Source organism: Ctenopharyngodon idella, chromosome 1 (genome assembly GCF_019924925.1).
Source record: "Ctenopharyngodon idella isolate HZGC_01 chromosome 1, HZGC01, whole genome shotgun sequence".
Classification (NCBI taxonomy): domain Eukaryota; kingdom Metazoa; phylum Chordata; class Actinopteri; order Cypriniformes; family Xenocyprididae; genus Ctenopharyngodon; species Ctenopharyngodon idella.
Genome location: NC_067220.1, coordinates 38,960,752 through 39,230,316, shown reverse-complemented (window position 1 = coordinate 39,230,316; position 269,565 = coordinate 38,960,752). Strand labels below are relative to the sequence as shown.

Sequence of the window (269,565 nt, the reverse complement as noted above, 5' to 3'; positions counted from 1 at the left end):
CAGATTATATTAAAAGGGAAAACAATAAAAATGTCAAATCTTGAATTAATTATGCCTTGAATAATATATTTGTGACATATTAGTCTAAGTATAAACAAATGTGGCTGTTATTCATATGAGAACAAGTATTTTAATCTATATGTATATGCTCTAAAATTCTAATTTTTAAAGGTAACTTATATTTTAATAGACTATTTTATGTAAGTTAAATAATTTAAAGTCACCATGAAATCAGAACTGACGTTTTTTTTTTTTTTTTTTTTTTATGGAATATTGCAGTATTTATTATAAATGTTATATTTAATCTTGAATTTTATAATCTTTAATTTAATCTTTAATTTCCACATAATCTTTCATCAAAACAACTTCCCCTCCCTTTTGCAGCTCATCTCTCCTTCTCTCCTCTGATGATGTGTTTACTGGCGTGAGGGCGGGGCAACCTGTCACTCACATGAGATCCACCAATAGCAAACCACAACCATCCAATCAATTCCCAGTGGACAAAATCATGTCCCACCATACAATTTTTTCTTGTTCGAGAATCCATTTCTCTTAGATATACGTCATAATAGGGAAGGTACTATTGCAACTTCTGTTTCATGCTGACTTTAAATGTTAAATATAAAAATAATGCATATAAAAAATTTCCCACACATAACTTGCCATATATAAGACACTCAAATACCATAAAACCTTATAGTCCCCAGTGTAATTAACATTTTCATTCCTTGTGCTGTACTGTCTTGCAGATGCTGAACCCAATAAAGTGTTAAAAAGTAATTATTAGAGAATTGCATAGTCAGCACACAGCTGGTGTTGCCAGGGGAAAGGGCGTTCATTTGAGTGAGGGTGTAAAGTGGTTGTGGGTCAAGCCCTGTTTGAGGAGTGTGTGCGTGTGTGTCTCAGTAGGATCTCCCGAATACTGGCGCCAGCAGAGAATGCCTTTCATTACAGACACCCCCCCTCCCCCCCCCCCTCTCTCTTTCTCACTCACTCACTCACTGTATCTCTTAAACTCTCTCTCTCACACACACTTAGAGATTAAATGAAGTGTCAAAATACTCAACTCAGATTGACAGCCTACCCAGTGAACTGTCCAAACTAATTTTCTGCTGAATCCTCCACAAATACCTCACAATGAAAAATAAATTGCACTACCAGTAAAACATTTGGACAAACTTACTCATTCTTGTTATTTACATTTAATCATTTAGCAGATGTTTTTTATACAAATGAGGACAACAATAGCAATCAAACCAACAATAGGTCAACAATTTGTAAGTGCTGTGACTATTTTCTAGTTAGTCTAGCACATAAACGTAGCAAGTTTTTTTTTTGTTTGTTTGTTTTTTAGATATTTAGAATAGTAAGTGTTAGTATTAATGGGTCGAGTGTTGACGAAAAGATGTCTTCAGCTGTTTCTTGAAAATGGCTAAAGACTCAGCAGCTCAGGTTGAGTTAGGCAGGTCATTATCACTACTTTCTACTCATTCTTTAGCATCACTACTACAATAAAGTCATGAAAAATACACTGTAAACTTGAATAAGTTGGCAAAACTCAAAAAACAATTGAGGCAATCAGTTTAATTAAGAAATTCAAAGTTTAAGCAAGCAGAACTGGCAGATTTTTATTTTGTACTCATATTTTAATTGTTCTTAACTTGAAATTTTTGAGTACACTAATTCATACATTTTAACTTAAAATTTTCATGTAACCTCAATATAAACATTTTTATTAATGTAAATTAGCCAGCTGCAACAAGCTAATTCAGAAAATGCTAATTTGCTAACATGTTAACAATAGCATGGTATATCACTTGCTGAACGAGTATAGCAATATACCTAGCTATAACAAGCTAATTCAGAAAATGCTAAATTGTTAATTTGCTAACAATAACATATAACACTTGCTGAATAAGTACAGCAATATAAACAGTTTAACATACTTGCTCTCAAACCAAGCCGCACGCACCACTTGTCACCATGATGGTAACTCTTCAAAAACCCACATTAACTCTTCTAAATTACCTTAACAAAACATTAATCACAACTAAATCTCCCACTTGACATTAATCTTGTGCAAAAATTAAATAACATTTAATTTTAGCATTACTCTCCCTTTCGTGTGCCATGGGCAAAGCCATTTTCAGTTAAACTTAAATTTGTCTGAATTAAAAGAAATAAGTTCATAAAACTCAAAACAATGAAACAGTTCAGTTTACTTAAAATATATCAGTTCTGTGAACTTTAAAGAAAAAGAAAGTGTTAAATACTCATAAAAGTTAATTTGACTGAACTAATTTCTTTAAGTTTGTCCTACTCAATCCAGTTATTTATTTTGAGCGTTAGGGTTTACAACACAAAAGGAAATATGGTTTACACCTAAATTGTATTGCATTAAATTTGCATTGCATTATATGGTGGAGTTTACAGCTGGTTGCAACTGAAAAGAAAACATTCTTTTCCTATTTCTTTGTTGCATTGTGGACTAATTATACAGAACTATATTTCTTTGACTTAATGAAAAGAATGACTGCATTTTATTTGACTGCACCTATGTTACACAGATCTGAAAGATTCTCACTGTGAAAACTGCTGTCTTTCCTTTAAAAGAAAATATACAGTGCCACCTACAGGTCTTTTTTTTTTACAAAGGCCTTCAGTCACTTGATGTGGCCCTGTATTTGCAAACATGTTTGTTTTTTGTTTTATTTTGTTCTGTTTTGCTTTGCTTGTTTTGTTTTGTTTTGCTTTGCTTTGCTTTGCTTTGCTTTGCTTTGCTTGTTTTGTTTTGTTTTGTTTTGTTTTACTTTGCTTGTTTTGTTTTGCTTTGCTTTGCTTTGCTTGTTTTGTTTTTGTTTTGTTTTGACCATGACAGTTTCTTCAATTAAGTTGATTTTTCTTACCCCAATATTTTTTTTTTTTTTCTTGTTTGAAGAACAGTCTTCTTTTTAATTTGTTAGATTTATGTCTAAAACAATAAACTAATTGTGGATAGACTGCTAAAAATATACTTAATTCTAAATATTTTATCATCTTAAAGTCCCCATGGAATCAAAGTTGACAATTATTTTATTATGAAACAATAAAATTCTTATTTTTTATGGAAAATTGCTGTGTTTATTATAAATGATTTTTCTGTGCACATTATTATTATTTAATTCGTGTGCCCTCTAACAACGACATCTCTTCTCTGATGACTTGTTCTGGAAAAAAAGACAAAAAAAAACTGATTAAAAAAATAATTTACTGCACTGCACATAAACTGTTATTGTCCATTGATGTATTATAATCATATGGCTTTGGAAGAGTAATTCAAATTAACCAATTTCAATATAGTTTTAGTTCCTAAGTGTATAAATGTGCCCGTACTGTAGCATCTATGATATACTGAGGCCATAAAACTACCTAAAATTGAGAAGTGATGACAGCCTCTGGTTTTTTCGTTGACTTTCTGTTTCTATAAATGTTCAAACTGCGTAAAAAGTGTGTTCTTGTTTTAGCACTATGACAGGGAGTTTATTGCCGTAACACGAGAACCTCCTGACCCTTACAGGCAAAAAAACTCTTTCATACGTCATTCACAAACCGAGTCCTCTCTCGTTCTCTCCGTTTGATCATTTGCCCTTCAAGTAAAGGCCATATTGCAGTCATAAAGGGATCAATGAGAAATCAAGTGACTTACAACTGTCAAAGCATAATAACAGCTGGCAGGCCTGTCGTGACACTGGGCAACTGCCAGTGTACAGTGTGCGCTCTGTTTTTATTGAATGTAGGATCTGTTTTGAATGACTGTCTGAATGAATGTCTTTAAGCTGCTTGAGGGCAGCATTTAGTCCTTGATTTATTCGTTTAGGAACGGCTTGGCGTGGAATCATTTTCCAAACTCTGCAGTTTGCAGCAATTTATGCTTCAATGAGGGAGAAACCCGCAGAAACAAATATTTGAGTGTGCTCCATAATGAAATGGCTATATTTTTACAGATTAAATTGAGTCATAAGCCCGTTTAAACAAAGCCTGGCTACACAGGCAACCATTTAAGATCCTTATATTAAACAGCAGACTAGGACTATCCTAAGGCCATGAAGAGAAGTATGCAGTAATTGTGCCGGCCGTCTAACCTGCGTTCAATGATCTTTGTTTGATCTTTAGTTTGTGATGCTTATATTCAATATAATAAATTTGTGATGCCTATATATTTAGTATAAAAAGGTGGAGAGGCTTTGAGCATCTTTTTTGCTTGATTTATTATTTGTTTATTTTATCCCTGGTGACTTCTTTTGCAATATTTAATTGATTTAATTTAATTTTAATTCAGTTCCTAAACCAGTTAAAGGCAGAATTATAGTGTCGCCCAGAATCTCTGGAGCCATAACGTCATTTTCCTGTTAAAAAAATGCAGAATTCAATGGCAAAATTACAGGGTAAAAATGTTAATGACTTACAAATGGGTATGTATCAGGACTTCACATCCACTTACAACCTGTCCCCAATCTCTAATCCAAATTTATGGCAATTACACACGTGGAGCAAATTCTTAGACAAGTAAATTAGAGGCAGTCTGACGTCCGGGAATCGTGTGTAGTTACCGCATTCGCTCTTTTTACGTTGTGAGTAATAGATGCCAATTTACAGTCTCACAGACAGAGGAAGTTGTTGTTATTGTATCAAAGTCTTAATTGTATGAACATGAACCATGTGCCTCAGCATGGACAGAATAATTATTTGAACAAAACTGTGTATGACTCAGAAGACTTTTAAGCTACTTTTATGGTACCATTATGATCTTTTTCATCTCACATAACTGATGTTGCCTTTTATTAAAAAAACAAAGCCAGTCAGAGTGAAATTAGAAGACATTATAAAATGATGTTAACTTTGAGAAAGATATGGCATACTCAAGGTATTTGCTTGTAAATATAAGTGCTCAAACATAAAAGACACTGGGGCTAGTTGTCACACTTTCTCATCTCAGGGTGTTTTAGTAAATGTCTGCCTAAAAAAAAAAAGTCATTTTCAGTTTGTTTAACATTCATTACAGGTCAAAAAAAGTTGGAATAATTAATATTTTTTAATGCTTTTGAAAGAAGTCTCTTATGCTCACCAAGGCTACATTTATTTGATTAACAATACAGTAAAAAGAGCAATATTGTGAAATATTATTACAATTTAAAATAACTGTTTTCTATTTTAACACATTTTAAAATTTTATTTATTCCTGTGAATTTTCAGCATCATTACTCCAGTCTTCAGTGATCCTTCAGAAAGCATTTCTTATTGTTATCAATGCTAAAAACAGTGCTGCTTAATATTTTTGTGGAAACAAAAAAGAAAGAAAAGACATTACTATAATTCATCAAGGATGCATTAAATGAATCAAAAGTGACGGTAAAAAATTTTTTATAATGTTGCAAAAATTTCTACTTCAAATAAACCTCTTGTGACGACATGCCATTGTATTTCTTATTTAAGGCTTTTCATGTATATTTAAACATTTATGAAGCATAAAACAATTCATGAAACAGCAGAAATGCAAAACAGAAATTGTAATAATGAATAATGAAATTAAACATTTAAAGCACATGACCACCTGTCCCCATTTTTCAATGAAAAATGTCCAATACTCAGTTTTTATGACTCTTTCTTGTTGTCTGAGACATATTATTTTGTTTTTTGCTACAGGGATAGTTCACCCAAAAATGAAATTCTGTCATAATTTACTCACACTCAAGTTGTTCCAAACCTGTTTAAATTTCTTTGCTCTGCTGTACACAAAAACAGATATTTGGAAGAATGTTTGTAACCAAGCAGATCTCGCCCCCCAGTAGTGTATTTTAGCAATAGTATTTTAGTGATTTCAAAACACTGCTTCATGAAGCTTCGAAGCTTTACAAATCTTTTGTTTCAAATCAGTGGTTCAGAGCGTGTATCAAACTGCCAAAGTCACGTGAACCATTGAAATTTCGAAACGTTTCGAAACACTTATGACATAACGAAGCCTCGTTTACTGAAATCACGTGACTTTGGCAGTTTGATACACGCTCTAAACCACTGATTCAAAACAAAAGATTCGTAAAGCTTCAAAGCTTCATGAAGCAGTGTTTTGAAATCGCCCATCACTAGATATTGTTGAATAAAGTCGTTTTTTTTTTTTTTTGGTACACAAAAAGTATTGTCATCTCTTCATAACATTAAGGTTGAACCACTGTAGTCACATGAACTGTTTTAAATATGTCTTTAGTAGCTTTCTGGGCATTGAAAGTGTTAATTATCTTGCTGTCAATGAAGACCTCACAGAGATTTTATCAAAAATATCTTAATTTGTGTTCTGAAGATGAACGAAGGTCTTACGGGTGTGGAACGACATGAGGGTGAGTAATTAATGACAGAATTTTCATTTTTAGGTGAACTAACCCTTTAAGTAATCCAACTTTTACATTTTGTCCATTAGGTAGTTAATTTTTAACCTACAGTCTGCATGAAGACCTGTAATTTCATAACCAACCCAGAGATCAAGGTTACAAAGGTTACTCTCATGATACCTCTCTCAGCCTCCGTCATATCCATCACTTCCCAGACTCTCTCTCTGTCTTTCTCCTCATACACCCACTCACTCACACACACAGTTCTTCTCTCTCACTCTCTCTATTATGCAAGTGTCGCCGCAGTCATTGTGGAAGCTGAAGAAAGCTTGGTGAGTGTTTCTGACGTTGGCACCAGCTCTTGCCTACTCTGTGAGTTTGTGTGTATGTGTGATCTGCCTCTCCCGCTAAGAAATGCTGAGTACTCACTGACAGCTCTATCACTCGTCTTCAATGGGGTGTAATTTGTGAGAGCCTGGCTGTGCAGGGGATGATGGGTAATTAAGAAGGTGAGTCAGGCCACTGAGTCCGAGCGTTGACAGCATTTAGCCGACTGCTGTATAGTTCACTGTGTTCAGAGTGTCTCCAAGGGTCTGGCATACACAGATCACTCTAAGTGTCCCAAAACAAGATGTTTTAATGGACGCAAAAGAGCTCAGGAGGTCGGAAAAGAGTGACATAAATAATAATCTCGGCATTATTTGTGTTATTCTATAACTATATACGACTTTTCAGAAGTTGCAATGATGATAGGTTTGTATATACATACACCCATTGGCTACTTTATTAGGTACACCTGGCTAGTTTTGTCTTCAGAACTGCCTTAATTCTTTGTGGTACAGATTGAACAAGGTGCTGAAAACATTCCTCAGAGATTTTGCTCCATATTGGCATGAGAGCATCACACAGTTTGTCAGCTGCACATCCATGATGCAAAGTGTGTGTGTGTGTGTATGGCTGTTTTACACAGCTAATACTCATTTTGAATGGCTGGTGTCAATAGATAAAGATTTGGGTCCAGAGGTATGGTTACAATATACCAGCAAGAGATAATGAGGCATGTTAATCACTTGCATAAACCAGCTTAAAATAAGTACTATTTTCTACGAAGTTTTGCCATAATCAATAATAGGCATGAAAAATAAATTGTAAAGCCAATATTCAATATTTTGCTATGATTTTGCTATGACTTTCATTGACATTTCAAACTCAGAAAGTCTAATTTTAACGAAAACCTTAAGTTTCCCTACTGGTAATTATGATATTGGTTTCTCCCAAGGTTTTTTTCTCCATTTTAACACCAATTTGCCACTTGTCTGCCACCTGATGTCACCTGATGGAGTTTGGGTTCCTTGCCACTGTCGCCTCTGGCTTGCTTAGTTGGGGACACTTGACATTTGACTTGACATTTGATATTCAACAGTGCTTTGATCTGCCTGCATTGACACTATTCTTTAAGAGCTGCTGTGCAGCCAAATAATGTACCAGTTATCAATGTAAAGCTGCTTTGACACAATCTACATTGTAAAAAGCGCTATATAAATAAAGGTGACTTGACTTGACTTGATATTGTGATGGTGTTCAATTTAGCTTATCTCATGCTCATTCTGACTTCACTTAAGGCAGTGATGTCACGGAAAAAAGTCTTTTAACTTTCTCTTCAATGGGCTCACAGATTCATCTTTTGATTGTGACATCTGGTTGTCACTTTGAAAGGGTCAGATTTGTTTGTTAAACAAACCAGTGTCAAGTTATATTTTGAATTCTTGAGATGCCTTGTAAATTAAGTGCACAGGTGACCAATAAAATACAACTAATTTTCAACATTCATTTAAAAGCAACATTCATGTAACATCCTCTTGCCAACAGACATTAAATTGAGTCCATTTCTGCAAGGTTTACCAATAAAAGTTATCACTTTCTCATCTCAGAAATCAGATGCAAGAACATCTTACAAAACATCTGTTTTATATTCACTCATATTTACAAGACAATTTTGTCCATGAGCTTCAGAGTTCTCTGGTGATGCTTATGTACTATTTTGATTCAATCAGGGACATTCTGGTAGATTAAGAAATTTCTTGGATGTAAGCCTTTATTTCTTTCTTAGCTTGACCTCATGTTTTATCATAGTAGCCTACTGAAGCAATTGTCACTCTACCATCCGACCAAACTATAGCCAACTATATTGTGTGTAAGTAAAAAAAATCTGTCTTCATTTACTCACCCTCTTGTCTATGATTGTCAAATGCCATAACACTGAAAAGTTTTCTCATATTTGACGCTACATGAATCAAATCATGGCGCGAGTTAATCCATCAAATTTTAATGAACCAACAGCAACTTTTACAGCTTAGTAGAGACCGGAGCATTTGAGTTGCACGGCACGCACAGACCACACTGTAACCGATTTCTTTAATATGTACAGTAAGATACTGTAAAATGTGTATACAGTATGTTACTGTAAACAGCAAAGGATTATGGGAGGATTAAATTGAATTGGATCAACTCAATTTAATTAGCCCAAAACTCAATTTAATTGAGTTGTTCCAACTCAATTTAATTTGCCAAAAACTCATTTTAATTGATTTGTCCAACTGGACCAACTCAATTCAATTTGCCAAAAACGCAATTTAGTTGAGTTGGACCAACTCAATTTAATTTGCCAAAAACTCAATTAAATTGTGTTGGTCCAACTCAATTTAATTTGTCCAAAACTCATTTCAATTGAGTTGTCCAACTAAATTAAATTGAGTTGGACCAACTCAATTTAATTTTGCCAAAAAAACTCAATTTAATTGAGCTGGACCAACTCAATTTAATTTGCCAAAAACTCATTTTAATTGATTTGTCCAACTGGACCAACTCAATTCAATTAGCCAAAAACTCAATTAAATTGTGTTGGTCCAACTTAATTTAATTTGTCCAAAACTAAATTTAATTAAATTGGATCAACTCAATTTAATTTGCCCAAAACTCAATTTAATTGAGTTGTTCCAACTCAATTTAATTTGCCAAAAACTCATTTCAATTGAGTTGTCCAACTAAATTAAATTGAGTTGGACCAACTCAATTTAATTTGCCAAAAACTCAATTTAATTGAGCTGGACCAACTCAATTTAATTTGCCAAAAACTCAATTTAATTGAGCTGGACCAACTCAATTTAATTTGCCCAAAACTCAATTAAATTGTGTTGGTCCAACTTAATTAAATTGGCCTCAATTTAATTGTATGAATATTATAAGGACAAATGTTCATGAGTTATTGTGATTTTTTTTTTTTTTTAAATCAAGAAGAAAATAAACTCAACAGTACTAATGCTGTAAATGACAATACGTTAATAATACTGTACGTGCAAACAATGTGACAAACAACTTGCTCAGTACAGTCCCTTTCACATTGCAGAGTTTTGTCAAAAATGCGGATGTGAGTACGTTAGAATACAGTTTTCACTCTCATTTATAGGCTAACTGAACTGTGTGTGAACATAAGAACATGTTAATCCCCACAACAGGACCAACAACCTTATTCTGTTGCTGTGTGAACGTGGCTATATTTTGATTTTATTTATATAAAAATGACAAAAGTTTGTTCCTCACACAAAACTATTGTGTATGGCTTGACAGACGAGGTCACTATGAACTAATGTTGTTGTAAGGAAAAGAGCTGAATGAAATTTGTCTTTTTGAGTTCCACAGAAAAACAAAAAACAGAACAACTATGGGTTGGAATGTCATGAGAGTGAGTAAATAATGATAGAAATTTTATTTTTGGCTGAACCCTCCCTACATAAGATTTGTTGCATGTGCCATAGACATCTGTAGATTGAAAATCATCAGAAAAGAAAATACCAAAACGTTTATTTTCCATGGTGAACTAATTTATTTGCACTAAATCTGAAGCAGCGGTTCTCTTCCAATATGCCTTTCCTTCTCTCAGTTCATCTATCTGTGCCACGCTCATGGGCCGACAGCAAGAGAAAGAGAGAGAGATATGAATGTCTCTCTAATTGATAAAGCCATAATAGGAGCCATTTCTCCACCATCTGCTAATTAGAACCATGAAGGGGAAGAGATTGGATGTCTGGAGAAGGGGTCTGCCGTCTGAGGGGGTCTTTGATCTTCTGACTTGTCTGCCATGCTGTTTTCCTTCAAGCTTTCCTGCACGGCTTGAGTAGACCGCGGCCTCCACTCTTGGGGATAGGAGCACTAATGGATCGCTTGAAGAGACCTTTTGCTTTATGACTGGGGCTAAGCAGTATCAGCTGGTCTGAGGCCAGTGGCTGCACAGTTCATGAAGTGCTTTGTCAGATAACCCCAATGGGAATAACAGTTGGCCTTCTCCAGAACCAGGCATGCCAGGGTAAACGTCTGCAAAAAAAGAGACCATCAAGCCACTTTTGAGTGGTCTGAAATTCCAGAACACACCACGGAATTCCAGAAGTCAGGAAGAATGTATCCAAAAATCACAATTTTGAAGCAAATCAAATGACTGAAATGCTAGGAAATTGCTGTTACCGGGTCTCTTTGCATTACATTCTCATGATTAACTGTGATTGTTGATTACGTGTGACCGGCGCAGCGCTCCGTCGGATCATTTTGATGAGGATAATCAAAGAATAACAGCCCAGCTGTTTTTAATATAAAGCCTAATCCTCTCGTCCTCAACGATCTAATGCAATCATGTTGTGTCGAATGAGCCTAATAATAAAAATTGATTTGAATATTGTTTAGACACAAGGCATGTAAATTACGAAGCATTTACTTTATGTGTGACATTTCGAGAAGGAAATACAATGAGCCATTTGTCCTAAAAGAAGAAATAGTGGGGGTCATCATCAGCACACTCTTTTGACTGAGTTGTAAATATATCCAATAGCATGTGTTTCAAATTGCCCATTGGTTATGGATTGCTTTATGAGCTGCTTGTTAGTGGCCCAATGGCTTTAGCCTCTGTTGATTTACCCCCAGGGAACCAGGGGTCAATTAGTCGGACACACAGAGGATCCTGTTCTTCAGATGCCTGCTTTTCCACTCTGATCTGAGAGCAGTTTTGTAGGAGAACAGGAGGGTTTGTGCAGGAGACACTGGTTCCAGAGCAGCTCTTACAGTTGGTGTTGATTATAAGAGTCCATTAACTTTCTTGACTTCTGCTGCTGTTTTTAGTGAGAGTGAGTTTGTCATGACGTCCTTTAAGGAATTAAGAGTTGAATTTTCTGACCACATCGCTGAAACAATTCTACATTATAGAAGGAAGACTGGGAGTAGTTGTTTAAGGACTGTGTTATCAAATTTAATAATTGTAGTGTAAAAATCCAGTTAGTTCTAAGGAAAAATCTCACATGAGTAAATGATGACTGAATTTTTATTTTTGAGCAAACTATCCTTTCAGCTTGCTAGGGAAGCCTGTTTCTGCCTCTGTAGAAAAGTTGTGAGATAAAGTTAAAAATAAAGTCATTTTGTAATATATAAAATCACATTTATGAGAAACTTAGGGGCCGTTTACACGACACCATTTTCAGCTAAAAACGGAAAACTTTTTATGCGTTATGGCCATTCATTTACACAACAACATTTTGACGGCCTGAATATGCAACTTTTGAAAATGGGTTTCAAAGTGCAATTTTTTGAAAAAGATACCACTATAGAGTACCTCAGGGATGACGTGTTTTTGTAGGCAAAACCCGGAAGCGAGTTAGCATTTTAGGACTTCCGGTTCCATCGCCCTGAAGTCAATGGGTTTTTTGAATGGGTTTTTGCTAAATCACCTGAAATAAGGTCTGTGGTTAACAAAGCCTCTAAATATTTTCACGTTTTGATCTATGACATAAAACACACCAGTTATAACCCGCTTGTGATTTTTTAAACCTTTATTGTGTCTTAAAAACGGCGGTTGCTAACAAGTTGCTAAAGGGGACTACTTCCTTTGGCGGGGACTTTAGACATCACCATGACAAACAGGACATTTGGACAGCATTTCTCATGAAAAAGTGGATAAGTATTCATACACAGTGCAGATCATAATCAGCAAGCATGTTTTTAAATTAAGTTTGAGGAAGCTTGGTGGTGGTGACGTTGATCCGCGACCATGGTGTGCTGTAGTCCGTTTATAGCCTCCTGTTAGCTTTTTATATCTGACGACTTTATTTAGGCTTCAAAATGTATAAATGTTGTAAAGATTATCTTGATAGACAAAACGTGTAAGTGTCATAACCCTTTGTTAAACACAGAGCTTATTTTTTGCAATTTTCCAAAAGTCTATGGGAAAAATGCATAGGTTTTCGATCGAGGGAACCTGTGTGCCGCTAACTTCCGGGTTGGCCTACAAAAACACGTCATCCCTGAGGTAGTCTATTGTCTCAGTGTAAATTTGTAAAAACGGTGATGTCATGCGCATGCGTATTACGTGTTCAATCTATAGTCGCGTAGTGTTTCTTTACAAAGTGACATCGCAACTACTGGCTTGGCATAAATAATACAGCATTTTTAATCATTTTCATGGATCCGTGTGAATGGGGATCGTTTTGACAACGTTTTTGTCTGTATGCGAAAAACGCAAAAGAAAATTTTTTTCCATTGTCATGTAAATGTACCCTAAGTCACATTGTGAGATATAAAGTTTAAAGAGAATAAAACATAAGGTAATAGTTTAAAATAAGAACAGTCACGTAACATAAATTATATAAAGTCACAATTAAAATAGCTATAGTGCAATTATAAAGTCACAATTGTGATCTGGGACAGAAACAGCACCTATAACAAACTCTTTTAAAACATTTTGTAACTTTTTGTGTTCAAAAGTTCCTTCAAAGGCTGACTTTGTCTCAGCTCACCTCTGCAGGCCAAGCTAGAGCCTCAGATGGAAATCTTGCTTTGGATTAGCTCACAGAAAGTGTGTTTATCTGGTTTTTCATTGTGTTATTTATGCCTTTACAACCTCATCAGTACTCATTGCACTCACATCTGGCAGTTAATTTTACTTTTACACCTCTGTTTACACGTCATTACTGTCTATAACACAGCCATGGGGGACGTTAAAAACCTGTGATGGATGGAAAAGAACATTTAGCCCTACTGTCCAAGCTGCTTCTACTTCTCTGAATGTCAGGATATAACAGATATCAAGTATGGATTTCTGGTATAGGTTTATTTTAAAATGCTATTATTATTTTCTTCTCTGTTGTTATTGCATGCTCTGTCTACTGCATAGTTAAAAAAAAACTACCTTTAACCAGGAAATGAATGCTCTAATATGATTACATTAACTGTATTAAATTACTGTTGTACTAGCACATATAATCACATTAGAAACAACTCAAATTGTTTCTTTGTTGTTGCATCTATGTTTTATTTCCACGGCAATAAGTCAAGACATTGGTGGCCATAAAGAATTTTTGCAACAAATATACCATTGGCATAAATGATTGTTAAATTACTACGGCAATTTACAGAGAAAGTCCATAACAGCATGTTTTTACTGAAAATAATTGACGTTTTTCTGTTTGCCAACCACACTGAAAATGTAATTTCATATATTGATCAGGAATATCTGGCAGAAAATTAAAGATATGAATATTTATACATGCAATACAGTCATGCTATGAAGAATAATTGATATTTCAAAACAAACAAAAATAGCAGAACTGACTGCATATGCAGTATTATTGAACTATATTACCAAGCCATATCCCTGTGTCCGAGACACAGTTTGAGAGAATAAAAGTAGGATGAGCTCCGTATAACCTCAAACAACATGATTATGGGCCTGCAGAACCCACAGACAATAGAGCAGACCAAACATCCCAGCTCCTATTGTTCTGTGTGTTTATATTGTTTTCAGGCCCAAAAGAAGCAATTATTTCTACTAAAGAAAAACTGTGTTCTTTGGAGAAACAGGGAATGAGAGAAAGTATTTTAAAAGTCTCAGGAAATCCCCCACTGAGAGAATAAAATCTATTGCCAGAGAGAGAGAGAGAGAGATATTTGTCATATCATAATATCTCATTTTAAGTTATAGGATGTTTCAATTTGATGGTTTTACTGTGTGCCATTTTATTTTGTTAGGGATCTAGTTTGTTTATATTCCAAAAATGTAGCAATTATAGCAAATACTAGCAGGGTTTTTCAAGTAGTTTACATGAAGATGAATATTTTGTAATCTTTTACAGAAATATGATTTTCTTTCTTTAATGGAACAGGTCATGTTTAAACTTGGTGCATCATTATTATGATTTAAAATCTGAAATCTAAATAAGCACAAATTATATTTGTTATATTATTATATTGATTTTTTTTAAATCCCCTGATTACTGTATACTTAATTGTAAGGAAAAGCTTTGTGTAAATATTCAGCTCAACATCTTTTTTGTGTTCCAGGGGAAAAGAAAGATTTGGAACGACATGAGGATGAATACATGATGACAAATTTTAATTTTTAGGCGAACTATCCCTTTAAGACCTTTGATGTCATCTGACATCAAGAATTGAATTTACTTCCCTCCTTATTGCAAAGCTTTTTGGGTCTTATTTCAGTCATAAATCATTATCAGGCTTTCCCAAAAATCATCATGGCCCCTTCATTGTTCTTCTCCCAGGGATTCTTTCAGTTTTCTTCAGAATAAATCCTATGGACTTAAAAGCCTCTCCAGTGAATTACAAAGACATACCACCAAAAAAAAGTACTGACAGGGTCAAAGGAGGAGGCATGTTCCTGGATTTTGCCCTACTGTATCCAGGCTTTTGAGGGATGAGGACTGTTTGGTTAACTTAAGTCTAATACACACAGTCAGGAAAAAGAAGAAAGATTGGCTTCATAAACCCCATGAAAACAGAACCAGACAAGACTGTGAGTTTGTGTGTGCTGAAATGCTCCCTAGTTTCCTGTTGTACCATCATGTTATAGTTTGTTTGTCATCTGAGAAACGTCTTTAAGAAGAAACAGCATGATGAAGAAGAGCAATGGATGCACATCTAAATTACTTTTATTACAACATCCTGTAGTTCTTTGAGAACTCTGCTATAATCAAACTTAAAACATAGTTTGTTTACTATCGTACTTGTAGTATCTGTGAACTGAATGGCAGATCAATTGCATACAAACTAAATGAGTTTGTTGACATACACACACACACACACACACACACACACAAATTGCAGTCTTGATCTTGTGGTCTTAGGCTGTTCTGTGTTGAATAATGTTTTCAAGCTTCAAAAAGATACAAAAGGACTATGAAAGTATCATATTCCACATCTTCTGAACTAACCCGATCTCACGGCAATTCGTACGTATTTTACGAGGTGGCTAATTCATACGAATTCGTTCGACCTCACTCATACAAATTTGTATGATTTCTGCTAAATCATACGTATTTGACGAGTTGCCAAAATTGTATGAATTCATACAGTGACCTACCCCTAACCCCGTCCCTAAACCTACTCATCACTGGGGTTTAGACAAATCGTAAAAAATGAATCTGTAAAATAACGGAAAAAGTACTGGCGGCTCATTACCTGGACATTATCCTAGAATTTTACGGACATTTCCATAAAAATTTCAACTCAATGAAGTGCAAAATTCTAAATACAGGTAAAACACCTGTAAAAAAATAAATACGGAAAATTCCGTTAAATTAATACAGTACATTGTGCCTTATTTTTACAGATTTTTTTTAGAGTGTATACGAATTCGTATGAGTGAGGTCATTCGATTTTGTATGAATTAGCCACCTCAAAAAATATGTACAAATTGGTCGTGAGATAGCATTGTCTGAACTCACAATAGCTTTGTGTGAGAAACAGAAATTTTAATTTACATTTATTCATTGAGCAGATGCTTTTATCCAATTAAAGCAACTAACTTACAAATGAGTATTATCATATTGTAAGCATCTGTCATACAACGTATGCGATTATTCACTTTTGAATTTGCCCTCCAGTGAGCTGTTAACCACTGCAAATGAATCACTGGCTCAGTGAGTCATTTGTAAACCAGCACTGAATTAACTGATTCATTAAAAAGATCTGATTGAAAAGAATCAGTTTATGAGGTTTACAACATTTCTTTTGAGATGATCAATAATTAGGTTAACTATTTTATGGTGCATTTAAAATAAGTTAACAGGATACTCCATGGATTCACGGATCAATTTGGATCACTTTTTCTTGATTTCTGTGCTCTTGTACTGACAAGTCTCGGTCTGATGCGCATTTAAACACATTGCATGCACAAATTAGTCCTATCAAATGGCTTGTTTAGCAGCACACCTTACACATAAAAATAGTCCTTAGCACTGCAACAGTTTCATTAGGGTCGCTAGGTTCTTTAATTTACAATAATTGAGGCTCTGAGGATATTTTGAGTTTATATTTGTAGGGATAATAGCAACAAGTCAACTGCTCGAGGGGAGTCTGTGCTGTTTTATTGAACGAGGACTAGTTTTCAAATCCCAGTCCTAATCATCAAAAGTCAAACAGCAACAGTGGTGAGCTTTAAAGAGCAACTTCTTCAACAAGTTTATCCAGTTCGACTTAACTGTGCAATTACTTTTCAGTACAATCATTTGGCTCATATCAGGGGTATTTGTTTCCAAGTTCTGCGGTTGCTCTTGTTAATGTTTGCGACTAGGAGTCGAGCGGGAGAAGCCAGTTCCAAATCAGCGTGGAAGAGCAACTTCTCCTGGAGCTAATTACACAGGGGGAGGAGGCCGTTTTCTCATTTATTTGACCCAACATCATGATGCAATTTGGTTTTATCACCGACGGAATACTTATAGAGCGGCTGTGCGATTTCCTGTAACAAACACGTGTGTTGTGCCATTAGAGTGAGTGATTTCACACAGCAGGTTGCCAGTCGTGCACAAGTTCCCTCATCACTGGGGAAAAAACAACAACCGCTAATGGAAATGTTGAGCTAAAAATGCTCAGTCATTCAGCCTTGTTGTGGGTTTATTGCTTTTCCATCTTGTACTTAAGTTAGTAATAGGAAGGATGACACGTAACGCAGATAATTTGTAGAAAGTAAAAGAAAACTGTGTTTATATAACCCAGGCGTATGTACATGAAGCAGTCTGAAACGATGACTGATGATGGGCTGTTTGAGTGGATAGACATTCACATGGGCAGATCATGGTTCGCTCGAGTCAAAATGGAGTCATATCCAAAAGGAGCCAATTTGGCCATATACACTCTTAAAAATAAAGGTACTTTATTGGTATTTATGGTTCTATGAAGGGGTGTTTAACTAAAACTGAAAAAACATTTTTTTAAACTAAAAACTGAAAACTTTTTATACGTTTTGGCCATTCATTTACAAGACAAGTGCTTTTTGGGGGACTGAAAATGCTAATTTTTTAAAACATGTTTCAAGTGCGTTTTTGAAAATAAAATAAAACTGCCCAGCACAAGTTGGGTCAAACATTTAACCCTAACCGCTGAGTTAGAACAACCCAAATGCTGTGTTTGTCTATTTTTAACCCAGCTTTTTTTAAGAGTGTACCGGTATTATCTCCACGTAAACTACAAAAACGTGAATAATACAGTGTTTTTAATCATTGTCGTGGATCCGTGTGAACGGGGATCATTTTGATAGTGTTGCCGTTTGTACACAAAAAAAACACAAAGGAAAAATCTTTCCGTTTTTGTACATCGTTGTAGTGTAAACGTACCCTAAAGATTCTTTATTGACATTGATGGTTCCATGTAGAACCTATAACATCCATGGAACCTTCTCATTCCACAAAAAAAAGAAGAAAAATGGTTTTTGTAAGAATTGATCACTGAAAGGTTCTTTGATGTATCACTGTAAAACTGACTTTTGATTTTGATTGCACATAAAGATTGCACAGGTTCTTTATAGTGAAAAAAGCTTCATCATATTATTAAAATGTTTTTCACACTAAGAAAAAAAAATGGTTCTTTTAAGAACATTTCACTGAAATTTCTTTGGGGAACCAAAAATGGTTCTTCAATGGGCGGAGGCATCACTACAAAAACCCGCTTTTGGAACCTTTATTTTTAAGAGTGGAATCTTTCAATTGCACAAAAGGTTCTTTATAGTGGAATAAGGTTATTTAGATTATTCAAATGTTTTTCACTCTAAGAACACCATGGTTCTTTTAAGAAATGTTCAATGAGAGGTTCTTTGGGGAACCGAACATGTTTCTTTTATGGCATCACTGTGAAAACCCCCATTTGGAACCTTTATTTTTAAGAGTGTAGTTTATTATGAAACCCAGATTCACTCTTGTAACGTTCAAGTGAGTCCACCGAGTTCTTCGGGCTTCATTACTAAGCACGCAAGCATAGTAGTCTACCTCTGTGGAGAAGCATATTATTGTAAAATCCCAAGTGCCCAGGGACATCCATTAAGTAAATTCAAAGCTAACCCACCACGTCTCCAGCCAGCTTGACCCTCTTTGGATCCTCCGAGTTAAATAATACAAGCTATTTCAACACAGGAGATCAAGAAGATATGTGCCCAGCGAGAAGCCGAGTTTCACGTAAAGTACCCTGTGCTGGAGTGATATTAGATAAATGAGATCAAAATTACATTACTGAGCTCTTTATGGAGCTGTGAAAAAAACATCGCCCACAGGTATGTTGCTTGGCCTCGTAATTCACTCCAGAATCGTTACCATCTGGACCGACATTGGGGAATGCTTCTCTCTTAAAAACCTCAAAGCAAATGATACAAGGAAAATGCCATGTTCATAACCTGGTTTAGTGTTGCTGGACGCTTACGCACACACACAAGCGCTCGCAGGCTCCCAGGAATAGCAAGGCTGAGATAATGCCGCTTTCTGGCATCTGTGTCGGAGGGATCTTTGTGGAGCCAGGACTCTTTTCTGCATTAAAGCTGTACTCATAATTAGGTAAAAAAAAATAAGCAGAGGCTGCTCTACTGCTCATATCTGTATCTTGAATCGTCAAGATACCAACAGACCCAAAGTATGGCTAAAAAGTTCATAAAGGTTAATAATATAAAAAAGAGTTCATAAATGAATGAATCCTAAAATTCACCGATCAGCAAAACAGCTAAAAATGCAAAAATAAATTAAAAAAAATAATAATCTCCCATAATGCATTGCAACGAGCACCATCTAAAATGAAAAACTAAACTATAACTAAACTATAACTAAAATTATAGATAAAAAGCAATATGTATATATTTACGTAAATATTTTTATATATAAATATACAAATATATAATACTTTGTCTTAACTGATACCACCAAAAATGATGTTGTTTCAATTATTATTTGATTAATCTTTTCAGTTATACATTTGAAATACATACATTAACTGACGGACTAAACTTTTTATTAATTGTTATTTAATTAGCACTTTTTACAATACAAATTGTTCAATTTTTACAAAATTCTAAAAAATAAAAAACAACAAAGAAAAGAAATGAAAATAGTGCCTTATAACCAACTAGTGAAACATTTTCAAAATTTAGAATAAAAATTAACATTTATTATAATTTAAAAATAAATATATAACAATAAAAATAAATAATTTAATTGGCAAATAATATAAATATGTTAACTATTGTCAAATAGTTCTTGATAGCAGTTGTTGTTGTGGTCACATCTCAAAAATAACGGCTGAATTTCGCACATTCCTGAACACGGGGTTTTCGCTAAAGAGCATCGCTGACCTGTCAGCACACATGAGGAGCCATTGAGAGCACCTGAGGGTTCGCTAGAAGCCGCCCGCCGTCCCGTCACCCCCGCACCCCGCCACCGTACGAGAAAAAGCTGTTGTTAATAAAACTTTAAAAGAGGAGGATGAAAAGGAGAAGAAATTGAGCAGCCCGGGCTGTATTATTTCTTCTCTGTGAGGGAGCTGCCCTCTCGCTGGGCAGGCCGGCAGTGTCAACCCTTCGGGGAAGGAGGCGTGAGGACGGGACAGGGATGGGATGGGTATTTGACCATGGCCGCCCCCGGGGCAAAGCAAATCATTTGCTTCTCAGAGGCTTCAAAGAGAGGCAATTACACTTAAGTAACCGTATGAATAGACTGTCTTGCCGGGGAGCATTCTGGGAGGAAAAACAGAATTGCTTTGAGGGAGATATACCACACCTCATCCAAACATGTTCTACAAAACAAGCCCAGCAACTGTCTGTAATTTCCCAGCCAATGGAATAATGATCTATTAAGAGCAGCACTTGCATTCAGTATATGGATGTTGCATTTCTTGTATGAATATTCTATTCTTGAATGTTTTGCCTTTATTACACCAAGCACTTTTAACTACTGTATTAACTGTTGTACATTAAAAAAAAAAGGTTCACTGGGGTTCTGTATAGAGCTCTAGGGTTCTCTACTCAATTTTAAAGAATCTTTTATGACAAAAAAGGTTCTATATAAGGAGAAATGTCTTAAATGATTGGATAATGTTTTCATGTTTAACTGATTATTTCAATTTTTCTAGTGATAATTCATAAAATTATCTGCTTAATTCATAAAATTTAAAGTTGAAAATGAATTAAAACAAAATTATTAGTTAAAACAATATCCATAAAATGATCCTATGGGAACCCCAAAAAAGTTCTATGAAGCTCCTGACGGAACCCTTTAAGGAAACTTTTCTTCTAAATTAATTCTTCCTCAAATTTCTATGCAATGTTAAAAGTGGAACTTATGTCAGTGAATTTGTGTTGAAGATTGCACTGTGATGTACAAATGTTTGACTCTTAAGAGTGTAAAAAGCTTCATTTTTTCCAAACAGTAATTCAGTGACATTTCATAGTAAAAATCACATAGAAATTGCTTAGTATACAATTTTGATTTGTATTTATTTGGTATGGAGCCCCGCACATGACAAGCAGGAAAAAAAAGTAAATTGTGTGCATGATTTACTAATTTGTTCCCTCGTTTTACTAAATTATGAGCATGATTCACTAATTAGTTCCCTCGATTTACTAAATTGTGAGCGTGATTTACTATTTTGTTCCCTCAATTTGCTAAATCGCATGCACAATTTAATATTTTGTTTCCTCGATTTGCTAAATCGTGCACACAATTTACTAATTCATTTCCTCGATTTATAAATCGTGCATACAATTTACTATTTTGTTCCCTCGATTTGCTAAATCGTGCGCACGTTTTACTATTTTGTTCCCTCGATTTGCTAAATCGTGCGCACGTTTTACTATTTTGTTCCCTCGATTTGCTAAATCGTGGCACGTTTTACTATTTTGTTCCCTCGATTTGCTAAATCGTGCCCATGTTTCACTATTTTGTTCCCTCGATTTACTAAACCGTGGCCATGTTTCACTATTTTGTTCCCTCGATTTACTAAACCGTGCCCATGTTTCACTATTTTGTTCCCTCGATTTGCTAAATCGTGCGCACATTTTACTATTTTGTTCCCTCGATTTACTAAACCGTGGCCATGTTTCACTATTTTGTTCCCTCGATTTACTAAACCGTGGCCATGTTTCACTATTTTGTTCCCTCGATTTGCTAAATTGTGCGCACGTTTTACTATTTTGTTCCTTCGATTTACTAAATCTTGCGCACATTTTACTATTTTGTTCCCTCGATTTACTAAATCGAATTACTAATCCATAATTTGGATATTTGATTTAAAAAGATGCAAGTATGTCCAAATAGGTTAAGTGATAATTGTGCTTTAGTCGTGTAAAAAACACCTTTGATTAAAAGAACATTTTTAGTTTCAACTGACTGTAGAAATTTGATTTGTTCAAACTAAATTTTTTTCAAATGAGAAAAAGTAATCCGATTACTTGTAACAAGTAGAAGTAATTTTTTTACTTTGATCCAACAACACATTTTTTTTCAGTGTACACCCAGCTATTGAGAGAGGACGCTACTCACAAAGTCAGCAACCGTTGAGTTTGATAGAGAGAGAGATTATTAGAGAGTCCTTTGAGTCCTACCTCACCTGTGGAGAGAGGACTATAGAGCTCAGTGGGCAAATAGAGATCACAGCAGCTGCCAGAGCTGTTAGCCAAAGCGCCCTACGGAGAAGAAGAAAAGAGGATGCGAGGCCTTTCAGTTCACCGCCACTTAGTAACAGCAGCCTTGTGGAAAAGCTTGCGGAATGGGAAAGACAAATCCCTGAGCAACTAAATATTAGAGGTCTCTTTCTTACTGCGTTATATATGGGTCTAATAGCAAACGTCAAATGGGACAAAACAAGCACAGTGACTAAAATATAGCCATAGAGAGACATGCAGACGGACGTGTGGACAGACAAGACACAGAATTGAATGTCTCAGCAGGGTGAAATCTATTAGAATGCAGATATCAGCATAAAGGGTCATACATGGCAGATGCTGAGTGGAAAAACTTTAGAAACGCTTGCGGACAAAGGAAATTTGTAGTGTGAGAACAGTCTGACAAACCACTTCAGCATAATGAGCTAATTATGTTTGTTTGGAATCTGAAGGTGAATGTTCGGTTTGTTATGAATAATAATAACCTAATTAAATAGGAAATATTTTCATATAAACAAGTAAGAACATGACAGATCAAGTCATTGGCTCTGGTTCAAAACTTTGTTTTGAAAGGAAGAAATTAAAACTTGTTTTCAGCAAAGACACATTCAATTGATCAAAAGTGACAGTGAAGACATTTATAATGTTACAAAAGATTTTTGTTTCAAATAAATGCTGTTCTTTTGAACTTTCTATTCTTTAAAGAATCCAGAAAAAATACTGTTTTCAACACTGATAATAATCAGAAATGTTTCTTGAGCAGCAAAGTAGCATATTAGAATGATTTCCGAAGGATCATGTGACACTGAAGACTTTCACAATATTACTGTTTTCACAATATTACTGTTATTACTGTTTTTTGCTATACTTAAAATATAGCCAAAAATGTGCTTTCGTGTCATAAGTGTGCCTGTATGCCTCACAATGCTAACTATAGACAGCCCAGTATTGGAACACAACCTTTAACCTGTTAGTGAGCGCTCTTGTTTAATAAGAAAATATCATCCTGTTTTTGTTTTTAACACACACAGTAGCACAACTTCAGCCACTGACGCTTCATGCTGATGTGAAAGCAGTCATCAGCAGTCATAATCTCTTAATCAATTCCTCATAGCCACTGCTAATTACCCAACTCTTGATAACAGACCTCAGAAGAGCCTTTGAAATGCAACAAGTCAATTACCTGTAAGGTAGATTAATGTAAGCTTACTGGCCCTGTGATCTTCCTCTCGACCCTCCCCTCCCTCTCTGCCTCATTCTCCTCACACAGCAAGACTCACATCCCTTTAAGGCATTACCCACGCATCTCATTTACATCGCCCTGCAGACAATTATCACACTCAGAAAAGTGCAATTGTGTTTTCTACCTCATTAAGCAATAGAACAACAAAGACCTTAGTTCCCTCTTCCCTTCGCTCGGCCTTCCTACCCTCTTTTTCCCGCACACCTTCTGTCCAAGAGAGGTGCAATGAAAAAGAGAAACAGGGAAACTCTAAAGGTCTTTTTGAAAATAAGTGCATATATTTACACTAATGTTCAAAAGTTTGTGGTCAGCACGATTTTTTAATGTTTTTTTTATATATATATATTTTAATTATGTCTCTTTTTGCTTTTCTTTTTGAATTATGCTCACCAAGGCTGCATTTATTTGATATAAAATACAGTAAAAATTATAATATTGTGAAATATTATTACTATTTAAAATAACTGTTTTCTATTTCTGTATCTTTTAAACTGTAATTTATTCCTGTGATCAAAGCTGAATTTTCAGCATCATTATTCCAGTCTTCAGTGTCACATGATCCTTCAGAAATCATTCTAATATGCTGATTTGATGCTTAAGAAACATTTCTGATTATTATCAATAATGAAAACAGTTGTGCTGATTAATATTTTTGTGATAACCGTAATACATTTTTTCTCAAGATTCTTGGTGAATAGAAAGTTCAAAAGATAAAAAATATAGATAAATATAAATCTTTTGTAACATTATAAATGTCTTTCCTGTCACTTTTGATCAATTTAATGCATCCTTAATGAATAAAAGTATTAATTTCTTTCAAAAAAAAAAAAAAACCTTACTGACCCCAACCTTTTGAACGGTAGTGTATATGTTCAGCAAAGATATTTATTTGTTTGTTTGTTTGTTTATTCATTTGTGTGTTTGTTTGTTTATTCCCTCAGAGCTTGTTTTAATTATTAAATTAAAATAGATTAAATACTTTGATATATTCATGTATTTTATTTTGTATTTATTATTTGTTATTTATTTTTATTTATCTAAATTATAATTCACACATTTTTTAATTACTAAATTTAAATAAATTAAATGTAATACTTTATTTAAAATATACACATATTTTATTTATATTTTATTAATAATTATTTTTTTATTACTGATTTATCTCATTTTAAATTATTAAATTGAATAAAATTAATTACTTATATTATTATATTTACATTTAAAAAATATAAATATATTTAATTTAGTTTTTATGATTCAGTTTATTTATCCTTACAGACTTTATATATATTGTTTGTTTACCTGTAACTGAGAAAACCGAATAAATATAATGTTAATTAATTCTTTCCAAAAAACAAAAATCTTACTGACCCCAACCTTTTGAACAGTAGTGTATATGTTCAGCAGAAATATTTATTTATTTTTTCATTCACCCAGAGATTGTTTTAATTATTAAATTAAAATAAATATTTTAAGATATATTCATGTATTTTATTTTGTATGTATTTTTTATCATTTTATTTATCTAAATTATAAATCAGTTTTTTAATTACTAAATTCAAATAAATTAAATGTAATACTTTATTTAAAATATATAGGCTAAATATATTTTATTTCATTTTTATTGTTTGTATTATTTATTACTGATTTATCTCATTTTAAATTATTAAATTAAATAAAATGTATTACTTTATTTAAAATATATAAATATGTTTCATTTAGTTTTTATGTTTCTATTCATTTACCTTTACAGACTTTATTGTTTGTTCACCTGTAACTGAGAAAACCGAATAAATATAACGAGTTAAAAATGAGTGGACTGGATATAGATTCCTCGCTCAAGCTAAATCACAGAGAAACTTTGTCTTCTTTTGTCCGAATCCCAAGGAAAACTTTCCCCTTGGCCTTTGGTTTTAGTAACTAATGAAATAAGCTTGGCTCTGGGTGGAGGCTGATCTTTTATACTCCTCTAGAAGCAACTTCTGTCTCACCTGATTCAGAAATCGTCGACTGAAAAGGAACTGGTCTAGGATCAGCGTGGACACTGTGAAACAGACATCTGCCCAGAGACAGCGGCTCCGACCTCCTGCCTCGTGTCCTGTGAACATTGTTAAAAGCTCAGCGCTCCCTCTCTATTCTCATTGAGAGAGACCAAAGAGTGTTTATTCAAAGAGTCATTTCAACCCACCGGCCCCCTGGTGCCTGGCTTTTTCATGGTAAAACTTTCAAATTGTAATCTCAGGAGAACCAAGCACACATATTTGTTCATGCCTGATCTCCCACATAATCAAATGACACCAGATGGCAAGCCGAAGGAGATGCCAGTGGACCTATAAAAGAGGAAAATAAAATGCCATCATAAGAATACCCAAGAATATAAAAGTAATTTTATGAGCCTCTAAAAGTACTTAACCCTCAGAAGGTTGCAGATTTTCAGCCTCAAAACAATTCATCCAACCTCTACCGAAACTTTTAAATTAGTAACATCGAACAAAGCTTTTTTTACTTGTGTAAAACATTTAAAAACATAGCAAAGAGGTTATTCTCAAATCAGGCCCTGATTGCAAAAATCCTCCAATTGCCTTTTCTATTACACCAACAGATTCGCAAATACTCCCTTGTAACAACTTGAAATGAAACTGAATTCATATGCAAATCCCGTTATTTGACTGGAAAGACTCTCAAACAAAAAGTCAAACAGGAACGAACGAGCAGAACAAGCATGCAGATATATGTTTGTCAAGTTTTGCGGCCACATAACCATTAAGATTTAGATATTAGTGGCATATGAACTGTGAGCCGTATTAAGATGATTCAGGTCAATTTGTATACGTAACTGTGCCACAAATAAGCATGGTTTCATATTGCAATATCTTCCTCAAGTCCAGAGCCAAAGGAAAAATACCCACTCTAAGTCCTTCCAAGTGCTGGAATTCATACAATAGCTGGCGGTTGAGACGTGACCCCAGCAGTTAAAGCGTAATTTAGGCAGCTGTGGGAGTCTTCATGAGAAATAACAGTGCGTCTTTGGCCACTAACTACCTATGAAAGTGTGGAGACATTCCTGGTTAGTATGAGTGACCATGGAGTCGCCACAGTGGCGTGTGTGTAGGCGTACACACACACACGCAAACACACACAATTCCATTCATGATTGATTGGTGTAAATATAGAATGGCCATAGTATAGCACTGACTAACAGACACATATAGGCTCTGTTCCAAAACCCAATGAGCTGCTGCTGGCTACTGCCTACGTAGACAGCATCCTAACTGAAATAGAACCTCATAAGTGACTGATTTGGAATGCTCTACTTAGGCAATGTTATACAAAGTGGATGGAAGTCAGGACTGACAATACAATCTGAAATGTCGCTAAGCTGACACCACAGTACTCTTCATACACAAATATTGAGAATAGAGTAAATATATCATTTTTTTAAAAGTATTTGCTTTGTCTGCCATCTTCGATTTTCAGTGCATTCTGGGATTGCCTTTTGTATGAAGGAAATGTATTTTAATTATTAAAATATAAAAAAATATATATATAAAAAAAGACCTGTAGCATGCCTGTGATTACTTAAAATATTCCCTTTGTGTGCAGCTTAATATAAAATAAATTTTAATTAATAAAATTTAAGAATATTAAATAGTCTTAAGGAAAAAAAAAATTCTTAATATTTAAATTAATAAATTAATTTTTAATTAATTAAATTTAAGAATATAAAAATACCTGTAGCATGCCTTTGATTACTTAAAATATTCCCTCTATGTGCAGCTTATAAATTTTATTAAACTAAAATTATATTTATTAATTTTTTAAGTTATTACTTATTTGTATTAAATTAGTTATTATTACATGTATTTGTATTACATTTATTACATGTAAAATAAATTTTAATTAATAAAATTAAAGAATATTAAATAATCTTAAGGAAAAATACTTAATATTTAATATTTAAATTAATAAATTAATTTTTAATTAATTAAATTTAAGAATATAAAAATACCTGTAGCATGCCTGTGATGGCTTAAAAATTTATCTGATTTATCTGTAGACAGCTTGCAAAATGTATTAAAATTAAACTCAGATTCATTAGATTTAGTGAGTTATTATTACATTTATTTGTGTTAAATTTATTAAATACTAAATTAATTTGTAAATAATTAAATTTAAGTATATAAAAGAGACCTGTAGCATATGATGACTTAAAATACTCCTGCTGTAGGCTGCTTACAAAATTGGTTCAATTAAAATTATATTTATTAAATGCATTAAGTTGTTATTATTACAAACCCGATTCCAAAAAAGTTGGGACACTGTACAAATTGTGAATAAAAAAGGAATGCAATAATTTACAAATCTCATAAACTTATATTTTATTCACAATAGAATAGAGATAACATATCAAATGTTGAAAGTGAGACATTTTGAAATGTCATGCCAAATATTGGCTCATTTTGGATTTCATGAGAGCTACACATTCCAAAAAAGTTGGGACAGGTAGCAATAAGAGGCCGGAAAAGTTAAATGTACATATAAGGAACAGCTGGAGGACCAATTTGCAACTTATTAGGTCAACTGGCAACATGATTGGGTATAAAAAGAGCCTCTCAGAGTGGCAGTGTCTCTCAGAAGTCAAGATGGGCAGAGGATCACCAATTCCCCCAATGCTGCGGCGAAACATAGTGGAGCAATATCAGAAAGGAGTTTCTCAGAGAAAAATTGCAAAGAGTTTGAAGTTATCATCATCTACAGTGCATAATATCATCCAAAGATTCAGAGAATCTGGAACAATCTCTGTGCGTAAGGGTCAAGGCCAGAAAACCATACTGGATGCCCGTGATCTTCGGGCCCTTAGACGGCACTGCATCACATACAGGAATGCTACTGTAATGGAAATCACAACATGGGCTCAGGAATACTTCCAGAAAACATTGTCGGTGAACACAATCCACCGTGCCATTCACCATTGCCGGCTAAAACTCTATAGGTCAAAAAAGAAGCCATATCTTAACATGATCCAGAAGCGCATATTTTCTCTGGGCCAAGGCTCATTTAAAATGGACTGTGGCAAAGTGGAAAACTGTTCTGTGGTCAGACGAATCAAAATTTGAAGTTCTTTTTGGAAAACTGGGACGCCATGTCATCCGGACTAAAGAGGACAAGGACAACCCAAGTTGTTATCAGCGCTCAGTTCAGAAGCCTGCATCTCTCATGGTATGGGGTTGCATGAGTGCGTGTGGCATGGGCAGCTTACACATCTGGAAAGGCACCATCAATGCTGAAAGGTATATCCAAGTTCTAGAACAACATATGCTCTCATCCAGACGTCGTCTCTTTCAGGGAAGACCTTGCATTTTCCAACATGACAATGCCAGACCACATACTGCATCAATTACAGAATCATGGCTGCGTAGAAGAAGGATCCGGGTACTGAAATGGCCAGCCTGCAGTCCAGATCTTTCACCCATAGAAAACATTTGGTGCATCATAAAGAGGAAGATGCGACAAAGAAGACCTAAGACAGTTGAGCAACTAGAAGCCTGTATTAGACAAGAATGGGACAACATTCCTATTCCTAAACTTGAGCAACTTGTCTCCTCAGTCCCCAGACGTTTGCAGACTGTTATAAAAAGAAGAGGGGATGCCACACAGTGGTAAACATGGCCTTGTCCCAACTTTTTTGAGATGTGTTTATCCCATGAAATTTAAAATCAACTTATTTTTCCCTTAAAATGACACATTTTCTCAGTTTAAACATTTGATATGTCATCTATGTTGTATTCTGAATAAAATATTGAAATGTGAAACTTCCACATCATTGCATTCCTTTTTTATTCACAATTTGTACAGTGTCCCAACTTTTTTGGAATCGGGTTTGTACATTTATTTGTATTAAATTTATTAAATTAGGAATATTAAACAGCCTGAAGGAAGTCTAGTGTGCTATAGTTAAAACTGTCTGTATTTACACTAGGGCACTTCTATCACTCACTGCACACAATAAGTTTTGTTGCAAAAAATAATGGATCTGTCTATTAGCGGGTTTAAGTCTTTGTTGCTGAGACATTACTGTAATGAGAAGAATACGCCCAGTGTATTCAGCGCTGGACAAATATAAAACCCCCTCATCTGTCATCTCTTTCAGGACAGTGTCAGCTCTATTCCCCAGTGCTGAACTCTTTTCAAGCATTAGTCACTGTCTCTGTCTCAACCTGTAGTGTAGTAGCCGTATATCTCTGTGTCTGTGTGTGTTATTCATTCGCTAGATGACAATTAGTCACTTTGGTAAGAATGCGTCATTGAGGAACAAACGCAGGCATCAGTGGCACCAAGAGAATGAAGAGAAAATGAAAAAACATAGCTTTAGCTTTTAAAGATCAAACAAAAAGGGAAAAGACTGTCTAATTAGCTGAAATCTGGATGAGTAGACTGAGTGATTAGTCAAAACAGATGTATGCATGTACGCATGAATACTCAAATAGACAGAGAATCCCTGGAATGTCAAGCACACAATGACCAGCATTTGAAGTGTGTCGTGTGCTGCTCTGATGCTGCTAAATTTGACTTGGCCTCTGGTTTTATGAACTGACTGAGTGGTTTCAACCAAGCCTGAAAATGATTGGAAGTGACTCCATGTGAAAAGAGCTGTTATTGGCTATATAAATTATGCCGTCTGCAAAAGCCCAGCCTTGAGAGGCAAATCTGACAGAAAATCTATCTATCCATCTATCTATCTATCTATCTATCTATCTATCTATCTATCTATCTATCTATCTATCTATCTATCCAATCCATCCATCTATCTATCTATCTATCTATCTATCTATCTATCTATCTATCTATTATCCATCCATCCATCCATTCTATCTATCTATCTATCTATCTATCTATCTATCTATCTATCTATCTATCTATCTATCTATCTATCCTTCCAATCTATCTATCCATCCATCCATCTATCCATCTATCTATCTATCTATCTATCTATCTATCTATCATCCATCCATCCATCCATCCATCCATCCATCCATCATCCATCCATCCATCCATCCATCTATCTATCTATCTATCTATCATCCATTCTATCTATCTATCTATCATCCATCCATCCATTCTATCTATCTATCTATCTATCTATCTATCTATCTATCTATCTATCTATCCATTCTATCTATCTATCTATCTATCTATCTATCTATCTATCTATCTATCTATCTATCTATCTATCATCCATCCATTCTATCTATCTATCTATCTATCTATCTATCTATCTATCTATCTATCTATCTATCTATCTATCTATCTATCTATCCTTCCAATCTATCTTTCTATCCATCCATCCATCCATCCATCCATCCATTCTATCTATCTATCATCCATCCATCCATCCATCCATCTATCATCCATCTATCTATCTATCTATCTATCTATCTATCTATCTATCTATCTATCTATCTATCTATCCATCCATCCATTCTATCTATCTATCTATCTATCTATCTATCTATCTATCTATCTATCTATCTATCTATCTATCATCCATCCATCCATCCATTCTATCTATCTATCTATCTATCTATCTATCTATCTATCTATCTATCTATCTATCCATCCATCCATCCATCCATCCATCCATTCTATCTATCTATCTATCTATCTATCTATCTATCTATCTATCTATCTATCTATCTATCATCCATCCATCCATCCATCCATTCTATCTATCTATCTATCCATCCATCCATCCATCCATCCATTCTATCTATCTATCTATCTATCTATCTATCTATCTATCTATCTATCTATCATCCATCCATCCATCCATCCATTTATCTATCTATCTATCTATCTATCTATCTATCTATCTATCTATCTATCTATCTATCATCCATCCATCCATTTATTTTATCTATCTATCTATCTATCTATCCATATATATTCACATGCAGAAATATTTTAAGGGTGCGATATATTTCACATTTGGGATACATTTTATTTTGATGTTCCACTTTAGATATTCTACAAATTATAAGTACCTTTGCAACTACATGTCAACTAACTCTCAAAGTATTAGACTGGAGACTGTAGAGTTAGGGTTTGGGTTAGTAGAATAAGTTGACATGTACTTGGAAAGTTACTTACTGTATAGTCAGTATGTCTGTTGGGGAGCATCAAAATAAAGTGTCAGCAGCTACTAACAGTCTAATGACTGCTACTTGACATGTAGTTGCAAAGTTACTTATAGTTAGAAGAATGTCTAAAGTGGACCATCAAAATATGTTACCCAAATTTGTTTTAAACCTAAAAAATTGTGACCTGAATATGTGGAACAAAAAAACTAACAAATCAATTGTATACAATAGAATTAAAATTCACTGTTCATGTTTACAACTGCTGCATTTATCTATCTCTTTCCAGCATCTCTCCTGTAGCCTATCCAATTAGATTAAGTTAAGGCTTCAGTTTTGTCCAAATATCTCAGTTGTCCTCACCTGTTCGTTCCAAACGAGTTTTAAATTACAAAAGAGAGTCGACTCAATCAGGTTCACATAAACTATCGTCATTACAGTATTAAAATGTGCTAGTAATGGATCTCCCGTGATCCTTTAAATTATTTAGCGTTTAGATTGGTGGAGTTTAATGCAGGGGGACTTTCTAAGGGAGACCAGCGCGTTTGATTTGATACCCACCATGACAGATATGTCACTCGTAAGAGGAAGAACCTTTGGCTTTTAGAGAAAATTAGAGCATTTCTGAGATCGTCTGCCAAATCGGTGCAAGGTGCCGCCAAGAACACACAATAAAATAGCGAACTGAATTTACCTCCCGGGGATTATTACTCTATTACGCAATAATAATAATAATAACAATAATATTTTGTTATACTGGTAGGTTTACATATGGTGTCCGTGTTCTTATGTTGTGTTGGAAAGAGGAGTCTCTAACTTATTATGAACACTAAAGAGAGTTTGTTCACTCTGCCAATAGTTTTTTTTTTTGTCTCTCTCTCTCTCGGTTTGGGAAAGTACTGGTTCATTTTCTTGACGTCACCGTTTGGCCTTGCAGCTATGCTCAGGACTACATATTTTGAGGACAATTGGTTAAGTGGAGTTAAACTGTTGCCTTTTCCTCCTCGAGGTACCTTCTCTTTTGATCCCACCGTCTCTGGCGCCTTCCAAAACGCAGCTCGTCTGGCTCTCTAAATGAGAGAGAAGAAAACTCTGCTCGCTTCTCAGCTGAGCCTTTTGTAACCTTAAAAGCCCGTGACATGCCTTAAATTGCCTAAGTATTGTGTAACTTACAGCCCTTTCGAATCAATTTCTGCCTTGACAAAAGCTTTTCTCAATAAAGCAACCATGAAAAGTTTCCATATAGGCCTACTTTAGAAAAAGAATAAAACTTTTTATAAACAAGCTAGGATATTGCTTTTCTGATATTAGCCTATAGAAGCCATATACAGCCTAGTATACTTAGGTGTCTTTTTTAAAAGAAATAATATTAAAAGATTAGCCTGCCAAATGTGGTAATTGGTAAATGTTCCTTTTTCAGGAATGTTTGCCTTTTAATGAGTCGTAATTAAACTTTATAGTCGCTTTTGACTTTAGCCCGCCACAAAAAGTCTAAATGAAAACGTGTTCAAGTCGTTTTTGCTGTAGCCTATACCGTATGCTAGCTATACTAATAGGCTATCTATCATTTAGGCTAATTATTTAGCAATGTGTTAGTTTACCTGACAATACTCTATTAAAAACACAATTTAGGCTACTATATTTCCGAGTGACTTTGCATAGCCTACAAGACAGTCCGGTTTTCTTGTTTACCGTCCTTTTGACCAAAGTTTTGGTGTGGAGTAATTCCATTGTACCTTTTCAATGTCTTCTCAACAGTCGGATACAGATACTTTGAGAGCTTCCCCACTGTTTAATTGGGCTAAAATTGGTCTACTTTGTGCTCCAAAGAGTCAAGAGCCCCGAGGCCATCTATACATCATCTCAGCAAGACATCCGCGATTAAGTACTCATTTTTCTCAATATCCCCTTGATGTCTTGGTGTCAACTTGACCACATGACTTCTAAGGGTTTGGGTTCGATTGGTCCGAGCGTGCCCGAGGGGAACTTTCTGACCAATCAAATCGAGGCTTTTGTAAGTCAGCTGGTCGAGCGCACACGCTGATTGGTGGAGCGCAGTTTGCGAGCTATTATAAGTGTACTGAGGCAGCGCAAGTCAGCCTGTTGGAAGTTGTTGAGACGTGACAGTATATGAAACAACTCGCGGCGGATGGTTTACGATGAGTTCTCCTAAGGGACCCGTTGAAACGACAGCTCAAGAAAAATCGGACTCGGACAGCGAGGAAAGTCAAAAGCCGAAAGATATGACCACTGACACGGGACATAAAGTGAAGAAGACTTACCTCCCGTTCAGTGTTGAATCCCTGATGGCCAAATCGAGCTGCCAGGTCGCGTGTTCTCCGGCTCTCCAGCACCAGAGACTGGGATTGGGACAGGACTTAGTACGGACTTACTTTGTAGAGAAAACCAAAGTTTCTGTGGACACTTTGTCAAGCGTTTCGGACAGTCTAAACGATGACAGTGAAGATTTAAGCGATAAGGAACAGAGCACTTGGCCAAACTCCTCGTCTTTCACGTCTCCTCCTCGTAAGTATTTCAACCATTGCTGAGTTTGTTTGTTGTTTTTTTTTCTTTCAAAACATTGTAAATATAGAACCATTTTGATGCATATTTAGAATTTAATTAGATATTTAATTAATAGGCTAATAAATAAATAATAATTAAAATTTTATTTTTACCTTCACCTTTCTCATTATTGACAGCTATAACCTACATTTACATTTAATATAAATTATTTAGGCTATAATAATCGTTTAAAAATTAAACATTTTATTATAAATAGTCTAATAATTTATTTTATAGAAAATAATATTTTTAAATAGCCAATGTTACTGTTATAAACGTTTACCAAAATGACAAAACAAACAAAAAATTATTTTATAGTAAATATTACTTGTAAGGCAGCTAAAGAAGGATCAAGTTTGTTTGTAGAAATCTTCAGATGTTTTGTAGTTTTATGTTAAAGAAAGAAAGAAAGAAAGAAAGAAAGAAAGAAAAAGAACCCATATTTAGACATTTTAACCATCACATATTTCTAATTATGGGCCTACTAATACTAAAGGCCCTACATTGATGATGATGATAATAATAATAATAATAGCCTAACAACAACAATATTTATCTATTAAATATTAGACATTTATAATAATAGAATTATTTAGTAAAGTAAATCATTTAAAAATATATATATATTTATAATTGTTGTTGTGAAATGACAATTAAGAAATAATATTTACGTTCAGTACCATTGTTTGTCAGCAAAATAATAATGTTAAAGTGTTAAAAGAAAAAAACAGATTATTAGAAAAGTTGCAAACTCAAAAAGAAAGAGATTTCAGTGAATTTTGAAAGAAGAAGAAGAGGTAAAGTCAAAGTCAAAGATGCACGAGGAAAGAATTTGACCTTTTTCCTTACTTCCAAGAAAATAACAGTTTGTTCCCGGATTCGCCCAGGTCTCCCGAGCCCGACGCCGTGCACCTTGCGCAAGCATAAGACGAACAGGAAGCCGCGCACACCCTTCAGCACCTCCCAGCTGCTCTCCCTCGAGCGCAAGTTCAGACAGAAACAGTACCTCTCTATCGCCGAACGGGCCGAGTTCTCCAACTCCCTCAACCTCACCGAGACTCAGGTCAAGATCTGGTTCCAGAACAGGAGGGCGAAGGCCAAGAGACTTCAGGAGGCCGAGCTGGAAAAGTTCAAATGCGCCTCCAAACCGCTTCTGGCCCCGTTCGCGCTGCCGTTCCCTCTGGGATCTCCATCATCTCTGTATGGACCTCCAGCCTCATTCCCACGGCCCGTACCGATGCCAGGACTATTTAACGGACCCGTGTCCTATGGGATGTATTATTTGTCATAAAAAAAAAAACTTTTACCTGACGGCTTCTTCCACTCTGAAATGATTTGAGAGACTATCAAAGTTTACACATGAATCACAGGGAAAATTACTATAATAGCTTCGGTCACATTTACATGATTGTTCTTGTTAATTGCACAACTAAGTGCTGAATAATACTAAGGAACAACATGTAATTATTTCCCAGAGGAACCGCTTCTAATTGCTCACGGTTATAGTAGCTTAATTAATTATAGTATTGTCGGTAATGTCATATTTTTTAACCCGTTTCCCTAAAGCCACATGAAATGATGGAAGTAAGCTGCTGTATTGTATATTGTCGTGTTTTATTCTTTGTGTTGTATACTGACGTGCTCTTGTAGAGCAGGTAGATGTGTAACTCTTTTAAGATCATCTGACACGGATGTTATCCGGCAGAAGAAGTACTTATTGGCCTTATGTTGGAAGTGCCTTGAAAGACCAAATATTTATTAGTCTAAAATAAAAAAATATTCTTTCTTAAATATAAACTTTTCTCTTTTGTTTTAGCGTCTTATTTCTGAACATCTTTATCTATCTGACACTGATAACAATTTTTTTCTTATTTCTTATAATTTGATGACATTTATTTAGCCTACTTCCTTCGACTCCGTTAAAAAGGTTTATTTAAATTTCCGCATTTTAGCATAATAATCAAACTTTGATGGGGAATATTAAGGATAAAACAACTATCAACATGCTCCGCTTTATAAACCACCAAAACTTTTTCTTCTCATTTCTTGCACAATAATGATCTAAAATAGTCAGAGAACGGGATATGGCCCAAGATCAGCATAACTATATATATATATATATATAACTAATCACAAATTTTACACTGAAATACAAAAGAAAGACACAAATTATAGCCTGTCTGTCTATAAACATTCATTTTTAAACTTTTTTTTGTCTTCACAAACTTTGCTTTTAGTTAAAAAAAAAAAACTAAAAGCCCAAGTTTCCATTTCAATTCATCTTTAATCTTCCCTATCGTTTGCTACTTCAGTTCCAATTTAATTCAATTTCAGGAAATTCTCTACATCCATTCAGTCAGTCAATGTTTCATCAGGTGTTGATATCATATACCAAACCAGAGTTGATCCAATCAAGTTATCATTAACCTTAAATGTTTTAATTTAAATGTCATTTTGTTTTTTTATTAAAATTACGTGTCACGTTTAGCCTAATGTTCTTACCACATTTGATGAATAATAACCTACTAAAGAACTAACATGTACTTATGTGATTATTCTGTGGAAAGTTTGCAGAACCTTTAATCTTTTCGTTTATTTTATTTCATTTTGAGCATCAGCTGCGGAAAAGCTCCATTCCCAGACACGTGTCTATTGTCCAGAAGATGGCGCCATCGGAAACAGGCATTGCAATAGTTGAACAATAGCAGTAATCAGCATAAACTCCTGACTCAGTTGACACGTTTACTAGTCGCTAAGTTCTTAAGACAGAAAAGAAGTAGCTATTCCTTTCTTTTTATTGAGTAACAAAAACAGAAAAAGTAATCATTCTTACTAACCTAAAAAGATTTCTCTCTCAAGAGTCAGTGCATTTTCAGGGCAATATTTCTCAATCACAGTTGTGCGCATTAACAAACATTTGACTCCAGTTTGCCACAGTGACCCTGTTCAACATCTGCTGCGCTGTCACTGAGTCATTGAAAAGCATCTAAATGACAAGAAAGACTTGTGCACTTAGGCTGGATATTATCTGATCTCAATTTTCAATCCTTAGATGGCCCAGATTTTTCATTATGTGTAACTAACTTTATTCTAACTGATATCGTTCAATTATTTGTTCATTTTGTGTGACCTCTGTACAGATTGTACCTCATGGGAAGACATGTGACTGCTAGACTGCTTTTATTCTTGCTTGCAAAAAAGTTATTAATCATTGCTGTTTGTTATATATCTTTGTTGCAATTATTAACTATTTGTTACATTTTACTTTTAAGCCTTAGTAGTGTTTAGTACAATTTAATGCAATCACACCGCCAAAGTTACAGAAAGGCAGAATTCAAATGAATATGATTAGTTTTGTTTTTTTCGCCTCAGTTGCAGAGGTCGGTCTTGCAGCACTTAGCCGTCACAGTTTCAGCATTCATATAGTTCCAGCAGGTCGCCATGCTGATACAGGAACGGATATAAGCAGAACCTGTGGAAAGAACGCTGAATGTAACAAACTAAAAAAACTGATTTGCATCAGTTCTGTAGTATCTGTTTTTACGGGTTGTGATGATGACTGAACTCACCCAATAAAGTAGGCTTTAATTTGATGTATCCACAGTTCGTGATATGTGGAAGACATGTCTGCACTGATGGAGTGCAGGGATTCCCAAGCCCTTTGGAAACACAAAGGTTACACCGCAACGCCACTGCCCTGAAAGAAAAGTGAGCAAGGTCTGGGACAGAAAAAGAGAAAAATATTCATTAATTCCTGGCATTGCGAATATACTTTTTTTTTTTACATTGCATAGCCTATAAGACACTGAAATGCAGTGTTATTAATGCGCTGCAATATTGCATTACTCCCTAAAAAGTAACCAATTGCATTACTTAGTTACTCTTTATGGAAAGTAATGCGTTACATTACTTTTTAACAAGTAATTACATTACTTGTTACTTTTTTCTCACCTGGGTTGGGCTTGCTTGCTTGTTTGTTAATAATAATAATAATAATAATAATAAAACGTTTTAGTAAATGTAAAATTACTTTTTCAAGTAACTAAAGTAACGCATTACTTTTTCAATTTACAATAAAATATCTAAGTTACTTTTTCAAATAAGTAATGCAAGTTACTTTTTCACATTTATTGACTTACAGCTCTCCTGACCCCATGTTGAGAGAAATAAAGTGCAGAGGTGTTGTGTGCGCTGTGTGAACATGATGGTTATTGCAGTTCTAGACTAAATGTGAACATTCATTTAATCATATCACTTGCGCGAAAACATTCAGTATACCTCAAAATGAATAAAAACTGTGAAATGCAATCTCAGAATTTTACACAAACCTGTAATAATTAACTATATTAAATTACACAAATATATTTTATCTATTTAATCCCACTTTATTAACCAATGTCTTTGCTACTGACCTTCAATAATCTAATTCAACCATACTAATAAGTAAAAATTACTTTCGATTAGATTTAGAAATAAGAGTGTTGAACTTCTTTCTCCTGTATTCTTCTTTAATCCAGAATGGCAGCACAGCTGAAAGGTTTGTTTGAGCTGCGCCCTCTACTGTACAGGCGTAAATATGCATTTCCTTCAGCCTGAGGCTTATTCATTTCATTTTTGGTGTTAAAGGGCCTTAACATTTGCCAAGAATAGAACTTTTTTGTTGTTTAAAAAACAAACGAGCAAGCCCAGCCCAGGTGAGAAAAAGTAACGCAAAAGTAATTTAACGCATTACTTTTCATAAAAAGTAACTAAGTAACGGAATTAGTTACTTTTTTAGGGAGTAACGCAATATTGTAATGTATTACTTTTAAAAGTAACTTTCCCCAACACTGAAATGTATACATTTAGTCTAGAACTACAATAACCATCATGTTCACACAGCTCACACAACGCCTCGGCACTTACTCCCAATTTCTCTCAACATGGGGACAGGAGAGATGTCAGTCAATAAATGGGAAAACAAAGGAACTTGCATTACTTAACTGAAAAAGTAACTCAGATTTAACTCAGCATTACTTTACTCATTACTTTAAAAAAAAGTATTCTGATTATGTAACTTGTGTTACTTGTAATGTGTTACCCCAACACTGCTGATATGTGAACAACCTACATTGGGATAACAGTATTTTTATGCACCAAAATATGTGAAGGATATCAACAGTTAGACCAGATATAACAATTTGAAAATCAAACAGGCTTACCATGAGTAAGAATCATCAGGATGCAAACAACACAAAACTGCTTCATTTCTCACTGAAACCTGGATATTTGGCACTAAAATGTAACAGATAAATACAGAATAAATATGAAACTGGTTCAAATTTGACGACATATGAGGGAAAATAAGCTAATAAATGTCAGTCTTACCACCTAGATGACAGCTAAAGGATGTTTCTCACTCTGTAGATGGACGCAAGCAGACTGATACTCTTTTAAACAGTAAGTGGGAGGTTTTTCCCATCCTGAAGTGTGCGTCATTCTAATCTTTGCTACTGTAACCGTTAAATGGGCAAGTAATTGCTTTGTAAATTTCTATATACATATACACACCAGTGGTGTGCGGTGGTGTTTTAAAATGAGGAGGCAACGTCCTCATTTATGTCCTTGTTACACAATTTTCCTGGATAAGTTAGCATTACATAAAAAGAGAGACCAAATACAATTCTATTTTGTATTTTTACACTATGTAATGTTCTATTTAATAAAACCAAGTATAAATTTCATCAAGTTAGTGTTCTTACGCATTTTTAGCTACATTTACTCCAAAATAATAACTAAAGGCAGTAACAATTTAAACAATATATATTATTTATAAACTAATATTCAGCTTTTCTTTTTAATATTCAATTTTTTTTCAGCAGTCATCAAGCTTGTACACACCCTATGGTACACACTGGTCACTCACTCACAGACACAAACATGTACTACCTTTAATTTCACCACGCTGATTGCTCACTAAAACCCCCCGCAATCATCATGTTTTCAGGCCATTTCGAGTTTGATTTTGACATGACACAAAGCGGTAATATGTAAGTGACAATTGTTTACTTACTTTTAATTAGTCTTCCCATTAACGCCATCACTTCATTCAGACCGATTCGACGAGAACGCGCACGAAAACAAGAGGCGGGATTTATCGCACGAACCAATCATGTCCAATCATGACCGATCATATCCAATCATAGCGCGATGGAGGCACTGCCTCCTCTCACGTGACATTCCCCCATTCATTCTCAATTACCCCCCACTAAACCCACTGCACGCTTAGGGGGCTCTGCTTTGTTTCTATGAGCTGAAGAGAGGCACAGAGACGCGAACTCCCTGCTTTAACTTCACCTGCGGGTGTCGCTGTTTGACAGTGTTTCTTCAGAAAAACGAGTAACTTTTAGACTTTTTAATGTCAAATTTTGTAACATTTGCGTTGTTTTATTTTTGTAATATCGATTATTTTCTCATCCAGTTTTTTTGAGGATCGTTAACAATAGAAATATTTCTAATTCATGAATTAAATTATATTTTATTAAAACTAAATACATTAGTCCATGTTTTGTAGTAAAATATGTATTTTCTTTTTATTATATTAGCAAAATCAGCCATTTTAATTGCTTTATGCTGTGGCATGCATGATCTGAACACTGTGGAACAATGTTTTTTACATTGTTACATTTTGTTTTTTTTTGAATTACTAATGATTTGTTACATTTGTGTTGCAGTAGTGTGAGAGTTTTATTATTTGTGAAACATCACAAAGGCACCATTATTTGAAGGTACATGATGACCTAAAACTCTGTAATTCAGGCTTATCAGCATAATTAACACTGTCAAGGTCATACAGAGGCGGTCCAGCAACATTTGTACTATGGTCATTATTTGGTAAACATAACTGACAAGTTGTTATAAACTAACAAACAAAAGAATGAGCTGACAAATGAATACATTATGTTACTTTAACTGTTAAAGCTGGAGTTAGCTGCAGTGAAAATAAAATAACAATATATCAGATAGTTTCAGTGAAAAACTTACCATTGTTGTTTACCTGATGAAAACATGATTCAAAAATTAGTAATGAAATCACTTCATTTTAAAGGGATATAGTTCACCCAAAAGAAAAATTCTTTCATTATTTACTCACTCTCGTGTCATTCCAAATCTGAATGACCTTTTTGTCCATATACAGTGGAAGCCAATGGTCACCAAAATGGTTTGATTACCAACGTTCTTCAAAATATCTTCTTTTGAGTTCCGCAGAAGAAATGAAGTCATACAGGTTTGGAACAACATGAGGGTGAAAGCTTTCACTAATACTGAAATTGCTGTCGTTTGGTGTTTAGTAAAGAAAAATAAGATATTTAGCAATAAAGAGAGAAGAAGCAGTGTGATGGAGTGAAGGTAACCTACACTTTATTCAATGCAGTACAGTATCAGGTGACTTCTCTGAACCAGAACACACAAGGGACAGAACGCACATCAGTATGAACAAGAAGATGTTTAGCATACTGGGATGGGAGAAGAAAAAACAAAACCAAACAGAACCAAACAAAACCATAACAAAACAAAACCAAACAGAACAAAACAAAAACTTAAAACAAAAAAAAAGCTATGTTTCAGGTGTTTGGTGGCTGATGATTGACTATTATGGCTACTAACAGTTCACATTTGTTCACTTTTTCCCTTTTATCTCATTTTAGTCTCAAATATGAGTCGTTGAGAAAGGTAATGAGTGTTTCTTTACATGCTAAGGAAATCCTTGAAGCAACATGACTGTTAACAGCACTGGCTAATTATGCAAGGATGAAAAACATATTAGGCTTAAAAACATATTTGAATAAAGCTTATGAACATTTAAAAAGGTCTTAGTGCTACATGACATCAATCTCTTTAAGTGCTGCTGAAAGTATTTTACAAGAGCCCAAACACAAATCAAAAATATATTATTGCAAATAATGAGTTAATACTGTAGAATGATACACACTATATTCCCACATCATTCATAATCATAAAAAAGAAATCATTAAAAAAAAAACTGTAAATGTAAGATTTTCCATCACAATTAAAAATATATAAGAAATTCCTGCAACAAAAAGTCCTTCTGAAACTTTAAGTTAAAAGTATAAAAAAGAAAAGAAAATGAAAAACATCTATTTCCCTGCTGTGACAGTGAACAGACCTGAACAAGAGCTTAGCAGATGAAATTCAATTCAATTTCCCTTTGCCAAGCATACATTATTTAAACAAATGATTGTTTTAATACATAATTAGAGTGATGGAGCACCTTCATACTGTATAATATCATATTTTTTCTAATAGTTGGCAATTAAAAACCAGTTCAAACAAACAATAAAAGTTTACAGGATGTATTGATACAGTTAAAGGGACAGTTCACCCAAAAACTAAAATTATGTCATCATTACTCATCTTCATATTGTTCTAAACTTGTACTTTTTTGTTCATGGAACAAAATTATAATAATAATCTTTGTGAGATTCTGAATCGTGTCCATACAATGAAAGTGGATGGAGATAACGATCCATCCAAAGCTCCAAAAATGACAAAAAAAAACAAAAAAAAAACACATTTGAATATGTGCATATTCAGACTGAACACAATCCTTGAGATATATGGCAGAAAGGAATTATTAGTGGTTAACAACTTAAAAATGTCCTCACATAAAACAATTGTATGACTTCAGAAGACTTTGAATATTGCGCTCAAATCATATGGATTATTGATTTGATACATTTTTTGGCATTTTTGTAGCTTGATGGCCCTTGGTCACCATTCACTTTCACTGCATAGAAAAGATCAGTGTGAACATAGCATTTCCTTTTGGGGTGAAAGAATATAATTTGGGTTTGAAACAGCATGAAAGCATGGAAACCCATTTCCGCCATCTAAAAAAAAAACTTGTAAATCATATTTATGACATAAAAAGATAAAATTATTACATGCTAAGGCATATTTATAACATAAAGTTGAAACTGACATACCAAGTCGAAATTATGACTTAAAGTCATAATTTTAAGATTTAAAAAGTCAAAATTGACATATTATGTAAATTATGAGAGTCAAAATTGTGATAAAGTCGAAACTGACTTTCTATGTTATAATTATGACTTTTAATGTTGTGTCAATTTCGACTTTTCATTTCACAGTTTTGACATTTTGTGCCATAATTATTATTTACAAAAGCATTGTATTTTTCCTTATTTGGCGGAAATGTGCTTCCAAAAGAGTGAGTAAACAAAATCAACAAATGATTTTCATATTTGGGTGAACTGTCATTTTAAGCGGGTAACAGAACAGATCGATATTCTTTCAACAGCACTTTTGGGAGGTACATAAACAGCCTGAAGTGACACTTCTGTGCAGATTCACAACATATTCAGAGGAACTAAACACAACAGCCTCAGTGGTACACTTCCACTAACACTAGGGGACACTAAAGAGGACATAAGGAAGAAAAACAACAAGAAATGGAAGCAAAGGTACTGTAGAGATCTTATTTTTTTTCCGCCTCATCATTAGTGTTAGTTTCCTGATGGAGCAGTCCAGATGGTTAAAGGTTTCACACTGTTTTCAGCCACTTATTCCCGCTAAATTCTAACACAAATGACACAGAAGAGACTATTTCGAGCACCAAACCACGACATCTTTCTTTCGGCTGGGATTTGTGGTGCAGAAACCTGTTCACATGTTCAGTATTAAGGTCCTGATTATCAGATTCGTGCTTGTTTCTTTTAGCTCACTAACATTTCAAGAATCAGCATACAGTATTTATAGACGTAAGACGCACAACATGCACTCACACACACACACACTCTCACTCACAGAAAATGATCCGATATTATGTGTGTGTCAACATCTGTAGAGTTCTGTGAAGTACTATACAACAGGAAGGAGGAAGACGAGCAGGAAACAAATGGATAATGTCACTCCTTCAAAAGTGGTCAAAAAGAAAGAGGCACACAGCAGCGTACAGCTTAAGCATACAACATATCCGCCCAATACTGAGGGAAAAGGCAAAAGTCATTAGCATATATTTCACATAGTCTACAGAATGTACACAAGCCCTGGAAATCTGTCCATGGCTCTGAACCGGTTCGGTCATATTGGGCCAATCAGAAACCACCTGCAGCGTCTGTGTCAGACCATTTTCAAAGTCTTTGTCTCTGCCCATAGGTGACCAAGAAGGGGCCCGAGACGATTATAAAAGAAGCAGTGGCTACAGCATACAGATTTCCCTTTAAAAATGTCAAAGTAGACATGTGAAAACGCATTTGTAGTGTAATATATATTAGTGTGTGAATATATATATATATATAGAGAGAGAGAGAGAAAGAAATTTCAAACAGCACCGCAGACAGTCCTGAGGCGTGTTTTTGAGCCCTCGTTATGTCCTTTAGAGCAAATAAATTAAAACACTAACAATAAAAACCAAGACAATGGCTGGGGGAAGATTTGGTTGGCGCATCCATCATATCATGAGCTTTTCGTTTCGTTTTAGCCACGCCCATGATTCCCAGGATTGGGCGTGGCTAATAAGCAGCAGCGTTGGCCCATTGACAGGTGGATGGGGTTCAAGTTGAAGGATTAGGGGCGGCAGAGGCAGCGTTGGCGTTCGGACCACTGATGGCACCTGGAACAATTAGAGATGATTACAAAAGTGGTTGTGAGAACAGTCTTGGGGTTTATGAGAGGCTGAAAGTGAAAAACCTACCTGTTGCAGCCGAGGCAGACTGGGCGGAGTTTTCCACCTGGTTCTGAGCATGTGCAGGGATGAGTACAGAGGCCAGCGAGGGGTTACTGGACAACTCTGATCATTAAATGCAAAGGATATTAGTGTAACGCTTTACAATAAAGTTCCAGTTGTTAACATTAGTGAACTGCATTAGTTAACATGAACTAACAATGAAAACAATTCTAAAGCATTTACTAATACATTATTATTTATTTCAAATAAATGCTGTTCTTTTGAACTTTTTGTTCATCAAAGAGTCCTGAAAAAGTCTTGGTTAGCATAAGAGACTTCTTTCAAAAACATTAAAAAAATCTTCCCGGTCGTGTACTTATATGTGTGTGTTAGTGCGCTTATAACATCAGTTTTGGGTGAATTTGAGATGTATGTTAATACAGTGGTTCAAAAAGATTCAGGGTGTTTTCTAGGGGTGTAACGGTACATGTATTCAACCCAAACCGTCACGGTACGGATGTCACGGTTCGGTGCATACAGTCAGACGATGAATACAGTCAGTCACAGGCGATCCACACTACGATCCAGAAGGGGCGCGTGCGGTAATGCAATGCTGTTTGCTAACCACCAGGAAAAGGAGCAGAAGAAGAAGAGACGATCTATGCACGTGTGATTTTTTTTCTTCCCCAAACCAGTTCAGTGGAAATCCCTCCCTGGAGCCAATTCTAAACATTTAATTGGCCCTGTCAATCACAGTAACGATTGCCTACAACCAACCCTGATCCCTAAACCTACCTGTCACTGTAACCTCAGCCAATGAAATTGGTTGCAGGGCGGGGATTTCCGCTGAACCATTTGGGAGAAAAAAAATAAATAAAAAAAATCACGCTCTATGCACCAATCCAAAATAAGAGTTCAGGCGCGCAAGAGCTTGCTAGTAGCCTATACGCTGAGTTTCGATTAATTTTTGAGATGTGCTTCACAAACTTCACAGAAAGGAAACTGGGACAGCAGAAAGCGGAATCCTGTTTGTTTTCTTCATTTTACAAAAGCACAATGTTTTGTTTTTATTGTGAGTGTTCACAAATAAAAATAGACCCTTTACAGTTTTGAATGATGTCTTGCTCTTATCTATGATAAGACATTTAAGGTATGACCATAAATGACGGAGCTACAAAAGAAATATGACCCATACATGAGTGCATTCTGTTTACTGCTTAGTGCTTAATACACTAAGGAGGCTGTACTGTACCAACTACCTCAGGGGGATTAAGTGCTGCTAGGTGGAACAAACTGTAATTTGCACTACTGTCTGGTCAAAATAAATGAAAATAACCTAGTATCAAACCGTGACCCCAAAACTGAGGTATGTACTGAACTGTGACTTCTGTGTATCGTTACACCCCTTTTCAAAAAATGGCTCGTTTGGAACATTTGTTCCGGAACATGGCGCATTTTCTCCCTTAGTTCAGTTCATTTAGGCATATATGAACACGGCAATCACCATCAAATCCACACCAAAAAACGAACGCTTGAAATTAACTCTGGAGCGGTTCGCTTGTGGTGAGAAAGCAATTCGACCCAACGGACCAACAAACCAGACTGTATCACAATGTATGATGAGTAATTACAGCAGCAGTGTTTGTTTTCCTAATGCGTCTTAAAAACAAATTGTGGTTTAAAGGAATAGTTCAGCCAAAAATAAAAAATTCTGTCATCATTCACTCACCCTCAAGTTGTTTTAAACCTGTATGAGTCTTTCCTCTGTTGAACACAAAAGAAGATATTTTGAAGAATGCTGGTAACCAAACAGTTGCTGGTCCCCATTGACTTCCATAGTATGAAAAAAAAAAACTATAGAAAGTCAATGGGGACCAGAAACTCACTTGAGGGTGAGTAAATGATGACAGAATTTTCATTATTGGGTGAACTATCCCTTTAATTTAAGCAAAGACAACGTGAAATGCCTAACGGACTAACATATTTCAGAACAACTGTCCAAAACACATAAAATACAGAAGCTTACAAGCGTCTCAAAGAGATGGGCTTTAATCACTCCGAGGAAAGTGCCACGCAAAGACGGAGCTGTTGTCTATCCATCCTGAAGGATGACCGATATAAGCGAAATCCCGGAATGTAAACAGGTGCACTCTGACCAATAAGAGGACAGATTACTCGCTCATGACTTGAATTAACAAATTTTGGTCCATTTAGAAATGTTGCCTTGTGAAAGAGGACCGAACCAAGAAGAAATTGTAACAATTTTAATCCCTATTTCGGAACGAAGCAAATGATCAACAGGTCTGAAAACATGAAACTGCTGTGCATTTGTGTGCCACATACCTTGTGTAGTGAAATTAAACAGCACAGGCCGCTCTCTTCCATTCGGGAGCTTGAGGATGGGCTCACGGAGCTCGTCGAAGAAAGTGTGAGCGCAGGCCTCAAGAGGAGTGAGTCGGGCCGTAGGCGTGTACTCCAGCAATCGGGAACACAAGGCTATTGCCTCAGGAGGGGTCCGAGGCCGGAAAACCTATCATATGGACAACAACACAGGTTTTTTAGTGCTATATACAAACGTTTGCATAATAATATAAACTTCTGACTGTCAAAAATACTATTTTTGATATAAATCTAGGTTGAAAAAAAGTCACAAGAGAGCAATTAAATTTACCAATGAAATTGTGTTGCCAGTAGCAACTTTTGACTCAGGCTTCATCTGCATTTTAATTCTATTAGCCATTTCCTCTTAATTTGACACAATTTCTAACAGTATTCTCATTTCACAAATCTTTGCTCTTGGTATCTCTGGAACTGCTCTATCCTGGTTCACTTCCTACCTGCCTGACTGTCGGCATTACATCTCTATCCACCAGGATAGAGTCCACTACTGCCCCTGTCTCACACGGTGTTCCCCAGGGTTCTGTTCTTGGGCCTTTACTTTTCATCATCTACATGCTTCCATTAGGTAGCATTATCTGTCATCATGGCTTTAACTTCCATTGCTAAGCAGATGACACCCACCTTTACATCCATTCTCAATGCACTGCTCCTTTCCACACCAACACCATATCGGCTTCATATCTCATTCATATCTATGCCCCAGTTCGCACACTAAGATCCTCTGATACCGGTCTGTTGTTGGTCCCACGGCATAAACTAGCATCATTTGGTGGCAGGGCCTTTTGTATCTCTGCCCCCATACTGTGGAATACTATTTCCCAACACATCCGCAACCTTGTATCATTACATGATTTCAAAACCCACCTTAAAACATCTTTTCGCTTCTTGTTTCTCTGATCCCTAACTTCATGATCTATTTCATGTTATGTAATCTGTTATGTTATGTTATCTACACTCAGTGTATCTGTATTGTCTCTCTGTCTGCTGTCGTGTTTACTTGTTATAATATTGTAAAGCAACCTTGAGTTTGCAGAAAGGCACTAAATAAAAATAAATTTATTATTATTATTAACTTTATAAGGCATTATAAAATAAAATTTAAAATAAGAAGGGTGTAAAGACAGCAATATAGAAGATAGAATCAAAGCCTAGAATTAAAGTAAGGAGAAAAGAGAAAGATAAAAGTGTTTCCAAGCATGAAGCACATGGAAACACTCATGCTAACCTTAGTCCACGGGTGTGCCTTTATCTGTGGAAACTTGAATTCGGTGTAATTTGGGTTCATCTCTCGAATCTGCTCTCGTGTAGGAGTTCCCAGCACCTGGAGGAAACAAGTTTTCTTATTCTGTTGCAGTTGTAATATATAGCAGAGGCCAAATCAACATTGAACTGACCTCAGCTGAACAATGACACTGTTTTTTTAGAGAATTGAACTGTTTGCGTCATTGAATCATTATTATCCCTGTAAAGCTGGTTTGAAACAATCTGTACTGTATAAAGCACTATAGAAATAAAGGTGACTTTACTTCACACTTCAACAATAATAATACAAGATTCAGGGAAACGTTATCATTGGAATCACTTTCAGAGCAATTTATTTCCAGCTGATGGATCACAAAAACAATGACAGCCAATCAGAATCTTAGAATAAACAATAGAATGTTTTAGTATTAATAATGTACTATTGTACTAGTATCTATTTCTATTTAGAATTAGGCTTTATTTTTATATTTTCAGTTTTCATTTTAGTCAAAGTTTAAGCAATTTTGTTGTGTTTTGCATTTTTTAAAAATATATTTCTATTTCAGTTTTAGGTTTAATAATTTTAGTACTTTAACTATTTTTTTTTTTTTTTTAGCTAGATGCCAAGGAGGCAGTTCTAATTTTCATTAAATTTAGGTTTTTCATATGCTATGTATTTTTTATAGATTTATTTTTTAATAGATTTAAACTTAATTTTAAGATTATTTATGAAAACTACCATGCAACACACACACACTTCCACACCTTGATAATTTCAACGAGCTGATCGACGCCGCTGTCACCTGGAAAAATCGGCTGTCCAAGAAGCAGCTCAGCCAGTACGCAACCAGCCGACCAAATGTCTGTATAGAAAAATGAAGGTAAACACTGAATATTACAGCAAACACTCTTCATTTTCAAACAAATTTCATTAGCATGTCTCAGTGTTGTTTTTGAGTTCTCTAAGCATTACACAACAACTATGTTGAAGCATTAAGACAAGAAAAAATAAAAATTGATACAATATCACTTGTTGATGCATGTCATTTTAACCATGAAAATATGTAAATTAATGTCTTTTAAATCACACATTACTGAATATATCTGAAGAAATAAATGGTTACATTTTTGAAAGAAATTAACACTTTTATTTAGCAAAAGTGACAGTAAAGACATTTATTATGTAACAAACATTTCTATTTTAAATAAATGTGGTTCTTCTGAACTTTCTATTTCTTTTGAACTTTTCCTGAAAAAAAAAAAAGCTTCAAAGTTTCCACAAAAATATTAAGCAGCACAACTGTTTTCATTATTGATAATAATAATAAATGTTTCTTGAGCATCAAATCATCATTAGAATGATTTCTGAAGGATCATGTGACACTGAAGACTGGAGTAATGATGCTGAAAATTCAGCTTTGATCACAGGAATAAATTACATTTTAAAATTGAAATAGTAATAATAATATTTCACAATATTAGTTTTTACTGTATTTTTGATCAGATAAATGCAGCCTTGGTTTGCATAAGAGACTTCTTTTAAAAAAAATCCTAAATATAAATATTTTTGACATCACAAAGATACTATGATTTACTCAATGTAACACTCAAGCTAAATAAAATCTAAAAAGTCCTGTTTATATTATGACTGCTTTAATGTGATAAACTATAACGGTACATGGTTTTGTATGATACTGAATCTCTCTCTTTTTTAAAAAAAAAAGAGTTGCAGAGTATTAGCACACTGATGAAAGTTTTAAAGCACAAAGATCAGTAGAATACCTATGCTGGAAGTGTAGTCCGTGGCTCCGAAAATGAGCTCAGGGGCTCTGTAGTACCGCGAGCAGATGTAGGAAACATTAGGCTCACCACGCACCAGCTGCTTTGCACTGCAGGAGACAGAAAGAAACGGAACAAATGCGAGAGACAGACAGAGAGAATTAGACATACAGTAACCAGAAATTACACCAACAACAGTGAACATCAAAACAGCCATCATCATCATCATAAGAACAATAATCATAATCATTATCACCAGACACTAACTAGAGCCAAAAGTTTGCTAACTACAGAGGAACTTTAAAATCTTGAAATCTTGTTTATTTAAATAAAGTCAGACACAGATTTAGATCAGAATGCTCAAAGTTAAATGCGTCGAATGGATGGATTTGATCCGTGAAATAATCACTTTCACACATGAGACTTGTTAAATTGCCGTGAAATTACCAGATGAAGTTTTCCATTAATGGTATCACATCTGTTATTCACACAAGCAAAGTTCTTCTGTGTTTTATACTACTGCCGTTCACACGCTACCACCAAAATGCCCTCATTCCCTCAAACAACCTCATGAGTTGCATCCTGGGATGCTTTTTAAACAGTATAGGTGGAGCTGACATTGTGTATAAGATGGACAAATGCTGCATGCTTTTCCTTCACTGTCAATCTCTAAATAATCAATTTGCAAAGAAATACATTTGTACAGTAACAATTTTTTTTTTATGTTCTTGAAGAAGTCTCTTATGTTCACCAAGGCTGCATTTACTTGCTCAAAAAAACAGCAAAACAGTCATATTGTGAAATATTATTACTACTTGAAATATAAGTTTATAATATATTTTAAAATGTAATATATTCCTGTGATCAAAGCTGAATTTACTCCAGTCTTCAGTGTCACATGATCCTTCAGAAATCATTCTAATATGATTTGCTGCTCAAGAATCATTTATTATTATCAATGTTGAAAACAGCTGTGCTGCTTAATTTTTTTTTATTTTTTTGTTGAAACAGTGATTTTTTCATCATCAATCAAAGTTGAATAGTAATTTCAATCATCAAAAGGTTTCTATATCATGAGCATCAATACAAAAGAACTTCAGTCAATGTGTCAACTATCTTTTACTCAAGATCTCGGTATGAACAAGTGCCGTTAACTTTACAGCAGGTGCTTTAGGGGTGAAGGAACCCAATTTCCCCATCTCACCTTCCAAAGTCACAGAGTTTGAGTACAGCTGTCTCTGGGTCAAGCAGGAGGTTCTGCGGCTTGATGTCTCGATGGCAGATCCCATACGAGTGGATGTACGCCAAGCTGCGGAACAGCTGGTACATATATAGCTGAAAACAAACATAACAGTGACTTTAATACAGCAGAATTTGCAAGCTGAGACAAATCTATAAATGAATCCAATGAAAGCTCAGAAATGAACCAAGATATGGCACAGAACCCCATGGAAATAGGAAAATCCTGCTCTTAAAGGGATGGTTCAGCCAAAAATGAAAATGATAAATTATGATTTATTCTCCCTCAAGCCATCCTAGGTGTATTTGACTATCTTCTTTTAGACAAACACAACTGGAGATATATTTAAAAAATATCCTGGCTCTTCCAAGCTTTATAATGGTAGTGAATGGGGGGCGAGATTTTGAAGCCTCCCCAAAAAAATGCATCCATCCGTCATAAAAGTAATCCATATGGCTCCAGGGGGTTAATCTCTGAAGAGAAGCGATGGGTTTTTGTAAGAAAAATATCCATATTTAAAACTTTATAAACTAACATAACTAGCTTCCAGCAGACGACCATACGCATACTGCGCAGGTCGACTTGCGCCACAAGAGTAACTTCTGACGTGATGTATGACGCAGGATGTAGGAGTAGCGTAAGCTTAGACACCTCTCACGGTTCAAACAAATAGGGCTGGGCAACAAACTCAAGCTCCTCTTCTCTTATATCGAAATCCTCCGACATTTCTCTTTAAAAATTCTCGTTTTAGACTTCTAATTCAGGACTGGTGTTTTGCTTTGCTCTATCCTCTCTTCTTCCACGTTCGTCATTACGTCATGCGTCGGTTCAGAGGTCATTCTTTCGCCTCAAATCAATGCATACAGCCGCCTGCTGGAAGCTAGTTTTTATAGTTCATAAAGATTTAAATATGGATATTTTTCTTACAAAAACCCATTGCTTTATTTCAGAAGGCATTTATTAACCCCCTGGAGCTGTATAGAAAATATTTATGACAATATTTATGATGGATGGATGCATTTTGTTGTGCTTCAAAATCCCACCCCCCCACCCCCATTCACTACCATTAAAGCTTGGAACAGCTATTTTTAAATATATCTCCAATTGTGTTCGTCTGAAAGAAGATAGTTATATACATCTAGGATGCCTTGAGAGTGAGTAAATCATAGGATAATTTTCATTTTTGTGTGAACTAACCCTTTAAGACCTCTAAACCAGCAAGACCACCATGGTTGACCAAGCCACAGTACATCAGAAATCCCATAGTAGACTGGATTCGCTAACTACATTTTGCAGTTTTGGTCCATGGGCTAGACCAGCACCAAATCACACATCTTTAGAGTAGTGAATCATGTCAGACTCTATTAAGAGATGTTACCTTCACATAGACCATGGGCAGATTCTGCTTGGCTCTGCTGTACTGTCTGGCCACTCGGTACACATTTTCAGGCACGTAGTCCATCACCAAATTCAGATACACCTCATCCTTCTGTGGGCGTGAAGAAGAAGACGAGGGAGGGACAAAAGAGAGAGTGCTTTACATCTAGAAAACATCTTTAGGTTGTTTATGGGTTACAAGCAATGATCAAAATAGATGTGCAGTCTCAGGTGTGTGTTTACTGGCTATACATACAACAGCATCGAAAGTGGTACTCTAGATTATCCAAAAATAAGTAAGCATTACTATGTGTTTATGTAATAAATAAGACATTTTTGGTTGAATTTTAAATATAACATACCGTTCCATTGATACACACTACCATTCAAAAGTTTGGGATCAGAAAGATTATTTTTTTCTTTGAAAGAACATAATACTTTTATTCAGCAAAGATGAATGAAAATGATCAAAAGTGACATTAAAGTCAGAAAAGTCACAAAAGACTTCTATTTCTATTCATCAAAGAATCTTGAAAAAAAATATATCAAGGTTTTCACAAAAATTTTGCCAATATTATCAAGCCCAAAATTTAAATGGTAGTGTAATATTACTCAACTGATTCTGATCATATCACACACCCCTAAACCAGAGTTTTTATTCTATTCCCAAAATGTATATATTCTGCTTACATTTAGATAAACACAAATGTCTCAGTGGTGGACTTTATAGGGAGAAAAGGGACTCATCACACATGAGACACAATGACTATTTGAACAGTCATTATTTTTCTCTCTTTTCCCCCAGAGACAAGAACTCCTTAATGTAGCTGGAAAATGAACCTGTCAAAGGCACTGAGCCGATTCCTGCCTCGCAACAGTGAGATCAGCTCTGCAACTGTCCTGTGATTGACTGAGTGTTTTCTGAGATGTTCTGTGATTGGTTGTTCATGCACACATACAAATTCTTAGATAAAAGAGGCTGCTAAATGACAAAAATTGATATCAAGGCTCCATTCTGGTGCTTTCATACAGGTAATAACTAAAGATATGCGTTTTACACATTTTAATAATACAATGATAATTTTGGAGTTAATAAAAAGAGATTGATGCTATTGCTGCTGATTGGTCAATACAGCATTTCAATCAATGTTACAATACATGACATAGTAACATCTGCAAATAAAAAAAAAGTGCAGTATGTACTATGTGCGTACTATATTTTTAAAATGTTTGTGAAACTGCAAAATATGCAATGACAAACTTTTCAAATGGTATAGTATGCTACATTGTTGTCACAACTTCAAGATGTAGCATGTTTACACATATGGAAATATGTAGCTAAAATATGCATAAAGAAAATAATTATAGCATCATTAAAGGTGCAGTATGCGATTTCTCAAAATCGTTGCTGAACACTGTTGATATTTGAAATCAACCCAAACAAACACACCCCTCCCTTCATTGCTTCGCCCCCAAAATGCACAAACACGCAATGCAAGCGAAGCAAAATAATGCTTTGTGAAAAATAAAGTGAAGATCATGAACGTACGACAAGGAAGCACAAAAAAAAAATGAATATACAGTACACAAGAGCATATACAAGTAAGAGTTGGTTGTTAGTCGCCAGCAGCACAACAACTCCAGACAATCAATGACACTCAAAACCATGTTACTCACATATGGAGCAGAAGCAACGCAACCTCTGTGTCCATTTTCACGCCTTCCCGCTTCGATCACGCCAGCGCTGGAAAGCTTTTCTAATATTAACGCGGGTCCTAAAGCTCTTGCCTGATCATAGCCATTCTTTTTCCAGTGATAATCCTCTGACCTTTTCTCTTTTGTAATGTCTCTCAGCCATCTCTCTTTCTACAGTCTTTCTTCAAATCTCCCTCTTGCTCACTCTCTCTCCTCCTCCTCCATCATGAATGGACACGCCCCCTACTGCTGATTGGCTCACTCACTCTCCTCCCCCATCATGAGTGGACACACCCCCTACTTCTGATTAGCTACAAGTTAGAGGTCTGCATGGGCTTTAAACTGAGGCCCGAACCCGGCCCATACCCGAGATCCTTTGACCTAACCCGAACCTGAACAGTACTGTTATAGTTTAACCCGAACCCGACCCGAACCCGAAATCCGTCGCTATAGAGATGTACCATTCTTGCCACCATAAGCCAAGACAGCTTTGTAAGAGCGCGCAAGAGCGGGATCACATGCGCAAAACAGTTAATATATAAATGTGAAATATAAATGTGCTCCCACTCTTGCCCGCTCTTTTGAGTACAACACAGAAGATGGCACGCAAGACTTATATAACAGCCTATATAGTTTTTCTCAGTTACAGACCCGAAGCTATTCATGAAACCTTAACCCGAACCCGACCCGAAACCCGTGAGTTCTTCTGGGCCTGTCGGGCTCGGGTCGGGTTGCAGACCTCTACTACAAGTCTGTTGTGGTGCTCGGTCCGATCCATTTTCAACAGCGTTTTTCAAAAATTGCTTACTGCACCTTTAAGACTGATTGATTGATTATGTATTTATTTATTTATTGTGGCAATTTACACACTTACATGGACGTAATTCCCATAAAATAACAGAAAAAAAAAAAAATTAATATTTTCTCTTTCGAATTCTTTGAAATATGATTTTTTTTTCCCCTAAGATCTTTATTTGGATATTTTTTGCAGATATATATATATATATATATATATATTTTTTTTTTTTTAAATGTAGGATATCAGAAATAGATATGGCTATTTTTGACTTTAAATCATAGTTTGTGTAAAATTGTCTTTATTTACCAGTCCAATCTAGGGATGTGCCCAATACTATGTTCAGAAAGAAAAAGACACATTCTACGGAGCCACTAAAGGAACATGGTGATGGAAAAAAAATATGAGATGGAAGGAAAAACTATATTTCAATGCTTTTGTGTTCTCTCACAATTATATTTGGGTAATTATATTGTATATAATTTTCTGGTATCAGGGAGCCACTATCAATATGTGGTGTACTGAAATCACTTTTGAATTTGCACACACTTTTTACTTTCATTTTCCAATTTGCTATCGCCCGTACTCTGTGTATAGGGAGCAGCGGTACTGACTGCACATTTTACAAGATATTTTACAATGACGCTCAGGATCTTTTGGGCACCAAATCATGTGACATAGTCCTGTTAGTCATCTCGTCTTAGTATCTTCACATGATAAGTGAAATCTGATGTACTGTAATGTAACTGCAGCAACCCTAACTATGTCCCTGTAGGGGCTCCATAGAATGAATTATTCAATTTCCATGCCTTTCCGAATTCGGAATTAGGCTTTGGACACATCCCTAGTCCAATCAAATATTAAGTCAAGAAATGCAATACCCAGTGTAGTCAGCTTTGTTGAAGACTGCACATATTAGTTGCATACTGTACTGAGTCGTGATCTGTTGGCGTGATAGTCAGTGTCAATGAACTTTGATTGAACCGCACCATTGCCAAGAGAGTAAACTGGCATGTAAATGGGTAAGCGTTCTGTCTGGACAGGGTTACATAACTGAACTGATCCTGTTTCTGTGACACCAGGGGAGCCGTCAGGACAAAGTCGCAACAGTTAGACACTATGTCACCGTGCTGGAATGGAGGGTGAAACCGGTGAGGACAACCCTGCTCTCACTGTCTGTCAATGAGAAGGGCATAGATACCTGCTTCACAGGCCATAAACAAATGCAAATGCAGACACGAATGCTAAGTCAACACATTAATGTATGTGTTAACGTGGTGGTAACAAATCTCAGTACTCAAGGGGGCAGTATTTGCATAGAGTAGTGGTTCTTAACCAGTGAGACTAACCACAAAATTAACCATTTAATCGTGCAGATAGCGAAATAAACAAGCCTATCAACTTTTAAAAGGAAGGAGGAAAGAGTTGCATACAATACTGTTCAAAAGTTTGGGGTCGATGAGATTTTTAAATGTTTTTGAAAGACGTTTCTGATGCTCAACAAGGCTGTATTTATTTGATAAGAAAATACAGTTCAAACAGTAATACTGTGAAATATTATTACAATTTAAAATAACTTATCTATTTGAATATTTTTAAAATGTAATTTGTTCCTGTGATTTGTTTGAAATAGAGTGTTTTGTATCATTATAAATGTGTTCACTGTCACTTTTGATCAAGGTAATGCACCCTCGCCGGATACAATTATTAATTTCAGTGTATATTTTTGTTGAAATTAAAGACCATATGACCATGCAAACTGCATCTGTTACTAGCCAAGTTACGTGACAAGTCCACATATCCTCAAACCATAATCACATACCAGACTTGATTGGTTGAAGGCACTATTTTTGTCCTGAATGTGGTCTAAAATGTGTTTCAGGCCATAATGACACTTTAATCCATTAATCCAGCCATTCACTTAAAGCATCCTACTTTCTGTACCGTTCCTTTTCTTTTATGCCTCAAAGCAACCCTCACATATTATCTCTTTCTCAATGTCTTTCTTTCTGTCTTTGTTACAAAAAATAAGCCCTGCTGTTGTGTGTAAGAATAACTCAAGAGTAACTGAATAACCTGCAGCCTCTCGTATGTGCATCGGTGTGTATGTGCGTCTTCAAAGCTGCAGTCCGTAACTTTTTTTTGGTTAAAAATTATCCAAAATTAATTTCTGAGCAAGTACATAACCAGCCAGTGTTCAAAACTATATCCTTACCTTAGCACGATTCACAATGGTAAGCTTGTAATAATGTTTTCTAATTCGAGTGGTACTGGTAGGTTTCCGCGGGAAATTCGAGCATGCCGCCGTCTCGAGCATCTTTGCGTCATTACGTCACGTCTGTTTACATAATGAACGAGTCCCAGCTAGTAGGCTATATGGCATGTGAGGATGCTGCTTGCAGCGGATCATTTATAGCCTTTTATAGCCAAAAGCAAAAGACTGCAGAGTGGCTACTGAAATTGAAATCTACAGGTAACACTAATACACAGTAAATACATGTAATCACCCAATGCTGATGTTGTTAACATTAACAATTTGAGAACAAAGTATAACAATAATAATAATTTGCATGGTTTGATGTGATATGAGCTAAGCGATCCTTAGATTTAATCACCATTGGCAACATGATTTATTGTAGGCCTAAGGCTTTTTTCCTCAGTTGGTCAGAACAAAAGTGGCAGAAATGTTACTTGTTCAGATGACATTTTCCAGTGAAAATTCTTATTTTGGTCATACTTTCAAGACGTAGAATCTGTTTCCGAAGTACAGTATCCGCACCGATGTGGTGACTGACAGCAAACATTAGATTCATCCACGCTGAGGAGCCGTGCTGAAGCACAACCCACGTAAAGATGATAATTCCACAAATAACTGCAATTGCAGGTTTCAAACAGAGATGGCGACAAAGAGGCAAAACTTACGGACTGCAGTTTTAAGGTTAGGTGGCTGAAATTTTGTGAATTGAACGTGTTTACAGAGGGATAAACAAGGCTTTACAAGACTGGAGTAATGATGCTGACATTTCAGCTTTGCCTCACAGGAATAAATTACATTTTCAATTTGATTCAAATAGAAAAGAGTTATTTTAAATTGCAATAATATTTCACAATATTACTTTTTTTTTATCAAATAAATGAAGTCCTGGTGAGCATTAGAGAATTCATACACACAGCACCCCATATTGACAGAAAAACACAGAATTGTTGACATTTTTGCAGATTTATTAAAAAAGAAAAACTGAAATATCACATGGTCCTAAGTATTCAGACCCTTTGCTCAGTATTTAGTAGAAGCACCCTTTTGATCTAATACAGCCATGAGTCTTTTTGGGAAAGATGCAACAAGTTTTTCACACATGGATTTGGGGATCCTCTGCCATTCCTCCTTGCAGATCCTCTCCAGTTCTGTCAGGTTGGATGGTAAACGTTGGTGGACAGCCATTTTTAGGTCTCTCCAGAGATGCTCAATTGGGTTTAAGTCAGGGCTCTGGCTGGGCCATTCAAGAACAGTCACGGGGTTGTTGTGAAGCCACTCCTTCGTTATTTTAGCTGTGTGCTTAGGGTCATTGTCTTGTTGGAAGGTAAACCTTCAGCCCAGTCTGAGGTCCTGAGCACTCTGGAGAAGGTTTTCGTCCAGGATATCCCTGTACTTGGCCTCATTCATCTTTCCCTCGATTGCAACCAGTCGTCCTGTCCCTGCAGCTGAAAAACACCCCCACAGCATGATGCTGCCACCACCATGCTTCACTGTTGGGACTGTATTGGACAGGTGATGAGCAGTGCCTGGTTTTCTCCACACATACCGCTTAGAATTAAGGCCAAAAAGTTCTATCTTGGTCTCATCAGACCAGAGAATCTTATTTCTCACCATCTTGGAGTCCTTACATGCAGGCTTTCATGTGTCTTGCCCTGAGGAGAGGCTTCCGTCGGGCCACTCTGCCATAAAGCCCCGACTGGTGGAGGGCTGCAGTGATGGTTGACTTTCTACAACTTTCTCCCATCTCCCGACTGCATCTCTGGAGCTCAGCCACAGTGATCTTTGGGTTCTTCTTCACCTCTCTCACCAAGGCTCTTCTCCCCCGATAGCTCAGTTTGGCCGGACGGCCAGCTTTAGGAAGTGTTCTGGTCGTCCCAGACGTCTTCCATTTAAGGATTATGGAGGCCACTGTGCTCTTAGGAACCTTAAGTGCAGCAGAAATTTTTTGTAACCTCGGCCAGATCTGTGCCTTGCCACAATTCTGTCTCTGAGCTCTTCAGGCAGTTCCTTTGACCTCATGATTCTCATTTGCTCTGACATGCACTGTGAGCTGTAAGGTCTTATATAGACAGGTGTGTGGCTTTCCTAATCAAGTCCAAACAGTATAATCAAACACAGCTGGACTCAAATGAAGGTGTAGAACCATCTCAAGGATGATCAGAAGAAATGGACAGCACCTGAGTTAAATATATGAGTGTCACAGCAAAGGGTCTGAATACTTAGGACCATGTGATATTTCAGTTTTTCTTTTTTAATAAATCTGCAAAAATGTCAACAATTCTGTGTTTTTCTGTCAATATGGGGTGCTGTGTGTACATTAATGAGGAAAAAAAATGAACTTAAATGATTTTAGCAAATGGCTGCAATATAACAAAGAGTGAAAAATTTAAGGGGGTCTGAATACTTTCCGTACCCACTGTATTTTGGGTTCATTTTAAGCAAGCAATACAGTCATTTTTAAACAATAGTTGAGTTAAATAAAACTACCCAGCAGGTTGGGCAAACATTTAACCCAACCGCTGGGTTAAAACAACCCAATCGCTGGGTTTGTCCATTTTCAACCCAACTTGGGTTGTTTTTAACCCAGCATTTTTTAGAGTGTAGGTTGAGTAGAATTTGCAATCTCTGACCGAGTCGCTGGAAGCCGCAGTGTCGAAATACTATTGGGTAAACTGGCAGTGGGCGGAATCACACAGTCCAAAACAAAAACAGACATTCTGACACGGTAGAATAACTGACTATAGCACTGTTTTTCAGAAAAACAAGTATGTGAACTTAGCATGTTTTCTACATCTCTGCAAAAATATGATGGCATTTTTATGCTTTGGTACAGTCAAAAAAATTACACAGAGCACCTTTTAAAGAGCAAGTGAAAATCTAAACTTCTGGCAAAGGCCAGCAGAGAGAAAAAAACATATATACAGTTAAACACTGCTTTAGTCACGGAAAGGCCCTTGATTGCTTTTCGGACTGATGTGACACTTCAATTGAATTCACTCAATCTAAAACGTAAAGGGAAACAAAAGAGTATGCGGATGAAAAGGACAGTGTTTAATCAGAAAAATCCTCAAGTTTCAAAACCACAATCATTTCAAAAACCACAAGCAATGCATGAGGCTGCAATCTATATTTATATATGAATGTGGCCCTCCTGACTGAAGTGGACTACCTCTGACATAAACTATGCATATATGAACATGGTTAGGGTTAGGTTACACTTGATCTTCTTTCTCAAAAGAAAGAAGCAGTTGATTTTGGATGTCTGCAGCTTGTATAACTTTATTCTGTAAAAATGTACTCTCAGGTATGTAATACTCTTGTTATACGACCTTGACAAGACTCTGATCCTATTTGTGTGATCTGCGTATAGATTATACATTAAAAGGGAAGTCTGAACTCAGTGAACTCTCTTCTACACACACACACAGCGTTCCTTTGGTTGGCTGCACAGGAGCCAGAGCTTGTCATACAGTAAAAATAGGGCTGGTCTAACAGTTTATCTTCCCATCAATCAAAAGTTGTGACAGGTTTTGTCCCCAGGGCTATTGCAGGATTACTCAGAAATCCCATCCACAGGTCAACACTGGAGGGCCTGAGCATCAAGTGCTGTAAATCACAACAGAAATACCACCCTGTTGGGATAGCAAGTGTCTTCTGCTAAATATACTGTAAGACTGTGCACAGTATTTATAGCTTTATTCTTATAATGATTTGAAAAAGAAGACAATGTTTTGTGTATGTGTACTGCACCATGAGAGGGAGTTCCCTTCAGGGACATTTCATTCAATTTGTTCATAACATACTGGAGAATCTCATGAAAAAGTTGTATATATCCCATAACCCAGAGCATTTGCTGGGAAACTAGTGGGCAGCATGTTTCTGGACTATAGGGCACAAGATGCTGCTCAGAAAAATGGAGGGAAGAAAAGTGCCACTCACTTTGTCTCCGCTGGAATAGAAGAAGTACCGCAGACGTACAATGTTACAGTGATCCAACTTCCTCATGATCTGTAACTCACGATTCTGAAAAAAATAAAGTATATACAGAGAAAAAAGAAAAGAATCATGAGAACTGACATCAATATAAAGCTAAATGTTTAGCAAAGGTCAACCTTGTCACCTCAAGGCTAAACGTTAAACTTATTTTGGCCAAACATTTCTGACGCACTTGTGCTCATCAGCTTCTTTCTTAGAAAATCTGAGCTTATACATGTAAACACACAACCAACGATACACACATTCTTACCTTAAACCTTTTATCCTGCAGCACCTTCTTTATGGCCACCAGCTCACCGGTGTCGCAAAGCTTCGCTTGATATACGACCCCAAACGAGCCGTTCCCGATGACTTTTGTGTCCGTGTAGCTGACCTCCTGAGGTCGGTCGGGACCCTGACCGGGGGTCGCGGCCACCGTTGTAACTTTACTGCCATCTTTATCTCCTAAGGAGAGAGAGAAAGTACCATGAATATTCCTGGTCTGTTTTTCATGGTCACATGAGCTCTAGGTGTTACTATCCTCATCAATGTGTGATCCTGCGTGTATCAAAAATCACCTGAGCTCATTTTCGACTTAAACACATCCGCTTCACACCTCATTATGTTTTCACACCCATGAGTAAGTGCTTGAGAACATGAAAATGAGGAATATGAGCACAAAATGGGAATTGTCCTCAATTATACAGTAGGAAGATATTTTGAGTCACCACTCACTTTTTCTTTTTCTCTGTGAATTTCCATTTCTATTAAAAGAGTATTTTCCTCTGTATTAAATTAACTTGTTTAAATTACCCTCAAATGTAGCAAAGGTCTGGTTACTTGATGTAACCGGTTCTGTATAATCAGGTCTGCAGTCCAGTAATAGAAACTGACTAAATAAATAGTTTCATGAGTCTTAATTATGGATAATTACTTTGTATAGCTAGCAAATGGGATAATTAATCCGCACAATGAGAATTTTAATTGGAAACTAAAGCTAGATCATCATTTAGAAAGTGATTTAGTCCAGGCCAAAGCTGAGGACATGGAAACTAAATGTCCACTAGGAAATAACATCAGTGACCTTCTTTCACTTTTTATCACCATAAAGTTGAGATATTTCCATAAACCTTTTACATTCTCATTAGCTACACTAACATTGAAAAGTCTGGGGTTGTTATGATTTTTTAATGTTTTTGAAAGAAGTCTCTTATCCTCACCAAGGCTGCATTTATAGAGTAAAAATAGTGAAGTATTATTACAATTTAACGTTTACATTTTAATTTATTTCTGTGATCAAAGCTGAATTTTCTGCATCATTACTCTAGTCTTCAGTGTCACATGATCCTTCAGAAATCATTCTAATATGATTATTTGCTGCAAGAAAGTTTAAAAGAACAGCATTTATTTGAAATAGAAATATTTTGCAACATTATAAATGTGTTTACTGTAAGCGGTCTCTCTCTTGAATCCAACACAGAAGTGACTTAAACTGCAATTCATCGACTGACCGCTAGAGACAGGCTCCAAAAGGGAGTCAATCCCCATGTTAAAATGCCCAACTTTACAGCAGAAAAAAATACAGCCTGGTACAAAAAGTGTTTTTTGTCTATATAGCTAATTTTGCCCTTCATGACAACTGTGAGGGGGGTGAATTTTTTATGACTCATCTGTTTAAATAATATTAAGCCTTAAAGTTCTACATAATTTAGGGTGTGGCCACTTGAGTGACAGGTGGATTGCTGCTGCTGTCACTACTAGCTGTTTGTCTGCTGTCTGTTAGACACCTCAGCTCCACCCACGTCCCGCCTCTTTGCCCATTTTCGGTTATCCGAGAGTGACGCACGGTGATGCGCTGCCAAGATGGCGACGGACGGCTCCGCCCACTTTGGGCTTCAAAAATGCTCTTCAGAAACCTACAGGTGACGTCTCGGACACTACGTCCATTGTTTTATCCATGGTTTACTGTCAATTTTGATCCATTTAATGCATCCTTGATTTAAACAACAAAAAAACATATTTAACCCCAAACTTTTGAATGTTTGTGTACATTTACAAAGCAGCAGAATATGATTACATTCATAAGCAGTTTGATTATGCATGAGAATTTTTCATTTTATGATCATACAAACAACAGTTTTCCATCATTTGTTTGAGTTTAGTGCAGACTAATTTCTGGGAAAATTATGGTAAGGGAAGCAATTTTACATCTGTTCTTCAGTGTCTTATAAACACACAGAAGGAAAGTACAAGGAAGGAAATATCATGATTAACCATACAGATTTCAAAGCATAGACAGTATCATGATTCACTGCAGAGCTTGGGTCAGGAATGCATTGGTTTTACAAAAATAATCTTTCAAAATAAAAGGAATAATTAGCAGCTCGGCTTGTGTTTGCTTTCTAAATGTGCGATATAAGTTTCTCTGTCTTTTATGGTCAAGAGCCATGACTGAATAAAGTAAAGTGTGATGTGTAGCCATATATGGTGTCCCATACTCGGAATCTGTGCCTTGATTTCACCCATCCAAGTGCACACACACACTTTGCTGTGGCGATTAAGGGTTTGGTGCCTTGCTCAAGGGCATCTAAGTTGTGGGTAATGAGAGTGGAACAGAGCGCTACTCATTCATTCTCCCACCTACATTTCCTGCCGGTACTGAGACTCGAATCTGCAACATTCAGGTTACAAATCCAACTTTCTAACCATTAGGCCACAACTGCCCCCAATAGCAGTGTTAGTGGTAGCGCATTACAAGTAATGCAAGTTACGTAATCAGATTACTTTTTTTAAGTAACTAGTAAAGCATTACTTTTAAATTTACAACAAAACATTTGAGTTACTTTTTAAATAAGTAACACAAGTTACTTTGCTTTCCCATTAATTGGCTGACGGCTCTCCTGTTCACATGTTGAGAGAAATTGGGAATAAGTGCCAAGGTGTTGTGTGCGCTGTGTGAACTTGATGGTTATTGTAGTTCTAGATTGAATGTGAGGAGACATTTATCTCACTTGCACAAAAACAGATGCAGTCTTCCTTTAAATTAAAACAGTGAAATGCAAACTCATAATATTACGCAATCCTGCAGGCTGCAATAATTAAATATTTTAAATAATAAATATACTTTATGTATTTAATCTCACTTTATTAACCAATGTCTTTTCCACTGACCTTCAATGATTCAATTCAACCATACTAAGCAAAAATGACTTTAAACATCACATTTGTGTTTCATTTTTATGTTTATAATCCAGAAGAAGTAGCGTTAAACTTTCTTCTCCTCCGTCCCATTCTTCTGCAATCCAAAATGGAAGGACAACTGAAAGATTATTTTGAGCTGCGCCCTCTACTGTACAGATGTGAGTTTGCATTTCCTTCAGCCTGAGGCTTATTTCATTTCACTTTTTGGGCCCTATCATACACCTGGTGCAATGCGGCACCAGACGCGACGCAAGTGTTTTTTGCTAGTTTCAGCCCGACGCAGTTATTATTTTCACGTCCTGCGCCACGTTGTTTAAATAGCAAATGCATTTGCACCCTTCTGTGCGCCCATGGGCGTGCTGGTCTGAAAACGAGGTGTGTTCAGGTGCATTGTTGGCGCATTGCTATTTTGAGGCAACTGAACTAGACTGCGCCATTGACCAACTTTGACATGGTCTAAAGTCAATACAACAGTGTTTTTTTATTTTTTATTTAAAGGGCGAATTAGTAACATGCGCCTATAGGCGGGTGCACAACCCGCGTAGCCTACAGTCTGCTTATTACACACACAGGGACGCGCAGCAGCACACAAACATTTTTAAATATTAAAAATAAAAGGATTCCTCTTTGGTGAACCAGTCAGTCTTTCCGCTAAATAAATAGCGAATCCGCCATGGTGCGAGTGCAACTGGCTTTTAAAGAGAATGGGAGATGAGACTCTGATTGGTTTATTGCACGTTACGCCCAAAACACACCTATTACTCATTAAGAGAATAGGGACAACCCTTTTAGATTATGCACGCCGACCATTTTTCCCATTGTTAAACTAAAAAAAGTTGATTCGGACAATGTCCTAAATGCACTTGCACCGTGCGCTTTAGACCATGTGCTTAGATCATTAAAATAGGTCCCTTGGTGTTTAAGGGCCTTTAAATTTACCAAAAATATAACTTGTTATTAAAAAACAAACAAGCAAGCCCAGGTGAGAAAAAGTAACACAAAAGTAATGTAACACACTATTTTCATAAAAAGTAATGCAGCAAGTTACTTTTTCAGGGAGTAATGCAATATTGTTACACATTACATATAAAAGTAATTTTCCCCAACTCTGCTGAATAAAACAGAAAATGAACAAAACTTTCAGTTTTTTAAATGAATCAGGCCAGGAACTAGGTCAAAAAAAGAATGATTCGTTCATGAATTGGGCTTTGAGTTAACAGCTCACTCGGGTAATAATGACTCCAATTTCAGTCTGTTCCTCACGCAACACTAATGTACAGCTTCAGGACACTTAAAATGTAGTGCACTACTTTCATAGGCAACTTTTATGGTGCTTGGCAGATTTGCAGTGTGAGAAAATCTGCATTGTTGCAGCGAACAGTCAACAAATATGCTGCATGTTTTCAGGCAATCTGAACCAATTTAAGCGAAATACTATAATCATACGTGTGTGTGTGTGTGTGTGTGTGTGTGTGTGTGTTTGGCAGGTCAGGTAAACTGTGGAGTAAAGTGCAGACCGAGTGCACGATCAGCACGGGGAAATGTGATGAGTCAGAGGGCGTGAGCGTGAACACACACTCGCACGATGAGCTAATAAAGATCTCGGCTCCCAAACTTACGCAGCATGGAATTTTAATTGAGTCATGGCCCATTACATACCCAGATCATCTTCCCATCCTGCTCCTCTGACACCATCCAGCTCGGGAACTGACTAGTCATTTAGCAATTCAGATAAACTGAGGCATTTAATATAAGACACAGCTTAGCTTAATCCTCTCTCCTCTAAGAGACTTTTCATCATTACGGCCACAGCATTAATAACATTATCTCACATACAAAACGATTATCTCTCACCATCCGCAATGTTAAGAACAGATGAAAATGAATTAATCATGAATAAACAGGAACTGGTTATGAATATCTAATGACTAGCTCTGCAGAATTTAAACAATGAAGTTCTACACATCAACCCTTACTTTTTTTTTGTTTGTTTTTTATATTATAATGAACGTTAGTCAGGATGGACTTCATAATTAACTTGACACGAATGAAAACAGGCACAGTTGTTCAATGCATTCAATTAAGGATGTGCTAATATATTTAAAATCCTGGCTGATGCCGATAAGCTGATATTTATTTTCATGTTATGGCCAATTAATACTGATAAATGGCTAATATTAAAATTCTATAATTTTCATAATTAAATGAAAACTAAAACAATTCATTGCACAATTAATTAGCCAATAAATGCCCACTAACAATATGTCATTCTTTAGGGGTTTTTTTGTTTGAAAATACATATTTTAACGCTAACAATATATTAATGATTAACATCACTACAGTTGAACAGTTTTCCATCCCCCACAGGCTTGTTTTCATACACATTAAATAGACATCTATCATAATACGGTCTATAATAGCTCTAAATAGGTTTATAGCCCTAATTTGCTTTTAAAATGCTTTGACAGGTTGACAGTATTTTCTTTAATATGAGCTATGAAATGTAATCTCACAGCTATGGAAGGCCTGCTGCTGTTCTCTGACAAGCATGTCTAGACAGACTATTTGCCGCATGACGGTAATGTGCACGTCACATGCTCAGGTGTAGCCCCTCTTTAGGACACACCCTGTGGAGGAAGTCATGCTGCCTCAGGCCTGGGCGTTGCTATGGCAGCAGGATGAGTCAGCTGATGTGGGGACTCATTTGCTGTAAGCTGATTAAATCAACGCCAGCACCACCGGTACATACTCTCACATACATGCACAATTTTCACCAAAAAAAAAGACTTATTTCATAATATAGCTTTTTTATTATTTAAATTAATTTTTATTATTTAAATTTAAATAATTTACATAAATTATATTTAAAGGGTTAGTTCACCCCAAAATGAAATTTCTGTCATTAATTACTCACCCTCATGTCGTTCCACACCTGTAAGACCTTCGTTCATCTTCAGAACACAAATTAAGATATTTTTGATGAAATCCGATGGCTCAGTGCAGCTCAGGCCTGCATTGCCAGCAATGACATTTCCTCTCTCGAGATCCATAAATGGACTAAAAACATATTTGAATCAGTTCATGTGAGTACAGTGGTTCAATATTAATATTATAAAGCGACGAGAATATTTTTGGTGCGCCCAAAAAACAAAATAACGACTTATATAGCGATGGCCGATTTCAAAACACTGCTTCAGGAAGCTTCGGAGCGTTATGAATCAGCGTATCGAATCATGATTCGGATCGCGTGTCAAACCGCCAAACTGCTGAAATCACGTGGCTTTGGCGCTCCGAACCGCTGATTCGACACGCTGATTCATAACGCTCCGAAGCTTCCTGAAGCAGTGTTTTGAAATCAGCCATCATTATATAAGTCGTTATTTTGTTTTCTTTGGCGCACCAAAAATATTCTCGTCGCTTTATAGTATTAATATTGAACCACTGTACTCACATGAACTGATTTAAATATGTTTTTAGTACATTTATGGATCTTGAGAGAGGAAATGTCATTGCTGGCTATGCAGGCCTCACTGAGCCATCGGATTTCATCAAAAATATCTTAGTTTGTGTTAATTTTGATAAGGTCTTACGGGTGTGGAACGACGTGAGGGTGAGTAATAAATGACATTTAAGGACCATTAATACACTAGTTCAAATGTTTGTATTTAGTAATATTTTAATAAATGTAATATAAACAATAAATAAAATAATAAACAATAAAAAATTATGTGAAATATTATTACTATTTAAAATAGCTATTTTCTGTTTCAATATAGTATATAGGAAGTGAGACTGCAATTGCTGACGACTCATTTCAGCGGTTCAGAATCTATTATTTCTTTTAGGAAACAATTCTTTATTTGTCGTGGACTTTGATCTTTGAAACTTTGTAGACTTTTTACATTCACAAACAGCTATATTACACACATGAAAGGTAATATTTGAAAAAACTTAATAGGGGCACTTTAAAAATAGTTTTCGCAGTGATGCCATAGAACAACCGTTTTTGGTTCCTCGAAGAACCTGTAAAAAATAAAAGAACAATTTTTTTCTTGGTGCGAAGAACATTTGAACAAACTAATGAACTTTTTTCCACTATAAAGAATCTTTTGTGGAATGGAAAGATTCCATGGATGTTAAAGGTTCTTCGTGGATTCATTGATGCCAATAAAGAACCTTTATTTTTAAAAGTTTGCGTAGTGTGTTAAGAAAAATACAAGCTGCACTGAGTTTCCATTATGGCACAGCACCATTACACAGACAGGCATGTGTTAAGTGCTGGACAAAGTGTCAATCCACGTGTCCTCCCCTATTGTTAAGTTGACTGTGACACTATACTGTAGGTAGGCTGTAGATACATTTGGAAAGGGATAGAGTCAGAGGTGAGTCACACATCTCTCTGATCCTCCTGTCCTGAGGAGCATAGTGGTGAGATACACATCATTAGTGCAGGAAATGAGTGATCCAGCTGGGCTGAGGCTCAGGAGACAGCCCTGTCAGTCAAACCATGGGGCACAAGTTCAAAGAGCGGAAATGGACGTTTTTACAGCTCGTGCAGCTATGAAAACATCATCCAGCTAGAAAGTAAGTGAGATATCAAGCTATATAGCAGCAAGCTATGCCTCAAGACAGTCATGGGTTATAAATCAATACCTATTCAAGGATCTCAAGGCACTAAAACAAGCCTTGAGCTCATCAAGGAACATTTTGCTTGTTAAAACAATGAGGAAGAGGGTCTCAGATCAGCCCTCATATGACAGATCTATGTATTTACAGGAATATTCTGATTAATATAAGAATAGGGTCAAGTATGTGTCATGTAAATGTGCTAAATCTGGGGGGGGGGACAGTATAACAACAACTACAATGATCCAGAATCAGTTCAATGTGTTTACATGATGCTTATATGACAAAATTCTGCTTAATATCTATACATTATTGTGCATGTAAACAGTCATTGTCTATGCTGAAAAAAATCTGGGCACTGCAATCTCCCTGGTATAAAACTACTGAGCTGTGCAATGATGCCCAGGCAGGGTGCTTCCTTGGTGCACAATGCAGCAAATGTATTTCCATTGAGCAGATCTGATAATAAGAGACAGGACCTGACCCATCCCTTGAGATCCAGGCAGCATTGCATTAGGGGATAGATTACATGACAGATGCTCACAAACTGCATATCATACACATATCCATCCTAATAATAACCAATTGTGCAATTCTTGTTTTCCTAATGGTGTTTGGCTGAGAAAGATTATGATATGAGATATAGAGGAGATGGTCATACTTACTGCTGACTTTCATGTTGCCAAAGGCTGAAGGCTGCGGCACTGGCTTGCAGCTCTCCGCAAATGAGGTGGTCCTAGGCCGGCCGGACATCTCCAAGATCCCGCTGCTCTTTAACCACGATCCTTACAGGCTCCTTTAACACAACAGTAAATATCTGGGTCCCAAATAAGCTTCTGTTCACGAAAATGAAGGAAAACTCCAGTGTAGCTCTTCTAATGCAATGAATTCAGAGGTGGTCAGCTGATTGGAGATGAAGATATCCGTTCTTCAACCATTAAATATGTCGCTTAAAGCACTGTACAAAACAAATGTTACAAATTAGTCCCCGTCTTAGCGTTACCGATGATAAAGTCACAGGAAAATGTCTATGAAGAGCCGAAATCACATAATCTTGAAGACACATTCAGCCTGTCTCAGTTCATATCAGCATATCCAGAGCGCAGAACTGTTATCTCGCATGCGCATAGATGAAATCTACCGGGGTCAGATAAACTTACTCAATTATAATTTATCTTTCACTTTATATCCTTCAGATGTTGCTGGCGTGTATCGATAAAGCTGACACCGAGACTTGCCATGACCGCATCAGTCCTTGAATAACGATCTAGATCCGTTAAAACACAAATAATTCAGGCATCTTTCTTCCAAATGATCGGACGGTTGTTACTAGCTTTTTCTTAAGCCCTAGGAAAAAAAAATACATAAACACAGAATCCCTGATGAAGATGTTTCCTTTCGACTAACACAATCCCTCTGGATGCCTCCTGTCCTGCTAGCGATGTGAGGTTCGTGAACAAAATCATTCCTGTGAGTCGGATCTTTTGAACGACTCGTCCACGAATCGGAGTCGTTTTCGAGTCAACTGATAGTAGACGAAGATTTGACTAAACACTTAAGTCATTGTAAGTTACTTAAAAGTTACCGAATAGCAGAAATGTCGACAAATAAAACGTACTGGAAATGCGTTTATGGTGGTTGTTTCAGGTAAAATGTAAATAAATGTTCAGGAATATTAATGTAAAAGCAAATTATGTCTATTCTATTCACTGTTGCAAACTGACTGAACTGCGACAAATATCTAAAAAATAGTCTAATAAACAGCTGTGTATTTACATGTGGCTTTATTGTAATGTTATAAAACGTAATATGCCACGCCGGAATGTCAGGGACCACGTGGTGACGTGATTTCGTCATGATGTAAAAGAATCCCTGAATTCGTTCTTGGACATGAACTGTTCAAAAGAACCGATTCGCGGAAATGAGGAAATGAGGCTTAACTTCCCATCACTACCTCCTAGTGGAAAGTAAAGGATAGCGCAGTACTCCTCATCTGCTGCTACATTACTGCCCCTATCGTCGCTCTGGAAAATAGTACGTGTTTTACGTAAATACTCTATTTCAAACATAAAGCTCTCGGCTGAACGACGTAACTATACGCCAGCTTCGAGCGGCGCGCCAAGAATTGAAATGACATTAGAAAATGGGTGGAGAATCCGCAAAAAAAGAAAAAGAAAAAGATAATTCAGGACAAAAAAAAAATCATTTCAAAAATTTTGTGTATTCATCATTTACTATACACTGAATACAGTTGGTATTAAACTGAAAAATTCTTACTTAAACGCGTATTTCATGAGGTACCACCCATTTTTAAAACCAAATTTGTTTTGTTATGATACTTGTGCATTGTTTACAACTACTTTTGTATTTCATTCCAGCAAGAATTGTCAAAAGTATTTGACGTACAAAGTAAAAATACCTCAAACAGACAGTTCGGGCGGTCAAATATTGCCGCTTTATTAAAAAAGAAATTTTTTTATGTCTCACAGTGGTTCCTGATATTTATCAAATCATTTATAACAAATTCTGCTCCGCAAGACAACTTAACAAAACGCCATGCGCGTATGTCATGACGCTGTATGCGTCGTGACGTCATCGCATTCAGCGCCGGGGAAAATGGCGGCTGTGCAAGATGGACCGATGGATCTGGACGCAGAGAAAGAGACAAAGCCAGAAATACTTAGCGATGGGACGTCAAACCTCTCGGGGAACACTGGGAGCGGGGCGCTCTCCTCATCTCCCCTCACCGCTGCCCCCGCCGGCGGAGCCCCGAAGCTGGAGGACCAACAAACTTTGATCGCAGTGTTGCAGTTCCTAAAGCGGAATAAACTGTCAGAGTCGGTGGATATTCTGAGGCGGGAAGCCGGTCTTGCAGAAGACCTGGAGGACCCGCAGGCTGCTGATGGCAGCGGAGGGAAGGATGACGGAGATGGAGGGGATGCAACCTCTCTGCTCAGCCGGGTGTCTATCGCAGCAGCAGCCGCCCCCCAGAGCACGCTGACTCCTATGCCAGTAAAGAGTGAGTGGCACCTACAACTTCTCATTGATGATATTCACCATGCTCCTTTTGAATTATTAAAGCAACAGTACAAAATCAGCTTCATCTCTTGCATATTATCATGCATTGCTCGAGTTAGTCATCATCAGTTGCCTCAACAACACATTCTTCAGCCCTCCCTTTATAGTTTTGCTTATTTTTGACTTATTATGAGTACATTTACACTACATGTTTTGCTGGTGTTTTACCTGCACTTTGTGCATGAAGTTCATGCATAATAAGAGTAATGGTCACATTAAGATGCTAGGTTATTTTTTGACAAATGTTGACAAAAACATGAAAAAGCTAATTTAATTTAAGCTATTTTCAGCATTTGATTTTCATTTAGTTTAACTTGATGTACTAAAATAAACAAAACTAAAACTGAAATAACAAATTAATACAATTTATATATATATATATATATGTTTAAATTTAAATAGGCAAATACTTAAGATTCTATGACTGGCTCATTGTTGCTGTGATTATTTTGTTTCTAGCATGTTATATGTTTGGGAACAGTTCTTCTAACCCTAATTGATGGAGTGTGTAACTTTTCATTTCTTAAACAACCGTGTAGGAAGACACATCATGTCCATATTCCAGGATGACAATGTCAAGATTCATCAGGCTCTAACTGTGAAAAAATGGTTGTGAGGGAGCATGAAAAATCATTTTCACACATGAATTGGCACCTCTGAGTCCTTAAATTCATTGAAAGTCTTTGGGATGTGCTGGAGTAGACTTTACAGAGTGCTCACCTCTTGCATTGTCAATATAAGATCTTGACCAAAAATTGATGCACCTCTTGATGGAAATACCATCACATAAATTTTTGGTCGAAATCTTTGACCAATGCATATGTACAGACATTGATATGTATACATTGTTTTTTATGTTGCCTGCTGCAGGCGCAGAAGACCAGCCGGATGTTCGTGTGGTGCTGTCAGCATACAGCCAGCAGGGGGACCCCTCTCTATATCAGGTATATTACAGCGACCTGAAGAACTTCATAGAGTCAGTGCTGGACTGCCACCGAGCGGAGCTGTCCCAGCTCTTCTACCCTCTGTTCGTTCACATGTACCTGGAGCTGGTCTACAACAACCATGAGAACGAAGCCAAGGCTTTCTTTGAGAAGTAAGCATCAGATCTTGTTTACTGGTGAAATTAATCAGGGATGATATAAATATCATCATTGTGTAATTTGATAATAACTTTTATTCTGTATGTCTACACATTGTGGCTTATCCAGTTCACTTCCTTTTTGCTGATAGGTTCAGCGGTGATCAGGAGTGTTACTATCTGGATGACCTGCGTGTTCTCTGTGGCCTCACTAAGAAAGAGCACATGAAGGGGAACGAGGCCCTGCTGGATTTCCGCACCAGCCGTTTTGTGTTGCGCATCTCCAGAGACTCGTACCAGCTGTTGAAGAGACACTTGCAGGAGAGACATAATAACCAGATATGGAACATCATTCAAGAGCACTTGTACATCGACATCTTTGACGGCATGCCCCGCAGTAAGGGTCAGATCGACAGCATGTCCGGCAGTCTTGCGGGAGAGGCCAAACGAGAAGTCAATAAAGCCAAGGTTAGATAAGAAGAGCAAGTATTTCCATATAGGGTTGTCAAAAGTACCGCCTTCGGTACCAAGTTGGTACTGAAATTTTAAAAATGTGATGTTACCAGCATTTCCCCCTAGCATTTTGAGCGGATATTTAAATACCTCTGATTGGCCATTGTGTTCACGCACTCAACAGATATATCTGTGATTGGCTACAATGATCAATGCCTCAAAACATTGTAAATAGACATCTTTGACGCTCTTCACTGAACGCTTACCGATACACACAGAAGCGTTTAAAAGCAGGCGTCTATCAGTGAATATATTAGGGATCCATTGATAGACGCCTGCTTTCAAATGCTATTTACATGTTTTTGAAGCGTTGATCATTGTAGCCAATGACAGACATAACTGTTGAGCACATGAACACATTGGCCAATCAGAGGTGTTTAAGAATCTGCTCAACAGCGCTCAAAATGCTAGGGGGAAATGCTGGTATAGTCACATTTTTAAAATTTCAGTACCGAATTGGTACTGAAGTCGGTACTTTTGGCAACCCTATTTCCATATGGAAATGATACCAATCAAAAGGTTGAGGTCAGTGAGATTTTTGAAAGAATAAGAAAACAGTAATATTGTGAAATATTTTTACAATTTAAAACAACTGTTTTCTATTTATATTTTTAAATGTAATTTATTCCTGTGATGTTAAAGCTGAATTTTCAGTGTCACATGAGCCTTCACAAATCATGCTAATATGCTGATTTGTATTTATTATTATTATCAATGAATTGCTGCTTAACATTTTTTGTGATACATACAGATCTTTACTGTCTCTTTTGATCAATTTAATGCATCCTGGCTGAATAAAAGTATTAATTTAAAAAAAAAAATGAACGATGTGCTGTCTTGTTTCTAATGGCACCAGGTGTTCTACGGGCTGCTGAAGGAGCCAGAGATTGAAGTCCCACTAGATGATGAAGATGAAGAAGCAGAGAATGAGGAAGGAAAGCCCAAGAAGAAGAAAACTAAAAAGGACAGTATGGGCTCCAAGAGTAAGAAACAAGACCCTAATGCCCCTCAACAGAACAGGTATGACAGAAGCTCATCATTCAGCTGTTATGGAAAAACCAATGTCATACAGCTTGAAATTACTTGTACACTACTGTTCAAAAGTTTGGGGTGAGGTTTTTTTGTTTGTTTTTTTAAATAAGTTAGTACTTTTATTCAGCAAGGATGCATTAAATTGATCAAAAGTGACAGTAAAGATATTTATGTTACAAAGAAATGCTGTTCTTCTGAACTTTCTATTCATCAAAGAATCCTGAAAAAATATATCACGGTTTCCACTAACATATTAAGCAGCACAATAGTTTTCAGCATTGATAATATTAAGAAATCAGCATATTAGAAATGATTTCTGAAGGACCATGTGAAGGACCACACTTCTTTCAAAAACATTAAAACATCTTATCAAGCCCAAACTTTTGAATGGTAGTGTGTATTGGATTTTCTTTTCATGAGAACTTAAAGATGGTGCTTAAATTATTTGAAACTATGTATAGTTTCATAAACTGTTATTCTTATTCGGGCTGTTCTCTGACTGACAGGATCCCTCTGCCAGAGCTGAAGGACTCGGACAAACTGGATAAGATCATGTACATGAAGGAGAGCACCAAAAGAATCCGGCTGAGCCCGGAGAACCTGCCTTCTATTTGCTTCTATACGTTCCTCAATGCCTACCAGGTTGGCGGCGTTTTTGTTGATGATTGAGTTTGGTGTTGCTTAACTTTGCACGTGCTGATTGTATGCCGTCGCTCAGGGTTTGACGGCGGTAGACTTCACTGACGACTCCAGTCTGTTAGCGGGAGGATTTGCAGACTCCACGGTTCGCGTGTGGAGCGTCACACCCAAAAAATTACGCAAAGTCAAATCTGCAGCAGGTATGTACCTTCTTATTAGTTCCACAAAAATTTGAGTGAAAATTTTACTTTTGATATCTTAGTTTTAATAATCCTATAACTTTTATTCAAAGGTTTAAAGGGTTCACCCAAAACTGAAAATTCGGTCATTTTTTACTCAGTTTCATGTCGTTCTATGAAACACCTTGCAAACCCATAAGACTTTTATTTATCTTCGAAACACAAATAAATTTATTTTTAATGATATCTGAGAGATATGTCACTCCATTGAAAGTCTATTCACCCAAAATTCTGACAGTTCAAAAAGTAAAATAAATCCATAAGAATCGAGCGGTTTAATCCAAGTCTTCTGAAGAGACATGATCGCTTTATATGATGAACAGATTTAATTGAAGCTTTTATTCACATATAAACATTAATTAGCGAACATACATAGAGCAAATCAAATATGGTAAATGGAAGCTCAACCTTACTGGCTTGATGCACAAACAAACCTCTTGTGGTTCTTGTGGAAGCTTTGTTGGATGAACTTTCAATGCAGGGACAGAAATCTCTCAGATTTCATTAAAAATTTCTTCATTTGTGTTTCGAAGATGAATGAAAGTCTTATGGGTTTGGAACAACATGAGAGTAAATAATGACAGTATTTTCATTTTTGGGTAAACTATCCCTTTAAAGATTTTTTTATTTATAGACCCCAGTGTAAGCGGTGTATGATGCCTCGCACAATTTTAATAATGCTGTCCTTTTCTCTAGACCTGAATCTGATTGATAAAGAGTCTGATGACGTTCTGGAGAGGATTATGGATGAGAAGACAGCCAGTGAGTCTAAAATCCTACACGGTCACAGCGGGCCGGTGTATGGTGTCAGCTTCAGTCCAGACAGGTATCAAAAAGTAACTTGTATCACAACGAAATGCTCCTCTAAGTAATACAGGACAACGGGGGAGGTGTGTAAGATTAATAAAGCTAATCAAACAATTAGTTTGCTATCGACTAAACATTTTTGCATGATTTGTTATATTTCTGCAGTTTTGAAGCGTTCTGCAGCAGCTGAGCTGACAGTGTGTTTTAATATCTTCATCCGTCTCTTAGGAACTATCTGTTGTCTAGTTCTGAGGACGGCACAGTCAGACTGTGGAGCCTTCAGACGTTTACATGTCTTGTGGGGTATAAAGGACACAACTATCCAGTGTGGGACACTCAGTTCTCACCGTTCGGCTATTACTTTGTGTCTGGAGGTCACGACAGAGTGGCACGGTATGCTAGATTCTCCTTTCTGTAATGTTATTATTTAAATCAGCATATTCTAATACTGTAAGTATGATTATCATATGGCTTGTTTCATAATGCATTTATCAAGAGACTTGCCAATGAATAACAAGATATTGCAAATGTTTTCAAGACCTTAATCAAATATTCATGTTAAATCTTCATTTGTTTCCCAGGCTCTGGGCGACGGACCATTACCAGCCATTACGGATATTTGCTGGGCATCTGGCTGACGTCACATGCACGCGATTCCACCCCAACTCGAACTATGTGGCCACAGGCTCGACCGACCGCACTATACGCCTCTGGGATGTCCTGAATGGAAACTGTGTCCGCATTTTTACAGGTCACAAGGTACTGAAGGCTTCCAAAGGTGACTGAATGAATGATATCAGCACTGCACAGGAAATTCCATTAATCCCATTTGCTCAGTTTGCATTGCATCATCATCTCTGTGAAGTTATTTCATTATTCGTTTACTAACTCTTGAGTGTTTTTTAGTATTATTTTTTTAGGCCTACTATAAGAGTATTTAATAACATTTAGAAATAGCTTTTATATTTTTTTGTTTTCATTTTAATTTAAGTTTTCCATTTTATGTATGTCATTTTTATTAGTATTTTTTCTGTTTAGCTTTATTTTTATTTCAGTCTTAGTATTTTTAGTACTTTAGTTTTAAAATTAATTTCAGTTACTTGCCAAGGCAATTGTTCTAATTTTCTCATTAAGTTTAAATTTATCTAATATTTATATTTTGTTTTTCTGCTTTAATTCTATTAATGTTAACTTTAAAAAAATTTTTTTTATTTTTTTTCAATATAAACACTATTTCTCTTCATGTCATTTTAAACTCATCACTGTCAAACCTGCTCGACTCTTCTTTCTTATGTTCATTCTTTGTGGTTTATCACCCAATGATCCATTTATACCCCAATTTTTCCCATATACTGAGTCATATGAGTAATAATAAAAAGCGATCATGTTTGTTTTTCAGGGGCCCATCCATTGTCTTGCATTCTCACCTAATGGAAAGTTCCTGGCATCTGGATCCACAGACGGGAGAGTTTTACTATGGGATATTGGACATGGGCTGATGATCGGAGAACTGAAGGGCCACACAGACACAATTTATGCCCTCAAGTTCAGCAGAGACGGAGAAATCCTTGCATCAGGTCAGGACTGCTGCCTCTGTATCGCAAGACCGGCCGAACCCGGTGTTAGAGTGTGTTTTAGAAATCGGGAATGGTGAGAGAACATTGGCGTCGTCCACTTGCGATCCGATTGACCAAAACGCATCTTAATACCAGATGGAAACAAGGCCTAAGATGCATTTTGGTCGATCGGATCACAAGTGGACGACACTAAATACAGGTGTAAACGGGGTCTAAAATGTTTTAAGCTTGTCCACTTTCGACCACTTCCAGTGGTAGTCGAAAACGCATTCAATCCGGATTGTTTTCATAGTTCATGTGATCAAATGTGTTCGAACAGCTACTAAAGACCGCTTACTCTCCATCTACTGCGTAAACATTATGGGAAGCGCGCTAGCCAAATGGGATTTAAACTTTGCTGGCTGAAGGCCCAATTTGGTTTGAAGACAAAAAACGTACCAAGCACAATGTTCTCTCACCATTCCTGATTTCTAACACACACTCACTGCATCCAGTGTGGTCTTGTGGCTGTCAGAGCAGAAACAAAAGCTGCTGCTCTCTGTATGTTTTTATGTCGTCTCCGTGCGTGTTCATATGTAAATTACAAGATCTTATTTTGTCCATTAGATCAAAAGAAAAACCCATACATTTACACCCATAGACACTCCCCTCGAAGAAATCAGGACAGAAGTGGTTGAAAGTGGATGAGACAAATTAAAATGTGTCACCCTCATCTACTTGTGATCTGAACGACCATTAATAATGCTTATTAATACCAGGTGTAAACAGGGCCCAAGTTATTGAGAGATATGTAGTGACAACTTATATTTATATGCATTTTTATGTAAGTAGTCTGCCATAATGTTATAAAGATCTCATTAGTTTACATTGTAAGCTAACTTGTTTTCACCTTACTTTTTGGCCATATAAACATCAGCAACTTGGTGTTTTTATCGCCGAGTATGAGCTCCATATTCTCTTATATCATACTATATGAGCCATAAAAGCCTGATGTATCAAATATGATACTCAAAACACATGGGCAAATTTTAGCTTGAAGGTCCACTAAGCTGTTCCATTTCAAAGAATTATATTTTTCTGACTATTATTTAATTTCTCAGGATTTAATAGTAACAAAAGTAATTTATTCCAGGCTCTATGGATAACACAGTTCGGCTGTGGGACTCCATGAAGGCTTTCGATGAGGTGGAGACGGACGACTTCACGGCAGCAACGGGCCACATCCACCTGCCTGATAACTCTCAGGAGCTGCTGCTGGGGACGTACCATAGCAAATCCACACCCGTCACCCACCTGCACTTCACCAGACGCAACCTGCTACTGGCTGCAGGAGCCTACAACTCCCAATGAAGTGACCACATGTTTCGGAGGACAATGACTTTATGTAGCCGTGTGTTTTTCATGAATGGTGCATATTATTTAAAGATTACCGCTCACCCGAACATGTGAAATAGGTTCAAGCGAAGTGAAAGACCTTATCAAGCACTGAGCATACCTGGGAGCAGCGACCAATACCTCTTTCGTCATTCACATGCTGATCCTAGATCTTACACCCAATCCTGCTCCCGGAGGGCCACTGTCCTGCAGAGTTCAGCTCCAACCCCAATTAAACACACCTGAACCTAACTAGGTCTTACTAGGCATACTAGAAACTTCCAGGCAGATGTGTTGAGGCTAAACTCTGCAGGTCAGTGGCCCTTCAGGACCACGTTTGGACACCCCTGTCTTACACCTTATGCTCTTAAGCTTACTTTTTCTCTTCCATGCTTGTTTTCAAGGCCCTTATGCATCAAATGTTTCAAAATGACATGGCTGATCTCATTTAAACTTTTCCAATTCAGAAACTGCTCCTTGATCTTTGCAAAGTGCTGTATATGAGCTCTGCTCTCAATTTATGTACAAGCTTTTATACGAGTGCCTCATTGTAAATAAAACAAGTTTTCTACACAGTGTTTGTTGGGTATGTTTTTTTTTTTTTTTTTTTTTTAATTCTTTACATAGTTAAACTGAAGTTATGAGGTCAAAACAAGGACATCCAGCTTCCCCTCCATTTATTCTGCATACACAAAACATCCTGAAGAGAAAGAGGTAAAGAGTTGGAATGCAATTGCAACTTTTAGAAATGAAAATGCATATTCATTTAAGTTAATTTCAGGTGGCACTTACTATAAATTAACTTGATGTCACAGCCTTTTGCTTCTTGGGCTTCAATTTGAAGAAGAGGATAATGGCAGCGATGCTGGCGTATGTGGCCAACACACACTGGAGTCAAAGGAAAAAAAAAAAAAAAAAAAAAAAGTCTAGTTTACAAAAATTACTTTTAATTTAGTGGAAAACACAAAGGCAATGTATGGAAACTTTTTTCCACCACCTAGTGGGTTGCACCTTTTAAAACTCACAATTCTGACTTGATTTCTCACAATACCGAGTTCATTACTCACAATTCTTACCTTTTACCTCAGAATTGTGAGATGCAATTACATTGAACTGTATAATTTGCAATTTTGAGTTTATATCTTGCAATTCTTTTTCAGTTAAGGGAAAAAAAGCCAGAATTGTGAGACAAAAACTCACAATTAAAATTCAAACTGTATAACTCGCAATTGGAGGAAAAAGCCAGAATTGTGAGATAATAACTCGCAATTAAAATTTGAACTCTATCCCCCAGTTTCACAGACAAGGCTTAAGCCTAACCCCCGACTAAAATGTACATTTGAGCCATTTTAAATGAAAGCCACTTGCGCTGACATATCTTAAATTATATCAATGCCATTGTTTTGTCTCAAGATGCACACCAATGATGTTTTTTTTTTCTAATTTACGTTTATTAAAGCTGATTAAATGTCCTTGAACTAAGGCCTAATTCTGGCTTAATCTAAGCCCTGTTTGTGAAACCAGAAGGCCTATAGTTTGCAATTCTGAGGGGGGACAAATTCGCAATTATTTTTTTATTCCGTGTTGGAAACAATCTTCCACAGCCAAGCATATTTCATTTTAACTGCATATTAATTATTTAAAACCAATTCAACTTACATTCCTCCTGCCTGTGATTGTGTATGAATTGAAGTACTTGGCGATGCCAGTGAACTGGTGTTGAGTTCCAGCGTCGTGTCCACCCATGATTTCTGTGCGCAATCTGGTGATCAAGAATTCATAAAGGAGCATAAATACAAAGTTACGAATCGTTTTTCATTATTACGTAAGGTCACGCAAAATGCGTAAAGGACAACACTGCATATTAGAGTAATGGCAGGCTGTTTTTTGTGAAATATAGCTGTAGTTTCAACACGAGATTTTATAGCTAATATCTAATGTTTGATATTCATAAATGTTTAATAATTTATTTTTAAACCACTTCAGTCCGTTTGCTAACACGAACATCTTTATTGTAAATGCGACCTCTCTGTTTTACTAAGAAGAATATATTTGTTTTGCAAGCAACATAAAAGCCTCGCTTTCAAAAACATGCTAAAAGAAAGATATTTCTGTTAAAATTTAAGACATGATGACTTACCAAGCAAACTGGTGCCCTTCAATGGAGACGCCGGAAAGTGAATGATTTAAGGAAACCCCACCTTCGTGGTGATAGTTTGAATGAACTGTGCTCATTGGATGACACTCACGTCAATCGCTTCTTACACTAAAACGATAGGTTTACAGGACGCCAATCTAATAATCCCATCATCCTATTGGTTGATTCTTTCTCTTTTTGGTGCAATCGTAAGTTCCGCCTCTCAGTGTTTACGTCCGGGTCGTAATGATAGTACGCGTGTGAGAAACATGTGTGATTTACTTGCATGAAAGCGTTTTACATTGATTCACAAAGTTCTATAGCGTAAGTATAATCAGTTTGTTGTTACTGCTGGGGGGTTTAATGACCTATCTTTTGTATTTAAATGTAAGGAATATTTTGATTAAACGTTGTGTCATTAGTATAGGTATATATGTTGTGTTTCTCATGTGCAGACACGCAGGCATGTGTATGGTTAATTGTTCTTGGTTAGTTAAATGAATTGCCTTTAAGATGGTAATTATTTTCTAATAAGACTCGAAATATGTTTTATGGAACTCACTAGAGCCCTTCTGTTTAGGTAAAGGTACAGTATGGCATCTATGGAGGAAGATTTCCCCCGTGGCGGTGCAGAGAAGAAGACCACTGAGCCCAAACGTGTTAAAACACATGATGTGGACAATCTTTTTGAAGTAAGATTATGATTATGATTATGATGATGATGATGATGATGATGGTGGTGGTGACTACAGTGATTAAGATCAATGAGCATACAGTTGTTTGCACAGCTTGTCATGAGTGTAATGTACATGAATATTTTTCAGAACCGTGAAACAGCGGTTAAAAAGAAGAAGAAGAGGAACGTGGAACAGGATGAAGAGGAAAAAACTAAAAAACTGAAAGTGGATGTAGAGAATTTAAAACTTAATTCTGCCACTACTGTGGAAATTCTTCATCTTCGGGTAATTTTGTAGAGAAAAAATATATAAGACAAAATTAATTCATATTTATATCATTTTTTTTTTTTTTTCAAATTATACACTCACATAAATATACATATATAATATATATGTACACACACACACACATATATAATCTACCCAGCTCTGTATGTATATATATATATATATATATATATAGAACTGGGTAGATTACATATGAATTGTAATCAGTTACTGATTAAAAAATTACATGACAATTTATAATCAGTAATATAATCATTTTTGGTAATGTAATCTGACTACTACTGATTACATTTAGATTACTTTTGTGCTCACCCTTATTTGATGTCACATATATTGTAGGATAATCTTGTACTATTTTGAAAGATAAAAAGAAAAAATATATTCCAAAAAAATATATTCTATTCACCAACAAGAGCCTCAACAGATTCTTTTTAAAGTGCAATGTATGGACAGTTAATACTTGAAAATACTAACACTAATGTACCTGTTAGTGTTTGCTGATAGTAACACTGAATAAAACAAAATCGCATCTTATGATTTTAAAACATATTTACTTAAAATTAAGTACATTTAGAAAACAGCAACATTACAGAAACAAATATTGAAATTTACAGCAATATCACTGCTACATCAAATATTTCATCCATATTTCATATATTATTATTATATTATTTAATAAATATATTTCATCTTAATTTCATATATATTCAACTATATTTCATCTTTATTTCCCCCTCACCGCCAGAAAAACTCGAAGAATCACAAACGTATATAAGTGGCAGGTTTATTATGGGAAAAAAAATAAATGTTAAAAAAATGAAAAATTAGGAGAATCAATGAATTGTGAACAACTAACTGCCATTGTGTAAATAATATGTAATCATGTAATCCATAAAAAAGTAACTGTAGTCTGATTACGAGTTTTTTTTAAAGTATTTTACTCTAATTACAAGTACTTGATTTTTGGAGTCTGATTACATAATCCAGATTACATGTTATCCGTTACTACCCAGCTCTCTGTGTGTGTGTGTGTGTGTGTATATATATATATATATATATATATATGACAATATTTGTCCGAGATACAACTATTTGAAAATCTGGATTCTGAGGGTGCAAAAAAAAAATCAATATTGACAAATTGAAGTCCAAACGAAGTCATTAGCAATGCATATCCACTCACAAAAGTACATTTTTGATATATTTACGTTAGGAAATTTACAAAATATCTTTTGATATTAAGTCATGATCTTTACTTAATATCCTAATGATTTTTGGCATAAAAGAAAAATCAGTCATTTTGACCCATACATGTATATAAATAAATATGAATACACACACACAATTTTTTTTTTTTTTAATAATTACAAAAACAAGCAAACAAAGAAAAGAGTCATGCTATTGCACTTGTGTCTGATCATCCAGATCTCTTCCCCATTTTCTCTGTCTAGAATCTGAATATTGGCACTCTGATGCTGGGTTGCGTGAAGGAAGTGTCAGAGTTTGAGGTGGTAGTTGGTCTCCCAAGCGGTCTCGTTGGTTACCTGCCAATCTACAACATCTGTGACTCCTACACCAACATGCTTAATAACAGACTGGACTCTGAGGACAGTTTAGAGGTAACACAACTGCACAAGGAAAGAAACTGTAAAAATGTATGCAAACGTTGCTGTATATGTAACAGTATAATGCATTTTGTTTGTGTTTGTCTACTCTTCACAGGCAGTTGTCCCTCTCTCAGAACTACTTACTCCTGGAATGCTGGTCAGATGTGTTGTGTCATCTTTAGACTCCGCTAAGGAGGGTAATGTTAGTCTTAAAGTGTCAATCAACCCAAAAGAGGTTAACAAGGTGTTGAGTTCCGGCACTTTGAAACCTGGAATGGTGAGTTTTGCAATCTTTTATTGATAATATATGTAGGCCGATATAAAGCTGATATAATTTATATTTATTTGACTTAATATTTAATAAATTAGAAATAAATCATTTGGAAAAAAAGAAATAAAAAAATAAATCTGTAAAATAAACAGACTTATATATTTTAACTGGCAACTTCACAAATAAAGAAATTGTAAAAAAAAAAAAAAAAATGGGGAAAAAAAGGAATGCTGTAACTAACTGCATATTACTTGGGTCTCCAAAGTCACATGATCCTTCAGAAATCATTCTAATATGCTGATTTGATGCTCAAGAAACATTTCTTATCAATGTTGAAAACAGTTGTGCTGCTTCATATTTTTGTGGAAACTTTTTTTTTTGTACTTTTTTTTCTTAGATAAAAAAGGAAGTTCAAAAGAACAGCATTTATTTGAAATAGAACATTTTTGTAACGTTATAAATGTTGTTTTGATCCATTTAATGTGCCCTTGCTAAATAAGTTTTAATTCATTAAAAAAAAAAATGTTATTGACCCTAAACTTTTAAACAAATGGTAGTGTATATGACTCAGTTCTTGCTGAATCTTTTATGAGTAATTGTCACTGGTGAACTAAGATCAAACCCTCCTAATGTTTCAGACACTGAGTGGTTGTGTGGAGAGTGTGGAAGATCACGGCTACCTGGTTGACATTGGAATCAGTGGCACTAAAGCTTTCCTGCCCAAAAAGAGCACAGCTTCAAAACAAGGTAGAGAATCAGGTGCAAATACAGCAACATTACATCTGATTCATGTACATAAACTGTTTATTATAGTTCAATGGCAAGCTGAATCACCCACATCATAATGGTTTACCAGTAATTCACTTAAAAATTAAAACTGCCATAATTTACTCATCTTCATGTCATTCCAAACCTGTATGGCATCAACTAGTCCTAGAAAATTAAAAGTAAAATCAAAAATAAAATTTACAATTTTACCTTTAATGTTATGTCATGAGATGTATTGTTTTTTTTTTTTGTTTTTTTTAATATTATTTGTGGTTGTTCTTCTATTTGCCCCTGTGGTGTGTTGTCTTTTTTCTCTCTCTTATTTCTTTTGTAAATAATAAAGTTACACAAGTTTGGAATGACAACAGCAATTACAGAATTTCTCATTTTTGGGAGAACTGTCCCTGAGTCAGGATAAAAGCTGATAAAAGTTTCCTGTTTATCTCAGATCTGAATGTGGGTCAGTACATGTCGATCCTGATAGAGGAAGTCAAGAACGATGGACGTGTGGTCCGTCTGACCCAGAATCCCCAGGCTCTTGCAAAGGCCGTTGCAACGATTCAGCATGGATGGACTCTAGACGCAATCCTGCCCGGACTCCTGATCCGCGGACGCGTAAAGAGGGTAAGCAGGGACCCTGCAGGTCCTTAAAAATCCTTACAAAAAGTTAAATTCATTTTTATCAAATTTAAGGCTATAAAATTTTCATATCTTAAATAATATATATGCATATTTTGCAAAAACTTGAAATATATTGTTTTATATATATTTTTAAATTAGTAGTTTTATTTCTCTCCATTTTTAATTTGATTATGCTGTCTGCAATGCTTCATGGATTGTAGTTTTTCCCTCTCACTAAAGCTGTTAAGAACACAGTCTTTACTTTTGTGTTTTTGTCTGATTTTCAAATTTTTTGCTTCAAATCAGAGTTTGTAATATTATTCGCCTCATAGCTGATTGACTTGATTCATGACTTATAATGCTTTAACAAAGAGTTTTATTAAATCTTTATGGGAGAAATGAATTGAAAAAATACAAGGCTGTTGAAGACGTGGGTGGGCACTGTAGCAATTTATGGTCAATGCTAAAATGCTTCCTCCAGTTTAATGTACGACTGAAAGAAAGCTGTTAAATGTTAAATTCCCTTTTTTTTTTTTTTTTTTTTTTTTTTTTTTTAAACAAGTGTTTTAGGTCAGTGTCTTTACCTTTGAGACACTGATATAACTGTCCACCAATGTCTTGTCATTCCAGGTTACTCCTCACGGGCTTATTGTGACGTATCTTTCATCTTTCACCGGAGTGGTTAATTTTCTGCACCTTGATGACGACAAGGCATCTACCTACAGCCAAGGACAAGAGGTATAAGTCCAAAGACCATAGTAACAGTGCTTCAAAATTGTTGTAAAGTGTTTTTGATGGCTATGTGTTTTTTTTGTTCTCAGGGGGGTTATTTTTGTTAACTAAAACTATTAAATTGTTAATTAAAATAAAGGTAAAATTAAATATAAATATTGTATGAAAAACTTGCCAAGGTAAAATTTCTAATTTTCATTTAGTTTAAGTTAAGAACTAAATTTGAAACTAAATTTGCTAACTGGAAATAAAGTAAATAACAAAAAAAAAAAAAAAAAATCAAATCTAAATAGTAATATTTAAAGGGGTCTTGAATTCAGAAATCAAATTTTCCTTGATCTTTTGACATTGTACTAAAACTTCCTTGTTAGTCCAAAAACAGCTTTTATTCTGAATTAAATCAACGCCGCCTTCTACATCATTGCATCTTTGGCCCGCCCACTGGTGCATTAGTTAGATGAGAAGACCAGATACGTGAAAAAAAAAAAAAAAAGAAAGAAAGAAAAAAAAATACCTGACCTTCCAAAAGATCCTAACGCTAGGAAAGTGGTTATTTAAATTTTCCAAAAATCAAGATCTGTCAACGTCTACAATGCTTATCGCTGCAATCTTTCACGTGACAGTAGATCTAAATAATAATGCTATAATAATCAACACTTACTAAAATTACTAAAAATGTAACTAAAATTAAAATAAAAAAAAGCTAATTCAAAATATGAATAACTTTTAATAGTATATAAATAATACTAACTGTCAGTATTTAAGTTGTTTCTGCATCTTCCCACTCTTTTCAGGTCCTGGCACGGGTTCTGCATGTGGAGCCGTCCACGCGGCATGTGAGCCTGTCCCTGCGCAGCCATCTTCTGCCACCAGGGGGTGGTGTGCTGGATAAGTACTTCAGCGAGCGGCTGGGTGAGGTGGTGCAGGGCTGTAAGATGACAGATTTGCACTATCACTCAGGAGCCTTGATGAAGATGCCTGACGGTACCACAGCTTTTGTGCATGTGAGTATGAAGCAGATATTGTCAATAATGTACTACACACTAGTGATGGGAGAAACAAAGCTTTTTGAAACTCTGAATCAATTGAAATGATTCATTGTTTTTGAAGTGTTCGAAACCCTACAGGCTGTAAATGCAATGAAAAACTTGTGTATAGATGTAAACTACAATGTATAATGCAGTGTTATTTTGGAATTATTGAGAAGTTTTTATTAATATTTTGATTTTTATATTTTTTTAAATCAAATTTTTATATTTCAATTTTAAAGTTTTATTAATTTGTGTTTTTGACATTTTTATTTTATTTCAATATAGATTTTATTGTTTAGTTTTAGTTATTGCTCTCTTGTCAACTAGCTGAAATGAAATTGGTTGGTTTTATGACACCTTTTACAAGCCAGTTACTAATGTTTTCATGAAAGTATAGTCTATTAAATGTAATTTAAAAATAATTAAATACCATTAAATATGAAGGTTCTGTAATATGTGTGTTTTTATCCTTTTTATAGTGCTTGATTTGTGTGTTATTAGGCAGGGATTTGGCAGTGTACGTAAATTAGAAGCAAATATCGTTCTCATTTTTGTATTATACCCGCATAAGTAATAAAATTCATTAAAGTTGGACCTGCATTATAAAACCAACCCGAGACCATTTAGTTCACCCAAAAATGAAAATTATCCCTTGATTTACTCACCCTCAAGCCATCCTAGGTGTATATGATTTTCTTCTTTCTGATGAACACAATCAGAGTTATATTAAATAATATCCTGGCTCATCCCAGCTTTGTAATGGCATTGAATAGTGCCTGAGTTTTTGAAGCTCCAAAAAGCACATCCATCCATCATAAAAGTAATCCATATGACTCCAGTGGTTAATAAATGCCTTCTGAAGAGAAGCCATGGGTTTTTATAAGAGAAATATCCATATTTAAAACTGGAGCCAGTCTGTGAGTCTGAAGTTTTATTTGATTTTTGCATGTAGAAAAACCTCATGAAGGAGCCAAATGAAGAGTTCAACCCAAACCGGTTGCTGTCCCAGCCTGAACACACTCTGAGAATCATAGATTACAGTCCTGTGGAGCAAATTCACCTGGCCACACTGCGAAGGTTGGTTGATATGAAGTCACTATGTGGTTGCTAGGGTGTTCTGGGTGACTAGTTTGTTCTATGATTTGTTGTTTGTTTCTTTTGTTTTATAGGAGCACTATTGAAACGACCCTCTTCAGATATCAAGACGTCAAAGTGGGACAAATTGTTGAGGTGGGCAAGACAAAATAGAAATGGATCTGCAGCAAATGTCACATAAAACAATCAATGTAATGCTGGTCACATGCTGCTTCTGGTTTTCAGGGTAAAATTACGGGTTTGCAGCAACATGGCGTTAACGTGAGAATAACAGACCACATCAGAGGAATGATACCCAGAACTCACCTTGCCGATGTCGTCCTACATAACCCAGAGAAGAGGTTTTTTGAGGGTTTGAAAGTCAAGTGCAGGGTGAGGCTGTTGAACCAGAGATGATAAAGTCATAATAATTTTTTTCTTTTTTAATTATTATTATTATTATTATTATTATTATTATGTCATGCAGCATCTAAAATAGAAAGCTTTTGTAACATTATACACTACCGTTCAAAAGTTTGGGGTCAGTAAATTTTAAAGAAATGAATACTTTTATTCAACAAGGACACATTTAATGGATCAAGTGAAGACATTTATAATGTTACAAAAGCTTTCTATTTCAGATGAATGCTGTTCTTTTGAACTTTCTATTCATCAAACAATCATGAAAAAAGCACACAGCTGTTAAGAAATGTTTGTTAAGCATCAAATCAGCATATTAGACTGATTTCTGAAGGATCATGTGACACTGAAGACTGGAGTAATGATATGCACTACTGTGCAAAAGTCTTAGGCATGTTAGTATTTTCACACACACACAAAAAATGGTTTTAAGCCAGTTATTTACATCTTTTTCTGTAGTGTGTCAGATCAATCTTGGTTGTCTTTGTAGCCTTTCTTCTGATTATTTTAACGTCGATTCTTAATTCTAAATTTCTTTAAATCCTAATTTTTAGGTATTATCAGTGGATGCTCAGAACAAGAGGTTGATCCTGACCAAGAAAAAGGCCCTTGTTGAGTCCACACTCCCTCTCTTCCAGTCCTACTCTGATGCCAGGGTGGGCTGCATCTCTCACGGCTTCATCGTATGTGTGAAGAAGTTTGGCTGCATCGTTCGTTTCTACGAAGATGTGAAGGGTCTGGTTCCTGTAACGGAGCTGTCCACTGAGCTTGTGGATAATCCAGAAAGTCTCTTCTTCGTTGGCCAGGTCAGAGCAATATTTAAAAATGGTCAAGTGCATCTATTTAAAGTGTTTTTAAACTTTGGGATCAGTAAGTTACAGTAGTAATGATGCTGAAAATTCAGCTTTGGAATGTGACAGGAATACATTACATTTTAACTTTTAATATTTTTGATCAAATAAGTAAAGATTAAAAAGTCAAAGTTAAATGCTGTGTTTTGTCAAATTTATTCCAGTCACACAATTCTGTGTCTCTTGAAGTGTTTTCATCTTTAGTTCACACTAATTAACACTTGGGGGATTCTTTTAATTGCTTTCTACAGGTTGTCCAGGCCAAAGTCTTGAATTGTGACCCGGAAAATAAGAAGCTATGTTTATCCTTCAAGGCCGTTTCTGAGGGAGATATAAAGGAGGCGCAAACTGAGAAATTTGACTTTGTGTCTGGAAAGGTAATTTGACTGAAACAACTTTTTATAGTTATTATCTTTGCAAACCACAGAAAATGAATTCGTACATATTTCTCTTTATGTCATTTCCTATTTAGACAGTCAGTGCAAGAGTATGCCGCAAAGTAGTGGATGGTCTGGAGGTCTCCATTGTTCCCGAGGAGGTGCCAGCTTTCATACCCACAATGCATCTCTCTGACCATGTGAGCAACTGCATTCCCCTGTGGACGGCGCTGGAGGAGGGCGACACCATCTCTAATATAATGTGTCTCAGCAAGACCAAGAAAAAGGGCATTGTATCCTCACTCAACCATTCTTATCGTTGTCAGTAAAAATAAGTTGTTTAGCAACTAAAAAACCTGTATTAGAGCTGCGCTATTAATCGTTAAAAGATCATGATCTTGATTCAAACAAACATGTTATCTTATTCCGAAATTAGAGTGATTTGGCTGTCTGTTAAAGTTTGACAAGTACGATCACAGCAAACATTAAAATCTGCATTGGCGCTGAACCATAGAGAGCAGTTGTCATGTATAGATATGAAACCAAAATACTGGGATAAAAGCTTATGTTTCAGATATAAACACTGATGTCTGTGATCAAAATAGAGTGAATCAACTTTTGAAAGTGACTTGACGCTTCAAATAAAGATTGTATCCATTACACCAGTAGGTGGCGACAAGTGACTGATAAAAAAATTGTCGTCATTTTTGAGATTCATTCAAAAATGCTGATTCATCCAGTAATGAAACAGAGTGAAGTCTTTGGCTGCACTTATTTTGAATAAGTAATTACTTCATGACTGCCAATAATATGTTCTTTATAGTATAAATATTATCCAGTACTACATTCGCCATGTTGTCACTCACCTCCATTCATAAATCCTCTCCCGTGGCCTTGTGGGATAGTAAAGTGTCCATCGTATGCACACTTCAGAATCTCGCCGGACATAGTAGGTCATCTGGGTACTTTTTGCCTGCTCGTTTATGAGTACTCTGAATTCGGACAGGCTTCCTTTTTCACATACTGTTTTTTTCACCTACTATAAAATCGATTCATCCAGTGAAGAAACAAGTGAAGCTTTAATGAATAAGTCATTGAATCATTTATTCCATCCGATTTTTAAAAAAAAATAATGAATTCAAATTAGTTAAATATTTTTAAATATATTGCAGCAATTAACATTTTGTCACAACCTCTAGGAAATGACGTTATTTTGTTTAGTTGTTTGTTCGAAATCGTGGGATACCGTTTAGTTCTTCTTAACCTAGTCCTGTTCAGACCCTCACCAAGAAACCCCTACTGAAGTTCTATATGGAGGACGACAACATCCCGCAGCAGTTCTCTGAGCTCCAGGTGGGGATGCAGATGATTGGCTGGGTGAAGAACATCATGCCTTATGGAGTCTTCGTCAGTTTCCCGCACGGACTCTTCGGCCTCGCTCCTAAAGATGTATGTTAGCATTTTGGTTGTTTGGATGGTATTTTGTGTGAAAATGGTGTTGATTAGGGATGCGTACCACAACTAATGTCATGAACATTTAAGCATACATAGACATTAAACAAAAAGGACAACAAAATTACTGTAACTCCGCTGTTGTTGTCAAGTCTAGAAGTATAAAAGTAAAACTTTCATTCTGGTATTGTCCCTCATAACCAATAGCCTATAAGCAAAACATAAATGTGCAGAAAAAATTAAACTAGTATTTCTGATGTCAACTAGCAGTAGCAGTATTGCTTACTTCAACACTTGTTTACTTATCCCTAGTGTAGATTTGACGTTGTTTCTCTCATTGTAGGCCATGGCTGACCAGTTCATCACAAACACATCAGGCATCTTTGAGATCGGCCAGACAGTTGTTGCCAAAGTGACCAATCTGGATGAAGAAAAACAAAGGTTTTTGGTCAGCCTGAAGGTGTCAGAATTGAGTCTCTTGGAGGAAGGAAGCCGTGCCAGATTGTTCCAGGGTCTGAAGGACAGGAAGGACATCTTTGAGATGGTTACTAGCAGAGGTATGGGTGTGGGCTCTGATGAACAATAAACAATATGTTGTCTGACTTCTGTTTTCTGCACTTTGGACTATATTTTAGTGTCTTTAATGAAGTTATCCAACTCTCTGTCTGTCTCCAGGGGAGTCTGATGTCCTACAACAGCTCTCTGCTGTATCACTAGGAGATAAAATAAAGATGACAGTGGGTGATACCAGAGAGGATGGCTCGGTCACACTGAGCTCAGATCGGCTCAGTAAAGCCACTGTGTTGGCCTCAAAGTTCCACACAGAAGGTGAGGACCGCCTTTTTTTTTCTTTTTTTTTTTTTAAATAAATTTCTGTTTATTAACACAATTTTCCAAATGTAACTAGTTTGTAATTACACTGTTTTCAACTTTTACTGTTAAGTACACAACTCAGTAACAGTTCTCGGTCCATTTTAAGTTGACATGACTTGATTCAGTAAGTCAACCATTTTATTCTTGTTTTCGCATCTACAGTGTTTTTGTTATATTAGTATTATTTATATCAGGGCTGCCCCCTAATAGTCGACTAACCGTTAGTAGCCGAGAAGGGGCTTAGTTGACCCAAATTGTATTAGTTGCTTAGTCGCAGTGGGAAAAAATCCGCAGGAAGTGGCGAAGTCACGCACTCTGTGACGGAGAGATCGTTAACATTGTTAACACGAAGGACATAACAGCTAACTTGGAGGTGCCGATGCGAACACTTACACTTAAAAGACTTCATCATTTTTGGTCATACAGATAAGAGTAATACATCTTTTGAATCTGTGAAGAGTCTACTTTTATTTGTGTGCTATCACAATAACAATAAAACGTTGTGCTTTTGTAAAATAATGAAAGCCAACAGGCCGTCTCTCTCTGTGAACTTCAGTGCGCAAAAAAAAAGGGAGAACCAAAACTAGACACAGACATGAAAATATATCTATAGAAAGCAAAATGTCTACTTTTAAATGAATCAATTCAAATAGAAAACAAATATTCGCAGGTTATGTAATCTGTATGAAACATGCATATAGGCGCGTTCACTACTGCGGAGATGACAAGTCAGCAACTTCATCACTGCAGCCGAAAATACAGAAAACACTAGTTTATTAATTAATTATTAAAATGTTAAAGCAGTCGCCTTGCTGTTTTTCCCCGATGCATTCATAATCAGTGTGATGTGGCAAGCTTTATACGTGCGCTTGAACGCTGATTAGGCTATGTAGGAATTAAAGGCTCTTTATTATGATTTATGTTTTACTTAAAAACGTGTGATTAGTCGACTAATGCTTAAAATGAACAACTACTAGTCGACCAGAAAAATAATTAGTCGAGGACAGCCCTCATTTATATACTAATATAGTATTTATTAAAATTTTGAATAGTCTTTTTTCTTTTCAGTTTTTCTTTTAATTTTAGTTGTAGTAATTAATGCTTTTTGACTTTTTTTTTTTTTTTTTTTTTATATTTTTAAAAAATATTTAAATTTTATTTCAGTTTTAGTTTTATTCATTTTAGTAAATAAACAAAAATTATAAATGTTGCCCTATGCAACTAAGTGAAATAAGTTTAAATTTTTAATCTAATATTTTAATTTTGTTATTTCACCTTTATTCCAATGACCGTAAACAATTTTTAATAGTTTTACAAGAGCAACACTGTTTAGCAATTGCGTAAGAATATAAATGTTACAGAACTTCTATTAGAACTGAATCTTAAATGGTTTGGTTCCAAAAAGAACCGGTTGCTGTTGAAGTGATACTCATATTGGACTGTCTACATCAAGTGGAAAAAACATATGACTTTAAAACTTCAAAAAGTGGTTGTATGTAAATGTTCAGTTCTTTACATGGATGGATAACATGCTAGTTCTCGTCTAACTAGATTTGTGTAAATGTTTCAGGTGTGAATGTGACTCCGGGCTGCAAACTCAGTGCAGTGATTCTCCATGTCGACCCTTTAAAGTCTGAGGTACATGTGTCGCTGCTTCCAAAGTTGATCAAGAAGAAGAAGCTGGTAAGTTCAACTCACAGCCTTGTAAATCCACAGCATCTGACTTAGGGTGTTTTCACATATAGTTCATTTAAAAGAACCAAACCCAGTTCACTTAAAGTGAACCAGAAAGGGAACCAGCCGAAAGTGACCTCAGTCCTTTTGATGTTCACAATCTAGTGGACTCAAAAGAGAACCCAGTTCTTTTTTTTTTTTTTGGTCCTCTTCAGCATTGAAGTGATCTCAGACCCTTTCTTGTTCACACCACAACTTCATAAGAACTCAGACCCCAACTTTCTGTGTTTTCAGAAACACTGCTGCATCTTTCCAATTGTTAAAATAAAAAAAAACCCAGAAAAAATAAGCAGTGGATAACTGATCAGAAGTTTATCACATCACATGACTGGCTCAACCTAATCAACTAATCTTCATGTCTGCTGTGAATCATATATATATATATATATATATATATATATATATATATATATATATATATATTATATATTTTATATATATATATATATATATATATATATATATATATATATATATAGTGTGTGTGTGTGTGTGTATAATATTGCTAAAAACAACTTTTTCTATGCATACAAAAAACCTATGAACCTTACTATATAAAATATAAACGTAATGGGTTTGTAAATATTAACATTAACCAAGATTACATGCTGCTAGTGATCATTAGTAGTTTATTAAGTGTAACAAAGGAATGCGATATTTATTTTATATCGCAAATATATTAAGCATTCCTCTCGGAACGCGATCGCAAATGGACCTTGTTGTCAGTAGTGACGGGAAATACGGAACAGCGGGAATGGCGAGCCTAAAAGTACACTTGTTAAAACGAAACATAAAGCGGACTGAGACCTCGATGCTTTCACGTATCACGAAGAATTTGAACAACAAACAAACCGTACTCAGACCACCTCCGGAGGTGATCTGAGTACAGTTTGCTTTTGGGTCCTTTTAGGGGGGTCTGAGATCAATTGGTTTGTTCACATATACACACTGAACCGCTCCGAGAGCGTAAAGGGTTAAACGAACTAAGTGTCAAAACACCCTTAATCATTTAAAGGGAGGTCTGTTAAAGTTAATCCTTTTCATTTTTCTTCAGTTGACAAAGGACTCCAAACTCTCTGCAACAATCCAGTACACTGATAAAGACTTTGCTGTCATCTCATTGGGTGACACTGGTCACCTGACCTTCATTCCCCTTCGGGCTCACGTAAATAACATCTTGGATTCAAAGAAATGTTCAGTTGGTTCCTGTCTGAATGTGGTAGTGGAGGACCCGAGCAGCGAGGAATTAGGAGGACTTCCTCTTGTAGCATACCAGAACTCTAATGCCAAACACGATGAGACCAAATCCAAGAGCAGTGGTCGATCCAATGACTTGATTCTTGGGGAAGTGATGACAGTCACAGTAAAGAAGGTGAAGCCCACGAGCGTGCTGGTGGCGCTGCCGTCTGGGACCACAGGAAATATCCATGTGTCTGAGATAGAGGAGTCTCCCGCGGTTGGCAGCTTCCCAACAGCATCCCTGAAGATCGGGACAGAGGTCGAAGCCAGAGTGATTGGAGGGCACACAGTTCGTGGCAACAAGTAAATACAGCTGTGTTAAAGTGTAACTTTACCGATTTTAACCTGCTTTGTATTGTTACAATGTTGCTAGTATATGTAAATGAACAATGTTTACTGAGAAATTCCCCTTTAGTTCAATTCAAGTCTTTTGACAGCTCCAGGGCTTTTGTGAAAACTACAGATTATACTTCTGCATTTTTGTATCCCAACCCATGGACAGTCGGATCGACAGAGGGTTATTAACAGAACAGTTATTGTAAGAGTAGGTTTAGCACTGAAAATTATATCGGAACTGACAGAATGACCGTTTCTTTCAGTTTTTCTCCTCTGTTTGGCCTAACGTAGTCATCCAGTTTGAAGTTGACTACAAACGCAGAGGTTTTTCAGATTGTCCGTCATGGCGTTCTCTCTGTATTTACGATTCTTTGCAGCCTTTAGCCATGCATTGGATCCTTCACTGGAAACCGAAAGCAACTCTACTTTTTGAATTCTTACACCCGGGAACAATACAAGACTAAAAGTTTGCTAAGAAGTATTTCCTACTAAAGCAAGGCAGTATTTGACCCTGGTCAAGCGTATCCATAGCAGACTGGTGGAAGTGGCCTTGGATGGCAACATGCCCAGTCCATTGTGGGTGTTGAAGTTTTCCTACCTGTTTGGCAAAAGTGAAGACGACACCATTTTTCTATTTTCTGTAGTCAGGTAGCACTGATTTCAAAAATGTTTTCACCTTTCTGTGGCATAGGCAGCCAAGTTTTATTGAAAGCCCATTTTATTTTATTTTTTTTATTTTTTTTTTTAAATTGTAGTAGTCAACATTTGGAGTGGATTAAAACCTTTACTTAAAGTTGTCCTAAAACCTTCTTCTTAGGACAACTTTGAACTTTTTTGATCCACTTCAAATGTTGACTACTGTATTTAAATGCTTTTGGGGTTTTTTTGCCCATTTTGCCAGTGGTGGAGTACCCCTTTAAGTTTTTCATCAATTTTATATATATATATATATTTATATATATATATGTATGTATGTATATGTATAAATTTTCCATTTATTTAAATGCTTTGTTTTTTTTATTTTATTCTTTTGTTTAATTTTATTTTTTCATTTTATTCAATTTATTCAAATACTTTTATTTATTTTGTATTTAAAATGGTTTATTTATGGTTTTATTTATTTATTATTAAATACCCATAATATTATATATTTCATATCATTTCGCTCCTAGTTCATATTTTGTCTTTGTGGCTGTGTTTGAGGAATATGCCACATGTTGCAACATTGAGTTTTGGAGGGAAGAAAAAGAATGACCATTCTTATAACTTAATTTAAATCACATTTTAATGTTGCAGTTCAGACTTGAGTTCTATTTACTTGCTAAAAGCACTTTTTACACTCTTTGACGCTTGACGAGTTTTAGGCCCCAATAATGTCAACATGAGAAAAGTGTCAAAAACATCAATGCATGTTTCAGTGCAGTAGCCCAAAATTGTGGATGAATACTATTCAGCGGTGCTATAATGATAATGTCAGCTTTTATGGACTTTTGACATTGTTTTATTTGACATTTGGGTAGCATGAAAAGTTTAATTTGGCAAAGCATTGATTTTAGTTGAATATTCTCATAAATTCTCTTACAACAGGTTCCTGCCAATCTCTCACCCCAACTTTGGTGTTTCCCTCACTGAACTCAGTCTTCTGCCCAGGTATACGTCACTACAGCTATATGTGCGCAAGCAGCATATAGAAACATTTGCTGTCTGTGTGTGTGTTTTATATTTGAAGTTTTGCAATACTACAGACCTTCACTCTTACTTTCTTTTCCAGAAAACTGAAAGATGCTGATGAGCAGTCAGTTGACACAATGAAAAAATACACACCTGGAGATGACGTCTTATGCTACCCATCAAAAGTAATTTTTAAAATCAAAAGAACAGCAAATATAATGTCAAACTGCATGAACTGTTGAACTGATGAACTGTTGCTAATTTTTTCTTTTTTTTTCTTTTTTTTTTTTTCCCTTCAGTACGACGAAAAAACACAAACCTTAGAAGTTCATGTGAAGCCCAATGTCATTGGAACCGTTGAGCTGTTAGCCATGATCACCAAACCTGGGGTGAGTCTCTGTGCTGGTTTGTTTTCCTTGCTTGTTAAAGTATTAGTTCACTTCTGAATGAAATTTTCCTGATAGTTTACTCACCCATGTCATCCAAGATGTTCATGTCTTTCTTTCTTCAGTCGCAAAGAAATGAAGGTTTTTGATGGAAAACATTCCAGGATTATTCTCCTTATAGTGGACTTCAATGGCCTCCAAACGGTTGAAGGTCAAAATTAGTTCCAGTACTGCTTCAAAGGGCTTTAAACGATACCAGACAAGGAATAAGGGTCTTATCTAGCGAACGGATCTGTCATTTTCTTTAAAAAAAAAAAAAAAAAAAAATACAACTGTATATGCTTTACAAACACAAATGATCGCCTTGCAAGTGCTTCCACCATTCCGCTTTACATATTCTTCAAAAAGCTTACGCTGTATTTCCTACGCCCTATTCTACTTACAGTAAAAAAAACGGAACTGCCGCCGCGTTCGTTCCGTAAGTTGAATAGGGAAGGCGTAGACCATACAGTGTAAGCTCTTTGAAGAATACAGAAAGTGGAAGCACTTGCAAGGCGATCATTTGTGTTTATAAAGCATATACAGATGTATTTTTTTAAGAAAATGACCGATTGTTTCGCTAGATAAGACCCTTATTCCTCGTCTGGTATCGTTTAAAGCCCTTTGAAGCTACACTGAAACTGACATTTGGACCTTCAACAGTGGAGTCCATTGAAGTCCACTATAAGGAGAATAATCCTGGAATGTTTTCATCAAAAACCTTCATTTCTTTTCGACTGAAGAAAGAAGGATATGGAGATGAGGGTGAGTAAATTATCAGGAAAATTTAGTTTGAAAGTGGACTAATCCTTTAAATTCAGTGTTTTAAAAGCAATGCGTTACAAGATTGCGTTGCTCATTATAAAAAGTTTTCATTTGTGTTGTTCAGTAAATAAAATAAACATAAACGTATGTTAATTTCTTGAAAGTTAATTTAATGGTATAGTATGGTATAAAATGTAACAAGTAAAAGTAATTTCAATGCATTATGTGCTGAGTAAATGCATGTATTGTTAAAGAGGACCTATTTTGCTTCTTTTTAACATTTCCAACTTTATTTAGTGTGTAATGTTGCTGTTTGAACAGGAAAAAGGTCTGCAAAGTTACAAAACATAAAGTCACTCCAAAGGGAGTTAATCTCTATATTAGGGAGGCACGATATTTTGTTTTTCTGCGATATAAAAAAAAAAATTAATCAGATGACTTGAATAGCTCTATTTGGAAAGAATTAATCAAAAACAAAATCAAGACTGTAAAAGGGCATAATAGGTCCTCTTTGAATTCACGTGGTAACAGACAAGCTTTAACTTTTGAATTTGTTTTCCCACAGCAAGCTAAACACCCAAAGAATCTTTTTAAACCAGGACAGACTGTTTCTGCAAAGGTTGTCAGTACTGGTTCCATCAAATCTTTTCAGCTTTCCCTGTCACTCACAGGTAATACTGCACTCTCAGTGCTGTCAGTGGAGATTTGATGCGACAGCATTTCCTATTTTCCATATTTTCTCCTTGTTATGACAAACGCTGAGTCACATTGCATTGATGTTGAACTTCTGCACTCATGACGCACGTTACAGTTGTCCCTCGAGTCTCTTTAGCATTTCCTGTGTGTGCTGTTGCTATAGGGATGTACAAGCTGGAGCAAGGGTTGGTCACTATGGCGACGGTTTGGAAAGTTACGCCTTTTCTGGGACTGTTGCTCAAACTGCCATTTGGGAATTGGGGTTTTGCTTCGGTAATGGATGTCTCTGATGCATACGCAGACAACCCACTAGAGCCCTACAAACGGGGCCAACTAGTCCGGTGAGTCATGACCTAGCTGGAATTGTTTGTTGAATGTCTTGAGGATTTGTCCTGCAAAGAAGGTTTAAGATGTGAAGTTTGTTAATGTGTGTGTCTTTTTTTTTTTTTTTTTTTCCAGGTGCTATATTACGGAGGAGACTAAAAATAAGAAATTCAAAGTTTCATTACGTCCCTCCAGGTATATTATCAAGTGTCAAAATGAGATGAAACTGGTTGAAGATATTCCATCACACAAGCAATCACTTTTCATTTTAAAACAGGACCTTTTCATCAATTACATTTATTTGTCTATTTTTATTTTATTGTTTTATTTTTATTTGACATTTGTTTTATTGATATTGATTCCTTACAAGAGGATGGTATAATACAATAAATAAGAAAAATAAAACAACTTAATACATTACCTAAAAAATATTACATTGGCAATAACGTTATAATGACAGACAATAATAATTTTTAATAAATGGTAGCTGTAACAATAACTTTTCTTGGTGTTTATGCTTCTATTCTTTTAACTATATTCAACAAAGAACCTCAGGATGATACACTTGACTCCTAAAATAACCTTATTCCTAATCTGGTTCTTTTTAATTACTCTTCAAACTCTTACCTCTTTCATTATTTTATTGTATATATTCTATTTTATTTTATTTTTCTTTCATGCCATGTTGGAATTAAAGGATTAGTTTACTTCAAAATTAAAATTTCCTGATAATTTACTCACCCCCATGTCATCCAAGATGTTTGTCTTTCTTTCTTCAGTCAAAAAGAAATTGTGGTTTTTGAGGAAAACATTCCAGGATTTTTCTCCATATAGTGGACTTCACTGGCTACCAACAGGTTGAAGGTCTAAACAGTAGTTTCAGTACAGCTTCAAAGGGCTCTACACGATCCCAGATGAGGAATAAGGGTCTTGTCGAGCGAAATGATCGGTCATTTTCTTAAAAAAAAAAAAAAACTTTTTAACCACAAATGCTCGTCTTGCACTGCTCTGCAATGCGCCACGCATTACGTAATCACATTGGAAAGGTCACACGATCCAGTGTCTACAAAGTGAACATGCAAAGACTAAGTCAAACGCCCTTTGCAAAAAAAAAAAAAAGGTAAAACAACTTCGCCTACCTCACGCGTGACCTTTCCAACGTAATTATGTAATGCTTGGCGCCTCGCAGAGGAGTGCAAGATGAGCATTTGTGGTTAAAGTATAAAAAAATGTATTATTTTTTTAGAAAATTACCGTTTTTTGTTTTTTTTGCTAGATAAGACCCTTATTCCTCATCTTGGATCATGTAGAGCCCTTTGAAGCTGCACTGAAACTGCAATTTGGACCTTCAACCTTGTTGAAGTCCACTATGTGGAGAAAAATCCTGGAATGTTTTCCACAAAAACCTTAATTTCGACTGAAGAAAGAAAGACATAAACATCTTGGATGACATGGGGGTGAGTAAATTATCAGGAAATTTTAATTCTGAAGCGAACTAATCCTTTAAGCGTGTGGCCATTTAGAAATTAAAGACCATGTTTCGTCCTGTTTTTTTCTAACAATAGTTACATTGAATGTTATAATAAGTAAACATTTTAGAAGAACACAGCTGTGATTTGTGCTCTTTCCATCCTGAGAAACCAGCAGCAGCATGATGTGTATCCTGATGTAATAAATGGGTGGTCTGTGTCAGTCTTTGACCCATATCATCATTTGCTTTCTTCTCAGAATTTTGAGAACATCCAGCGTAATTGTGCAAATGATGGCAGTCCTTTTTTTCTTTTGGCTTGTATTTTTTGGCCACCAATCTTACAAGTCATTTGAAACTATTTAATAATTAATGAAAACATTGTGTTCTCATGTGGACATCTGACAAACCATTTCCATTTGTTGTCTTCTTGAAAGCAGACTTCAGATTTGCTTTGTGTTAGATTTCAGTATAAAAATGAGTTCAAGTTTTTAGGTTTGACTTATTGTATTGTGCCCAAAAGTTTTTGGCCATTAATTAATTTTATTTTAAATCATTTTAATCAATTCATTCTCCCCTTTCTGCAGATTGCATAAGGACCAGCATAAGAATGTTGCAGACCCAGAAATTCAGTCAATTTCTGATCTAAAAGAGGGCCAGATTATCAAAGGATATGTGAAATCTATAAATGATAAAGGCGTATTTGTGAGGTAAAGCATCTTTTGATGCACATATTGTTAATGAAGTCATTCTAGTCTCCCGAGTTAAATTTAAAATAATTTTTCTTGTATGAAAGGTTATCAAGGGTCATCGCAGGAAGAGTCGAGTTCCAGCACGCTACAAAATACTTCATGGATGATCCAAAAGTTCTTTCCAAACACATTACCCTGAATGCACTGGTGACAGCCAAGGTTCTCAGGTAATGTGTATTTCTAACTTCACATGGGCCTGGGTTCACAGACAGGGCTTAGATTAAGCCAGGATTAGGTCTTAGTTAAATTAGGATATTTAAGTAGCTTTTATAAATGTGCCTTAGGGGAAAAAAAAAAAACATTACTGATGTGCATCTTGAGACAAAACAATGGCACTGACATAACTTAAGATAAAGTTGCTTTCAGTTAAAAACAGCTTAAACATGCATTTTTTTCATATAAATGAATTTAAATTTCAGTGTGAAGGCAGAGAACAGCCACGTGAACCTGTCTCTGCTGTCAGAGGACACTGGGAAACCAGATCTACTTCCAGAATCCCTTGATCTAAAACTGCGTCTGAAGGGAGAGAAGAAAGCGAAACATGACAAAATGGTCGCCAAGAGGAGACGAGCTCTTTCTGAGAGCAAAGTAAGTGTGTGTGTGTGTGTGTGTGTGTGTGTGTGTGTGTGTGTTTGTGTTCGACAGTTAGTTTTGAAGAGGATGGATTTGACCTTGTGTTTTATCCCTGTAGCAACAAGAAAATGAGAAACATGAACCGAAGATAAAAAGGAAAAAAGTTGAAGCATGCCCAGTGAAGGGAGAATGCACAGGAGAGACGAAAACCTTAAAAGAGAAGAAGAAAAAGAAAACAAAAACAGAGGACAGTGACAGTGGTGTAGATGTGTTTTTCAGAGAGAAGGAAGAAACTACATCGAATAAAAAGTCTGACCAAGTAAAGGTGACACATCTTCTCTTTTCAGAGAAATATGATTGATTATTTCAAAATATAGGTGTACAACTTCCTCTCTGATATGTAACACAATTGTTGCCTGAATGTTTAGGGTAAACATGAGAAAACGGAACCAAAACGGCTGCAGGTGACACTTGGCTTCCCATGGGAATCAACATTGTGCTCTTTAACACCTTTTGCCGCAGTAGACGACACCCATGAATCCAGTGAGGATGAGCAGGAAGTCAAGAGCAAGGTGAGCTCACACATGCATCAAAACTAAATTACTCCCATGTAGACTGTTGTACGGAGCCCCCAAATGGACATGATGGACAAAAATATGAGATTACATTTGCATTCCCTGAGAAACTTTGCATTCACTAAAGCACTGCTGTATAGTTTTTACTTCCACCTTTTATTGTTTTCATCACAAAATTTACTTGGGGGAATGTAAAAGATTTTTTTTTCAGGAACATTTTGCAACTGAACGCAGCATTTCTGAGGGTAATGCAAAAGTTTTGCAAATGAACAAAGTTTCTCAGAGGGACGCAAAATTTACAAACTAAAGTTTCTCGGTGAAACACAAGTTGTGGGAATGAATGCAAAGGTTCTCGTGAACGCAAGGTTTTGTGAACAGATGCAAAAAATTATCTGGGGAATGCAAAAGTTTTGCTTACATGCAGTTTCTCAGGGGAACGCAAAATTTTACAAATGAACAAATGTTTTGGGAGGAAATGAAAAGTTTTGCAAACAAACAACTTTCTCAGGGGAATGCAGAAGTTTTGTGAACAGACGCAAGTTTCTTGGGGAACGCGAAAGTTTTGTGAATTAACGCAGTTTCGCAGGGGGAAGCAAAATTTTACATACAAACGCAAAGTTTCTCTGGGAGATGCAAAAGTTTTGCGAACAAACAGAACGTTTCTAGGGGGAACAGAAGTTTTTTAAACAGATGCAAAGTTTCTCATGGGAACGCAGAAGTTTTGTGAATTAACGCAAAGTTACTCGGACGCAAAATTTTACGAACAAATAAAAAAATCAGGGGGGAAGCAAAAGTTTTGTGAACTAACAAATTTTCTCTGGGAGATGCAAAAGTTTTGCGAACAGAATTTCTCAGGGGATCGCAAAATTTTACGAATGAACGCAAAGGTTTTCGGAGGAAATCAAAAGTTTTGCGAATATACAGAACGTTTCTCAGGGGGAACACAAAAGTTTGTGAATTAATGCAACTTTCTTAGGGGGACGCAAAATTTTACGAACAAACGCAAATTTTCTCGGGGAGAAGCAAAAGTTTTGTGAATTAATGCAAAGTTTCTCAGGGAAAGCAATTTTATGAACGAACGCAAAGTTTCTTAGGGAAACTCAAATGTTTTGCGAACAAATGCAAAGTTCTCAGGGGGGGGGATGCAAACGTTTTTTTTTTTTTTTTTTTTTTTTTTTTCAATCACCATGTCCCTCAAGGGAATAGAGCGATATTTCTTGCAATTGTAATGAAAGTTGCACTTTTTCCTGCTCTTGAGCCATGGCTTGCATCAAAATTAAGTTACTTCCATGTAGACTATTGAATATCACAACAGAGTTTTTTCCGCAATCACAATGAAAGGTGCACGCACAAAAAAAAATTGATGGATTTGCTTTGAAAAAATTTCACTCAGAAATTACTAGTAAATTTCTCAAGCACTTACAAAGAAACAGCAAGAAACACGTTGAATTAAACATGAAATTTTGTAGAAAAACTGAAAAAGTGTATTCTTGTAAAACTTACTCCAATAATCTTTATTTACAACTTTGAAAAATCATTTGCTACAATGCATAGCTTGCAAACACACAATAAACGGCTCCTCATTCTCTCCAGCCTGTGAAAAAGTCCCGTAAGGAGCTAAAGCAGGAGCAGCAGAATGCGGAGCAGCAGCTCAGCAAGTTGGAGGCTGAACTCATGGACACGTCTGTACGACCTGACAGCACAACGGCGTTTGAGCGTCTGCTCCTGTCGTCTCCGGACAGCTCCCTCCTCTGGCTGCAGTACATGGCTTTCCATCTGCAGGCCACGGAGATCGAGCAAGCGCGTGTGGTCGCCGAGAGAGCCCTTAAAACCATCTCATTCAGGTGAAAGACTTTAGTTTAGTATGGTTGCCATTAAATAAGAACAACATACATACTGCTACTGGAAACCTGTTTGAAAGCAGTCATTATTGTCTTAGATTCCACTTTGTCTGTAGTTGCAATGAAATTACACACAAGGATTATTGGTGTGTTGCTCTGCCCCCTTTTAGCATAAATGTTTTGAAAAACATCCAAATGAAATCAAATTTTACAACTATTAACCAGTCTGTTTGTGTGTTTAGAGAGGAACAGGAGAAGCTGAATGTGTGGGTGGCCATGCTGAATCTGGAGAACATGTACGGGACACAAGAGAGTTTGCAGAAAATCTTTGAACGGGCCACCCAATACTGTGAACCTCTTCCTGTGTACCAGAAGTTAGCCGAAATTTATGCCAAGTCGGACAAGATCAAAGTGAGCATTATGTCTGATGTGAAAAGGTCCCTTTTCACACTATTTATACATTAATTCATTAAAGAAAAGCTCAAACATATGATAAACGCATGCTATAAGCCATCAGAACAATACAATGTACAGCATGAAATGCCATATGGACAAGTATTTATTTCTTTGGAAATGAAAAATGTCCTTACATATATTGGCCATATCAGTTCTCAATATCAATGATGTAAAAATAAATGAAGAAAAAATTGTTGGATTTTTTCTAATATTGATTGATACTAATATGGCCACCAATATATTGTGTATCCCAAGCTGTTTTGTTGATGAAAGCAGTCAAATTTGAAACTCTATCACAGTATTAACCTTTGGGGTGTGTGTGTGTGTGTGTGTGTGTGTGTGTGTGTGTGTGTGTGTGTGTGTGTGTGTGTGTAGGAGGCAGAGAGTCTTTATAAAAACATGGTGAAACGCTTCAGACACGAGCAAGCTGTATATCTGAGTTACGGCACCTTCCTACTACGACAGCGTCAGAGCGACGCTGCAAATGCCCTCCTACAGAGGGCGCTGCAGAGCCTGTCCAATAAAGAACGTGAGTGCCAGCTACATGTCATAATTATTTCCCACATTTATACATGCATTAAAACTGGGTGTAGATTCATTCATGATCATGAATCTAAAAAAGTTATGTTAAAAAAGTAAATGATATCCAGGCCCTGCAGGCTGCCCGTCATGCATTGTTTCTTCATTGCCTTTCAAGATGTGGACCTGATCGCCAAATTTGCCCGGTTGGAGTTTCAGTACGGGAATACTGAGAGAGCCAAATCCATGTTTGACAAGGTCCTGAGCACCTACCCCAAACGCACAGACCTGTGGTCAGTCTTCATAGACCTGTTGGTGAAGCACGGCTCTCAGAAGGAAGTGAGGTAAGCACAGCTGTAGGGTGATACTGGTCAGAGTGAAAATAAGAAGCACTATAAGAATTTTACTTCACTTTAGCCGCTTTTCCACCGAAATTACCCGGAACAATTTGTCCCAGGAAATGTTTTCCCCCAGACCTGTTGCTGTCTGCATTTCCATCAGGGTCTAAAGCACCATGAAGATTAAGTCTGGTGATGTAGGACTGCGCCGTCTTCCAGTTCCAGACAATCAGCATGTTCATCGCCCAAGTCCCACCCCCGAAAGTTCCTGAACTTCGAAAAAGTATTACCTCACGAGCAGGGACTTTCTGAGGGGGAAATTTTTACCCAGAACTTTATTTAGACCCTGGTTCCTGTGGTCAAAACACTACTAGTACTACACCAAAGACGCTAGTTCCTGGGGAAAGTTCCTGCGGTGGAAACGTGGCTATAGTCCATATATGAATTTTCCATTCATTTTTAAACCCTTTTAATAAGATCTCTTGTAACCAAATCAACTTATTGCATTATTGATTTTGATTTTGTTTTAAATATTAGTTTAAAACAATTACTTATTTGGAAGTTAAAAATATTAATTTAAAATATTTATTTGAAAGTTACAAATAAGCCCTCATATTGGCCATATCAGTCAACATCAATATTGTGTAAAAAAAAAAAAAAAAAAAAAAATATTAATAATAATAATATTGATGGATAGGATGCTAATATGGCCACCAATATATTGTGTCCCAGGTTGAGTGGATGAGAGCAGACTTGTATTGATATACAACAATGTTGTATTATTTTTATTTTGTTTTTAATATTATTCTGTATTTTAATTTTATTTTTTAATTTACATTGAAAACTATTGCATTATTTTTTATTTATTCTATTTGACTTTTTATTTTATTTACTTTATTTTTATTTATTTTTTTTTTTGTGACATTTTTTTATTATACGTAGAGTGGAACTGAATCTTAAAATCCTATAAATTCTGATCTCAATTCAGATTTTTTTTGTGTTTGGCACAACACATATTTGAAAATATTTTTCTGTGTTTTCCTCCAGGGAGATTTTTGACCGTGTGATTCACCTAAGTGTGTCGGTAAAGAAGATCAAGTTCTTCTTCAAGCGTTACCTGGAGTACGAGAAGACGAACGGCACACCTGAGACCATCCAGGCGGTCAAACAGAAAGCTATAGAGTATGTGGAGTCGAAAGGAGCAGAAGCCGCCAGCTAGAACCACCTATTTTGCATTTGCATCAGTATTTGAGGACAAAGAATCTTTTCTTCCTCCCATTTTTTTCATTCCTCGGCTTCATTTTTTCCTATTGACACATTTCTGGAGGTGTATTTGTGTGTGTGTGTGTGTGTGTGTGTGTTTCCTAAATTTGCATCTTCTGTCATATCATTGAATGTCTATAAATAGCCACTTTTTCTTCTTCGATTAAACGATGATTATGGATTTAAAAAATATTGTTGTAACAAAGGAATTCAAGTTTTGCAATAAAAATTCTGCTATCTAAAGCTCCAGAAATCTTTATACACCATTTAGGAAGGTTAACCACAAAAACATTTTATTCAAAAACAAACATTACAAAATAACAATTCAAGCAATGAACACAATAAATGGAGAAGAACTGCTGGTTACTGATTACATATTGAATATTTCTGTAAGGACTACGCAGGATCTTTATGAAGACCTGTAGTACCAGTCAGACAGTGCACTACACCTACACCCTATTGTCACATATATACGGCAGTCCATCGACAGTAAAAGTTTAATTGCCGAAGTCTAATGTTTTTCTTTTGTTTCCTGGTTAGATCCCCTGAGGCAAACTCCTGAGATATTTACCTCTCATTTTGATGTCCGTTACCCAGCATGCACGGTGTGTCTCTCGCTTTAGAACCTCGGCACGATACTACTTTAAAGAATATTGTGGCACGATATATAGGAGATTATTTTTATGTTTGGCTACTGGCAAAATGGTACTGAATCACTAGTGGAGGCTGAACGTTGTCGTCCTGGTTTCTCGCGTTCTCCGGGTCCGCTGTGGCGGTGCATATAGGTGGCTTTGGAGAGCCTTAGCAGGTCACGTGATTTGTTCCAACAATCGCAGAACTGGAGGGTGTTAATCTGGCCGTGGGCCGTACAGTTTTTGGGGTCACACCTCCTCTGGGTCTTGCAGCCCCTCGGCTCCTCGTGGGGCGTCGGCGTTCTGTACACGCATGATGGGTTTATTGCACATCGGGCAAACGCTGCGGATCTCTAACCATTTCAGCAGGCACCTGCAAGTTACAATGAAAGATTTCTTTAAAAATATGGTTGCAAATGGAAAACTAGGTTTTTGCACTTTGGCATTTTGCTTGCCCATGCAAAAATTGCCACCACAATGCTAGGCTGTTGCTTGTAGTTTATGCTTAGGGGTCAAAAGTGTGCACAATAGTAAGAGTGATACTTAAAGGGTTATTTCATCCAAAAATTAAAATTCTGTCATTTATTACTCACCCTCATGTCGTTCCACACCTGTAAGATCTTCGTTTATCTTCGGAACACAAATGAAGATATTTTTCGTAACATCCGATGGCTCGAAACACTGCTTCATGAAGCTTCGGAGCTTTACGAATCTTTTGTTTCGAATCAGTGGTTCAGAGTGTGTATCAAACAGCCAAAGTCACGCCCCCCAGTGGTGAACCACTGAAATTTTGAAACACTTATGACGTAACGAAGCCTCGTTTACTGAAATCACTTGACTTTGGCAGTGTGATACACACTCGGAACCACTGATTCAAAACAAAAGATTCGTAAAGCTTCATGGAGCAGTGTTTTGAAATCGCCCATTGTTGAATAAAGTCATTATTTTGTTTTTTTGGCGCACAAAAAGTATTCTCGTCACTTCATAACATTAAGGTTGAACCACTGTAGTCACATGAACTGTTTTAAATACGTCTTTAGTACCTTTCTGAGCATTGAAAGTGTTAATTATCTTGCTGGCAATGGAGGCCTCACTGAGCCATCGAATTTTATTAAAAATATCTTAATTCGTGTTCTGAAGATGAACGAGGGTCTTACGGACTCTGGACTCTGATGCACGTTATAAGAGTTTATTATTCAAACATCTAAATTGCATTGCATTTTATATATATATATATATATATATATTTTTATTAATATAATTTTATTTTTATTTATATATAGGAGAATGTAAATGGACTTGACTTAGCATAAAATAGACATTATTTTATTTCATATATACTACTTTTCAGAAGTTTGGGGTCAGTACATTTTTTAATGTTTCTCATAGAGGCCTTTTATGCTTTTATGCATTTATTTAATCAAAAAATATAGTACAAAGAGTAATATTATCATTTAACTGCTTTCTATTTTATAATTTAGAATGTCATTTATTCCTGTGATGGCAAAGCTGAATTTTCAGCATCATTACTCAGTCTTTAGGGTCACATGACCCTTTAGAAATCATTCTAGTATGATTTGATGCTCAAAAAACTTTTCTTATTATCAACGTTGAAAACAGTTAATATTTTTGTGTAAACTGTGATTATTTCCTCGATATATTAGGGGGAGGCGTCATCAATATTTTGGGTCTGTTTTCCGACTGTTGTGTTTATTAGGAGTTCTCTAACATTGTGGCCTCAAATCGATAAATTAAAGCCACAAAACTTTAATTTTGATTTCCTGTTGTCATTAAAAATAAACGTGCAAAGACAGGTAATGTGTGAAACCGTGACTGATGTGTTTTCTGTGGAATTCTGGCATAAGTAAATTTGATGTCTCCTGTTAAGTAAACACTTGTTACAGTGGAACTCACTTCTTATGGAAGGTGTGTGAACACGGGCACACGCCCAGCTCGTCTCTGGTCTTGAATTCCTCTAGACACACGGCACAGGGCTGCTGTGACACAATATACAAAACAAATTTAGTGTCCCTTTCTTTTACTAATATAATCCAAACACTTCATCTGTTTAGCAGTAGGCTACAGGAATGCTGGCTGTAGCCTTGCCAACATTGTCCTTTTGTTTTGGTTTCAGTCACACTTTTTCCTACTGCATGAAGGGGCTGGAGTTCTACAGAAAATCACGTCTGGGCACCCATAATGCAGTTCACCAGGTGGTTGAGAGGACCAGAAAATCCTGCAGAGGTCTATTTGCATAATCAAGAATTTCAAGAGGTTTTTACTAATCAAATGAATACATCATAACCTAACTGAGCCTCGCTTGTGAAGGAATTTTTAATGTACTACTTGGGAGATATGAAATGCAGAACTATCTTTGATTCTGACACTTGTGTTCATAAATAGTTATTCTCAAGAAACGCTGCCAATGTAATCAACCAGATACTGAACTTAGTCACATAATTTGATATATTTAACCCTATTTAGTGTAGTAGTTTTTAAAACTCTATATGCAGAATTTCTGATTGTCCATGCATTTACTTATGCTGTGACATAATCCCTTTAAAAATAATGGTTTGAGCTTTCTGACGTCATACAAATTATAAAATGTAAAAATGTTCTTTTACAAAGAGCTCATGAAACTTACTCCCAATAGGCTCAGCTTCTTTCCTGCGCCTTTCAACACCACCTTTAAGAGAAAATAAAGAAAAATGACAATGTGTTGTTTAGTGTTAAATAATCGCCTCAATTAAAATTTTCCGAACAGCCCCTCATCAGCCGTTGATCGAACAAGCAGATAGCCATGCCCACAACTCACGCCATTGGTCGAGTCAGCGTCGTTGCGTATGACTGGACAGACCGATCGCTGTGGCGAATTTTCACATAAGGCCACAGAAACACTTACAGTTTGTAGTTTTCGAGAAAATTAACATATACACGGCGTACTTACAGTTGTTTCTACATTGGGATAGAATAAAGTATTTTAATAATCAAAAAGATACACATTTGATCGACCTCTACCAGGATAAAGCCACTGTAAGTAACTGAGAATTGAGAAGTGTGCTTTATGTATCGATTAATGTGTGTTTAATTGCAGTTTAGTCTAGGTGTTTCTCTTTACATGTTACATAGCACTTTCTATGAGTACAATTTGAAGTCTTAATGCTTTTTTAAAGAAGGTCATATGTTTTTATTGTGAATTTCATTACATATTTTAGATGAATTATTATCTGACATAAATTCAGAGGACCTTGACCAGCATTGTATGAAGGTAAGCACCTTCTTCAACCATTTTTTTAAAAGACAAAATTACTTTTCATGCCTTTCTGTAACATATTAATGGAAAATAGCACATCTTGTGTCATGCTTGCATTGTACCTATTTATATAAGCAAAGTATATCATGAAGGTCATCTGTTAGATTGGATTTCATCAAGACTCTGGCAAAGACTATGCTATATTTATATCTAACTGTATTGTTTTAGGCCCACCTCATTGTAGCTGTACTGCTCCCTTGTGCCTTGCTGTTTCAACCTGTAAAGAGAAGAGGAAAAAAAATGAAACAACACTTCTACGCTTCCTGAGTTCAACTGCAAAAACTGCTGTGGGTGGTGCAAAAGAGAGATGTTGTGATTGTGTAAATCATTTGCTGCAGCATTTCCTGTCAAACTCTCATATGCATATACAATACTTCTACAAAATATACTTATATACTAATTTATACTAATAATTTGTAAGTTATACTGTCATCTTGAAGTCTGACAAAGTCTTTAAATGTAAATTAAACTAATAATTAAATAAAATAGAATTTATTATTCATTAAATATGTGTGTGACTAGCTAACAGGGAACGTTCTCAAAGTTATGAACAAACGTTCTTCCAGTAATGTTAATAGAATGTTCATTCAAGGTTATCTGGTCTTTAAATATGTTATCACAACGTTAGCACAAAAACGTTATCTATACAGCATTCATGGAATTTTTTTCCCTGAAATGTTTTAGTTGGACGTCCGTCTGTTTTTTCTTAATGTTACTACTTGTTCAGAGAACATTCAGACGTAACATTCCCATAATGTTCACAGGATGGAATGTTCCCTTAGAAAACATTCAGAAATAATGTTTTTATAATTTAATGCCACGTTAGCAAAATGTTCTTATATATATATAACAAGAGAGAGAGAGACAGAGAAATGCACACTATTTAAAGTTCCAGACATATCTTTCTGTGTCTTTCTACATGTCGTTACAGGAGCACAACGCAACAAAGGACACATCTGATTTGTGTAACAGCGGTGCGGGTGTGGTGAGTGTGTTTGGGTTCTTGCCTGAACAGATAGCAGCAGAAGATTACACTGAGCATGAAGATGAACATGCCTATGCCCAGTACGATGACGTACACATTGAGCGGCAGACGGTAGATGTCTTCCTCTGACATATCACAGTCTGAATGCTGCAGCCCTAGACCACAGAGGCAGCCTACACACAAACACACACTTAAATCAGCAGTTTAAACCACACACAAGCAGGAAGAACACAGTTCTTCAGTACGCCCACTTTCAAGGGAATTTTTGCAAATTAGCTATGCAAAAAACAAATATGAACAACTGTGGATTGCCTCCAACAAACCACCATCTGGCCTTTTCGTGAAGCCATATGTGTGTTATAAGAGTATACCATTCATACTTTACTGTTATCTAACCATGTTAGTTCTTATCCATTCATATTCCCCAGTCAGTCAACGTACTGTAAGAGTTAAAGATTAACGCAGCGTCTGCAAGAATCCCCCTTAGTCTGAGTCTGTGGAACAATTCATCTAAGGTGCTTATATGTAGGGGCTTCCACAGAGATTATTGTAAGCTTGTGTCATTCTGATGGGGACGGTATGAAGAGATTTAATTTGTGCCATATGCACAGGCAACAATTATTATCATTATTAATACGTTTTGTCATATACAAAGGCAAAATATTTCATTCCTCTACAGTAATACAACTGAATACATTTTTGTTGAATTATTATTTTTATTATCATTCTTATGAATGATTATGACTGAATGAGTATGATATTTTTTATTGTATGAATGGAACTCAAAGAATGCCATCACTATGATACATTTTTGTATTCTGATCTATATTCTGATTAACACTTTATTCAGAAAAAGAGCTTTCTTCCTGTAGTTACACATATATTCCATGTATATTAAGCAGCATAACTATTATTTTAACACTGATGATAATTTATTTTTATTATCAATGTTGAAATAATAGTTTCTTGAGCATCAAATCACCATATTAGAATGATTTCTGAAGGATCATGTGACACTGAAGACTGGAGTAATGATGCTGAAAAATAAGCTTTGATCACAGGAATAAATTAAATTTAAAAATATATTCAAATAGAAAACCGTTTCAATTTAATATTTCACACTATTACAGTTTTACTGTATTTTTAATCAAATAAATGCAACCTTGGTGAGCATAAGAGACTTATTTCAAAAACATTTAAAAAATCTTACTGACCCCAAACTTTTGAATATATATATATTGGGAATCATATATATATATATATATATATATATGACCCAGAAATATTTAATTAATACATAAATATGCCAGCCATCTTATTTCCTTTATCTGGTTTAGGCAATCGGGTTGACGCGTTTACATGACATGATGTACACGTAATCAGAATCTGAGCAATTTCCGATAATCAGAAAGCATATTGTCTCTACGTACTGAGCATTACTGTCATTGAAACATTTGACTTGTTACAGGTTGATTCATGTTTTCATCTAAAAATAAAACTCTAGACATATCCGTTTTCAGAAGAGCAAAAGGCTGACAACATGCGGGTTGTTAAAAACAGTCTCAGCATAGCACGAATATTTCAACAATCTTGACAAGCTACTTTTGACCTTTCTGAATAGTTCCCTTTGACTTCTTCAGACTGGTTTCAACATCCTCAGCAGCGCTTCAGTGACTAATGCTGGGGGAAAAAAACAAACTCAAGTTCAGCTTGGACTTTTTCGCAAAGGCCACTCACCGTTACACCATTGGAATGGTTGCATGTAATCTGACTCCAAGCCCTGCTGCTGCAAACTCACTGCTTTTCTGGAACAGGCAATGCGGGGGCTGGAGGACACAACCGAAAACCAGATTCCAGCTTGACTTATTCCCGACAATTTGCCACTGTGCACCCTTCGTTGTTCCCGTAGGTCCAACGGGTCTAAAAACCAGCTCTTAAAATGATAGGGTGTGCTGTCTTGATTATAGTTCAATTATTCCTCCATTCATTCCACTCTTATGATGCCAGCATCGAAGAACAAAAGATTTCAATCACTCTTTGGCTCCGCTGATGTGAATATGCACAAGGTGCTTTGTTACAGAGACAAAGGGAGCATAATGTGCCCTTGATATTCTTCTTGTCTTTGAGAACGAGTCCATATGTGGCCGAATGGCACTTCAGATGTGATCTTCTTTGTGTTGTCACACACAAAAGTTAACAAATTCCTTGATAATTCCTGCGTCTGGTGGTTTAGTGAGCACTAAACATCCATATGTGCAGAATTGTGAACAACATACGATCCATCTACAGTCTTGGTTATCCCTCAAACCCTTTCGCAAAAGACTTTGGCATGCCTTTGAGTCTCTTGTCGGTTATTCCAGCAGTTCTTCCTTGACGTCGCTCTTGGCCTGCCTTGTTTTTTGAGGTATATCCCTTTATCGAAGAGCAGCCCCTTTAGAGAAGGAAGAGAACAGTATTTTCAAGCCGCTGGAGTGTTTATGTGTGTGTGTGCGCCTGTGTGGGGGAGTATTTTTTCTCTCCACCTAAAACCATCTGCTCTCTCAATCCTTCCATCAAAAAAGTAGACCAAAAAACGATTCGTCCCTCAGCTCATTTAACAAATATCCCAGCCAAAACGCAAGCATCTGGGGGTTATAGATGTGTGCTAGTGAGGCTGGCCAGTAATATTCTTCAGGAAGGCTCCTGCGTCTTTCCTGGCCGCACACATTCAGTTTGTAAACAGATCTGTGCTCATGTGATCCTGGTTTGCCTCGCAACTCTGTCCTCCAATCCCTCCCTCCCTTCCTGAGCGATTCCCCTCCTCCAATCCCTCACGCTCTCACTGCGCGACTGCAGTCACAGGATGGCCTCCTCTTCTTCTGTGTTCTGCAACATTTTAGAGGAAGTAACGCCACATGCATGCACTCTGCTGCAGAAAAGAGAAGCCGAAGGTGACAGACAAAACAAGTGAGAGTGAAAAAAGTGGGGCAGACTGCATGAGTGAAAGCAGTGACACGTATATGCAGAACATCAGATCAGTTGCAGATCATGTTTCTGTCTGACCTACTAAAGCACTGCCATGATGGAAGCCTGTTTATGTTCAAACACAGAATATAACTGTAGCTTTTAAACAGAGAAAGGGCGGAAAAAGAAACAACAGACTCAGGCGACCAACCCCCAACACTGGTGCGAGATTCTGCTCTAGAGACAACAGCTGCTGCTTGCCTAACAACCATGTGCTCCCTGTGTCTCTGTTTGTCGCACTCAGCAATCTTGATGACTTATCTGTGTGGTGCACAGTTCAGTTTCATGTCAACTAGATTATTTGCTGGTTATCTAAAGGCTGGAATATACTACACGACTTTTAAGATCTGAACAGATTTTAAAACACTGTATGTCACACACTTGCTGGCTTTGTAAATAGTTACAGAGGAAAAGCTGGGCATTATACACTAAACGACAGAGGATCACACAATACCAGACTTTCAAGTCATTACGATCACAACAAACTCATGCAGAAACACTTGCCTTGTTACTAGGAGATGCATGACAAATGAAAACAATAGGCTATGTGTTTTAAAATCGGCTCAAAATATCAAACATGTTTGATATCCTCCGAATGGATGGAATCAAACTTTGAAGCTAAAAAATTGGAGTCTGTGACCATCATCCACTACACAAATTTCTTTGAAATCTGTCAACTCAGATCTGCAGACTGGCTCTGACTTTCGGCGACTAGCGTCAACTTGTCCAGACTGTAAATTGGGGCAAAATCTCGGCAAAGGTTGTGTAGTGTAGTCCAGCCTTAACAAATCACTGGTTACATTTCATATAATTAAAATAAAATTAAATATATCTAATTTATCAGTTAGAGCGGGATGTTGGCTACATTTGTATAAGTGTTTGCATGTGTCTTGACAGCTACAGATAAAGCCACAATAAGTTTGTGGAGCAAACTTGTCAATCCATCTTGATGGATGATGCAGAGGAAACTCTGACCAATAAGAGGACAGTTTTACTCACATGTGACTTGCATAATCACATTTTGGTACACTTTGAAATGTTGCCTTGTGAAAGTGAACTGAACCAAGAAGAAAGTGCAACATTGTAACAAATTTAGTCCCCGTTTCGGAATCTACAGGTCTAAAAACAGCCTAAGTATGCCATCCACTGTCTTACAGGTGTTTCTTCCAGGGTTGTGATTGTTAACTAAAACTATTAAAGGGTTAATTCACCAAAAATGAAAATTCTGTCATTAATTACTCACCCTCATGTCGTCCCGAACCCATAAGACCTTCGTTCATCTTCAGAACACAGATATTTTTAATGAAATCCGAGAGCTTTCTGATCTCCCTATACACAGCAACATCATAACAAATTTCAAGGCCCAGAAAGGTACTAAAGACATCGTTACAATAGTCCATGTGACTGCAGCGGTTCAACATTAATGTTATAAAGCAACGAGAATACTTTTTGTGCACAAAAACAAAACAAAAATAATGACTTTATTCAACAATCTCTTCTATGTCAGTCTCCTACGCTGTTGACGTAGTGAATGCAGTGCAGGCTTCCTTGTTTACGTCCGAATGCCGGCTCAGTATTGGCCGACGCTGTACACATGAGCAGCACGACGTATGCGTGTGATGCTGATGCAGGAGCCGGCCAATAGCGTTCGGACGTAAACATAGAAGCTCTGCAATGCGTTCACTACATCAACAGCGTAGGAGACTGACATAGAAGAGAAGAGATTGTTGAATAAAGTCGTTATTTTTTGTTTTGTTTTTGCGCAAAAAAAGTATTCTTGTCAGTTCACAACATTAAGGTTAAACCACTGCAGTCACATGGACTATTTTAACAGTGTCTTCACTACCTTTCTGGACCTCAAAAGGTGCAATGACATTGCTGCCAATGCGTGGTTCAGATACCTCTCGAATTTCATCAACAATATCTAATTTGTGTTCTGAAGATGAACGAAGGTCTTACAGGTGTGGAACGACATGAGGGTGAGTAATTAATGACAGAAATTTCATTTTTGGGTGAACCAACCCTTTAAATGACCCTTTCGGTAATTAAACTAAAGTAAAATATAAATATCAATTGAAGAATGTACACTTAAGAAACTTAAATGAAAATTAATAATAATTCCTTGGCAAATAAATGAAATAAGTTTAAATTAAAACCGAAATACAAATAAAACTAAATAGAAATATTAAAATAAATAAATAAATAAAAATGACAAAAGCACATAATAAAATTACTAAACATTTATTAAAATTTAAATGAAAAGAAAAGCTAATTAAAAATAGTATTATATAAATAAATATTAACAGAGGTTTCTTCAATGTCCTTAATGTGATTATTATTCAAATTAACTTTCAGATTTAAATGTCTTGGAAACATTTTTTACTGTGCCTTCTTTTATTTTTTACAAATGTAGATTCGTTAGTACTTTTATTTGTACAAATGTATTCTAATGTAGAGAGAGATTTTATTGTTTATATATATATGTGTGTGTGTATGTATATATATATATATATAAACAAATAAAAAAAAATACTAATATATATGAAAAGTGTGTTAAGAGAGTCTTAGGCCCTGTCCCAAATGGCACCCTGAACACTGCGGTCTTCCTACAAGTCCGCACTTTCGTTAGGTAATGCTGCTTTGACTGTTGGGAAGAAGTCTGCTGCAGAGCTCAGCAAAAGTGTACATCAAGGGCGCATATCGGACGCAAAGTGTGCACTCATGTACACCCTTCTGAAACCTAAAATGACAAATTGGACACCCCACAATCTTGTGGACTTCACGATCATGCATACACGGTGACAATTGTAAGTCCATAGGTGCATATGAAGTGTAACATTTGGGACAGGGCCTTAGTTCTTGGACTGAAAAAGGTTACAGAAAGTTGCTGTGATGAAATGTGCTGTATAGTGGCCTCTTGTGGCACAAGGTGAAACTGCATTCTATTTAAAATCTTATGCTGAAAATAATTTTTTAATTTGTCATCTTCTCACATGAAGTTAAGGCTGACAGATACTAGAATTATCATTCATAGCTTTGGTTATATAATGTGATAAGTAATATGTAATTGAAATAACAATAATTAATGTGTTTGGATGGTTATAACAACATATAAAGCAATTTAGAAATATAGTAGGATTTCTAGTCAGGCCTGAAAAAAGATACATCTCAGACTCATACCTTACTATAATACACTGCCCATGCTTTCTTTTGAGCACTGCATGAAGAAGGAACACCACCATTCATGAATTCATTTTGGCTTGTGCTAGCTTTACTTTGTCTTTTTGTAAAGCCATTTTGGCCCACACTACAGCTAGCATTATCATATCCCCTGCCCAAATCACTTTGGCCAATATCAAGGCCAGCATTCACATAACCACTTTTGAAGCCTTTTTGGCCCACACTAAGGTCAGTGTTATCATAGACATGTCCATCTTGATTATTGTTAGCATTCATGCTACAATCTCCATTTTGTCCAGCGCTAACATCTTCACACTTTCTTAGACTCAGTGCAGGTTTGCACATGTGCCAGTCCCACAGCACCTTGTTCATGGTGTCCTGGCGACGAATCCCCAACAGTTTGTCTTCTTCAGTTTCAGGTTTATCATCATCATCATCACTATCATCTCCACATGAATGATCATGGAAGCTCTGAATCTCGCCGCTAATACCCTCAAAGTACTGCTTGATGCAAACCTTGGCGAAACTTTTGGCATGTTCTGTGCAAGTCTCATCAAACATCTTGCGCTCCGTGTCTACGTAGTGAGACCAGTATTTGGTTTTGAGGAAGGCGGCCTGGGTGAAGCAGGGCCGAATGGCTCTGATTAAAAATGCAACAATTGTGATGATCAACAAGAACAACCATCCAAAAGCCTGGAACATTTAGAATATAGACAAACAAATATGAATTAGTAACATTAGTATTTTCATCGTATGATATTTTAGTTAAAGTTTATCTTAAGTAATTCATGTTTTTCAAGGTTTTACCTAACTATAATAACCTTGATCTTGAAGCAGGAGCTCTCTTTTAGATTATGAGTAGTGTGATTATGACTTTTTTTTCATACTTTCTCCACATTTCTGTAGACTTCTAGAACTTTTGTGCTCTATATGTTACTTCTGAGTACTTTTCTGAGTTTAGGCGGCATTGAAACATGGAAAATACAATTTTAATGGAGTCTTACTACTACTTTGAATTAATATCAAGCATACAGTACCTGTGAAATACAGCGTATGTATCTGGCAGCGGCGTCTCTGGATAGAATGTGTTGGCCATCATATATGTGCTTGCATGGAATTTTGGCCAGCGTTCGTAAGAGTTCCTCTTGAGACAGTCCATATCCACTTACATTTTTGCCAAACTCGGACATATCCAGGTCCATACTGTAGGCACACAGGAAGCTTTTACCATCCATTAGAGTCACTGAGATCCAAACGGCTGGCGCGATGAGCGATCGCTGGGAAATGGATACACACATATAGCGCATGACCGTAGGGTCCTTCCTCCGCTGTCCTATTGGCCGTTTCCACTCCTCCGCCAGCATCGAGACATTGTTGTTCAGTACGAAACCCAAAAGGAAGAACCATATAGGTGGAATAACCAGCATACTGATCCCATAGGAGTAGTTATATTCAGGGATGCAGGGGCAGTTGAATTCAAAAGACGTGTATAGCTGAGCGCTAGCCAGGGCCATGATGCCACAAATGCCATTCATAAAAGACTCTTGGTTGGACTGGAGGATCTGGGCCATCATACGGAACTTATCCATTTTGATATGTTGGTTGGTCTATCCTGATATTAACTTGTGAGAGAAGAAAATTTGTTACTTAAAAGATCAACATTGATATTTCACATGCAAAATGTCTTTCATAAAAGCTTTTCTATCAAATTGGACTCTTACAGTCGACTGATGAACTGTATATAATAAGACCAAGTAAATAGGGTTACAACACAACATACAACTAAATCATTAAAAACAGTCTTAAATATAACATTGTGTGGGGAAGAATTACAAACAACAATCAGTCAGACAGATATCTTGCCCAGTCTACTTAGAGAATTTTGCAATGTTCAACCAAATATTCATCCGTCTCTGTGAACTCAACTGAAAAGAATTATAATTCACCTGTCAAAGCAGAGGATTTGTGTTATCTCTCTCTGACACACAAAACAACATCCGCACCTTCTTCCATGTGATGCAAACAATTCCCAGTTCATAGGCGGAGATTTGATTGATCTGTTGATCTTCCTTCCGTCTGTTTATATTTTTGTCCCTCCAAACATCATGATTTCAGTTTCAGTGCACAAAAGTCTTTGTGTTATTTGAAGTACACATAGCAGATTGCATGTATTTACATACCTGGTGTGGCTCAGAGCGCATGCAAAGGTATTGCCTCACCCTATTCAAATTGAATCTTCTGTGGGATCCAGCGCAGTTGCTGGAAAACTTTTTAAGTTTGATGAACACTGCAGTTATTAATTAAATAAATCATCCATATTTGCTACACTTGCTGTGTGTCAGCACTACATACTATGCATCGCTCTGCTAACAAAATGTGGCAAGACAAAAGTTGATTTAATGTAAAGTCAAGAGACGTGCTTAGATTTAAACGCAAATGTATTTAGGGTTGAGCTGAGAGTCAAAAATAATCAATTCCTAAGCTTTGAATTCAAGTCTTCTCCTTGGTTGGAGTCAATTCCACTATCAGCTCCATTGAAGGGCCTGACATAACAAAGGCCATGTTCATTGCCTCCATTACTAAACTATGACACATCCCAGAAAATGCTAATAGTGGGATTTTGATTCACCTCACTGTCTCGAATCTGTTCACCAATAAAGACTTGTTCATATTCATTGACTACTTGATTCTTTCTGTTGGTAACATCATTATACCTGTGCATGTTGGTGACCAGTAAGTCTTTTGGAGTATTATTTCTTTTTTTTTTCCAAAAGATTTACTCAAAAGATTTGTTCAAAAACAGTGCAACACCATAACATCACTAATAAGGTTAAGAGCACATTAGAGACAATCAAAGAGGTTACTATTTATAAATAGTAAGCACCACTAATTATACATGCAATAATGTTTTATTTCAATGACTACAAGTGATTCACACTATATTTTTCGTTCATACACAGCAATCGTACAAACTTGCATATATTTTTGCATGTAGAGGTATGTCACCGGTCTTAAAAAAGAGGAAGGGGTTGTACGACAGCATCAGGAAGCATGTAGTCACACTCGAACTCTGACAGTGTACATCCTGTGTGAGAAGCAAAAAAACCGAACAGAAAACAATTTCAACCATTTTCTTTTTTCAGCTTTACACCGAGACTCCGTTTTCTGTACTTAAAGGTGTGATAATGAGAGGTAAGTTATTTAATGATATTAAAGATGTGCATTAGGCAATAAAGGATAACATAAATGAAATAATATTTGACAATGACATACATGATTTCCACCGGAAGTATAGAGCAGTAATATATTACACTTGATTATTTCAAAAGCATCTCAATACTCAATAGTTACTTTATTCTTTATTGTCAATTATGATGTAGCTCATGGATTTTCAAATACTTTAATAGAGAAAATACAGCTTTGTGAAGAGGAAGTCATTTTTTTCCATTCACAGGATGGAGGACACATTTCTAAAGGTGTTTTTCGTTGTCGTCAGTCTGCTACTCTCAAAGGATCACAATGTCACTCACGACCAAGATGACGGCGTCACGGTGAGCATGCAAAACCATGAGCACTTACTTCTGAAAAAGAGGGCAAAGCTAGAACAAGGGGAGCACGTTGTTGCCATTGAAATGCCACATTCAAATCAGGAAGTGTCACAAAGTCATCGCAGTGTGCCAAGAAGAGAGGGGGATACGTCAGATGTTCAACAAATAAAGCCAAATGTCAAGACCACGGTGCTGCACGAGGAGCAAATGTCCCCAGTGGGAGAGCAAAATGACTTCCGCCAAAAGACATTTGCACCAGATGACCAGGAAATATTGGATATTGACAAAGACAAATGGACATTGCATATGCCAAAGGAAGGCCTAACACATGAACAAGTCAATGTGGACCAGTCAGGGTCTACTGTGGACCAGAACGTGTCTCAGAGGGATGCGACACAGCCGGAAAAGCCACAAAGCGGCCGGATTGACACCCATCATGAACATCAAGGTGATCGCGGATTAGTTGTGGACCAAAACATACCCACTTCAAGCCAAGGGTCGACAATGACAACTCAAGGGAAAAAATCTAGTGATCAAGAGGACACCTTCACCTGGTACTTTTGGAAGACACTCTCCTTGATTTCATTATTTCGTTTTTTGAAAAGGTTCATGAGAAAGGGTTTCAAACTGCAAAGGAAGATGCAATGCCAGAACATCTCATCTGAAATATCTAATATTGATAACGAGACATTAACTAGCTTCCATAACCAGTGTGTCTTGGTTCCACCCAGTCACAGATGGCAAACTTGTGAGTTTGTAGAGGGTTTTGTGAAGGACCTTCTGGAAACTGTGAGAAATAGGAGCACTGCAGGTTCGGACATGAAGATTGCGGACTTTGTTGGTGTTGGCAGCTTATACGAGCAATGGGCTTCAACGAAGAGCATAATGTGTGACTTACACATACCCATCATCCCACCAAAGCCATATAGCTTTGAGTTTGAGCTGTTGAAAGAAAGTAGAGGTTCTTCAACCATCCAGTACTTTTGCAAAATCAAGATGGTCAAAGGCGCAGCCAGTTCAACCACCTGCCCTTGCAGCAATTCCAACCTAGATGATGACGATATGTTGTGCCTTCTACATCCAGATAACAAAAAAGATGATCATGTAACTGAAAGTTACATCAATGGCCTTCTATGTGAAGAGAACAGCTCATATCTTGCAAAAACACATGTTGTGAAGTGGTTTAAAACAGCCATTAGGAAAGCATGGAAAGAGATCAGCCACAAATATGACTTTGAGCTAATATTCCAGAATAGGGAAAATCCTGAAAGTCTGAAAGTTCAGTTCAGGTCAGGGAAGACCATTCTGTTCAGCCTCACTCCCATTGTCAGGTTTAAAGACTCAGAGGTACATCTGATCTCCCATCTTTCCTCTACCATATTTTCTGATACCCACTGGCCCATATGTTTTACGCGCTATGAAAACGCTCTTCTTCAGCACGCAACCAAGACGCTTCCTGACAATGCATGCCATCTTCATTGTCTGCAGATCCTTTCCTTCCTACACAAACACCAAACTGGCCTGACTGGACCATGTGGGCTAAAAAGCGACCATTTGAAGAATGCACTGTTGTATCTTCTTGTCAACAGCCCCTCATCTTGGGACCCGGAGCAGATGGTTTTGAGGCTAAGTGATCTGCTGACTTTCCTCCTACAGAAACTCGAAGATAAAGCATTTGATCACGCTCTGGTTGGGAACCCTCTAATTCCTACTGAAATTGGACTTCCCGAAGAGTTCAGAGCAGGAAAGCCAATTAACTTGTTTCTGCCATTATTAAATGAGGAGTTGTACTTAAAAACCAAAACACACTTACAGGAGATGATTAAAAACATGCCTGTGCTGATATATGAATATGGATCAGTAAGAAGTGTTCTGTAAAAAGATATTGTATGTGCTGAAAAACCATTAAATCTTGTTTATTTTCAATATGCATTCAAATGTTTTCTCTTATGGTGGGGGAATCAGCAAATTCTGTTTATCACTTTAACTGGTCAAGGCATAACCACATTAATTATAACAGTGCCGTCCTATGATCCAACTTAAAACATCTGCCATCTGTAAAAGACATCCTCCTAGTAATCATCTGATTCCCAGAACAGCTCAAAGTCATCATGGCCAGCTAAAGAGAACTCATCAGGCATGGTCTCCTTTGGTGAAAGAAATGATGATGGTTCCCTTCCCATCTTCAAGTCCCAGGACTCACTGGTGATCATTGACTTACCTGTTAGAAACAGAAGAATTGTCAGCGAGAAAGCAATTTGAACAAATCAAACTTAATTTGGGAAACAAATTAAATTAATTCTGACCAGATGCTCTTGGAGGAGCAGGACATGTAGATGCACAGCAGTTACAGACAGAGGCATCACCATACAGCTCGGCCCACCTAAAGCACACAAATATCTATACTTACAGTCTTGGATTAATTTTAATAGTATTCGCTCTAAAAATCAACATGGTTCAGTAACAGGATATGCAAGGGAGATCGGAGCAGAAATTTTGCACATTTTGGGAATAAATTTGAGCTCAAACTCACTTCTTGGTTTTTGTGTTATACGTGCATGACTTGGCACTAGGTGTAGGAGTCTCTGGTCCAAAGTCAAACTCGCAATGCATAAACATGGTCTATCAAGGGAAGAGTTAAAAAAAAAAAAAAAAAAAAAAAAAAAAACACAGTCAACAAGACAAGTGTATTAAACATGAAACTTTTTTTTTTTTTTTTTTTTTACCTTTTTGGACATTGGCTGGGAAACCATGTTTTTAAACAGAAAAGCGGTCATACAAAGTCTCACGGTCATCTTGTTAGCACTGGTGTAGAACTTTGTCAGAGCGCTGTTCTTACTGTCCACCAGGCATCTATACAGAGAAAGTTGGAACGAAACAAACTCCAATCATTTTTTCTTCTGTTACAACATATAGCTAACAGAGCTACACGATCAATCATTAAAAGATCGTGACCTCAATTCAAACACCCACGTGATTTTATTCCTAAGTGACAAAGAGTCGCCGATGTCTATTAACCTTTGACAAGTACGATCACAGCAAACATTCAAACATGCATTGGCACTGCCGCTGAACCAGAGAGAGCAGTTGTCATGTACAGGTATGAAACAGCTTCAAACAGTATAATTTCAGTGTTACAAGCATTCAAATTAATCACAGAAGTACTGGGATAAGTTTGGATATAAACACTGATGTCTAAGGTAGCGATCAAAATAGAGTAAATCACCTATTGAAAGTATCCTTACGCTAGTAGGTGGCAACAAGTGACAAACTATCTGCCATTCAATAATTCAAGATCACACACACTCTGATTGATCCAGTAATGAAACAAGTCGTTAAATCATTTTTTTTTTAAAAAAAAAGAACTTGTTAAATTTTAAATGGACTGCAGCAGTTATCATTTTGTCAGAACCTCTAGTAAATTACATGTTACCTTGTTTAGTTTATCCAGAATTGTGCAGCTCTATGAAACCTAAACTAGAGTCGACCTTAAATGGCATTCAGTTAACAGAAAACCCAACTCAACATGCTTAGTTTGAGTTAACATGTAGATGGCATATTTACCCATAATTTTCTGCCACAGAATATTTATCCGTCGACAAAGGGCTTGGGGAGGAAGTGACAAAACAACTGTTCAGATACAGCCGTTTGCTTGTTTCCGTGCTGGCACCTTTAGCTTCAAAGCATATGGGTTTGCCAAGGACAAAGCTCTGGCCAACCGGAAGAGCGTTCCAAGACACTGAGGGAAGAGGGAAGGGGAGGGAAAAAATTAAATCAGTTTACACAAGCAATTCAGTACAAACTAACCTCTATCAACAGAATCTGAGGCATAACAGTGATCACAAAATATAATTTTGACCAGTCCCAAACAAACATCTGTGAGCAACTTGGAAGTGAACATGGCAAAAGTTTGGAGAATTTGAAAGCAGAAATGTGGAGCTAATTATAAAAGCACTTAAACAGCTCAATAAACAAAAACGTTTGTATTATGAGCTGTACAGCAGATTTGTGTTGTCAAGTTATAAAATGACCTCACACAGAAAGGGTACACAACTGACAATTCTCCCCCAAGTGCCTCACTGTAACCCAAACTTTTGCACGCACACACGTATGCACGCAATAAGTTTAAATTAGAATTGTAAAGGAACTTACAGGTACGCAATTTTCGAATACACAAATACTTAAAAAAAAAAAAAAAAAAAAAGGATTTACAACATACCATCCAGTGCAGCAAGTGTGGTCCCTGATCGACTTTGTAGTGGCCTGTACAAGGTTCCACCTGCTATGTGGGGTAAGAATCCTACCGCATAAGAGCGATGGAACCTTAAAATTAAGTTTACAAAACAAAAAAGCCGCTCAATTAAACTGAGTGCACTTAACGCTTCAAAATAACCACATAGAAGTTAAAAAACACTTTACTTTGTGTAGCTACATCGAATAGGCACAGTAAACGGCAGCTCCCTCACAATCAGCTCTGTGGCGACTGGCAAAGGCCTATAGTAGAGTGTGTTCGTGTAAGTCACACGATTGGCATCCTCCTGAAATAAAACGACATATCACATCACCAGAAGTGTCACTGACAGGGGGTGGAGGGGAGTAGTAATGAAAACACCGTCACCCACCCCTCGTTTTATGCCACATCCTTTCAGATAGTACAGAAAGTAATAGTGAGTATTCGTGGCTTTATTGACAGCACACGTTCCCAGCTTTAAGTTTTTCCATGCGCTGGGGTTGGTAAACACACTTTTCAGCACTCTCACGTGAATCCGGTCCAGGTAACACATCACCTCAACCATCTTCGGCGCAGCAGCGGAGACAGATTGCGCACGTTTCCCAGCGGCTGTTTTGGGCAGAAGTATTGACTTGACCAGCGGAGGCACCGGCCTACTGCCGCTTTCTGGGGTGAAGAGTCCTTTGTGTAGCATAGATGCTGGTATTCGTACCGACTCCGGTAGTTTTAGCGGCCCGTTAGCTTGTTCTGAGCCCGATAAACCGGTCTTGACTTGTGGTATAAATCCATCACTGTAATCATCATCATCTGCGCTTAGCGTGAAACTTTCCATCGAGTCCCAGTCCTCCTCCGGATCAATGTCAGTGTCACCACCTTCAAAATTCAGCGAGTATACTAAATGATTAGAGCTGAGAAAAACAATAAGAAGACTGTTCAGCCACATCCTCTGCTATTTCGTGTGACCGTTCCTGTGCTTAATTACTTTTCTGAGGCTGTCCAGCCATCTCAACACATTTGTAGTGTCAGTGTGACAAGAATCACCTGCTGTTAATTGGCTCAAACCTGAAGAAGCTCCACCAAAAACAGGTAAAGTTTGGCGTCTGCTGGATAAAGCTGGTATTGCATGTAGAAAACGCATCGCAAGAGTAAGAAAAAAGAACACCTGCTAAGACTTCATCTCTTCTTTTTCAATTGTAAAAAAATAAATAAAAAAAAAATGGTTGAGTTTGAGCTCACACTGGCTTCATATTAAACCAAAATATTTACTTCATACAGGAAACTTTTTTCCTGTTCTGCTGCCTCCTGTTAGTTTTTCTCAGTCGTTTTGGCACATTTTTCAAAACAGTCTTAACATTCTCTAAATGTAAGAACTCTGTTGCATGTCTGCAAAATGTAGTGCTTCAAAACATAGCTATTGTGTAAGTAAATTGGCCAATGTCACCAAAATAAAAAATGTTTTTGTCAGAGCCAAACTGGTCAAAATGTTTAGATGTTTTGTTTTCACCATGGAAATATTTGTTATACAAACTTAATGTTTTTTCTCTTTTTTGTTGACACAAGAATGTCAGTTTTTGTCTAGCTGAATGTTCTTGTGTATCACACTGAGCTTTTTAGATACAGATTTTAACAGCTGGTAAAAATTTACTGGGAAAAGTAAATGCTGTAGTACACAAAAAGAAAATGAACATTTTTATTTATACAGTAGCCTACATTTATTTTGTAAAAATGTGTGACAGTTGCTTGTTCATTTTTACACATTCTATTGTCTTCCCCTAACACCACCACACATTCTTACATATCTTCCTATTGCTCTTTCGCGACAAGCAACTGAGAATTTTCAGTTTACATGGAACACATTTCAATTTAGCAGACATTAAAAACTTTGACATTAAACTCAGACATTAAAAACCTATACTGTTCACAGAGATCTAAATCTCATTCAAGAATTGTGCCAAAGCTCAGGAGTTTATTTGACAAGTGATCTAACCAATCATAACGCCGAAATCCGCCATTTTGTCCGACAAAGCAGTCAGGGGAATTAGCAGATTAAGGTCGGTGGACTTCAACTTGAAAAATGGTGTGTGCTGACGTCTTTCCGCGTTTGAAACAACATTCCTTCTCATGTTCATTCATGTTTATTTGATGCTATAATAAATGAACAAGTAGGAAGAGATGATCTGTCACGACACATTAAAGAGCCATAAGACAGTTTTTATTGTTCCAATTTCTTTAAAAAAAATACACAAAAGCCGGGTCAAGTTTTTAACGTCAATTTGATGTTTTTTTTCCGACATCAATTGGACATCAGTGTGTGGACGTCAAATTGACATAAAAAAATTGACGTCAATTTGATGGGGTTTTTTTCGACATCAGTGTGTGGATGTCAAATTGGCGTCAAAAAATTGACGTCAATTTGATGGGGTTTTTTTCCCGACATCAATTGGACATCAGTGTGTGGACGTCTAATTTACGCCAATTTGATGTTTTTTTGACATCAATTGGACATCAGTGTGTGGACGTCAAATGGATGTCAAGTTTTTGACGTCAATTTGATGTTTTTTTTTCGACATCAATTGAACATCAGTGTGTGGACGTCAAATTGACATAAAAAAATTGCTGTCAATTTGATGGGTTTTTTTCGATATCAATTGGACATCAGTGTGTGGACGTCAAATGGATGTCAAGTTTTTGACGTCAATATGACATTTTTTTTTTCCAACATCAATTGGACATCAGTGTGTGGACGTCAATTTGATGGGGTTTTTTTTAATGTCAATTGGACATCAGTGAATGGATATCAACAATGTCCAACAGCGTTTTTGAAAATCTACTTACCCCACCTTTAAAGCAACTTGTACACTTTAACAGTTTTGTATTATCAGAATGGCAGTGGCTAAATGCATTTTATATTGTACTAGGCAGATGCGTGTTTTTTATTGTGGCAACTTGCTTGTTGACTTTATCCTGCTGGTGTGGATTACTTGGAAGATATAGTGAGGATTACTGATCTAGGTGGTTATCCATGCTTGTTTAGAGAGCTTTAATTATTTTGTGGATTGCTACAGTATGTTAGTATGAGTGATATAACGTACATGAATTACCCGTAGCAGATCTATACAGGTGGAGCTGGGGAAGGTGGAGGGTTTCTGAAAGTGTGCTGTACTGCTAAGGCAAATGCTACTCATGTATTTGAAGACTGAGCATGCAAGCTCATTGGCTACTAATACAGCAGAAACCAATCATCTGTGTCCTATAAATAATGATGTGATTACGAGCAGTTGAGTTAAGGACCTATTAGTCTGCGCATTTAGAGTTTCATGATAGAACTTTGTATTTTTCTTTCATTGCATTGCTTTTGTGTCGTTATTTTGGTGGTCGAAAGAATATCACTGTGTGGATGTCAAATGGACGTCAAATTTTTGAAGTCAGTTTGATTTGCATTTTTGACCCGTTTTTTGTCATCAATTTGATATTTTTTTCAACATCAATTGGAAATCAGTGTGTGGATGTCAAATGGACGTCAATTTGACATCCACACACTGATGCCCAATTGATGTCGGAAAAAAAAACATCAAATTGATGTCAATTTTTTGAAACCAACAATTAATCAGATTGTTTTATAAACCAAAAACATTGTTAACCTTTTTTATTTACCTTTTTTTTTTGTCATTTTTTTTTGTAAAGTTGTAAATGTTTCATATTTAAAAAAAAAAAAATATATATATATATATATATATATATATATATTTAATTGTATTGTATTTGTAAAATTTTATTTAATTATTTCTTTTTCATTTTGTATTATCTTGAGTTCTTTTTCTAAATAAAACCTTTTATATTTAATTTGTTTGAATGGATTGTCATTTATGAGAACCTGTTATATTTAAGTGAAAAGAATCCTTTAGACATTATTTTGTTGTCTATAACATGTATATATATAGTCATTCATTAGCTGTGTATTTGATGACTAGTCTATTCTTGGGCTGCCGTTAAACGTCTATTAAATTTTCACTGACAACCCAAATTAAGCCTTGTTTTAGCCTAGACCCATATTCACTGTCTATTAGACATAAATATGTAGTTCAATAGCGGTCTAATTGATGACTAGTCTTTTAGACATAAAATTGCTTGCTGGGGAGTTAAACCCCCCCTATAACAGTACTGCGTAGAGGGAGAATAAGAGAAATAGAGGAGGACATGGGGAGGAGGAGGGATGCTGGAAGAATTGTCGCTGGGATGACGCAGTGACTGCTGCTTATATACGCTCGTAATGATGATTGACAGGACTGAATGTTTATGCTCCTCCCGAACCTACGTTTGGAACTACATAAATAGAAAAAAATAAATTTCTCAAATAGTGTAATAAATGTCTTAATTTTAGTTTGAACAGGTCTTAAAATTAAGAAAAGACGAGGTGTATTCACCCTGCTGAGGGGGATGTGATCAAAGCCTGGAGTGGAGCTCCTCTGGATCCACTCCTGGTTTTCCATTCCCGCTTAGCTTGGGAGAAGTGCATGTCAGGCTACGGCTGAGGTAGAACTATTTCAGCTAGCATGGACACACTTATAATCAGGGCCTAAAATTAACACTCGCCAAGCGCCAAATGCAAGTAAAAACCGGCACTGGCGAGTATATGAAACCAGCTGGCATTTTTATAAATTGTAATACATGTACGTGAACAAATGTGAACGACTCTCAGGACTGTTGACAGGCCAGCGCGGCAATCGTAACGAAAGTTTTGACAAGAAGACTCGAAAGGGAGCTAATTTTTCACGCGCACTGTGTGTGTAAAGTTTTGTGCGCCAGTGGGTGATCAGATTCCAAAGCGCTCGCCCACACAGCCGAGAGACAGCGCGGCGCGCGCGAATACCGAGCTCTCTTACATGTCTTTTTGCAATTTAATGGACAAATTCACACGAAATTGTCAAAAAATAGCGAGTATCCTAGTAAACATAGTCGGTTATGTCTTAAGTGAACGTTATAGTTTACGCGTGTGTGCAAGTGTCCACCATCAGTATATTATCTTTGCATTCGCTCTTAAAGTGACAGTAGCCTAGTTTTTAATGTTAATCAAACAACAAAGGACATAAAAAATCACTCACTGCTCTTGACTGAATAACTTTTGTAAATTTATAATCAGTTTTATTAAGGATAAAGAATGTTTAATTTATACAGTGAAGATTATGCAGTGTTTTTGCTTACTTTATTATATATCTTTATTTGCTTACTTTATTATATTTCTGTACCTGAAAACTACTGTTAGACCTACCTGAAAAACTTGAAAAGCATTAATTAATTTGTATCTTTATTACATAGGTTTTTTTTTTTTTTTTTTTGTGCTTTTGCTTGTTTGATTATTTGTTATTGTTGTATTACTGTTTGTCTTTAATAATGTTTTAAATTATATTAGTAGGCTAGTAATTTTAGCTGTCATATCGATGTTGTGAATTTTCACTGGCTGGCCTACCTAAAAATTAAAAAAAAGTTGTGTAGATGGTTGATTATTTGTCAAGGTAAATATAATTTTTTCATAGATTTAAGTGTCGGTCAAAGGAATATGACTTGGCCTGAAAAAAAATTCAGTCAGAAGAATTTTTTTTTGTTTTCACTTTAATGTGTCTTTTCCATTTTAGTTTCAAACAGCCCCCTAATGAGTTATCCTTTCCTTCGCTCCCTGTCAGTTTGTTCCTATGGATACTGATTTATTAGAGTATTCTGTTCAGGTGTGTCTTCGTTTCTCCCTTTGTTCAGATCTGTATTTAAGCCTTCAGTTTTCAGCTCTCTTCTGTCCTGGATTGATCCTGTTTGAGTTAAAGTGGTTGTGTAGTGTCTTGTATGTGTTTTGAGTTATAAGGATCTCCTTTGTTGTGTGTTTTATTACAGCCACCAAACCTGTGACATTTACTTCAACATGTTTTTTTTGTTGTTGTTTTTTAATTTAAGCATTTTAATATGTTTGAAGAACCAACAAATAACAGGACATGAGGTGACATACTAGAGTACATGCATTAATGCATCATATTATATAATATGATAATAAAAATTACAAAATGCCTTAGTTCAGTTACTCTGCCAGGCTGTAAAGCATAAACAATGAAAAGTAATTTAAAATACTAAAAAAAATAGAATATCTATAGCTCTGATATTGTTCATTTACAATTATTTACAGTTTTTATGATAAATATTTAAACTGACTGAGCTGTGTCGCATCTATATTTCAAATTTGTGACTGAAAGAAGCTCAGTGAAAGTTAAATCACACAATTCATGTACCATTTTAAAAACCAATAAGCTACAAGTTTTATCAACATACACTTGTTTCATATATTTTGGGCTTGGGAACCTTGGGGGTTTGGAACCTCGAGGGGTTGTTCACCCTCGTCCAAAAACCTTACAAAAGTTGATTGCATGTACTAGCTTGTTGCGAAGTGTGTTGATATTGCTGTATTTGGGAAGAATTAATCTGCCAAAACAGGTCTGGGCCTCTGGCAAACGGTCATCTGGATCAGGACCGTCTGACTGACAAATCGTCAGAGGGCGCTTTGAGAAACCTCCCACAGGTACACGGTCTGTTCCATACAAGAACACTGAAGAAAAATAGAGCGGGCAGTAAAGTTAACATTTCTTAAATGTCCAAATGATGCAAAAAAGAAAAGAAAAAATTCATATGTTCAAGTTAAAGCTTACTCAGAAATCTCTTCTTATTCTCTTCAGAGAACTCAAAGAAAACAGTCCAGAAGTTCTTGATAAGCTCATCAGAGGCAGAACATCTTTCATAGGAAGCCAACTGAAGATGAAGCAGAAAAAGTCTTAAATACTAAATGTTAAATGCTTGTTAGAAATTTGCAAGTTTTGCAAATACATTTACCGTTTGAAGCTCCTGCCATTCATATTTAGGGGAGCCTTGGAGAAGCTCCTGGAGTTCCTCAGGGTGGAACATGCTCCAGATATCGAGTGGACAGCCCTTAGAGAAACCACTTGAAAAATGCTTGAACTGATTCTTCACGGACTTGTTGAAAACAAAGTCGACATACAAATCCACATACTTCTGTCTGCAAGATAGATAGATAGACAAACAGATGGATAGATAGACAGACAGATGATAAATAGATAGATAGGTCTATAGAACGATTGACTGATTGATAGAGACAGATAGACAGATATAACAGTACCTATTAACTTTGGTCACTTGAATTTGACCTCCGTTTGGAATGAGCTCTTGCCCTTTGACCTGAAACAGGTAAAAGGCTAATGTAAGCATTTAAACAACAGCTGTGTACACTTATATACAAGTGAACCATACAAACTGTATTACTGTGAAATCCAAAAAGAGTATATCCACGACGTCCTCATCCTCCTCAAGAAGGTTTTTCAAACTTCTAATGTGGGATTTTAAAAATACAATTAAAAACATGACCTGCACTGTAAAAGCACTGTGAAACAATGTATAAAATCTAATGGTTTTAACCGTTTACCTGGCCTCCACAGGGGACAGTTCCTCCAGATCATTCAGAGTGGGACTCAGCTTGAGCAGTTTCTTGAACAAGGCCAGTGGGAAGTTAATGTCTATGTAATGATGGTTGTACAGCGCCATTCCACAGATAACGCCAAGATAGTAAAAATCCCTATTACCTTGCGTGTGCTGAAAAGACCAAAACATATTGATATATGGGGAAGACCACATAAGGAGGAATAAGGATTGTTTGGAGTAAAGCTTACATCAGGATTGAACCAAACCAATGAATTCTCATGGACCTCCAGCACCCTTTTCTCCCATTTGAGAAGAGACTGGGAAAGGAGGGTGAAGAATTCTGCTGATAAGCCCCTCATATCTGTTCCATTCTCCCCAATGAACACCACCTGTACAGGAGACATTTTCATAAATATAAAGGTAAAATGCACTGTCAGACTTTTAAACTCTGATTTCAATTCTGTAATTCTTTACCTGTAACTGATGATAAAATGAGTGGGTGTTTTGTCTGAGATACTCTAGCGTGTCTGTCAACAGTGATTCCCTGTTTATGCGCATCGCGTTGTCATTTAACATGAGCATCTCTTGGTCAGGAGAGAACTGTACACGCATCTGCAAGTACTAAAAGAGGTACAATTATGTTAACTTTAAAGGGGTAGTTCACCCAGAAATGTAAATTCTGTCATCATTTACTCACCCTTGTGTCATTGCAAACCTGTATGACTTTCTCTCTTCTGCAGTATTATGGGAGACTTCCATTGTGGTCACATTAGGAGATCATTTTATGGATTTAGTTTCAATTAATTTATTTTGTTTTAATTAATTTTTCATTTATAATTACATCTTATGAATTAAACAGCTTGTAAACATACTTTATCACTAGGGAAAAATTGAAATAACCTTTTAAACATGAGGGTATTATGCAATCATTTAAGACATTTCTCCTTATAGAACCTTTTTGGCATAAAAAAATGGAGTCAAGAATACTAGAGTTCTATATAGAATCCCACTCAGCCTTTTTATCTAAGAGTGTATTTTGTGTCCCACATAAGAAAGAAAGTCATACAGGTTTGAGTGTAACTGTTAAAAATTAAGTTATTTTGCATATGTATGACTGAGTACATCCATCTCTGACTTACACAAAACATTCTCCGTTTAGATAAGGTGTCAGCTGCAAAAGGGAACTTGACCAATATTTCAGTAATTCCCTGAAAGAAAGATCCATTGAAGTACTGTAAGATTCGTTAAAGTTACTGAACACAGAACATTAAAAAATGTCATGCAAATCTCTGAAATTTTGAAATCTCTTAAATTTTCATGTGTATCTTGTCAGAAGCCTTGAATACTCACAAGGTAGTAATCTTTCAGCATCACCAAATCATTGAAATCTTCAGTGAAACAACGGCCCATTAACATCATTCCTGCCAGGTCTGCCAAGGTGACCTGCAGCTATTGATGTATAGAAAAAGAGAAATTTCTGGTATTATGGTTTTTGTCCAAAAATATCTTTGTGAAACAGAATTCACTATTGCTTTGGTTCTCACCATATCTAGGAGATCATTGACCTCATAAATGATGAAATCACCGTTTGTGACGTCATTGTGGCAACTGCAACAGACCTTCACAACCGAGACAAAGTATAAACTATTATACAATGATAAGATTAAATTTCATCTTGTGATCAAATATTTAAAAAAGGCACCTCATAGAGCATCTGAAGGATCTGCAAAAAGTTCTGCAGGCATCTAGTTAAGTCATGGCCAGTTTTACCACAAGAAATCTGGCCAATCAGCTCAGCAGATTCTTTGCGAAATAACTTCACCAAGCCTTTGAGCCAATCATCAGGGAGTTTGGACCAGTACATCTCTGAGAATATATCATACAAATACTTAGATAAATACTACAAGGACAACAACACAAAGGATGTAAATGTCCTCCATCTTTACCTAACACCTTGTGAGCAGCAGGATTCAGATGAAGGATTTTGGAGGCCAGTGCTCCAGTGAGTTCAGTTCTTTGTTGTTCCTGGAGTCCTCTGATGAGCTCAGGGAGGACAAGGTAAAGTCTCAGAGCTTCAACACCAGTTGGATTTGGATTCAGAGATGGCAGCAGTTTCTGTTGAACCACCTTCACTACCTGAGGTACAAAAAAAACATCAACTGCATCTCACTGTTTAAAATGTACTGAACATGTTTTGTAAATGTTGGATTCATCATTACCTCTGAGATCAACCTTTCATTCTCTGATAACTTTGCAAAGGATGTTTTAACCAGATCAAAATCCAACCCACAATGCTGCACAGACGTCTGATAATGTTCATCACAACTACAAAGACAGAACGTTACATGAAATCTGTGATGGAAGAAATCATTTTTGGCATAAGGAGGAGAAATTACTAGATAAGACTCTAATTTTACCTTGTTTTGAGGTAACTTCCATTCAGAGAGGCAGCAGAAGAGAACAATGTGTTTATTTCTCTGTAAATGACAAAACAATACTTTTTAGTCCATTTATATGCATTACTCTAATATATAAAATTGCTCTATTACATTATTAGATCACAACCTCTAATTTAGGAAGAATCCTACATACCTAAGATTAAGATCTACATACTAAATTGTGTAAACATGATATAAAATAAATACTACCTCTAATTTCTGCTATTTAATAGTAAGTTTAACGAATGCATTAAAGGGTTAGTTCACCCAAAAATGAAAATTCTGTCATCATTTACTCACCCCCTCATGTCGTTCCAAATTTTCTGCTCGAGCTTCCGTTGGTTAAATCTAAATTAAATCTGTTCATCATATAAAGCATTCGAGTCTCTTCAGAAAATTTGGACTAAACCGCTTAATTCATATGGATTAGTTTTACGATCTCTTTATGAACTTTTTGAAGCGCCAAAGTGGTAGTCGTAGTGGTAGCTGTCTATGGAGGGGCAGAAAGCTCTGCAGAAAGCAACATGAGGGGGTGAGCAAATGATGACAGAATTTTCATTTTTGGGTGAACTAACCCTTTAAGGTCACGACACACAGCTCCACATGCATTTTCACAATATTTTAAAAGCGACATGGACATAGTATACAAAAACTAGATACGTCAAACACTCACTTCTTTATTGTTGCCCATGAATCACTTCCAGACACCCATCGGTCAATCATTCTGTCATTTAATGTCAGAACCCCTCTGAGAGTGGATTTTGGCTTACTTTTAAGCACCTACAAATAATATAACATAGTAAAAATATTATCCTACAATAATTTATATGTTAAACTATTTATGAATGAAAACTGCCTGTCCTACTTTGAAAAACAAGGCAAAGGAATGATTCTCCCCAGCGATGAGTTTTTCAATCATATATTCATGATCACATTCTGTGTGCAACAAACATTTAGAGTTCTCAGCAACATCACGAATATAAAAATATTCATAACAAAATAACATACTGCCACAAGATCATTTTATCTACCGTTTGACAGATCCACCAGTAAAGGCACAGACCGCTTGATCATTTCTCCATTTCCCAGCTGCCCTTGCATCCCACATCCAAATGAATAGATCAGCTTTGACGATGAGACTGATACGAGTGTGTGACGTCTTTATACAAGAAAAAATAAATTACTGAACTGAACTTGAACCATAAAAAGACTTGTATTTGGGCTAATATTTATCTTAACCACATGAGGAATTGTAGTTATGTGCTGCATGAGAGCTAAAGAAGTTTGTGTGCATAAATAAATCTGCACTACTGCTCTGAAACACTGATTGCTTATGAAAAGTCTAGTTTACCTCCCACATGTGACCTGTGACACTTTAGATCCCCACAGTTCAGCAACCACCCGCGGATGATGTTCATCTTTAAACGAGTTGTGCCCAAGCTGACCAAAACCTCCTGATCCAAATGTGAATACTGTGCCACCCTGAAACATAAACTATTTACTACATTTTCTGTCAAGCTTGTTGAATCCTCTTATCTAATATCAAAAACATAAATGTATGATATATTACAACATACTACCTTTGATAGAGTGGCAGTGTGTTCTCCTCCACATGAGATGGACACAATTTTCTTTCGGTTCAGACTATTTACAATAGTTGGGACGTGTCTGTCTGTTGTGGAAAAACAGTAAATTGCACAGATGTAGTACATTTATATGTGCTTTTATACTATTACTGATTTAGTTTGTACATGATGAAGTATTCAGACCTGTAGTATCTCCGAGGCCCAGCTGTCCAGCCGAGTTCTTTCCCCATCCGAACACGACTCCAGAGAGAGACAACACAAAGCTGTGGTCTCCTCCAGCGCTGATCTGAGCCAGTGGGATCCCACACATAGATTTGAGCGGTTGAGGAGACAGAGTGCTCAGCTCTCCCTTCCCTAAACCCAGCTGACCGTGAGAGTTTTCACCCCATACGAACAACTGACCATCTGAAAGACCAACAACAGCTCTGCATATCTACACTCAAATACCAATCAATTCATGTCAATCATAAGACGTCAAAAGATTAAAACAAATCATCAGATGTTAGATGAAATTGTCATGAATACCCTTGGTTAGTGCCATTGAATGCTGGTCTCCACATGTGATCTGAATCACCTGCCTGTTTCCCAGACCTTTGAGAGGCCTGCAGGGACAAGACAGTCTGTCAGATATACATTTGTTATTAACATTTATGGTAATTTATACTGTTATGCCTACAAAATCATACCGGCACACAGCAGATTTGTCCATAATGAGAACTCTTCCTGCATAAGCAAGAAGAACCGCACCAGCTCCTCCACAGACAATCGATCTGATTCTGTCATTCTTTAGCTGTATTTGCTCTGGAGTAAATAAAATATTTTGATGAGTTTAACTTCTGTTCAGACTATAAACATAAAAACAGATTATTTCTAATATAGCTAGTAACACACTTAACTAATAATTACTTCATTAATAAGTCACAAAGATAGTCTGGCTCAGTAGCTCATGTACTTTTATATATGACATCTGTCTGCTAAGTATAATAATGTTTTTAACTTTATGAATGAAAAAAAGTGTAATTTAGTGTATCATACTTAGTTTTCCAACATGATTACTGCCTTCATCGCGCAATCTCAAGATCGAGACCTTCCCATCCCGGATAAATCCAACAAAACTCCTTCCAGCTGACATGTCCTGAACTGCTGATTTCGGACACATGGATCGTATTCCACAACTGCCATGTTTGTTTTTGTCAGGCTGTAACAGACCGAAGCCCTCTGTGACTTGCGCTTTCCAGCAGCACAACATGTTCACAGCTGACGGATCCTCCAGCTGACTGAGGAACACACAGTCATATTGAACTGAAACCGGAAACACGCTGGTTTCAGCCAAAACGAAACTTGTTCGATTTCCCACTAAATGAAAGTGTTTGGGAATCATACCATGTTTGATGCTGTCAATAGAGAGTGATTAGCTAAACCGTACAACAAAGAAAATGTAAATGAGGAATGAGGACTAATAATTGGAAAACGAAACAAAAACTATATTTCAACCAAGATTAATATTCTCGTTATTTTTCTCTCGTGTTGTTCGAAACCAGTATAACGTCATTTATTTTACTTAGGCACAAAAGGAGTTTGGCAAAATGTAATGGACTCAAAAAAGTTAATAGTCACTGACTTTTAAGTTATCTGTTTTTCATGCAACGAAAGTTCTATAGCTACTTCATGTACATGACAGCCCTACTACACACATACACGCTACCCCACATAACACACATACGTCGGGCCGATGTTGTCTCGATGGACAAAGTTCCATCGCCGGGACGTAGCTCACGGAGCGTTTGCTCATCGGGAAAACGTCGCCGAGGCGTCGGCCTCTGATCGCGAATGCTCTCCGGCCGATGTGTGGACGATCCAAAGCTGTAAATACTGGCCGCTGTGCAGGGGCTTTCTAGGGCCTTTATTTATTTAGGCTGAACCTTTCAGGCTACACCCAGATAGCACACTGACACAGAATCAACCTAGAATCGATGTTTCTCACGACATCAAAGACCAACGTCAGACACGCCATTCAAAACTAACGGGAAATCGACGCGGATCGTTTGCTTACCTCACGCTGAAACGATGTTGATTTCAGTTGGGCTGAAGTTTTACACAGTTAACACATTTTCGTTTTTGAAAATCTCAAATACTTAATACTAATAGATAAATGAGCATGTTTATGTAATAATCACACATCACATTCAGTTAACATTGTTTTAATATTTACAAAATACAGTTACAGATAGCCTGCATGTTTAAGGCATACATCCTCCTATATACACAACCCGTCAATATGACTAATAGAGAAGGCATTTACATTCAGATACACGCAGAGGTATACAGAAAATTACAGGCTAAACAAGCTCAAGTTAAAAAATTAAAAGCAATATTTACTTATGAACAAAACTGGTCATGCTCTTTTGTACCAAACATGTTATTTTTATTGGAGCACTAAAGGAGATGTAAGGCAGAACATCAAGAGACTGACAGCCTCAGTCTCAATTCACTATCAGTTTCTTTTCTAAAGGTGACTGAGACTAAGTGACTCTCTCCTTTTGTGTTCCACAAAAATAAAGACATATGGGTGAGTAGATGGTTTATAAAGAAATCTTACCCATGAAAATGGAGGACAGAAGAATATAGCAGATGAATTGGTTTTCCTTTGTAATTAAAATGTAAGTTCCTCGCTCTTGTATTATCAGGAATGTAAACTCCTTGGGTGAAAAAGGTGACAAAGATGTAACCCACAATTTCAATAGCATAGACAAAACTATTTTTAATTACTTTTTAAAAAAATACATATTATGGGCCAAAAAAGAGGTTTAACCCACACTGAAAAGTCATGAAATGCCCATGAGAAGGATGCAATACTAGAGAAACCGGAAAATTAAAGTATGACCATTGGACGAGAAATACTGATTGGGTCAGCAGAGTCCAGCCAATCCCTCGTTAACAATTAAATATCACTTGTTTAGATATTGATTATACACAAAATGAATAGTTGTTAATAAGATAGATGTGGTTTGTCATTGGTAAAATGAGAATCAGAATATTGTCTCAAATTATCCATGTTCTGTATAATATATAGTATTATTGTAGCAAAACTGAGCACCTGTGACAGTGGAATTTGTAGAGAATATTTCAGTAGTCACTGAGAAAATGTATTAGGATTTGCAAACTTGTAGTTTTCTTTTCTCTCTCACAAACACAACAGTTAAATTTGTACTAATCTTATTCTACGAATTCAAATTATTAAACTCATTGGCTCAAATTTTTGCTGATCATTCAAATAAATGACCTGTAATGAAAAAATCCTATCATCCATAAAAATGGCTTCTATCCCTCTCTAACATAGTCTTAAATATTAATTGTAAAATAGTAGCATTTATAATAAATAATTGGCTATTTTTCATTTCTTGCCAAAACCATAATTCTACAGTGCAAGGCAATTTCGGGGTGGTGCTGTGTTGATTACGGATTGATTAATAACGGCAAGAACATGTTTATCACTGGATAGAGCACGTGTTTGAGTGGGATGTCACATACTGATGTGTCATATGTGAGATCTCGCATATCAGTTCACAAATAAAATCTGTCCATGACTTCACACTTTTGATACAGGTGTGCTGCAACTGCAGAATAAAGGTGCGGTCACACTACGCTTTTCATTCCATTGACCTCCATTCATATGCACACAAATGCATGAGACCAGAAACGCAAGCTCATGCAAAAAGTTTGGTTTGGAACTCTGACCTGCGAATTCACATCACACGACTATGTGTAAAGAGTACAAAATCGCTACATGTAGGTGTGACCTCTTGGCTAAATAAAAAAAAAATATATATTTTGTATATTTTTATATTTTGAATATACTATTTGTTGATGCATGTTTATAAAAAGACTCTGCAGACATCATATCACGCCAGTTACAGTGTCTGAAGAAATTTTGCACGCTCAAGGTCGTGTGTCCGCAGCTTAAATGTGAGCATATGAATATCTTAATTTCTGTTTCGAAGAATAGGACTTGTGCACCACCAGAAAAGAATTTGAAAAGGTTTAACTGTTGTGTTTGTAAGAGAGAGAAAAGTTTGCAACTTCTAAAAAACATTGTGTGATTATTCTTTACAACTAGAAATCCCACTGTCACAGGTGCTCAGTTTTGCTATAGTAATACCCTCTCAGAACATGGTAGTAATCAGCCATCCATGCAAAAGCAGAGGTCGGTGTGGTGTACTGTTGGTACATCTGTCCAGGCCAAGATCTGATGTCTTCATGCCTTCAGCTGGAGATCCCAGAGACCCTGCAATAAAAATAGTAGTTCAAAATCCATTGTACATGCCCATTACAAAGTATCGCATGGTAACATAAATCAACATTCCAGGTTCAATTTAACTTTAGCTCAATATTTGTAGCATAATATTGCCCAAAAGAAACAGTTTTGACTTGCACTCTGAATATTCCTTTAATATGGCATTTTGTGAGAGGCCTTGTCACATTTTCTTCTATAAGTAATTTTTATTCAAAATTAATGATTAATATAAAATATAAAGAATTCATGCATTTACAAACCTCATTTGGATAAATATGATGGTTTACACAGGAAAGCCTGTCAGTTATGGGCTGTAATGAAAAAGAAAAGACACATAACATATATATACCTATCAAAATAGACTAATACAGATAGACTAATACAGTCTCTTGATCTGGGTAGTGGCAGCTATTGGGGAAACTCACCATCTTCATGGCATCAAGGCCTTGTCCTGAAGAATCTCAGCGCCAAATGCTGGGGATCACATCTCATCTGGTAACAAGAGCACAGCCATAATTGTAAGAACTCTAATGACATCTTTACCCCCTGATATTGTATTGGTGATTCAATTCAAACATTTTAGAGGCTGAGTATGAGCAGTGTGTAAGCTGACCAGATTTATGTGAAAAATAACTTAAATGCCTAAAGTTGTTGACCCCCGGAACCAGTCAGCATTTAAATTATTTAAGTATTTGGTAACACTTTACAATAAGGTCCATTAGTTAACCTTAGATACTAATACATTATTACAATTTTGTTATCATTAGTTAATGCACTGTGAACAAACAATGAACAACTGTATTTTCATTAACTAACATTAACGAAGATTAGTAAATACAGCAACAAATGTATTGCTCATAGTTCTTCATGTTAGTTAATAATTAACTAATGTTTAACTAATGAAACTTCTTGTAAAGTGTTACCAAATATTTAGTAAATGTATTAAGAATGTATCAGTAAAAAATACATACAAATAAATAACTCAAAAAAGACCTAGAGAAAATATATTAATGACCATAACATCCTGTTATCATAATAGTTTATCATAAATACAAACAATATAACATTTGTCACCTAATCTCATTTCACTGATTATTTTACCCTAAAGGCTTTTCACAGACACTCTCACTGAAACAACCAGGGGTTAAAGGGTTAGTTCACCCAAAAATGACAATTCTGTCATTTATTACTCACCCTCATGCCGTTCCACACCCGTAAGACCTTCATTCATCTTCGGAACACAAATTAAGATATTTTTGTTAAAATCCGACAGCCAGCAATGACATTTCCTCTCTCAAGATCCATTAATGTACTAAAAACATATTTAAATCAGTTCATGTGAGTACAGTGGTTCAATATTAATATTATAAAGCGACGAGAATATTTTTGGTGCGCCAAAAAACAACAACAAAATAACGTGATAGCCGATTTCAAAACACTGCTTCAGGAAGCATCGGAGCGTTATGAATCATGTATCGAATCATGATTCAGATCGCGTGTCAAACTGCCAACAGCTGAAATCACGTGACTTTGGCGCGCCGAACAGCAGATTCGATACACTGTGCTCATTGTGCTCCGATGCTTCCTGAAGCAGTGTTTTGAAATCGGCCATCACTAAATAAGTCGTTATTTTGTTTTTTTTGGTGCACCAAAAATATTCTAGTCGCTTTATAATATTAATATTGAACCACTGTACTCACATGAACTGGTTTAAATATGTTTTTAGTACCTTTATAGATCTTGAGAGAGGAAATGTCATTGCTCCCTATGAAGGCCTCACGGAGCAACCGGATTTAAACAAAAATATCTTAATTTGTGTTCCAAAGATTAACAAAGGCCTTACGGGTGTGGAACGGCATGAGGGTGAGTAATAAATGACAGAATTTTCATTTTTGGGTGAACTAACCCTTTAATAGACAGTAAGGTAGTTACTGTTAGCAATTAAGGGTGGATATCAGGTAGGATTTAGGGATGTTGTAGAATAAATTCATGCAGAATAAGGCATTAATATCAGCTTTATAAGTAATAATAAACAGCCAATATGCAAGCTAATAAGCAACTAGTTTAAAGTGAGAATTGTTCCCCATACCGTTACCCTTTGTGGAAAAAATGCGTATGAAGTTATTTAATGAGCTTCCTCAGTTCACCTGAGTTTCCTAAAGTAAAAGTTACTCCTGTCAGCAGCTCTTCCCCCTCCGGTGTTGTAGATTTGTTCATTCCTGAAATCACAGAACATTTTTTCTTCAATGTGATTGGTATTAAATTATTAAACATTAAATGTAATCGAGGTAATCTGTTTACCATGAAAGATCATTTCATTTGGTTTCATTCGATTTTCGCGCTTCCTGTAAGTGATGTCAGTACAGCAGTTTAAATAAATTAGCTCACTTCAAATTACCCATTGAGAGATTACCAACAAAACCTTAACAAAACTATCAAAGCCTCTCTTCTGAACATAAAGATGTGATTAAAAACGCAAACTTCATAAGAGCTCAGTATATTAGCCAAACAGTTCTGAAAACGGTTATGCTAACGGACTTTTTCGAAGAAAATAAACTATTTCAGTAAAGTAAATATTCGACAGAAGCGTGTCAATTACAGGTAAGAAACGTATCCAGAACAGTTTTATATTATTTATGTGATTTTGGGGACTAAACTCACCCGAAAGCAGAGAAAACAACAGCGAGAGACGGAGATTTAGCAGCTTGTCCGTTACTGCTGTGCCGCCCGTTACCATGGTAACTCATCCAGCGTTTGAATGTTCAAAACGCGCGCGCCCATTAAAACACGTCAAAGTCACGCAGTATTTACATAAATAAACATCTACCATTACCGGCTTATGACCTGATCCGTTTATTTTGTGGAGGACGAGATATGTTCAGATAATTTGGCTACTTACAAAAACTTTTCTGAGCTAAACAAGCTGGGCTGACCTAGCATTCCGCTGCTCATCTGGCCCTTCGCCTCCGAGAAATTGTGATTACAAACTGCCTGTAGTAAACCGAGTGCCTTAGTAACTTTTAAGTGTCACAGAATTAACAAAAGATTTTTCTAATTCACTTAAAGTGAAAACTTACCTGACAACCACAGATGTCGCCGGAGTCGCCATTTCTCTCGTCGGTTGCAGAGATGAATGGTCACGCGCAAACAGATAAGCGCGGCATCGGCCTGTAGTCGTGATCCGACCCAAAGCCGACGAGCTGGAAATAGAGCACTGACTGAAGACACGCGCCTATGCCTGGCCGATCCTTATTAGATGTTACAGATATGAGGCCGACGTCCCGCTCTGGGGCCGACGTCGGCCACATGTATGTGTGCTATCTGGGACGCTAGGTCTGAGTACGATCAAATTGAGATAAACAAATTGAGATAAACATTTTAGCGGTGTGACTTATTTTATAACGAAACCTATGTAGTAAAACCAAGCAGCAGCCTCCCTCAGTTTCTCGTGAAGCCAATACGGAAGTGACTTAAACTGCAATTCATCGACTGGCCGCTAGGGACAGGCTCCAAAAGAGAGCAGAATCTCATTGAGTCCCATGTTAAAACGGCCAAATTTACAGCAGAAAAAAACATGTTTACAGCTTGGTACAAATTGTGGTTTTGGTCTATACTGCTAATTTTGCCCTTCATGACAACTCTGAGGGGGGTGAATTTTTTTACAACTCATCCGTTTAAATTATATTAAGCCTTAAAGTTCTGCATAATTAAGGGCGTGGTCACTTGAGTGACAGGTAGATTGCCGCTGCTGTCTGTGAGTCCTCACTTTACTTCAGTTAATTCCAGCCGCTAAATTTGGCATCTCAGCCGTATTTGTGCTTTTTCTGGATTATTTTATACAATTATAAAATAATATGGCTTGCTGCGTTAATGGTCGAGACTCGAGAGAGATGTGTACGCATGCGGAAGATAAACAGAACATACGTCTTGGCGTTGGCTAAAAGTTTTGTTTGTGAGATTTACAATGACAATAGCGGGAGGATATAAAACTCCGACAGCACTGCTTGGATATTATAACTAAAACTGCTGCATTTTGAAAAATTATACTTTGGACGCAGGCTCATTTGTTTGTGACATATAAACGATCATATACAGTTTTACAACATAAACGCTGCTCAGGTTGCATAATTTCTTGAAGAATGATGATGGAGAGCAGATCATTCAGAAGAAATGTGATGCAAACAATGGATAATATATCAATATTTCATTGAAATTATTTTTTTTTCTGGACAAAAAGTACTGTTTTTTTGTTTTTCAATGGACACTCATTGACATTTTACCCAATTAAATGCCACGGATTGGATTAATCTTGCGATCGCTATTTCATTATAAAGGTATGTAATTTGGGGTTATAAAACGGGTATATAAAGTCCCGTTTGATTTTTCATGTTGTTATTTGCACACCCGACTCAAATTAATTACTGGTGTTGGAGCATCTATATCTTAAAAAAGACACCGGAGATTGACAATACACCTTTAGAACTTTCTAATGAACTTGTTATCTTTATTAATATTTTAGATAGTATCTAAGATAGATAGATAGCTCCTTCTGCTAACATGATCACGTCACGCTAGGCCGGCGTGGTTTCAGGAACCAGTCACCTTGGTTCCAACCACATCCCGCCTCTTTGCCCATTTTCAGTTATCCGGGAGTGAACAGAAACAGAAACAGTTCGCTCATTTACATTCCGAGTTTAGAGTGCCAAACTACTGTTTCTCCTAAATCATTGGTTTAGATCCACGTCAATCACAGAAGTCTGGCCAATCAACTGATTGAACCCCACCGACGAAACAGAGGGATCTGATTGGCTCACAGAGGCGGTGGCGGCTGCCAAAACGACTGTAATGATCGGCTGTTTATTACATAGGCCTATATTAACTCGTTAGGATAAACAAAAACAAATCAGATTCCATTGTTATCATACAATTTGAAGGTAGGTAGCAAATAAACTAGAAATTATACAATGTTCTCGTTTTGTTGTAGCGGAATCTGTATGCTAGCAGATCGAGCGCCAAAAGGCAAGCTCGAGGATTCATCTACATTCATCCACATTTTTCTTGTTGTGATTAATGTTTATATGATATATATTATATCAGATATAATATATATTATATTATATGTATATATACAGGGCTCAGCATAAATGAGTACACCCCCTTCGAAAAGTAACATTTTAAACAATATCTCAATGAACACAAAAGCAATTTCCAAAATGTTGACAAGACTAAGTTTAATATAACATCTGTTTAACTTATATAATTATATGATATATTATTTATATTAGTTTCTCAAAATTTGCGTTATGTTTAAAACGGCAATAACGAGCGGTTTGAAGGCATTGCTAACATGCTGTTATATAAGCGGTGTTGTGTCATGTTTATTTACCCTCTTTTCATTTTTAACTTGTTGATTCTTTACCTATGTGTCTTTATTTGGGTTATTCCCCTTTTAGATGATTGTATTGATATTGTCTTCGCAGGTTATGTGTATCTACTAAATCTAGTGTGAATTAAATAGGGGGTGGGGCACATTTGCTATAATGTTGTTGAATGACTCAATTGGGACATGCTGTTTAGTGTTTAAACCATAGACCGTAAAAAAAAAACAAAGGGGATGGGAGGAAAAAATATTTCCCTCGCAAAACTTTTCCTTTCTATCGCAAAGATATTTGCGTTCCCTCACAAAACGTTTGCGTTCTCTCACAAAGATATTTACGTTCCCTCACAAAACGTTTGCGTTCTCTCGCAAAGATATTTACGTTCCCTCACAAAACGTTTGCGTTCTCTCGCAAAGATATTTACGTTCCCTCACAAAACGTTTGGGTTCTCTCACAAAGATATTTACGTTCCCTCACAAAACGTTTGCGTTCTCTCACAAAGATATTTACGTTCCCTCACAAAACGTTTGCGTTCTCTCACAAAGATATTTACGTTCCCTCACAAAACTTTGCGTTCCCTCGCAAAAGGTTTGCGTTTTCTCGCTAAGATATTTGCGTTCCCTCGCAAAAAATCCTGTTGTTTTAGGTTCTCTTGCTACATAGGCTTATGTGATCCCTAGAGAAACTTCTTCCTTAGAGAGACTTCACACTAACTAATTTGCTATTTCAACAAAGTATCATCCTAAATATTATCCTAAAAGTTCATGTGCTCCGTATGTTTTGTGTACTCATTTTGATATTTTGATTTAAGACAGAACTATTTAGCTCAGGGTCAGATCATCATTCGCTAAATAGACCAATACTTAAAATGTTAAGACTAAATATACCACCATAGTAGTTTCTCATATTTGTCATAATAAAATTATATTCTATGGATTTAATACATATGCAGACAATGTAGTGACCTGTCACTTTTATTTATATTGCGCTTTTTTACAATGCAGATTGTGTCAAAGCAGCTTTACAGTGAAAATAATTTGGCTGTACAGCAGCTCTAGAAAAAATTATCCAGAATCACTTTTTGAGCAAGTACATAACCAGCCAGTGTTCAAAACTATCTCCTTACCTTAGCCCGGTTCACAACGGTAAGCTTGTAATAATGTTTTCTAAGTCGAGTGGTAATGGTAGGTTTCTGCAGGAAATTCGAGCATGCCGCCGTTCATCTTTGCGTCATTACGTCACGTCTATTTACATAAAGAACGAGTCCCAGCTAGTATAGGCTATATCACATGTGAGGATGCTGCAGGTGATGGATCATTTATAGCCTTTTCTCACAGCAGCTGGAATAATTAAACTTATCATTTTGATGGCAGATTGTATGGTATGACAAATTAGAGATTAGACTGTAAAGAAAAAGAAACCTACAGGTAACGCTAATACACACTAAATACACAACACATAGTCAGCCACACGTTCTCATCAAAACATTAGATTCATCCGCACTGAGGAGATGTCCCGATGCACATCTATGATAATTCCACAAATAACTGCAATTGCAGGATTCAAACAGAGATGGTGGCAAAGAGGCAAATCTTACAGGTGTCTAAAAAGTGCCTGAAATGCTGTCCGTGTTGGCATGTTGCTAAGTTTTGAGACTCTGCTGAAAGGTACATGCAGCATGTTGCCTAGTATGTTCATCTAGGGAATAACAAGCCTCGGGGCAAGTCATTCATTTGTTAATTTCCTTTTTGTTTTTCAGAGAACTCCTGGTCAAAACTGCATATTCTTTGAGACAGACCTTCTGCACTGAATTTTGAAGCATATTTTGGGTCCATTTGTTTGAGACTCTTCCCACCTATTCCATAAGTGTGGTGTCCAGCCACTGAGTATGTCAGTGGCTCTTCTCATGCGATATGCCACGCTCAGAGGGTCCCGTGTCTGCAGCAGGGCTGCCCTCAGCCTGACCAATGCCCATCAGGAAGACCCAAGATGTGCTCTACACACTCCATCATCTCCTCGATGCAGTAACTCCCGCCTTGTTCCAGACAGCAGTGGCCGTCCAAATACCTGGGACTCCATTGGGATCTGGGACAACCGCATCGATGAGCCCATCATGCATCCGTCAAGTATCTGCTATGGTAAACTTATTCTCAAAGTTTGCCTGACCAATGTGGGCTGCGCCTCACTAATTGGTCAGCGGAAGGAGAACGAAGACCGCTATCAACTATCGCAGATGAAGGATAACATAAGGGCTTTTCAAACTTGAAATAGTTAACCCTGGGTCATTCTAAACCCCTGGTAAACGGAATCCTGGGTTATCTTTATTCACATTTCACACTGCTCATACTGTACCTGGGGTTGACAGTTAATCCTGGGTATTCATAAGCTACTGTTTCACACTGCATATTCCTAAACCCTGGGTTAAAGTCCTTATCTGCATGTTTGTGGTGTCACTGTCACTGACTGGACAAACACAGCACGTGACCTGTTTACATAAAGGCTCTAGCGTTGTGCGTCCTCATATTACACATTGCTGACTGTATCAAGTTTTTTCTTTTTTCCTATCATACGCACAAACTACTGTTTATACATCGCACTGTATTTCCGTGACTGCCCAAAGGCACGCAATTGGTTGTTGGTTGCTAAGCATCTAGCTGGAACATTCTAACACTGCATTCACATTGTACAAGTTTGGCACCACATTGCGGAGTTAATACCCCAAAAGCCCCACTATCCCTGCTCCAGAGCAGGGTTTCATAACCCTGGGTAAAAAGCGGTGCTAACCCCGCATTTAAATTACAAGTGTGAAACGCTCCTTTACCCGGGGTTAAAAGTGGTGTTTATAACGACGATAACCCGGGGTTAAGCGCAGTGTGAAAAGCCCTATAATGTACTTTGCAGTTTTTGATGGGCATGGTGCAGAGGCTGCTGAATTCTGCCACAAGAACATGGAGAAGCATATTAAGTAAGGATCAGTCGTTTAATGACGGTTATTGGGTTTTATTTTATTATTATATCCCTTTTCCCTAGTTTTGTCGTGAATATGCAAGGTGTTCCGGCTATGATATCTCAATTGTACTCACGTGCCATTTATGGATTCCAATCATGTGCAATTAGTTATTGTGTAAATGTAAACAATTGTACTTACTCTTTTGCATACATGTGCCAAAACATGCAGTTTGCCTAAATCAATTATAAATTCAAATCTGAGATCTAAACATTTGAGAATTGAGCCAAAAGCAATTGAGAAAATTGTCTTTTTATTTATTTAAGCATTTTAATATGTTTGAAGAACCACCAAATAACAGGCATACAATAAGGTTATGAAGTGACATACTAGAATACATGCATTATTGCATCATATTTTATATGATTATATGAGATAATAAAAATTACAAAATGCTTTAGTTCAGTTATCCTACCAGCTGTAAAGCATAAACAATAAAGGTCATCCAATGAAAGGGAAAAAAAAAAAAAAAAAAAAGTAGAATATCTATAGCTTTGACATTGTTTATTTACAATTATTTACAGTTTTTATGATAAATATTTAAATTGACTGAGCTGTGTTGCATCTATATTTCAGATTTGTGACTCAAAGAAGCTCAGTGAATCACATAATTCATGTACCATTTTAAAAACCAATCAGCTACAAGTTTTATCAACATACACTTGTTTCATATATTTTGGGCTTGAGAACCTTGGGGGTTTGGAACCTCGAGGGGTTGTTCACCCTCGTCCAAAAACCTTACAAAAGTTGATTGCATGTACTAGCTTGTTGCGAAGTGTGTTGATATTGCTGTATTTTGGAAGAATTAATCTGCCAAAACAGGTCTGGGCCTCTGGCAAACGGTCATCTGGATCAGGACCGTCTGACTGGCAAATCTTCAGAGAGCACATTGAGAAACCTCCCACAGGTACACGGTTCCTTCCATACAAGAACACTGAAGAAAAATAGAGTGAGGCAATAATAATAATAATAATATTTCTTAAATGTCCAAATGATGTTGTAGATGAAAAAAAAGAAAAGAAATTCTTATGTTCAAGTTAAAGCTTACTCAGAAATTTCTTCTTATTCTCTTCAGAGAACTCAAAGAAAACAGTCCAGAAGTTCTTGATAAGCTCATCAGAGGCAGAACATCTTTCATAGGAAGCCAACTGAAGATGAAGCAGGAAATACTTAATACTAAATGTTAAATGCTTGTTAGAAATTTGCAAGTTTTGCAAATACATTTACCGTTTGAAGCTCCTGCCATTCATATTTAGGGGAGCCTTGGAGAAGCTCCTGGAGTTCCTCAGGGTGGAACATTCTCCAGATTTTGAGTGGACAGCCCTTAGAGAAACCACTTGAAAAATGCTTGAACTGATTCTTCACGGACTTGTTGAAAACAAAGTCGACATACAAATCCACATACTTCTGTCTGCAAGATAGATAGATAGACAAACAGATGGATAGATAGGCAGACAGACAGACAGATAGATAGATAGATAGAGAGAGAGATAGATAGTACACTACCTATTAACTTTGGTCACTTGAATTTGACCTCCGTTTGGAATGAGCTCTTGCCCTTTGACCTGAAACAGGTAAAAGGCTAATGTAAGCATTTAAACAACAGCTGTGTACACTTATATACAAGTGAACCATACAAACTGTATTACTGTGAAATTCAAAAAGAGTATATCCACGACGTCCTCATCCTCCTCAAGAAGGTTTTTCAAATTTCTAATGTGGGATTTTAAAAATACAATTAAAAACATGACCTGCACTGTAAAAGCACTGTGAAACAATATATAAAATCTAATGGTTTTAACCGTTTACCTGGCCTCCACAGGGGACAGTTCCTCCAGATCATTCAGAGTGGGACTCAGCTTGAGCAGTTTCTTGAACAAGGCCAGTGGGAAGTTAATGTCTATGTAATGATGGTTGTACAGCGCCATTCCACAGATAACGCCAAGATAGTAAAAATCCCTATTACCTTGCGTGTGCTGAAAAGACCAAAACATATTGATATATGGGGAAGACCACATAAGGAGGAATAAGGATTGTTTGGAGTAAAGCTTACATCAGGATTGAACCAAACCAATGAATTCTCATGGACCTCCAGCACCCTTTTCTCCCATTTGAGAAGAGACTGGGAAAGGAGGGTGAAGAATTCTGCCGATAAGCCCCTCCAATCTATTCCATTCTCCCCAATGAACACCACCTGTACAGGAGACATTTTCATAAATATAAAGGTAAAATGCACTGTCAGACTTTTAAACTCTGATTTCAATTCTGTAATTCTTTTACCTGTAACTGATGATAAAATGAGTGGGTGTTTTGTCTGAGATACTCTAGCGTGTCTGTCAACAGTGATTCCCTGTTTATGCGCATCACGTTGTCATTTAACATGAGCATCTCTTGGTCAGGAGAGAACTGTACGCGGATCTGCAAGAACTAAAAGAGGTACAATTATGTTAACTTTAAAGGGGTAGTTCACCCAGAAATGTAAATTCTGTCATCATTTACTCACTGTAACTTTACTTTACTGTCAAAATTAGTTTTAATTTTAATTCATTTTTCATTTTAATTACATTTTATGAATTAAAGAGTTAGTTCACCCAAAAAAATTCTGTCATTAAGTACTCACCCTCATGTCGTTCCCCACCCGCAAGACCTTCGTTCATCTTCTGAACACAAATTAAAATATTTTTGATGAAATCCAAGGGTATCTGATCCACACATAGGCAGCAACGTCCTTTTGACATCCAGAAAGGTAGTTAAAGACATGGTTAAAATAGTCAATGTGACTACAGTGGTTCAACCTTAATGTTATGAAGTGACAAGAATACTTTTTGTGTGCAAAAACAAAACAAAAATAAAGACTTTATTCAACAATTTGAACTGTAGTCATACATAGTGAACTCAATGCAGGCTTCCTTGTTTACTTCCGAATGCCGTCTTATTATTGGCCAGATCCTGTGTCAGCATCACATGCATACGCCGTGCTGCTCATGTGTTCAGCTTCGGCCAATACTGAGTTGGCGTTCAGACGTAAACAAGAAAGCCTGCACTGAGTTCACTAAGTATGACAACGGTTCAAATAGTTGAATAAAATTGTTATTTTTGCTTCGTTTTTGCACACAAAAAGTATTCTCGTCGCTTCATAACATTAAGGTTGAACCACTGTAGTCACGTTGACTATTTTAACCATGTTTTTGAACGACATGAGGGTGAGTACTTAATGACAGAATTTTCATTTTTGAGTGAACTAACCCTTTAAACAGCTTGTAAACATATGATATAATCACTGATATAATATGATATAATCAAAATTGAAAAATTGAAATAACCAGTTAAACATGAGGGTATTATGCAATTGTTTAAGACATTTCTCCAACTTTTTTGGCATAAAGCATTCTTTAAAATGGAGTCAAGAATCCTAGAGTTCTATATAGAACCCCCCCTGAACCTTTTTTTTTTTTTTCTGAAAGTGTATTTTGTGTCCCACATAAGAAAGTCATACAGGTTTGAGGGTAACTGTTGCTTAAAAATTAAGTTATTTTGCATATGTATGACTGAGTACATCCATCTCTGACTTACACAAAACATTCTCCGTTTAGATTGGGTGTCAGCTGCAAAAGGGAACTTGACCAATATTTCAATAATTCCCTGAAAGAAAGATCCATTGAAGTACTGTAAGATTCGTTAAAGTTACTGAACACAGAACATCAAAAATGTCATGCAAATCTCATTGAAATTTTCATATGCATCTTGTCAGAAGCCTTGATACCCACAAGGTAGTAATCTCTCAGCTGTCACCAAATCATTGAAATCTTCAGTGAAACAACGGCCCATTAACATCATTCCCGCCAGGCCTTCCAAGGTGACCTGCAGCTATTGATGTATAGAAAAAGAGAAATTTCTGGTATTTTGGTTTTTGTCTAAAAATATCTTTGTGAAACAGAATTCACTATTGCTTTGGTTCTCACCCTATCTAGGAGATCATTGACCTCATGAATGATGAAATCACCGTTTGTGACGTCATTGTGGCGACTGCAACAGACCTTCACAACCGAGACGAAGTATAAACTATTATACAATGATAAGATTAAATTTCATCTTGTGATCAAATATTTAAAAAAGGCACCTCATAGAGCATCTGAAGGATCTGCAAAAAGTTCTGCAGGCATCTAGTTAAGTCATGACCAGTTTCACCACAAGAAATCTGGCCAATCAGCTCAGCAGATTCTTTGTGAAATAACTTCACCAAGCCTTTGAGCCAATCATCAGGGAGTTTGGACCAGTACATCTCTGAGAATATATCATACAAATACTCAGACAAATACTACAAGGACAACAACACATAGGTTGAAACGGTCCTCCAGCTTTACCTAACATATTGCGAGCAGCAGGTTTTAGATCACAGATTTTGGAGGCCAGTGCTCCAGTGAGTTCAGTTCTTTGTTTCTGGAGTCCTCTGATGAGCTCAGGGAGGAGAAGGTAAAGTCTCAGAGCTTCAACACCAGTTGGATTTGGATTCAGAGACGGCAGCAGTTTCTGTTGAACCACCTTCACTACCTGAGGTACAAAAAAAAAAAAAAAAAAAAAAAAAACCCATCAACTGCATCTCACTGTTTAAAATGTACTGAACATGTTTTGTAAATGTTGGATTCATCATTACCTCTGATATTGACCTTTTATTCTCTAATAACTTTGCAAAGGATGTTTTAACCAGATCAAAATCCAACCCACAATGCTGCACAGACGTCTGATAATGTTCATCACAACTACAAAGACAGAATGTTACATAAAATCTGTGATGGAAGAAATCATTTTTGGCATAAGGAGGAGAAATTATTAGATAAGACTCTAATTTTACCTTGTTTTGAGGAAACTTCCATTCAGAGAGGCAGCAGAGGAGAACACTGTGTTTATTTCCCTGTAAATATCAAAACAATACTTTTTAGTCCATTTATATGCTCTAATTAAATAATAGTATGAACCCTACATATTAAGATTAAGATTCACTTAATAAATTGTGTAAACATTATATAAAATAAATACTATCTGATATTTCTGCTATTTAATAGTAAGTTTGAAAAGAAGGACAAATGCATTAAGGTCATGACACACACCTCAACATGCATTCACAATAATTTAGAGCGACATGGACACAAATGGTATACAAAAACAGGATTTATAGCAAAATCATAGGAACGGAAGCTAAGGCAAATGCTCACTCCTTTATTGTTACCCATGAATCACTTCCAAAGACCCATCGGTCAATCATTTTGTCATTTAATGTCAAAACCCCGGATTTTGGCTTGCTTTCATGCTCCTACAAAATACAAAAAAGTAAAATATAAGTAATCACAGTACAGCAATAATTTATATGTTAAACTATTTTTTGAAAAATGAAAACTGTCTGTCTTACTGTACCTTGAAAAACAAGGCAAAGGAATGATTCTCTCCAGCGATGAGTTTTTCAATCGTATATTCGTGATCACATTCTGTGTGCAACATTTAGTTTAGAGTTCTGAGCAACATCTTGAGTACAAAAGTATTCATAAGAAAATATCCTACTGCTAAAAGATGATTTTTAATTACCAGTTGACAGATCCACAGGGAAAGGTTTGATCATTTCTCCATTTCCCAGCTGCCCTTGCATCCCACATCCAAATGAGTAGATCAGCTTTGACGATGCGACTGATACGAGTGTGTGACGTCTTTATACAAGAAAAAATAAATTACTGAACTGAACTTGAACCATAAAAAAAAAAAAACTTGTAGTTGGACTAATATTTATCTTAACCATGTGAGGAACTATCATTATGTGCTGCATGAGAGCTAAAGAAGTTTGTGTGCATAAATAAATCTGCACTACTGCTCTGAAACACTGATTGCTTATGAAAAGTCTAGTTTACCTCCCACATGTGACCTGTGACACTTTAGATCCCCACAGTTCAGCAACCACCCGCGGATGATGTTCATCTTTAAACGAGTTGTGCCCAAGCTGACCAAAACCTCCTGATCCAAATGTGAATACTGTGCCGCCCTGAAACATAAACTATTTACTACATTTTCTGTCAAGCTTGTTGAATCCTCTTATCTAATATCAAAAACATAAATGTATGATATATTACAACATACTACCTTTGATAGAGTGGCAGTGTGTTCTCCTCCACATGAGATGGACACAATTTTCTTTCGGTTCAGACTATTTACAATAGTTGGGACGTGTCTGTCTGTGGTGGAAAAACAGTAAATTCATCACCTCCAGTGCTTTGATATAGATTTGACACAGTATTGCACAAATGTAGTACATTTCTATGTGCTTTTATACTGTTACTGATTTAGTTTGTACATGACGAAGTATTCAGACCTGTAGTGTCTCCAAGGCCCAGCTGTCCAGCCGAGTTCTTTCCCCATCCGAACACGACTCCAGAGAGAGACAACACAAAGCTGTGGTCTCCTCCAGCGCTGATCTGAGCCAGTGGGATCCCACACAGACTCTTCACCTGTTGAACTGATGAAGAGCCGGGATGTTCTTTCTTCAAACCCAGCTGACCGTGAGAGTTTTCACCCCATACGAACAACTGACCATCTGAAAGACCAACAACAGCTCTGTATATCTACACTCAAATGCCAATCAATTCATGTCAATCATAAGACATCAAAAGATTAAAACAAAACATCAGATGTTAGATGAAATGGTCATGAATACCATTGGTTAGTGCCATTGAATGCTGGTCTCCACATGTGATCTGAATCACCTGCCTGTTTTCCAGACTTTTGAGAGGCCTGCAGGGAAGAGACAATCTGTCAGATATATATATTTGTTATTAACATTTATGGTATTCTATACTGTTATGCCTACATAAACATACCGGCACACAGTAGATTTGTCCATAATGAGAACTCTTCCTCCATCAGCAAGAAGAACCGCACCAGCTCCTCCACAGACAATCGATCTGATTCTGTCATCCATTAGCTGCAGTTGCTCTGGAGTAAATAAAATATTTTGATTAGTTCAACATCTGTTCAAACTGTAAACATAAAAACAAACATGTTTTCATTATTAATACATGGCGTTTATCTTACATTTATTACAAACCCGATTCCAAAAAAGTTGGGACACTGTACAAATTGTGAATAAAAAAGGAATGCAATGATGTGGAAGTTTCAAATTTTAATATTCAGAATACAACATAGATGACATATCAAATGTTTAAACTGAGAAAATGTATCATTTTAAGGGAAAAATAAGTTGATTTTAAATTTCATGGCATCAACACATCTCAAAAAAGTTGGGACAAGGCCATGTTTACCACTGTGTGGCATCCCCTCTTCTTTTTATAACAGTCTGCAAACGTCTGGGGACTGAGGAGACAAGATGCTCAAGTTTAGGAATAGGAATGTTGTCCCATTCTTGTCTAATACAGGCTTCTAGTTGCTCAACTGTCTTAGGTCTTATTTGTCGCATCTTCCTCTTTATGATGCGCCAAATGTTTTCTATGGGTGAAAGATCTGGACTGCAGGCTGGCCATTTCAGTACCCGGATCCTTCTTCTACGCAGCCATGTTGTAATTGATGCAGTATGTGGTCTGGCATTGTCATGTTGGAAAATGCAAGGTCTTCCCTGAAAGAGACGACGTCTGGATGGGAGCATATGTTGTTCTAGAACTTGGATATACCTTTCAGCATTGATGGTGCCTTTCCAGATGTGTAAGCTGCCCATGCCACACGCACTCATGCAACCCCATACCATCAGAGATGCAGGCTTCTGAGCTAAAGAGGACAAAGACAACCCAAGTTGTTATAACAACTTGGGTTGTCCTTGTCCTCTTTAGTCCGGATGACATGGCGTCCCAGTTTTCCAAAAAGAACTTCAAATTTTGATTCGTCTGACCACAGAACAGTTTTCCACTTTGCCACAGTCCATTTTAAATGAGCCTTGGCCCAGAGAAAACGCCTGCGCTTCTGGATCATGTTTAGATATGGCTTCTTTTTTGACCTATAGAGTTTTAGCCGGCAACGGCGAATGGCACGGTGGATTGTGTTCACCGACAATGTTTTCTGGAAGTATTCCTGAACCCATGTTGTGATTTCCATTACAGTAGCATTCCTGTATGTGATGCAGTGCCGTCTAAGGGCCTGAAGATCACGGGCATCCAGTATGGTTTTCCGGCCTTGAACCTTACGCACAGAGATTGTTCCAGATTCTCTGAATCTTTGGATGATATTATGCACTGTAGATGATGATAACTTCAAACTCTTTGCTTCTTTTTTCTCTGAGAAATTTGCAAATTTCTTTCTGATATTGCTCCACTATTTTTCGCCGCAGCATTGGGGGAATTGGTTATCCTCTGCCCATCTTGACTTCTGAGAGACACTGCCACTCTGAGAGGCTCTTTTTATACCCAATCATGTTGCCAATTGACCTAATAAGTTGCAAATTGGTCCTCCAGCTGTTCCTTATATGTACATTTAACTTTTCCGGCCTCTTATTGCTACCTGTCCCAACTTTTTTGGAATGTGTTGCTCTCATGAAATCCAAACTGAGCCAATATTTGGCATGACATTTCAAAATGTCTCACTTTCAACATTTGATATGTTATCTCTATTCTATTGTGAATAAAATATAAGTTTATGAGATTTGTAAATTATTGCATTCCTTTTTTATTCACAATTTGTACAGTGTCCCAACTTTTTTGGAATCGGGTTTGTAGATATTATGTAATGATAATTTTAACAATAAATAAATATAGCTGCGAGCAGCAATTATCGGGGTTCAAGCTCTTTAAGGCTTCTAAGCACATAAAAAGGTTTTATATTTTATTTAGCAAGCATGTATAGCACTTAGATCATAGATGGAAAAGACCATTTACAGCCAATACAGGCAATTTACTAAGGAAAAATGTTTTTTGACAGTTATAGACACTTATATATATGAGAGCATGATTTTTTTTTTTTGCCACTTCCTATCAAAATTTTGACATTTGGTCATTGAAATATACCGATCGACCTATGTTTCTGTATTTCCTACGGTGGTTTCATCTCGATCGGACTACAGTTTCGAAGATATTTGCAAAAGTTTTTTAAGCACTAAATCACAACGTTGCACAAACCACAAGGCGAAACCTGGCATGTGTGGTATCGTTGCACTCGGCAAGGATTCAGGAGTCTAAGGAGGTGACATAAGTCGACCACACCCAAAGTTATAACCATTTGAAAATTTAATTTTACCACTAGGTGGTGCTGCTTCAAAACTTCTCAGTCTCCTTCAGGGCATTGTGCCGATGACCAATATGAACAGTGCGTTCCAAACGGGATATATCGCCCTCCGAAGGGCACTTTGGAGTGAAAACAATCATGGCCGCCATATTGAAGGGTCGTTCCAAACCGAAGTGCTCAAAACTGGCCAGTTCAAGGGGCCTTCAGAATGAAGGATTTTGAAGGGTACAACTGATGGACACTTCGGGCCCCCATGATCCTTTGCACAGGGAAGTTGTTTGTCTTCACAGAATGGGTACAGGAGGCTAGGTGTTCGATTTTACCTATACATGTATGTATAGTATTTTTCTATACTACTGTAATATTTATACAAGTTAGATTTAGTACATTATTATGGTCAAAACGACATTGTACTTCAACAATAATACTTTACAGCTCCCTTTATCAGTCCATTCAAATGTTTCAAATACATAGACACAATATACAATATGATGCGATAAACCAAAAATAAATAAATAAACTAACATTAAACAAAAGGCACAGCTTGCACAATCTACTCCTCCTTGATTGTCTCGTTAAGATGATGCAGAAGTGCGTTCCAAAAAAAGAGTTTTTTTGACCCCTACACCCTTCATCCCTTCGAAGCTCTCACTCCGGAGGGTAAACCCATTGAAGCGATTAGGACATTGGGATGAGCCCTTCCGAATGGAACGCAAGGTTCCATTTGGCCTCCATTAACCTTGTCTAATAGGTGCTCAAAATTCATTGGCCGATGGTAGCCATGTTTTTTGAGATACAACAATGTCCTCATAGACAATCATGGCACCTTGGACCAAGACACTGCATGCATTCAAGTCGATTGGACTAACAGGTGAGTTAGAGCCGTTTTCATGTTTTTCATGTTATAGCGCCACCAAGTTCAATCGACGCAATTTTTTTTTTTACTGTGACCACAGATTGAGCCTACACAAGTTGGTGAAAATATATAATTCCAGAATGTTCAATAGTTCTAGCTATTTTAGTAAAAGTGGCCCTTCCCATTTCGAACATTTTGGCACCCCTTAGAAACTTTAGAAACTTTTTTTTGATAATTATTCATATTCAGACTCCAGAGAATATTTCTGCACTGGTTTGGTTCCAATCAGGCCAAAATCCTAGGACTAGTTCGCAAAAGTAGGTTTTTGACAAAATTCAAAATGGCGGAAATTTTTTCATGAAATGATAGACCTTATGTAGCCCCGCCCCTTTTCAGCGTTACGCTCGTTGTCTTTTGACTTCGGGTTTGTATTTCCACAGCGAAATACTTACATATTTTTGAATGAACTGCTCGTTTTAAAATCGTCCCGGTCTACTGACATTTGTTAAGACATCTGCAATGCTCATGATAACTTTCATCAACTCTACAACAAGTAAATCCACTTAACCAGCTAATTATTCTTTGACAGTGATGCCATAGAAATGTACAGAGCTACCGCAAAACGGAAGTTCAAAGACAATTTTATAAAGATGGCGGCGCGCTTGTTTCTCTGGCGCATAAGGTCTATAAGACATTTGAGTCTACGACAAACGGTCTAGAGGTTATAAGCAGTTTTATGTTTTTTAATCACTGTAGCGCCACCTATTGGCCAATCTGGGTCATACTCTGTCATCCTCTCCCCAAATTATGACCTATCATCTGGCCAACTTTCAAGTCTCTAGCACATACGGTTTGGTCTGCATGATTAATTTTACGGCAGAATAATAATAATAATCCTTACAATTACAATAGGGTTTTAGCACTACGTGCTTGACCCCTAAAATAGTGTAATTTAGTGTAGGCTACCTAGTTCTCCATCGTGATCATAGTCTTCATCGCGCAATCTCAGGACCGAGACCTTCCCATCCCGGATAAATCCAGCAAAACTCCTTCCAGCTGACATGTCCTGAACTCCTGATTTCGGACACATAGATCGTATTCCACAATTGCCATGTTTGACTTCGTCAGGCTGTAACAGACCGAAGCCCTCTGTGACTTGCGCTTTCCAGCAGCACAACATGTTCACAGCTGACGGATCCTCCAGCTGACTGAGGAACACACAGTCATATTGAACTGAAACCTCAAACACGCTGGTTTCAGCCAAAACGAAACTTGTTCGATTTCCCACTAAATGAAAGTGTTTGGGAACCATGCTTGATGCTGTCAATAGAGAGTCATTAGATAAAACGTACAACAAAGAAAACATATAGAGGGATGAGGACAGTTAATTGGAAAAAGAAACAAAAACTTAAGGGATATTTCAACCAAAAGTTTATATTCCAGCTATTTTTATCTCGTGTTGTTCGAAACCAGTATAACTTAATTTCTTCCACGGATCACAAAAGGAGGTGTTTGGCTAAATGTAATGTAAACATTCACTTTTAAATGTAAACATTCACTTTCACTTTCGTCAGTTTTTCATGTAACGAAAGTGAATGGTGACGATTCTGTACATGTACATGACCCTACTACATCAAGATCTACATGTCGATAGATACATATGTATTTTAACACACATATATTGGCAGTCTGAATTATTTTATAACGAAACCTATGTAGTAAAACACAAACAGTTCGCTTATTTGCATTCCGAGTTTAGTGCGCCAAACTACTGTTTCTCCCAAATCATTGGTTTAGGTCCACGTCAATCACAGAAGTCTGGCCAATCAACTGATTGAACCCCACCGACGAAACAGAGGGATCTGATTGGCTCACAGGTATTTTCCTTCAGAGGCGGTCGCTGCAGCTAAGCCGAAACGATTCTAAGTGACCGACTGTTTATTACATATGTTAACTCGTTAGGATAGACAAAAACAAATCGGATTTCATTGTTATCATACAATTTGAAGGTAGGTAGCAAATAAACTAGAAATTATACAATGTTCTCGTTTTGTTGTAGCAGAATCTGTTTTTGCTAGCAGCTCGAGCGCCAAAAGGCAAAGCTCGAGGATTCATCTCCATTTTGTTTGTTGTGATTAATGTTTTAATCAATAAGCCCCTTCTGGTATAATTTATATCAGTTTCTCAAATTTTGCATTATTAGTTGTTTAAAACGGCAATAACAAGCGGTTTAAAGGCATTGCTAACATGCAGTTATATAAGCGGAGTGTTGCGTCATGTTTATTTACACTGTTTTCATTTTAAACTTGTTGATTCTTTGCCCAGGTGTCTTTATTTGGGTTATTCCCCTTTTAGATGATCGTATTGATGTTGTCTTCGCAGGTTATATGTGTATAATCTATTAAATCTTGTGTGAATTAAATAGGGGGTGGGGCACATTTGCGTGTAATGTTGCTACTGACTGACTCCAGTGGGACATGCTGTTTAGTGTTTAAACAAAGGCTGTCTCATAACCCAACGAGCTGACTACTTAGGCAGCGTTTTGGGCATGTATTATACAATGTTTTTATTGAATGACTTAAGTGGGAAGGGCTGTAAACATGCTATTTAGTTTTTAAACAAAGGCTGTATCTCAAAAACCCATTGAGCTGCCTGCCTAAATAGCTTGTTTGGGAAATAATAGTTGCCTAAAAAGTGCCTGAAATGCTGTCTGTGTTGGCATCTTACTAAGTTTTGAGACACCACTCAAAGGTACGTGCAGCATGTCGCATCAGTATGTTCATCTAGGGAATAACAAGCTTCAGGGCAAGTTATTAATTTGTTAATTTCCTCCTTGTTTTTCAGAGAACTCCTGGTCAAGACTGTATATTCTACGAGACAGACTTTCTGCACTGGTTTTGAAGCGTATTTTGGGTCTATTTGTTTGAGACTCTTCCCACCTATTCCATAAGTGTGGTGTCCAGCCACTGAGTATGTCAGTGGCTCTTCTCATGCGATATGCCACGCTCAGAGGGTCCCGTGTCTGCAGCAGGGCTGCCCTCAGCCTGACCAATGCCCATCAGGAAGACCCGAGACGTGCTCTACACACTCCATCATCTCCTCGATGCAGTAACTCCCGCTTTGATCCAGACAGCAGTGGCCGTCCGACTACCTGGGACTCCTTTGGGATCTGGGACAACCGCATCGATGAGCCCATCATGCTTCCGTCAAGTATCCGCTATGGTAAACTTATTCCCAAAGTTAGCCTGACCAAGGTGGGCTGCGCCTCACTAATTGGTCAGCGGAAGGAGAACGAAGACCGCTATCAACTATCACAGATGACGGACAACATAATGTACTTTGCAGTTTTTGATGGGCACGGGGGTGCAGAGGCTGCTGATTTCTGCCACAAGAACATGGAGAAGCATATTAAGTAAGGATCAGTCGTTAATGACTGTTAGGGGTTTTTATTTTTGTATTATATCCCTTTTCCCCAGTTTTGTCATGAATATGCAAGGCGTTCTGGCTACATGGGGACTCAAGCCAGTAACATAAAACCAGTTCTCAGAATTCCTTCAGGAGATGGGCATGTGGTGTTTTAGAATAACTAACTGTTTATATTGCATATTGCATTGCATTTTTTTGTTTCAGAGACATTGCAGAGGAGGAGAATAACTTGGAGTTAGTTTTAACCAAGGCATTTCTTGAGGTGGACAAAGCGTTAGCAAGGCATCTTCACTTCAGTGCAGATGGTAGGTCCTATTTCACGAATTTATTCTTTTTTTAAGGCATGCATGTTACGTGAATATAATACTCTGTAGTCTCTCAGCTCAGTTTTAGAGTCTTAATTCAGTATTGCTTTGATGCATCAGGTATACATGTAACAGAGCCAAATTGACATTTGTGAGCAAAGCATGGCAATGTAGAATAAATAAATTCAGGTCACTTTAGATTAGGGTCCAATTCTCACTATTAACCAACTATTAACTACAACTTTTGCCTCAGTAAACTCCTAATTACTGCTTATTAATAGTTAGTAATGTAGTTGTTAAGTTTAGGTATTGAGTAGAATTAAGGGATGTAGAAAATGGTCAGGCATAAATATGTGCTATATAAGTACTAAATAGCCAATATCCTAGTAATATGCATGCTAATAAGCAAGTAGTTTATAGTGAGAATTGGACCCTAAACTAAAGTGTTACCAGACATTGTTTTGTTTAATAAAATAAACAGTGATGCCTAATACAGAGCAGTGAAGACCTATATGATCTTCTAGTGATAGTTCACAGACTTCTCTTTGGCTCTGTAAAATGCGTCCGTCCCATTAAGATAGCACTTGTATATACTAGGGGTGGGTAAAAAAAAAATTGATTCTTAGATGCATTGACATTCTTTCTCCAAATAGTTAATAATAATTTTTAAATAATAATAATTTTATTTACTGAAAATGGACAAACACTGGTTTGGAGGACATGTCTGCAGTGGCATATATACCACGAAATGGTGGTTACACTGTGCGGTTTGTGCAAACAAACATACACAGGAGCTTTCAGATAAATTTGAGCAAGGCAAAAATCTCAAGCTTTAGTTTACATCATCTTAAAGGCACAGTATGTTTTTTTTTTCACCGCTAGGGGTCGCTAAACTCTTCAAAACAATAACAAAGGTGTAGATTGATGACGCAGTGAATGAGCGTGGAATCATGGAACTTGTCGTCATTCCGATGGATCTAATAGTGTTTATGAGGAAATAATGTTTATGGATGAGTGAATGCATTCATGTTTTTAACATGACTGTGGTATAAAGCAGGGCGCGGCCGAGAATTGCGGGCGCGATTGCTAATGAGAGACAGATATCAGTGCCACACTCAAGTCCCAGGGGATATAAAGGAATGAGGACATTTCATTCTACCGAACTACTTTCAAAGCTAAAATACTACTAATACAGGTCAGTTTATTTGAGGAATTAAAATTGCGAGGTAACGCAGCGCTGTTTCACTTGGTCTCACGTTACACTATCATACTAAACTGCATTTGAGTAAGTTGTAATGTTATTCTATGTATTAGTTTAATGGTTGTATGAGACTAACAATAAGCTAGATCAACATTAGAATATCATACTGATGATATTTTTGAACGAAATAACAACAGCGTGCCGCTAGACGTTATGCAGCTGTCCCTGTCTGTTTCCATGGTTACTATGCAGTACAAGGAAACCAGGGATAACGCAGATATTACGTCATTGACAGGCGACAAGTGACAAGGGAGGGATGGGCACTATTTAAAACTGTGAATTTCTCTGAATTTACAAATTCTTGGAAACATTTAGGATAATGTAAGTACACAATTGAACGAAATATGTAACGCTGTGTAAGTGGTTTTTGGATATTTTAATATAAAAATCTTACATATTGTGCCTTTAAAGAAAACATCCAACTAGCATTTTGCATCATTAACTCTAAATTTAAACGATTAAAAATGACAAATTATATTATTATAATTATAAATTATAATAAAATTATACAAATTATGCAAATAACACAATATAATTAAGACACTCTTTTCTTTTTTTAAAAAAAATGTAAATAATATAGTATAATGAATATAGTAATACGTAATTTTATGTAACTGTAAATAACTCTTTGTTATAAGTCGTAATTATAATTGCTGTATCCTAAACGATTTTCCTGAAATATTCTCTAAATAAATTTGACGTGAAACAAGTGTGTTATTAGAATCAGTATTTTAGTCAAACTGTTTGCGCTTCCATTCTCTTTTTGCAACTAGGCATATAGCGGCAGCCAGTACCCGCTAAGAGGCTAAGTAGTGGGAATGCATCCATGACGCGTTTCGATGCAAAAGGTTTTAATTACAATATAGAAATGAACAGCAACATGTTGAATGAAGACGGTAAAATAGAAAACACAAATAAACCAAATAAAATGAAACAAAGATAACGAAACGGTCAACAGAAAGTGAGCGTCCCAGCTACTCACCCCCTTCCTCCATGCCATCCACATGCAAGCTAACAGATAATGTGCACCTATACAAAGTGACGTAACAAACTGGAAGTGAAAATTTCAAAATAAAAGACATCAAACCCGTATCTGGCACCTACAAGGCAGATGACGTAACTAGTAGGGGTGTAACGGTACACAAACATGATGGTTTGGTACGTACCTCGGTATTGAAGTCGCAGTTCGCTACGGGTTCGGTACAGCAGGGTGAGAAAAACTAATCATAAAATTGCTTCTTCTTTTTTCTTCTTTTTTATTAAAAGTGGTTTATTGAACAAATTGTCTCTCTCTCTTTAAATAAATTCAATTATAATTAACGTTTTCTTAAGGATAAAAAAAAATCTATCTCAGCTAATGCTGTAAAATATATACAGGGAGCCTTTTCTTGCACATAACTATAATATTAAAGGTTACAGTTAACAACAGCCCAAACTATTAAATTCATTTGCTAATTATTTTTAGATATAATAATCAACACTCAAATAAAAAAAAAAAACATGTAAATTGCACAGGTTTTGGCAGGTTTTGCATTAACTTCTAAACCTAATGATAAAATTATTACTGCAATTCATTTATCACATAATCATTTACACAGTTACTGTCATAACTTGTTTTCATGAAAAAATTTATTTAAACATATTAAGACATTACTAACAGGTAAAGTAAAGATAATGAATATATAAGCTAATATAGTGCATGTTATTTAGTGACATGCTCCCCTCTAGTTAATTTCTCTAGTGAACTAACATGCCGTGGACACTAAATGACTTGCCTGAGGTAAATGTAATGCTACTTGAGATACTATTCTCAAGCTGTTTTATTGATGTCTTTCCAAAGTTGAAACATTGGTTGAGAGATAACATGTAAACATATCTATGCATAGATCATCTGTTCTTCTTCTTCTGCACTTTTTCCTGTTGTGGCGGTTAGCAAACAATGTTGCATTACCGTGTGCGCCCCCTTCTGGATTGGAGTGTTGATCGCCTGTGACTGACTGTATTCGTTGTCTGACTGTATGCACTGTACCATGACAGTTCGAATACATGTACCGTTACACCCCTAGCGACTAGGATATCTGTGTTGTGCCATGCAGAACTGCTGTCAGTTAATAATTGCAATGTTTTTAGGGCTGAATCAAGACATTAGTTATTAAGTTATTATATTCATTTATTCTATTTCTGTTCATCTTAACAAAAAATTTGCCTGCAAGCCACCTTAACTAAAGATTTGCACCCAATGGAGTTGCTGAAAAATCAAGATGCATCAGAAATTATTTGGACTCCTTGAACTGAAATATCAAATGTTACATTAGATTCCCACCCCCAGTATATAATATTAATGCATCATTTAAAAAAGGATTTTGTCATTTTTCTTTAACATAGCCTTGTTAGATTCATGTGTGTTGATAAGGATATTAAATGCTGTTAGAATAAGTACGATTATGCCAGGTGCATCTTATTCATGTAGTGTGCGGCCCACTAGTGTGGCCTGCTGCGTGACATGTCCAATCTTGCCCTGTGTGTGTGCGTGTTATATCTACAACAGCCGCGGACCCAGCTTACCCCCTATAAGAGCTGCAGCTCTGCACTACCTTTATGGAGGCCGGCGGGCTAGATTGCTCCAGCGGGTCCTTGCGTGGACTTCTGGAAGGTTCCTGACCTTTCTCTCTCTCTTTTCCTTTCTGTCTTTCTCTCTTATCTCACCTTTACTGTGCTCTGCCTTCTTCACATATGTCGGTTGCTGGAAAATGATTGGTTAGTCGTTGTGTTCAGAGCTTGTTTTCTGTGTATGGATAGCGCTAGTTTTTATTTGATGTTGTAGAAAATAAGCACAAGATATTTACTGTGGGAGAACAAAGTAATTTTCAATGAAGAAAAGCTGTTTTATGCTATTAATGCCTTTTTGTAGGCTAAGCAATGGTATTTACTCTTCTCACATGTGTCCTATGTGCTAGTCAAAAAGAAACAATGCTACCTGCTTGCCTTGATCACTTCAGTACATCATCTCTTTTGTAATCTCCCTCTTTTTGTTTCAGTTTACATTTATGTTTTTTATCAGCTTGTTTACCAAAGCATTGCGTATATATATGACAAATATTCACAGTACTGTGTAGTACACTAGAATTATGTGCAAATCTCAGAACAGGACTAAGAATAATAGCTGTTTAGTTTCTGTGTGTGATTATGTATTGTGCAAAAGCTCTGTATTGCGTGTTATACTGTATCGGTGACCTTAAACTCGTCACAGACTAACCATTCAGCCTTGCTCTCTGGTGTGTTACAGCCTCTCTGTTGAGTGCAGGGACCACAGCCACGGTGGCTCTGCTGAGAGATGGGATCGAGCTGGTGGTGGGCAGTGTGGGGGACAGCCGTGCCATGCTGTGCCGCAAAGGCAAGGCCGTCAAACTCACTGTGGATCACACGCCTGAGAGAAAGGATGAAAAAGAGAGGTACAGTTTGCCTCTGGGAGTTCTAACTTCTCCAAGCAGATTAAGATGCTGTGAGAGCACTTCTTTTGACCCTTATGTGTTTGTTTCTGAAGGATACGCAAGACTGGGGGTTTTATTACGTGGAATAGTTTGGGTCAGCCTCATGTCAACGGCAGACTGGCCATGACACGCAGCATTGGAGATTTCGACCTCAAAACGTCAGGTGTCATCGCAGAACCAGAGACTAAGAGAGTTTCAGTGAGAGAATTTTTTAAGTTCAGTTTAAGAAATTGAAAATGTGTTCTTTAATTTTATATATATATATATATATATATATATATATATATATATATATATATATATATATATATATATATATATATATTTATACACACACACACACACACACACATGATTTTACTGAATTTATTATATAAAATGTTTAAAAATAAATGGAAAATTAAATAAATTATTTTAAAATAATATAAATACTTATGAAATATTTTACTGAATTGCATCTCAAATGAAGTTGTGTTGATTTAAATGTACCTGTGTTGTCAGTTGCATCATGTCCATGATGCCTTCCTGGCACTCACTACTGATGGCATCAACTTCATCATGAACAGTCAGGAGATCTGTGACGTCATTAACCAATGTAACGACCCTAAAGAGGCCGCACAACGCATATCTGAGCAGGTGAGTCAAATAATCCAACATCCACTATTAATATTAGTAGATATTCTAGTTATTACACTCAGTTCTTTATGGCATACATACTGTATATCATAAATTGTTCAGATTTACCACAGATTTTGAGAATGATGTCTTTTGGTTTGTATCAAAGTTCCAAGTAAAAAGAGAAAATCAGATGAGATGAAATATTGATTCATTAGATCACAAATAGAGAACAACTAAAAAATTAACTACTGGTTATTTAATATTTCTAAATTGGGGATGGGCATTTTTGTCATTTAGAGTATTGATGGGGCTCAAAAACAAGTACTCAGGGGTGCTTGTCTGTCATGCCGATAATAAAAATAGAAAACACTATAAAATAAAACACTGTTGTGAAAATAAATGTTGCAAATAAAAATATGACATGAAAATATTTCTATGAAAATATGACTCGAAAAATAACACTGCTATATTATCAATAATGCATCAATGTTTTTGAAAAAGAAACCCAGTCATAGTCAGTAATGTCGGGCATTGCCGTTTGAGCTGACGCTGAAGAGTAAATGAACACGGTCAGTAAACTGAAGCGCTTTGTTAGCGGGTTTATAAACTCAACCGAATGCATCTTATAAAAGATTAATCAGATATATACAACATAAGAGTAATATTACAACTTACATCTGCACAAAAGGACACAAATGCACATGTGAACTTGACGTGCTTATCTGAATGTGTTACTCCCGTTGTGGATGCGCTCTTCCTGTATCAACAACACTGAAACACAGGCAACTAAACGCAGAATTTACAACCTTCTATTACAATAGTGTTCTCATTAGGGATGCACCGATACCAGTATCGGTATCGGGCCCGATACCAAGCTCATGTACTCGTAAAAATACCCCCGATACCAAAGACCGATACCTCACGTGACGTAACTGACAGAATTTTCCGTGCACAGAGACATCGACGGCAGCAGCAGAAACAATATCAGCCTCAGAGGTGTGGAAATACTTTAAAATGAATGATGACAACCCACACATTGCGAACTGCATGCTTTCAATCACAATTTGTTATCGATTAGTGAAAGCAGGATAGGCGGAATCGCGCTGAATGACACAGACCAGAAGCGTTCTCTCTTTCTTGTGCGCGATCCCAGTTCTCTCAGACAGCACGCGATCAGTTCTCCTTGTGCCTGAATGGTCAAATGCACACATAGTTGTCAAAATGTCCATCGTGTGGAATATCTCATGTGAATATAGTCAGTTATGGCTTAAGTGGACGTAAACATTTGGGTGAAAACAGGATATGTGTCAGTATCCATGGATTCGGTCTTACAGACCTCAGGTAGCACACAAAATGCTGCAAGAATGACCAATCGGAAAAAAAAGAAATCTATTTTTAAAGTCACGGCAATCATCGAATTTACGAATCATCGCTGTCACGTCTGAGTATTTGAGTACTCATGCACATCCCTAATGTAAGTTATTTTTTGAATGTCCAGCAAAAACAACTATATTGTGATGTGTACTGTTACCGTGATATAAAACTACTCATTTATTCTTGTCTCTATTGTGAATGCAACAGTTTTAAACATGCATATGATTCGTAGTGTAACTTTATTGGTACTTTTCCTCTTCTGCCCCTCTCAGGCTCTTCAGTATGGATCTGAAGACAACAGCACTATCATCGTGGTGCCGTTCGGTGCCTGGGGTAAACACAAAAGCTCTGATGTGAGCTTCTCCTTCAGTCGCAGTTTCGTCTCCAGTGGCCGCTGGGCCTAAGCAAAAATAATAAGATATTGATGGTATAAGTGATGCACAAAAGTGACTCACTAATATAAACTGACCAATGTGCAATATTCTCTTTGTCCATCCTGTGAGGATCACCTCAAAAAAAGACCATTACAGCCAGAACCTACATTTAATGTGGTTTTGGAGTTGATTTTCACTCATCACAATGATACTGAGCTATTTTACCTAGAGAAGCAAATTAATGTCTAAGACGTTTGTGTTAAAGATCTCCTAAACTTCAAGGTTTTCCTTGTCTTGAAATCTTTCTCATATTTATCTCCTGACCTGTGGTGCTAACCAACAATTTGGTTACCTCAGTTCTGGTTTTCACTTTTGCATATATAATACTTTAGAATACTTTTCCTTGCCATAGTGGAATCAACATTTTATTTTCACAAACGGAAATTTAAGCACTTTCAGATTTTGGGAGATTCCATTTGTTTTTGTAACCCTCATGACTCGCGTCTTTGTTGTGTTGAGGGACACGCAGAAGCACATTTCAGTGGTCTATAGTCTTTGTCTGATGGCTATGCACGTTCATAAGCCCATATTCACAGAGTTAGACCACTGTATATACTGTGTATACTGAAGTATGAACTCCTATTCCTTGTGCAAGCACACATTTCTATAATTCGATTCATTCATACAGTTTTCCAGTTTAACAACCAGCAATTTTAAAGCTACACTAAGAAATATTTCTACCAAAGGGAATCTGCAACCCAGCTAGAGGACCATTGTGTGAACAAATTGATTTTTCTGTGCCTTCTCCATAAACGTCTGTTCGTATTTCACATGCTTGAGTCATTCTGGTAAGGAACTCAACTTTAGGTTCATATCTAAAGTTTTAAACTGTGACTTGTGCTTATTTAGTGTTACCAGACAAACTATTTTTGTTCAGATTGTATGGTTTTCCGTACAATGCATAGATCAAAGTGCAGTTTTATGTTATTTATATAATGTATATGATGGACAGTTAACTTTATGGTATATGCGTTTGTATAGATGTTATATTTAAATACATCTTTTCTTCTAAAGTCTCCTAGTTACAGGAGAGAAGTGAACGTCATTCATTCATTCATCCATTGACATGATCGTTGTAATGGCAGACATTCTGCTGTAACTTTAAAACCTCCAGCTTTTAAAACCTCCAGTGAGTTTTATTTGTAGAGCCAAACACACGTGACCTCAGCAAGTCGGCATCTCGGTTCATATTCTAGTGCTGTTTCTTCATGTATTGATTTCTGCATTAACATTTCATTCATTCTCATTCAGCATTTCCTCTCATTTTAGACTTTTAACAGCCTTTTTTATGTCTTCCTCTTCCAAAGCATATCCAGTATATGATGGGTGTCCTTTTTCTGTTCATATGTACTGTTCTTCAGTTATTATGTTTCTGTCAGAATGTATTACATTCAGTGTTAACAAAACTGTGCATGGATCTTACCTAGAACAATCTGTAAAACAACTAGAAGTGTTTCCTGCTCTATATATGGACCTATCTTTGCTATTATTGATATGCTGTTTATTGTAAAATACAGTGCAGCTGTGAATAAAGTTTTTACCAGAAACATCTCCTTTGGTTACATTTATTTTTTGCTTGTGTTTAAAAACTGATGCATCTGCTTTTAAATCTGATAGGGTCCATTAAAACATTTCTCATTGTATTAGACACCACAATTTTTGGTTCTAGTTTCTAATTAACTTACTACTTAAAGCATATATTTTATTAACTTAAGTTTGAATAAATGTCCTGCTGCAATGTGAATAATTTAATATGTTATATTATTGTGTCCCAGTAAATGCAATTCAGGAAAATGTTCAGAGGAGGTTTAAACCCTGATGATGCCTGTGCCCGAATCCCACCCTCTGCTTCATCTATTTAAGATCTCTGCTTCAGCGCCTCAAGTCAGATTTGGATTTTTCCCATCTGATACTCCTGAGAAGAGCTTAAACCCTTGCAGACGTCCAGCGGTCACTGCAGCAGCTTGAGCAGGGTAAGCATCTTTAATGTTTTCACTGATGTTATATTAATACTGTAGAATGAAGTTTGTGCAATGTTTATGCTACATTGTAACCTGTTTGTGCTTGTATTCTGTTCTATCTATAATCTGTAGCTCAGGTACAGTGAAAAACATGCTGATAAAGTGTTACAAAATAATTTTTTCACATTGTATTACTCAGATGTGCATTTGTTTTTAAATAATGCCTAATTTAATAAAAAGACAAGATATTATATAAAATTACATATTCATATAAATGATATAGCCATATAAAATTCATACATAATACACTGGAATATAAAAAATTAAAGCTACAGATATGGAATGTTACATTCTAAAAGGGTAGTTTTATCTCTGAAAGTTTCTGTATAGACATACCTTAAAGTCTAGGCTACAAAAAACCTATTAAATATTTAAGCGTTATTATTCTGAAAATAGCATAACAATAAACTCTGTTACGAATTTCAGTGGTATAATTTATAGTCCTGATACAAGCTAAGCAAACTTCTTCTCTTGTTCATATCGTGTTTGTCTTTTTTAGGGCAGAAGATGACTGACAATGCTGTCTTTGAGCATGATCAAATCACTGAAGAGACGGGCAGAAATGGGATGTCTTTGTCAAAGGTCATCGCCATGGAGCCCATGAAAAAGCAACATGGAGCCACTGTCAGCTTCCACAGCATCCGTTATAGAGTAGATCAGAAGAGCGGACCCATCTGTAAGAGGACAACAGTCCAGAAAGAGATTCTGGTGGACCTCAAGTGAGTCAATCTCATGCACAGAGAGAGAGAGGTCAAAATAATACGGATCAGGGCTAGCCTCTTTAATCTGTTAAAAGATCATTCTCCATTGGGTTTCATCTTTTTCGGTTAAGCTTCTGATATAATGATGTTCCATAAGCTTTTCAGACCTTCATATTAATTCTATTGAAGTATTATTAATTCTTATTATTGCATCATAGGAATTTAAAAAGGTTCTATTACATCATATGAACTTAAACGTCTTCTATGATAATATAGGAATTTTAACAGGTTCTCCTATGACATTGTAAGAACTTAAACGTCTTCTATGATAATATAGGAATTTTAACAGGTTCTCCTATGACATTGTAAGAACTTAAACGTCTTCTATGATAATATAGGAATTTTAACAGGTTCTCCTATGACATCATAAGAACTTAAACGTCTTCTATGATAATATAGGAATTTTAACAGGTTCTCCTATGACATTGTAAGAACTTAAACGTCTTCTATGATAATATAGGAATTTTAACAGGTTCTCCTATGACATTGTAAGAACTTAAACGTCTTCTATGATAATATAGTAAGTCTTATATGAAATAAGGTTTTAACAGGTTCTCCTATGACATTGTAAGAACGTAAAAATCTTCTATGATAATATAGGAATTTTAACAGGTTCTCCTATGACATTGTAAGAACGTAAAAATCTTCTATGATAATATAGGAATTTTAACAGTTTCTCCTATGACATTGTAAGAACTTAAACGTCTTCTATGATAATATAGGAATTTTAACAGGTTCTCCTATGACATCTTAAGAACTTAAAGTTCTTCTATGATAATATAGGAATTTTAAAAGGTTCTCCTATGACATTGTAAGAACTTAAACGTCTTCTATGATAATATAGGAATTTTAAAAGGTTCTCCTATGACATTGTAAGAACTTAAACGTCTTCTATGATAATATAGGAATTTTAAAAGGTTCTCCTATGACATTGTAAGAACTTAAACGTCTTCTATGATAATATAGGAATTTTAAAAGGTTCTCCTATGACATTGTAAGAACTTAAACATCTTCTATGATAATATAGGAATTTTAACAGGTTCTCCTATGACATTGTAAGAACTTAAACGTCTTCTATGATAATATAGGAATTTTAACAGGTTCTCCTATGACATTGTAAGAACTTAAACGTCTTCTATGATAATATAGGAATTTTAACAGGTTCTCCTATGACATTGTACAAACTTAAACGTCTTCTATGATAATATAGGAATTTTAACAGTTTCTCCTATGACATTGTAAGAACTTAAACGTCTTCTATGATAATATAGGAATTTTAACAGGTTCTCATATGACATTGTAAGAACTTAAACGTCTTCTATGATAATATAGGAATTTTAACAGGTTCTCCTATGACATTGTACAAACTTAAACGTCTTCTATGATAATATAGGAATTTTAACAGTTTCTCCTATGACATTGTAAGAACTTAAACGTCTTCTATGATAATATAGGAATTTTAAAAGGTTCTCCTATGACATTGTAAGAACTTAAACGTCTTCTATGATAATATAGGAATTTTAACAGGTTCTCATATGACATTGTACAAACTTAAACATCTTCTATGATAATATAGGAATTTTAACAGGTTCTCCTATGACATCGTAAGAACTTAAACGTCTTCTATGATTATATAGGTATTTTAAAAGGTTCTCCTATGACATCGTAAGAAGTTAAATGGATCTTAAAAGAAGTAATAAGTTAGGAACTTCAGTAGATTCTCCTATGGCATAAGGCTGTAAAAACCATTACCTTTACATGTGCTGCATTACACGTGTTCACCAGAACAATGGATAGCAGAAAACCAAAATGCTTCTCCTAAAGACATTTAATAAGCTTGACATTTCCCAGAACCAAGTTTCTTTGGACATTCTCTCTATAGTGTTAGTGTCAATTATATGATATTATGAATGGGTTTGTGAGTCTAATCTCTTGATCTCTTGGCTTGCAAACCCACCAGGGTTAAATGCAGTCAAGTGTGATCTTGACCTAATAAAAGACCTAGTGGAACTGCAGGTCTCGGCATCACCTTGATGACCTAGTTTTAACCGTGTTAACCATTTGAGATCTCTTAAATGTCAGGTCAGTTAGATTCATTGCTTAGATGAGCAGCATTTGGCCATGGCGCTTTTCTTTTAGACTAGCACAACAACATCTGTGCAATAAGTGTGCCTTGGTTTTTTCCACCGGGCCTGATGAATTCCATAGCAAGTGACATGAACATAATCTCATTTTTATCTCCCTTTTCAGTGGGATCATGAGACCTGGTTTAAATGCTATTTTGGGTCCTACGGGAAGTGGCAAATCTTCGTGAGTACATATTTGATGAATTCACATCTTAATAAGATATCAGTGCCAAATGGATTCCGGATTGAAGGGGAGATTATTTTTTGTTTAACAAGCCTTTGGAGTATCTTTCCTGACAGTTTCCTCGAGTAATGCGGAATCAATTGAATGTTAATGCAACATTATTATCATCCTCAAATGTTTTTTTCTCTTATCACTCAGGTTTTTGGATGTACTTGCAGCCAGGAAGGATCCTGCAGGTCTTTCTGGAGAAGTGCTCATCAATGGAGCCCTACAGCCGCCTAATTTCAAATGTCTTTCCGGTTATGTTGTCCAGGTACAATGCATGCATGATATGAGCACTATATATGAGACTAAAATGTGTGCTTAGAGTATGCCATCTTAAAAGCCTTTTTATGCTTAAATGCTTATAAAGGATAGGATGGTATATTGGGATTCAGAATAGAGTTACATTATATACAACGTTTGTGTGTATGTGTTAAGGATGACATTGTGATGGGCACTCTAACGGTGAGAGAGAACCTCCGTTTCTCGGCTGCGCTGCGTTTGTCCTCCCAAGTCAGTCCAAGGGAGAAGGAGGCAAGAGTCAACCACCTCATCTCAGAGCTGGGCCTCAACAAAGTCGCAGATGCAAAGGTGAAATAGCATTTCTTGTCCAGGCTAAACTAGATATGTTATTTAAATGAGGAATACTGTGACGTGTTCGTTCCCGGAAGAAGTCTCAAGACTACAATTGAGGCATTTCAGGGAGTTTAGAAACAGTGTTTACTGATATAGAGAACAACTCCCTCTGGAGTGACTTTGTGCTTTGTAACTTTGCAGACCTTTTTCATGCTCAAATAGCAACATTACACACTAAAGAAAGTTGAAAATATAAAAAAGCATAATAGTTCCTCCTTAAATGTTTCTATGATGTTACAAAATATTTTAAAAGTAATTTTAATTTTTTAACTCATATTTCATGTAGTCTCTACAAAAGATATGGACCATAAATGTGCACGTATGTCTGTATAGGTGGGCACGCAGCTTATTCGCGGTATCTCCGGTGGGGAGAGGAAGAGGACCAGCATTGGGATGGAGCTAATCATAGACCCCTCTGTGCTCTTTTTAGACGAGCCCACCACCGGTTTGGATGCTAGTACAGCTCATTCTGTGCTTCTGCTGCTGAAGAGGTCCGTATATTCAAAACATCCATCCATTGTCATCTCATAGTCTTTACTTAAATCAGAAGGGGATGTAAAATAAAAAGTAATTAATGAAAAGAGTTCTTTGGCTGAGCTTATGTGCTTTCAGTGCCCATTTTTGTCATCACACACACTACCGTTCAAAAGTTTGGGGTCAGTAGGTTTTTGAAAGAAGTTTCTTATGCTCACTAAAGCTGCATTTATTTGATCAAAAATACAGTAAAAAAGTAGAATATTATTACAATTTAAAATAACTGTTTTCTGTTTGAATATATCTTAAAATGTAACTTATTCCTGTGATGTTAAAGCTGAATTTTCTGCATCATTACTCCAGTCTTCAGAGTCCACATGATCCTTCAGAAATCATTCTAATATGCTGATTTGCTTATTATTATCAATGTTGAAAACAGTTGTGCTGCTTAATATTTTTTGTGGAAACTGTGAAACATTTTACTCATGTGTAGGAAGTTCAAAATAACATTTTAAATAAAAATCTTTTGTAAGATTGTCTTTGCTGTGACTTTTGATCAATTTAAAGTATCAATTTCTTTAAAAACCCTAAACTTTTGAGTAGTAGTGCAGATATGATTTTTTTTTTTTAGTGGTGATGTTTCACTGTCTCAACACTGTGTCTGTTTGTTTTCAGAATGGCCGGTCAGGGACGCACCATCATCATGTCCATTCATCAGCCGCGGTACTCCATCTACCGGCTCTTCAACAGCCTCACCCTGCTGGCCAACGGCAAACAAGTCTATCACGGACCAGCTCAAGACGCTCTAGACTACTTTGCCAACACTGGTAGCATAATTTACTGATATACGAAACCTAAAAAGTTTTGAATATGCAACTAGAGTTGAAAGATCTGAACTGTGAGGTGTCACTTTCTTCACTTTCTTTTAAAATGTGAATATTAAAGTATTGCAGGAGTACAATACTTTAAATACTAACATCTTTACTGAAATGAATGAAACTTAAAGTGTTTGTTTTTTCTAATATATCTTAGGATATGCTTGCGAATCTCATAATAACCCAGCTGATTTCTTCTTGGACGTCATTAATGGCAGCGCCGCAGCTGTTAACATGACAAAGATTCAGAATAATGGAGGTACTTGGTTATATTTCTACTTAAATTGAGGCGCATGAGTCAGATTCACTTGTTGAGTGATTTCCTGATCAGATATAAAATGTAAAACATGCTAAAAAAGGCCAGTATTTTCTTGCTTTTCTTTCTAGTTAATAGGGATTTGCACTTGGCTATAAATAATAAGAGATGCTTTGTATTAGCGGTGCATTGTAAATTGTGATTTGTGTCTGCTGACATCACTTAAATGAACTTTGTGTAAAATCATTGACAGATTTTGAGTTTGAAGTGGCTGCCGTCAGCCAGCAGTGTATTGAGGATCAGCTGGTGGACAAGTACAATAACTGCAGTTATGCACGGGTCATCAAAGCCGAGCTGGAGCGCATCATCCGAACCAAAGACAACAATATCAGAGCCAAATGTCACACCATCACCTACAACAGCTCTTTCTTCCACCAGCTCCACTGGGTGTTATGGAGAACCTTCTGGAATCTAATGCTGAACCCACAGACTTCAGTAGCACAGGTACCACTGTGATCTTATGGATTCTTACATGTAAATCTGTCTGTCTGTCTGTCTGTCTATTGCTGTTTTCTAAACTATATACATTATTTATTATGTATAATAATTATATTAAATGCATCACCCCAAAACTTAAAAATAAAATAAGAAATTCTATAAACACAAAATAATAATTATAAATAGAAATGTAAATAATTTAGTAAAATAAATTTGAATTTTTTTTAATATATATTAAAATATATAAAATAATAAAATAGGTATTAATTAGTAAGTATATATATATATATATATATATATATATATATATATATATATATATATATATATATATATATATATATATATAATTATTATTGTTGTTGTTATTTAAATAAATCAAACCAAAATCAAAAAAAGTATCTTTATTTATAATTATATTACATGTATCACACCAAAACAGAATAAAATAAGGAATAAATAAAAATAATAATTTTCTATAAATAAAAAAATAATTCTAATGTAATATATATATATATATATATATATATATATATATATATATATATATACATTTTACATTATAATTATTATTTATTTATATATAAAGTCTTTTATTAGGTCAATTAAGAGATTTAGTGTTTTCCTCCCAATTTAAAATATTTATGGTAGTATTTATTGTTATGCTTTTATATTGCACTGCTTTTAGTACAATTATAATTATGCCTCACAGTAATTATTTTTATTACTGTATTACAGTAAAGAGAATCTAAAAAAGTATTGCAATTGAAAATGATGGTAATTACAAAAATTGAAATCTGTGAATGCATGAGAATTTAATTATATATATAAAAAAAATAATGTCACAATGCGAAATCGTCTTAATTGTCCTAAAATAAGCTTTATTTTTTATGCAAAACATCTATGTAACCTGGGCATGTTTTCATGAGATCCAGGCATTGAGCTTAGTTTATATGGATGGATTACACTAAACAAAGATTTGTTGCCCCAACAGTGTAGATTCATCCTGCTCCAGATTTTCCTCAAAAGAGACTTTATGGAGGCTTTAGATGCTCATTAACCACCAAATGCCATCAGAGGAGTCCTTGGTTTAGTCATTATTAACAGCTGATTGCTCCTAGAGGCTTTCGGCTAATTTCTTGAGGTCAGAGCTAAGCGGATTTGGTGACTGTTGTGACCCTGGTCTCCTCGTAGATCTGAAGTGATATCATTTCTCGCCATGCAGTGTGGATAAATGTTTCACAAGCATAAGAGAATAGTGTCTACCCGACCATCACCTGACTGGAGTTAAGTTGAGCGTTGGCGCCTCAACATAAGGGGTGAAGGGTGGTTTCTTTTCCAGCTGTGCTGTATTTGCTTAGCCTTTTACCCTGGGAACGACCTTCACACCACACACAGTCATAAGCTGTCAAGAGATTATTGTCACATTCACTCGCTCTCACTCTTTCTGCCTGTTGCCTTTATCGAGTAAATTATGCTAAGACGTTCTGAGTGGTGTTTAGCACGTTGCCTTGCGGTCGCTATGTTCTGGGTGCATTGTTGCTAAATGGTTACTAGGATGTTTTGGGTGGTTGCTAGGTGGTTCAAGTCAAAAGCCAACAAGCTGAATTTCATTTGCCGCTACTTATTTCCTTTACTTCATTTGTTTGCATATTTCTCCAACTGCATTTAAAATAATATCTTAATGAAAGCATGTTAATGTGTCAGTTGGCCGTCACGACGCTCATGGCTGCTATTGTTGGTGCCATCTTCTATGGAGTCAAAGATGACCAGAGTGGCATACAAAACAGGTGAGTTACCTCTTCTCCTGTGGGGGGCATTAAAGGTGCAGTAAGTGATTTCTGAGAAACACTGTTGATATCTGAAATCAACCCAAACAAACACGCCCCTCCCTTCATTGCTCCACCCCCAAAATGCACAAACACGCAATGCAACAGTGGATGAATCTTTATCATAGCTGAAGTGAAACAACATAATGCTTCACAAAAAATAAAGAGCGAAGATGATGAAACAACGACAAGGAAGAACAAAATAATTAACATACAGTACGCAAGAGTATAAACCAGCAAGAGTTCGTTGTTACCCCCTACTGCTGATTTTTCAGAAATCGCTTACTGCATCTTTAAGTAACTTTATTTTAATGCCTTTCTTGAAGTATTGTGCATGTATATAAAGTACACAAATCCTGCACTTGGAGTAAAATGTGTGGTGATATGCTTTAGAAATGAATGAGAAAATTCCTCAAAATGAAATACTCTGTAAAGAGCAAATACTTGTACTTGCATACAATACTTAGACTAGAGTGAAAAAAAAAAAAAAAATAGTGAAATTTCTTTTTTTTTTTTTTTTTGCAAGGTTTTGCACAGTTTTTTAAAGTAAATTTAACAGCTGTGAAACTAAGTAAAATCTACACTTTTAGTAAATTAATCAGCAGTTATGAGTAAATTAGTGCTGTTTGTATACACACGTGCATTTACAAACTTTTATGTTAGATACGATTAATCACATTTAATCAATTTGACAGCACTAGAGTAAATCTAACTTGATTATTCAACATATAATTAATTAGAAGTAATGCATACACAATTTGTTAATGTAAAACTAATTAAAATTAATGAGTGTGATTTGATCATTTTATGAAAATTTTATTAAAAGCTGTGAATAAATCTACTAATTTACAGTGGCTATACAAAGTTTAGCCTTATTAAAATGACAGGGTTTTGAGATGTTAAAAAAAAAAAATAAATAAAAAAAATTCCAAGAAAATGTCAGCTCTTTTTCCACCTTTAATGTGATATTGAAACCAATAAATTTCACATAAACAAATAGAAACTTATGATGTGAAGTTAGTTATATGCAAATTACGCTGTGGTTTTGAGTCAGACAAATTTCTAACATTAAAAACCTCTGGTCAATCAAAATGAGTCAAAAAATTGACAATTTCCTGCAATTTGACAAAAAAGTAATTAGTTAAAATAAATGAATCATAAAATAAAATATAAATTTATTTAGAAAGAAAGAAAAAAGGCATGCAGCTGTCCACTGAGTGAAATACATGTGCTCACTTGATTTTGTTTTTATTGGTTCCATCTAAATGTCATGATTTTCTTTTCAGGTTTGGTGTTTTGTTCTTCATCACAACGAATCAGTGTTTCAGCACACTCTCCGCTGCCGAGCTCTTCATCACGGAGCGCAAACTGTTCATGTATGTACTTCAACACATGTTTGCCATTTAGAAAGGTTCTAGAAATATTTTCTTTTCTAGTACTGAGTATCAAATTATTGTGCACTGTATATTTGCAAGCTGATAACCACACATACATAATGAGTAACTGAAAAGTAGTGCTTGTGGAGTGATATTATTTCTGTTTTTGAGCACATCCCTAAGGCCTCTAAATTCTGTGTAAAGATGCAGTACTGCAAAACTCTACTGAAATATGGCTCATATTATACTTGTAATTCATTTATTTTATTATAATTAATATAATTAAAAAAAATGAAAAATATATAATTAAAAATTAATATATATATATATATAAGATTTCATTCATAATTTCATGTTTCTATATTATTAATTTTATTATTTATAATTAACATGTGGTATATATGCAGGCTCAGATGCATCTTCTGTGCCTCCTCTGCACCATAAAGTAGCATGTTATTTTTCTCATTTTGCAGTCATGAGTACACAAGTGGATACTACAGAGTGTCTGTCTACTTCCTGTCCAAGATCCTGTCTGACATCATCACTCAGCGCACAATCCCTACCATACTCTTCACCTGTGTTATTTACTTCATGATTGGTAAACATTGTACATGATTAAACCTTAAAGAGACCGCAAATGATGGCTTACTTAAATTGCGACATCCATGTTTTAACCCACAGTATCATGTGCCTACAAAAAGGAAAACTCATATAATGTATGTTTGCAGTGTTTTAAAACGTCTTTGTTTTGCAGGGCTAAAACCCACAGCGGCAGCGTTCTTCATCTTCATGCTGACAGTGATTCTGGTGGCTTGTACGGCCGCAGCCATGGCCATGGCCATCTCAGCTGACCAGTCAGTGGTGGCAGTGGCCAACATCTTCATGACCATCAGCTTCATCTTCATGATGGCAAGTACATAACGCAGAACAAATCTTTTTACTGCAGAGGAGGCCTGATCTTTTTACTTGAATTAAATGTGTGTCCAGATCTTCTCTGGTCTGCTGGTTAACCTGAAGAGCATCATGGACTGGCTGTCCTGGTTGAAGTATCTCAGCATCCCTCGCTATGGGCTTGAGGTATGAACTTTCACTTCCTACATCTGAGCAACCAAGGCTTTCTGTTGAGATGCTATTTTTATGATGGTTGGTCTAATCATTTGAACAGGCATTGGAGATAAATGAGTTTGTGGGGCTGAATTTTTGTGGAAATGTCTCTGCTGTGATGAGCGGCTCAGCCACAGACATCCTCATGTATGTATAAATATATATGTTGATATGTGGATATATGTGGTATGTGGACTGATAGTCTCCACATAAGCTTGGTTTTACAAGTGTAGAATTGTGTATATTGTGCCAGTTTATCTTATATAAAACAATATTGTTAAATGCAAGTAGACATTTAGACACAATTAGACATTTATAATGTTACAAAAGATTTCTATTTCAAATAAATGTTGTTCTTCTGAACTTTCTATTCATAAAAAGAATCCTGGGGAAAAAAGTATCACAGTTTCTACAAAAATATTAAAGGTGCAGTATGTAGGATTTCTGTCCGCTAGAGGTCGCTAGAGGCCTATTCAAAACAAAGGCGTAGCTTGATGACGCCAAGTTTGAGCGCGGAATCTTGGGACATGTGGTCTTCACCTCAACGGATGGTGCAAAAGAATAGGGATAGGACTCGGGATAAAATCATGTTCATGGATGCGATTATTAACGTTATTGTAGTGTGGCAGAGCAGGACCGAGTGTTGTGGGAGCTGAACGAGGCCGCTGGAGCGATTGCACAACACACGCCTCACGAGCAGCGGAACTTTTATTATGCCGCAGTCGCCGGCGCTGCTTCCGCTTTTTCGGTCATGAGTATGAGGTAACGCAGCTCTGTTTATCATATTAGATACATTTGAGTGTGTTGAAAATTATGTTGTAACGTTACTCTGCGCGTTCGCTCGGTGGCTGCTGTGAGACACTTGTTGCACACTGCAGTAAGATAGATCGATTTTAGAATATCATTAAATACTGGATGGCTTGTGTTGATAAATGGCATGCAATTCATTTTAAAACATATTGTATGATGGAGAAAATTCTGTATTACTGTTACTAAAAATAAAGCTGCATCTGATTATGCTATGTTAGCTACTTGACAAAATAGTGTTTTTCTCTGAGGTATGGTAAAGCATGGTACTCGCAAAAAATCAAGAAAATTAGATTTAAACAATAGGACTAAACGTGTTGAGCTATATAACAACAATTAGTTTTCTGTCTATAAATATATCAAAACAGTTGTTCCCTTGTCTATTAAAACGTGTAATATATTAAAGCGTCTTTGGTATTTCCATGGTTTCTACAAACTAAAACCGGAAACCGAGGCAGACCGAGGGTTAACGCGGGTATGACGCAATTGACAGGCGACTCCTCACACGTCCCGGAGACTTTGTTAAAATTGCAGTTTTCTCACGATTTACAAATAGTTGCAAACATTTGGGATATTTTAAGTACTCAAGTGAACAAAATATGTAACACTGGCCTAGTGGTTTTTGGATAGTTTACTGTAAAATTCTTACATATTGCACCTTTAAGTGCACAACCATTGTCATCATTGATAATAATCAGAAATGTTTCTTGAGCAGTAAATCATAATATTAGAATGATTTGTGAAGGATCATGTGACACTGAAGACTGGAGTAATGATGCTGAAAATACAGCTTTGATCACAGGAATAAATTACATTTTAAAATATATTCAAATAGAAAACAGTTATAATATTTCACAATATTACTGTTTTTATTGTATTTTTGGTCAAATAAAGAGACTTCTTTCAAAAACATTTTTAAAAAAAAATTGTAGTGTGTATAGGCTATGTGTATCTGATTTTTTTCGTAATGTTATACTACATATTCCGTACATTATATTTCACAGGTGCACAGGAGAACAGCATCTGACGTTCCAAGGAATCGATTACTCATCCTGGGGTTTATGGCAGAACCACGTAGCACTTACAGTCATGACTTTGATCTTTCTCATCATCGCTTATATCAAGCTCAGATTCATTCATACTTTCTCATAAATGTTCTGATTTGTGTTAAATGTTAGCTTTATGAATCACCACACAGATTAGCACACACAATTCTGGTATCATATAATATCATTTTATCCTTCTTTACAGTAAAGATGAAGGTAGATGTGATTCTTTCAATACTGATTTCATGCCAAGTTCAAGACTGTAAAGGTCATCAGGGTTTTATAGTCAACATGTGATCAAAACTGGCCCTATTTACTTTCCAAATACACATGACTGGTCTTACTATGAACAATTATAATATACATTATTTTTCCAGTCTGATCAACGTGTCACTGTGTTTTCTTTCTTTCTTACTTTTGGAACAAACATATCACATTAAGGGCCGTTCACACCAAGAACGATAACTGTATTAGCATCCACACCAATGCTTGATATCATTCTGTTTATTATAAGCATGCACTTCAGTTTTGTCACCTGCCACTTTAAATGCTCAAGCTCTTTAAAGGATTAGTTCACTTTAGAGTTAAAATTTCCTGATAATTTACTCACCCCCAAGATGTTTGTCTTTCTTTCTTCAGTCGAAAAGAAATTAAGGTTTTTGAGAAAAACAATCCAGGATTTTTCTCCATATAGTGGACTTCACCAGGGCACAACGGGTTGAAGGTCCAAACTGCAGTTTCAGTGCAGCTTCAAAGGACCCTACATGACCCCAGATGAGGAATAAGGGTCTTGTCTAGCGAAACGATCGGTCATTTTCAAAAAAAAAAAAAAAATTATATACTTTTTAACCACAAATGCTCATCTTGCACTGCTCTGCGACGCGCCACGCATTACGTAATTACGTTGGAAAGGTCACGTGTGATGTAGGCGGAAGTACCGCGGTAGGGCGAAAAAATCATTTTCATCTCCAACTTCAAAATCGTCCGACATCGTTTTTTTTGTAAAGGCCGTTTGACTTCTTTGCACATTTGCTTTGTACACACTTTCTCGGTACTTCTTCCTACGTCACACGTGACCTTTCCAACGTGTTTACGTAATACGTGGCGCATCACAGAGCTAGTGCAAGACGAGCATTTGTGGTTAAAAAGTATATAATTTTTGCAATTTGGACCTTCAGCCTGTTGGTAGCTGTAAGTCCACTATATGGAGAAAAACCTTCATTTCTTTTCGACTGAAGAAAGAAAGACATAAACATCTTGGATGACATGGGGGTGAGTAAATTATCAGGACATTTTAATTCTGAAGTGAACTAATCCTTTAAATCAGGATGGATTCTGATTGGCTGTGAATGTTTTTAATCGTTCATCAGCTGAAAAAAACATGATTCCAACGATATTGTTTCTCCCTGCCGTTATCGTTATAGCTGTGGTGTAGAGCTGCACGATTAATCGTAAAAAGATCGCGATCTCGATTCAAGCACCCACGCGATCCTACTTTATTAATGGCAACGCGTCTTTTAAACCTTTGACAAAATCATACTGAAACATTCAAATCTGTGTTCGTGCAGCCAGAGCGAGAGCAGTTTTGAACCACACATTAGTTATTTCTGTGTTACAAATATTCAAATTATCACATAAGTACTGAGATATAAGTTTTAACTTGGTACATAAACACTAATGTCTACGATAGCGACCAAAACAGAGCAAACTACGTTTTGAAACGAACTTGGCACGTCAAATAACGGTTGTATCAATTACATCTTATTCCACTAGGTGGCGACAAGTGACTGTTTGTCATTGAATCATTCATTCAAAAGATTCGTTCAAAAACACTGATTCATCCAGTAATGAAACAAGTATTTATTAATGAGTCATTGAATTCATTCAAAACCATTTTTTAAATAATTCATTCAAACATTTTCCAGCAATTAGAGTCAGCAATTTATATTTTGTCAGAACCTTTAGTAAATTGTAGTAATTGTAGATGTTATTTTGTTTGGTTGTATATTCAGAATCATGGGAGAATCGTGATCTCTATTAGAAACCAAAAAATCATGATTCTCATTTTATCCAGAATCGTGCAGCTCTACTGTGGAGTGAACTCTGCTATTCTTCTGTATTTAAGGTGATTTTTTAGAGCCATATCATCAGTTATTGTCATTGGTGTGAACGGGCCTTTAGAGAAGTAAAATTGGCTGTGAATGTTTCATGTTGACTTGTTAGTATAATACTATCTATAAGTATATCTTAACATTGTAGTTAAAATTAGCATAGGTATAGTATATAATCTTTTATGAAGCTTTATTAAGTTTATTGAAATGATTCACTGTAATCAACTTAAATGTAAATATTTTGTCATCTCCCTTTCATTGTTTTTCCCCCACAAATGTAAGTGTATTACACAAATTACAAGTCAGTTGATGTGGCGTACATTTCCTTTGTAACATTGGGGTTCAAATTATTCATTATTCAAACAGGACCAGGGGTTGTGCACAGGCCTGGTACGGCTCGCTCCTTCATAATCCATGTAAATGGTCTTAAAGTGGTCTAATCCACACCCCACAGGCAGCAGACATCAGTGAGATTACTGAAGCGCAGTGTTTGCTGCACTAAAACCACAGACGAAAGCTAACAAGGTTGATAACTACACAATATCCCTTTATTGTACAGTCGCTCTGTTCGAGGGCATTATGACTGGGATCAAGCTACACGTGTTTTGTGACCAAATAATGAGCACATGATGAGTTTCAATGGATTTTATTTCTAACGACTGTCGTATTAAACTGTAAATAATGTATAAACAGTACCATAAAGAGTTACAGAGGTCATTGCACAAATTGAAAAATGTAAAAAAAAAAAAAAAAAAAAAAAGAAAGAAAATATATTTGTTTTAAGCTTTTTGACATTTTTCTTAGGCTTAAAGGAGAAGTGTGTAATTACTGCTTCTCTAGCGGCACCAAACGGTGAATTGTTTGAGCGGCCCAACATAACAAATTTGGCTGTATTTTTACATAACCTGTTTGAAAACAGCTAGTTGTGCAGAAACTATTTACTTTACCTTTAGGGAACCATGAAAAGCTTTGTAAATCCTACCTTAAGACAAATACACATGGGTTTCCCATGAAATAAGATGCACTCCAAATTGAAGTTTGTTTCAAATTACAAAAAGTATCAAAATTATTTAAGTATCATAATTATTAAAAATGATTAACAGAACATGCCACACTTGTATTAACTCAAGACAAACTAGAAAATATGCAAAGCAAATCATAAACTTGAGTGGAAATTGCACCAAAGTTGATATATAAAGCAATGTGTGACCACCTTTATTGTTTGGAAAATGTGAATGTTTACTTTTCATATCAGAGATGCTTTATATGGTACATTTTTGTGTTTAAGAATAGCTGTTTGATTATATACAGAATGATATTGGTCATTATTTCCTTCATTATTACATTCATCATTGAAAGCTTTCCAACTGGCTTCTTCATTACAGTTGAAACTGGACTTAAATACTGTAGGTTAGTGAAAGCTTAATGCATAACGAAGTATATACTGCATTTCTTTGCAAGCGGTGCATTCAACCATAGTAGGATACAGTACAAAAAATGTTGACATACAATATACTTTTCTGAGCCATTTCTATAATGACTTATAAGTGTTTTTAGAGACTGTATCAAGTTCCCCTTAAGTTTAACATGACCCAATACAACTATTTGTCTTAATTTTGAATAGTGTATCTATTGTATTATGAATGTTTTATCATTTGATACTTGCTACTTTTTTGTATGTTGTTTCTAATGTTCTGAAAATGGTTTAAGAAACTTTTTGGGATGAATATTTACTGATGAAATAATTGCAAATAGTATAATTATAGCTAGGATTGCCTGTTAGAAAATACGGGAAAGCAAAATGCACCTCAAATTTCAAAAACCTGATTAATAAATGTTAATATGAGTAAACTAAAGCTAAGCTGCCACTGACTGACCTTAAAATCTAATTTGCTTTATTAGATTATCCACAAAAATTTCTTTTCAATAAGTAATAGTGAAACTGTGTTTTAGAACTTCAAATTTATCTTCAATTTTTGCATTATAAAGCACTGTAAAGCCCCAAATTTACTTTAATATAAAGACTATTTAACGTATGTGGCTTTAAAACTTTTTAAGTAGATTTTGCCCAGTGCACTGCACCAGACGTGGCACTGGAGAATAAATTGTGGCACAATGAAATTCATGAAATGGAGGAATGTTTTTACAACCAAAACCCTTCAAACGTGGGCGGCAGCACTGGCCGCACCATCCGGGCCTTCATTGGACAGCGAGGAGGGTGAGCGGGAACTGCGTGGGCGGAGCTGAGCAGATGGGATGATGGGAGTGCCCTGACGGTGGCTCACCTGTGACATTGTGTCATCAGACTCCCAGCGCTCCAGCTCTTCTCTCACCAGCCGGTCCATGTGCTCTCGGTGCAGCTCTGGATCTCGGCCCATTCTTTCGTCCTGAAAGAACAAGATTTAATAATTTGAAATAATTCACAGTTAACATTAAAAATGACAAAGGCTGCCTCTCAAAACCTACTGTCTTAAAGGGAAAGAACACCTAAAAATGACAGTTATCCCACGATTTTCTCTTTCGCCATAAATCGATGCTTAAGGCCATCTGCTGGAAGCTAGTTATTATAGTTTATAAAGTTTTAAATATGGATATATATATATATATATTTTTTTTTATTTATTTTTTTTTTACAAAAACCCATCGCTTCGCTTCAGAAGGCCTTTATTAACCCCTGGAGCCATATGGATTAGTTTTATGATGGATGGATGCACTTTTTTGGGTTTCAAAATCTCACACCCCATTCACTACCATTATAAAGCTTGAAACAGCCAGGATATTTTATAATATAACTCTGACTGTGTTTGTCTGAAAGAAGAAAGTCATATACACTTAGGATGGCTTGAGGGTGAGTAAATCATGGGATAATTTTCATTTTTAGGAGTTGTAAGCAGGCTCTTGATGCAAAAGTTTCCAGCAACAAATAATTTGTCTAAAAGCGAAAGTGCTGCCCAACATCACACATACATATTTTATATAATGTATTGAGTATTTCTATTTAGTACTAAATGATGTTAAAAAGTATAGGAAATAGTTATTTTTTTAATCATTAATTATTATTTTTTTAAAAGTAAATAGTAATTTAATTATTAAAGTTTGGAATAATTAAGATTTTTTAATGCATTTATTTGATCAAAAATACAGTAAAAACTGTAATGTTGTGAAATATAATTAAAATTTAAAATAAAAATTTACTTTTTTCTGTTTAAATATATTTTAAAATTTAATTTATTCCTGTGATGGTAGAGCTGAATTTTCTGAATTCCAGTCTTTTTTTATTTAAAAAAAAAAAAAAAAAAATACTTTTATTCAACAGAGATGTATTAAATGGATCAAAAGTGACAGTAAAGATATTTATAATATTACAGAAGATTTATATTTCAAAAACATGCTGTTCATTTTACTTTCTATTCATTAAATAATCCTGAAAATCATGATTTCCACAAAAAATAAGCAGCAAAAATTGTTTTCAACACTGAGAATAATAAGAACCATTATTAATAACTGAGCAACAACAATAACTGATAATAATTGAGCAGAAAATCAGCATATTAGATTCATTTCTGAAGGATCATGTTATCTTAAATTAATAATATTTCATAATAATATTTCACACTGTTCTCACTGTTTTTTGCACTGTAATTATTTTTTATTATATGTAATTATACTTTTGACCAGTAGTGTATTTTATATATATATATATATATATATATTCATAAATATAAAATATAAAAAATGTACTGTTTATTTAATATATGCGTTTTGTATTTGTGTGTGATTTTCACTAGGTTTTCAGACACAGCAAAAATCACTGGTACATTTTATCACAATGTTATCGCAATTGTAAAGTTGTCATAATGCTAATGTGCAAAAGTTTTAGAAAGGTTTTAAAAAGGGTTAAACATTTTTATCATCACCTCAATGACTCCATCCAGGATCCGTCCAAGCACATCTCTCCTCTTCATCTTGGCTCTCTCCATGGCCTCTAACTTCACGATAACGGCGTCAATCTTTGACACAATGCTGCCGATCGAGTGCTCCATGCGGTCCACCCGACGCACAAGCCTGATGAGCCACATCAAGCAAAAAATACTTTTTCATTTGAGATCAAACATTCGATATATTGTGGAAACATAATACCAGTGACAGGGGATGTTTACACTTGGAACTCCTCGTATGACACGCCTCCTGAGCTGCTGCCACGGCGACGGGAGCTGTGTCCACTGTCCTCGTCGTCGTCCTCCTCGGAGTCGTCCTGGCTACGAGAGAAGCTCCGCCCACTCACTGGCCTGGGCAGTGAACTGTGCTCCAGATCCAAGTCCTCCTGGCGAGTGTTCAAGAGATACTAAACATCTGCTCCAGTGTCATGTAATGATTTGATTCTTTATTTAAATATTTTAATAGTGTTCTTGAATGTTTTTGAGCATTTCTGTAACTCAAACAGTAGAGCATGGCACTAGCAACACCAAGGTCATGGGTTTGATTCCCAGGGAATGCATGAACTAATAAGATGAATGCAATGTATGTGACTAACAAATGCATACATGTAAAAGTTTAAAGCATTAGTTTTTCACTCACTCTCTCTTTCTCCAGGTCATCTCTCATCTGCTGGTGCTCGTGTTCGGTCAGTTCCTGATCTCCGTCAAGGTCATACTTGGCAAAAATGGCTTCAATCTCAGCATCTGAATGGCCCTTTCTGTGTACAAGCACACAAAAAACAAATTGCATTGACGGTTGCGTCTATCTTGCAAGGGGTTTCACTTATATCATTTAGTGGAGATAAACGTTTCTCACCCTCTGAGGTCTTGCCGGAGCTCATCAAAGCTGAGTTTGCCACCAGCCTGGTGTAAGCTGTCTGGGATGTCATTGATGGAGGTCTTCTTCAGCTTGAGTTTTACCATCGCCCTGTTATAGCCCTTCTTGATAAGGTCTGTAATCTCCATCTCTGACCTCTGCTGGGCCATGTCAGCTTTCACCTCCGAGTAAGTGTCATTGATGATGGCCAAGAACATATTCTGAACAAAGCAAAATGATCAGTAAAACATAAGCATTCCTTTTTTATATATTTTTATTTTATTTATTTTCTTTTAAGTTATATTATGTTTTTTTTTTTTGTTGCCTTTATTTTAATAGGACAGTAGGGGACAGGAAATCTTCCTGTAGCTCAACCAGTAGAACACGGCGCTTGCAATGTCAAGGTCATGGGATTGATTTCCAGGGAAAGCAAGTGCTAATAAAATGTAAAGGCCTCGATTTACTTTAAGCGAAATGGTAGAATGAACTGGTGTGATATCATTTCAAACAAAATCAGGCCAAAATGAAGTTGGTCTGGAGTCTGGATAAAGTAAAATATTTAAATAAACTTGATGTGACTTGAATGGAGTCCCAAATTCAGAGCTCTTCAAACATCCACATCGCTATGATCAGATGCTTTCTTAACAGCTGTTTTCTCATTTTTGTTGTATGTTTATTGTGTTATTGATAGGAAAACGCTCAGCACATATTTACATATTCATCTAAACGTCGCTCTCAGCAGCGTGGACAGTTTGCTAACAGTATACCGCCGCAAAGATATTTCCAACTTCTTTTTACCCATAAATAAAGAACGAAAAAGAACCTCACTGTGAGTATATCGAGGCCTCAAACCTTCAATCATGGGAGAGGAAAGAGGGGAATTAGACCGGGAAAGGACCTCAAGATGAGACTCGGACTTGGGTTGTCACAAGTGCAGTCACACTGTATGTCGGAGCACTTGCCCACACGGCTATGACACAACTTTATTTATCTTCTATTGTTATTATTTTTATTTAAAGGGATAGTTCACCCAAAAATGAAAATTCTGTCATCATTTACTCACCCTCATGTCGTTCCAGACCCATAAGACTTTCGTTTATCTTCGGAACACAATTGAAGATCATCTTGATGAAATCTGAGCGATTTTACAATCTCTTTATGAACTTTTTGAAGTGTTTCAGTTGCAAAGGCTGTCTATGGAGGGACAGAAATCTCTCAGATTTCATCAAAAAGATCTTCAATTTGTGTTCCCAAGATGAATGAAAGTCTTACAGGTTTGGAACAACATGAGGGTGAGTAATTAATGACAGAATTTTTATTTTTGGGTGAACTAAACCTTTAAATTACTTGAATCCTAATTTATTTTAAGGTATATTTCATGTCATTTATGTCATGTTCCTCGTGTTGTGTTTACCAGCAAAATCATGAAGATGAAGAACACAAAGGTGGTGAAGTAAATGGGGCCCAACACACTGTCAGCCTCCTCAATTTCCGAGAAGTCAAAATCACCCAGAATGATCCGGAACTGCGTGAAACTGTGAGCAACAGAAACCACCAAGATTAACAATATTCATAGTGTATCACAATTTTTTTTTTTTTTAAAGTGTCTTAAAACTAAATAAATACATTTATTATTAAATTATTATTAGTTTTGAAATAAAAAGCAGAAAAGTGCCTCATATGTTACATAAAAACTCTTTGTCAATTTTATGTCATGCATATTTAAAGTAGCGAAAGAAAGATCTTTTCTTCTGTATTGTGATATGCATCCAATTGTAATGGATTATCAAAAAAAAAGTGGGTTGGGAACTTGGTTCTATGCATCACTTGTTGATTGGATGTTAAGATGTGGGCGTGGCACTCAAAAATAAAGGCAAATGAACGTGAGCTTGCAGGGGCGGGGTTTAAGCGGACTAAATGATTGGAGAAGTCCTGAATACATCACCAGAAAGAGAGACATCTGGCGTTTTTACCGAAAGATGATATTTTGATTAAAACTTAACAAGGATAAATTGTTCACAATAAGATCTATAACATGCATTTAGAAAATAGAGTGAATTTTCATTTCATGCTGACTTCAAAATTTTAAGACTTTGAAATTTTTCTAAATAGCTGGCGACTATTTTTTGTCATGTTTTTGTGAATTATTGCATATTATTGTTTATATAATAAGAGTATATTCTTGGTTATTTAGATACGTCCAAAACTCACATGCAGGCCTGAAAGGTGCTGAAGTCGTTGACTTGAGTTCCAAAAACTAAATATGCCAGCTGCGCGTAGGCCAGGAACACGATGAAAAACATGATAGCGAAGCCCATCAGGTCCTTGGCGCAGCGTGACATGGTGGTGGACAGCTGATTCATGGTCTTGTTAAAATTAATAAACTTGAAAAGCTGTGGGAGAATCAAGATGGTTGTATTTTGAGGAAACAACAACAAAAAAAATCATTTTGGCATGTCAAATGTTAAGATGACAACTCACCTTCACCCATGAGAGGAAGACAATGACAGCAGCCAGGTTGTTGAAGTGAACCTGAAGACGAGCGAGCGGCTCAAAGTTGGGGTATGTGCTGTGGTTCTCCAGCAGGAAGTGAAGTCTGTGACTGACCGCTGATGTTCTGCAGATGTTCATAATGATGGCTGGAACACTGAGCTGAAGAAGATGAACCAAAGTGTCATACTCAAAAGCACAAAATACACTGTCTAGGGTGAACTATACATATGCAGCGTCTAAAATACGTGGCCTACTGTAACAATGAGAACATCCAAGCAGTTCCACAGGCTCTTGAAGTAACGCAAACGATGCAGGCGGATCTCTAGAACTTCTTCCACCAGGTAATACAGCACAAAGAGGCAGAAGGCCACTTCACACATGGCCACAAAGTAGTCCCAGCTGGACACGTACCGGATAAGTCGTACCGTCTGGAACTGCCAGGAGGTCACAGCGCCCCCTGTGGCTGGAAACTCTACTAGTAATCTACAGCAAAACAGCAAGTGACAGATCTTTGAGGTAAGGTGGTATATTGAAGTAGAGCAAGGATGCTAAAGCTATGCTATATTTTATTATACATCATACATCACATAACGTAAAAAGAAAATAGAAATCGTGGCCATGAATTAAGAATTTGTTCCCATGCTGTACTAATTCGTAGTTAAATCATGGCCAGAATTCAACTAAATTAAATTGAGTGAGAAAAGTAATTCAACGTGGCTACAATTGAACAAAAACAAGGGAACCAATTAATAAGTCGTATGGACGAATTCAAGTCATTTAAATTTTATATGTTTGAAAAAAAGACAGAAGACCAATCACAGTTCAGTATGCAAATTACACCTTCTAATCTCAAAAAAAGTCATTGGATGATTTTCATTTATTTAAATAGTCATTTAAATATAAATTTTATTATATTAATTTTAATATATTTTAAACTTAAGTAAATGCAAGCAAGGAGACCAACTACAATTCAGTATGCAAATTACACCATCACGAATGCTTAACTATTAATCTAGAGCTTTCATTAATTTCTTTTTAAAAAGTACGAGTATAAACAGTTAACAAAAAACGTGATAGTATAAATGGAGCATGTATGTTAAGGGTTTGGGCAGAATAAATTGCAAAAATGTATTTTTTTGTAATTTGAGGTTTAGAATAAAATGAGTATTCATCCCATGCACTGACAACACAGCTTCAGTCCATTACCTGACAATACAAAACAGGTTAACGTTGCCATTGTAGATGGAGAAGTCCAGGAACACTGCTCTAGTGCCACGGTCCAACCAGAGGTTGTTTTTTAACTCTTGCAGCTGATTGGCCGTCTTCTCTCGAGTGCGTGAAAGGTCCTGGTAGTAACCTCCACCACCATAAGTCGACACCTGACCCCAGTAGCTGCTCTCACCCAGACTGCTCTCCTCTGAGTACCTCCACCTGACAGATAAACAATATTATAAACCTGTTCAAGACCACTATGTTCAAAAAATATTCAAAATAAGCTATCCGTGTATTTTTACATACGCTGTGCCATTCTTCGGTCCGAATGGTGCCTTGTCCTCATTGGCAGGAGAATAGACGTTGTAGCAGTCGTAAACCTCATCCCGCAGGTCCTCGTGGACAGAACAGGACTCATTGTGCACTTTGAGTTGCCGGAGACGTGGGACGCCCAACAGGAGGTTCTCGTAGTAGATCAGACTCTGGTTTTCTGGGAGGCTCTTGTTGTTGTACCAAAACTCCCAGTACATGCCATTAAGAAAGGGGCCTTCTGTGAACTACAGATAATGATTTCATTAAGGTCTGTGATGAAGTTGGAACTAATCTGCATTTTCGTACTGTAAAAGTGCATTAAAGTCAGTGGAATAATAATTACTTTCCAGAAGTCCTCCATGGTAGAAAGAGACTTGAAGGTTGTTGGTTCTCCACTTGTCAGCGGTGTGTCCACGAAAAGTTGGGACATGACTTTGGTGTAGTAGTACATGTTGGTGCTCACCATTCCGTAGGTTACTAAAATAAATTTAAAGACATATCGATAATTTGTTTAATATGAAGCCCCTAAACTGGGTGGGAAAAAATATGAGATGGGAGGAAAAATAAGTCAATGCTTTTGCACTCTCGCAAAATGTTTGTGTTCCCCTGAGAAACTTTGCGCTCTCTCGCAAAATGTTTGTTCTCGTGAGAAACTTTGCGTTTAGGAAACTTTTGTGTTCTTTGCGAGCGAACACAAAGTTTCTTGGGGGAATGCAAAATATTTACGAGTGAATGCAAAAGAATTGACAAATAATTTTTTCATCCCATCACATTTTTTCTTCACCATGTACCTTTAGGGGCTCCGTAGTTTTAAAGATTAAGTTTAAAGGTGAAGTATGTAAGATTTATGTTAAAATACATTCTCTTAGCCCAGTGTATTGTTCATTGACTACAATTAGTATGCCATTCATGGGATACTAATAGTAGCTCAGATCCGTCAATCACTTTCCAGCTCAACCTATAGCGAGAGTTTGGGGCGTGGCTACTGTAGCAGGCTGAGCCAGCAGGTGTTTAGCCATGACTGACGACATGGGAAAAGAAAATCAGCTTCAGTTACAGATGTGCAAGCCAAAATTCACTACATTTAGACCTTCAAAGATTAAACAGGTCATGAACACGTCAAAGCGAATGGGGCATTGTGATACAACGCGCTACAATCTACAATGAACATTATCACGTTCGCATTTGCTCTAGAAAGAGTGTTAGCCTAGCTGTTGAAACATGCCTTCAAGGGTTAGTTCACCCAAAAATGAAAATTCTGTCATTAATTACTCACCCTCATGTCGTTCGAAGCTATAAGAATCTTTTGTTTCGAATCAGTGGTTCGGAACGTGTATCAAACTGCCAAAGTCACATGAACCACTGAAATTTTAAAACACTTATGACATAACGAAGCCTCATTTACCGCAATCACGTGACTTTGGCAGTTTGAGATCATTTGATAAACGCTCTGAACCACTGATTCGAAACAAAAGATTCGTAAAGCTTCGAAGCTTCATGAAGCAGTGTTTTGAAATCGCCCATCACTAAATATTGTTGAATAAAGTTGTTATTTTGTTTTTTTGGTACACAAAAAGTATTCTCTTCGCTTCATAACATTAAGGTTGAACCACTGTAGTCACATGAACTGTTTTAAATACGTCTTTAGTAGCTTTCTGGACATTTGAAAGTGTTAATTATCTTGCTGTCAATGGAGGCCTCACTGAGCCATCGGATTTTATCAAAAATATCTTAATTTGTGTTCCGAAGATGAACGAAGGTCCTACGGGTGTGGAACGACATGAGATTGAGTAATTAATGACAGAATTTTCATTTTTGGGTGAACTAACCCTTTCACAAGCACCTGTAAGAGCTGTATTTGTGATGTTTGAGTTGAGGGAGGCACAACGCGCCAAAGAGGCATTTGCAAGGTTGTTTGAAAATATGCTTTATTTTTGTAATTCCGGAAAGTGCCATTAGTGTCGCAGAAACTACATACTTCACCTTTAACTCCTAAATTTCAGTTTGCTCTCTTTATAAAATGTAGAGCACTTTCACCATGGATGCATTTCCTGCAGCATTTCCTTATGTTCCTGTAGCTCAAACTGTAAAGCATGCAGTGGTGTAGTCTACGTGATACGCAGGTATACGCCGTATACCCACTAGGAATGTTCAAGGATTTCCGTATACCCACTTAAAAAAGCGCGAGGATACGTAACCATCCAATAAATCACAAAATATGATTTGTGGTTTGTTGCTTTTGACATGAAACAAAGTCTCATATTTCTCAAAGTCTTAAGTTTCATATTTTGCCCATTTTACTTAGGAATAAAAAAAAACATAAATACCGTTTTGGCGCTCTTTAATATGATCATGAAAGATCACAGTAGCAGTTCAAGAGAAACGGCAGCCTGACGAGCACGTGAACTGATCCTCTCCTCCGCTTTAAGTTACCAGTTACAGCGCGAAATAAACATGAATGAACATCTCAAGGTATGATAAAAGATACACTACAACTTAACGAAATCCATATCATGTCTCGTATAATCGCTTAATCAGTGTTTCAAAACATATTCAGTGACAATAAACTCGTTAGTCAGCTAGAAAAATGAACTCTAGAGAGGAGCATTTAGCTAAATATATACACCATATTACATATTAACTATAATTTTTAATGTTCTTCAATAGCCTATATTATGCATGTTTGAATAAATCCGTCAAGTTGACAGCCACCATTTAAATGTTTATATTTCAAAAAACGAATTGGAGTAGAAATAAATTTAAAGTTAGTAGGCCTATTATAACTTTATTATTATAAAAATTTCCTTAAGTGTAATTTAAGTTTGTATACAAATCAGTTCATTTTAACCTTCAATAACCAACTGATTCCCATGTATATTTTACAGCATTAGTTGAGATTTTTTTTCTTGAGAAAATTTGCCATGTACTGTACCTGATATACAGTATATCCAAAATAACTGATATTGACTCGAATTGCAAGTTAGTGAATTGAAATGCATAGCTATGATGACAGACTGGCAGGAATTGGTGCAAAACAGAAAACAAAGTCCAAACAGGGTGACATTGTGACATACTGATAAGCTTCATCTTTCCATTATTGTCACACTCTAAAAAATGCTGGGTTAAAGTTGGGTTGAAAATGGACAAACCCAGCAGTTGGGTTAAATGTTTGCCCAACCTGCTGGGTAGTTTTATTTAACCCAACTATTGTTTAAAAATGACTATATGGCTGGCTTAAAATGAACCCAAAATAGGTTGGAATTTGAAAATCAGACACATAGCTAATTATAGAGGCAACAATAATAATCAAAATGTGAACATTTATTAATAAATGAATTAATAAATGTTTATTGTTTAACTATTATATTTAATATTAATAAATGTTAATTTCCAACATATTTTGGGTTCATTTTAAGCAAGCATTACAGCAATTTCTACACAATAGTTGGGTTAAATAAAACTACCCAGCAGGTTGGGCAAACATTTAACCCAACCGCTGGGTTTGTCCATTTTCAACCCAACTTGGGTTGTTTTTAACCAAACATTTTTTAGAGAGTAATAATAGTTGCAACTTGCACTCTTAAATGTGCATTGAAACTTGCCAGCTGATAAAATATGCTCCAGGGACCATATTCATATAACATCTCAGGCTATCTTAAGTGGCTGAGTTAGATGGTGATTGACACTAAACAGTAGAAAATCAGTCCAGAGTATCTTCAGCTGTAAATGCCATTGGCTGGTAAAGTCTTTTGTTGATTATAATAAATTGACATGTTGATAAAACACACATAAGCAGTCTTTCAGAATGCTCTCAATTACATGTAGCCTAGATCAGATGCATACTACGTGTATTAGTGAGTGTGGCGGTGCTTATGGGGTGTCGCTCTGGGACAGGTAAGTATGAGGCTAGGAGGGAAAAATCGCAGTATACTCACTACAAAAAATGATACTAGTTAAGGGCATGGGTTCAATTCCCAATGAATGCATGAACTGCTAAAATGTAAACCATATATATGCAATGTAAGTTGTTTTGGATAAAAGCATCTGATAAATGCATAAATGTAAATGCATTTGAGCTGACTATAAATAGTCAAAAAGAGAATTGATGCTGTGGTCGTTTTGAGGACTTTAAAGCACCGGTTTTTCCAGACTACCAGAGCTGGAGCAGACCAGGGAAACTGACAATTTGAGAAATATTTTTTCCATTATGACATCTCATTCTCTGTGCTGAATGGCAATATATTTTGTACCATTCAAAATAAATAAGTGTTTGCATTTTGTTTCTTTTATGCTCTATTAAACATCTTCATCTTAAACATCTTCATCTGAGAAATATTTCCCAGGCCTGTTACTCTAGCATGTAAGGAAAGGCAATGTAAAAGCATTAAAAACATTGATGTAACATGGTATGTATTAACATATTCAAGCATGAAACTGTCCAGTATTCAACCTACATATGCAGAGGGTGACCAGAAAGAGGATGTAGGTGATCATTTCTCGTAGTACGGTTTTCAGGTACATCTCTCTGTTACTGTTGCTCTCACCCAAAAGACGAGTATCCCACAGCACTGAAATAGAGAATGAAATTAAGAAGTATCAATTTTCCATGTTATTAGTAGTTTTATCATATTTCCAGTATAGTGAAACATAGTACATAACTATTTAAGAAAGTCCAAGCAAAAGTTTCACCTCTCATTTTCTCCAGTATCCTCTTCCCACAGCTGCGGTGTTCTTGTGCTGGTGGAGTTGGATACAATCCTCTGTTGATCCGCGCACTGATGCCAGAGAAGCTCCCGGGTCCGCTGCTGCTGCTGCTGGACGCCGTGGACACAGACCTCCGCCCCGGGCTCGCCGGAGGCCAGTCCGCTTCCATCATCCCCTCCTCCGGTTCGAAGCCTGGGTTATCCCGGCTCCATGCCTGTCTGGAGCTGGAGGTAGGTGGAGAAGGGGTCTCATCGGGCACTCCGAGGCCCACTTCTTCATGATGCATTTTTTCCATCTCGATCCCTTCATCATAACGCGGAGATGTTGCGGGGGCAGCTGCTGCAGATGCCGCCTGGGTCTGCGGTACTTGAGGACGGACGCGACTGGAGCTCATTTTGTCATTTACAGTAACTGAATATAAACAAACGTCTTCATTTCAGTCGCTCTTTAACGCTGGATGATTGCGAAGTTGGTTATGAAACGCGCAATGTGATGCCACGAACTGAAATCTCGAATTCCATCAAGTCAAAGTTGTTGAATAGTTATTGTTTCAGCTTTTTAAAAACTCTAAATTCACTAATACGATGTTATGCAACAGAAATACGTAAGAAAATTCGACTGAAAAACTTCATACAACAACAAAAACGCCGAAAGGTTTGGTTTTTTTGTCTGAAAGAACAGACGCTTTGAAAAATAAGAATAGTTTATACTTGCATGTTTCAGTCTAAAATTATTTTGAGTGGCTTCAGTCCAGCTTTTGTAAGAGTGGGGAAAAGCAGTTTTCCAGTCCACACTCAGCCATCTTTGTTCCCAGTTGTTCCAGACTAGAGGAATCCAGTTACACACTGACATCAACCTCTGGAAACTTCAACATTTCCCTTATTTAGTGCAGCTCCTCCCTTTCTGTCCACCACACTTTCACTGACACTCACAAAATCATTTAAACGTTCGTTTAATATAAAGATTAAAAAATGTAAATGGTTTACAGTTCTTTAAATTACTTTGTAAAGACGAAAAAAAGTTTTTTTGTAAAAAAAAAAAAAAAAAAAAAGTTTTAAAACAATGGCCATACATATCATTAAGTCTAAAAAAAGTGACTACATTTGTTTCAATTTGTTGAAAAACTACTCGAATTCATAACTTTGTTGTTGTTGTTGTTTGTGTGTAAGGGGAATAAGTTACCAGGCAACAAGATGCCGCCCCCCTCCACGATTGGATGTGGAAGGTTGAGTGACGTTTGATGAACCAATCAAAAGATCAAAAATCAAAACCAGTTACGACCACTTTATATAAGAGATGTTCTTCTACAGGCGATGTTTTAGTAAATTACCACAATAATTCAGTTTTAAATAATGACTACCAAAACGTTGCTTTAGCCTTTGCACTGTAAATCATGCAATAAGGAGGCTAGGGGGAACCCTGCTACTATATAGCGATACTATTTGTTTATTTGGCATCTATTGTTCCATGAAGTAGCTTTAAAGGGATAGTTCACCCAAAAATGTAAATTCTGTCATCATTTACTCATCCTAAAGTTGATCCAAGCCTGTATGAATTTCTTTCTCTTTTGTGTTCAGCAGAAGAAAGAAATTCATACAGGTTTGGAACAACTTCAGGGTGAGTCACACAGAAAAAAAAAGGTGTTAAAATTGTATCTTTAGGGGTACAACAGCTTGTCGCTGTAGCGATACCCTTAAAAGGATATCTTTGTACCTTTTTTACTCCTAAAAGGTACATATTAGTACCTACCTTAAGATCTTTTTAAGGGTACTGATGCCCCGACAAGATGTTGTACCCCTAAAGGTACAATTTTAACACCCTCTCTCTCTCTCTCTCTCTCTCTCTCTCTCTGTAAATGATGAGAGAATTTTCATTTTTGGGTGAACTAACTATCCTTTAATATCCATGGAAACTTTTTAGTGCACTAAAGGTTCTTTGTTACAATGTTCTTTACACTGAGGGGGAAAACATGATTCTTTTAAGAACTGATAACTGAAAGATTGTTTAGGGACCCCAAAATGATTCTTCTATAGCATCGCTGTGAAACCCCACAGGCCAGTGTTATATATTTTGTTCACTTGTGTGCTTACAATATCCTAAATGTTTCCAACTATTTGTAAATCATGAGAAAATTGCAATTTTAACAAAGGCTCCGGGACATGTGAGGAGTCGCCTGTCAATTGCGTCATACCTGCGTTAACCCTCGGTCTGCCTCGGTTTCCGGTTTTAGTTTGTAGAAACCATGGAAACACCAAAGACGCTTTAATATATTACACGTTTTAATAGACAAGGGAACAACTGTTTTGATATATTTATAGACAGAAAACTAATTATTTTTATATAGCTCAACACATTTAGTCTTATTGTTTAAATCTAATTTTCTTGATTTTTTGCGAGTGCCATGCTTTACCATGCCTCAGAGAAAAACACTATTTTGTGAAGTAGTTAACATAGCATAATCAGATGCAGCTTTATTTTTAGTAACAGTAATACAGAATTTTCTCCATCATACAATATGTTTTAAAATGAATTGCATGCCATTTATCAACACAAGCCATCCAGCATTTAATATGATATTCTAAAATCGATCTATCTTACTGCAGTGTGTAACAAGTGTCTCACAGCAGCCACCGAGCGAACGCACAGAGTAACGTTATAACATTATTTTCAACACACTCAAATGTATCTAATATGATAAACAGAGCTGCGTTACCTCATACTCATGACCGAAAAAGCGGAAGCGGCGCCGGCGACTGTGGCATAATAAAAGTTCCGCTGCTCGTGAAGCGTGTGTTGCGCAATCGCTCCAGCGGCCTCGTTCAGCTTCCACAACACTCGGTCCTGCTCTGCTTCATACTACAATAACATTAATAATCACATCCATGAACATGATTTCTTCCCAGTTCTTTTGCATCGTCCGTTGAGGTGAAGACCACATGTCCCAAGATTCCGCGCTCAAACTTGGCGTCATCAGGCTACGTCTTTGTTTTGAATAGGCCTCTAGCGACCTCTAGCGGACAGAAATCCTACATACTGCACCTTTAATTCTTAAATAAACAATTGCTTTGCTTATTGTAGGCTACTTTTGGCAATTAGGCCTTCGACTTTGACTTGGTGACTGACTTTGATACAAAAAACGCATGCATAAAGCATAATATTTACACAATTTTGGGACAAGACTCAATCAGTCATTCACTATGCAATTAAATCTATTGTTTTTCTGGTATTTGTACCACAGCAAGTCTACAACACTCTGTCATAAGAGATATTCAGTGAGTCATCTGCAGCCTCAGACAAGTCCAAATAGGCCTACATCTCACTGACAATGATCAGAGAGTGTTTGAAGCAAATGTTTTTCATCTGAATCAACTTTGTAGCATTTTCACACCTTTCCAAGTCTCTCCATTGTCTTCTAGTTCCTGTAAGATTTCAAGCCCACCCTGGGTGTTTGTGTAGAAAAACATTTGGTTACCTTCCCCTTGTCTTGCTTCTCCAGATCCAGTTAACCAACTTATTTATCTTCGTTCCTCAGTGGTGGAATCAACTCCCAACACCTGTTAGAACAGCGAACACTCCGGCCACAAACACATAAAGCCTCAGAAGATATTCAGACATAATTTTGAAAGCTTTCTCTGACTAATAAAGTCATTTAGTCATTGCCTCATTTCACAATTTGTGGGGCTCCACAAGGGCTGGTTTAAAATATATAAAAGTCTTGTTGATAGGATATTTGCTTCATTTGCAGCCATGGATGTTAACACTGCTCTCAGACTGCTTGCTGCAATGGTTGTTCTCACCTCACAGCCATATAATACAGAAGGTATGTTTATGAAAACTATTGTTTTATTCACACTCAAGCATTTCATATTTTAATGCTTCATTTTATAAATGATCACCTTTAGTCTTTATTTTGAACCTAAATGATAAAATGCTGTAATTCTGTTCTGAAGGGTTTTTAAACTAAAATTAATTTTCATGTTTTTATAGGTAGACATATTTGCAGCAAAGATTTGCGCAGTAAGTACATTACAAAAAATATCAATGTTTTGCATTAAGTTATAAAAACGTTGAAAATGTTTTTAAAAAAGTTTTTTCTTGGTTATGCGAAAGTTAAGGAAAGATTCCATTTTAACATTATGGTAACATAACATTCTCTAAACATTCTGAAATAAGTAATAGTATTTTAAAAATGATGAACGTCCAACTAAACCTTTTTCTGCTTCAAAATTTCATTTGTAATTCAGTGTGTTACTTGCCATTTCATTGTTTGTGAAATTTAGCAATTTCTTAGTGAAAATTGTTTCTACACCAAATTTGTTTCAGTGTATATGTAAAAAGTGTCATATATTAGGTCTCCACTGGTTTGACTGTGAACGTCCTGTTTGTCCTCTCAGAGCTTCAGAAGCGTTCGGGTGAGGATGTTGTTCTTCTAGAAGGTTATGAAGTTTCACCGAAGGATGAAGAGCGGGACAGTGACTGTGTGGAATATGAGGCAACCAGTCCTGTTCCCACCCCTGCTGCACAAACAACCACAAGGAAGAAAGTGCCATACATAGTTACACCAGTCCCAACCCCCCAAAAAACATCCAAAAACCAGTTGTGCTGGGTGTACTATGGTAAGACTGTGAAGCTGTACCTACCCATGAGGTATCTGCCCACACTTCCCAATCCTCAAGGGAATAAGCAGATCTTTGGACCGTATACAGGGGGAATTAATGGTTCTCAACCTAGGGTAGTGTGTGGGAAACTGCAAAGATCTATGGGAAGCTTCCCTAAAGTACTTAGGGATTACACTAATGGCAGACAACAAGATATTAAAGGATCAAGATCAGTTAAGCCAATAGTGGTCAGGCCTGCAATGGCAATTCAGGTGTCTAGCAGTAGAAGCTCCTCTTTTTACAACTTACTCAGATCTTATCAGAGAGTGTTAGCTGTTCAGAGGCCCGGGGGAAGTTCAGTTTCCTCTCGCTGTGTTTAGGTTGCAGGGCAGAGAACTAGACTGATGTTATCGATATGATATTTTAAATTTTCATGTCTATGGGCAACGGCCTCCTTACAGCATGCTCAACATGGGCTTCATTCAATTTATCTGATAAATCCTGTGCTATTGGCATTGATGTGGTGGTGATTTTTACAATGAGTGTATGCAAATTATCATTGTTTTGTTTAACCTTTTCTTTATTTTGGTTTTTGGTATCTTTCTATATTTAGTTGTATTGTACCAACTTGCAGCATGTCTCTAATAAAAGAGTTTAAGTAAAAATGTGAAAAAATTACTGGTTATCTAAAATTTTCCTCATGTTCACACATATAAACTTTCAATTCACCCAAAAATTAAAATTCTGTCATAATTTATTCACCTTCATGTTGTTCCAAACCTGTATTTCCTGAATTTCCAAACCTGAATTTCTTTCTTCTGCTGAACACAAAAGAAGATATTTTGAAGAATGTCGGTAACCAAACAGCTGATTTGGCCCTATTGACTTCCATAGTATTTTTTTCATACTATTCAACTATTTCAACTGTTTTGTTACCAATATTGTTCAAAATATCTTCGTGTTCAGCAGAAGAAAGAAATTCATACAGGTTTGGAACAACATGAGGGTGAATAAATGATGACTGAATTATCTTTTCTGAATCTCTTTAACCTATAATGGTACTTGTTTTGCATTCATATATACTCATATTTATATAGTATTAGCATAACACCAAAAGATATGTTCATTCATATATTCATATATGATATTAGGTCAGTAGGGCCCACACATTATACAAAATATAAAACATAACATGATTGGCCTCGTTATATTTTTCCTCAGCATGTATTCTGACAAGTCCCGCCCTTGACCTGAAGCTTGTTTGCTTTGGTTGCCACGGCTATATGAATGACTTCTTAACTGTCCAATCACGATTGGCTTTGATGCCATTCTCTCCAATCCGATTGGTTAGTAGATGGAGACTTGACACGTTAGAGGCGGGACTTGTCGGAGCCTCCATCACTTCCTGTACCGCAGCCTGTAAACCCCTACGCTTCCTTCTGGAGTTCATTACACACAGTGGACCCGGCACTTCATTAAATTAACTTCTGCGAATATATTTATATCACACTATTTATTTGTTTATCAAGTGTGAATTCAGCAGCTCAGAATGGAGACATCTGGGAACTCGAATAAGAAGCAGAAACTGAGTAACGCGCCTGAGAGCTGGGTGAGTATCGACTGGATATTAAGGGATATTTTGCATTGCTAATATAGTACAGTTACAGTACCACACCTCGTGCTATAAATATAGTGTTTTTGAATATGATGAATCTGACCATACTGTTTGAATTCATATTAATATAAACGAAATCCAGAATAATCGTACTCGTAATGGAGGTCCTCGGCTGTGATAAATGCACGAAAAAGATTCATGTATTCATTTTATTTGTGCATATTGTGTGTCTTAAAACCTAGTGAGCTTTCTACAGCATTTCTGAGCATCACAAAGTCATCACTTTTTGGACATGTACTATAGTAATAACATGGCTTCTTGGACATGTACCATAGTAGTCTTTAGAGTATCATATAAATACCATGATACATAGGTATTTACATGATTCAGTGTCACATTATTTGTCAATTATACAGTATACGTCAAAAATACAGTATTTATGTAGTGTTGTGCAATATTTATAAATATCATCGGTCATTAGTAAAAAAAAAAAAAAAAAAAAAGTTGTGTTTTTTGTTCATGTTTTTTGGTCTTGGTATCATAATACTTCAAATTTACATATTTATATTATTAACGTAACACTAAGAGACATGTTCATTCATAATATACAATGAACAACAATGCACAAATAAACAATGACACAATGAATAAAGAATACAGTACAACAAATTTTAAGTGCTCCAGTACTATGGTATACATCAACATACCATGTAATTACCATATGATACAGCCAATGTCGTTCTTGAAGTGTTTCACTTCAGTCAATCAAACAGGTCTTTGTTAGAGAGGAGACAGATTAAATGAATCTGAATCTGCAATTTGTACAGGGGATGCAAAGAGCCACCAATGTGACATATCAAGCCCATCATGTGAGCCGAAACAAGCGTGGACAAGTAGTTGGCACTAGAGGAGGATTTCGAGGTTGCACAGTGTGGCTTACAGGTATAACATGAATGACATGATTTTTATCTTCATTGTTGTGTCCAAAATGTTCAGTAAATATCAAATATATTCAAGACCTCTCTGTTCTGCATCCTCAGGTTTGTCTGGTGCAGGTAAAACGACGGTCAGCATGGCTCTGGAGGAGTATCTGGTGTGCCATGGCATCCCCTGCTACACTATGGATGGAGATAACATCAGGCAGGGCCTCAATAAGAATCTGGGCTTCAGCCCTGAAGACCGCGAGGAGAACATTCGCCGTATCGCGGAGGTGGCAAAACTGTTTGCTGATGCTGGGCTTGTGTGTATCGCCAGCTTCATTTCCCCATACAGCAGGGTGAGAAACATACAGAGCTGTGTGTATGTGTGTATAGTAAAGCTTGACATATTAAAATCGTTAAAAATAGATGATTATGTTTTGTTTAAGGCTACAATTTGGTGCAAAAGTTATTTGCAAAGCTTGTAATGTAAATCAATGGGATTTTTGTAGCAGCATGACAGACAACTTGCATAAAATGCATATAAATATCAGTTGTCACTTGAAATCTTCCAGTGTATCTCAGTAAGATGATATTTAAATTCTTAATTTTATGATCAAAGCTTTGTAGTTTTAATTGTGGGTGGTGAAATATATAATGCAAAGCAATACAATGATAATTGAGAAATGTACAAATAATTTGTACAAGATGTACAAATTCCTCATAAAACCTGTTGTATCATCTTTCATAAATTTTAACATGATTTTTCTAAAAGGTTATGTATGGATGATCAAGTAAACCTAAGTTGCTTTAGTCCAGTAAATGTTCTTCTTGATATAAAAGTGATTCTTTAAAGATCTTTAAAGATTTCACAGCAAAAAGTCACATTTATCATGACCTGGAAGGGGATGTTTTTAAAATTATACTAAATGCCTTTTACTTACTAAAATATATAAACTATCAATCAATCAGACAACAGAAGGCATGTAGTAGATTGTGTAAATCTAAAACAGTTTTTTCAGCAAAGTTTGGATCATTTTGGTAATTTAGAGGCCTTAGAAATGAGAAATTTTAGGGTCAAAAATTTGATTTTTTTCCCTTTTTTTTTTTTTTTGGTATATCCCCAGGACCGCCTGAATGCAAGGAAGATCCATGAAGCTGCTGGCCTTCCGTTCTTTGAGGTGTTTGTGGATGCTCCTCTGGATGTGTGTGAGCAGAGAGATGTGAAGGGGCTCTATAAGAGGGCTAGAGCTGGAGAAATCACAGGTAAGACAATCATTTTACTTTTTTGGTAGTTTTCTGCAAATCTTCACATGAAATTCAATGGTTACTATTCAGATTCAAACCACATACATATTTAAATTTTGTTTGGACTTCATCTCAGTTGCTGTCAGACTGTATTAAATGTATTTTTTTCTATTTTGAATATATAATGTTGTACAAAATATGTGTGTCCAAATACACATATTTTCACTCACTTTTTTTTGATGGCTTGAAACAGTTCATGAGTAGTTGAAAAATGTCTCCCAGTTCGTTTGTGTTTAATGTGAGACCAAATATTCACTATAGGGTTCAAATCTGAACTCAGGCCAAAACAGGAGCCTGATGAACTTGTTCTCAAGCCACTTCTTGGGTGTCTTTGCAAGCAGGAGCATTGTCTTGCTGAAAAATAACATTTGATGATTCCTCTTTAGATAACAACTTTTCATTTGTGGGAAGCAAGCCATTCTGCAATATTCTCATGTACTACAAAGCATTAAATGACTTTTCACAATGAAGCAGCTCAACAATACCAGCAGCAAAAAAGGCTCACCAGACATGCTTCACTAGAGATGCATTTATTGTTATATTTCTCAGCAGATTTTCGAAAACTTGATCTGGAGCATCACTATGCGACTTGTGTTTCATTGTGATTCATCACTCCACACAACTCTGCTGAACAGCTCTGAATCAAACTTCTCATATTCTGCCAAAAAACTTCATTCTCTCTTTGACGTTTTTCTGAGACAGCAAAGGCTTTTTAAGTAGTGCACTTGATTAAATTTGGCTAATTTCCTGACCAATAATTTGTGGTTAATTTTGCAAAGTCCTTGCAACCTGTTTGTGCAGAAATATTCGAAATGATTGAGTTAGACTAAACAAGGGCCGTGGGATGTTCGGAGGCACTGATGGAAGACAAAATGTTATGTCTGAGAAGAAAAACAGCAGAAAAGCGGTTACTGGATTTTTGCAGAATGATGAAAAGTGGAGCTTGTTGGCCTTTTTGGTGTGCGTAACACTTCATCTCGGAAACACAGTTGTGATATCAGCAGTGTGTGTTTTTGAGAGTAAGTTGAAGGTTTTTGAGAGGTTACACAACTTTTTGAGCAAACCAGTGGTGGTTCATCACAACCCTCTTGGTTTCCTGAAGAGGCTAGAAATCAACTTCAGATGAATCTTAGAAAGCAGGTTTCTGGTAGGAAATGTAAAGGAGACACTTGACTCGCTCTTGACTGTAACTCTGTGACTCAGTGTTTCCTGTTTTTGTTCAGTTTCATTTTTATTGCTGTGGACCTGCAGACTCAGTAACAACGAATCATATGAGGGTGATACAGGAAACACTGCTGTGACCTTCTGGACTGGTGCAAATCTGAACGTTGCTAACATCTTGTGATGAAAATGATTGATGTTATAGCAGGAAGTGTCTTATTCTTGTGTGCATATTAACTGATACATGCACAGCACAGTTGAGCTGCTTTATATGGTGGAGGAAAAATGCTAAATCATTCCAGTGTTACTAATGGACTTCACTGTTTTCAGTCCAGCTTTTGAATGAAAAACATTTCATGAAGTGCATAGCAAGCATGTCTGTTTCTGTTGATGAATGGATTGGGTTTTTAATATGATGAGTTACTCCTGTTGTCCTCAGGGTTCACAGGAATAGACTCTGAGTATGAGAAGCCAGAGGCCCCTGAACTGGTACTAAAAACTGATTCTTGCAGTGTGAACGAGTGCATCCAGCAGCTCCTGGACCTCCTGCAGGAGAGGGTAAGTTCACTCGATTCATTCATGTTAAAGTGAATTCTGTTTGAAACTCTATTTGAGAGTTTGTAATTTAAATGTCTTGATTACAAACTGATTGTTGCAAGCGGTAAAACAACTCTTTGCTTCAGAAGTGTTTGGCAGATCAGTGAGTGCATTTACATGCACATCTATATTCTGACATCAATTGGAATGTGGCAACAGTTTTATTTAGTCTGCCACAGTCTTATTTAGGTTTGCTACCCCTGGAATATGCCTGTTTTATTCGAAAATCTGTTGCATGTAAACACCTTATTCACAAAAGCCACTGAAAGATATTGACTGTTTTGTATTTTAAAAATGCATTTTATTCCTGTGAGGCAAAGCTGCTTTTCAGCATCATTACTCCAGTATTCAGTGTCACATGATCCTTCAGAAATCATTCTAATATGCTAACATGCTGCTGAAGAAACATTTCTTATTATTATTATCAATGTTAAAAAAACCGTTGTGCTGATTAATATTTTTGTGGAAATTGTGATACTTTTTTGAGGATTCTGTGAGGAATATAAAGTTCAATAAACAGCATTTATTTGCATTTATTACATTTATTTATTAAAATGATTAAAGCCTTTAATAAACAGAAATCTTTTGTAACATTAGAAATGTCTTCACTGTCACTTTTGGTCAATTTAATGCGACCTTGATGAATAAAAGTATTAATTTATCGCTTTTTAATAATCTTACCACAAATGTTTGAATGGTATCTTTGTGTTCAACATTGATAATAATAATAAATGTTTCTTGAGTATCAAATCATCATATTAGAATGATTTCTGAAGGATCATGTTACACTGGAGACTGGAGTAAAGATGCTAAAAATTCAGCTTTGCCATCACAGGACTTGGATATAAATGACAGTGATGTCTCTGTGATAATGTCTTCACCTTCTGTAGGACATAGTGCCTGTGGACGCATCCTATGAGGTCAAGGAGCTCTACGTGCCTGAGAACAAGCTGGACTTGGCCAAGGCTGATGCAGAGAGTCTTCCAGCAGTGGAGATCACCAAGGTATATTCACTCCTTGAATGTAACTCAAATTTAGTCTGAAACGTCTTCAAATCTGTCTGCAAATCCATTTTGAAAATTGGCTGTCAGCAGACAGTATGAACTTGAAACATTGTTTGATCTATATTGGTGTTAAACAATCTAAAACGCACTTTTTTTTCAGTTTAAAACCTAACGTCTGTTCTTTGTTTGTGGGTTAGGTGGACATGCAGTGGGTGCAGGTGCTGGCTGAGGGCTGGGCCACTCCTTTGAACGGCTTCATGAGGGAGAGAGAGTTCCTACAGTGTCTTCATTTCAACTGTCTGCTCGATGGTAAAAACATCATTTTACACTAGCACCGTCTTCTCATAGCATACTGTCAGGCATGGATTTCTTTTTCATATGCTGTGTTTTCTGAATGCAACACCAGATGGCGACATTAGACAGTGCAATGCACTTTTTTCTTCTGGCCACTATTACGTTCAGAAGTGATTTTAGAAATCATTTCCTTAAGTTTTCCCACTTTTTTTGTAATACAGGTCTATTTGACAACAAGTAACTCATGATAGCAGAGTGGAAACACATTTTTAGAAATATTTTGCACATTTATGAAAAACAAAAATCTTAGGTACCTAAATGGATAGTTCACCCAAAAATAAAATTCTGTCATCATTTACTCGCCCTCATGCCATTCCAAACCAATAAGACTTTGGTTAATCTTTGAAACACAATTTTAGATATTTTGGTAGCACTTTTTTACAGTCCAGTTCCCCATGTATACTATGTACTTATTATAGTAATTGCAATAACTGGGTAAAAACTAGGTACTAACCCTAAACCTACCCCTAAGCCTAACCGTAACCCATGTAGTTACCTTACATTACCCAGTACTTTCTTAGGTAAGTACACTGTAAGTACATGCAAGTGCATGTACTGTAAAATAAAGTGCAACCGATATTTTTAATGAGACCATGATTCATATGGATTTGTTTTACAACGCATCTTTCAAGTTTTGGTTACCTGGACTTTCAATAGAGAGACAGAAACTCCTCAGGAAACTTATGGATTTGGTATGGCATGAAGGTGAGTAAATAATGGCAGAATTTATTTTTTGGGTGCACTTGATGGGCCACCAACATTAGGTGAACAAGAAACTACTAATATTTCAATGTTTCTGGGTCAAGACAGGCAAACCTCCTAGAATAGGTGACTTATCACAAAATAAATTGAATTTAAGTGAGGCAATCTGAAGGCTCAGCAAGTGGATTTTAAATATTAGTGGTAGAAATAAAGAGTTAGTATAATTTTAATGGAGGCTTGGGTTATGTTGATCACATGCTTTCAAGTCAGTTTGGGCTTTTTAGAAACATGATCGTCTGAAATAAAAAGTCGGCACCTCTTTGATTACGAAAACGACAAATGTGTGAATGGCTTTATAAACTATGATGTGGTTCTCGCATTTATAGAACTGGGTAATTACAGCAATTTCTCACATCAAGCTTGAGTTTCCAAAAACTGTCAATTTAGTTTTACAGCCTCGTAATGCTCTGCCGTGTGTTGTCTTGCCTAGTATTCAAATTTGTGTTCAAGGTATGCATTCACACTCACACACCTATTAAGATAAAAAGTGGGCCTAGTAGACGTTTGACTTTGGATATGACAGAAATACGGCAAGAGAAAGTCATTATTTGTCCATGCATTACATCATCAGCGTCATTAGACATGATTACAGTACATCACACCTTGTGTTATTGTTTTGATCCTTACAATATGCCCAATTGGACTCTTGTTGGACCAGGCTGGCGTCTTTATGAATATAACGGACAGATTTGTGCATCTTACTGCCTGATACTAGTTTAATTTGGATTGAGCTGAAATGTGACGCTCACAAAGCTCTTTCTTATGGAAAACAGCTGTTATTGCAATGATGTGTGTGTGTGTGTTTTATTCTGAAAATGGATTTTAAAAGCTTCCCGCTCATATTGCTTTAATCAAGGTGTAGGACCTCTTACTTTCTTTGAAAACTCAGCACTTTGACATTCAGAGTTCTTTCCCTTATCTCACCCTATAGATCCTTAACTATTCCACTTTAGCCCTTTCAAAGCTGTCAATTTCTCAAAGTCTCGGTATGTTTGATGTATGTGCTGTGCGTCTGACCTCTGTTCGTAGGTGGGGTTATTAACCTGTCGGTGCCAGTGGTCCTTCCCGTCTCAAGCTCTGACAAGGAGCGTCTGGACGGCAGCACCGCATTCGCGCTGGCCTACGGTGGTCGGAGAGTCGCGATCCTGCGAAACCCAGAGTTCTACGAGCACCGCAAGGAAGAGCGTTGTGCCCGGCAGTGGGGCACCACCTGCAAGGACCATCCATACATCAAGGTCAGGGGTCAAATATGGAGAAAAACCTGCATGCTTAGTAGATGTAGTGAACACAGTGTCCTAACTAAACAAGAAAGTGGAAGATCTGCGTGATCCAACACAGTAACCACCAGTTAGAGCATATTTGATTGATTTAAATTTATTCTTTGTTCATGCTATGTCATAATTACTAGATGAAAACATGGTTGTTCGCCTCAGAGCTGTTCACATCCTCAGAATTATGCATGTCTATGGCAACACTATTAATGCCAAAATGAATCTTTGTATCTGTAATTTGAGTAATCAGTAGACAGAGCCACAATACAACACATTATGCAAATGCCTTATTATTAAATGTATAGTTTATTTAGCGGGATATTACATGGTTATTGTAACTCTGCTAGCTACTTTTAACTGCATTGTATGTCGTTCGTTTGTTTTCAAATTGAGCTTTTATTATTAATACATTCACAGTAGTCAGTTATAAGAATTATTACACATAAATATTACAATATAACCGCTTAACTACATTTTACTGCTGAAGCCACTGTCATTTTGTGTGTTTTCGCATGATGTTGCAGAAAAGTCATTGTTGCAAATTACAAAAGTAGTTAAACAAGTAGTTATTTCAGGTAATTTAGTAGTTGTAATTTGGTGTAAATGCACCATCTGGAGCTGAATTTTGGACCAATGAGATCACTGGGCAGGACTTTTCTGTGTGACACCACAAAATGTAAACCTAACCACAGACTTGATGCTGGTTTAGGATAAAGTTGTTGATAAAATATTTCTATCATCTTATGTAAGCAGTTGGAAATGATTAACATTGCCCTGTATCTAATTTTTGTTGTCAGCTCCCTCCCTATTCTTTCTTTTCTGACTCACAAACCACCTGGAAAGTCCCGATTATAAGCCTGCCGTGAATGAGAGCACTGTTTAGACTACATACATGTTAATATGAAAGCAGAATCACAGTGATTCAGCAGCATGATCCATTAACGCATCACTTTTCACCTGTCTGGCACTGGGCACCCTTTATGGGAACACTTTGTCACTATTGCTTCATTGCTATTTAGTAATGTTCATGATCAAATATTGTTGCTCTTGCTTGGGCTCAGATCTGAATTTGATCAGAAACTCACTCTTAACTGTTGCTTTACTGAGATTATAGCTCAAGACTAAAGTTTCCTCCTTTAGTGATAAAATTAGTGAAAAAATGGGCTAAAAGGACATTTAAGAAGAGAAGAGTTTTTCAGGGCCGTTTTCTCTGAAATAAAATTTCGTTTTGTTCTGCAATTGTATTTAAAAGAGCAGATTTTCCACTTAAAGGGATAGTTCATCCAAAAATGAAAATTACCCCATGATTTACTCACCCTCAAGCCATCCTAGGTGTATATGATGGATGTCTGGCAGAAGCTAGTTATTTTAGTTTATAAAGTTTTAAATATGTATATTTTTCTTACAAAAATCCATCGCTTCACTTCAGAAGGCCTTTATTACCCCCCTAGAGCCATATGGATTATTTTTATGATGGATAGAAGCATTTTTTTGGGGCTTCAAAACATTCCCCCCATTAACTACCATTAAAAAGCTTGGGAGAGGCAGGATACGATTGTGTTCATCTGAAAGAAGAAAGTCATATACACCTAGGATGGCTTAAATCATGGGTAATTTTCATTTTATGGTGAACTATCCCTTTAAGTCCCATTTTTGAAGGTAAAGTCGTGGCTATCTAGCGAGAAACAGCTGACCTGATGCTTTAATTGGCCCCTGTGCGGTCGTATTGCCAAGCTTTCCTTGGACTGCACTCTGACGGAAGACAGAGCCACGATGCCCTCTCAGTAGGTCTGTGGAAACAGGGTCTCACTCTCTCGCTCATCTTTGTTCAGTCCTCGCTTTAGTAATCTCTTTATTCCTTGACCTCCTTCATTTCACACATGTGTTTTAGTTGGATTTCTCGCCCTGCGTTCTATCCAAACAGTGTTTAGGCAAGTGGCGCTCTCCTCCCCTCCTTTCCCCTCACCTTCCTCTTACAAATCTCGCAGAGTAAATACTGAACAATTGTTTCCATCTGTAAGTAGGGATTGTGGGCTTAGGTGGACTTTAATGGCTCCGCTCTGCTCCAGCTCGCACTAATGGGCGCCAACGGAGAGCTTTCGGACTCTGGAATGGCCCCGTCTGTCTGCTCGCCTACGGTCACAAATAAACCCATCCCCAGACCAAAGAAAGAAATTGCACACAGTGAAATTTCTAGAAATCAGCTTTCTTTTTATTTACGGTATTCTTTGCTCAATGGCATTCTCTTAATGAATATATATATTGACTGATATTATATATTTAATTGTGCATGCTCATTCACATGTATTTTTCCATTTAATATTTAATAATCTTTTTTAAAAACACTAATCATTCAATAACACTGTTAAATCTTAAGCAAATCTCAAAATGAGTTTCCATTTTTTTTTTTTTTTTTTTGTACTGTACTTTATGATGCTCTTATGCCTAAATTCATGTGTAGCATTTTATTTCTAGTGTAGGTTATTTTACTTTTTTATAGCATAGAATTTCAATATCATATTTCGTATAACCATATCATCCTGAATTTTAATATTGTTGCAACCCCAGAAAATGGCTTGCGAATGTCATTTCTTGTTGAAGTATTTGCACTTCAGTTCCTTTCAGAAGTTCTGTTAAAGCTCAAGTTGGAACTACCGTCATGCCTGTTTTCATTTTACATGATCATTAATATCACTTAAGCTGAAAAACTCCCCCAAAACAAACGAGTCTGAACTTCTGTTTGATTAATATTGTATCAGAGCGCCCAAAATAGGAACATTTGGTCTTATGAATGTGGAATATGTGGAAAGTAAGTGAAACTACATTGATACTGTGATAAAATATGATAAGTTCATGGAATAGTTCATCTCATTACTTCACCATGTCTGGTGTGTATGTTAAACTCCCTCTGCTGAAGCGCGTCAATCAGCGGGGCTGTAAAACCGGCCTTCATTATGTGTGGTAAATACTCTTTTCCTGTTTATTTCGCCTGTCAGTCTGACAGCTGAGTCCACATTGGGAGATTTGGTATGGGGGGATGTTAACCAGACTTGAGAGCATTAACTTAATTACATTATCTATGTTTTTTCGGGGTGCAGTGCTCAACCAGTGCTCAATTATTTTCTATGACAGCTAATAGAGTTGATTTACTGTATAGATGTGATGTAGTGCCAACAGATCGTTCACTGAGTTTTTCCATCGGCAGCCTTTGCAACATAAATTAAATAAACGGCTGCTACTGTTGCTATACTACGGCCAGGAAATGACAGCTGCACATGCATTCAGTCTTCAAATGCAAATGCAATACAGCTTATGAGACATTTTATTAACATTCACCGCTTTCAGGCCTCTCCAAGTTTGCTTAATATGATCACATACTTGCACATGAAGCTCTCGAGCCACCAGTGCTGCTGTCAAGTCAAATCAATTGATGAAAGTCTGTGGGGTTGTGAAATGGTATTCTCCATCCTAGCGGCCCGAATCTGCTGCAAGCTGTGATATCCTCAGCATACTTTACTGCTTTTTAACCCTGGCCAAGTTAGTGGCTCAACCAATGCCCACGAAGGTAAAATATTAGTAAAAGCAGCTGAGAGTTCTAGCCTGATTTGATATGGTGGTCCCCATATAGAGGGATTTTAAGTCAATTATTGTTTGGGAATTCAAGCTAATCAACCAGGGGCTGTTGTGTCCCAAATTTGGGAATGATGTCTTGCTTTTAGAGCTTTCTAACTAAGATTGTCAAACTTGTGCGGGGGAAACAAAGTATTTATTCCTTAAGTTTCCAGGTTGCTACAATTAGCATTAGACCTAGTTGGGTTAACAACATTTGCAAGGTTCATGACATCGAATCTTTTAAATGAATACAAGAGTTTTGTTTGATTTTGTATGTTTTCCTGTTTCAGAACCAACTGTCCCCAACTGTGGTTGCCAATTTCAAACGGATTCTTCTGTCTTAGTGGGCATTTTGTGGCCAGAATATGCTACAATGGGCACCAGAGTTTAAACAATAGTCATGTTCTTGCATGCATCATTTAGCTTTCAGAATCTGGAGGGATTCTTATGTTCCTCAAGCCTCACAAAGAAACAAATAGAGTGCAATTGTGGTAGTTTGTCCAACAACATTGTACAGATGTGGTTGGAAGTTCATTGGTGTTGTTCCTGGTGGTCTTTACTGTGGCAGATGGTGATGGAGAGTGGAGACTGGCTGGTCGGAGGTGATCTCCAGGTGCTGGATCGGATCTACTGGAATGACGGGCTGGATAGTTACAGGCTCACGCCAACTGAACTCAAGCAGAAGTTTAAAGAGATGAACGCAGGTATGGAACAACACTCAGGAGTTTGAGTAATTTTGATTAGTCTGTTGGGTGTTGCGAATCGCCTTGCCCTCAAACACACACATTCATTTTCTTAAAACTATTACATTAGTTTTAATGCAAACAACAATTATGAATAAACAAGTCTTTATGGAGTTTAATTGTATTGTCATAGACTTGCATTGCTCTATATATTAACTTTGCTGCATTACATTGATATTTATGGAAAGTTAAGGGACATTAAACACTCTTCTCTCATTTTTAGATGCTGTCTTTGCCTTCCAACTGCGGAACCCAGTGCATAATGGCCACGCGCTGCTCATGCAGGACACACAGCGACGTCTAATTGAACGTGGCTACCGTCGACCCGTGCTTCTGCTACATCCGCTGGGAGGCTGGACCAAAGATGATGACGTACCACTGGCCTGGCGTATGAAACAGCATGCAGCTGTGCTGGAGGAGGGGCTGCTTGACCCCAAATCCACCATAGTGGCCATTTTCCCCTCACCAATGATGTACGCCGGCCCCACAGAGGTTAGTGTGAAATGAAAAAGGGCCAAGAACAGACACCAGAGGCTTACCATTAAAATAATAATGTACGGTCAGCTGGTCATTATAATTTTTTTCAGTTTTCTTTCCTTCAATGGAGACTCTTGATCATCTAGTCATCTATCTAAGATTTTATGCTCACCATATATATTACTGTATTCTGAAATCCCCCAAGACTATTTTTACTACAGTTGGTATCTACTCGATTTGAGAAACCAAATTCAATTTGTATCCTTTGAGATCTTCCTCAATATGAAAATCTTGGATACTTTAGGAATTGCTTGACATACGCAGTGTTTTAGAGAAAGAAGCTCTATCAAATGTGCTTTGTGCAAGAATGATAAATAAAACGGCGTTTGAAGCCAATGAACTGTTGTATGGAAAGTTAGTGGCGAGGAAACTTGCGCAAGGCACATTCCATCTTGAATAGTCGGGCGTACACTGGATTGCTGATCCGTTCCACCTAACCTGTGCTGGAGGCTGAAGACAACAGGGACAGTCTCATCTTGTGGGCATCACGTGTCTCTGGACTTTCCAGTAGGAATTGATTTGTGTCTCCTGAAGTGGCTCTAAACAGAACCAAACTGTTTAGAGGACAGTAGTGTACCTCTACGATCCATACATACACACACACACACACACACACACACACACACACACACACACATAACGAGGACAAACGGGGAGCTTTCTTCTGACAAAAATTGTTGCTGGTGTAGTGTTCCATGGCTATTTTGAAGTCTGTTGTTCTTTAATCATGTGGCTGGGGACATTAAAAATTTTATTGGGAGCAGACAGAGTCTGTAAGACTAAAGCAGCCCACAGGAAGCAGTCGTTCGCCTCATTGAGTTATGAGGAGGAAGTAGGGGACATGCTGACTCCATAGAAAAGAATTAGCTTAGGTGTTGTAGGCCAATTCTAATCATGTGTCTATAATAAGAGATGTTTACATTTACCTCAAAATGATATGTTTTGACAGATTTTTAAATTGTCCCTATCTGTGTCTCTGTGTCATTGAACAATATTTGCATTTGGTTTACATTATCATTGTACTCCCACATTTAAGCATTGGATTGTTCATCAAAAAATGAAATGTTTCATCATTTACTCACTCTCATGTTGTTCCAAACCTTTTTTTCTTTCATGTACAACATAAAAGAAGAATAGCACAGATTGTCCCAAATGTTTTTTTTTCTGTAGCTATCTGTTTAACTTGTGCGTTATATCATATAAGTTTTCTAAAAAAATACAGCAGTTTTGTAAAAGACCAAAATTGAATTAGATGTTGAAAATCTTCCTGTTGTGCACTCTCAAATCTCATTCGCATGTATTTGGCTACAAGACATGCGATAATCAGTTGACGTCAAACCTGTTTTGTTGCGCCATATTTAAATGTACACAAATGTGAATGACATTTGAGAGCTATGGCAGAGGGGAAGATTTTAAGTTAATTATTGTTTAAATTTCGCCCTCTTTCTTAAACAAAAATAGTATATGGTTTCAGAATACTTAGTACTTGGTGTACAAGTTGAATGGAGTTATTTTATGATATTTTATGATGCATGTTTTGTCTTTTTGGATATCAACAACCCCAGTCCCCATTCACTTTCATTGTTCACACTGCCCTTTTCCAAATATTCTTACTTATTTTGTGTTCCTCATAAGGAAGAACATAAACTGATTGAACTCTAATTGATTAGTTTTAAAGTGAAAATAGAATAAATCTGAACTGTTTCCAACAGGTCCAGTGGCACTGCAGGGCCCGAATGGTGGCCGGGGCCAACTTTTACATAGTGGGCCGTGACCCCGCAGGAATGCCTCACCCAGACACAGGTAAAGACCTCTATGAGCCCTCCCACGGAGCTAAAGTTCTCACCATGGCCCCTGGACTCATATCGCTGGAAATTGTGCCTTTCAAAGTGGCAGCCTACAATAAAGTCAAGAAGGCCATGGATTTTTATGACCCCAAAAAGTAAGTTTATATCTTTTTTTCCCCTTTTAATTTGCCTACCTTTTTGTAAATACAAAGCACACAAAATGAGTAATAAATGTGTCTTTAAGGATCAAATTTGATTAAATTCGAGACTTGGACATATTGACAGTGGTGTTAAACTGAAACCAGGAATTTACTTTATATGCACGTTCAAACAGTCTATCATTGGATATCTTGAGTTAAACTTCCCTCCATGTCAGGCTTACTCGATTCTTAGCTGTGTTGCCAAGAATAACAGGAAATGTTTTGTTGTTGTGTGCTTTTACCAAATTCTATGGCTTTGCTCTGTTCTTTGAAGTCATTTAGAAGTGGAGATCTGCCATTATTCCTCTGGCGCTGTGCAAATGCTGTGGAAGATGACTAACGAAAATCATGCATTTTCACGGCGTCTCGTCTTGCAATTAATAGTGCCCGCTGCTATCGAGTTAACAGCCGTTTCAGTCGTCGTCGCTGATGAAGAACATGCAGCATGTCAACATGCAGCAAAACTGACTGGAAGAACTGGGGACTTTTAATGTTGAATGATCTTTATGCAAATGCGCATCTCACACAGAGTTTAAAGGAGTAGCTTACCAAAAAAATCGAAAAATGTATCAATTACTCACCCTCAGGTCATTCCAAAACCATATGTGGCTTTCTTTTTCCATGGAAAAACAACAGCAACAAAAAATATAGATCTTTAAATAGATCTTTCATCTGTCAAGTTCCATAAAGAGGCAAAAAAAAAAAAAAAAAAAAACTATAAAAATATTCCATACAAATGTCACTGAATATTCAATTGGAATGCCAAAAAATATACAAATATTAACATTTGTAATTCATTATTCAATCTTTTGTGTTTCACACAAGAAATAGAGTCATACAGGTTTGGAATGACAAGTTTTTTGCGCTGTTTTGCTGTCTGTATGTCACTTGCTGTAATTATAATTATCCTCATTATGATTAAGTATTCAGATATGTAATGTCAAGTGTCATAGTGAGGCTGGAGGTTACTGGCATCACTTCCCTCCTCCATCCCAGCAATCGTTTTTAGGGGGTTGGGGTGGCAGACTCACACTCCGTCTGAGTTTCAAAGAGCCCCGCTTGGCGCCTTAGTAAATTTATGGCGCTCCGTCTGCTCCTTGAGCAGGGTGTTGGGCCTGGCCAAATTCGAGACGAATATGGATGCTGAGCCTAATTGCCAGCCATCCCCCTTAAAGTCCTCGTCTAAAATGGCTCAAATCAGTCCAAGCTGTTTCTCATTTAAATGCATATTAACGGTTCTCTATGGAGTCGGGGTTTATGTGTTCCACCCCTTCACCCGATTGAAGTGACTACCAGGTGGAATGGTGATAATATTCCATAAACCATCACTTGTGGGTCCATCCAATGGTAGGATGCATCAGATTTGCATCTTACTATTGGGTGATTGATTGCTAAGGTGTTCTGGATGCTTGGATGGAATTTTGCGTGGTTACTAGGGTGTTGCCAGACGGCAGCTAGGGTGTTCTGCATGCTTGTTAAGGCATTGCTAGGGTGTTTTAAATGGTTACTAGTGCGTTTCTATGTGGTTTTATATACTGAATACTTGCTAAGTTATTTCTAGCCAGTTGCTAGGGTGTTCTGGTTGGTTACTAGGATGTTCCTAAGAGGTTGCCAGGGTGTTCTGGATGTTTGTTAGGACGTTAGTTGCTAGTGTTCTGGGATGTTGGTAGGTGACTGAGCATTTACAAGATGTAAAATAAGTCTCTGATGTCTCCAGAGTGTGTATGTGAAGTATTAGCTCAAAATACCCCACAGATAATTTGCAACAACAAAACAGGACAATCTCACGCACTGAAAATGTCAGAAACCTTCAGTAATGGTGTTCAGTTCGAACTGGTGTCAGACAATGATGTTTATAGAGCCAGAAAATATATGCTGTATGGAGATATAACAGGTATAGTTTAGTTTAATTACGGTTATTAATTTTTTTTTGTTTTTATCCACTATTAGTGCAAGCCTGTTGTAGCAGACCCAGTCCGAATGATGGCCAAAACTTTACTGATGAGTTTTATGTTTATTGTACTTCACACAAAAGATGAAGCATCTGTTTTCACTCCAGAAAATCGCTGTAAGAGCTGAATACACAGTACAAGAAGTGCGCATTAAAGTCTTATCTATGACTCTAATATATTTTAAAATGTAATTTATTCCTGTGATGGCAAAGCTGATCCCATTTAAAAACAGCTGCTTCAATTCCAATTTGCTGCTGTTCATTTCCACTATTCAGCATTCCATATTATAAGCCCATATGAAATACTTCACTTCACTCTAGACTAAGAAAGCCTGAATGACACCATTTAATGAACGTGATTACAACAGGGAAAGCGCAGTGCAATGGTGCATGTTTATAAATTCATTGTGCTGTGTGAATTTGTTTTCATAAGGTCTGCGTCTTAATTGAAGAACAACTAATCCGTAACAAATAAACCCTATCCGTAGGAGCCGTTCAGGATTGTATTTAGACTAGCGTTCGAGTTTTATTCGTGCTGTTGGAGACTAATTAGCTCTATTTATCAGACATTTTGCACACTGTTTATTTTCGAAGCATTTGTTTAAATGAAAACGTGTAGCTGAGAGTTTGGATTTAATGACATTGGTCTGAAGTTTAGATTTCTGTTTCTTGCTAATTTATTTTTGTCTAGAAGAAAAGTCAGCCTGTTTACCTCGTCGTCTTTGCACCGTTGAAAGGAATTATGTGGCTTGAAGAGCCACTTGAGAGAACATATTTTATCATAGAGCTCTTTTCAGAGTATAATACATCGTTCCCTCCAGAGTGAAATGTCCCAAACAAAGGAGCAGTGTACAACACCTAGTTATTATCTCTGACGCAAACTCCAAGATTATATTTCTTTTTCATGTTCTTATCACATTGGGTACCACACTGTCCCTTTTCCGTGCACATCTTAAAATTCCCTCCGCTGTCTCGTTTTACCCAGACACCAGGACTATGACTTCATCTCAGGAACCCGCATGAGGAGGATGGCTCGCGAGGGCCAGAACCCCCCGGAAGGCTTCATGGCACCCAAAGCCTGGAATGTTCTCAAGGAATACTACCAGTCTTTGGAGAAGGCCTAAGCCGTTTTCCAGGTGCGCAGAGAGAGAGGAGGAAGCAATTCTGTTACAGAGGGAAGAGGAGGAAGAGGAGGTGATCATTTGTAAAAAAACAAAAAAAACAAATCACAAACATTGGGACCACCCAAAGGACTTCTTGAACTGTTTTGGATGTTGTTCCTCATTAATTCACTGTCGGTTTCATGGTTCAGTCTTATGGCAGCATTTTTATATGTTCGGTTTAAAAAAAGAACGCGAGTTAGCTTGTGAAAGGTACATTTTAAGTATACAATACTGTAAATATAGAAAACTAAACTGTTTTATTAGTAAACTATGCCATCTATGTTCTTGTACACTCCCTAGAATTCATAATCACTGATACAATTGGATGAAAGATGACATATAATTTGAAAATTTCCCTACTTGCCTTAAAGATCATAAGCTTTTATTGAAACGGTTACATGTACTGCATTGTTCTGGCTTTAATGCACATTAAACTCTATCAACAGCATTTATGGCATATTGTCAAGTACAGCAGAAAATTATTTCCTCGTGTGTGTTTTTTAACAGCTAAAATAGAGGTTGCAAAGTCAGTAAAGCTAATAAGTTCTGCACAATATGTTCTAATATATAAAAAAGACATAGAGAAATATCAAAACAAAAGAGAAAATGTATCAAATTTTATCTAACTAGAACAGCAGTCCTACTGCAAAAGTGACAATTTAATAACTTTATAGTGCAAAAATACATTACAAATATTCTAATGTAAACCTGTTTTTTGCTTTTAAAAATAAAACAAGTTCAAATTATTTTGTGGTAATCAACATTATGTTACAAATGCTGTCAAAAGAGATTGATGTATAGAGCAAGGAACAATCCTTTAAGCCAAAATGTGTGCCTGGATGTGACGTATACAGTTGGTTGTGCCCGTCCCTCTTTTAGGCATTGTTTTTAGAAAAAAACAGTTAGTTGTTTATTCAGTGGTCTGAAAATATTTGTGGTGACAACAGTATATTCTTTATGTACATTTTGGCAACATTTTGTTCTGAAATCTGGACAATTATTTCTTGCTTGCAGAGCAGTCAAACGTAAAATTCACATATTTAAATCTGTGAGGTTTGTCCTTTTTAAGTTACTGGCATAACTTTAATAGAATTCCTTTAGTCTGTAACATTTCTAACCATGGTGTTTTGATATTTCTTTGTTTGAATGTAGTTTTTTTTGTTAAACAAAATGATTTAGCTTTGTCTTTGGTATAGGTGCATTTTTCTGTAGTATTTATTTTGAAAACTTTTTGTTGTGTGTTTATTGTATTAGAATAGAAAGGATCATATTCTTCGGTTTATAATTCATAGTTGTCTTGTTTATTTTTTTAACAGTATTGTCCTTCTTTACTCAGTGTTTTTAATAAAGCATTCCACCAAAAAGTTTTGCGAGGACATTTTCTGTCATCTTTACATGACTGTAATATGAAGATTGTACAAAGTAAAATATATCTTTAGCAACACTGTGAAGGCCCTGATATACTCATGGCAAACTCCAAACTTTCAAAAGACGTTTGAAATATGTGACCAGCAATATACTGTAAGCGAACATCCTGATGCCGTCCACACTGCTGAGAATGGTGTTTAGATGATTATGTAAATATTTAAACAAAATAAACACAAAAGAAAGATGAGAGAGGTGAGAAAACATCAGTTAAGAAAGCATCCGATCATAGCGAGTGATGCTGGCAATGCTATTTGTGGAGTTGTTTAATCCTCTGATGAGATCTTGAGAGATTTAATGTCTTTTTATCTTCAGTTGATTTCATCTAAGGCTGTGGCTGAAGTCAGTTGTAATTATTGTATTTCTCTTTTCTTCAGTGATTCTGCTTGTTAACAGCAGGTGTTCATCACTAATGCTCAATCATCACTTAATTAGTCAGTTATTTCATTAACTTTAACTTTGCTTTAATGTTACTTTAACTCTCTGTAGAGAGGGACCATATGTACTCTGAGTAGAGTTGATTTAACTCTGGGGATTTTGCTGTATATTAGTATAAACGTAGATACCTATTGGTACAGTATGCATCACATGACTAAACATGCATCATCGTTTTCGAATACCTCCGTTTTCACAGTCCACACTACAACTCCAAAACAGCATTTTTAAATTTATCCAAGTTGGAGAGCGTCTTCAAAAAGCTCAGTTTTCACAGGCCATCTCAGTGTGGACGGAAGGACAAAACTTAGAGAAAAAGATGCTCTATCAGATGTATCTGGATTAGTGTAGACGTAGCCAAAGACATGAAAACATCCCTGATCATAATGTACATTTTCCCCAGTTCCCGCATTTAAACAGTGCTGTGTGCAACTGCTGTACAAGGTCAATGAAATATATCAGAAAATACACACAAGACCAGCTGGCCTCCAGATGCAGCCATGCCCCTGTGAAAGTGGGACACCTAGGGTTAATCCAGACTCTTTCAGGAATACCCTGCCCTCTCCTTTGATTCCAGCTCAGAGATGAAACGTCCAAATGTGCCAGCCGTCATGTTTTTCTCTGCATGTCCTCTGCCAGATCTTGTTCAATCTCTGAACTGCATCGAATGGGGCTTTCAACATGACTGAATAGCACTTCAATATGAACATGATGTGAATGTGTCCTTGGGTATAAAGTTACTTTTCCCCCTCTTCATCGGTTTGCCTATATTCTTATAAGATCACTTGATTGAATTATTTCAGTTGTGATACAAGATAATCCTTATATCTTGTGTATCTTGAATAAATGTGCCAGAACTAATTCAATACAAGGGTGCCCAAGTTATCTCAGTTCTATACCGTTCCATCAATCTCGTAACATATTAAATGATGTTTGTAAATGTTTCTGCCAACTGCTTTTTTCTTTCAGCAGTGTCTTTTAACACAGGATTTATTGATAGTGACAGACTCTCGGTAGCACCTGGTTCTTGTCTTTGCCGCTCTGGAGTAAAAGCCTCGGCCTGTTTGACCTCCCCTCCAGTGTTGAAAATGCAAACCACCATAAAGGTAAACGCATCAAGTCATGTGGAAAACATTACAGTATCCTTAACACATAAAGATGAGTTAGTAAAGTTGTTTTGAAAGGTGATGGGGAAAGAATTATTGCAGTATAAATGTTTGTTGTTGTTGTTGAGAGATGTTTTTGTCAGGACATCATGTGTTCTCCTCACAAATAAATATACATAATAGTTTATTTCCAAATATACAGACTCCAGACTCTTGGATCGTACAGCATAAAGTGTTTCTGAGACATTTCATGTCTTTGAATAAGTATAACTAACTTAAATACCTGATACCTTTCCACAAATAGGGTACTTCACTGTAAAAAAAAATTTCGACTTACTCTAGCTCGTATGTCTTTGCCTTCATAACTGTATCTGACAATTTAAATCATACAATGTCATACATTTTACATTACCTATTGAATTGATATTAAGTTCATTAGAGTACAAAAATAATTGGTAACACTTTATTTTAAAAGGTTAGTTCACCCAAAAATGAAAATTCTGTCATTAATTACTCACCCTCATGTCATTCCAAACCCGTAAGACCTTCGTTCATCTTCCGAACACAAATTATGATATTTTTGATAAAATCCGAGAAGTATCTGACCCCTCCATGGACAGCAATTTAATTGCCACATTCAAGGTCCAGAAAAGTAGTAAAAACATTGTTAAAATAGTCCATGTGACTGCAGTGGTTTAACCTTAATGTTATGAAGCAACAAGAATACTTTTTGTGCATAAAAACAAAAATAACGACTTTATTCAACAAATTCGTGTCTTCCCTGTCATTCTCATTCGCTGTTTACGTTGCAGCGCTTCCATGTTTACGTCAGAATGCCGACTCATTGTTGGCTGACGCTGTTCACGTGAGCAGCACAACACATGCATGTGATGCTGACGCAGGAGCCGGCCAATAATGAGTCGGCGTTCTGACTGATCTCATATAAAGTGAATGCCTGAGTTACCGCTCATAAAACTCCTATCTACTTTGACATCTTGATGTGTTTGAACATTTTTTTGCACCACTTATGCACCACTTTTGTCTGAATCTGTGTTATAAAAGAACTAAAATTTTGCCTGAAATTTAAAGAGTTCCAAGTCCTATTTTGTACCCATTTGTGGAAAGTAACTCGCATGCATTACTGCACATCCTGCATGACTAATTAGTGTCACCACTCCATCATGTGACATCATCGGCTGTACCGGTAGATTAAACTGTTACATGAAGCCAGCCACGTTTTCCCTTCCATTTCCCCTGCATCTGCTTTTACTTGCATTCAAAGCCATCCATGACAATATCTGCCTCCTATAGAAGGACAATGAAGTGGGGAGGAGACCCAAACTCAGTTCCCGGAGCTTTACCAGACATGTATTAACAACTAGCTGTTAGTTAAAAGTCTTCTCTTTAAAATCCTGCTGAATATTACCTGCACTTAACATTTGTGATGAAATGAGAATGCTGACATTCCCATATCATTTTCATGGCTTATGTAAATATTTGCTTCCTTATACATGTCTTTTCCGGCGATGTCTGATACTTGAGACGTCAGTCACAAACATTCATGATTCTCAATGACTACATCCTTTTCCTTTTAATCCGCTTTCATCCTATATCTACAGATATTAAAATCTGAGATATAGGGCATTACCTCAGATGTGAGGGGTTTGATATAAAGAGATCACATGGATAGAGGGGTATCATACATCAAATACTACAGCCTGGCATGTTCACATCAAAGAGGCACATCTGTTTCATGACATGATAAGGATTTGAGTCCTATGAGGCATGGGAAGGAGGACTTGACAGTCAACCCTCTCGCACTTTGTTCACCGTCTTGAGTGTCTTCAAACTATGGCAACGCTCCAGCCTCATGCCACCTACCTGGGTGAGCAAAAGTGATCTTTGTCATTGCCAAAAGATTCGAACTCTGTCGTCTCAGTATTAGACAGCATGCCTAAAGGCTGTTCACAAACCATATGATGCATACTGTATGTTTATAAATGATAGGTACCTGAAATCTGCCATTTTCAGGAGTCAGGAGTGAGCTGGCAAACAGTAAACAAAATGTAAAAAATATATAGAATATATAACTAAAGCTATTTTTTATCTGTTAAACATTGCAGCTATATGTCCTGACAGATGGAAGAGGTTAATTTAAAAAAAAAAAAATCTCTTTTTTTAAAGGTTTCACAGCTGTGTCCCTGCCTTAAAACTGTCATATATTTAAAAAACAGGCAAAGAGAAATCTTGAAGGTCCTCTTTTCATATTTCACCTGCTATGAATTCAACAAGGCCATACAGACTTTGCTGAGTTGTATAGTTGTATAGTGTTTTTAAGTATTAACCATTTTAAGTATTTGTGCTGAAATGTTCAGTGTCATGATCCATCACACAAATTATTAAGAGATTTAGAATGGTTTCCCATTTTAGTGGGTCCTAATATTTATGTTTTTATAAGATGTGATGAAAGGGAGAAGGGTACGTTAAAAACTAATTATCATTTGATGATAAATTTTGATGTTAAGTTGATCCACTGTTGTGTTATATAGAATTGTTCTGTAGTCTACGCAGTATTTAAAGGTGCAATATGTAAGATTTTTGCAGTAAAATATCCAAAAACCACTAGGCCAGTGTTATATATTTTGTTCACTTGAGTACTTACAATATCCCAAATGTTTCCAACTATTTGTAAATCGTGAGAAAATTGAAATTTCAACCAAGGCTCCGGGACATGTGAGGAGTCACCTGTCAATTGCGTCATACCCGCGTTAACCCTTGGTCTGCCTCGGTTTCCGGTTTTATTTTGTAGAAACCATGGAAACACCAAAGACGCTTTAATATATAACACATTTTAATAGACAAGGGAACAACTGTTTTGATATATTTATAGACAGAAAACTGTTGTTGTACCATGCTTTACCATGCCTCAGAGAAAAACACTATTTTGTTAGCTAACATAGCATAATCAGATGCAGCTATATTTTTAGTAACGGTAATACAGAATTTTCTCCATCATACAATATGTTTTAAAATGAATTGCATGCCATTTATCAACACAAGCCATCCAGCATTTAATATGATATTCTAAATCGATCTATCTTACTGCAGTGTGCAACAAGTGTCTCATAACAGCCACCGAGCGAACGCACAGAGTAACGTTATAACATTATTTTCAACACACTCAAATGTATCTAATATGATAAACAGAGCTGCATTACCTCATACTCATGACCGGAAAAGCGGAAGCGGCGCCGGCGACTGCGGCATAATAAAAGTTCTGCTGCTCGTGAGGCGTGTGTTGCGCAATCGCTCCAGCGGCCTCGTTCAGCTCCCACAACACTCGGTCCTGCTCTGCTTCATACTACAATAACGTTAATAATCGCATCCATGAACATGATTTCTTCCTGAGTCCTATCCCTATTCTTTTGCACCGTCCGTTGAGGTGATGACCATATGTCCGAAGATTCCGTGCTCAAACTTGGCATCATCAAGCTACGCCTTTGTTTTGAATAGGCCTCTAGCGGACAGAAATCCTACATACTGCACCTTTAATGCAATTACATCAGAAGTAACTGTAATTAAATTACAGAAAAATAAAGAGTAATCCCTCACTTTTTCAAGAGAAAAGTAATTAAATTATAGTAATTAATTACATAGTTTTCACAGATTCACGTTTTTTGTTTACACAGAGACCGTTTTGAAAAACTTGCACTTTGAAACCTGTTTTCAGGCACCCAAAACACTGTTGTCGTGTAAATGAATGGCCAAAACACAAAAAGTTTTATGTTTTTAGTTGAAACCTGTGTCGTGTAACCAGCTCCTTAGATCTGTTCTCCTCCGTTCCCTGCCTGTTTGTTTCCCTGGTTATTAATTGATTGAGTATTCTGTTCAGGTGTGTCTAGTTAGTTTCTCCCTTTGTTTGTTCTGTGTATTTAAGCCCTCAGTGTTTATTGTCTATGTGTAATGTGGTTGTATATTCTCCTAGTTATTCTCCTGTTTGTTTATTAGATTAAAGATCTGCTTGAGTATCTTCATCGTTGTGCGCTTTATATGCGCATTTTTCTTTTCAGTTTTGTAGCCTGTTTTGCCATTGAGTTAATTTGCTTCACATTGTCATAATATTGGTCACTGTTAGACCCTCCTACGCAACAGTATTAAACTCTGTCAGGAGGCCTTCATGCATAATGATAGTTACCTACTCATTTGCATAAACTGTCAGCCACATCAACTCAAATTGCTAATTATCATTGAAACTGACTTCCACACGATTTTCTGCTTCAAATCACTGTGTGAATACATCTTTTATAGCACTGACTTCAGCTTTACCCATGTCAGGTCATATTACAAATGGTTTCATGTAATATGTCACTCAAGTCACTCAAATGGTTTCATGACCAGAAATAGCAACAGTATGCACCAGACTTTATGCTGATAGTTGAGTTTTTTGTGTGTGCGTCTGCATGTTTCTTTCTCAGGTAATGCGCTGCACCCAGTCACGTTATTTGCCACAGGGAAGTTGAGGTGAATCTGTCCAGCAGATTGAAAGCTGTCAGCGCTTCTTAATGCCTTTTGGCCACAATGAGTTGATGACGAAGGTAATGTTGATGCTATCATCCGCTGTATGTTTTGTAAGTCATAACGGTGCATTAATAAGTCATTGCCATTCACTGACACGCTACTGTATTCAAATGTAATGGCTTGTATGGAGCTGTCTCTTGCGTCAGTGCCATCTGAACGAGTCCTGATGCTACGCTTTGCTCCTTTTATCTGTTCTTCCTCAATCAGGAGACTGAGATTTTATCTGTGAGAAGAGAAACAAGCGCTAATCCTTCAGTTTATTTGTTCGTCACTAGTTACAGACCACCCTTGAGGGGATACCTCTCAAAGTAAACATATAGCGTCAGTAGTGCAGGATAATTTTCAAGTGATTGTTGCTTTGCTAATCTGGCAGCATTTTAACAGTTTGGTGGTAGATTCAAGTCACTTTTAAAGGGTTAGTTCACCTCAAAATGAAAATTCTGTCATAATTACTCACCCTCATGTCATTCTAAACCTGTAAGAGTTTCTTTCATCTTCAGAACACAAAAGAAGATCTTTTTGATGAAATCTGAGAGATGTCTGCCCCTCCATTGACTGCCTTTGCAACTACCACTCAAATGTGCTGCATAACCAATGAGGTTCATTCTTGTGCGTTACGCAGCATGTTTGAGCTTCCGGAAGAGGTTTGTTCTTGTGCGTTATTCAGGTTCGGTTGAGCTTCTGCTTATGTTCGCTAGTCAATGTTTACATTACTAAAAGATTAGTTATTAGTTTTGGATTATTCTTCTGATATCTTAATGAACTTTTTGAAGCGTCAAAGTGGTAGTTGCAAAGGCAGTCAATGGAGGGGCAGACATCTCTCAAATTTCATCAAAAAGATCTTCATTTGTGTTCCGAAGATGAACAAAAGTCTTACAGGTATAGAACGACATGAGGGTGAGTAATTACGACAGAATTTTCATTTTGGGGTGAACTAACCCTTTAAGATTTAGCAAGTTTTGCCTTCATAAATGTATTTAAGGGGTGGTTCATTGCGATTTAACTTTTTTAACTTTAGTTAGTGTGTGATGTTGCTGTTAGAGCATGAATAACATCTGCAAAGTTACGACGCTCAAAGTTCAATGCAAAGGGAGATATTTTCTTTTAAAGAATTCTCTGTTTAAGGACTACAACAAACGGCTGGTAGGGACTACAATGAGCTTCTTCCTGGGTTGGTGACATCACTAACCCTAAAATTTACATAAACCCTGCCCCCGAGAACACGCAACAAAGGGTGAGGCCACGTTATTGCAATACAGTACGTAACACAAATGCAATAGCATGTCATAAAAGCAAGATGACAACATGACAAATTATAACCGTAATAAAACTAAGCTATACCTGTTCTGTCTTCATGCAGCATATATTCTCTGGCTCTTACAACAGTTCCCACACAAGTGATTTATAGATTATCATGACTGAATATGCAATCAATAACTTTAAGATAGTTAACTCCATATCAGCTACATAAATTCATCAACTAACCATTCAGAAACTTCCTGTTGCATTCTACATGTTGTCACTTCTTATTGAGTCTCTCCATCATTGTCCGACTCTGATTTGAAAATAAAAGTCTGAACAGTTTCTGACATTTTCAGTGAGTCTGCGTGAGGTAATTGGCATTGCTAACACAAGCTCTTGAAACTCCGCCCTCTTCTTGAGAGCAGCAGCTCATTTGCATTTGAAGGGATGCACACAAAAACAGAGTGTTTTTGCTCACCTTCAAAAAGTGACAAATTTAACATGCTATAAAAAATGATCTGTGGGGTATTTTGAGCTAAAACTTCACATACACACTCTGGGGACATCAGAGACTTTATTTTACATCTTGTAAAAGTGGCATTATATGACCCCTTTAATCATACTGTAGCTAAAGGGCCATTTTGGGTCTTGGGCTTGGGTCTCTGATATGGAGGAATGTTGTACTCTTCAGAATGTAAATGAAATAAAGTTGAATTTAGTTATTAGTAATAAAATAAAAGACCTTGGATAATTAACTATAATAATATTAAACTGTAAGGGTATTAAAGCCATTTAGCTCATTTCAAAGCACATGCCTGTTTGGTGCTTTCAAGTCATGTCAAATCAAGATCGTATTAAAAGATTTGAACCCACATGAACTACACCACAAAATCATAATTACGAGTGGGGAAACTCCAAGTTTCTGAGATGGGGGCGTCATTGAGAAAACAGCGGACCCAATAATGAAATTATTTTTATTTAAAATAAAACTATAGCTAAGTTGTATGCACAAAATACAATAGTATTATAGTATATAATGTAGTAGTATGTAGTAGTATAGAATGTAGTAAAAACATAAATAGCAAAAATGCAGCAAATGCACATTCTTTATTCATAATTTTGTAAAAGTAGAGTTAAAAATGTTGCTGTATTTTTTTTAAAAGAAAAGATACATCACCATCTTGCACTGAATTGAAATTATGACTTCCCAACTCATAAATACGAACTTCCCAGGAAGACTTGAATACACCACAATTAAAGCAATAGTTCACCCAAAAATTTAAATTCTGTCATCATTTACTCACTCACCCTCATGTTGTTCCAAACCTGTATGAGTTTCTTTCTTCTGTTGAACACAAAAGAAGATATTTTGAAGAATGTTGGTAACCAGACAGCTGACAGTAGCCAATGACTTCCATAGTATTTTTTTCTGATATGGCTACCGTCAACTGTTTGATTACCAGCATTGTTCAAAATGTCTTCTTTTGTGTTCAACAGAACAAAGAAACTCATACAGGTTTGGAACAACTTGAGGATGAGTAAATGATGACAAATTTCATTTTTGGATGAACTATCCCTTTAATGACTCACAAGCAGAAAATATTTAAAAGAAAATATAACTAGTTTTCTGGTTAGATAAATGTGGACTGCATCTGTCATTGACGTTCATATTTTGAAGTGTGCAATTTTCTTTGAAGTGTGTATATTCTAAAAAAATAAATAAATAAAAAATAAATAAAATACAAACTTGTGCAAAACTATAATATATTATAATATCTATCATTTTTATACTGTATACTTATACACTGTAAAAAAGATTTGTTGGTTTAACTTAAAAAGTAAGTTAACTGGTTGCCTTAAATTTGAGTTCATTGAAATTAAAAACGTGAATTAATACAACGAAGGCGATTGGTTTAATCAACAGAAACTCAAAATATTGTTATCTGAACCACATTAATTTTTTGAAGTTGATTTGACAAAAGAAAAAACGTTGTGATAACAATTCATGTAAAATATTTTTTTACAGTGTAACGTATATTATTTATGTGCGTACACGCGTTGTGAATTAGGCAGAAAATATTTGTGGAAAGTTCTCCTGTGCATATATTACTGTACTTATACGAATCCATGCAGTTATTGGAGAAGGAGACCCATTGTTTTCAGACAGGTTTCCTAAAAGCTCTGCCATTGGTTGGAGAAACAAACGTCCTAGTCCTGCTCCAAATATACGCCATTGGTTGAACCAATGTTTGTGAGTCGTGCTGGTTGAGCGTTACAGAGTCACAATGTTTTCTTTTCAGAGAAACCGATCTTTGAATGCCTTAATTGTAGTTGTCTCTGCAACTGCAGTAGGTATTTTAACATAAATGAGAAAAATACAATAAAATATGTATAAATAAAAAATATTTAAGCATCGAAAAATCACTTTAATTATAAGAAAGCATATATAAGCTGAGTGGCTTACTGTGTGTAGTAATGGGAATAAACATCTAAATATACATGCTTCTTTATAATACAGTTTGATGCCCTGTGAGGTTTAGCCTTTCTAAAATTGTGAGGTTGTGAGGTCATTTATGCTGGTGTATGTGCTCTCTCTCACGGTATTGGGCCATAAATAAACACAATCTGATGATATATGACCAAACTGGCATTTGCATTCAAATTGAAGATACTATCCTGAGAGCATGCAAATAGAGCGGGAGCTTCGTGAGGTCATAAACATATCCATCAACAATGTGCTCATCTTGACAACATGTTGTTTGTTTGTATGGTTTCCCAAAGCACTGTGTGAACAAACTCTCACATTTAGGGCATGGCAGATTACCTGAGCTTTGTTCGCATAATTAATAACTGATAAAGGAAACATGAGCGTGTAGTTACATCTGCTTGGCCTTTAGCCATGTGTTTTTATTAGTAATACATAGTGGCTCTGTTTCAGCCAGGGCTTGTTGGCTGAGCACCTGGTTGGCAATCTTGATTTCCCATATATCATGTGCTGTGGTGCTATTCGATGCTGCGATTGTATTTGTCTTGGACATTGTTCTAGCTTTGATCATGAGCAGCTGTAATTATTTGGCCCCGCACTTTCCGCAGGAGACAGCCGGTGCAACAGGAGAAGGCCGTGTGTGCGAGTGTGTGTGTATGTGTGAACACAATCCCAAACAGACTGGGTACAGTGGGGGACTTAAGTAGAGGATAAATAGCCCAATTAAATGCCTCCTTTATGGTTTTCATCAACAATACAGTTGGCTGGTATTGTGCAACACTCTTTAAGTCTGTGAATGAAGGCGGATACGTAAATGAATCAGTGGAAATTGAAGCAGGCCCACCCTCCCCCAGCCAGGCTTTCATCCTCAGGTCCCGAAACAAAAATAAACACATGAATTAAACCTGAGAGGTGAATGAGAGGGAATTGTTCATTTATGGATTCCGGAAAAACAGGAGCAATCGGGACTGAAAACAAGGGTGATTTCATTAAACTCCAAAAACCGCACATTTGACCCCTCCCTACAGCTCAACTATTGTAAGGAGCAAACAATGGAGCTTTTTGTATGCAATTTATTTATTTTTTTTCACTGTACTAAACATCAGCATTTTAAATAATATTCAGGTTATAACGGACTAACATTGTTCTTTGTTTTTTAAATAATGTCATACTTTATATACTATACTAAATACTATCACATGCACATTTTTATTAATGTCTTTAATTCAGTAGTTAGATTAAAAAGAGTTTTTTTATATTTTAGTTTTTTTAATTTTTAATATTTTAGAGTTTTTAATATTTATATTTTGCACATGCAAAAATATTTCTCTTATATATACATATACACAGTGTCGGGGAAAGTTACTTTTACAAGTAATGCATTACAATATTGCGTTACTCCCTAAAAAAGTAACTAATTGCGTTACTTAGTTACTTTTTATGAAAAGTAATGCATTACATTACTTTTGCGTTACTTTTTCTCACCTGGGCTGGGCTTGCTTGTTTTTTAATAACAACAAAAAAGTTCTATTTTTGGCAAATGTTTTTCGGCACTTTCACACCAAAAGTGAAATGAATGATCCTCAGGCTGAAGGAATATTTACGCTGTGCAGCTCAAACAAACCTTTCAGATGTGCTGCCATTCTGGATTAAAGATACAGGAGAAGGAAGTTCAACACTCTTATTTCTAAATCTAATCTAAAGTAGTAAATGTGAAAAAGTAACTTGCGTTACTTATTTGAAAAAGTAACTTGGATATTTTGTTGTAAATTGAAAAAGTAATGTTACTTTACTAGTTACTTGAAAAAGTAATCTGATTACATAAATCAAGTTACATAAATACGTTACCCCCAACACTGCATATATATATATATATATATATATATATATGTATGTATATATATATATATATATATATATATATATATACACACAGTCGGTTACTTATTCCAAATTACATGACAAAAATTGTAGTTATACGTAATCCATTACATTACACATTTTAGGTAATGTAATCAGACTACTTTTAAATTACTTTTGACCTAACTTGTTTATCAAATTGAATTAAATAGGATAATATTATACCATATTGATATAAAGATACAAAGAAAATATATTCCATTCTTTGTTATCAACAACATGAAGTGTATTAAACCTTAGGTTACATCAGGGTTTCCCAGGCTGGGGTTCATGATGGGACTGCAGGGATTTGGGAGTTAAATTAAAAGCTAATAATTAAATCATAAAAATTTATTTATAATAAAATGTGTTCGAAAAACGAAAGACTTCCAAAGACAGCAATACATGGTTAAATGACTCACTGAGTGATAATTCAAATAACAATTTAATGTGTTGAGTTGATTCAATATGCAATGCTGAGAAAACACTCTTTAAAAGTGAAATGATTTCTGTAAATCCAGTGGTCAAATGCTTTGTGGCCTCTTTCTGAATGTATACAAGTGATATGCTTTTTTAGAAAGGAAAATTTAAAACATGGAAAATAAGAATTCGGGAGAATCACTAAATTATGAATGACTTACTACCATTGTGTGAATAATCTAATCATGCAATCAACTGTAGTCTGATTACAAGTATTTTAAAAATGTAATCTAATCTAATTACAAGTACTTAATTTTTAGAATCTGATTACGTAATCCAGATTACATGTAACCAGTTACTATCACTGTGTGTGTGTGTGTGTGTGTGTGTGTGTGTGTTTGTCTTTGGTAGCTCCTGAAGCACTAAAAGATAAGAAATCAACTGCAAGGCTCCAAAAGCACATACAAAACGCTGCTGCGCCATTGTTGGGACGCATGCTAGAGTTCAAAAAATCTGAGACCACTAGTGAAAGTCTATCTGTTTTGCTTTCATTACTGATTTAATAAAAAAATGTTTAATTAGAAATTACAATAGCATATTATTTTAGGCTTATTTCCACGCTTAAATCACAAAAAAAAAAAAAAAAAGAAATCACAGTTTTTCTCAGCAGTCTCAAACTTCACTGTATAGGAAGTACATATATTTAGCGTTATTGAGAATATAAACCTGTAATTAGCAACAGAGAAAATATTAAAATAGCAGGAAAAGGACAGAAAATGCAAACTGTGTAAAAACAATTTTTTAAAAGCACATAAAAGACAAAAAATGGAAGTAGAAGAGCGTATGAGAATGAAATATTAGTCACATAACAGCCAGAATTAGCAAAATAATAAGAAATAATAATAATGTTGAAATATATAAAATTATATAAATCATACATACACATATATATATACTTTTGATTTTTAATAGATTTTTAATGTTTTTTAATATATATATATATATTAAAAAACATTAAAAATCTATTAAAAATCAAAAGTTTGGGATCGGTAAGATTTTTAATGTTTTTAAAAGAAGTTTCATCTGCTCACCAAGGCTGCATTTATTTAATGAAAAATACAGTAAAAACAGTAATATTGTGAAATATTATTACAATTTAAAATAACTGTTTTCTATTTGAAAATATTTTAAAATGTAATTTATTCTTGTGTCGGCAAAGCTGAATTTTCAGCATCATTACTCCAGTCTTCAGTGTCACATGAACCTTAAGAAACCATTCTAATATGATGATTTGCTGCTCAAGAAACTTTTATTGTGTATAATTGTCCAAAATATTTGTGTACAATATTTTTTTTTTTTTCAGGATTCTTTGATGAATAGAAAGTTCAAAAGAACAGTGTTTATTTGAAATATAATTTTTTGTAACATTATAAATGTCTTTACTGTCACTTTTGATCGATTTAATGCATCCTTGCTGAATAAAAGTATTAATTTCTTTAATTTCTTTTCAAAAAAATAAAAATAAAAATTCTTACTGACCCCAAACTTTTGAACGGTAGTGTATAATGTATTTCAGATAAATGCTGTTCTTTTGAATTTCTATTCATCAAGGAATCCTGAAAAAAAAGTACACAACTGGTTTCAACATTGATAATAATGATAAATGTTTCTTGAGCATCAAATAATCATATTGGAATGATTTCTGAAGGATCATGTGACACTGAAGACTGGAGTAATGATGCTGAAAATTCAGCTTTGATTACAGGAATGAATTAAATTTTAAAATATTTTAAAATTGTATTTTAATATTTTAAAATAGTTATTTTAAATTGTAATAATATTTCACAATATTACTGTTTTTACTGTATTTTTCATTAAATAAATGCAGCCTTGGTGAGCAGATGAAACTTTTTTTAAAAACATTAAAAATCTTACCGATCCCAAACTTTTGAACGGTAGTGTGTGTGTGTATATATATATATATATATATATATATATATATATATATATATATAAAATTATATAAATCATACATAAATAAATTATATATATATATATATGTATATATATATATAATTTATTTATGTATGTATGATTTATATAATTTTATATATTTCAACATTATTATTATTTCTTATTATTTTGCTAATTCTGGCTGTTATGTGACTAATATTTCATTCTCATAAGCTCTTCTACTTCCATTTTTTGTCTTTATGTGCTTTTAAAAAATTGTTTTTACACAGTTTGCATTTTCTGTCCTTTTCCTGCTATTTTAATATTTTCTCTGTTGCTAATTACAGGTTTATATTCTCAATAACGCTAAATATATGTACTTCCTATACAGTGAAGTTTGAGACTGCTGAGAAAAACTGTGATTTCTTTTTTTCTTTTTTTCTTTTTTTTTTTTTGTTGTGATTTAAGCGTGGAAATAAGCCTAAAATAATATGCTATTGTAATTTCTAATGAAACATTTTTTTATTAAATCAGTAATGAAAGCAAAACAGATAGACTTTCACTAGTGGTCTCAGATTTTTTGAACTCTAGCATGCGTCCCAACAATGGCGCAGCAGCGTTTTGTATGTGCTTTTGGAGCCTTGCAGTTGATTTCTTATCTTTTAGTGCTTCAGGAGTTACCAAAGACTCCATTTTATCTGTGTTTGGTAGACAGCAGCCCACCCTGAAGTTCAGGTAATCCATGAGTTCCCCAGGGAGCTCCAGCGGCAGCTAGACTGGCCTATAGCTCCACTGCTGATATCCTGATTTTTATAGTTCACTGCGATTCCTCTATCCTCAGAGCCAAAGCCAAATGTGGGCTTTTTTTTTTTTTTTTTTTTTTACAAGTTTTTTATAACCTTTTGTGAGTTATAAGTAGTATCGCATGTTTCCATTTCCATTGTCCAGAAATTCCAACAAAACACACATCTCCATAAATCAGGCACAACGGATCCCCAAGCAGTGTTATTGCTGCCCTACTAGTTTAATCCTGAGCCAGTTTTCAGAGTTTAGTGGAATGCAAACTCACTTTACATCGGACAGATTTAATTAGCAATGACTGCGGAAAAGACAAAGACATATTTAGCTTTGGAATCTCACTTCGTGATAATCACGCTCTTGGAGGACAGTCAGAAACCATTACTTCCCCCTCCTTGTGTCGCCCCCTGACATTTTAATTTCTCTCGGCCAGATGCTGACTAGCCAAGGGAAGAGATATATTCAGACTTCAGTCCTCAATAATATGGCCTGGATGGCTTGAGTTTATTGTGTATAGATGTTATTTAGCATAGCATTCATAAATGTTTATTATTGTAATTTTATTCTTTGTAATTATAAACTCAAATCTTGTCTTTCCAGCTTTTTTGAAGAAGCATGTTTCTTCTGTGAATGTCATACTCAATGGAAACTTTTATTTGTATGACTTTTTTTGTCCATACAATGAAAGTCAAGGGTCCAGTGTTGTTTTGGACCCCACTGACTTCCCTTCTATGGACAAAAACTGTTTATTCATAATATCTTCTTTTGTATTCCACAGAAGAAAGAAAGCCATACAGGTTTCAAATGAAATGAAGGTGGGTAAATATACATTTTTGGGTGAACTATCTCTTTATGTATCACTTTTATCTCAGATGTTTCTCCTAAAATTCTTTGAGAAATAAAAATGGGATAAAAATCTTGGATCTTAGATGGATATAATGAGAAATTGGTGAAAACCCTCTATGTTTATCTTTTGAGCCTGTGCTGTTATACCTAGTAAATCTAATATGTATTTGTATAATATTCTTAATTTATAGTTGTATGCGTCAACTAGCTTCTGCATGGGATTGGAACGATGCCGTCTGCCAAGAAAATTGGCACAATTCTGCAACTGGCTCTCAGTTGAATTCAGTTGTCATATTATATTATTTTGTACAACTGCTTGACTTTGAATAACTCAAAACAGCAGCAACTCTGAGTAATATTCCTTTACAGACACTCGTTGCTGTTCTGCTTGGTGATCTTTTAATAAATAGAAGTTTAAGACAAATTTATGTAATGCATTTTGCATTACTGTGGTCATGTTTGTGCTTAATTGATTGTGAAGTGTTGCAACATGAGTATTTTTATTCAATTTAATAATAATAATAAAAAAAAAAACACAAGCGTATTCACTTCAAGGTGTGGGTTTATCAACATGCATTTAGATAAAATGTTTCATTTGAAGTTTCATTTGGCCCTCAGAGACATGCCTGAGGACAGACAGAAGAAGGGGATTTTACTGGGAAGTGTGTTCAACTAAATGACAGATGTTTTTTCTATGACTCTAGATCGGAATGTTCATTTATTCGCTTTCTGAAGACAAAATTCCAGCTAAGCGGCCAAGACCTCTCAGCAGTATGAATATGAACAGAAACACATCCAGCATGCTTGATGCATCAGCCCTCAATGGCTCCCCAGAGACATTTTCAAAGCATCTACATCCCGATTCAAGGTAACAAATATGGTTCTGTATCACGACTATGGTTCTCTGCCAAATGCATGCAAATCAACGTTTTATTTGCGTCATGTTTTTGGTAGAGTGGGACAACACAATTAAATGGTGTTTCGGACCTCCGCGAAGTGTAACATCTGTGATGTAAACACTCTGTCCCATTGAATCACACTTATTATAAGGGGACATTGCCATCCTGCCATTTGTAAGCACTCTGTTACTGTTGGAGTGGGTTATTTATGTGAGAAATTGCTGTGGTATTACTGACACTATCCCCTTGTGTGTATTTGTGGGAGTCTGGATTACACCTCTGCTCATTTACACCTAATCATTCTTTAGTGTGAAAATCAGGAAAGATGGAAAGGCAGATGGAACATATTAAAAGTATATGTACGCACACACACATTGCTAATGCTTGTCGGAATGACAGTGGGCATTCTCCATGCACATGGATTTCATTTGTGAAGCTTAGAGTCAACAGATTTCTACATGACTTTTTGACTCCTTTAAAACTTCCATTTTGTGGTCATGCCAGTGAATTAGGGCATCAAGTGGCATCTAATTTTTCCTGATACACTTTCAAGGACTATCCCCACAAAATTTCAGGTAGTCAAAGTATGTGAAAAAGGATACAATACACTATATAGCGATGATGTGAAACACGGTTCACCTATATACTGTATATATCGTCGTATGCGCTCATATGGATCAAATATTAGCCGTAGTTTACCTGTGAGGGACTATATATTTTAGCTGAAGGATGGATGGGTGGATAAATAAATAAATGCTTATCTTGATGAAAATTTGAGCACTCAGTATTTAGTAACATTCATGCTTAACCAGTGCACAGTTTATCATGAATATTAATGAATACCACATCAGCAACTAATAAAGAGTCTGATTAATAGATTAAGTCATATATGAAATGCTGTTAATTAAATGTGTCATCATGTAATAAATCCTTATCAACACTAATAGTGTAAATCAGGGTTGGGGACTTGGACCCGAGTCCCAAATTTGATGACTTGTGATTCGACTCGACATAATCAAGGAAGACTTGCGACTTGACATAGACTTTGACAAAAAATAACTCGCGACTTGACTCTGACTTGGAAAGTTTTTATGGCCTAGCTTTTAAAACCAAAGATCAGAGTATTGACCACTGTAGGCTGGTTAATGCAGCGTATGATCACACCGGTATCCACTGATTCATTCCTCAACGAAACACCACTAAATAGGCCTATATCTTTATAATTAATCTTACTGTAGGCTATTAATGACTAACCTAACTGAAATGAAATATTATAGCCTAATAAAATGTTAAATTCCTGTAAATTGACAGTACAGTGCCACACTGACTTATAGGCCTACAGAAATACAGTAATAGAGTGAAAACTTAATTGACCGTTCGCAAAGACCCGCCCCCTTTAGTTACTGTTGCTCCGTCCAACAAGCCATGCCGATCTCTTGCCACACATCATGTTCTCACGCAGTGAAAAATACATCACAGAGCGAAGAGGACACTGACAACACGTCGACAGACAAGACAGAGCAGGTTACTTTTGATATGAAACAAAGTCTCAAATTTCAAATTTTGTTATTTTTAAAGAAATTTAAACAATAAATACTGTTTTGTGGCTCTTTAATGTGTTGTGACAGATCGCTGTAGCGCCTCAGTTCAAACGGCTCGTGAACCGATCATCTCTTCCTACTAGTTCATATATAGCATCAAATAAACATGAATGAACATCAGAAGGAATGTTGTTTCAACCATGGAAAGACGTCAGTACACACCATTTTTCAAGTTCAATTAAATCATTAATCTGTTAACTCCCCTGATTGCTTTGTCCGACAAAATGGCGGATTCGGCGTTATGATTGGTTAGATCGCTCCTGGCGAAGGGTCAATTAGCCTGACTGTCGGGCATTTTTACTGTATTTACAAAACATATATGGTATTTTAAATATTGAAATAGAAAATACAGAATGTTAAATGGATAAAGAGAAATGTGTGGAATGAAGGGGGAAATAAAATAAATATATAAATTGGTATAAATTTACACTAATTTGGGCAAAGAACACTAATGACTGGTTTGAGACTTAAACCATGTATTTCAACTTCCAGTTGTCAGCTTTAATTAATTATTATCTAATGATTTGCATTATGTGATGACTTTTCTTGTTGAGGCACGTGACTATTAACTCATTGTTAAGTAATATGTAATATGTCAATGTTAAGTAATATGTTGTATATCAATATGTCATTGGGGTCTAGGATTCAAAGGCAGGACACTGAGAAAATGCGGCCGGGCACTGCTATTTTGTAACATCGTATCTACACTATGAGCAGCATGACGCAACACAACAAAACACAACAGAACCCATTATAGTCAGTGACACTGTCTACACTGGATGTGGCACAACGCTATGTGACACAACTAATCCAGTAAACTGACCTCTATTCTATTTCGGACATACTCCAAGCACTTGTGCTACCTCTGACACGTATGACAAATGGATTTGCAATGGTCTGTTGCGTCCAGTGTAGACAGCTGTTGTAGTATGGTGCGATAGCGGTCATGTCCGGTGTAGGCACAGTTATTAGTTGCTGATGCAGTAACCATTAATGAATGGTTTAGTTCTTCATGAGTCATACATTAACATTAAATGATTATCTGTGCATTAGTTAAGCATGAATTACTGCATAATAGTGCACCTGTGTTGTAAAGTGTTACCCAATGTTTTTATTATGGAGCAATTAGTATTATAAATATATTACATGCGTTCTGAAAATAGTTGATTCTGAAAATAGGTCAATCGCTGCATCCAGTGGTGAGATAATTCGCTGTCTATCAGTTCGCTCGTTTGAATAACTGAAACGTCGCTACTTTTGTGTCTCTTGCATGAAGTTATTGATTGTAGTGATAATAACCTCAGATGACTTCAGTATTAATATTACTGTAATTTTGTTGCAGTGTTCGACTTGTTGCCATTGCCAGGCAAATTGTTTTATACATTGTAACTGACTCTTTTTTTCTTAGCAGAAACTTTAGGATAATACACAGGTAGGTTTATAAAAAGATCTATATTTGAATAAATGTGCAATTAGTCTGTGAAATATCATTTTACTCCATCTAAAACTCATAATACAATGAGCTCTGGACTCGTGCCAGTATAGGTTTTCTTTTAATGCCTTGAGGAAGTGGCTGTTGAATAGACTTTCAATGTACTTTGAGTTTGCTTAAGGTATTACAGAGTTCTATGAGGCCTTTTGAACTGAAAATAAAGAAGTGTTTCCTCACTATTCAGACAAATTACATTTGATCTTGTCTGTTTCCTTTCTTTTCAAATCCTTTTTAAGTTGCCTGTTGAGTGAGAGAAGGCAAAAGTGACTTTCTTGGTTGAGCTGAAAGGCCTAAACCATATGTATAGAGCTAATAACAACACAAAGGCCCAGCTGGTGGGGTTGACTCTCACTTTCTTAACATATATGAGGACTGAATAGACTGTTTTAAAGGGATAGTTCACCCAAAAATAGAAATTCTGTCATTTACAGTACTTACAACCCTTGTGACTGTTTAGCAAATTGTGCTCTTTTCTGATGAAAGAACAAAAAAGAACCATAACTGAAAATATTGAAATCAATATTCATGTTGCACTAGTTTTAATTTCATTGATACCATCATTCCTTGTCTAGTGAGTGACTGCAATGCACACCAACTAAAGTGGATAGCATGATTTTCAGTGAATAACAATAAAGATTTTGGTCTGTTTCTCACACAAAGCTATATGGCTTTAGAAGGCTTGGAATAAAATGCAGTGTTTATATCAGTGGTTCTCAACCTTTTTGACTCTATGGTTCCCCTTTGTTTAAGACAATACTCAAAGGTCCTCCTATCTAAGCTCATACACTGTAAACAATTATTTTCATGATTTGTTATCACAACTTTTTTTTTTCTATTTATTAAACCATCCTCCTTCATTGTATTAACTGAAACTTTGGCAGTTTGATACAAAGAATAAAAAAAATAAAATAAGGTAAATGCAACTTTTTATCTCATACTTAATAATTCTGCGAAAAAAGGTCAGAATTGAAGAGAAAAAAGTCCAAATTGCTAGTTTATATTTTGGAATTCTTACTTTTATTCTCAGAATTGTGAGATAAAAAATTGCAATTACCTTATTTTTTTATTCTGTGGTGGAAACAAGCTTCCATTAATAGCCTATGTACTTCTATTGTAGTAAAAATAACTACAATAGAAATATGTTGTTTTGTTTTTAGTGTGTAATTAAGATTCTTAATATAACTCCTTTTAAATCATTTTTAGACTTATTTGAGCCCCCTGGTTGAGAATCACTGGCTATATGGTGTTGTTTTGCCCCCTTTTTTTGAAGAGCGACATCCTCCGGGTACTATATAGGCTACTTATCTTTTAACATCCTTTTTGTGTTCCACATAAAAAAGTAAGTCAAACAGGTTTTAAACTTCATGTTGAAACTACTTGCAATTCTTAGAAAATGTCCCCTTATTCTTTTGAAAAAATGTACTTTTTTTTTAGAGTTGTGCTCTCCAGCCTAATCACAACCAGAAAATCAGAAAGTTTAAAAGAAAGGAAATTTAAAAAAACATCAATTCCTCTTATCTCCCCTGCTTCTCCCAGAGTGTTAAAAGCTATTGCAACATTTAGTCCAACATATGGTTACAATATGCTATGCACCATCACACGCTTTTTAAAACGTCTTAGTGAATAGTTTTATTGTTCTGTCAAGGGCATTTGAATCTGAATGTACGAATATGTGTTCCTATTTAGTGTGTTGCTAATGCGAATGTGCTAATTTACTCTCAAACCCAGCCTGGGGGTCAGAGTAGAGACTGCGGTCTTCCCTGTTGAGAAGCCAAACTTCATTAGACACTGTGTATTTATGTTCCAGTGTTTATTAAATGGTGGTTTGAGTATTTTAGTGATGGTACGCTTGCTCATCACTCTTGCTGCCCAGAACTGGGTAGTTAGTGTCCAAGAACAAGAATGATGGATTTTGATAAGACATTTCTAATTCCCTTTGGAACATCCCCATGCTTGTTTAAACCCAAACTATTTGCTGCAAACATTCTTCAATGGCCAATGGTGAAAAGCGGGTCAGAACAGAAGTAGCTGTTGTGGCAGTTGAGCAATCATACATTTTAGATGCTTGTGGTATGGTAAAGTATGGAATTTTTTTCTTTTAAATATTACCCACAATTCTTCCTTTTACACCCAGAAGCTCTTCTGGAATCAATTGTCGCCTCAACTGTGTGTCAGCACCTCTGAACGTTGTCATCTGACCAAAACTAGCGCTTCTCTGCAGCAGTTAGTATTCAGTAGAAAATGTCACCCAAGGCAAAATCGCAGCCAACATCGTAGCTCTGTTTCACAACCGCCTCACAGTCCACTGCCTAGATAGGCAGCTGTCTTTTAAGGCCAACACTCTAACCAACATTACAGTTTCCACAAAAACATTAAGTGGCACAACTGTTTTCAACAATGACAAAAATAATAATAACTGACACTGAAGACTGGAGTAATGATGCTGAAAATTCAGCTTTGCATCACAGGACAAAAAGGCATTTTAAAATATATTAACATAGAAAACAGTTATTTTAAATAGAGTGGAAAAAACTACAATCCCATGAAGCATTGCAAACAGCATAATCAAATTAAACATGGAGGAATATAAAACTACTCATTTAAAAATGTTGATTTGACATAAAAAAATGATATATTTGAAGTTTATCGCAAAATATGCATATATACAAATATTTGAGCATTTTGAGAGGGAGACTGACTCGATTACATCAATCACAGTGCTTCATGGGAGTGGGCGGAGCTAAAGAGCTCCTTGGCACATTTTGCTTGTTGCAACTCTCTGATTGGTGGAATTTTCCTGTACAGCATTATGGGTAATGTAGTTTTTCACCATGAATTCCGCTGTTAAACATGATTATTGTAAAAATTAGTTGAAATAATGCAGGCTGACAGCTTCAACAGAAGCAAATACCATTGATTAACAACCTTGTAGCTCATAGTAGTTCTGTTATCATTAAAAATTGGGGAAAAAAATGTTGAGTTTTTACTAGAGATGCACCGATTTATCAGCCAATAATCGGTATCTGCCAATAAAAGCACATTTTCACACTATCGGCTGATAGTTTAAAAACAGCCGATTTCTTTAATCGCAACAAACCTTAGTGATGGATACCTGCAATGCTGTCTTAGAAACAAGTTATCTTTTAAGGTATCTGTTTATGCCTATACATTTTGAAACAGTCTTGAGTTCAGGATTTAAAACACATCTCAAATTCCCAAGAAATCTCACGTTATCTTTAAAATGACTTAATTATGCGGTACTTCATGCCATCTTATCATGCCAGCTGGGCACGAAATAAGCACTGGCACAAATGGACACTGGTAGTCAGTACACAGGGTGCCCTCTCCCTGCCTGCTGCTTCTGCAATTTCTACATCTCATGTTTAGGGACAATGAACCATTGTGTGGCAGTTATTCAATCCTCCGCAGCTTGCGAGCTTTGACAGTGAGTGATCACATAAAATGATGTCACTGCAAATGCTTGGAAGCCAAGTACAAAGGAGCACCTTAGATACTGATCTGTGGCCAGATTAATGTGAAGGAACGCTGATGAATTCAGAGGAAGTCTGTAACAAAAGTCACAGGCGCAATGATTTTACAGAATAAGGCAATTCTGTCCCTTAAAAAGAAAAGTGGGCAGCTGGTTTGTAATGTCAGTAGTTTTTCTTTGAAAAACTGTACTGAACTTTTTAAATAATTAACATTATTTAAACGGAATGTGCGCCTGCAGAACTTGGAATGCCTGATTTTCAAAGTTCTACAAATCCCATGACCCTTCCTTGTTCATTTATTGAATATTTGACTGATTTAATTATGCTTTCAGTTACAAATAAGAGTGTTCACCAAAGAATTATGTTGTAATTCACCAAATGTTTTTTCAGTGTATGAACAAAAACTTCAGTTCTTCAGAATATGTTCTTTTATGTTTTGCAGATGAAAGAAAGTCATATAGGTTTGGAACGACATGATGGTGAGTAAATGATGACAACATTTTTATTTTATGTGAACTAACCCTTTTCCATGTTTAAATGCATTCCACAGAATTCCACTGATCCCACCCTTTAAAATCAGTGCGGAAAATGCAAAAGAATCTGCTGATTCCATCTGGATCTGATGATGAAGTCAAGTGTCATTTGCACTAAAACTGAGTGTTGATGGCCATTGACCATGTACTCAACAAAAGGTGAAACTCACAAAAACATATGCAGAGCTTTACTAGCAGAACAAACACACACAACAGTGAATTTGTGTCTGATCTACATTTAAAGATCTGCTACTCTATAATCAAAACCCTATTCCTGACAAACCCAATCAGGAGTGTACACTGCTGTAATTATACAACAATAATTGCACTCAAGTATGTTGTGTTCTGTTGCATTTCAGCGTGCTATTAACATACCGACACGATAGCATTATGCTGTTTTATGGTTGACTGGGTTGATTTAGTGGAATATTTGTAAAATCACATTTTAGCATGAGAGCGGTTTGGGGCCTACAGTATTTAGTCATCATGGTACATCGTAAATCTAAGCAAATTTACTTTCTCCAAGCTGCAACTTCCTGTGTAGAATGTTTATTTAGATCTACAGCAATATAGATGATACAGCATGGGGTACTACTAACATTTTGACATTAACTTTATATTAAATGTAGGGTAGGCAAAGTTTTTCATAAACACTTTTTCTTATACTGGTTGAAACTCTCTTCACGTCTTGATAGCAATCAAGTTGAAGTGGACTAAATGGTCTAAATATTTAAAAATGTACATATATCTTCTGTGGAAGTCTCAGGACCAAAAAATGTTCGTCCAATCATTGCATTCGGTCCGAATGCAATGATTGGACGACGTCCTAACTGCCTGTCAACATATGTATTTGCATACCTCCGCGCACCTGCTCGTGCAGACATCACGCGTCATCAGCGCATTTGATGAGGCTATGCAGAGTTGTAGACTTAGGATGCTTTTCAGTACTCAAATTGATGCTTCCACGTTTCCTTGCTCCTTCGTTCTCCAGCCTGTGACCCGGAAACCGATCAAAGAAAACCATCTTGAAGGACATCTCAAATCTCTAATTGCTCCATGAGGATGCGATTCTACTTGGAGCGGTTCACGTCCTCAGGCTCGGAATTATGCACTTTTATGTCAACACTATCAACGCCTAAATGAATCTACAGCAGTCAGGTGGTACAAGTCAGAGCTTGTTAAGTTGTTTACGTTTATTATTATTGTAATGTTATGTGCTTTGAGACATGAGGTAATTTAACGCCGTCTCTTGTGACGCTTTGCAGACTCTGTCATGTGCGCGTTCATGTGTTTTGGAGGAGGTGTGGTTTGGAGATAGCTCTGAAGGGAGGGTGGGATCTTAGGGTGCTTCTCAATCAGCTCCCTAATTTAGGAGTCAGGGCACTGATCAGGGAGTCGGCCATTTTAAGGGCTGTCTTAATCGTAAAAACCTTCCAGGGCACTGAGATGTTTGATCTTTAAAAAGTCCCACAGTGGGAATTTCCTAACGGAATATCTAAAGCATGAAATGTAAATCACATGAGCCAAATCACTACATGTAATGACACAAAGTCACGTGTGTTTTTTTTTAAAATACAAACCATTGTTTTATTATATTTCAGCAAAAAAAATAAATCACTAGACATGTAATGAACATAATCTAGCTAACATTTATCATTTATTTACGGCTGAAATGTTGCTTGTATATGTAACAATCAATGTATTTATCATAATGTACTTTAAATCGCATTAAAATATAATGTCAGAAAGATATCAGTTCTGCTGTTGTTCATAAATACCAGTAGTGATGTTGTACAATGAGGACGTTGTCGTGTTGGTGGAAATAGAGTCATCAGTGTCTAGGGTGACCAGGCGTCCCATTTTTCCCAGGACAGTCCCGTATTTTAGCTCTATTTTTAGTGTCCCAACTGATTAAGAAAAAAAATCATGTTTTGTCCAGTATTTTGTCCCGTTACGACTGGGTGATCATAGAACGAGTAACGTTAGTAGTTGTGTTGTGGTTGTGTTTGTGTCGCACGCGAGAACAGCCCAATCAAAATTAGAACAAAATTACCATCCAGTCACAATTTGTTATCGATTAATTTGCCGTTAGCGAAGACGGGATGGGCAGAATCGCGCTGAAAGACACACCACACCAGAAGTGCGCTCTCTCTCACGCGCGCTCCCTCTCTTTCCTTGCGCGAGATCCCAGTTGCGTGATCAGTTCTCCTCGCGCCTGAATGGTCAAATTCACACATAGTTGCCAAAATGTCCATTATGTGGATTATCTCATGTAAATACAATCAGTTATGGCTTAAGTGGACGTAAACAGGTGGGTGAAAACCGGTTATGTGTCAGTATATTACATTTATGAATTCGGTCTTAAAGGGACAGTAGCCTAATTAAATATTTGTCTGTCATTAATGTTAATCAAACAACAGAATACGTTAAATAAACGTATACATGGTAAATAAACATACTGTATCTGAAAAACAAGTTTATTTAATTACAAATCAAATCAAATGGTCATATTGCCCACCCCTTGCTCACCCCGTATTCCACCATGAGAAATCTGGTCACCCTATCCGTGTCCCAATGTGTAGTGAGCCAGGGTAAATACTGTCCTTACCAGTGCCCAAATTCAAGTACACGATATACTGATTCATAAGCTCGGGAGCCCTTATTTATTTCAAAGCTAGCTTTCTATTGCTAGCTGCTCTGAAATTGCCTACCCTACCTTTAATGCTTTTATTCCGCAAGGATGCATAAAATTGATCAAAAGTGGCATTTATAATGTTACAAAAGATTTCTATGTCAAATAAATGCTGTTCTTTTTAACTTTCTATTCATCAAACAGTCCTGAATAAGAAATGTATCACAGCTTCCAAAATGTATCACAGCTCTTATTGTGTGAGCATAAGAGACTTCTTTCAAAAACATTAAAAATCTTACTGACCCCAAACCTTTGAATGGTAGGCTAGTCTACATAGAAATAATAGTAGCTTCTTCAGGGTCTGTTTTCAAAGTCTAAGACCACATGGATAAGATATAAATGTAACCTGAGAACACTTTTAAAATATGCAGTGCTGAAATCAAACTGCGTGTAACTCTAGGAAAAACCCTGCTTTATGGATTCAAGGTCTTTTAGGATAACTCATCGAATATTTCTCAATATCTGGCACTTAAAGGTGACTTACGTCTCATTGAATCTTCAAAGCCTGAGGCGTAGTCGTATTAACCCAGATCAGGCTGCTTGGGTTTGAGTCAGAGACTATGCCTTTAAGGCTGTAATTTAACAACAGCTTCTCTTCATGTGGTTAACGCTTCACTAAAGAGCGGTCACTGTTATCAATTAAAAAAATCTGAGTCATTAAGAAGTCAAGAAGCTGCATTCATGCTTCGACCGTTCTGTGACTTATAGGGAAATGAGCCAATCCATCTTCCGGAAAAAAAGGGGACACTGTAGGAGCGGTTATCTGATGAGGCAGCACCCTCCATTCCTGTGAGAAATTCCAGCAGCAAAACTTTCTGGAATTTAGGGATCTTGAGGAACTAGCTCTCTGAACCAGCTGACCAAGTCTGATGAAAGTTTGAGAGGTCTGTCTCTGATTTGAATTTTATTCAGAACATTCTAAAAATGCAAAATAATGTAACAACAAAATAACAATACTGCAAATAAGTGATATTAACAATTAAATCAATTATCAGTAGTAAAAAAAAATAAGCTAAATTAAATTAAATAACAGTAAATAGTAATTCACTTTGTGTGTTTCTCTTTAGATATTTTTATTATTTTTCAGTTTATCTAATATATAAAGCTCTATATAATCGATAGCTATTATTCTTTTTATTATTTAGTATTTTTTTTTAAGTTTTAAGTTTTTTTTTTTAACCTTTTTTCCATCTCAACTTTTATTCTCGGCCCAAAATAATAATTGGTTACACTTTATTTTAAGGTGTCTTTGATACACTGTAATTATACATTTAAGTACTAAGTAATATTAAGCAACTACATGTACTTACTATAGGTTTAGGATTAGGGTTTGGTTCGTTTCGGTTTAGGGTTAATTGCATGTAATTATGCACAAATTTATAGTTATTACTATAGTAACAACATGTAACATATGTAACAATGACACTGTAAAATAGTGTTACCTAATTATTATGAAAATAAGACAAACTTTGACATTATATATGGCTGCTTATTTAGTTATTTAAACATTTGTTTATGGAATGCAAATGGCCTCAGTTTTCCTTGTTGTTTTACTCTTGGCAAAAGATAAAACACTTCTTTTGCGTATTCACTTATCTAGAAAGCCATGACTTCTATCAGAATTTTATGGGTAATTGATTTACAGAAATAAAACAAGAAACCACACACCTGTTTTTCATCATTTGTCGAAAAATAAATTCGGGAAACAGCATGGTTTGGGACAAAGGTTTTCAAAGGGTTCAAAATCCTAGAAGCATTTTTCTGTTGAAGTGGGTAAATGCAATAGCAAATTGTTTTGTTGTTCCAATTTTGATTCCATTTAACAAGCCACACATTTTATGTGCCAGAGTTTTATTAATGTATAGACATACTGTTTGACAGCACTGAGGTGGGTCTGAATTTCAGGTTTCATTTGTCATCTTGTGAGGTTGTACTCAAAGTGTACATGAATATGCTCACAGAGAAGGACCGCACGGAATATGCTAGAAATCTAATTTTTTATTTTGGGTGGTGTGGCTTAGTGGTTAAAGATGTGGGTGGGTAACCCAGATTCTGCAGGTTCAAACCCCAGAAGGGGTCATTCACAAGCCCTAAATAAGACGTCAAGTTATTCCAGGGAGACTTTCAGCATCAGAAGGATCATTATGTATATATTTTTATATTATATTCTTTTTAGCATCTTTATTTTAAAGGGTTAGTTCACCCAAAAATGAAAATTCTGTCATTAATTACTGATCCTCATGTTGTTTCACACATGTAGGACCTTAGTTCATCTTCGGAACACAAATTAAAACATTTTTGATAAAATCTGATGACTCAGTGAGGCCTCTATTGACAGCAAGACAATTAACACTTTCAGAAGCCCAGACAGCTAGTAAAGACGTATTTAAATCAGTTCATGTGACTACAGTGGTTCAACCTTAATGTTATGAAGCGACGAGAATACTCTTTGTGCACCAAAAAAAACAAAATAACGACTTTATTTAACAATATTTAGTGATGGGCGATTTCAAAACACTGCTTCATGAAGCTTTACGAATCTTTTGTTTCGAATCAGTGGTTCGGAGCGTGTATCAAACTGCCAAAGTCACGTGATTTCAGTAAACGAGGCTTCGTTACATCATAAGTGTTTCGAAATGTTTCGAAATTTCAATGGTTCTCATGACTTTGGCAGGCCGATACGTGCTCCGAACAACTGATTCAAAACAAAAGATTTGTAAAGCTTCAAAGCTTCATGAAGCAGTGTTTTGAAATCACCCATCACTAGATATGGTTAAATAAAGTCGTTATTTTGTTTTTTTGGCGAACAAAAGGTTTTCTCGCCGCTTCATAACATTAAGGTTGAACCACTGTAGTCACATGAACTGTTTTAAATACGTCTTTAGTAGCTTTCTGGGCATCTGAAAGTGTTTATTATCTTGCTGGCAATGGAGGCTTCACTGAGCCATCGGATTTTATCAAAAATATCTTAATTTGTGTTCCAAAGATGAACGAAGGAACGACATGAGGGTGAGTAATTAATGACAGAATTTTCATTTTTGGGTGAACTAACCCTTTAAGTTTGAGATATTTTTCATTGGCTGTAGTGTGAAAGTGTGTAGCCACTGAAATTACAGTTTTAAGAACATGCAGAAGCCTTTGCCTTTATAATGTCCCCCACCCCTCCATTTTTCAGATGTACTGCACAGCATCCCAGATAGCACACGTACGTCTCCAGTATTTAAAGAGCGCTTCATCTGAAAAACATCTGCTGTATACAAACATCTGATAAACATCTTTTAAAAAGCAGTTTAACATCTTAAAAACATTTAAGTATCTATATAACATCTGACAGGAAACGTCTTAGAGATGTTTTGCAGATAAAACAAGCACAATAGACATCTCTGCGATGTATGTGTACTATCAGGGATACTGCCAAATACTATACATACCAAAGCGTAGTAAGCAACTGTTTGTTGTCAAATCAGTGTTGTCAAATGACCTCATTGTTTGCTGTTTACACACTCTGCACAGTATACGTACTGCAGAAATAGTAAGAGTAGTATGGTAGTATGTTATTCCACACATAGCCACATTTGTGCCTATTTTTTACACTGCAAAGAACATCAACAAATTGAAAATTTCAATGGAGTCTTTGTTTAAGTCTGTTAAGTTTCTTAGTGCTATGCAAATGTTGACCTACAGTGTGTTTATGTTAAGCAAAATGAGGAATAAAATAAGCAGATGTGACCGCAGTTTTGACGCAGAGGACATAGTAGATTCCGACACATGATCAGGGTGATGAGATAAGACAAGCTTCATTGTAAGAAAAGATGAGTAATGTTTCTCTAATATAGCTCTCGCGGCATTATTTCTACTGGAATCAGTCCAGTCGATATGGGATATAACCAAGCTGTAGTTGGCACCCTTGTATGGTGCCTGACATTTGAAATGGCTTAGGAACTTCTGGGCCACCAAATTTGAATAAAATTGAATGAAAACAACAACAGCTGATCTCTGCTGTGAATTTGTCTGTGTTTGTTCTACTCGAGATGGTTTGAGTCGATAAAGCATTTGGACTGTAATGTTGTTCGTGCACACAGAACATTACATCGTAGCGATCAAAGCTCGGTTGGCTTATTAACACTGCAGCGATGACAGAATTTCAGAACGCCACCCAGAGTTCTCTGTTAACCTCATTGGAACGTTTATTTACTTTTCCACTGCTTATTCTCCCTTGAACCTGTTCCTCACTTTCATGTTCCATATTTTCCATTCAGGCTACATTTGTACCAGTAAGGTTTTGTTTTTGGCACTATATATGTTGGCTGCCAAAACCCCCATCCCTATGATTTCATCTTCATAAAGCATGACTGCATTACAACATTACTATATTACAGTTCACTTACTTCCATGCTCCTCCTTCATATTTGATTTATTACTGCATCCGTCTCATATAATTTATAACTTCAAGATCAGCTGATTTATGGTTAAAGGTTCAAGCATGCATATGTAAAGTGCAATTTGTATGTCAGCTGTTTGGAATCAACATCCTGAATCTTGTTTTTATCCAAAAAGAAATATGTTTCTCCTCCTTTGCAGACAAGTGTTCTCAAACATCCTGGCTTTAAACGGCTGAGGAACTCACAGATTCCATCTGGTCACTGGCGACGAATTCAAGCAAGGACTCATACTGACATTACAAAATAATGTATGCGGTTTATAAATATTATTGTTTGCTAAACTGCATTTTGTTTTGTATTAAAACTATAGAAATGTCAAAAAAGTGTGAATTACAAAAATGTTTTTTTGTTTTTACTATTCTCTTTTTACTATATTCTGTTTAAAATATGGAATTTTAGAATTATATGCTTAACATTCACTGCCGAGTACTCTAGTGCTTTCTGCAGTTTATTTACTCAGTTAATTACATATCTCAGCCATGGCATAATCAGTGGACTGTTCTCATATATGATGATTTTCATATTAAAAAAATATTTTTGACACAAACTATACTGCTAATCAAAGTTGGGGAAAGTTACTTTTAAAAGTAATGCATTACAATATTGCGTTACTCCCTAAAAAAGTAACTAATTGCGTTACTCAGTTACTTTTTATGAAAAGTAATGCATTACATTACTTTTGCGTTACTTTTTCTCACCTGGGCTGGGCTTGTTTGTTTGTTTTTATAACAACAAAAAAGTTCTATTTTTGGCAAATGTTTTTCAGTCCTTACACACCACAAGTGAAATGAATAAGACTCAGGCTGAAGGAAATGCATATTTACGCCTGTGCAGTAGAGGGCGCTGCTCAAACAAACCTTTCAGCTGTGCTGCCAATCTGGATTAAAGAAGAATAGGATACAGGAGAAGAAAGTTCAATACATTTATTTCTGAATCTAAAGTAGTAAATGTGAAAAAGTAACTTAGATATTTTGTTGTAAATTAAAAAAGTAATGTGTTACTTTACTAGTTACTTGAAAAAGTAATCTGATTACATAACTCAAGTTACTTGTAATGCGTTACCCCCAACACTGCTGGTAATCCCATACAAATTTTAGCAAAGGATTGCCAGATGGTAGATATTTTAGAACTGGTTTAGATAGATAGATAGAAAAAATGCTCACCTTGGCTCAAAATACATACATTTCTTAGTATAGGCTACAGTATTTATAGCCTGCTTAATATAAAACAATACATCAATTACATCAATAATACATCATTTGTAACAGGCAGACTGACTGAATGAAAATCCTATGAAATAGCCTTAGTCAAACTACATCTATTCTGCCTCACAGGTTCAACATAAACACAAATGTGCTCCGATGGTTTCCTGATGTCTCAGTCAGTAGTGTGTGAACAGAGGCGCACCACAGATCAGTTTCATCTTTTGTCAATACAGAATGGGGGCGGAGGAAACACATCCTATAAAAAGAAGGTATCCCACATCATGAAACGCCAGGCTGCTTCACAAACACTCACACGAGCAGGAATCCTCCTCTCTGCTGCAACTTACTTTGATTTTTTTTTGGTACAGCATCCTGATGCTTTAAGTTTATCCACATCTTTGTGTTTTTATAATATAGCCTACCAAGTATCTTTGCTGTGTGTATATAACGTTTTTTTACCCACTGATATTCGACAGATTATTTGATGGACACTGTAGAATGGAGTTTATGCTTTTTTGAGCCAAAGTGTGGTGGTCAAAGCACCTAGTGCTGTAGGAAACATCTTATCTTCAAGAAACCGACTCATTCTCATTCAGAGTAAGAAAAAAGACTGAAAGGATGCTGACCGTTACGCGGAGTCGGTGCTGTTGGATGTTGACGCTGATCATCGCGGTAGTGCGGATGGGAGAAACTCAAGGGACCGAGAGCGAAGCCCAGGTGAACTCCATCAAATCACTGGAGTCCCAGATCGCCGCCACTAACCGCTCCAGCGCTTCACATAGCGGCATCCCGAAGAAAAGCAACGTCCCCGCTCAGGTAAACCCTACACCTCCATCCATTATGTCATTAGAAAAAGCTAAAACCCTTCAGGCATTATTACTTAGTGCCTAACGAAATCATTCTCACATGTCACTTGTGTGCGATTTGTTCGCTGATCTTTTGAAAGGAATTTCTGTCAGTTACTGTCTGAAGTTTGTCTGAGGGACAAATCTTTTTTCCCCCCGCGCAATCTCCTGAAGTCGCAACCAGATTGTCTTAATTATATCAAATATGCTTTAAACAAGTTTTTGTCATTTTCTTGTGATATAAAAACAGTATATAGGCTACTAACGTGATACATGTGACAACGTTTTGATGAGGCAGATATCAGTCACAGAACGCCTTACTGATCTTAACTACTTTTGTGGTTAATGAATCTGACATAATTTTGTTTTATATTTGTACATTGCACTGTAGAATTTTTGTTTTGATGTTTTATTTTGCAAGTTTGTCCATTAAAGGCGTAATTGAATGGTTTGACAAATTGTAAATTACGCTGTAGATTAGGATCTCACGCCAAATTTAGACTTACTTTCCATTAAGCGACAAAGAGAGTGTCATGTGGTATTATCTAGTTCATCTACTGTAGGCTAATCATTTTTTTTTTCAGGCTCAAACGTTTGTGTTATTTTAGGAAATGATTAAGGTACACTGCAAAAAAATGATTGTGATTTTAACGGTAAAAGAGTGTAAAAATGCAACAGTAAAATCCTGTTAATTGGTTAACAGTAAGTTTCCTTATCGTGAATAACTGGAATAGATATAACCTTACATTTAATAGTAAAATACTGTTAAATTTACAGTTTTTGCAAGTGAAAAAGAAGTCGTCATTGTATAATTTACAGTGAAAAACCATAAATTGACATTCCGTGAATTCCCTGTGTGACATGTACTTCACATTTGATGTATTTTCATTGAAATAACTATGTTTTCTCTTAGTTTTTTTCTAATCAGTTATGTACATTAGGGTTTTATGTTACGTCTAATGTTTATTTCATTGCTTTAGTGTCATGTGTGTTACCATGATGTGTTTGTGTGAATGACGTGCTCTTTACTTTCTCAGCTTGTGGAAAAGCTGCTTTTGATAAGCATTAATTCATCACATGACTTTCGCATCACCACCTGTTTTTGGTGGTTGTCAGTGTATTACAAAGGCACAAAACAGATATAAGTATAGGTTGGTATATTAACATTATATCAGTTAATGAAATCCTTTTTTTTTTTTTTTTTTTACTGTAAATTTAAGTTAAATCTGTAAAACCTTAAAATGATGCTACCGTATATTTTTAGGGTAAATTTCTGGCAATCACAGCTGCCATTTTTATTTACTGTAAATTTCACTGTAGTTTTTTTTTTTTAGTGTACAGTATTACTTGCATAGTATAAAAGTACAAATAATTGTAGCTCAGTTGAATGGTCAGTATCCTTTTGAAAGCTTTACTCATATTTCTAGCTTGGTAAATCCTGGATTCAGCTCATGATTTATTTAAGACTTATTGTTTTAAGTATAAATGCTCAGTATGGGTAAGTCACACAATAGTATATAGAAAATCCTCTTTGCTATTGGGTTTTGGTCTTGGTTATGTCTCTCAGATCAGCCATAAATATGCAGATGTTGTTTTAATTGAGAGCAGACACAATTTATTGGAAGAAAAAGAGGTGGTGATGGGATTTTTCTCCCTCTCATATCCTCTTTGGAGTGGGAAGATCTCCAGTATGCAAGTTCCCTGCCAGACCCTCATCTAAACAATTGCTCTCAACTATACCATCTCCATAAACGCAGGTGGTCTGGATGATCAGACCACTGCCATACATGTGGAAACCACTACAGTCCAATATTAGTTAAATGTCATGCTACATTTAGCTGCTTATCCAAATGTAGATTGCTAACAACTTTGTAGATTGCAAACAGAGCGACTGTTGTCTCATTTGAAAGTTTCCAGTTGCAGATGTTTGCAGCACAGATCCCAACATTCTATACCTGGGGCGACACATCTAAAGGAATTGCTTAGGAGATTTAATTAAATCAATGAAAGATAGCTTTAAAAAATGTTATACCCTGTTGAAGAAAAACCTGCTTAAGCCAGCTTAACTTGTTCTGCTAGTCTTAGATGGTTTAAGATGCCTGACCAAGTTCCCAAAACTCCCTAAAACCAACCAAACCAGCTTTACCAGCAAAGACTTTGGGTGTATACAAAACCAATTTAGACTGGTTTAAGCTGTTTGATTTCTGCATGTAGTGTATTTTTAGTAGTGTATGTTAATTAGCTTAGTTTATATAGATAGAACAAAGAAACTTGTAGTTGTGTTTAAATGATGTAGGGTTACATCATTGATAAATGATCTGTTATACGGGAAACTACCTTGTCTCAACGTATCACCACAGAGTAGGCCTACACATCATTTGCATGTATAACAGTTTACATTGACAGTGTATTAAAATGAATACCAGATTTGAAAGAACAGGTCATGTGGATGTAGTTGAAGCTTTGAGAATTTTCAGTAACACTTTAGAATAGTTCCGTCATTAATGAATAACTACACAGGAACAAATGAGTATCGCACTATTAACATTCTAGTAACTACTATCAAAGACTATAGAATAACACAAGACGCATCACTCGTATTGTTTTGAGTGGGAGAATGTGCAATGTGCAACATGGCGGAGTAAGTCCCGCCTTCTAAATAAGAGCCAATCGGTGATTGGTAAAGTCATTGCATCACTGCAGAGGCCGTTAGAAGCTCCGGTTTCTATAGAAACAGTCAGACGCACGCTTCCCAATAGAGTCGCGCACATAGGACTGCGCATGCGCATTAGCTTGAGCCAGTCTGAAAAATACAGTTTTTGTCATGATTTGAGCGTTTAGAAACAAAATTTATGAGACCGATTTCATTAGTGATTTCAAATATGAATTTAATCGAAAGCTTGGCAAACAGCTTTGGAGAATTTGATGTTTCCCCATTCAAAGAGATAAGTGCAGCACTTTCAAAGATGGCCGCCGAGTGAAATGACTTGTCTTAAAGGGACTTTGCTACTGTTAACTAACAAGAAACTCGGATTAATGAATTAGTAAGTAATAGCTCTCAGTTGAATGTGGTAGTTTACTATTAGCTAATCAATAACTAACTTCCCAGAGAACTACTAAGAACTACTATATTCAGGTTCATAATTAATGTGAATAATGCATAATGTACTGTATAACTAATTCATAGTAACCCACTAGTAATGACTGAAGTATTACCAAATCCTTCAGAAGGAATTACTAATCATTTGGATCAGTGTTCTAAATTGAAAGCTTGATAACTCCCTAGTAATGACTGAAGTCATTGTAAACTTTTAAGGTTTTTGTATGTTTTTGTAAGGTTTTGGATAGTAATTCCATTTGGTAACACTTTGGTAACACTCATTACCATCCAAAACCTTACAAAAACCTCAAAATCTTACAACGATTTCAGTCATTACTAGTTTTCACTTTAGGATACTGATCCAAATAATTAGTAATTCCTTCTGAAGGATTTGGTAATACTTGAGTCATTAGTGGGTTACCATGATATTTTAGAATTAATTATACATTCTGCATTACTCACATTAATTATGAACCTGTATAGTTCTTAGTAGTTCTCTGGGAGGTATGAAAAAAATAGTAGTTATTGATTAGCTAATAGTGAACTGCCTCATTCAACTGAGCGCCATTACTTACTAATTCATTAATCAGAGTTTCTTGTTAGTTAACAGTGCGTTCCTGTGTAGTTATTCACTGATGACAGAACAGTATTCTAAAGTGTTACCAAATTTTCTTTAGTTCTAATGCCCTCTTATATTGAAAATTTAAATAGACATCCTGTTTTTGTACAGTTAAAACATTTCATGACGATCAGCCATTGACATGGTTGTTGGTAGCCATTTTTGTTGATTTTTCTTATTTCTACTTTGATATATTAGCATATGATGCATGTTATGATATGTTGCACCAAAGAAGATGCATGCTAATCTCTTTGGGCGAAATTTAACAAAACTAGGCATGCATCCTCACAACAAGCTGTTGTCACCGTTTCATTAACTTTGGACATTGGGCTCCGCCACACCTAAACATTTTAGTAAAGTTTATTTGGAAAATGCTCTGACAAATGAAAACAATTTTGTCAGCTGTTTGTGTCTAGATGATAGAAGAGTTAGAGTTCGTTATGACAGAATTTTTCCAGAGAATTCTAAATGGCATAAAAAATGTGAATGTGATCCAGCTCAGCTTAAAAAAAAAAAAAAAAAAAAAAAATCTAATTTTGTTATATAAATGAGCTTATTGTAGCGCCATCTAGAGTCAGACTGATGTGTGTGCATTTGCCAAAGTAGTGTGTGGGATGTGAGCATTTTTGATACCCAGACACATTTAGTGTAGAAGAAGGGGAAAAAAAGAAGGGTTTCAGAACTTAAGGTAAGAACGAAAATGCAAATGACATGAAGAAAACTAGGGAATGAGCCATATAAGTTTTGCAAGTGACTAATATAGTGACTGAATATCTTTAAAAGATTTAACGATGGCACTCAGAAGGGTGCCTGGATTTAATTTACCATGATGTCCTTGTAGTCACTTTTCCTACATTTCTCTCTCCCATCTGGGCGAGCTGTCTGAAGAATGCTTTACATTTTTATATGTCATTACACAGCTGCTGAAATGTTTCCTCTCAAGTCCTCTAGCTCTCTAACGCTCAAGGATATGGTGAAGATTATAACACAAGCTCCTAATAAATCTCCCACACTGGCGTACTCCCAAGGGCTGCAAATTAGGCAGGCAAGAGAAACGGCCACCCAGTTTCATACATCCGTCCTAACGGATACAAGCAAAATTCGGTTAGCCGTTTCGTGCTATAAGTAAAGCTGGCCTGTAGCCATGATGTCAGAGTTTTATTAGTAGTAATAACTTAATTAAAATGTGTCTAATGAAACTCATGTCAGATGTTGGCTTGATGTTGTCCACAAATCGCCAGTATATTTGAAACAAACCGAAGTCGCTGACTTTAAACGATTATAGTATAAATGTTCAAGGGGGGTTAATGGTGGTTTCCAGTTGTGGGCAACCCAAAAAGAGGGATATTGGGATTGGCAGAACTTGTTCACCACATTAACCTCTCGACTAGAGGGAAGGAGGCTAGTATTCTGCATGAACACGAGAGCTGTTTCACATCAGTGCCGCAGCTTTGGGACTTTTAACTTTTCCTCTTATTTAATTTGATGCTGAGGTTCTGTTAACGAGAAGGACCGGGGCGGGGGATTGTTTGGGTCTGGCTTGTAAAGAGGCGAGGTGGGTTGCCCTCTCCTGCTCCCTCTGAGGTTAAGTGACTGTTTAGTGATGCTAACGAGCTGAGAGAGTGAAATAAAACAGGCAAAGGTGTGGCGGCTTTTTAGCGCTAACCAGGCTAATCATCTGGATTTTACTTCATTTGAGGAACGAGACAGCCTAGAAGATATAATGACCATGGGGTTCTGACCATGATTTCATTTGCCAAGGCATGATGTCGCATCTCTGTGGCATTCACAGAATTCCATGGATGTAACGGTTAACAGCCAATTAGCCATGCTTATTGAAATATAGCCACGTGAACATGAAGGGTTATTAGAGTTAAATAAATTAATAAAATACATAGATAAATCACACAGCTTTTGTTCATTTTGTTGCACTTGCACTAGTTTTTGTTGGGAAGTGAAATAAAGAAAAATGAAACAACATGCCTATATTATTCTGACAAAAAAATTACACAATACTTATACTACGGGGCTGTTGAATGCTTGAATCTGATTGGTTGGCGAACGTTTTAAGGTGTGCAATTATTTTGAGGGAAACGCATGGCTAAAGTAGTTACAGGCAGGTCTTGACCGTATTACATGTCCATATCACTTCGCCAAATGATTTCAGTTATTTCAAAGGTCCGTACGGTGCATTCACACGGGGCGTAGGCGTTAACACTTCTCATTTACTTTGAATGGGTGACGTCATGCGTTGCCGAACTGAACTGTGGGTTCCGTTGCGTTGCGTCGAAAATTTCTCAACTTTTCAAGGGCCAACGCAGCCATTCAGATTGCCTTATGCAAATACCCTAGCGCAGATACCCTATGCTACACTGTAAAAAAATAATTGTTGGTTTAACTTAAAAAAGTTAGTTACCTGGTTGTCTTAAAATTTGGAGTTCATTGAAATTAAAAATGTGAGTTAATACAATGAATCTGATTGGTTTAATCAACAGAAACTCAAAATATTATGTTATCTGAACCACATTATCTAAGTTGATTTGACAAAAGAAAAAATGTTGTGATAACAAATCATGAAAATAATTTTTTACAGTGTAGCCAATTGCATTCAAGACACCGGAAAGTAATGTGATTGCCTGTTGTCACTATGACAATCGCGTCAGCACCAAGCTTCCCTAGACACGCCCTCTCCGTCAAACGTTGACGCCTACAACACTAGCAAGGTAGCGAGGTAATAACGGCACTGTTCTTGAAGCAGATAAACTTACGGTTTCACTATTAGCAGAGACGCTTCTGTCGAACACTGTTGAGAGTTGCACAGACTCAGGTAATTCAAACATGCTTAATCTCTCTCTCTCTATTAACTGTGTTAATAACGGCATTATTACCTGCATTAGTCTGCTATCAATGGCTCAAGCCATTGTTACTTGCTCTAAAATGTTTTGGAATTAGCAATGGAGTTGTGGGATGAGATGCGTAAGAAATTAGTCCTACACACAAGAGCGTTTTAAGGACAAAACACTGACAAATGTCTTGAAATACAACATCTGAACAATGTCTTGAGGTGTGGCAACCGTAGTATAAGTGCAATAATCGACTCTGGTCCATTGAATTATTAGAAAATAATGCTTTGCATTGTGTCGTGGCCGCATTACCACCTTAGGTGTGCATTACTTTCTAATTATTCCTTACATAATTATGATGTATAAAATTCTAAGTAGGAACCTTTTTTGTTGTCTAGACTATTTATTAACTAATATTCCCATAGCCCCCACATTTATGTCAATAGTGCCTTTAAGGGTTTGCTACAGATATGTTTTGAGTGCTGGTGAGATTAGCCTTCAACCTGTGCTTCAAACAGTGGGAGAGTGCGCAGCTTTCCTGTGCAATCTGATACACACAGGGCCATGCCCTTTGAGGGTGGATAAGGTTTGTTTGTTCAGTGACATAGTTTATTTTACTCTTGAAAACCCTCTCAATTCACTAACACCATTCATGGTGTCAGATGTCAGCTTTGCTTTTGCAAGGTCAAGTTAAGCTGGGCCCCGGGGCCCTAGAGGAACATATGTGTGAGACATGGGTTTTATGTGTGGAAACCCTATTCACTATCTCATAGTCTGTTGTGTATATGAACTTAGATGCAGGTTCAAAGGAAATCTTGCAATCCTATAGTTGTAGACTGAAATTAGACTGAAGATGGTTCTTTTGTAAGCTGTTGTGTACAATATATATTTTAGGCACAAAGCTAGCTGATAAAATTTTTTTATTTGTTGCAGTAAAATTAAAATGAAAGATATCTTGCATTTTTAATTTTTATTTTTATATTTTAATTTTATATTGTTTTATGTTTTCTTATTTTTTTAACTTAAAACTGATATATATATATATATATATATATATATAATTTTACATTTTATATAAATATTTATTTTTATTTTTTTTAAATAAAAGATATAGACCACAATATTTTTCAGTCAGTTTACAAATCTGCCTGTTAGAGTACTACATGCTTATCGGTTGCTACTAACAAGATAAGACGTGACATGGTTTGGGTATTACCTGATATAAATCCTTAAATGCATGAGGGAGAATACAGATAGGAAGATGATTTTCAAAGGCATGGCACGTTTAGTCTTCAAAGTCCGCCTTTTTTGCTAGCATGCGAGCGGTGACACAGGGGCCAGTGGGCATCCCTCATCACTGTCTGTCTCTGAGCTTATCATCTTGACACTTATCTTACACATGAATGTATGGGAGGAATAAAAACAGACTGTGGAATCAATGAGGGATGAGGATCAACGAGTCGTATCCAAGCGTTGGCCGGGTCATTAAAATCCTGATGTGATGACGTTGCCAGATTAAGTGTAGACACGATTATGTTGGTTTATGCGATGCTAGGGAGAGAAGGGTATGAGATGCGGGTGACTCTTGCAGCTTTGGAATCAAAATTTGTCTCATCCACTTTGCATCAAGTTGACATGATTTAGCCGGAAAACTGAGAATGTTTTACATCTGAGCACATCATACAAGTGAACCGAAAAAGGAGGTGTTTTATATAGTTAATTTATCCGCTAATGTAATGTACTTTCTAATGATGCAGCGAATGAATACTGAATTTTGAGGTCAGTGACTTTTTAGTATTTAAACATTTTATGGACTTCATTCGTTCCTTATTCCTCTCGTGAATGCATTGTTGGTGGTTTGGCCGGGTTTTTTCATGTGTTTTCAATGTTACCAATTCTGTTACTTGCATAAGAAAGGAAGATTGCCCTGAGGTCTGTCAATCTACAAAACAGAATCATTTCTTTTGTTATTAGATATTAGATATTGTTCCCCCCTTGTCAGACCACATGTTCTGCATTTGACGCTAAACTGAAGATTGTTACGGGTGATGTAAAGCATTTCCCTCAGCAAATTTTCACTGGCTGGTTTCTTTTCTGGAGTTTGTGATTTGTATAACTTATGGTCAAGGTCTAGGTCTCATCCGTTTTATCTTATATTAAGGTCATTTAACTTTATATTAAGGAGCCGGGTCTGGTTTGCTGATTTTGGAGGGGTTTGGGGCACCAGCTAGACCACTTTAAACCAGTTTAGCCTGGCCTAACTTGATTATAACTCAAAGGTATGCTAATATAAAACACATATTAGACAATTTGTCAGTGTACTGTTTGGTACTGTTAATGAAATGAATAAAATTGCATTACAACTTTACAGATTAACCACATAAAATTCATGTTTTTTGTTTTCCAGACAAATGAATCCAAAATTTTTAATGCCCACAGATTTGTGGAAACTCATTCCACCTGCTGATGTTGAGGGATCATTGCTGTAGGCACAAAGTTTCTTCGTGAAATCTACAAAATGTATTTTTATTATGCTGTTCTCTGGAATACTTGATTCTGATTGGTCAGTTGTGGGATCCAGTGGCCTGATGTTTCCTAATATTCGCCAACTCTATATATCAATCCGCTCTTTGGGGAAACCGGTTCTACTTTCATGTCTCACATGGAATTTTTATACATTTTTTTGTGTTTTATACAAACACATTTTTCTACATCTTGCATATCATTTATGGATTATAGTGAAAATGAATGCAAAGGACTTCAGTATTAATATTAATGTAATTTTGTCACAGTGTTGGTCTTGTTTGTACATTGTAGTGGATTTATTTTTATACATGAGATAATATATAAAACAATTTCATCTCAAATCTATATTTTGTGTTCAGATGTTTATTTACTTTTAGATAGGCCATCTAATAAGTGGCATAAATAATGCTCAGTCGGGGCAACGATAAATTTATCGTCAGAAGTCTGAAAATGTTCCCAGCATCTTGTACCGTAGACAGAATGTACTATTGCAGAATGCAATATTTTTATCTCATTCCCATCAGGAAATATTTTATCAAGGGAAATGATTTTCACTGCGTCTGAAATCGCATACTGTATAGTAGGTACTACATTTGGTTTGAAACTTACTTCGCGACCATTAAAAGAAGTGTGTTCTGTGTAATATGAATGTGTGTAGTATGAAAGAAATTCGGACGTTCTGTATTGGTCATGTTGTCACTGTCATGTGACCTACAGCGTCAGTTGCATCACTTCACTGCTATTCACAAGTCCTCTTCCGTAGCCTTATGG

General features: G+C 36.3%; 17 protein-coding genes and 4 long non-coding RNA genes across 30 annotated transcripts in view; 10 read left to right on the top strand and 11 right to left on the bottom strand.

The window, feature by feature from the left end:
* Positions 1-25,569: 25,569 nt before the first annotated feature.
* Positions 25,570-33,576, bottom strand: LOC127509238 (uncharacterized). Its single transcript, XR_007929187.1, has 3 exons — positions 33,441-33,576; positions 25,758-25,899; positions 25,570-25,667 (listed from the first exon to the last, which is right to left on the bottom strand). It is a non-coding gene; the product is annotated as an uncharacterized LOC127509238 (long non-coding RNA).
* Positions 33,577-33,794: 218 nt separating this feature from the next.
* Positions 33,795-36,066, top strand: msx1b (muscle segment homeobox 1b). Its single transcript, XM_051887278.1, has 2 exons — positions 33,795-34,230; positions 35,157-36,066. The coding sequence occupies exons 1-2, from the start codon at positions 33,864-33,866 to the stop codon at positions 35,558-35,560; spliced, it is 771 nt and encodes a 256-aa protein (XP_051743238.1). The 5' UTR covers positions 33,795-33,863; the 3' UTR covers positions 35,561-36,066.
* A 1,366-nt stretch (positions 36,067-37,432) lies between these two features.
* si:dkeyp-80c12.8 (uncharacterized protein LOC107963954 homolog) lies at positions 37,433-39,676 on the bottom strand. The gene is made up of 4 exons (XM_051887543.1): positions 39,637-39,676; positions 39,471-39,543; positions 37,839-37,988; positions 37,433-37,741 (listed from the first exon to the last, which is right to left on the bottom strand). Exons 2-4 carry the CDS (start codon positions 39,514-39,516, stop codon positions 37,638-37,640), a joined length of 300 nt encoding a protein of 99 aa, XP_051743503.1. The 5' UTR covers positions 39,517-39,543; positions 39,637-39,676; the 3' UTR covers positions 37,433-37,637.
* A 1,972-nt stretch (positions 39,677-41,648) lies between these two features.
* Positions 41,649-71,993, bottom strand: gsk3bb (glycogen synthase kinase 3 beta, genome duplicate b). 2 transcript variants are annotated; one of them, XM_051886272.1, is made up of 12 exons: positions 70,708-71,993; positions 70,213-70,505; positions 61,992-62,185; positions 61,685-61,768; positions 52,999-53,109; positions 51,585-51,715; positions 50,384-50,490; positions 49,367-49,464; positions 48,585-48,680; positions 47,303-47,489; positions 44,987-45,082; positions 41,649-44,905 (listed from the first exon to the last, which is right to left on the bottom strand). In XM_051886272.1, the coding sequence occupies exons 2-12, from the start codon at positions 70,298-70,300 to the stop codon at positions 44,847-44,849; spliced, it is 1,251 nt and encodes a 416-aa protein (XP_051742232.1). In that variant the 5' UTR covers positions 70,301-70,505; positions 70,708-71,993; the 3' UTR covers positions 41,649-44,846. The 2 variants fall into 2 exon arrangements, with proteins under 2 accessions (XP_051742232.1, XP_051742156.1); XM_051886196.1 differs by having other exon boundaries at positions 70,213-71,993.
* Positions 71,994-72,106: 113 nt separating this feature from the next.
* Positions 72,107-80,460, top strand: taf5 (TAF5 RNA polymerase II, TATA box binding protein (TBP)-associated factor). Its single transcript, XM_051885546.1, has 11 exons — positions 72,107-72,566; positions 73,496-73,721; positions 73,859-74,174; positions 75,076-75,239; positions 75,758-75,893; positions 75,970-76,090; positions 76,826-76,955; positions 77,165-77,329; positions 77,518-77,695; positions 78,336-78,513; positions 79,646-80,460. Exons 1-11 carry the CDS (start codon positions 72,164-72,166, stop codon positions 79,861-79,863), a joined length of 2,235 nt encoding a protein of 744 aa, XP_051741506.1. The 5' UTR covers positions 72,107-72,163; the 3' UTR covers positions 79,864-80,460.
* Positions 80,461-80,478: 18 nt separating this feature from the next.
* On the bottom strand, positions 80,479-82,159 carry atp5md (ATP synthase membrane subunit k). Its single transcript, XM_051887656.1, has 4 exons — positions 82,028-82,159; positions 81,547-81,649; positions 80,680-80,775; positions 80,479-80,587 (listed from the first exon to the last, which is right to left on the bottom strand). Exons 2-3 carry the CDS (start codon positions 81,631-81,633, stop codon positions 80,686-80,688), a joined length of 177 nt encoding a protein of 58 aa, XP_051743616.1. The 5' UTR covers positions 81,634-81,649; positions 82,028-82,159; the 3' UTR covers positions 80,479-80,587; positions 80,680-80,685.
* An 81-nt stretch (positions 82,160-82,240) lies between these two features.
* On the top strand, positions 82,241-108,284 carry pdcd11 (programmed cell death 11). 2 transcript variants are annotated; one of them, XM_051867143.1, is made up of 36 exons: positions 82,241-82,348; positions 82,605-82,716; positions 82,849-82,986; positions 84,441-84,608; positions 84,712-84,873; positions 85,506-85,614; positions 86,084-86,259; positions 86,887-86,994; positions 87,783-87,992; positions 88,972-89,096; positions 89,189-89,249; positions 89,340-89,486; positions 90,068-90,319; positions 90,616-90,741; positions 90,837-91,034; positions 92,020-92,190; positions 92,537-92,750; positions 92,869-93,021; positions 94,637-94,749; positions 95,855-96,342; positions 97,963-98,025; positions 98,147-98,231; positions 98,346-98,435; positions 99,802-99,907; positions 100,096-100,273; positions 100,392-100,451; positions 102,312-102,434; positions 102,521-102,643; positions 102,896-103,064; positions 103,168-103,374; positions 103,478-103,621; positions 105,218-105,468; positions 105,708-105,876; positions 106,297-106,450; positions 106,619-106,784; positions 107,826-108,284. In XM_051867143.1, exons 2-36 carry the CDS (start codon positions 82,618-82,620, stop codon positions 107,995-107,997), a joined length of 5,478 nt encoding a protein of 1,825 aa, XP_051723103.1. In that variant the 5' UTR covers positions 82,241-82,348; positions 82,605-82,617; the 3' UTR covers positions 107,998-108,284. The 2 variants fall into 2 exon arrangements, with proteins under 2 accessions (XP_051723103.1, XP_051723948.1); XM_051867988.1 differs by having other exon boundaries at positions 82,261-82,348; positions 82,590-82,716.
* A 23-nt stretch (positions 108,285-108,307) lies between these two features.
* zgc:175214 (uncharacterized protein LOC557610 homolog) lies at positions 108,308-115,781 on the bottom strand. Its single transcript, XM_051887427.1, has 6 exons — positions 114,709-115,781; positions 112,994-113,144; positions 112,161-112,203; positions 111,318-111,359; positions 110,588-110,670; positions 108,308-109,046 (listed from the first exon to the last, which is right to left on the bottom strand). The coding sequence occupies exons 1-6, from the start codon at positions 114,731-114,733 to the stop codon at positions 108,923-108,925; spliced, it is 468 nt and encodes a 155-aa protein (XP_051743387.1). The 5' UTR covers positions 114,734-115,781; the 3' UTR covers positions 108,308-108,922.
* A 2,168-nt stretch (positions 115,782-117,949) lies between these two features.
* On the bottom strand, positions 117,950-121,789 carry LOC127508436 (calcium homeostasis modulator protein 1). Of its 2 annotated transcripts, XM_051886382.1 has the most exons (3): positions 121,101-121,789; positions 120,192-120,776; positions 117,950-119,847 (listed from the first exon to the last, which is right to left on the bottom strand). In XM_051886382.1, exons 2-3 carry the CDS (start codon positions 120,741-120,743, stop codon positions 119,149-119,151), a joined length of 1,251 nt encoding a protein of 416 aa, XP_051742342.1. In that variant the 5' UTR covers positions 120,744-120,776; positions 121,101-121,789; the 3' UTR covers positions 117,950-119,148. The 2 variants fall into 2 exon arrangements, with proteins under 2 accessions (XP_051742342.1, XP_051742433.1); XM_051886473.1 differs by having other exon boundaries at positions 120,192-121,789.
* A 261-nt stretch (positions 121,790-122,050) lies between these two features.
* Positions 122,051-124,628, top strand: LOC127508201 (inositol 1,4,5-trisphosphate receptor-interacting protein). Its single transcript, XM_051885981.1, has 2 exons — positions 122,051-122,346; positions 122,609-124,628. Exon 2 carries the CDS (start codon positions 122,610-122,612, stop codon positions 124,578-124,580), a length of 1,971 nt encoding a protein of 656 aa, XP_051741941.1. The 5' UTR covers positions 122,051-122,346; position 122,609; the 3' UTR covers positions 124,581-124,628.
* On the bottom strand, positions 124,603-128,287 carry zp3c (zona pellucida glycoprotein 3c). The gene is made up of 8 exons (XM_051886067.1): positions 127,325-128,287; positions 127,122-127,240; positions 126,922-127,025; positions 126,267-126,441; positions 125,429-125,555; positions 125,236-125,324; positions 125,009-125,085; positions 124,603-124,923 (listed from the first exon to the last, which is right to left on the bottom strand). Exons 1-8 carry the CDS (start codon positions 127,874-127,876, stop codon positions 124,775-124,777), a joined length of 1,392 nt encoding a protein of 463 aa, XP_051742027.1. The 5' UTR covers positions 127,877-128,287; the 3' UTR covers positions 124,603-124,774.
* Positions 128,288-132,847: 4,560 nt separating this feature from the next.
* On the bottom strand, positions 132,848-162,496 carry LOC127501281 (probable E3 ubiquitin-protein ligase HERC4). Of its 2 annotated transcripts, none has more exons than XM_051873588.1 (25): positions 162,188-162,496; positions 139,463-139,514; positions 139,114-139,228; positions 138,953-139,029; positions 138,611-138,832; positions 138,422-138,513; positions 138,193-138,323; positions 137,873-138,000; positions 137,707-137,777; positions 137,515-137,621; positions 136,821-136,880; positions 136,623-136,728; positions 136,350-136,539; positions 136,106-136,269; positions 135,948-136,022; positions 135,754-135,852; positions 135,543-135,611; positions 134,878-135,024; positions 134,652-134,792; positions 134,408-134,574; positions 134,248-134,311; positions 134,105-134,163; positions 133,801-133,984; positions 133,620-133,719; positions 132,848-133,519 (listed from the first exon to the last, which is right to left on the bottom strand). In XM_051873588.1, exons 1-25 carry the CDS (start codon positions 162,479-162,481, stop codon positions 133,305-133,307), a joined length of 3,129 nt encoding a protein of 1,042 aa, XP_051729548.1. In that variant the 5' UTR covers positions 162,482-162,496; the 3' UTR covers positions 132,848-133,304. The 2 variants fall into 2 exon arrangements, with proteins under 2 accessions (XP_051729548.1, XP_051730357.1); XM_051874397.1 differs by lacking the exon at positions 162,188-162,496 and adding an exon at positions 140,151-140,312 and having other exon boundaries at positions 139,463-139,704.
* On the bottom strand, positions 142,837-146,577 carry LOC127509191 (uncharacterized). The gene is made up of 4 exons (XR_007929169.1): positions 145,799-146,577; positions 144,869-144,940; positions 143,147-143,213; positions 142,837-143,032 (listed from the first exon to the last, which is right to left on the bottom strand). It is a non-coding gene; the product is annotated as an uncharacterized LOC127509191 (long non-coding RNA).
* Positions 147,633-173,629, top strand: ppm1kb (protein phosphatase, Mg2+/Mn2+ dependent 1Kb). 3 transcript variants are annotated; one of them, XM_051886800.1, is made up of 7 exons: positions 147,633-147,655; positions 164,014-164,581; positions 164,800-164,900; positions 169,448-169,613; positions 169,706-169,850; positions 170,154-170,288; positions 171,917-173,629. In XM_051886800.1, the coding sequence occupies exons 2-7, from the start codon at positions 164,142-164,144 to the stop codon at positions 172,046-172,048; spliced, it is 1,119 nt and encodes a 372-aa protein (XP_051742760.1). In that variant the 5' UTR covers positions 147,633-147,655; positions 164,014-164,141; the 3' UTR covers positions 172,049-173,629. The 3 variants fall into 3 exon arrangements, with proteins under 3 accessions (XP_051742760.1, XP_051742833.1, XP_051742681.1); XM_051886721.1 differs by lacking the exon at positions 147,633-147,655 and adding an exon at positions 163,016-163,178; XM_051886873.1 differs by lacking the exons at positions 147,633-147,655; positions 164,014-164,581 and adding an exon at positions 151,031-151,064.
* Positions 151,343-155,641, bottom strand: LOC127508718 (probable E3 ubiquitin-protein ligase HERC4). Of its 3 annotated transcripts, XM_051887015.1 has the most exons (10): positions 154,680-154,695; positions 153,727-153,766; positions 153,387-153,533; positions 153,160-153,300; positions 152,916-153,082; positions 152,756-152,819; positions 152,613-152,671; positions 152,334-152,517; positions 152,155-152,254; positions 151,343-152,040 (listed from the first exon to the last, which is right to left on the bottom strand). In XM_051887015.1, exons 2-10 carry the CDS (start codon positions 153,730-153,732, stop codon positions 151,826-151,828), a joined length of 1,083 nt encoding a protein of 360 aa, XP_051742975.1. In that variant the 5' UTR covers positions 153,733-153,766; positions 154,680-154,695; the 3' UTR covers positions 151,343-151,825. The 3 variants fall into 3 exon arrangements, with proteins under 3 accessions (XP_051742975.1, XP_051743116.1, XP_051743056.1); XM_051887156.1 differs by lacking the exons at positions 153,727-153,766; positions 154,680-154,695 and adding an exon at positions 155,471-155,641; XM_051887096.1 differs by lacking the exon at positions 154,680-154,695 and having other exon boundaries at positions 153,727-153,769.
* A 209-nt stretch (positions 173,630-173,838) lies between the features above and the next one.
* On the top strand, positions 173,839-188,993 carry abcg2d (ATP-binding cassette, sub-family G (WHITE), member 2d). The gene is made up of 16 exons (XM_051885878.1): positions 173,839-174,051; positions 174,599-174,818; positions 177,111-177,170; positions 177,369-177,483; positions 177,651-177,803; positions 178,182-178,339; positions 178,998-179,149; positions 179,355-179,456; positions 179,707-179,957; positions 181,659-181,741; positions 183,067-183,156; positions 183,630-183,754; positions 183,911-184,065; positions 184,144-184,233; positions 184,322-184,407; positions 186,072-188,993. The coding sequence occupies exons 2-16, from the start codon at positions 174,607-174,609 to the stop codon at positions 186,217-186,219; spliced, it is 1,980 nt and encodes a 659-aa protein (XP_051741838.1). The 5' UTR covers positions 173,839-174,051; positions 174,599-174,606; the 3' UTR covers positions 186,220-188,993.
* pkd2 (polycystic kidney disease 2) lies at positions 188,855-202,596 on the bottom strand. Of its 2 annotated transcripts, none has more exons than XM_051885409.1 (14): positions 201,725-202,596; positions 201,490-201,603; positions 197,379-197,512; positions 197,030-197,280; positions 196,718-196,942; positions 195,766-195,994; positions 195,500-195,670; positions 195,230-195,411; positions 194,433-194,553; positions 193,019-193,239; positions 192,803-192,920; positions 192,385-192,545; positions 192,142-192,289; positions 188,855-190,611 (listed from the first exon to the last, which is right to left on the bottom strand). In XM_051885409.1, exons 1-14 carry the CDS (start codon positions 202,131-202,133, stop codon positions 190,384-190,386), a joined length of 2,712 nt encoding a protein of 903 aa, XP_051741369.1. In that variant the 5' UTR covers positions 202,134-202,596; the 3' UTR covers positions 188,855-190,383. The 2 variants fall into 2 exon arrangements, with proteins under 2 accessions (XP_051741369.1, XP_051740772.1); XM_051884812.1 differs by having other exon boundaries at positions 192,385-192,548; positions 201,725-202,595.
* Positions 202,597-204,991: 2,395 nt separating this feature from the next.
* Positions 204,992-206,967, top strand: LOC127515226 (uncharacterized). The gene is made up of 3 exons (XR_007930793.1): positions 204,992-205,559; positions 205,727-205,756; positions 206,134-206,967. It is a non-coding gene; the product is annotated as an uncharacterized LOC127515226 (long non-coding RNA).
* Positions 206,968-207,726: 759 nt separating this feature from the next.
* On the top strand, positions 207,727-226,683 carry papss1 (3'-phosphoadenosine 5'-phosphosulfate synthase 1). The gene is made up of 12 exons (XM_051899655.1): positions 207,727-207,946; positions 208,780-208,894; positions 208,993-209,228; positions 209,997-210,135; positions 211,778-211,896; positions 212,826-212,939; positions 213,137-213,248; positions 215,085-215,290; positions 219,507-219,642; positions 219,905-220,173; positions 221,931-222,160; positions 225,142-226,683. Exons 1-12 carry the CDS (start codon positions 207,887-207,889, stop codon positions 225,278-225,280), a joined length of 1,875 nt encoding a protein of 624 aa, XP_051755615.1. The 5' UTR covers positions 207,727-207,886; the 3' UTR covers positions 225,281-226,683.
* A 16,514-nt stretch (positions 226,684-243,197) lies between these two features.
* On the top strand, positions 243,198-253,173 carry LOC127520376 (uncharacterized). Its single transcript, XR_007932089.1, has 3 exons — positions 243,198-243,374; positions 250,432-250,681; positions 251,514-253,173. It is a non-coding gene; the product is annotated as an uncharacterized LOC127520376 (long non-coding RNA).
* Positions 253,174-259,140: 5,967 nt separating this feature from the next.
* The window catches only part of dkk2 (dickkopf WNT signaling pathway inhibitor 2), a 17,029-nt gene continuing 6,604 nt past the window's right edge, over positions 259,141-269,565 (top strand). The window contains exon 1 of the mRNA XM_051908362.1: positions 259,141-259,677. Within this exon, the coding sequence (XP_051764322.1) occupies positions 259,480-259,677 (198 nt within the window). The 5' untranslated portion in view covers positions 259,141-259,479. The remainder of the gene's footprint in view (positions 259,678-269,565) is intronic.

Excerpts from the sequence above, each read along its gene's own strand:
- ppm1kb (XM_051886800.1), top strand. The coding sequence starts at position 164,142 with ATGTCAGTGGCTCTTCTCATGCGATATGCCACGCTCAGAGGGTCCCGT. Across the intron at positions 164,901-169,447 it reads TCTTCACTTCAGTGCAGATG|CCTCTCTGTTGAGTGCAGGG; the intron begins GTAGGTCCTATT and ends GGTGTGTTACAG. Across the intron at positions 169,614-169,705 it reads AGAAAGGATGAAAAAGAGAG|GATACGCAAGACTGGGGGTT; the intron begins GTACAGTTTGCC and ends TTGTTTCTGAAG.
- si:dkeyp-80c12.8 (XM_051887543.1), bottom strand. The coding sequence starts at position 39,516 with ATGAAGCAGTTTTGTGTTGTTTGCATCCTGATGATTCTTACTCATG. Across the intron at positions 37,989-39,470 it reads CCTGATGATTCTTACTCATG|ACCTTGCTCACTTTTCTTTC; the intron begins GTAAGCCTGTTT and ends TTTCTGTCCCAG. Across the intron at positions 37,742-37,838 it reads ATTAAAGCCTACTTTATTGG|GTTCTGCTTATATCCGTTCC; the intron begins GTGAGTTCAGTC and ends TTCTTTCCACAG.
- zgc:175214 (XM_051887427.1), bottom strand. The coding sequence starts at position 114,733 with ATGCAACCATTCCAATGGTGTAACG. Across the intron at positions 112,204-112,993 it reads TTCTGCTGCTATCTGTTCAG|GTTGAAACAGCAAGGCACAA; the intron begins GCAAGAACCCAA and ends TTCTCTTTACAG. Across the intron at positions 110,671-111,317 it reads AGAAGCTGAGCCTATTGGGA|CAGCCCTGTGCCGTGTGTCT; the intron begins GTAAGTTTCATG and ends ATTGTGTCACAG.
- LOC127508436 (XM_051886473.1), bottom strand. The coding sequence starts at position 120,743 with ATGGATAAGTTCCGTATGATGGCCCAGATCCTCCAGTCCAACCAAGAG. Across the intron at positions 119,848-120,191 it reads ACATACGCTGTATTTCACAG|GCTTTTGGATGGTTGTTCTT; the intron begins GTACTGTATGCT and ends TAAATGTTCCAG.
- zp3c (XM_051886067.1), bottom strand. The coding sequence starts at position 127,876 with ATGTGGCTGAACAGTCTTCTTATTGTTTTTCTCAGCTCTAATCATTTA. Across the intron at positions 127,026-127,121 it reads ATTCGATGTAGCTACACAAA|GTTCCATCGCTCTTATGCGG; the intron begins GTAAAGTGTTTT and ends CTTAATTTTAAG. Across the intron at positions 125,556-126,266 it reads TCTGTGGCAGAAAATTATGG|ATGCCTGGTGGACAGTAAGA; the intron begins GTAAATATGCCA and ends TTCTCTGTATAG.
- atp5md (XM_051887656.1), bottom strand. The coding sequence starts at position 81,633 with ATGGGTGGACACGACGCTGGAACTCAACACCAGTTCACTGGCATCGCC. Across the intron at positions 80,776-81,546 it reads CAATCACAGGCAGGAGGAAT|TGTGTGTTGGCCACATACGC; the intron begins GTAAGTTGAATT and ends CTTTGACTCCAG.
- taf5 (XM_051885546.1), top strand. The coding sequence starts at position 72,164 with ATGGCGGCTGTGCAAGATGGACCGATGGATCTGGACGCAGAGAAAGAG. Across the intron at positions 74,175-75,075 it reads GAGAAGTCAATAAAGCCAAG|GTGTTCTACGGGCTGCTGAA; the intron begins GTTAGATAAGAA and ends TAATGGCACCAG. Across the intron at positions 77,696-78,335 it reads GCATTTTTACAGGTCACAAG|GGGCCCATCCATTGTCTTGC; the intron begins GTACTGAAGGCT and ends TTTGTTTTTCAG.
- pkd2 (XM_051884812.1), bottom strand. The coding sequence starts at position 202,133 with ATGAGCTCCAGTCGCGTCCGTCCTCAAGTACCGCAGACCCAGGCGGCA. Across the intron at positions 194,554-195,229 it reads AGCACCTTTCAGGCCTGCAT|TTTCACGCAGTTCCGGATCA; the intron begins GTGAGTTTTGGA and ends TGTTGCTCACAG. Across the intron at positions 192,549-192,802 it reads ATGACCTGGAGAAAGAGAGA|GAGGACTTGGATCTGGAGCA; the intron begins GTGAGTGAAAAA and ends AACACTCGCCAG.
- pdcd11 (XM_051867143.1), top strand. The coding sequence starts at position 82,618 with ATGGCATCTATGGAGGAAGATTTCCCCCGTGGCGGTGCAGAGAAGAAG. Across the intron at positions 92,191-92,536 it reads TCGGCCTCGCTCCTAAAGAT|GCCATGGCTGACCAGTTCAT; the intron begins GTATGTTAGCAT and ends CTCTCATTGTAG. Across the intron at positions 103,375-103,477 it reads AAAAGTCTGACCAAGTAAAG|GGTAAACATGAGAAAACGGA; the intron begins GTGACACATCTT and ends CTGAATGTTTAG.
- LOC127508201 (XM_051885981.1), top strand. The coding sequence starts at position 122,610 with ATGGAGGACACATTTCTAAAGGTGTTTTTCGTTGTCGTCAGTCTGCTA.
- abcg2d (XM_051885878.1), top strand. The coding sequence starts at position 174,607 with ATGACTGACAATGCTGTCTTTGAGCATGATCAAATCACTGAAGAGACG. Across the intron at positions 179,958-181,658 it reads CACAGACTTCAGTAGCACAG|TTGGCCGTCACGACGCTCAT; the intron begins GTACCACTGTGA and ends TTAATGTGTCAG. Across the intron at positions 184,066-184,143 it reads TCAGCTTCATCTTCATGATG|ATCTTCTCTGGTCTGCTGGT; the intron begins GCAAGTACATAA and ends ATGTGTGTCCAG.
- gsk3bb (XM_051886196.1), bottom strand. The coding sequence starts at position 70,300 with ATGTCCGGCCGGCCTAGGACCACCTCATTTGCGGAGAGCTGCAAGCCA. Across the intron at positions 61,769-61,991 it reads TGCAGGATAAAAGGTTTAAG|AATCGTGAGTTACAGATCAT; the intron begins GTAAGAATGTGT and ends TATTTTTTTCAG. Across the intron at positions 50,491-51,584 it reads AAACTCTGTGACTTTGGAAG|TGCAAAGCAGCTGGTGCGTG; the intron begins GTGAGATGGGGA and ends TGTCTCCTGCAG.
- msx1b (XM_051887278.1), top strand. The coding sequence starts at position 33,864 with ATGAGTTCTCCTAAGGGACCCGTTGAAACGACAGCTCAAGAAAAATCG. Across the intron at positions 34,231-35,156 it reads GTCTTTCACGTCTCCTCCTC|GTCTCCCGAGCCCGACGCCG; the intron begins GTAAGTATTTCA and ends GGATTCGCCCAG.
- LOC127508718 (XM_051887015.1), bottom strand. Across the intron at positions 152,820-152,915 it reads CTGTCCCCTGTGGAGGCCAG|AAATTTGAAAAACCTTCTTG; the intron begins GTAAACGGTTAA and ends ATCCCACATTAG. Across the intron at positions 152,672-152,755 it reads TACTCTTTTTGAATTTCACA|GTCAAAGGGCAAGAGCTCAT; the intron begins GTAATACAGTTT and ends TACCTGTTTCAG.
- LOC127501281 (XM_051873588.1), bottom strand. The coding sequence starts at position 162,481 with ATGGTTCCCAAACACTTTCATTTAGTGGGAAATCGAACAAGTTTCGTT. Across the intron at positions 139,515-162,187 it reads GATTTATCCGGGATGGGAAG|GTCTCGATCTTGAGATTGCG; the intron begins GTCTCGGTCCTG and ends CGGGATGGGAAG. Across the intron at positions 136,023-136,105 it reads TCCTTCAGATGCTCTATGAG|GTCTGTTGCAGTTGCCACAA; the intron begins GTGCCTTTTTTA and ends TCGGTTGTGAAG.
- papss1 (XM_051899655.1), top strand. The coding sequence starts at position 207,887 with ATGGAGACATCTGGGAACTCGAATAAGAAGCAGAAACTGAGTAACGCG. Across the intron at positions 211,897-212,825 it reads TGGACCTCCTGCAGGAGAGG|GACATAGTGCCTGTGGACGC; the intron begins GTAAGTTCACTC and ends CACCTTCTGTAG. Across the intron at positions 212,940-213,136 it reads CAGCAGTGGAGATCACCAAG|GTGGACATGCAGTGGGTGCA; the intron begins GTATATTCACTC and ends TTTGTGGGTTAG.